At 44.6% G+C, this 288,358-nt stretch overlaps 2 protein-coding genes, 1 long non-coding RNA gene and 1 pseudogene across 4 annotated transcripts; 2 read left to right on the forward strand and 2 right to left on the reverse strand.

The window, feature by feature from the left end:
- Window positions 1-40,918: 40,918 nt before the first annotated feature.
- On the reverse strand, window positions 40,919-44,702 carry LOC139265877 (uncharacterized). Of its 2 annotated transcripts, XR_011593646.1 has the most exons (3): window positions 44,469-44,702; window positions 41,924-42,084; window positions 40,919-41,749 (listed from the first exon to the last, which is right to left on the reverse strand). It is a non-coding gene; the product is annotated as an uncharacterized lncRNA (long non-coding RNA). The 2 variants fall into 2 exon arrangements; XR_011593645.1 differs by lacking the exons at window positions 40,919-41,749; window positions 41,924-42,084 and adding an exon at window positions 43,218-43,351.
- A 101-nt stretch (window positions 44,703-44,803) lies between these two features.
- Window positions 44,804-198,577, forward strand: psmd1 (proteasome 26S subunit, non-ATPase 1). Its single transcript, XM_070883400.1, has 25 exons — window positions 44,804-45,025; window positions 51,974-52,017; window positions 53,119-53,192; window positions 54,890-55,059; window positions 64,331-64,536; window positions 64,903-65,046; window positions 66,162-66,388; window positions 68,372-68,438; window positions 71,533-71,670; window positions 71,755-71,843; window positions 74,569-74,647; window positions 76,481-76,654; window positions 77,396-77,507; window positions 80,315-80,511; window positions 81,678-81,773; window positions 87,325-87,389; window positions 146,030-146,144; window positions 157,285-157,401; window positions 169,432-169,534; window positions 185,374-185,543; window positions 186,799-186,891; window positions 189,088-189,189; window positions 190,135-190,290; window positions 197,221-197,372; window positions 198,346-198,577. The coding sequence occupies exons 1-24, from the start codon at window positions 45,010-45,012 to the stop codon at window positions 197,365-197,367; spliced, it is 2,901 nt and encodes a 966-aa protein (XP_070739501.1). The 5' UTR covers window positions 44,804-45,009; the 3' UTR covers window positions 197,368-197,372; window positions 198,346-198,577.
- Window positions 108,317-129,140, reverse strand: htr2b (5-hydroxytryptamine (serotonin) receptor 2B, G protein-coupled). The gene is made up of 3 exons (XM_070882269.1): window positions 128,741-129,140; window positions 109,975-110,175; window positions 108,317-109,203 (listed from the first exon to the last, which is right to left on the reverse strand). The coding sequence occupies exons 1-3, from the start codon at window positions 129,138-129,140 to the stop codon at window positions 108,317-108,319; spliced, it is 1,488 nt and encodes a 495-aa protein (XP_070738370.1).
- On the forward strand, window positions 122,060-122,298 carry LOC139266385 (U2 spliceosomal RNA; annotated as a pseudogene).
- Window positions 198,578-288,358: the final 89,781 nt, after the last annotated feature.

The raw sequence follows: 288,358 nt of genomic DNA on the forward strand, positions 1-288,358 counted from the left end.
CTCCTCTCTCCTTCCCTCCCTCCTCCTTCCTTCCTTCCCCTCCCTCCTCTCTCCTGCCCTCCCTCCCTCCTCTCTCCTTCCCTCTCTCCCTCCCTCTTCTCGCCTTCCCTTCCTCCCTCCTCTCTCCTTCCCTCCCTCCCTCCCTCCTCTCTCCTTCCCTCCCTCCCTCCTCTCTCTTCCCTCCCTCCCTCCTTCCCTCCCTCCCTCCTCTCTCCTTCCCTCCCTGCCTCCTCTCTCCTTCCTTCCCTCTCTCCATCCCTTCTCTCTCCATCCCTCCTCCCTCCCTCCTCTCTCCTTCCCTCCCTCCCTCCTCTCTCCTTCCCTCCCTCCCTCCTCTCTCCTTCCCTCCCTCCTCTCTCCTTCCCTCCCTCCCTCCTCTCTCCTTCCCTCCCTCCCTCCTCTCTCCTTCCCTCCCCCTCCTCTCTCCTTCCCTCCCTCCCTCCTCTCTCCTTCCTCCCTCCTCTCTCCTTCCCTCCCTCCCTCCTCTCTCCTTCCCTCCCTCCTCCCTCCTCTCTCCTTCCCTCCCTCCCTCCTCTCTCCTTCCCTCCCTCCCTCCTCTCTCCTTCCCTCCCTCCCTCCTCTCTCCTTCCCTCCCTCCCTCCTCTCTCCTTCCCTCCCTCCCTCCTCTCTCCTTCCTCCCTCCCTCCTCTCTCTCCTTCCCTCCCTTCCTCCCTCCTCTCCTCCTTCCCTCCCTTCCTCCCTCCTCTCTCCTTCCCTCCCTTCCTCCCTCCTCTCTCCTTCCCTCCCTTCCTCCCTCCTCCCTCCTTCCCTCCCTCCCTCCCTCCTCTCTCCTTCCCTCCCTCCCTCCCTCCTCTCTCCTTCCCTCCCTCCCTCCCTCCTCTCTCCTTCCCTCCCTCCCTCCTCTCTCCTTCCCTCCCTCCCTCCTCTCTCCTTCCCTCCCTCCCTCCTCTCTCCTTCCCTCCCTCCCTCCTCTCTCCTTCCCTCCCTCCCTCCTCTCTCCTTCCCTCCCTCCCTCCTCTCTCCTTCCCTCCCTCCCTCCTCTCTCCTTCCCTCCCTCCCTCCTCTCTCCTTCCCTCCTCCCTCCTCTCTCCTTCCCTCACTCCTCCTCTCTCCTTCCCTCACTCCCTCCTCTCTCCTTCCCTCACTCCCTCCTCTCTCCTTCCCTCACTCCCTCCTCTCTCCTTCCCTCACTCCCTCCTCTCTCCTTCCCTCACTCCCTCCCTCTCTCCTTCCCTCCTCTCTCCATCCCTCCTCTCTCCATCCCTCCTCTCTCCATCCCTCCTCTCTCCATCCCTCCTCTCTCCATCCCTCTCTCTCCATCCCTCCTCTCTCCATCCTCCTCTCTCCATCCCTCCTCTCTCCATCCCTCCTCTCTCCATCCCTCCTCTCTCCATCCCTCCTCTCTCCATCCCTCCTCTCTCCATCCCTCCTCTCTCCATCCCTCCTCTCTCCATCCCTCCTCTCTCCATCCATCCTCTCTCCATCCATCCTCTCTCCATCCATCCTCTCTCCATCCATCCTCTCTCCATCCATCCTCTCTCCATCCCTCCTCTCTCCATCCCTCCTCTCTCCATCCATCCTCTCTCCATCCATCCTCTCTCCATCCATCCTCTCTCCATCCATCCTCTCTCCATCCATCCTCTCTCCATCCATCCTCTCTCCATCCATCCTCTCTCCATCCATCCTCTCTCCATCCATCCTCTCTCCATCCCTCCCTCTCTCCATCCCTCCCTCTCTCCATCCCTCCCTCTCTCCTTCCCTCCTCTCTCCTTCCCTCCCTCTCTCCTTCCCTCCCTCTCTCCTTCCCTCCCTCTCTCTCCTTCCCTCCCTCTCTCCTTCCCTCCCTCTCTCCTTCCCTCCCTCCTTCCCTCCTTCCCTCCCTCCTTCCCTCCTTCCCTCTCTACTTCCCTCCCTCCCTCTCTCCTTCCCTCCCTCCCTCTCTCCTTCCCTCCCTCCCTCTCTCCTTCCTTCCCTCCCTCCCTCTCTCCCTCCCTCCCTCCCTCTCTCCCTCCTCCCTCCCTCCTCTCTCCCTTTCTCCTTCCCTCCCTCCCTCTCTCCTTCCCTCCCTCCCTCTCTCCCTCTCCTACCGTCTCTTCTTCCCTCCTTCCCTACTTCATCCTCTCTCCCCCCCTTCCCCTCCCCACCCCCTTTTCACCCCCAACCCCCTTCTCTCTCCCCCTCCCCCCCCAACCCCCTTCTCCCCTCCCCTCGCTGTCAGAAACACAGACACTGACAGACAGAGAGTGAGAAACACACACATAGACAGACAGAGATAGAGACACTGACAGAGACACACTGGGGGGGGCAGTCCCAGCACGCTGTTGGAGGACTCCCGGTGCTGCAGTCGGTAAGTAGAAAATGTTTTATTTATTGATAATTTTGGATTGATTTATTGGTTGATTTATTGATGTATTTATCATTTATTATTGGTGATGGCTCTTTATTTGTAAAACTGAAGTGTTTAATGTTTGTAAACTTCCCTTTAAACCCCCCCCCCCCCCATTCCCTACGCCTGATTTGTAACCTACACCTGATTTTCTAAAGTGTAGACAAGGTTTTTTTGAATGTACAAAAATCTTCACTTACTCCATTCTAAGTTAGTTTGGAGTAAGTTTTCACTGCCGAAACTTTGAAAACAGGCGTAAGTGGGCGGACACGCCCCCTTTTGAAAAAAAATTCTGTTCCAAAGTGAAACTGTTCTAACTGACTAGAACTGGAGCAAACTAAATGCCGAGAATTTTAATTTCTAAGATACTCCGTTCTACACCAGTTCTCCAAAAAATCAGGAGCAACTGAGGCCGAAACTTGGGCCCATAATTCCGTTTGCCATGTCCTTACCCACTCACTTAACCTGTCTATATCCCTTTGCAGCCTCTTTACATCCTCCTCACAGTTTACTTTCCCACTTAGCTTTGTATTGTCAGCAAACTTGAATACATTACTCTCTGTCCTTTCATCTAAGTCATTGATATAGATTGTAAATAGCTGAGGCACAAGCGCTTATCCTTGTGGTACCCCATTAGTAACAGCCTGCCAACCTAAAAATACCCTGTTTATTCCGACTCACTGTTTTCCGTTCGTTAACCAATCCTCAATCCATGCAAATATATAACCTCAATCCCATGAACCCTAATTTTGTGTCATCATCATCATAGGCAGTCTCCCGAAATCAAGGAAGACTTGCTTCCACTCTAAAAGTGAGTTCTCAGGTGACTGTACAGTCCAATACGGGAATTACAGTCTCTGTCACAGGTGGAACAGATAGTTGTTGAAGGAAAGGGTGGGTGGGGAGTCTGGTTTGCCGCACGCTCCTTCCGCTGTCTACGCTTGGTTTCTGCATGCTCTCGGTGACAAGACTCGAGGTGCTCAACGTCCTCCCGGATGCTCTTCCTCCACTTCGGACGGTCTTGAGCCAGGGATTCCCAGGTGCCGGTGGGGATGTTGTACTGTATCAAGGAGGCTTTCAGGGTGTCCTTGAAACGTTTCCTCTGCCCACCTGGGGCTCACTTGCCATGTAGGAGTTCTGAGTCATCATCATAGGCAGTTCCTCGGAATCGAGGAAGACTTGCTTCCACTCGAAAAATGAGTCCTTAGGTGGCTGAACAGTCCAATACGAGAACCACAGTCCCTGTCACAGATGGGACAGATAGTCGTTAAGGGTAAGGGTGGGTGGGACAGGTTTGCCGCATGCTCTTTTCGCTGCCTGCGCTTGGTTTCTGCATGCTCTCGGCGATGAGACTCGAGGTGCTCAGCGCCCTCCCGAATGCACTTCCTCCACTTAGGGTGGTCTTTGGCCAGGGACTCCCAGGAGTCAGTGGGGCTGTTGCACTTTATCAGGGAGGCTTTGAGGGTGTCCTTGTAATGTTTCCTCTGCTCACCTTTGGCTCGTTTGCCGTGAAGGAGTTCCGAATAGAGCGTTTGCTTTGGGAGTCTAATGTCTGGCATGCGAACACTGTGGCCTGCCCAGCGGAGCTGATCAAGTGTGGTCAGTGTTTCAATGCTGGGGTTGTTGGCCTGATCGAATACACAGACGTTGGTGCGTCTATCCTCCCAGTGGATTTGCAGGATCTTGCGGAGGCAGCGCTGGTGGTACTTCTCCAGCACTTTGCGGTGTCTACAGTATATGGTCCACGTCTCTGAACCATATAGGAGGGCGGGTATCACTACTGCCCTGTAGACCATAAGCTTGGTGCCAGATTTGAGGTCCTGGTCTTCAAACACTTTCTTCCTCAGGCAACCGAAGGCTGCATTGGCACACTGGAGGCGGTGCTGGACCTCGTCGTCTATGTTTATCCTTGCTGATAGTGGGCTCCCGAGGTATGGAAAATGGTCCATGTTATTCAAGGCCATGTCATGGATTGTGATGACCGGGGGGCAGTGCAGTGTGGTGGGGTCAGGTTGGTGGCGGACCTTTACCTCACTGATGTTTAGTGTAAGGCCCATGCTCTCATATGCCTAATTTTGTGTAATAACCTCTTGTGTGGCACCTTATCAAATGCTTTCTGAAAATCCAAATACACCACATCCACTGGTTTCCCTTTATCTACCCTGTTAGTTCCAACCTCAAAAAGCTGTAACAGATTTGTCAAACATGATTTCCCTTTCATCAATCCTCTCTGCCCATATTATGACCTTCTAAGTGTCCTGTTACCATGTCCCTAATAACAGATTCTAACATTTTCCCTACTACTTATGTCAGAAAGATACCTGTGCATGAGTTATTTTAGCATGGGGTGGTCGTTGCACACCGACTACCACATGGGCTTAGCTGAGCAAGGTCTTGGTCCAGTGGCAAGGGGGTCCAAGACGTCTGGAGACCAGGCACTGCTGTATGAGCCTAGTTGCCTATGGCGAGATGTTGGCTGCAAGCTCTGCGCTGAGTAGCGCCCTTGATGGTAGGTGACCTGCTGCTTGGTTGGGGGCAGGCATTGAGAGGGTCAGCGGTCCGCTGGAGTTCAGTGTGGAAGGTCAGGGTGGTCACAGCCATGGTACTTCACCACGTGCTGGGGAGAAGAGTCCAGGTCATCGGCAGGGAAGGAGAGGCCCAGTCGCCACTGTAGGGGAGGAGGCCTAATCACCGCTGAGGAGGTGAGGTCCAGCCGCCGCCAAAGGAGGAGGTGAGGTCCAGCCGCCGTCGAAGAAGGAGGAGAGGTCAGCCGTCATCACCGAAGAGGAGGAGGCCCAGCCGCCTCCGCTGGAGGAGGCCTGATCTCCGCTGGAGGAGGCTCGATCTCCCCTGGAGGAGGTCCGATCGCCGCTGGAGGAGGCTCGATCTCCCCTGGAGGAGGCCCGATCTCCGCTGGAGGAGGCCCGATCTCCGCTGGAGGAGGCTCGATCGCCGCTGGAGGAGGCTCGATCTCCCCTGGAGGAGGCCCGATCTCCCCTGGAGGAGGCCCGATCTCCGCTGGAGGAGGCCCGATCTCCGCTGGAGGAGGCCCGATCTCCGCTGGAGGAGGCTCGATCTCCCCTGGAGGAGGCCCGATCTCCCCTGGAGGAGGCCCGATCTCCGCTGGAGGAGGCCCGATCTCCGCTGGAGGAGGCCCGATCTCCGCTGGAGGAGGCCCGATCTCCGCTGGAGGAGGCTCGATCTCCGCTGGGGGAGGCCCGATCTCCGCTGGGGGAGGCCCGATCTCCGTTGGTGGAGGCCCGATCTCCGTTGGTGGAGGCCCGATCTCCGTTGGTGGAGGCCCGATCTCCGTTGGTGGAGGCCCGATCTCCGTTGGTGGAGGCCCGATCTCCGTTGGTGGAGGCCCGATCTCCGTTGGTGGAGGCCCGATCTCCGCTGGTGGAGGTCCGATCTCCCCTGGAGGAGACCCGATCTCCGCTGGAGGAGGCCCGATCGCCGCTGGAGGGAGTCGGATGCCGCTGGAGTGGAGCAGCTGAGTCGGCCGCGTCCAGTGGGGAGCATGAGGTAGGCCCAAGCTTGTGGTCGGAGGCTCACTGGGCTCGCCGAGCGTTGTCGGGGATCGGGTGGAGCAGCTGAGTCAGCCACGTCCATTTGGGAGCATGAGGTAAGCCTGTGGGACTCGTGGGGGAGAGCAGGTCCGAATGCCGATGAAGGAGAAGAGGTCCAGTCGCTGCAAGAGGGAAAAAGGTCCAATCGCCGCTGGAAAAGAGGTCCGGTTGCCGCCGCTGGAGAAGAGGTCCAGTCGCCGCTGGAGAAGAGGTCCAGTCGCCGCTGGAGAAGAGGTCCAGTTGGTGCAGGAGGGAAGGGGCTTGGTTGCCGCTGATTGGAGGGTGGTCCGGTCATCCGGTCATCGCTGATGGGTGGTGGCTCGGAGGGAAGGCTCGCGCCTGAGGTAGGCCCAAATTTGTGGGATTTGTGTTTTAGGGTAAGAAATGCACCCCTTATTAGGGCCTATTAAGACCAGGGGAAGCTTAAACAGTGGAAGGGGGGAGATTAGGGGGTGAGATGGCAAGGATAAGGTTGTTTGGCAGGGGAGCTCCCTAGGGAGCTGCCATCCCGAAGGCCATCTTGAACATAGGCTAACTAATCTATAGATCCCTATTTTCTCTCTCCTTTCTTGAATAGCAGGGTTATATTTGATACCTTCTAATCCACAGGGACTAGAATCTAGGGAATTCTGGAAGATCAAAACCAATGCATCCAATATCTCTGTAGCCACCTCTTTTAAAGCCCTAGAATGTAGGCCATCAGGTCCAGGACATTTGTTGGCTTTCAGTCCCATTAATTTCTCCAGCGCTCATTCTTACTAATACTAATTTCTTTAAGTTCCTCAGTCTTACTGGACTCTTGGCTCCCCACTATTTCTGACTGTTTTTTTGTGTCGCCTTCCATGACGACAGATACAAAGTATTTGTTTAATGTCCCCACCATTTCCTTATTCTCCATTATAATTTCTACTGTCTCTGCCTCGAAGGAACCCCACGTTTATTTTTGCTAATCTCTTCCTTTCTACATACCTATAGAAGTTTTTACAATCTATTTTTATGTCTCTTGTTAGTTTATTCTCATTCTATTTTCTCTTTTTTTTAACATCAATTTCTTGGTCCTCCTTTGCTGAATACTAAAATTCTCCCAATCTTCAGGCTTACTATTCTTTTTGGCAATGTTCTAAGCCTCTTCAGATGAGACGTTAAACCGAGGCCCTGTCTGCTCTCTTAGGTGAACGTAAAAGAATATATGGCACTATTTCGAAGAAAATCAGGGGAGTTATTCCTCAATCAACATAACAAAAACAGATTATTAGGTCATTATCACATTGCTGTTTGTGGGAGCTTGCAGTGTGCAAATTGGCTACCGTGTTTCCTACATTACAACAGTAACTACACTTCAAAAGTACTTAATTGGCTGTAAGGCACTTTGGGAGATCCAGTGGTCGTGAAAGGGGCTACATAAATGCAAGTCTTCCTTTCTTCCTTTAATCTCATACTATCTTTAACTACAAAAGCAAAATACTGTGAATGCTGGAATCTGAAATAAAAACAGACAAATGCTGGAAATACTCAGCAGTCAGGCAGCATGTGTGGAGAGGGAAACATTAACTCTGAAACATTAACTCTGTTTCTCTCTTCACAGATGCTGTCTGACCTGCTGAGTATTTCCAGCATTTTCTGTTTTTACTATCTTTAACTTCTCGTTAGCCACGGTTGGGCCATTTTCCCCGTGGGGTTTTTATTCCTTAAAGGAATGTATATTCGTTACGAATTATGAATTATTTCTTTAAATATTTGTAATTGCTTATCTATCATCATATCTTTGAATCTAGTTTCCCAACCTACCTTGGCGAACTCGCCTCTCATACCTACGTTGTTTGCTTTGTTCAGATTTACGACCCTAGTTTTGGACTCAACTAAATCACACTCAAACTCAACATAAAATTCTACCATATTATGATCACTGCTCCCCAGAGGCTTCTTTGTTAGAAGATTATTAATTAACCTTGTCTCATTGCCCAATACTAGATATAAAATAGCCTGTTCCCTAGTTGGTTCCTCAACATACTGATCTAGAAAACGATCCTGAATGCATTTCATAAACTCGTCCTCTGCACTAGTACTGCAAATTTGGTTTGCCCAGTCTTTATGAAAATTAAAGTCCCCCATGATTACTGTATTACTCTTGTTACATGCACCTCTAATTTCCTGATTTATACTGTGCCTGACACAACAACTACTGTTAGGGGACCTATAAGCTACTCCCACCAGTGTTTTCTGCCCCTTGTTTGCCCCTTGAGGAGCTCTAAGATTGAGACCATCCGTTCGGCCGCCTCTGCCCTTCCTTCCCTTAGCCCATCAGGCCAAACTTCCTCTAAGGAAGCCTCCTGACCTCACAACCTTCTCCAGTTTCTCTCCAATCTCCCTGCATGACTTTTCTGAGCTCATCCTGTCCATGTGACCCACTTCCTGCTTCCTTGACCCTATTCCCACCAAACTGCTGGCCATCCAACTTCTTTTTCTGGCTCCCATGTTAGTTGACATTGTTAACGGATCTCTCTCTTCAGGTACTGTCCCCCTCTCCCTCAAATCTGCCATCATCACCCCTCTCCTCAAAAAACCAACCCTCGATCCCTCCGTCCTTGCAAACTACCGCCCCATCTCCAACCTCTCTTTCCTCTCCAAAGTCCTTGAACGAATTGTCACCTCCCAAATTCTTGCCCATCTTTCCCGCAATTCCATGATCATCTTTCCCGCAATCTGATTTCCATAGAATTATAGAAATTTACATCACGGAAGGAGGCCATTTTGGCCCATGTCCTTGCCGGCCAACAAAGAGCTATTCAGCCTAATCCCACTTTCCAGCTCTTGGTTCCTAGCCCTGTAAGTTACGGCACTTCAGGTGCACATCCAAGTACTTTTTAAATGTGGCGAGGGTTTCTGCCTCAAGCGGTGAATTCCAGAACCCCACCACCCTCTGGTTGAAGAAATTTCCCCTTAAATTCCCTCTAAACCTCCTACCAATTACTTTAAATTTATGCCCCTGATTGTTGACCCCTCAGCCAAGGAAATAGGTCCTTCCTATTCACTCTATCTAGGCCCTTCATAATTTTATACTCCTTGTCCTTCTTGACTTGTCTGCAGCCTATGACACGGTTAACCACTCTATCCTTCTCCAACGCCTCTCACCGTCATCCAGCTGGGTGGGACTGCACTTGCATGGTTCAATTCTTATCTATCTAATGGTAGCTAGAGAATTACCTGCAACGGCTTCTCTTCCCGCCCCCGCATCGTTACCTCTGGTGTCCCCCAGGATCTATCCTTGGCCCCCTCCTATTTCTCATCTACATGTTGCCCCTTGGCGACATCATCCAAAAACACATCATCAGTTTCCACATATACGCTAATGACACCTAGCTCTACCTCACTTCTACGGTCTCTAAATTGTCAGACTGCTTGTCCAACATCCAATTCTGGATGAGCAGAAATTTCTCCAATTGAATATTGGGAAGACCAAGCCATTGTTTTCGGTTCCCACCACAAACTCTGTTCCCTAGCCACTGACTCCATCCCTCTCCACAACTCCTGTCTGAGGCTGAACCAGACTGTTCGAAACCTTGGTGTCATATTTGACCCCGAAATGAGCTTTCAACTACATATCCACAGCATAACTAAGACTGCCTATTTCCACCTCCCGTAACATCGCCCGTCTCCGCCCCTGTCTCAGCTCATCTGCTGCTGAAGCCCTCATCCATGCCTTTGTTACCTCTAGACTTGACTCTTTATCTCGTACTGCTACCGTGAAGCACCTTGAGACATTTCACTACATTAAAGGCACTATATAAATACAAGTTGTTGTTGTTGTTTCTTGGCTCCACCCAAAATGATTCTACATCTTGTTTATCCAAACTAAGATCCTTTCTCTACTGTCTGAGTTTGAGTGACCTTGCTGTGTGCAAATTAGCTGCTGCATTTGTCTACATCTTAACAGTGACTCCAAATCAAAAGTAATCATTGGCTAGTAAAGCATTTTAGGACATGCTGCTGTCATGAAAGGTGCTACATAAATGCAAGTTACTCCTTATGCTCAGCACAATTAATGTATTCTGTGCTAAAATCATGTATACAGGTATTTGAAATAATTAGTAGAATAGTAAACAAGAAAAAGCAGCAAACATATAGGGCTAGAAATTCGGTTTTCAACAAACAACGGTATTTTTTGCCAAAATTACGGTTTTCGCTTCGCTATCGCTATCAGGCCAGAAATTCAATCTTCAGTTTGCGCAGCGGTAAAAATCAGTGTTGCACGAGGATTCGCGGTGCAAACTGCGATCCTCGCCAACTCTAGTCCGAGGCCGATACCGCTACGAGAGAGGCCTTAGGAGGCTGGAAAAACACCAAAAAATAAATTGGAAAAAACAAAACAAAAAAGTTCAGGAACTTTTACAAGAACAGTTTACAAGACACTATCTATCGAATCGCTGAAAAAGAATTTTAAAACTTTAACTTACCTTTTTGCAGGTCTTCATACTTGCCGCTGCTGGCAGGGCTGCTACGACAGGTTTTTCCCTGACTGTATTCTGAGCGCACAATACGAGTGCGGAGAGAGCCAAATTTTTGGCGAAAACACTATTTCAAGTCTTACACGGCACCGCTCCTCTGCCAGCGGTACGTAGAAAGTGACGCCGCAAAAGTCACCAAATTTCCTGCCGAACGGGTTTTCGCCAAAAAAGGTGAAATATCGCCAAAATCCGAGTCACAAAATCGACGAATTTCTAGCCCACAAATCTTTTGTGTTAATATAAACACTTTTAAGACATTGGAAATCTCCTGGGAGAAATGAAAAGCCCTCACATGAAAATATTTTACTGATGAGGACTTTACAGTACAACTGAAGTGACAATCATTTGAACTTAAGTAGTTGTCCCCAAACTTTGATTATATAGAATCAAGACTGTACAAATGTCTGATTCACTACTTCTGCTTGATTGCATGGGCTGTTATCTGCTTCCCCTCATATTGTACCCACTATTTCCAGCCATAGTTTCAGCCTAGAAACCGAGAGGAAGGGGAAAGGATAAATGTGCTTAAAAAATGTATGCAAATCATTGAGAATACTTGCTGTTTGATGTAAACCATTGACTATATTGTAATACAACATTGTATGATATAAAATAGTTAAGCTAATAGAAGTAATGGGCACAATTTCCCCCCAAGCCAGTTTTCTGGCGTATTGCCAGAGTTGCGCCCGTTTTTCTCGGGCAGAAATGTGCCAGAAATAATGCCAAAAACCAAAGCTGCACCTTCTCCGCATGCGCGGAAAAAAAAAGTTACGTTTTTGACGTCGTCCCAATGGACGCACGTGCTCAGTACAGCTCGGATTTGACAATCGGCCATTTTTAAAGAGCCAGTTGTGTGTGTGTGTATGAGAACATTGAGTGCTGTGAGAGAGCATTGGAAAAATCGCAGCTGGAGCAATACAAGATGCAACGCGGTGCAAGGACCAAGGATTTCTTACAGGAAGAAGTGGAGGCACTAGTTACTGTGGGAACAGATGGCAGGAGCTGGACACCAGCAGAGGTCACATAAAAGTTCCACCCAAAGAAATGAAGAAGCGCTGGAACTAACTAGCAGAAGATTACTGTGCAATGGTGACCACCATGAGATCTGGAGGCCAGTGTAAAAAGAAGTGGCAGGACCTTGGTCATGTAGTTAGTGTAAGTAATATTTTTATTTATTCAATGGAATTGCAATTGTAAATGTGACCAGCTGTATATGTCCCACCCGCCTCTCTAAAAAGTTGCATTTTCATCTTTGCAAAGGAAGGTGGCACATAATAAAAGAGAAAGAACTCGAACAGGAGGAGGCCCGGCAAATCTGCACGCACTGACACCCTTGGAAGAGAGGGTCGTTGCTTTGATGGGTCCTGCCTGGAAAAAAGCAATCAGTACTGTACAAGCTGAGCTCATGCTTAAGGGAGAGGGTAAGTCCTGCAAATTCATCGTGGTCCTTCAAATCAGTCTGCTACCTGGCCTGTGATGTGTGAGCCTACTCATGCCACCCACCCTGCACCTCCCTCCTCTCTGCTAACCATTTGACTGTTCTGTTATCTTTTGCAGAACTTGAGGCCAATCCTGATGATGCAGAAGAAGATTCAGATGCGCACGAATCTGAAGAGGAGAACATCTTCCAATCCAACCCTCCAGACCAAGAACATGAGGGGGAGGGGATAGAGCTGGATGAAGCTCCCACAATTTTATTGACTTTAGAGGAGGTGCCACTTATGGAGTGGCTTGAGTGTTGGTGGGACATTCCATGGTTTCACACCTTCTGAGGTTGCAGGTCCCAGTGGTGGGGTGCAGCGAGGCACACCCAGGGCCCTACCGTCCCAAGCTGCGGGTCCCAGTGTTGGGGTGCGAGCCACACCCATGGGGAGGAGGGGAAGGAGAGCTCAACCACGCTCTCCTGAGGTGCAGGATCTAACAGATGTGCTTTAGATAATGTCATCGAGTGTGGAGAGCAATGACCTTACCCGATCACTCCTGGATGCCATCAGTGGGGTGAGTGATGAGGTAGCGGGACTGTTGGGAGAAATAACAGCAATGACACGAGAAATGGGAACGATATCTGGGACCATCAGTGAGGGAATAGTGGCCATGAGGGAGGGAATGTCAGAGGTAGTGCAAACCACGCCACTGACCATGAGGGAGGGAATGTTGCAGGTTGTTGAGATTGTCGGGGCGCATGAGGGACGGCACGTTGGAATTAGCTGCTGCAGTAAGGGAACACGCCCAGACCCCACGCTCATTGACAGAATCAACGGTCCCCCCACTCCAATCCCCAGACCAGACTCTGAAGAGCCCCAAGCCAGGTTCTCCCACTTGCCGCCTGACGTTGACTTCCCCCCCCCCCCCCCAAAGAGGTGCACCATACCCAAGATGTTAGAAAGAATAAGCTTGGTACCAAGCCCAGAAACACTGTGCCACCGCTTGCAGGCAGGGGTGGTGGCGTGTCCAAGACCAAGCGTAGCGGGCGGTCTTAGAATAAAGGGGATGAGAGATGGGTGCAGCCTTTCTTTGCTGCTGCTGCTGTTGTTGTTATTACTGTTGTAACTGTTCTCAAATTAAAAGTTTTTTATAAGTTATGTAAATTTACAAGTTTATAAGTGATCTTAAAGTAAAGTTTGATACAAGAATAATTTTATTTAAGTTAAGTACATTGTAAACTTTTGAATAAAATATATTTTATATTAAAACTGAATTATGTTCCATTAACACAAAACAATATTACGGAACAGTTGCAAACAGTAAACATGTCCATGTGGAATAGTTGTCGCTGAGCCCTCAGGCATCAGTAAAACTTTAACGGATGAGCTGCTGGCGCAAGGCTCGAGCAATTGTTAAATGGGCATGATGGCCCACCCTCCTTCGCCATCGTGCTCCGGTCTCAGGCACTTGCATGGTTTCCTCATCCTCCTGCTTGTCATCTGCATCTTCCTCATCATTATCATCAGCCACTCTCACCGCAGGTGGGTCTTCCACTACCAGGTGCTGCTGCCTCATGATGGCTAAGTTATGCAGCATGCAGCACACAACAGTGAACTGACCGACAATCTCAGGGAAGCACAGCAAGTAGCCTCCGGAATGGTCCAGGCATCGGAAACGCTGTTTCAATATGCCAGTGGTCCCCTCAATGATGCTGCGCATCGCAATGTGTGACATGTTATATTGATGGTCAGCTTCCATCCGGGTTACACGTCGGGGCATCATGAGCCAGGTGGCGAGGCCGTGTCCTTTGTCTCCCAGTAGCCAGCTCTGCCCTTCTGCTGCTGCTGCTGCTGAAACATGGCAGATATAACGCTGTGGCGTAGGATGAATGCATCATAGGTGCTGCTAGGGTATCTTGCATCGACTGACATATGATGCATGTCGTCACACACGAGCTGCTCATTAATGGAGTGGAAGCCTTTTCTGTTCCCGTACATCTCGGAATCCTCCAAAGGTGCTCGCAAGGCGATGTGGGTACAATCAATGCAGCCCTGTACCTTTGGGAAGCCAGCAATCCTGGAGAAGCCCACAGCCCTGTCATGGATTGCTTGGGTGGTCATGGGGAACTTTATGTAGTCATTCCTCCACGCATACAGTGCAGCCGTGACCTGGCAAATGGAGACATGTGTTGCATGTTGGGAGATGGCGCACAGAGCCCCAGTTGTAGCTTGAAATGATCCGGAGGCATAGAATGAAAGTGTAGCTTCACTTCAACTGACAAAGCAGTCCTCCTGATGTTTCTAGGTTGCAGGTTTGCTTTGACCAACTCACAGATCTCACTTACAACTTCTTTGCGGAAACGCAGCCTTCTGACACAGTCTGCATCACTCAGGTGGAGGTACGAACGCCTGTCTCGATATACCTGAGGTGGGTAAGGGATCCTGCCCAGCACCCTACAGGCTCTGATGTTCCTGATGCGATCAAGTCGAATCAATTATTTCCTACGTAGCACCATGATGCAGAAGGCTTGCACAAGGTATGGCATTGTCAGTATTGCCCCATAATTAAATGTAACCTTTTGAAAGAAGCTCAAACCGGCAGGAAAGCAAGCAGGCCACCCCACCCACTCATTGCAGTCGTCAGTGTAGAAGGCACCTTGCTCCCCGGACTCCAAGCCTTCCGATCGACACCTCTCTCTCTCTCTCTCTATCACCTCCCCTCCCACGGCTTTTTTTTGTAGCCGAGCCGGTGTCTGGGCGCGTTGCCGATTCTGCCGGCCAAAGCTACGACCCTCCAGCCCTGCTTCAAAACGTTCGCTGGTGGTGTGTGAGTGAATTTAAAAAAAAAAAAGAGAACTTCTGAAATCCAACCAATTTACACTTCTACAATGACAGGTTTAAAAAAAAGTTGAACTTGATTATTGATTTTGACAGTGTTCTTGACTCCCTCCAAAATCTTCGATTTAAAAACAATGGCGTCTTTCAGCGTAGATTTGTGAATGTGCGCTAGTTTTCTTAACTCACCAGAAAGTTTTCTGGATTGGCCAGATCTGCCGACTTAAGAGAAAAAAATGTTGCAAACAATTGAAAAAACCGACGTTTTAAAAAAAAAACTGGCCTACAAAAATCGTAACTAAGTCAGTTACGCCGGCGCAGATCGCAGGGGGAAACTTTGAAAAAAAAACGCGCCGGCAAAAAAAAATCGGTGCAAATGAACGGGGAAAATTGAGCCCAATGTGTTTAACCAAAATATTCGGTGATACTTTTCTTTCTATTACTGAAAATAAACTAAATGTTCTAATGTTATTAGAGGTGCTTGTGTAGGTACATTGGCTATTACTTGAACTCTTGATTTAGATTGTTAAATGCCTTAATAGAAACTTTCAGAAATTTTGCTTCTGGCAATTCCTGGCCTTGTTTATCTAACTAATATGGCATCAGAAATTGATTTTTTTTGGTTGTTGCAATCACACTACATTCTTTTACACTTAAGAGCCTTCTCAAAATCTTTATGATAAACAAGCTACTCTAGTCAACAATGTTACCACCAGTGTAAAGCTGAGTTTTATCGCTACGGATATGTAGAAATGGCAGCATATCAGAAAACAATTTTGTATCAAAGCAGACCCACAGGGATTCGTGTGTGCTTAGGAAACCATGCTGAAAATTCACACTGCATAGGAATAACCTTCTTGTCATCCAGTCCTCTTGGTTAATGTGAGCTCAGGAGCAACAGGTTGTGCTTGGTGTTGAAGGGTGGTATTTTAATTATAAATTAACTGAATAAGAATGAAAACAGATTTTTCTTGAAGGCAATGAATGATACAGGAGTATGATTCTGTGGTAACTTGTCTCTTGGAGTGGTTATTGGAAGGTGTGTGGGAGTGTTCCACATTGACTTGTCCCTTCCTGCAAGGTGCAGCACCGCACTATTGACAGAACCTGAGAACTAGTGCCATCAGCCAGAGAATGGAGTATGGTTTGGGACCAGGGATGCAAATTGAAGAAAAGGCCACCTGTACAAACCTTTTTTATTTTGCTAAACGCTTGCTTTTATTTTGCTAGAAGCATGCAATTGTACTATGTTTTCCTTGAAGGGCCAGCTGAGGTTCAGTACACTCTGTTTCGGAATTTGCAATGGTCTCTTTTTTTGCTTCAACCTGTCAAATGACACAACCATTACTGCAATCATACAGGTAGCTATTGTACCATCTCTTCATAATTGCAACTCTTTTTCTTTGTATTCCAAATTATCTCACATGTCAATCTGCCAGAATGGTTGATCTGAAACTAATGAAGTGTACAAAGGCTTTTTTTTAACTACTTTGGAAACAGATCAGTGAAGGAAGAAAACTGAATTCAAATTGACACATAGTTGAACAGTTTCTTCTGTGATGCATAGTATTCAGTAAATTCAACCGAAGGACAATAAAGCAGTTAAAAGTTTTTATTCTTTGTTGCTGAAGGTCTTGTATTCCAGTGTTTACATCCTGTTGCTGTTTGTTAGTTCTGAACTCCTGTATATTCATTTTGGAGATGCAGTGGATTTGTGGATGGGTTCATTACTCGGATGGTCAGTTATATTGTATTGTAATATAAACACAGAAAATGAACCAACAAACAAGAATAATCTGAACATTTAAACATCTGACTTCTCCAGGTTTTATTTCTTTGCTTACTCACTATTAATCATTAATGTTCAGTCAATAACATACTCTTAATGGAATGAGGAGATTTGAAAGGGTGAGCTGGAATTCCAGTTAGATTGTCAGGGCTAGTGATGAACCAGGATCTCTCTCCTTATATATTTATTACACTTGCAGCTAACAATAACAAAGATTTTGTAAAACTGTTAAATTCCCCCGCCTTTTCTTCCCCTCTTCTCATCGCCAAACAACTCCATCCTCCCAAATAAAAACTGAGCTTGATACTCGGATGAAGGGGTTAAGACAGGACAACACTAGTGCCATTGAACTTTACTGTTTTAAAAAAAAAAATGGCTAGCACCTTCGGAACTGTGTTCCTAGTACAGTTCTGGTCCAGTCATATCTGAGTTTCATAACCAAATGGTTAGATTTAGAGCAGGGCTAATGAAGGGGAAAACTGAATTGAGGTACAGTAACTTTATTTGCTGTACTGTATCAATACAATAGGGTCACTCCTGAGATGACACCAGCCCAATAGCTAAACCATTGAAAGAATTATATAAAATAGTTTTAGCAAAATAGTAACATTTTAATCCTGTAATAATGCATATGGAGGATATTTTATCATTCTAATTTGTCGTGTTCTCTAAATATGAAATAAACCATATACATTAAAATACAGAAGTGATCCAAATATATTCTCAAAAATGATGTGTTTCCTCTTTTAGCACAGGTGCAGCATTGTTTAGAATAAAAATAATAAATGGCAGGCAAAGATTTTAGGTAATGTGAAATATTGAGATATTCAGTGAAATCAGCGAGATAGTTTCCTCACATATTTATAGTGATGAGAGAACACACTTAGCAAGCAAAAGCTTTATAGAGAATTCTAATTAATTAATTTATTATTCTGAGCCATGTAGCAGCATGGATAGAAAGTTGATTGATGAGCAGGAAATGAATTAAGGTTAATGGATGAAGCCAAGGCATTCAAGGGCCCTTTTAATATCTAGTTACACAGCCTGAATGCCTCTGCATATGTAAATTCGGAGTCTGCAATTTGCAGTGAGGTCAGTGCTATGTTCACAAGGTGTGAAGGCGGCTCTGCATCATTGGAATTTCAGGCCCCAAAAGTATGAATTTTAAAATAGGACTCCCTTTTTTGTACTTAGTTCTCTAATGTTATGTAAGTAGTTTTTTCCAAGTTTAAATGAAATTTCATAATCAACTAACCATCTCCACCCTCCCTTTTCAAGGTCCTTGAAAAGGGTCACTTCTACAATCTGTGCCCAGTTTCCCCACAACTTCCTGTTTGAATCTCTCCAATCCATTTTACATCCTTCCACAACCCAAAATTGTCCTATTCAAAGACAAACAATATCCTTTGTGACTATGACTGTGGTGCATAATGCCTCTTCATCCTCCTTGACCTCTCTAGCCTCTGAGGTGGTTGATCACACTATTCCAGTGCCTCTCCTCTGCTGTCCAGTTTGTTGGGACAGTCGTCATTTGGTTCCACTCTTGCCTATCCGATGAAGCCATGGCGACTCTGCTGAACCCTACACCATTACTTCAGAAGTTTCCCAAGGATCCATCCATGGCTCCTTTTTCATCATATACATTGGTGCCCCTTGGTGACATCATCCACAGATATGGGGTTAGCTTAACATGTATGCTGAGGACATCCAGCAGCCACTCTCCATCACCTATCTCGACCTCTCCACTGCCTCTATGCTACTGAATTGCTTGCCTAATATCCAGTTTTGGATGAGCCATAATTTCCTCCAGCTAAACATTGGGAAATCTATTGCCTTTGGTTTCTTGTTCAACTCAACATTCTCACCACTGACTCCATCTCTCTCCCTTGTCACTATCTCATGCTGAACAAGATTGTTTGCACCCTTGGAATCCTATTCGAACCTGCTGAATTTCTGACTCTATATCCTTTCCATCACAAAAACTGCCTACTTACACAGTGAGTGGTTAAGATATGGAATGCACTGCCTGAAAGGGTGGTGGAGGCAGACTCAATCTTGCCTTTCAAAGGGGAATTGGATAAGTATCTGAAGGAAAAGAAAATTGCAAGGCTACAGGGAAAGGGTAGTGGAGTAGTACTAGCTGAGAGCTGGCATGGGCTCGTCGGGCCAAATGGCTGCCTTCCGCGCTGTAACCATTCTTTGATTCTATAATACTTTCACCTCCAGAGGTCATCTGCTGCTGAAACCTTCATTCATGTTGTTTGTCACATCTAGACTTGATTACTCCCATCCTACACTCTTTGTACATTTCTCTTCTTTCTTTCAATCTGAAAGCTTGGGTTTTGATGATTTGCATGGAATCTGCAAAAAATATAAATATATATATTTTAAGAGCTTGCAGAAATTCTGTGCTTGTAGATTTCCACTAACTTAGGTCATGTTTGAATCTACTTGTAACATTGCTCTCCTTAATCAGTAAATAATGAAGAGTTGGCGATGCGTACTGTTGCTTATCATGATACTACCAGGGAAAGGGAATATTTATACCCTCCTGTCATTATTACATACATTGAGCATGGCTTGAAGAGAAAGAAATGGAGAAAAAAAGCCACAATAATAAATTACTTATTTAAATGAATTGCTTTGCCTTGGTGAAATCAAAAATTTAGGAACTTTTATTTTGCTTACAGATGTAAGGAAGAGAAGGCAGACATGTTTTTGTGGAATTCTCTGTTTCTTCCGGAATAACAGAAGACGTAGAGAAGATAGACAAGTTAATAACATTCGAAATGGTATAGAACAAGAAGGTAAATGGAAAAAAACAATGTCTCTCTCTTTTTATTTAAAACGGGTGCAAATTTTTTAACATTAATTTGCCTGTGTCTGATGGTTGTCTGGCGTTTTCAAATAAACTAAATCTTCATGCGTGCTTCATAGAATCATACAGCACAGGAGACCATTTAGCCCATCGAATCTGCACTGGCTCTTTCAAACAACAACCAAGTTAGTCCTACTCCCCTTCAACATTCCCTCCGCGTGGTTGCGCACCTGTCCTGCACAGCCGAAGACTGGCTTTTTCAATGTAAAGGAAACTGTGAATGAGCCTCGCAGTTCCTTAAAGGGGCTGCGCACCCAAGAAAAAGAGGGAACATTGCTCTCCTCTTTCACCATATCTCTGCAATTATTTCTCAAATTATTTATCCGATTCCCTTTTGAAGGCTACTATTGAATCTGTATCCATCAGGCAGTGCATTCCAAATCCTAACCACTTGTTCCGTAAAAAGATTCCCCCTCATGTCATCTCTAGTTCTTTTGCCAGTCATCTTAAATCTGTGCCCTCTGTTATCGACCCTTCAGTCATTGGAAACAGTTTCTCTTTATTTACTCTATCTAAATCCTTCATGATTTTAAACACCGCTATCAAATCTCCTCTTAGCCTTCTCTACTCGAAGCAGTACAACCCCAGCTGCTCCAGTCTATCCACATAATTGTAATCCTTCATTCCTGGAACCATTCTAATAAATCTCTTCTGTACCTTCTTTAAAGCCTTCACATCCTTCCTAAAGTGTGGTGCCCAGAATTGGACACAATACTCCAGCTGGGGCCAAACTAGTGTTTTTATATAGGTTTAGCTTACTTCCTGGCTTTTGTACTCTATGCCTCTATTTATAAAGCCCAGGATCCCATATGCTTTATTAACTGCTTTGGAAACCTGTCCTGCCACCTTCAAAGATTTTGTGCACAAGCATCCCTGGGTGTCTCTGTTCTTGCACCACATGCTTCGATTAGCATACTTAACTAGGATTGCTATTTATTAACTTGACTGTTTGTGACTCAACTGTGCATAAGATTTTGAATTTACTTTGAGATTGACATTAACTGACCATAGTTAAACTGTTTTCAGAATTTCATTTTCTGGTTATTGTTATATCAGCTGTCATAAGTAAGCCTTCATGTCTGTAAAAGTTTGTATGTATGCATGTTGAGTGTGTTGTCTATTGTGTATCAAAAGTGTTTGTGCTATGAATGATTTAATCCATGTTAACAGTGCAGTTAGTTCGAGCTGATGAGTCTAATTGTTCTGTCCCAACTGCTGCCACAATTGAGATTAGTTAACTCTGGAAACTGGAACCTTTCAATTCATTGCAGGTAGATGTATTGCCCTGAGGACATTAAGAGTCATCCACGTAGTGCGGGATTGTAATTATGTATAAACTAAACTGGGTGGTCGTGGCAGATTCACCTGTAGATGGGTGTTTGATTTGATCATTTTCTACTGTTGGTCCACAAAGTGACTTGAACTCAACCCTCTGGGTTGTTGGTCCAGCACCACAACAACAAAGCTACCAGACTCATCTACATCAGTGGTGCTGTTGTCCACCAGGCCATCTAGTGTGGGGGTGGAGGGGGGAGTGACTCTCTTATTTAAAGGGTTAATCTAAATAAAATCAACATAAATAAATATTGGGAATTATGTGGTGCTTTGGGTTTAAAAAAACACCTTTCCTTTAAAGCTGCTTCTTGTCTTCAGACACAGCTGGAATTTCATCCTCAGCAGATCAGAACTCCATTTCCTATGTTCAAAATAACAACAACTTGTATTTATATAGCGCCATTAACGTAGTGAAACATCCTAAGGCGCTTCACAGGAGTATTGAGATTTTAAAAAATTGAACACCAAGCCACATAAGGAGAAATCAGGGCAGGTAACCAAAAACTTGGTCAAAGAGGTAGGTTTTAAGGAGCATCTTGAAGGAGGAAAGAGGTAGAGAGGCGGAGCGGTTTAGGCAAGGAATTCCAGAGCTTAGGGCCAAGGCAACAGAAGGCACGGCCATCAATAGTTGAGCAATTATAATCAAAGATACTCAAGAGGGCAGAATTAGAAGAGTGCAGACATCTTGGGGGGGGGGGGGGGGGGGGGGCTGCTGGAGATTACAGAGATAGGGAGGGGACCATGGAGGGCTTTGAAAACGAGGATGAGAATTTTGAAATCGAGAATCTGGAGTTTGTACATAACATTGGAGTCTGGAGGCGATCTGGGTTCAAATCCAACCCAGAATGATGGGTTGAATATTTCCGCTTTCTGATTGAATCATAGAAAGTTACAGCACGGAAGGAGGCCATTTCATTCCATTGTGTCCAGGCCGGCCGATCAAGAGCTATCCAGCCTAATCCAACCTTCCAGCTCTTGATATGTAGCCCTGTAGGTTACGGCACTTCAAGTGCATATCCAAATACTTTTAAATGTAGTGAGGGTTGCTGCCTCTTACCACCCTTTCAGGCAGTGAGTTCCAGACCCCCTCCACCCTCTGGGTAAAGAAATTTCCCCTCAAATCCCCTCTAAACTTCCTGCCAAATACTTTAAATCTATGCCCCCTGATTGTTGACCCCTCTGCTAAGGGAAATAGGTTCTTCCTATTCACTCTATCCAGGCCCCTCATAATTTTGTACACCTCAATAACATCTCCCCTCAGCCTCCTCTGTTCCAAAGCAAACAGTCCCAGCCTATCCAATCGTTTCTCATAGCTAAAATTCTCCAGTCCAGGCAACATCCTTGTAAATCTCCTCTGTACCCTCTCTCCTGTAATGTGGTGACCAGAACTGCACGCAGTACTCTATAGCTGTGGCCTAACTAATGTTTTACACAGTTAAAGCATAACCTCCTTGCTCTTGTATTCTATGCCTCGGCTAATAAAGGCAAGTATTCCGTATGCCTCCTTATCTACCTGGCCTACTACCTTCAGGGATCCGTGGATCTGCACTCCAAGGTTCCATTGTTCCTCTACACTTCTCAGTGTTGTATCATTTAACGTGCATTCCCTTGCCTTGTTGGCTCTCCCCAAATGAATTACCTCACACTTCTCCGGATTGAATTCCATTTGCCCACCTGACCAATTCATTGATATCTTCCTGCAGTCTTCATTATCAACCATACATTAAGTCTAAATCATTGGTATATAGCACAAAAAGCAAGGAACCTAGAACTATGCCCTGTGGAACCTCACTGGAAACAGCCTTCGTCACTAAAACACCCATCAACTATTACCCTTTGCTTCCTGCCTCTGAGCCAATTTTGGATCCAACTTGCCATTTTTCCCTGGATCCCATGAGCTTTTATTTTCATGACCAGTCTGCCATGTGGGACTTTATCAAAAGCCTTGCTAAAATCCATATACACCAAACATACTACTCTCATCGACCCTCCTTGTTACCGCCTCAAAAAATTCAATCAAGTTAGTCAGACACGACCTTCCCTTAACAAATCCATGCTAACTGTCCTTGATTAATCCATGTCTTTCTAAATGAAGATTTATCCTGTCCTTCAGAATTTTTCTCAATAATTTTCCCACCACAGAGGTTAGGCTGACTGGTATGTAATTACTCGGTTTATCCCTTTCTCCCTTTTTAAACAAAGGTACAACATTAGCAGTCCTCCGGCACCACACCTGTAGCCAGAGAGAATTGGAAAATGGTCAGAGCCTCTACTATTTCTTATTTTGCTTCTCTTAACAGCCTTTGATACATTTAAGAACATAAGAAATAGGAGAAGGAGTAGGCCATTTGGCCCCTCGAGCCTGCTCCGCCATTTAATAAGATCATGGCTGATCTGATTACGGACTCAGCTCCACTTCCCTGCCCGCTCCCCATAACTCTTTATTCCCTTATTGCTCAAACATCTGTCTATGCCTTAAATATATTCAATGATCCAGCCTCCAGTTGTCTGGGACAGAGAATTCCACAGATTTACAGTTTTAAATGGACAACCCCTTATTCTGAAACTATGCCCACTAGTTTTAATTTCCCCTATGAGTGGAAATATCCTCTCTGCAACCACCCTGTCGAGCCTTCTCATTATCTTACATGTTTTGATAAGATCACTTCTCATTCTTCTGAACTCCAATGAGTATAGGCCCAACCTACTCAACCTATCTTCATAAGTCAACCCCCTCATCCAAACCTGGAGATTTAGCCACTTTCAAAGCTGCTAAGCCTCTTAATACTTCCTCTCTCACTATGTTTATTTCATCTAAAATTTCACACTCCTCCCTGATAGCAATGTCTGCAGCGCCCCTCTCTTTTGTGAAAACAAGCGCAAAGTATTGATTAAGAACCATACCCACGTCTTCTGCCTCCACACACACATTACCTTTTATGGTCTCGAATAGGCCCTACTATCTCTTTAGTTATCCTTTTGCTCTTAATGTATTTATAAAACATCTTTGGGTTTTCCTTGATTTTACTTGCCAAAATGTTTTCATGCTCTCTGCTCTCTCTTTGCTTTCCTAATTTCCTTTTTGATTGCACCCCTGCACTTTCTGTACTCTAGAGTTTCTGCAGTATTGAGCCCTCGATATCTGTCCTAAGCCTCCCTTTTTTCTTTAAACCACCCTGTATGGCCTTTGACATCGAGGGGGCTCTAGATGTTAGTCCCACCCTTTTTCTTTAAGGGAACATACTTGCTCTCAACCCACAGGATCTCCTTGAATGCCTCCCACTGAGATCCTCTGTAAAATGAGTTGGGGTTGTTTTCATCGAATTCCCAGTGAAAGCTGGCTCTTAGCATAAAACAGTCATTAATTGGCAATCTCACTCAGAGTCCCCACAGAATGACTGATGTGGGAGAATGGAAACATAATCACAGTGGTCCAGGTGGAACTGCTTTTTTGAGGTTGGACTGAAGGACACTGTTGGGGCAGAGAAGGAGTTTTACTTTGATCTCTTTATGCTATACTTGACCTAGGAACACTTGATGCTTGCTTGGCTCAGTTGGTAATACCCCCGCCTCAGAAGGTTGTGGGTTCAAGTCCAATTCCAAAGACTTGAGCACAAAAATCTAGGCTGACACTCCAGTACAGTACTGAAGGAGTGCTGCACTGTCAGAAGTGCCGTCTTTCAGATGAGACATTAAACTGTGTCCTGTCTCAGGTGGACGTAAAAGATCCCATGACACTATTTGAAGAAGAGCAGGGGAGTTCTCCCCAGTGTCCTGACCAACATCACTGAAACAGATTTTCTTGTCATTATCACATTGCTGTTTGTGGCAGTTTGCTGTGTGCAAATTGGCTGAAGTGTTTCCTACATTGCAACAGTGACTGCACTTCAAGAGTACTTCATTGGCTGTAAAGTGCTTTGAAATATCATGAGGTCCTGAAAGGCGCTATATAAATCCAAGTCTTTTTTTTTTGCTGCCACAAAATGGAAAGTGTTTCATTCCCCAGCTCAGCTGTCCCTCATATTGATTAGCATAAGTCAAATTAACTGAAACACTGAAAATATAACACTTTTGAATCTGTTTGGCTTCAAAACAAATGATAACTATGAGATCTTGTATTTTTTAGGAATATCCAATGATGCTGGGACAGATGCTGCTTCACAACAATTGACAGTGGGTCCATCCATGGTTGATGTCTGTAAAAATGACCTACAGAATGACTCTAGTGGAAATAATGGACTAAATATGGAAACTGAAGTTTAAATGATTTTTATAAACCACCATTTTCTACGTCTTTACATTTATTAAGGAGTACCAGAACCTGCTGAGAAAACAAATTAAATACTTGATTTTCCAGATGCGACCTTTTCCCTTTTTTTCAGTGTTTTGATTGGGGAGAGTTGTTAGCCTGGATTATCTGAGCAAATTCTTTCTCCAGAATAATTTGAAATATATGATGGTGTTGTAGTTCACATGGTTGACTTGATCAGAAGGTACGTGTATTCATTTTTAGATTTGTCTTTCACTCAAACCCATTCACCAACTGTAAAAATGGGAGGAGAGTCCTGACATAGCCCAGCTCACCATTTTTGAATCAACTCCTTTGCAGAAGACATGTTGACAATGATGAAAAAAGAAGTCTTTATGGCAGACTTCTGCCAGGTGAAATATGCAAAACTGAAAAAGGTTTGGCTGAAAATATTTCAAATCCCTTCCTCTTCTGTCATCTTTTACTTAATACACAGGAGTGAAAATCTATCCAGTGAAGAACACAAGGATATTTTCATATAGATAAAGTCATAATTTTCTATATTTTAATATAAAAAAAGACTTACCAGTTTAGTGCGCATCAGTAAGCATTTACTACAATTTGCCACTGATGTAAAGTTTTTAAGTGAGTTTATTCCTATGAGTTCTCATTTCTATTTGCTCACAAGAGAAACAGAATATTGCCTTTTTAAAATAATTTTAGTAGGTTTTCTTCAGAGTATATGGTTACCGATTCTAAAGACAATGCACATCTAATTAAACATTTTGAGAAACGTTTGAACTCACATAAAATTACAATAGAAACTTTGATGCCACTGAGGGTCAAACAATGAAACAAATATGTAAAAGTCGGTCAGTTAGTGAACCAAACCCAAGGGAATTGACTTGAATTATCTTGAAGTCAACAAACGGAGTCAAAGATTTATAAAGATCTTTCTTGCTCTAGCTACAGAGAGCATATATTTTAACTTTTTTGATGGAGACGATTACATGATACAGTTAACCCATTAAATCTGTGAGTGGTGTGGAAAGGAATCTCCTCTTGATGATAATACCTGGATGTGTAAATCCAATTTTGTTTCAGTGACATGGTAATCATAAAAGAAGGTACACTAGGATAGGTAATCCAGTCCATTGTTGGGCTGATGTAAAAACACCCATCTGCATTCAGATAATTCTGTGTAAAGAATGAAATCAATGTTTTGAGAATGGAAAATGAGGAACAGACACCATAGCAGAGGACTTGGCTCAACAATGTCACCTAACCCAGAGATAGGGTGAGTCACATATGGAAGAAAATCAGCACTAAACCACCCACCTGAGCTGATGCACTGCACCACTGAAAATATTTGTTTGGGACCATACTTTTGTTAAAACAATGGACCATACAATGGGGTTATTGGAAGTCTGAGTATACAAATTTATAAAACACAAAAAGATCAGTTGTTCCAAAGCAGCAATCCCCATCGCTTACTTATTACTACCCGAGGCAAACTTATTTGAATTATGTTAAGTAATAGGAGACCTCCAAATGTGAAAGCCCCCTCGCATCTTTGTGCTTGGGTAAATCTAGGTTGTGTAGTTTATGGTCTGGGCTACTGCCTTAAACTATCCAGGTCAGGCTAAATGGTTCCTGTATTTTAAATTTGGAAAAGTCAACCAAGGGGTGGGCAATTTCTATTTACTTCAAAAGTAGAGATTATTGGACTACTTGTAGATACTAGTTTTGGAGAGATCAACTAATGTTGATGCCAAGATATTGAAAGTTAATTTATCAATCCACAATAATGGAAACTATGAATAAAGTATGAGGACATGTCAATGAAGCCACAGCTTTTCTCTTTATAGGTGGATTAGAGGTTTTTTATGGTGGTATGCCGGGGATGGGGGGTTCTGTGCATTGGAAATAATCAACATAAATGTAGATTTTATGCTTTCAATCCATCTACATTCCATAGATAGAATTCACATTATTTCCTTTTAATTTCTACTAACCATGGTACTGTCACCTGCTTAAACATTTTCAGCCACTAAGTATATAGCTATGTTTTTACATTATTTGAATACAGAAGAAAGACACAGTAATGTAGACAGAATTGGTTTAAACCATGTTCTCAAAAATCCTGTCTTTTCCCCATAATTATGCTGATGACTTTGGAGAAGGATGAATTTCAGGATGGAAAACATTGTACTGTAAAGATATAGACACATAAGATTACTAAAGAAATAAGCTAGGTGGATAATGAGCTTAGAGTTGTTGGGATTAAAACATATAGGCTTTTGAAACACATCCTTTTCTTCACAGCAAGGAGTAGTGTACGAGAAGGAGAGTGCTGCAATATAAAAGGCACTATGTTGCTATAGAGCATGCATCAAAAGATTTTGTACAACAAAGCTATGGCTCGGGGAAAGCAATGATATGAAGTAAAAGTATGGTGTGAAAAAGCATGAGGCCCTCATCTTTGTTTGGCAATCTGTTTAAACAACTTGTGGTCATAAAACGTCAATAGCGTTGCACCCAGCAGGAAGTAGGCCATAGAGAAAATGATCTAAAAAGAGGTGCAGTATTTGACATCATAGGAATTTATATTTGCCAACAAGACCAGGTACGTGAAGCGACTTGGATAAGCCATTCCCGCGATTTCCTCGAAGTTCCCTGCACAAATAGTTTCAGATGTGAGGCTGATGTGTCCTATTCTGTATGAAATGTTAAATAATGAATGTTTTGTAGAATAAATGAAGTTAATTTTCAGATATATTACTGTCTCTAGCTTTCATCATCATAGGCAGTCCCTCGGAATCGAGGAAGACTTGCTTCCGCTCTAAGTGAGTTCTCAGGTGACTTTAAATTCCAATGTGGGAATGACAGTCTCTGTCACAGGTGGGACAGACAGTGTTTGAAGGAGTGTGCAGAAAACCAGGCTCCACACCCATAGTGGAGCCTGGTTTGCTGCACACTCCTTCCGCTGTCTGCGCTCGATTTTTGTATGCTCTCAGCGACGAGACTCGAGGTGCTCAGCGCCCTCCCAGATGCTCTTACTCCATTTTGGGCGGTCTTGGGCCAGGGATTCCCAGGTGCCGGTGGGGATATTGCACTTTATCAAGGAGCCTTTGAGGGTGTCCTTGAAATGTTTCCTCTGCCCACCTGGGGCTCGCTTGCTGTGTTGGAGTTTAGAGTAGAGCGCTTGCTTAGGGAGTCTCGTGTCGGGCATGCGTCCTCCTCCGTTTCGACTGTCCCCAAAAGTTTGTCACCATCCTCCGCCTGCTCCACGATGACATGCAAGCTGTGATCCTGAACCAAAGGATCCACCACAGACCCAATCCACATCCGGATCGGTGTCAAGCAGGGCTGCGTCATCGCACCAACGTTTTTCTCGATCTTCCTTGCTGCAGTGCTCCATATCACCCTCAACAATCTCCCCGTTGGAGTGGAGCTAAACTATAGAACCAATGGGAACCTGTTCAACCGTTGCTGCCTCCAGGCTAGATCCAAGGTCGTCCCATCCTCTGTCATCGAACTACAGTACACGGACGACGCTCTAGCTTTATGAATCTGTTAAAAGGATAAGAAGGAATTATCCAACTGCCACCATCTGACTAAAGCAAAAGAGTTACAGTTGGGAGTCCTGTTGTTTTTTGTTGAAGGTGAGGCTGATGGAATACAATCCAATAATTCCCTGAACTGCTTGGTGGCTTACAGTCCTGCCCTACATCAATGGGAGGAAAGAAAAGTGAAAAATGGAAACTGGCAGCCAATTAGCTCCCTGCGATCTGTTTCAAAATGTTCCTTAGCAACCTAATGAAAGGATGAGATACTCTGCTGATCCTGTTTTTTTATAGCCAAACAAGCTGTGAAAATGTAAATATAATTGATCAATCCATTAGGACGTGAGGCATTTTTTCTGCACTGACAGTTTTGAAATGGAATGTACAGTTGCAGGAGAGTGAGACATGGGAATACTAATGTGACTTTGCAGACTGGATAGGCAGGGCTAATAGGCCACGTGGCTGTAGTTTTTTTTCACCCAACCCCTCTTCCCAACCCAACATAACTAAGGAAGCTGGAGTTAAAGGCCTCATAAAGGCATTTGTATGTGGTACTTATATGAAATTAAATCTTTTATTGGAAGAGATGTCACTACATATGTCCCAAAAATAAGCCAACGCAACACTGTTGCACCATTCCCAATCTAATAGCATTGTTTTGGAAAGTAGAATTCAGTCCCGATCATCCACCAGCTTCATAGTTTTCAAGTTGTTTAAATGGAATTAGATTATACTGTTCAACATGTCTCATGATATGGCAAATAGATTGAAGTGGACTTCCTGAAAAGTACTTGTGATGAGTGAGCAGTAAATGATCAAGTTATATTCTATGAGGAAGTTAACTTTAAAATTTGGGTATAATGAGTTCCGCAGAACATCTGGAGTGAAGGATAATTCCGAAATGATGTTCTATGAGAAAAGTGGAGAATGAAAGACCCAGTAGCCTTTCAGTGCTCTATTGTAAGCTGGAGAAAGCTTCATTCCTCATTCAACTCGGAGCCTAATACTGTTCTCATTCTCTGTTCAGTTAAGAGTCTAATATTAGGCAGTCTCTCGTGTCGAGGATGACCCGCTTCCACACCAAAAAGGGATGAGTTCACAGGTGTTTCTCGAACCATATCCTGAAGGGTGGAAAATACCAGCACGCAAATTATTTTAATGTGGAGTGGCCGTTGTACACCAGCCACCACACGGGCTTGACAGAACAAGGTCTTGGTCCAGTGGCAAAATTGAGATGACTACTCTGCTTTAGTTGCAAGTAGAAATTTACAAACACAAAGTTTACCTCAATCTGCTTAACCTGTGGTGATAAGTTTCTCAGCTACACTGTTGGTAAGATAATTTGCATTAAGGGGAAAGATTACCTCAGGAGATGAACAGGCCATCAAGAACATTAGTAGCAAAGTGACCAATCTGGTAAATGTGGCGAAGAGTAACAGGAGACTGTAGAAAGAATGGGCCCGAAATTGGTGAAAGTTAAGTTCCGCCCAAGTACCGTCCAAAGGACCGCTGAGATCCTGACAGTAATTTGGGCAGAAGTTCCATGGCAAAAACTGGGAAAGACCGCCCGGCGGCAAAAATGAGACTTCTGGAAAGCAGTGGGCGGTAGCTCCCATTCTTGACGGCAAATGCAATCCTCGGCAAAGTACCGCCGAGGATTGAGTCAGGTCCAGAAAGGGGAGAACTGATGAAATAAAACATTTTCAAAACATTAAAAAAACACCAGAAAACCTAACTAGAGAAATAAAGGACGGTATCCAATTAAAAACAAGGGCATATAAAGTGGCCAAAACTATTGGGAGGACAGAAGATTGGGAAGCTTTTAAAAGCCAGCAAAGAATGACAAAAACAATGATTAAGGGAAGATAGACTATGAAAGTAAACTAGCACAAAATATAAAAACAGATAGCAAGAGTTTCTATAGATATATAAAAAGGAAAAGAGTGGCTAAAGTAAATGTTAGTCCCTTAGAGAACAAAACCGGGGAATTAGTGATGGGGAACATGGAGATGGCAGGAACTCTGAACAAATATTTTGTATCAGTCTTTACAGTCGAGGACACGAAAAATATTCCGACAGTGGATAGTCAAGGGCCTATGGTGGGGTGGGGGGGTGGAGGAACTTATCACAATCACTAAGGAGGTGTGCTCAGTAAGGTAATGGGACTAAAGGCGGATAAATCCCCTGGACCTGATGGTTTGCATTCTAGGGTCTTAAGAGAAGTAGCAGCAGGGATAGTGGATGCATTGGTTGTAATTTTGTAATTTACCAAGATTCTGGGGCGGTCCCAGCAGATTGGAAAACTGCAAATGTAACGCCGCTATTTAAAAAAGGAGGCAGACGAAAAGCAGGAAATTATAGACCAGTTCGCCTAACATCTGTGGTTGGGAAAATGTTGAGAGTCTATTATTAAAGAAGCAGTAGCAGGACATTTGGAAAAACATAATTCAGTCAGGCAGAATCAGAATGGATTTATGAAGGGGATGTCATGTTTGACAAATTTGCTGGAATTCTTTGAGGATGTAACAAAAAGGGTGGATGTGGTGTATTGGGAATTCTAGAAGGCATTTGACAAACATAGAAAATAGGTGCAGGAGCAGGCCATTCGGCCCTTCGAGCCTACACCAACATTCAATATGATCATGCAACTTCAGTACCCACTCCTGTTTTCTCTCCATACCCCCTGATCCCTTTAGCCATAAGGACCACATCTAACTCCCTCTTGAATATATCCAACGAACTGGACTCAACAACTTTTTGTGGTACTGAATTCCATAGGTTCACAATTCTCTGGGTGAAAAAGTTTCCCCTTATCCTTAGACTGTGACCCCTGGTTCTGGACTTCCCCAACATCGGGAACATTCTTCCTGCATCTAACCTGTCCAATTCTGTCAGAATTTTATATGCTTCTATGAGATCCCCTCTCAGTCTTCTAAATTCCAGTGAATATAAGCCTAGTCGATCCAGTCTTTCTTCATATGTCAGTCTTGCCATCCCGGGAATCAGTCTGGTGAACCTTCACTGCACTCCCTCAATAGCAAGAATATCCTTCCTCAGATTAGGAGACCAAAACTGCACACAATACTCAAGATGTGGTCTCACCAAGGTCCTGCACAACTGCAGCAAGACGTCCCTGCTCCTATACTCAAATCCTCTCGCTATGAAGGCAACATGCCATTTACTTTCTTTACTGCCTGCTGTACCTGCATGCTTACTTTCAACGACTGATGTACCATGACACCCAGGTCTCGTTGCACCTCCCCTTTTACTAATCTGTCACCATTCAGATAATAACCTGCCTTCCTGTTTTTGCCACCAAAGTGGATAACCTCACACTTATCCACATTATACTGCATCTGCCATGCATTTGCCCACTCACCTAACCTGTCCAAGTCACCCTGCAGCCTCTTAGCATCCTCCTCACAGCTCACACCGTCACCCAGCTTAGTGTCATCTTCAAACTTGGAGATATTACATTCAATTCCTTCGTCTAAATCATTAATATATATTGTAAATAGGTGGGGTCCCAGGACTGAACCTTGCGATACCCCACTAGTCACTGCCTGCCATTCTGAAAAAGACCCGTTTATTCCCACTCTTTGCTTCCTGTCTGCCAATCAGTTCTCTATCCATGTTAATACATTACCCCCAATCCCATATGCCTTAATTTTGCACACTAATCTCTTGTGTGGGACCTTGTCAAAAGCCTTTTGAAAGTCCAAATGCACCACATCCACCAGTTCTCCCTTGTCCACTCTACTAGTTACATCCTCAAAAAATTCTAGAAGATTTGTCAAGCATGATTTCCCTTTCATAAATCCATGCTGACTTGGACCGATCCTGTCACTGCTTTCCAAATGTGCTGCTATTACATCTTTAATCATTGATTCCAGCATTTTCCCCACTACCGATGTCAGGCTAACCGGTCTATAATTTCCTGCTTTCTCTCTTCCTTCTTTTTAAAAAAGTGGGGTTATATTAGCTACCCTCCAATCCATAGGAAGTGATCCAGAGTCCATGGAATGTTCAAAAATGACCACCAATGCATCTACTATTTCTCGGGGTACTTCCTTAAGTACTCTGGGATGCAGACTATCAAACCCTGGGGATTTATCGGACTTCAATCCCATCGATTTCCCCAACACCATTTCCTGACTAATAAGGATTTCCCTCAGTTCCTCCTTCTCGCTAGACCCTCGGTCCCCTAGTATTTTTGGGAGATATTTGTGTCTTCCTTAGTTAAGACAGAACCAAAGTATTTGTTCAATTGGTCTGCCATTTCCTTGTTCCCCATTATGAATTCACCTGATTCTGACTGCAAGGGACTTACATTAGTCTTCACTAATTTTTCCTCTTCACATATCTATAGAAGCTTTTGCAGTCAGTTTTTATGTTCCCTGCAAGCTTACTCTCATACTCTTTTTTCCTCCTTCTAATTAAACCCTTAGTCCTCCTCTGCTGAATTCTAAATTTCTGCCAGTCCTCAGGTTCGCTGCTTTTTCTGGCCAATTTATATGCCTCTTCCTTGGATTCCCTAATTTCCCTTGTTAGCCATGGTTGAGCCACCTTCCCAATTTTATTTTTACACCAGACAGGGATGTACAATTGTTGAAGTTCATCCATGTGATCTTTAAATGTCTGCCATTGCCGATCTACCCCAACCCGTTAAGTATCACTCACCAGTCTATCCCAGCCAATTCACGTCTCATACCATTGAAGTTACCTTTCGTTAAGTTCAGGACCTTAGTCTCTGAATTAACTGTGTCAGTCTCCACCTTAATGAAGAATTCTATCATATTATGGTCACTCTTTCCCAAAGGGCCTCACACGACAAGATTGCTAATTAATCCTCTCTCATAATACAAGACCCAGTCTAGGATGGCCTGCTCTGCAGTTGGTTCCTCGACATATTGGTCTAGAAAACCATCCCATATGCACTCCAGGAAATCCTCCTCCACAGTACTGGTAACAATCTATATGTAGATTAAAGTTGTAGTGTACTTGTGAATGACTCCACGAGGCAATGTGTTGTACTCAAACTGTAGTGACCTTGGTCCTTTATTCCTAACTCCAGAGCGAGGCACAAGCATGGTGTGCAGCCTTTTATACTGGGCTCTGCCACCAGGGCAGGAACCCCCCGGTCTCGACCAGTTGCACCCTCTAGTGGTGCCAGCATGTATATACACAGTGTAAACTTTATTGATAATACATCAAGTAAACAAGTCTCCATCTTATGCAGCCAGATATAAGACTCTGACTACACTGAGTACATCCATAGTCTGCATATACAACAAAAGTCACCCATGATAACTGCTGTACCTTTATTGCACGCAACCCTAATTTCCTGTTTGATGACAAGGTGCCACATAAAAGGTTACTGCACAAGATAAACGTTCACTGGGTTGGGAGTAATGTATTAAGCATGGATAGAGGATTGGCTAACTTAAAACAGAGAGTCGGGATAAATGGTTCATTCTGGGTTTGGCAATCAGTAACTAGCGAGGTGCCACAGAGATCAGTGCTGGGCTCTCAGCTATTTACAATCTATATTAATGACTTGGACGAAGGGACTGAGTGTAACATAGCCAAGTTTGCTGATGATACAAAGATGGGAGGAAAAGCAATGTGAGGACACACAAAACCTGCAAAAGGACATAGACAGGCTAAATGAGTGGGCAAAAATTTGGCAGATGGAGTATAATGTTGGAAAGTTTGAAGTTATACACTTTGGCAGAAAAAAAATCAAAGAGCAAGTTATTATTTAAATGGAGAAAAATTGCAAAGTGCTGCAGTACAGCAGGACCTGGGGGTCGGTGCATGAAACACAAAAGGATAGTATGCAGGTACAGCAAGTGATCAGGAAGGCCAATGGAATATTAACCTTTATTGCAAAAGGGATGGAGTATAAAAGCAGGGAAGTCTTGCTATAGTTATACAGGATATTGGTGAGGCCACACCTGGAATACTGCGTGCAGTTTTGGTTTCCATATTTGAGAAAGGATATACTTGCTTTGGAGGCTGTTCAGAGAAGGTTCGCTAGATTGATTCCGGAGATGAGGGGGTTGACGTATGAGAAAAAGTCGAGAAAGTTGGGCCTCTTCTCTTGGAATTCAGAAGAATGAGAGGTGATCTTATCAAAACGTATAAGATTATGAGGGGGCTTGACAAGGTGGATGCAGAGAGGATGTTTCCACTGACAGGGGACACTAGAACTAGTGGGCATAATCTTAGAATAAGGGGCCGCCCATTAAAATGAGATGAGGAGGAATTTCTTCCCTCAGAGGGTTGTAAATCTGTGGAATTTGCTGCCTCAGAGAGCTGTGGAAACTGGGTCACTGAATAAATTTAAGACAGAGATAAACAGTTTCTTAACCGATGAGACCGATAAGGGAATAAGGGGTTATGGGGAGCGGGCAGGGAAGTGGACCTGAGTCCATTGTAGAATCAGCCATGATCGTGTTAAATAGCGGAGCAGGCTCGAGGGGCCATATGTTCCAGTCCTGCTCCTATTTCTTATGTTATGTAAATCATTCAGGGACCCCATCCACCTGAATCCATGCAAAAAAAAATAAAGAAAAGTGGACTAACCTTTTTTTGCAGGTCTTCATACTTATCGTTGACCTGCTTCCATGCGGCGGTCTTTTCCCCTGTTGCAGTGGAGGACCAAACTGGCAGCTCAGCAGGCGGGAGGACTCTTCTGGGCAGCGCACGCCAGCAGACAGTACCCTGCCGATGGGAGGCCTCCATCAAACTCACTCAAAGGGGAGACGGACCAGAAACTAGGGAGACCGCCGAGAAAACTCGGTGACAGCTGACGGTATGTCCACCAATTTTGGGCCCAATGTCTTAAGATTTTATTTAAAATGTTGCCCTTGAGATCTTGTTTCTCTGTGGTAACTCTTCAATTAGCTGACTTACAGTCAGTGCTCCTGTCATCAGTTTATAAAAGGTGCACGTGCAATAAGATGGGGGCAGTCAAATTTTCCCTTCTAATATGAGGACCTTTACTATATCAGGGTGCTTCATCAAGTAGGAATTGTGTATTAGTATAGTATTAGGCAGTCCCTCGTGTCGAGGATGACCCGCTTCCACACCAAAAAGGGATGAGTTCACAGGTGTTTCCCGAATTACATCCTGAACGGTGGAAGATGCCTGTGCATGAATTCTTTTAACATGGGGTGGCCATTGCACACCATAGAAAATAGGTGCAGGAGCATGCCATTGGGCCCTTCGAGCCTGCACCGCCATTCAATATGATAATGGCTGATCATGCAACCTCAGTACCCCAGCCCTGCCTTCTCTCCATACCCCCTGATCCCTTTAGCCATAAGGGCCACATCTAACTCCCTTTTGAATATGTCCAACGCACTGGATTCAGCAACTTTCTGTGGCAGAGAATTCCACAGGTTCACAACTCTCTAGGTGAAAAAGTTTCTCCTCATCTCGGTCCTATATGGCTTACCCCTTATCTTTAGACTGTGACCCCTGGTTCTGGACTTCCCCAACATCGGGAACATTCTACCTGCATCTAACCTGTCTCGTCCCGTCAGAATTTTATAAGTTTCTATGAGATTCCCTCTCATTCTTCTAAATTCCAGTGAGTATAAGCCTAGCCGATCCAGTCTTTCCTCATATGTCAGTCCTGCCATCCCGGGAATCAGTTTGGTGAACCTTCGTTGCACTCCCTCAATAGCAAGCACGTCCTTCCTCAGATTAGGAGACCAAAACTGCACACAATACTCAAGATGTGGTCTCACCAAGGCCTTGTACAACTGCAGTAAGACCTCCCTGCTCCTATACTCAAATCGCCTCGCTAAGAAGGCCAGCATGCCATTTGCTTTCTTTACTGCCTGCTGTACCTGCATGCCTACCTTCAATGACTGATGTATCATGGCACCCAGATCTCTTTGCACCTCCCCTTTTACTAATCTGTCACCATTCAAATAATAATCTGCCTTCCTGTTTTTACCACAAAAGTGGATAACCTCACACTTATCCACATTATACTGCATCTGCCATGCATTTGCCCATTCACCTAACCTGTCCAAAACCCTCTGCAGCCTCTTAGCATACTCCTCGCAGCTCGCACTGCCACCCAGCTTAGTGTCATCTGAAAACTTGGAGATATTACCTTCAATTCCTTCATCTAAATCATTAATGTATATTGTAAATAGCTGGGGTCCCAGCACTGAACCCTGCGGTACCCCACTAGACACTGCCATCCATTCTGAAAAGGACCTGTTTATTCACACTCTTTGCTTCCTGTCTGCCAACCAGTTCTCTATGGACCACATCCAGGTCTTGTGACTTCTCCTCCCTCTCTCTCTCTCTCCCTCCCCCCCCCACCCCCTCCAATTAATTGCAGTCTTGTGACTCTCCCCTCCCCCAAACTCATTGCAGTCTTGTGCTGGGTGCAGCAGCCTTCCGGGCTCAGTGCCGAAGCCTTCCGATTGCCATCTCCCTCCTCCCCCGCCCCCCCCCACACCGGGCTTGTTTTCCAGCCGAGCCCCGAGCCCGTGTCTGGGCGCGGGGCCAATTCTGACTGCCAAAGCAATGACCTCCCTCCAGCCCTGCTGGAAGACATTTGGTGATGGTGTGTGAGTAAAAAAAAAAATGAAAACCTCAGAAATCCAAGAAACTTCCATGTACTCTATTGAGATGTAAAAAAAGTTGAACTCTATTATGGATATTTCAAGTGTTGGAGACTCCCTCCAAAAACTTCGATGAAAAATGCCGTCTTTCAGCACCAATTTTTCAATTTGCGCTGCTTTCTGTTAACTCACCAGAGGGTTTTTCGGGAGTGGCCAGATACACCGACCTAGAATAAAATTTTTTTTGGCAAACTGCGAAAATTGCTGAAAACAGGCGCAGACATGCCTGGTGTCAAAAAACCTAATCTAGAAAAATCATAATTAAAGCAGTTACGCTGGCAGAGATTCCAGGGGGAAACTTTGAATTAAATAATTACGCCTGAAAAAAATGGCGCAAATGATCCGGGAAAATTGAGCCCCATAAGTTGTTTATTTCTTAACTTGCAAGTTTAGAACAATTTCTAAATTCAGTGAATTTTTTAATGTTAAACTTCCAGGACTTTGTGTGAATGGGGCACTAAATTCAGTCAGAAATTGAAAGGTAGCATCATGGGTAACACATTGCTTTAATAACCCTTTACTATGGCAATGCTGTTGGCTTAGCAGAAACAAAGATAGGCTGGAATTTCGTCTGATTTGCACCCATTTAGCGCCTGGGTGGGGCGCAAAAACGAGGCGCACAAGATTTTGCGCCCGGGTGGAATTTTCATCAATGGTTTTGTGGCGGCGCTAAAACTTAGCCCCCACCTGCTGTTTTGACCATTTGGATGATGTAAATCGTCGTGCATTGCTGCGCAAGCGCCCCGGGTGGTACTTTTGAGCATATCGCCCGATTTAGCGTCTGCCAGGTAACTCGGCAACAAAAAGCAGTCGGACCCAGAGCGCATCAGGCGCTAACAGCGCCATCTTGAAAACGGAGGAGAAAGTTGGAATTCTGAGTGATTAAAAGCATTGGGAGAAAAATGCTGTGTTACTGCATACTTTTGATTGTAAAGTTTGTGAGTTTATAGTTTGTTATGAAGATGGGGGCTATGCAATGTCAGCCAGTAATCCTGGCTGCTCTATATATACGGCGTCGAGCTGCAAAGAAGGCTTATTGGTGATCATTTTCAACGTAATCAAAGAGGTCGCAGATGTATGGAGAGGAGGCCTTACTCCCCATGAGTTTACAGGGAACATCGCTCGTACCTGTAGCTCTCTGAGGCACAGTGCGTTAGAAGGCTGCGCTTCCGAAAAGAGGTGGTCACAGAGATATGCCAGCTCATTCAGGCAGACCTACAGCCTACCAGCGGCAACAGGACTGGACTGCCCATTGAGGTGAAGGTGACTGTGGCACTTGCCTTCTATGCTTGCGGTTCCTTTCAGGCATCAGCGGGGGACATATGCTCTATCTCGCAGCATGCTTCACATTGCTGCATTCGTCAGGTGACTACTGCACTGTACGCACGCAGGATGGACTTCATAAACTTCTCAATGACCAAGGAGACCCAAAATGAGAAGGCTGTAGGATTTGGATGATTTGCTGGATTCCCCAAGGTTCAGGGTGCCCTTGACTGTACACACATCACCCCGCGAGCACCTTTACGGAATCCAGACGTTTACCGAAACTGAAAGGGATTCCATTCCATGAACGTACAGATCATCTGCGACCATACTCAGTGCATCATGGCAGTCAATGTCCAATATCCAGGGCACATGCATGATGCTTTCATCTTGCGTGAGAGCAGTGTCTCACACGTTTCATGAAAATAGGTGCAGGAGCAGGCCATTCGGCCTTTCGAGCCTGCACCACCATTCAATATGATCATGGCTGATCATTCAACTTCAGTACCCCACTCCTGCCTTCTCTCCATACCCCCTGATCCCTTTAGCCATAAGGGCCACATCTAACTCCCTTTTGAATATATCCAACAAACTGGACTCAACAACTTTTTGTGGTAGAGAATTCCATAGGTTCACAATTCTCTGAGTGAAAAAGTTTCTCCTCATCTCGGTCCTAGATGGCATACCCCTTATCCATAGACTGTGACCCCTGATACTGGACTTCCCCAACATCGGGAACATTCTTCCTGCATCTAACCTGTCCAATCCCATCAGAAATCTATATGCTTCTATGAGATCCCCTCTCATTCTTCTAAATTCCAGTCAATATAGGCCTAGTCGATCCAGCCTTTCTTCATATGTCAGTCCTGTCATCCCAGGAATCAGTCTGGTGGACCTTTGTTGCAATCCCTCAATAGCAAGAATGTCCTTCCTCAGATTGAGAGACCAAAACTGCACACAATACTCAAGGCTCTGTACAACTGCAGCAAGACCTCCCTGCTCCTATACTCAAATCCTCTCGCTATGAAGGCCAACATGCCATTTGCTTTCTTGACTGCCTGCTGTTGCTGCATGCCTACTTTCAATGACTGATGTACCATAACACCCAGGACTCGTTGCACCTCCCCTTTTACTAATCTGTCACCATTCAGATAATATTTTGCCTTCCTATTTTTGCCACCAGTGGATAACCTCACACTTATCCACATTATACTGCATCTGCCATGTATTTGCCCACTCACCTAACCTGTCTAAGTCACCCTGCAGCCTCTTAGCGTCCTTCTCACAGCTCACACTGCCACCCAGCTTAGTGTCATCTTCAAACTTGGGAGATATTACATTCAATTCCTTTGTCTAAATCATTAATATATATTGTAAATAGCCGGAGTCCCAGCACTGAACCCCACTAGTCACTGCCTGCCGTTCTGAAAAGGACCTGTTTATTCCCACTCTTTGCTTCCTGTCTGCCAACCAGTTCTCTATCCACGTTAATACATTACCCCCAATCCCATGTGCCTTAATTTTGCACATTAATCTCTTGTGTAGGACCTTGTCAAAAGCCTTTTGAAAGTCCAAATACACCAGACCCACTGGTTCTCCCTTGTCCACTCTACTAGTTACATCCTCAAATAATTCCAGAAGATTTGTCAATCATGATTTCCCTTTCATAAATCCATGCTGACTTGGACCAATCCTGTCACTGCTTTCCAAATGCGCTGCTATTTCATCTTTAATAATTGATTCCAGCATTTTCCCCACTACCGATGTCAGGCTAACCAGTCAATAATTCTCCGTTTTCTCTCTCTCTCCTTTTTTAAAAAGTGTGGTTATATTAGCTACCCTCCAATCCATAGGAACTGATCCAGCTTCAACCACAAGGTCAGAGCTGGATGCTGGGGAACAAAGGTTACGGCTTTGCCACCTGGCTCATGACCCCCCCCCCCCACACCCAGAACCCTCAAACAGAAGCCGAGCATCGCTATAATGAGAACCATGCAGCCATATGCAACATTATCGAACAGACAATTGGAGTGCTCAAGCAGCGCTTCCGATGCCTGGATTACTCTGGAGGCTGTCTGCAATACTCCCTCAGCAGGTCTCTGAGTTCATTGTAATGTGCTGCATGCTACACAACTTAGCCATCATGAGGGGACAGGATTTGCCAATGCGGTTTGCAGAACCACCTCAGGAGAGAGGGAAGGAGAAGTAAGATGAGCCTGGCGAGGAATCCATGCCACCACCACCACAACCACAGAAGAGGCATCGTGAAAATTGCACTGTTGCAAAAGCCTTACATCAGCAGCTCATAATTGAATGCTTTGCTTGAAGAGTGAACGGCCGTTTGACCATTGCCTGGTCACTCTATCCCACCATGTTGACTATTTCCCCTCTTATTCTGCAAATGAGACACTACACAGGAATGGTTAAGGTGAACAAAATAATTTATTAAACATTGTAAACTTTGTCAACGTCCCCACTATCTTTTCCCCCCGGTTTCCCCCCCCCTTACTTGCTGCTCCTAACCCAAGTGGTACTAAGATGGCGTGCAGCAACATTGTTAGAGCGGTGTTGGGGATAGAGACAATGGAGGCGCCGTCTGGGGACACACTGGACCAGCTTGTACCGTGGGAGGCCCAGCTTCTAACTGGCAAGCCTCTTCATCAGCGTCGACAGTCACAGGCGGTTGGGGTTTGGGTGTGCCAGTGGGGAACGCAGAGAGTATGGCGGAAGGGTTTATGGACTGCATCACCTGTCCAAGCTGGAGCAACGCTTGTGCCTGTGATGCAGCATATTCCGCAAGACGTCGCGCCGCACTCATCGGGACTCCAGTGTCACTGTTGGAGGTCATTGGCCTCGTGTGGGCACTGATGGCTTCGCAGGTTTCACGGCTTGCACCGACAGTCTGCGATCCTACCTCCGTAATGGTCGCAGTGAGAGTCTTGATGGTCGCGGGAATCCTACCCAAGACATTAAGGAGCTGATAGGTGAGGTGAATGCTCTCCCCCGACAGTCCCACCTTAGACAGGCAGGCGTGGAACTGGACATCAGCAGACCGACTTTGCCGTCTCACCCTCCAGAGAGATGGCATATGGGATTCGATCCCAGAACTGCGTTGCTGCACATCACTAGTCCCAGGAGCCTCGGAGTTTTCAAACCCAGAGAAAGTTACGTCATTGTCCTAGACGAGGCGAGTGCCGGTGGTAAAAGAGGGGTGGATTGCATTTGCCCCGGAGTCGACTGATCTGCAAACTCGTCCTCTTCTTCTTCTTCTTCCTCCTCCACATGACGGCCTGACGTGGAGTGTTGCTTTGAGGGATGCTGCGGCTGTGGCGGGTCATCTGGAAGTACAAAGCAACAGACGAGTGGTTAGCAGCAGGGGAGGGGGTAGGGTGACATGAGGGAGGTCGCATAGCACAGGCTCATTTGAAGGACCGCCTCCACTCCATTATATCTAGTCCACTGACACTGCATGACATTGCCCCAACCCAGCCCAGGGAGTGTGCAAGTCTTACCCACAGTATCCAAGTGGGGGGTCAGCACCCCCAGTGGCAGTGCCTCGACCTGAGACGCCAATGAGGCCTGCCACTCTCTTCTCGATGTCGGTGAGTGGCAGAGTTTGAGGCGAACCGCCGCCTGTCCGCACCTGCTCGCGCCGATTGTGTGGCTTTTTTGCCTGCAAAGATGAAAATGGGAATGCTTACAATAGGGTCCATCTGCTCTTGTGGCACACAGATAGCCACCAAAGCACTTATCCATACTATCTGAATGTAATACAGTCCTCTGTTTAATGGCCTTGGAAGTTGCACGTGGTTCATCAGGAGGACATTGAAGTGGGGAGCCATCTTATGAGATCTCAGAAAGCAATCTTAATAATGTGTAAAGATCCTCAATGGTAAATAGATTGCCAAACTAAGCCTACCTATGGGTCATGCATTTTAGGAGGCAACCCAGAGTGCTGAGAGACAGCATGAGAACACCCACAGACTGCTGACAGTCACCAAAAGCATGAGAACAAATAGTGTCGGATTTATAATTGAAGTAATGAAGGAGTGCACGAATAAAAATTGAACTCACTCTAACATCCCTCAAAAGATCATTGAACTTTTTTCAGCCCTGTTGCCACTCCTGATCACTGTGTCTGAGGCAGAGACCTCCTCAGCGATTTCCTTCCATATGCGATTAAAAATGGATGGCAGGGGTCTAGATCCAGCCCTCCGATATAACTCCTGCCATCTTCTCTCCACAGCCCCCACTAGAGCTTAGTTAGCCTTGTGGCACGCTGTCTCGACTCCTCATCCTCCATGATCAAAATCCAAATTGAAAATGGCTGATTCAGCCCCGGGTGTATTGCGCATTTGCATTTGCGATCGGACAGCAGACCAGAAGCACGGGAAGAAAAAAAATAATTTGCGCATGTGCAGAACAGCTGAATTTTTTAGTGCTGGAACATTCGGCTCCGGCACACAAATTGTGTGGTGTAACACCGGGGTTAGCACTGACGTTCCTCATGAACTGTCATTTGCTGAAAGTTGCGTGCTCTGGCGCCAACGCTAACCCGGCACTAAATTTTTGATTTTGCAGCGATTTGTGCCCGGAAACGGGTGAAAATGCAAAAACCCGAAAATCCAGCTCATTTCATTAATATGCATCTGTCCAGACTTTTATACAAAACATTAATTTGAAGAGTTTACACTTGCAGTGTCAATATACTCTTTCCTTCAAAGCAGTGATGATAAATGCATCTTCAGATAAGTGATCTTATCCCAGGATATTATTGCAAAAACTACATCAGCTAATGTGCTGAGATGCTTTCAGCAGTAAATGTTTATTAATACATTTAACAGGGCCACAATAACCCCATATCAGACAGGTGTGTATGTCTCCGATGGCACTGTTCACTGTGAATCTGAGGTTATGCTGTTGCTAGGAGATACACATCTCTGCAGAAAAGATTTTGAAAGTTTGAAAACCATGAAGTACATTTTTTTGATTGGTTGCTGGAAAATATCTAGCATTTCCCCTGACAACAACTTGCATTTATATTGCACTTTTAACATAGTAAAACGTTCCAAGGTGCTTCTTAGGAGTGTTAGTCAGCAGAATTTGATACAAAATCACATAAGAAGATATTAAGACAGGTGACCAAAAGCTTGATCAGAGTAGGAGGTTTTAAGGGGCATCTTAAAAGGAGAGGCATCCACTATATCGATAAATAAATTAGTTCCCCTTACAGACTACACTTCTATCAATAAATAAATAAATAAATACATCTTAGAATGTAATATATTGTACCTGCAGGAGGGCAATTTTAACCTAAACCACCCGGTATTAAACAGATATCAGAACGACCACCCAGTTTTATTTCCAGCGATGTGTGTACCTATTGCTTTTACAGAGTCTGTGCAACGACTTTTTTTTTAACATTTATAGCTTATAATTAGGACCGTTTCGCGTTATCAGCTGCTGAGAGCCGTATCAGCTTTTACGTTTTAAAGTTTAATTTGTTTTAATTGCCGGTGCTTTTAGTGTCCCCTTCCCTTTTATAGGGGGCACTGGGGAAAAAAGGTGATTTTAGTGCCCAAAAAAAAAGAAAAACACAAAAAAAACCCCCAAAAAAACAGAAAAAGAGGGCCTTGTAAATGTCTGGTGTGTCATCCAGGTCGGGTGGCACCGATTAATGTTTTTGTTTTGCAGATAAACTCCAAAAAGAGTTTTAAAAATTGGTTGGTTAGTTCTTGCTAATTTTCCAGACAGGTTTCAGCCAGCGGGTTGTACGGTTTACAGCTCCACTGGACCATCTTTCGTTTCTTTACTTGTCCCATTGCCATCCCATGTTGCCTTGCACCATCATCCCTTAATCACTCCTACCTTTCAACCCGTTGCAGACCTTCCCTTTTGCTTTTTCTCCCCCTCCCAACTTTTCCTGCCTCTGTACTTGCTTAAACCCATCTTTTGCCAGTTCTGAAAAAGGTCATCAACCTGAAATGTTAACTATTTCTCTCCACAGACGCTACTGAGTAATTCCATCATTTTCTGTATTTATATAACGCCTTTCACCTCAGGACGTCCCAAAGAGCAATCTGTTTGAGTGCTGTAGCCTCTCAGGGCGTAGAGTTTTGACTTATTTTGTCTTTAGTTGCGCCATAATTATTGAACATTTTTCCTTCTGCACTTCCATGGCAACGCTGCTCCTCTGGCAAACTTACTTCCCACGGGCGGGGACGGTTTCTCGGCAGCGGGAGGGCCGGAACCGACAGTTCCAAGGCGGCGTCAACCGCGACCGCCCTCCGGCGGGGCTTCAACTGAGCTGTCTAACACATTGCCAATCATTAAAAAAAAACAGTAGAGGCTAAACATGTTTTAAAAATAAACTATAAAAAAAAATACGCCTTATTTTTTGTAATAGGAGCAGCTCCTTTTGAAGTAATTGGTGTTGAAGTGTGGTGTGAGGAAGAGCAGGCAGGCGGGCGGAGGCCGAGGTCAGGGGGTGTTTGTGTGAAAAGGCCTGAGTCAGAGCGGCAGCACAGAACTCGAGCCGGGACCCAGGACAGCCAGCCAGCGACAGCACCGAGCGAGGCGCCTCCTCTGCGGCTACAACATGATTACCTCGGCCGGTGAGTGAGTGAGAGAGTCGGCCTACCTATTCCCAATTGACTCGCTTTAAGAGTGAATGAAGTTGCGGGCTCCCCGTGGCTGATTCTCCCAACGGTCCCGGCGCCGGCCCGCACTGGCCTAGTTTGGAAGCGCCTTTTCTGGCTTGAACGACTTGTTTTCAAGTTGGCACCGCGCAGCTGAGTCACTGAATTAATGAGGCCTGAGAGCGGGCGCTGAAACCCCGGGGCTGCTTTCAGCAACACCCAGCCAACAGGATTGAATTAGAATCTATTGTTTTACTGTAATCGCACAGGAGAGGGTGGCTTCTCGACAGAAAATAAAGCCAAATGCACCATTAATGTCCCTAACTTCAGAGCGGTGTCCATGAGATACATGTGTCGACAACAACAACTTGTATTTATATAGCGCCTTTTAATGTTGTAAATCGTCCCAAGGCGTTTCAGGGGAGCGTTATCAAACAAAATTTGACACTGAGCCACATAAGGAGATACATGTATGTAGTAGGACATGTGAGCAAAACTTGATCAAAGAGGTACGTTTTAAGGAGTGTCTGAAAGGAGGAAAGGTTTAGGGAATTCCAGAGCTTAGGGCATTGGTGGATCGATTTAAAATCAAGGATGCTCAAGAGGCCAGAATTAGAAGAGTGCCGATATCTCGGAGGCTTGTAGGGCTGCAGGAGGTTACAGTGAGGCCATGGAGGGATTTGAAAACAGGATGAGAATTTTAAAAGTGTGGTGTTGCTTAACCAGGAGTCAAAGTAGGCCAGCGAGCACAGGGGTGATGGGTGAACAGGACTTGGTCCGAGTTAGGATACGGGCAGCAGAGTTTTGGATGATCGCAAGTTTACGGCGGGTAGAATGTGAGGCGCCGTCCAGGACCATAAGGTGGTGTTGGATTTATATTGTGTGGTCAGTAAATCCATGGAAGTATAAGCGAGTGAACAGCTATTTATAGTAAGCTGTCCATAAATCTAGGGGGCGGTGTAATGGAGTGAGGGCAGATGTGCACTGTCCTCTCAGTGTTGCTAAATCCATGATATAAAAAGGGAGATGACTTTATTCCTAAATCAAGGTCAATAAGGATGGATTCATAGTTTGATGTTATTGTCTCTAATTGGAGTGATCGGGAGCAAGTGCGCAATACCTTTCATTTATTTAGCATCTTTAACACAGCAAATGCCCAAGGATAGGGGAATGAACATTGAGTGAAGATGGATTCGGGTGAATTTATAATGGGAAACAAAGAAATGGCAGACCAATTGAACAAGTACTTTGGTTCTGTCTTCACAAAGGAAGACACAAATAACCTTCCGGATGTACTAGGGGACCGAGGGTCGAGTGTGCAGGAGGAACTGAAGGATATCCTTATTAGGCAGGAAATTGTGTTAGGGAAATTGACGGGATTGAAGGCTGATAAATCCCAAGGGCCTGATAGATGACAACCCAGAGTACTTAAGGAAGTGGCCCTAGAAATAGTGGATGCATTGGTGATCGTTTTCCAGCAGTCTATTGACTCTGCATCAGTTCCTATGGACTGGAGGGTTGCTAATGTAACGCCACTTTTTAAAAAAGGAGGGAGAGAGAAAACGGGTAATTATAGACCGGTTAGCCTGACATCAGTAGTGGGGAAAATGTTGGAATCAATCATTAAGGATGAAATAGCGGTGCATTTGGAAAGCAGTGATAGGATCGGTCCAAGTCAGCATGGATTTATGAAAGGGAAATCATGCTTGACAAATCTTCTGGAATTTTTTGAGGATGTAACTAGTAGAGTGGACAAGGGAGAACCAGTGGATGTGGTGTATTTGGACTTTCAAAAGGCTTTTGACAAGGTCCCACACAAGAGATTGGTGTGCAAAATCAAAGCACATGGTATTGGGGGTAATGTGTTAACGTGGATAGAGAGCTGGCTGGCAGACAGGAAGCAGAGAGTCGGGATAAACTGGTCCTTTTCAGAATGGCAGGCAGTGACTAGTGGAGTGCCGCAGGACTCGGTGCTGGGACCCCAGCTCTTTACAATATATATTAATGATTTGGATGACGGAATTGAGTGTAATATCTCCAAGTTTGCAGATGACACTAAACTGGGTGGCGGTGTGAGCTGTGAGGAGGACGCTAAGAGGCTGCAGGGTGACTTGGACAGGTTAGATGAGTGGACAAATACATGGCAGATGCAGTATAATGTGGATAAATGTGAGGTTATCCACTTTGGGGGCAAAAACACGAAGGCAGAATATTATCTGAATGGCGGCAGATTAGGAAAAGGGGAGGTGCAGCGGGACCTGGGTATCATGGTTTATCAGTCCTTGAAAGTTGGCATGTAGGTATAGCAGGCGGTGAAGAAGGCAAATGGTATGTTGGCCTTCATAGCAAGGGGATTTGAGTATAGGAGCAGGGAAGTCTTACTGCAGTTGTACAGGGCCTTGGTGAGGCCCCAACTGGAATATTGCGTTCAGTTTTGGTCTCCTAATTGGAGGAAGGACATTCTTGCTATTGAGGGAGTGCAGCGAAGGTTCACCAGACTGATTCCAGGGATGGCTGGACTGACATATGAGGAGAGACTGGATCGATTGGGCCTTTATTCACTGGAGTTTAGAAGGATGAGAGGGGATCTCATAGAAACACATAAGATTCTGACGGGACTGGACAGGTTAGATGCAGGAAGAACGTTCCCGATGTTGGGGAAGTCCAGAACCACGGATCACAGTCTTAGGATAAGGGGCAGGCCATTTAGGACTGAGATGAGGAGAAACTTCTTCACTCAGTTGTTAACATGTGGTATTCCCTACTGCAGAGAGTTGTTGATGCCAGTTCATTGGATATATTCAAGAGGGAGTTAGATACGGCCCTTACGGCTAAAGGGATCAAGGGGTATGGACAGAAAGCAGGAAAGGGGTACTGAAGAAATGATCAGCCATGATCTTATTGAATGGTGGTGCAGGCACGAAGGGCCGAATGGCTTACTCCTGCACCTATTTTCTATGTTTCTATGGACAGATCAGGAGGAGTGATTGAAAGAGTGGTCAAAAAGATGGGTTTTGGAAAAAAAAAATGTAATGGCAGTGAGAGCAGGAGAGTCTAGGGTGCTTTTGAGAGAGAGTACCAGAGAATGGGGCTCAAGTACTTGAGAGCAATGCCACTAATGGTAGAGTGAAGGGGGACAGGCACATGCACAAATGAGGAGAGTTGGCGGACTGAAGGATGCGGATGGTATATAAGGCTGGAGGAACTTGAATGCCAGTACAAGATTTTGAATTTAATGCTTTGAGAGATTGGGAGCCAATATAGGTCAGTAAGGACTGGGGTAATGGGTAAACGGGGCTTAGTGAAGATCAAGATGTGGGCAGTTCAAGTTTTGGACCAGTTTTGGTGCCAAAAGATCAACACTGATTAGGATTTCAGCAGCAAAAGAGCTGATCTAAGGGTTGCGACAGGGAACATTGCTGAGGTGAAAATAATGGGTTTGTTGATGGTTAAGACATGGGGTTTGACCCTCAACTCGGGTGAGCAGGACACCAGGGTTTTGCACCTTTTGGTTCAGATTCGGCAAGCAGCAGATGGAGTTAAAAGCAAGATGAAGTTTATAGCAGTGGTCAAAAATGATGGCTATGTGTTTCCTATTGTGAGTTGGATGATCACCTCAACCATGATTTCATGTTGAGCCGACAATCTGACATGGTCATGGATTTGATAATTGCATACTTAATGTAAGCTGATTGTAAGCTTGCTGATAATGCCACCAAGGCGCAGCAGGTAGAGGAGGGGGGCAAGGATTGATCCTTGAGGCTTTCCTGAGGTAACATTGTGGGTATGGGAAGAGTATCTGTTGCTGTTGCTGCATTAGCTTTGTTTGGATAAATCATAGTGAAACCATGCATGGGCAGTTCATTGGAGATGGACAATGGAGAAGAGGCAATGGAGGGGGATGTGTTGGTCAACTATCAAATGCAGCAGAGTGGTTGAGGAGGACAAGGAGGGATGACTGATCTGTCACAGAAGATGCTTATTTTGATAGTGTTGTCAAAAGGATGGAAGCGAGACCTGAGGGATTCGGATAGGGAGTTTTAGAAGAAATGGGCATGGTATCGGAGATAACGACACGTTTGGCAACCTTGGGAAAGGACGTGGGTGGAGATGGGGCGTTAGTTGGAAAGGATAAATGGGTTTGAAGGTGAGTTTTTGTGTAGAAAATGGGGTAAGGGAGAGGGGTGTTGTCTGAGGAAGGACCTATTAACTATGTAAGTTAACATGGGGCTGGGATGGATAGTTGAGTGGTCATTTTGATATTTCTTTGTATTATTAGTGTGCACTTGGATTGTAATTATAAGCAAGAAAGAACCACAAACTTTGAATTTGTCCCAACTGCCTTAAAAGTTGTATGTTGTATTATTAAATGTAGCATAGATTACAGCATTTTTGTTTTTCTATACAGCACAATAGCAACCTCTGTTTTTTAATTTATGTAAGCAAAATCAATTCCTTGTACTGTAAAACTCGATATACATTCCCAGACAGAAATAAAAAAAGTTAATAAAAACAGAAAATGTTGGAAACACTCAGCGGGTCAGGCAGCATCTATGGAGAGAGAAACAGAGTTAACGTTTCAGGTGGAGGAGTTTTCATCAGAACATGTGCATTTTAATAAATATCCCAAGATGTTCAGAGGTGGAATGATTGCCAGCAAGTTGTAGGTGAATTTGGAGGTGACTGAAGGCATAGTCGAAGAGGTAAGTTTCAAGGAGGGTTTTGAAGCTGAGGAAAGAAGTAGCAAGGCAGAAGGATTTTAAGGGAAAAAAAGCTTCCGAGAGTAAAACCACACAGAATTATACATACAAGAAAATGACAGCAAATTTTGTTGGCAATGTAGACCTGGGAACTGAATGCCAATACATTATTTAAATAAATTGTTAGTAATAGATTGGGTTAGAAAGATTCTTTTATTATAGGAACAGGAACAGGAATAGGCCATTCAATCCCTTGAGCCTGTTCTGCTATTCCATTGGATCATAGCTGATCTGTACCTCAACTCCATTTATCTGCTTTTGATCCATGTCCTTTGATACCCATACCTAATAAAAAAATCTATTGATCTCCAATTTTCAAAATTCCAATTGACCCAGCATCCACAGCCTTTTGGTGGAGAGAATTCCTGATTTCCAATACCATTTATGTGGAAAAAATGCTTCTTGTTTTCACTCCTGAATGGCCTAGCTCTAATTAATTATTGTAGCCCCTTGTACTGGATTCCCCAAATCCCTTTATCATTTTAAACATCTCAATTAGATTTCAACCATCTAAACTCAAGGGGATACAAATCACATTTAAGTGACCTTTCTTTATAACTTAACTCTTTAAGCCAGCTCATCACTCAGGTTGAAACTGCACTGTACCCCTTCCAAGGCCAGTATATCCTTCCTGAGGTACGGTGCCCAAAACTGAACACAGTACTCCAGGTGGGGCCTGACAGAGCTTACTAGATAGTAATTGGGAGCGAGAATCCAGGCTGATTTCCTTCTCCATAATCCAGGAACACGAAACTCAATTGTAGCCCTTTGCCACTGTTGTGGCTGAGATTAGCTAACCAGCATAGAGTAAGGGGTCGAAATTGCCCCTTTTTTGCAACGCTCGTTAGTATCTCCGGGGGGGCACGAAACACTTCACCGGGGGGGGGGGGGGGGTGGTTGGTGGCGCTACCAGCTCCTGGGAAATTGCCTGGGTGTTAATGGAGGTGCTGCCACGGTAGCACTCTGGTGCCGTCTCGCAATCGGCAATGATCCCATCGCTGTGCATGGCAAGCCCTTAGCATCATGCGCCAACCCCTTTCCATCCCACGGCAGATATTGCCCCGCGAGGCTGGTGCGAGCGGGTGTTAGCGCGAGCCTCGCGGGTCACAATGTGGGCCGACATCTGCTTGTGGGCTGGCAGTTAAAGGGGAAGTTGCGAGCGTCCCACACTGCAGTATTGGGATTATGCCAACTCACCGGTCGGCTCCAATTCTTGCCATTATGCAGCCCGGCACTCCGTTTTGGGTACCGCACTATCCTGATGGCCTAGTTGAGGCCATCAGAGGCCGTGCAGAGTGCACAGTGGCCCTCCCCTTAAAGAGAAGAGAAGGGGAGGGGCGTTGAAATGCGTCAGTGCTACACGGAGCATCTGCGTAATGTTGCCGATCGTGCCCCGTTAGCACTCTGGACCAGCACTAAGAGGAAGTGAAGCGTGTGAGATTGCGCTCCATGTCCTCTGAGGGACGGTAAGGCCAATTCAGTGGCCAGGGTGGGGCTTCCGCGCTGGGCACAGGAAGTACTGCCCCGATCAGGTTACCGCCCCCAGTTGGGGCACAGAGCAACTTCACCCCCAAGTATTTTAGCTGGGTCTTCCTGGTCTGTGTAGTTCAGTTGCTCACTGGCTGAACTATCCGAGGATCCTGTGTATGTATTTGTAACTATCTATTTGACACAAGTCAATTTTAAAAACAGTCTTTCTAATGATGGTGGTTTAAATGACTCTACTCTTGATAAACTTTGTCTACTATCTGTGGAACAAATCTAACCTATGCCTGATAAAATTGGTAAAGAGCCAGTGCTGTCTGACTATCATTTGTGCTGTGTTATGGACATTAGGTAGCTTGTCACTGTTTTACAGGGAATCTTGCAGATTATTTTCCGCATGCATTCTTGAATTGCAACATTCATTTTTTATCTTTTTGGTCTTGTTTGATTGGATTTTATGCTGTATCTTGGTTGCTTTTATGAAAACTGACTCTTACTGGAAGAAGTTGAAAATTGAAAATTCCGGTTTCAAAAAATATTGGTGTCTCCTGCAACATGAAGAGTCTTGGTTCCTAACTATTGAACTAGGCCATTGCTTATTTGTTTGTTTCACATTATCTACTAGACTTGATTAATATATTTTAAGCCAACGTTTTCCCTTTTTAATTGCATTTTATAGCTGGAATCATTTCTCTTCTGGATGAAAAGGAGCCACAGCTCAAGGTTAGTGCTTCATCTTCAGAGAAACAATAATGCAAGTTTGAGGTATGCTGCGTGGTCTGGGAAACATTACTGAATGCTTTGACTGCAGCACCATTTATATAAAAGTGTGTAGTCTGTTCTTGAGATTAATATAAAATGAATGTAATCATCATAGGAGTGAAGTCTCTACATACTTTGTAAACTAAAATTAAACTGCTGGAACCAGAGCACTGCTGAGATAATTGGTAAGACTTCTGAATGTTAAATTTAGGGCAGCATTTGGATTATAATATAATAATTCAGATGCTGTTATGGCCTTTGTGTTTATACGGTTGAGGGCTAGAAATTCGCCGACTTTGTGACCAGGTTTTTGGCGATATTTCACCATATTTGGCGAAAACCGGTCGGTGGAAAATTCGGTGACGTTTTGTCGGTGCTTTCCACATACCGCTGGGGAGAGGAGCGCCACCATGCAAGATCCAAAATAATGTTTTCGCCAAAAATGTCGCGCTCGCCGCACCTGTGTTCTGCGCTCAGAATACCGATGGTAAAACCTGTCGTGCAGCCCTGCTAGCAGTGGTGAGTATGAAGACCTGTATTTAAAAAAAGAAGGTAAGTTAAAGTTTTTATTTTTTCATTCTTTTTCAGCGATTTGATCAGTGTCTTGTGAATGTTTTGTGAATTTTTTTGTTGGTGCCCCGCCCCCCCCCCCCCCAATCTCAAGTCCTCTCATAGCGCTAAAGTTGGCGAGGATCGCGATTTTTACCGTTGCGCAAATTAAAGCTTGAATTACCAGCCTACTAGCGGTAGTGAAAATGGTAATTTTGGCAAAAAAATACCGTTTGAAAACCGAATTTCTAGCCTTCTGAGTTTCTTCACTGCCTATGAATATTGAGGAGCTTCATTGGTTACTGACTGAATTAATAATCAAGTGGCCCTGAATCAGCAAATTTTTTCACCTCGGGATATAATAGTGTTAGTGTGAGACTGAAAAGCCTGCAGTTTGCTTTGCGCTCCCAACTGAAGGAGGCAGCGTACATTGCACGTTGAAACTTAACTTGGTTAGTCATCAAAAGTGTACTCTACACCCATGAATAAATATATATATTTTTTCTGTTCTAGGAATTTGCTCTGCACAAGCTGAACTCCGTAGTCAATGACTTCTGGGCTGAAATTTCAGAATCTGTGGTTAAAATGTAAGGAATTTATGCTGTTCTGATAGTTTTGTTGTCATGTGAATTTCTGACTACTTTTGTTTTGGTAGTTAGAATTGAAGGACTTTATAATAAGTGTTGCTGTGTACTGTAAAATGAACAAATCCAAATTCATCACCTAATTTTTTAAATTAAAAGAGCATCTTGTGTTTCAGTGCTCTGTCTGTGAATGCTTGTACAGGTGCAGTGTCGAGAATCCGGACTCCGGACCGATCAGTGGCAGGGTCGTTCGGAATCCCTAAAAGATTTCGGAATTTGGACTGGAAGACCCTGCTGACCTTGGGGCTCCGCTGCTGCCCGATCTCGGGCCTCGCCTCACCGCTGCTCGCCTCGGGGCTTCTTCGCCGGCCCGCCCAATGGCCTCCTTGGTGGGGCCCCGCCCGACGACATCCTCGTTGGGCGGAACAGATCACCAACATCCTCAGCGATCTGTTCTGCCCGCCGACCTCCTTGGCGGGGCCCACCTGACGACATCCTCTTCGGCGGGGTCCGAACAGCTCCTCAGTGGGAATCTCTTTCCCTCTCCACCCCCCCCCCCCCCCCAATCCCTTTCTGACGTTCCAAAATCCGGAAATACCCGAACCTGGGCTCATGAGTTTCCGGATTCGTGATGTCAGAAAGCAAATTGTAAGTCCGGAAAAGCCCTGAATCTGGAATGGCCTCGGTCCCGAGGGTTCCGGATTTTAGGTGCTGCACCTGTATATCATCTCTGCACTTCGAAAATCAAAAGTATTAGAATGGTATGGTGTATTGGTACACAAGCTTGCTGTACCACTTCTAAAAACGGTAACCTGCACACTCTGAACATCCAACAACTGTTAATGGAATATTCAGTCAGTTGGCACAGCCCTCAAACTTAATTGTATGAGAACACTAAAAAGTGACTCCCATACCGTGGGTCTCCATCATCATCATCATCATCATCATTGTAGGCAGTCCCTCGAATCGAGGAAGACTTGCTTTCACTCTAAAAGTGAGATCTTAGGTGACTGTACAGTCCAATATGGGAACCACAGTCTCTGTCACAGGTGGGACAGACAGTCATTGAAGGAAAGGGTGGGTAGGACTGGCTTGTCGCATGCTCCTTTCGTTGCCTGCGCCTGTTTTCTGCATGCTCTCGGCGACGAGACTCGAGGTGCTCAGCCCCACGCTCCCGGATGCACCTCCTCCACCTAGGGCGGTCTTCGGCCAGGGACTCCCAGGTGTCGCTGGGGATGTTGCATTTTATCAAGGAGGCTTTGAGGGTGACCTTGCAATGTTTTCTCTGCCCACTTTGGGCTCGCTTGCCGTGTTGGAGTTCCGAGTAGAGTGCTTGATTTGGCAGCCTTGTGTCAGGCATACGAACAATGTGGCCTGCCCAACGCTACTGGTCGAGTGTGGTTAGTGCTTCGATGCTGGGGATGTGGGCGTGGGTCTAAGCAGCCAGAAGCAACATCATAAGATTTCTCTCTCACATGTTGTCACTACTTTGCACTTGAGAACTGGCTAAAATGTCATGGTCTTGTGTGAGAATTAGCAAGCATTACAGTGCAGCCACTTTGCTGGTAGGCTGGCCGTACTGATCACAAGTAAATTGAGGAGAATGGTGCCATCAGCTTGTTCTACCAATACCTAGGTAACAATATATAATCAATTAATGAGTATAAAGGTTCTAATACTGATATTGTGCTCCTTTTTAGTGAGGAATTATATGAAGATGAGACATTCAGGAGTCGGGAGTTTGCTGCCTTAGTGGCATCTAAAGTTTTTTACCACCTGGGAGCCTTTGAGGAATCGCTGAACTATGCGCTTGGAGCTGGGGATCTCTTCAATGTTAATGATGAATCTGAATACGTGGAGACCATTATAGGTCAGCATTCTTTAATTTCCATCACTATTTACTAACTATTTTCAAACTTTTTTCTGGTGAATTATTTCATAAGAGTGTAACACTAAAAAATTGGTATTTAATGATGCAAGGTTGGGCCTTGCTTGTGGATTTTTCTGAGATATCTTGAGCCTGCTTCTGAAGTTTTTAAAACTCTTCTTTGATGACTTCAGCTTTGGAAAGAGTATAACCAAGTTGCCATGGTCTGTTATTTTAAACTTCCAACACCTGCTATCCTGGTTGTTGTAATTATTAAAGTTTTCTGGTTCAGTTATTGCGAAATGTACAACATTTTAGAGTTGAGAGGCTGTGAAATTCACTTCCAGGGTTAGTGGTTAGTGCTGACATTCAAGATAAGATTGGATAAAGGAAAGGGGAGTTGAAGGGATATGGGAACAGGACGGGTAACTGTAATTTATAGGACTATTTACTTGTGGAGGGTAAACACATGAACTGGTTGAGCCAAATGGTCTGTTACCGTGCTGTGACTTCTATGTATTAAAGCTGCTCAGTATAGATTTGTGCCCACTGATCTGAAGGATGTTACCTCAGGGAGTAGTATGGTAACATTTATAATGAATCCTCTACTACCCTGCCCCGACTTCGAATCTATTAAACCAGTGTGATGTTTTATATTTCCCACACACATCATGGGAAAGCTTTTCTAAGTGGTATTGCCATGTAGTACCAAATTAGGGAAGTTTGTGATGTGGGTCCATGCCTGCTAGAAATTGAGTTAATTACTGTTCAAACTCCGTTCAAAACAGCAACTTGCATTTATATTGCACCTTTACCGTAGAAAAATGTCTCTAGGTGCAAATGGCTGCTGATCCAAAGAAGGAGAAATAGCTGGGGTGACCAAAAGCTTGGTCAAAGAGGTGGATTTTGAGGATTAGAGGAAGGTGAAGTGGTGTAAGGAGGGAATTCAGGAGAGTGGGGCTGAGGTACCTGAAGGCATGGCCGTTGGGAATAAAGGTGGCCATGCAAACGAAGTTGGAGTTTGGGAGAGATTTGTAAGGCTGGAGATGGTTAGAGAGAGGCTGGAATTTTACCGGTGCTGCAAGTGCGAGTTTGGAGGTGGGTCAGCTGTCAAAATGGCCATGATTCACAGCTGTTCAATTTCCAATATTGGAAGCTGGGGCCTTCAGGATTTGGAATATACTTTTCAGCTTAGTGAACTCTCTATCCAGTGTCACCTCTCTCTCCATTGACTGCTCGCTTCTGTCATCTCAACTTCAGCTGCCATCTATTCCATCAGCATCAGTCCCCTTGAAAACATCTCACCTTGGTCCTCAGAATCCCACCATGATCAGCCCCAACACCAACATAACCAACAGCACCAACCTTCTCTGCAATGTGGTCAGGTGCTGATGCTCTGTCCTGTGCAGCATCAGCACCTGACCATATTGCTGTCCGGGAGGCCAGGGATGGCTCCACCATGGCCAGATTGACTAGTTGACGCTGTACACCCTGGCTGCCACATGATGCGCCAGGTTGGCACCACCCACACCAACACCATAAAGCATCCGTACAATGCCCAAGCCATTCCTTTCACACTCATCACCATTTGGGGTGGGGTACTGTTGTATCTCATGATTCACTGCAACTCACTAAGCCACTTCCAAAGGTGCACTCACATTTGTCCAAGAAGGCAAAGTGTTGAAAATAAAGATTTCAATGTTTGACAACACATTAATATAAACTTTACAAGAACATTGGGTAAAAGACCCAAGTGCCTACCCATGTGTGTTAGTTGGTATGATTGGATAAGGATGAGGTTATGTGTGAGGGATGGCTAGTGAGATGGGATGTGATAATGTAGATAGAGAGAGAGAGCGAGAGATGGGTGGAGGTGCAAGATAAGTTGGTGTGAGTAAGGATGGGTAGGGTAGGGAAGCATAGAAAATAGGTGCAGGAGTAGGCCATTCGGCCCTTCGAGCCTGCACCACCATTCAACATGACCATGCCCGATCATGCAACTTCAGTACCCCATTCCTGTTTTCTCTCCATACCCTTTGATCCTATTAGCTGTACGGGTCACATCTAACTCCCTTTTGAATATATCTAACGAACTGGCCTCAACAACTTTCTGTGGTACAGAATTCCACAGGTTCACAATTCTCTGAGTGAAGAAGTTTCTCCTCATCTCGGTCCTAAATGGCTTACCCCTTATCCTTAGACTGTGATCCCTGGTTCTGGACTTCCCCAATATCGGGAACATTCTTCCTGCATCTAACCTGTCCAATCCTGTCAGAATTTTATATGTTTCTATGAGATCCCCTCTCATTCTTCTAAATTCCAGTGAATATAAGCCTAGTCGATCCAGTCTTTCTTCATATGTCAGTCTTGCCATCCTGGGAATCAGTCTGGTGAACCTTCGCTGCACTCCCTCAATAGCAAGAATGTCCTTCCTCAGATTAGGAGACCAAAACTGCACACAATACTCAAGATGTGGTCTCACCAAGGTCCTGTACAACAGCACCAAAACGTCCCTGCTCCTATACTCAAATCCCCTCGCTATGAAGGCAACATGCCATTTACTTTCTTTACTGCCTGCTGTACCTGCATGCCTACTTTCAACGACTGATGTACCATGACACCCAGGTCTCGTTGCACCTCCCCTTTTCCTAATCTGCCGCCATTCAGATAATAATCTGCCTTCCTTTTTTTGCCACCAAAGTGGATAACCTCACATTTATCCACATTATACTGCATCTGCCATGCATTTGCCCACTCACCAAACCTGTCCAAGTCACCTTGCAGCTTCTTAGCATCCTCCTCACAGCTCACACTGCCACCCAGCTTAGTGTCATCTGCAAACTTGGAGATGTTACATTCAATTCCTTCATCCAAATCATTAATGTATATTGTAAATAGCTGGGGTCCCAGCACTGAACTTTGCGGTACCCCACTAGTCACTGTCTGCCATTCTGAAAAAGACCCGTTTATCCCGACTCTCTGCTTCCTGTCTGCCAACCAGTTCTCTATCCACGTCAATACATTACCCCCAATACCATGTGCTTTAATTTTGCACACTAATCTCTTTTGTGTGGGACCTTGTCAAAAGCCTTTTGAAAGTCCAAATACACCACATCCACTGGTTCTCCCTTGTCCACTCTACTAGTTACATCCTCAAAAAATTCTAGAAGATTTGTGAAGCATGATTTCCCTTTCATAAATCCATGCTGACTTGGACCGCTCCTATCACTGCTTTCAAATGTGCTGCCATTACATCTTTAATAATTGATTCCAACATTTTCCCCACTACCGATGTCAGGCTAACCGGTGTATAATTCCCTGTTTTCTCTCTCCCTCCTTTTTTTTTAAAAAGTGGGGTTACATTAGCTACCCTCCAATCCATAGGAACTGATCCAGAGTCTATAGAATGTTGGAAAATGACCACCAATGTATCCACTATTTCTAAGGCCACTTCCTTAAGTACTCTGGGATGCAGACAATCAGGCCCTGGGGATTTATCGGCCTTCAATTCCATCAATTTCCCTAACACAATTTCCTGCCTGATAAGGATATCCTTCAGTTCCTCCTTCTCACTAGACCCTCGATCCCCTAGTACATCCGGAAGGTTTTTTGTGTCTTCCTTCGTGAAGACAGAACCAAAGTATTTGTTCAGTTGGTCTGCCATTTCTTTGTTCCCCATTATAAATTTACCTGAGTCCGACTGCAAGGGACTTACATTAGTCTTCACTAATCTTTTTCTCTTCACATATCTATAGAAGCTTTTGCAGTCAGTTTTTATGTTCCCAGCAAGCTTCCTCTCATACTCTATTTTCCCCCTCCTAATTAAACCCTTTGTCCTCCTCTGCTGAATTCTAAATTTCTCCCAGTCCTCAGGTTTGTTGCTTTTTCTCGCCAATTTTTATGCCTCATCCTTGGATTTAACACTATCCCTAATTCCCCTTGTTAGCCACGGTTGAGCCACCTTCCCCGTTTTATTTTTATTCCAGACAGGGATATACAATTGTTGAAGTTCATCCACATGATCTTTAAATGTCTGCCATTGCCTATCCACCGTCAACCCTTTTTGTATCATTTGCCAGTCTATCCTAGCCAATTCACGTCTCATACCATCGAAGTTACTTTTCTTTAAGTTCAGGACCCTAGTCCCTGAATTAACTGTGTCACTCTCCATCTTAATGAAGAATTCTACCATATTATGGTCACTCTTCCCCAAGGGGCCTTGCACAACAAGATTGCCAATTTAATCCTCTCTCATTACACAAGACCCAGTCTAGGATGGCCTGCTCGCTAGTTGGTTCCTCGACATATTGGTCTAGAAAATCATCCCTTATACACTCCAGGAAATCCTCCTCCACCGTATTGCTACCCGTTTGTTTAGCCCAATCTATATGTAGATTAAAGTCACCCATGATAACTGCTGTACCTTTATTGCATGCACCCCTAATTTCCTGTTTGATGCCACCCCTAACCTCACTACCACTGTTTGGTGGTCTGTACACAACTCCCACTAGCGTTTTCTGCTCTTTGGTGTTCCGCAGCTCTACCCATACAGATTCCCCATCATCCAAGCTAATGTCCTTCCTTACTATTGCGTTAATCTCCTCTTTAACTAGCAACGCTACCCCACCTCCTTTTCCCTTCTGTCTATCCTTCCTGAATATTGAATACCCCTGGATGTTGAGTTCCCAGCCTTGGTCACCCTGGAGCCATGTCTCCGTATTCCCAATTACATCATATCCGTTGACAGCTATCTGCGCAGTTAATTCATCTACCTTATTACGAATGCTCCTCGCATTGAGACACAGCGCCTTAGGCTTATTTTTTTAACACTCTTTGTCCTTTTAGAATTATGTTGTAATGTGGCCCTTTTTGATTTTTGCCTTAGATTTCTCTGCTCTCCACCTTTCCTTATCTCCTTTTTACCTTTTTGCTTCTGCCCCCATTTTACTTCCATCTGTCTCCCTGCATAGATTCCCATCCCCCTACCGTATTAGTTTAATCCCTCCCCAACAGCACTAGCAAACACTCCCCCCAGGACATCGGTTCCGGTCCTATCCAGGTGCAGACCATCCGGTTTGTACTGGTCCCACCTGCTCCAGAACCAGTTCCAATGTCCCAGGAATTTGAATCCCTCCCTCTTGCACCATTCCTCAAGCCACGTATTCATCTTAACTATCCTGCTATTTCTACTCTGACTAGCACGTGACATGATTACTACCTTTTTGAGGTCCTAATTTTTAATTTAACTCCTAACTCCCTATATTCAGCTTGTAGGACCTCATCCTGTTTTTCACCGATATCGTTGGTACCTACATGCACCATGACAACTGGCTGTTCACCCTCCCCCTCCAAAATGCCTTGCAGCCGCTCCGAGACATCTTTGACCCTTGCACCAGGGAGACAACATACCATCCTGGAGTCTCGATTGCGGCCGCAGAAACGCCTATCTATTCCCCTTACAATAGAATCCCCTACAACTGTCGCTCTCCCACTTTTTTTCCTGCCCTCCTGTGCAGCAGAGCCACCCATGGCGCCATGAGCTTGGTTGCTGCTGCCTTCCCCTGATGAGTCATCTCCCCCCAACAGTACCGATAACGGTGTATCTGTTTTGGAGGGAGATGACCACAGGGGACCCCTGCACTACCTTCCTTCCACTGCTCTGCCTGATAGTCACCCATTCCCTAGCTGCCTGAGTAATCTTTACCTGCAGTGTGACCAACTCACGAAACGTGCTATTCACGACCTCCTCAGCATCGCTGATGCTCCAGAGTGAATCCATGCGGCACTGGTCAGGAGCTGCAGTTGGACACACTTCCTGCACACATAGCAGTCAGGGACACTGGGAACGTCCCTGACTTCCCACATAGCACAGGACGAGCATGACACGCGTCTGGGCTCTCCTGCCATGACTTAGATTAACTTAATTTGGCAGCAATGTCAAAGGTTACCTACTGAAGGCAGAGTGATAGGGATATGATGTGTGGCACAACAGGATGAGGTTGGGTGTGGCATTGCAGTAATGTTTCATGATCTGCTGAGATCATTGAAGGGTTTGCACCACTGCAGCCAGGTTCTCCTGCCGACAACCCCGCTTGTGCCCTCCTGTGCAATGTGCAACCAGGCTGCGTTGGTGTCCTGGGGAGGTCTCTTCCGCCCATGAGAAGGGAATAGAACCTCTCTGCATGCTGTGATTCCCTACATAAGCATATGGAGGGAGTCATTTGGAGAGCCTGGTTGCAGCCGTGCACCTCTGTGCAATGTTTGTCCGTGTTTGCAGCACCTCAGTGCTGCAGAACACTCACAACACAACTGTCACATATATGTGGGCATGGTCACTTTAAGGATACCGGCTGTGACGCATCATCAAATGGTGTCATCAGATCCACTTCTGTTTAATTGGTCGGGAACATCGCAGAGCGGGTTTAACAAGCCCAAACCGCCTGCTGATTACCACCTACCGCTGTCCCTCAGCTGATGAATCAGTACTTCTCCATGTTGAACACCACTTGGAAGAAGCACTAATAGTAGCAAGGGCACAGAATGTACTCTGGGTGAGGGACTTCAATGTTCATCGCCAAGAGTAGATCTGTAGCACCGCTACTGACCGAGCTGGCTGCGTCCTATAGGACATAGCTGTCAGACTGGACCTGCCACAGGTGGTGAGAACCAACACAAGAGAAAAACCTACATGACCGTCCTCACCAATCTACCTGTCACATGACCACAATGATGGCAGTGACCACCGCATAGTCATTGTGGAGACGAAGTCCCGTCTTCACACTGAGGACCCCCTCCGTCGTATTGTGTGGCACTACCACTGTGTTAAATGGGATAGATTCAGAACAGATCCAGCAGCTCAAAACTGGGCATCCATGAGGTGCTGTGGGCTATCAGTAGCAGTAGAATTGTATTTCATCACAATCTGTAACCTCATAGCCTGGCATATCTCTCAGTCTACCATTACCATAAACCAGGGGACCAACCCTGGTTCAATGAGGAGTGCAGAAGAGCGTGCCAGGAGCAGCACCGGGCGTACCTAAAAATGAGGTGCCAACCTGGGGAAGCTGTAACACAGGACTACATGCATGCTAAAAAGCGGAAGCAGTTCTGCAGTCCTGCCACACCCAGTCGTGAATGATGGTGGACCATTAAACAACTAACAGGAGGAGGAGGAGCCTCCATGAATATCCCCATCCTTGATGGTGGAGCCCAGCACGTGAGTGCAAAAGACAAGGCTGAAGTGTCTGCAACCATCTTCAGCCAGAAGTGCCGAGTGGATGATCCCTATTGGCCTCCTCCTGAGATCCCCACCATCACAGAAACCAGTCTTCACCAATTCGATTCACTCCACGTGATATCAAGAAACCGCTGAGCACACTGGATACAGAAAGGCAATGGGCCCCGATGACATCCTGGCTGTCGTGCTGAAGACTTGTGCTCCAGAACTAGCTGCGCCTGTAACCAAGCTGTTTCAGTACAGCTACAACACTGGCATCTATAGACAATGTGTAAAACTGCCCAAGTGTGTCCTGTCCACAAAAAGCAGGACCAATCCAATCCGGCCAATTACCGCCCCATCAGTCTACTCTCAGTCATCAGCAAAGAGATGGAAGGTGTCATCAACATGCTATCAAGCGGTACTTGCTCACCAATAACCTGCTCACTGATGCGCAGTTTGGGTTTTGTCAGGACCACTCGGCTCCATAGAGGAGGCAAGAGTAACTGTCTTTGGCATCAAGGCAGCATTTGAACGAGTGTGGCATCAAAGAGCCAGTAAAACTGAAGTCAATGGGAATCAGGGGGAAAACTCTCCACTGGCTGGAATCATACCTAGCACAGAGGAAGATGGTTGTGGTGGTTGGAGGTCAATCATCACAGCCCCAGGACATTGCTGCAGGAGTTCTCATGGCAGTGGCCTAGGCCCAACCATCTTCAGCTGCTTAATCAATGACCTTCCCTCCATCATAAGGTCAGAAGTGGGGATGTTCGCTGATGACTGCACGGTGTTCAGTGCCATTTGCAACTTCTCAGATAATGAAGCAGTCCATGCCCACATGCAGCAAAACCTGGATGACATTCAGGCTTGGGCTGATAAGCAGCAAGTAACATTCACGCCACACAAGTGCCAGGCAATGACTTTCTTTGTCTAACCACCGCCGTTTGATATTCAATGGCATTACCATCGCTGAATCTCCCACTATCAACATCCTGGGGTGTCACCATTGACCAGAAACTTAACTGGATCAACCACAAATACTGTGACAACAAGAGCAGGTCAGAGGCTGGATATTCTGTGGTGAGTGTCTCGCCTCTTGACTCTCCAAAGCCTTTCCACCATCTACAAGGCACATGTCAGGAGTGTGATGGAATACTCTCCACTTGCCTGGATGAGTGCAGCTCCAACAATACTCGAGATGCTCAACACCAGCCAGGATAAAACAAGCCCCATAATTGGCACCCCATTCACTCACCACCTTAAACATTCACTCCCTCCACCACTGGTGCACCTTGGCTGCAGTGTGTACCATCTAAAAGATGCTCTGCAGCAACTCGCCAAGGCTTCTGCGCACCTCCCAATCCTGCAACCTCTACCACTTAGAAGGACAAGGACAGCAGGCATTTGGGAACACCATCACCAAATTCCCCTCCAAGTCACACACCATCCTGACTTGGAAGTATATTGTCGCTGGGTCAAAATCCTGGAACTCCCTCCCTAACAGCACTGGGGGAGTACCTCCACCACACTGACTGCAGCGGTTCAAGAAGGCGACTCACTACCACCTTCTCGGGCAATAAATGCTGGCATTGCCAGTGACGCCCACATCCCATGAACGAAAAAAAAATCTCGGGAAAGTCATGCGCGGAGTTGACATGGAGCCAGGAGCAGGGTCGCAGCCCACCCCGGACATTGCCCGTCTCCCTTCCCGGTAGGAAAAATCGAGCCCATAGTGTGAGCCCATAGAGGAAATTACTTTGTACTCGCTGGACAAAGGAAATTGAACCCAGAGGTGAAAAATGGTATGTTTATCCATCCAGTTACTGAGCTTTCATTTTTCTTTTTTTCCACTTTCTTTGTTTCCTGGTGAGCAATATTCCTCAGATACTTGAGCTTCAGCATTTCATTGTTGGAAGGCAGGAGTTTGATGGCCACTGACATTTCAATATGGCTGCAAGAAGGGATTGGCAGCTTCAATTCTTTAAGGCGTGGCAGTGGTTAGCCTTGACTTGGTTCATGTGACCAATGTTTAATGTGATTGTTATTTCTTTACTGTAGCGAAGTGCATTGATCATTACACAAAACTTCGAGTTGAAAATAGAGAACTTCCTGATGGTGAGGAGAAATCCATTGACCCTCGATTAGAAGGTATTGTGAATAAGATGTTCCAACGCTGCTTTGATGACCACAAATACAAACAGGCAATTGGCATTGCACTCGAGACTAGGCGACTTGACGTCTTTGAGAAAGTGATTCTTGAATCTGTGAGTATCTCTTATTGTAACACTGCCGTTTATGATGTATTACACTCTTACTTCTCTCTTTCCACCACCTCTCCAAAAAGGAACATTCAAGGGTAGTTCGGTGTTGGCCTTTTATTGTTGTCATAGAATTAATGCTGTAGCTTCAGTTTTAGTCAACCCGTATTATGGAAGTTTTAAAATAATTGTTGGCGATGTCGTGTCCCTGCAATTAGTTAATACACTTTGTTTATTGCAGATGGCATGATGCCATTTTAGAAGCATTTACATTTTTCTGACAACCCCAGTTTGTTTTAATTAAATCCCATGGAAGTTATTTTTGCCGTGTGTTAAGATGCTGGTATACTTAACGCTCCTATTTCTTCACAGAATGATATCTCTGGGATGCTTGCATACAGTGTGAAAGTGTGCATGTCACTGATGCAGAATAAGCAATTTCGAAATGAAGTCCTGCGTGTTCTGGTCAAACTCTATATGAATCTGGAAAAACCAGATTTCATTAATGTGTGTCAGGTAATACCATTTTAACCATATATCTATATAATAAGTCTTGCGTATGGTGCACAATTCCTGTCCACAAACCTTACTTTTGTAAGATTTTTGAGTAATGCTTTTATAGTAACATTTATAATTGAAACTAACCTGTGCAAACAATTGCTGTCATGATGCAGTTGCAGACTTTCCACCACTGATGGCGCTATGGCACCTCCCTATTCATGTCCCCATTGTTTGGCCTTGGGCTGTTCCTGTACCAATCTCTCCTCTCTGCCCTGTTGCCCCTTCTTGTAGCCCCCACAGCGATTTTTTTTCCAGAGCACTTGCTGTGATGCCAGCTATTAAAATCAGTTTTTGATGTCACCTGCCTCAGCTGTCCTGGTCTGACCCGTTCTGGCACCCCAGGCATTTCATTTTTGTTTTGGCCCGCCTGTCCTGGTCAACAAGGATTAGATGGAAGGCAGAGAGACAAATGAGGGAGAAGGAACGTGGGTAAGAGATTGCAAAGAGAGAGGATGTGGAGAAAAATTGGGTGTACGGTATGATTAAAAGTCTTGCATGTGATGCACACTTCCTGTCAAACCTTGCTTCCTTTTGGCACGATTTTCTGTCACCCCTTTTATGTCAACTTTTTATAATGGTAAAGCCCTATCTGTGTTTTATGATTATATCATTTTCAGATAACTTTTTAATGGGAAAAGCCCATCTGCCTGTTGTGCTCTAGTTGGAGGCATGCTGTGCAACCAGCGCCACCTGGTGGTTAAGTCTGACCACCATTTTGTTTTTAAACTTTCTTTTCCCTGATCATGCTGACATGCATGGTGTTCTTGGCAAATGTTCAGTGCAGAGAAGATACATATTTGCAAATTTTAAGTTATTGTAGATGTAAATTTGCACTAAAGAGAGGTAGTATTGAGAATTCAGACTGTTAATTTTATTACACCTAAAATCATAACTAAAAATTGGTAAGCGTTTTCCCTGCAGTGCTGAGTTTGAGTATGTTTTAAATGCTAGCAGGTGGCACAGTTGTGCTACTACATATTTTGCTGAATTGGACCAGTAATTGAGATTACAGAAATGTCCTAGGCTGTCGCAGATGGGATTTGATCTGACTTGTAGTTTTGTTTCCACAGTGCCTCATTTTCCTGGATGACCCCCAGGCAGTAAGTGACATCTTGGAAAAGCTTGTAAAGGAGGACAACTTACTGATGGCCTATCAGATCTGTTTTGACTTGTATGAGAGTGCCAGCCAACAATTCCTGTCCAGTGTCATCCAGAACTTGAAGACAGTAGGCACTCCCATTGCTGTGGTACCAGGTTCTACAAACACCGGCACTGTGCCAACTGCTGACAAAGAAAGGTAAAGTTGCTGTACACAAATTCATAGAGGATACAAGTTTAATTGTATTTACTGGTAATTGGCTATACATTGATAAACTTGTAGTGATTGTTCAGTAACAATGTTGATATGCATATAGCATGACAAACACTTGAAAGTCCTCCTTTGGCTCCAAAAATATAGTAATGACTAAAAGACCGTCACCTCTTCCAGCTATATTTTCTTTTTGCTAACTTTAGTGAAAAGGCAGAGTTATCTGCAGAAATACCCAATCTGCCTTTGTTTCAGGAAACTGCTTTAAAATACACTGCATATCATGTATGCAACAGAAAGGTAACATCTTTGTACCTTTGTTAACTAAACTCTGCTAAGGCAATGACACTACATTTAGCCTAATAACATTTTTCCACGTATCAACATCTGACCAATGTTTCCGTTAAGCTACTTGGGATCTCCCGCTTTTCAATGTGAGAAACCGCGCACGTGTGGTATTTGGAATGGGCCACGTACCCCCCAAAAAATAAGAAGGAACATTGCATCTGACATCTGTGATTTCAGACCTGTCAATGTGGGGGCATTTAACAACTGTTGAAATAGCTAATGAGTAACGAGTGACATCCCCAAAAGAAGATATTCTGGTCTTGTGCATAGTGAAAGGACAATTGTTGGGCTATAGAGAGAATGGGTTAGGACATACATTCAGGATTTGGAGGCTATTGCCTCTGCAGTGTTCTTGGAGATGTTGTACAGTAGCCTGCGTATCACTGTATTGCATATAAGTGTAGTGACTGTTGTCCTACACAAATGTTGTAGATACGTTTTGAGGTTGTATCATTTGTATTGTATTGGAATATGCAATAGAGAAGTGTGTTCTGATTATTTTTCTGTCTATATTCTGTTCAATGCAAAAAGATAAAATTTGGCTTAATGGTAGCACTCTTGCCTCCTAAGTGGGAAAAGTTGTGATTTTAAACCCTGCTTCAGGACTTGAGCACATCATCTTCCTGTAGCTATATAATTTGTTGTTTAACACTCCTCTCTAGAAGTACATCATCATAAGCGGTCCCTTGAACGAGGATGACTTGCTTCCATATGAGTTCACAGATGTTTCAATGAAGGACCTGATGTTCCAGTCCTGAACTCCAGTTGAGGGGGTGGAAGATGCCTGTGCGTGGATTTTAACATGTGATGACTGTTGCACATCAGCCACCACACGGGCTTGACAGAGCTAGGCCTTTATCCAGTGGCAAGGGTTAACCAGGACGACTGGAGACCTGTTCTGCTGCACGGTCCTAGTGCGCGCGCACATCGCAGTGTGGGCAGGCCCGTGCTGCCCCTGGGCCCTCTGCTCTTCTGGGCTCCGTACCCACATTTGCCGCACCTCCGCCACGAACTATCACCGTTTCTCTGCCACGATTTCTCATCGCTCCTCCGCCCTGATCACTCATCGCAAGTCCGCCATGACTTTCCCACTCCTCTGCTGTACCAGGGCCCCGCCGATGTCCCTGCCCACGCTCCAAACGGCGACCCGAGTCCTGATGATGTCACCCACTTCGAAGCTGTCGCACATTTGTTTCAGCTCGCGCTGGAAGCTGCAGTGGCATGCTCCAGCTCTTTTTGATGCCCCGACCTGCGGAGGTGTTCTCACACAGGTCGGGGTGGCCCACGATCTAGAAGTACAAGTATCTAGTAGAAGTATCAGTATTTTAATATAGCGTAATGTTAAAAAGATGAAAAATTGTGTAGGTGTTGGGTGTATCGGAGCATGTTACTTTTTATATCCCTTCATCTATACTTGACTGTACATAGAAATAGTAGTCCATAGCGGAAACCCAGAGATGAAAATTCAAGGCTGTTGCTTCCCTTTATAGCTGAGCTTTGAACATAGAATGAAGCTTACGAAGAAGAGAGATTGTTTCAACTTAAGTAGATTTTTAAAAAAAATTAATGATCAAGCTGCTAATATTTCTCTGTGTGAACTAATATTTTGAATTCTATCTCCAGTGAAGCTATGGAGACGGAGGAAAAATTGGGAAGCTCACCAGTCGCATCCATGAAACCAACAGAATTGGTGAGAGAATAAAGAAGACTACTGTTTTTTTTTTCCCTCACCCCTTCCCTTCTGTTTACCCATTGTGGAATCTTGTTCTGCATATGATTTCTCCTATCAAGATGATTTGTCTGAGGTCTCATGCAGTGCCATTTTGTAGCAAGCTGCTGGGTGATGCACAGTAGTCACTTAGAATCACTGGCTTTCTGTTTTTGCCTAAAGAGAAAGGACAATTGCTTGGTGTCATGTTTCAGGATATTTTGATCATTTTTCCAAACAAAGGATTTGAAAATTAGTTACTTTTTAATGTTTCTTTCAGTGAAGTATATTCATGTTTTTCTTTTTATATAAAAAAAACACCGAGATGAAAGGGTTTATTATGCCAAATGGGGATTGTTTCCTTCAGAGACTAATCAAACAATTTGTTAGCTTGTCTGAATAATCAAGCAACACCTCACACCAGTTGTGTTTGAAATTCCTCTCGTCCCTGTCTGTGCCTGCATCTCTTTTTTAAAAAAAAATAAAAAAAATATCTGAAATGAAGGCTGCAAAGGCAATCATGTTTGTTAAGGGAAAGCTGCAAGCGATCTTGCTGAGATAAAAAGGGTAGAAATACAGGTGCTGTGCCTAAAATTTGGGACAGAGGCCATTCCGGATTTCGGGCTTTCCCGGACTTTCGATTTGTTTTCTGACGTCACGATTCCGGAAACACCCGAGCCAGATTCGGGTATTTTTGGATTTTGGAATGTCAGAAAAAGGTGGTGGGGGAGGTGGGGATTCTCACCGAAGAGCTGTTCTGGCCGTTCGGCTCCTCCAAGCAGGTTGTCGTTGGGCGGGCCTCACCGAGGAAGATGAGGTCGGGCGGGCTGACCCTGCCAAGGAAGATGTCGTCAGGCGGGCCCCGCCATGGTAATGTTTGGGTAGGCCGGCCCCGCCAAGGTTGTGTTCGGGCAGGCCGCTGAGGAGGCCCCGAGGTAAGGACAGCGGCGGGGTCCTGAGGTCGGCAGGGTCGTCTGGTCCGGATTCCAGAACATTTTACGGATTCCAGACGACCCTGCCACCGATCAGTCCGGAATCTGGATCTCCGGATTCTCGATGCTGCACCTGTACTGGAGGATAAGAACATAAGAAATAGGAGCAGGGATAGGCCACCTGGCCCCTCGAGCCTGCTCCGCCAATTAATAATATCTTGGCTGATCTGATCATGGACTCAGCTTCACTTCCCTGCCCGCTCCCCATAACCTTTATTCCCTTATCGCTCAAAAATCTGTCTATCACTGCCTTAAATATATTCAATGACCCAGCCTCCGCAGCTCTCTGGGACAGAGAATTCTATAAATTTACAACCCTCAGAAGAAATGCCTCCTCATCTCAATTTTAAATTGGCGGCCCCTTATTCTGGGATTATGTCCCCTAGTTTTAGTTTTCCCCATGAGTGGAAATATCCTCTGCATCCACCTTGTCGAGCCCCCACATTATCTTGTATGTTTCAATAAGATCACCTCTCATTCTTCTGAACTTCAATGAGTATAGGCCCAACCTACTCGATCCATCTTCATGTCAACCCCCTCATCTCCAGAATCAACCTAGTGAACCTTCTTTGAACAGCCTCCAATGCCAGTATATCCTTCCTTAAATACGGAGACCAAAACTGCATGCAGTATTCTTGGTGTGGCCTCACCAATACCCTGTACAGTTGTAGCAGGATTGCTCTGCTTTTATACTCTCTTCCCCCTTGCAATAAAGGCCAACATTCCATTTGCTATTAAGAACTAGTTGGTTTATTAACAAAAGGTTTAACAGTCACACTACACATTACCAGTTCATCCACCAGGCTCACACCACCTGCCTCATCGTGGATCCCCCGAACCCAAGTGGCTGGGGTTTTATTGAGTCTTGTGAACATCACGTGACTGGCTATGCCACTCACACCTCAACAGCCCTACCATCCTGTGAGCATACTCAAAGATGCATACATTACACCACTGATGTGGGATAGTGTACTTTGCTATTGTGCAAAGGTAGGTAGTATGGATTGAATGAAGCAATAATGTACTTTTTATTAATTAGTATGAAGCCTCGTCTTACCAAATGTTTGCTCGATCCACCTTTGGAGAGATTGAAGAAACATTTGCAAAGGATGAGATTACAAGGGAATTGCTTTTGTTATGCCGTTGGGTTACACTATCGTACAAATAGCTATAGGGTAGTGTCAGTCAACTACCATGAAAGACTCTCGGACCATTTGTAGGAGCGATTGACACCACTGAAGCCAGGAAGGTATATCTGGCTGACCTGAATTTGTAACACTTGGACTCCCATTTGCTTTTTGCCCATGGAAATTTGACATGGCACTGTATTTGGAACTAAAAGCTCGGTGTGGTGAATTGTGGGCATTCATTATGACCAGTGATCGGTTTAGGAAATCACTAATAAAAAAGTTCCTATCTTGTCAATGAATCTGTACTCTCAATCAATATGTGTGCTACTGTGGATGGAGGTTGAAGGAGCAAATGCCAATAATTTCCTGAGATGGGGAATTTTTCTTTTTGTAGCTATAGCTAACTACAAAGTAAAATATACAAAATAGTTTATGTTCTAATAACATGGGTTGTGTTTTGTACAATGCAATTAGTGTTAGCTAGCTAACATAATTAACTAACATAATTTTATTGGCATATCAAGATTTTAGAAATATACAGAAGTGTGGCCCAATCCAAAGATTCAAACAGATGGAGTTTTTTTAATTTGCAGTCTTTTTTTTAAATGGAGCTCATATGGCATTGGAACCTCCCCACCTGCCCTCATTTTTTTTTGTGTCCAAGTGAGAAAAGAATAATCTTGGAAACAGGGCAGGAAGGCACTGTTGGTATGAGAGCCAGAGTGTTTTGGTAGGAGAAGGGGGGAAATGAGTGGTTAAAAGGAAATAGGGTGCTGATGTGAACTTGTAACCCTGAGAATCTCATTAATTATTAACTCTAAAATGGGTGTTTCTGTAACTTTGCTTTATAATACACGCAAACAGTAAATGTGTAGAATCTAGGAAAATATATGTTGTTTTAAAAAGCTCTTAAAGAATGTTTGGTAGTTAGAGGTTTTGTATTTTATTTTTCAGTCTTCAGAGTCCAAGGCCTTGCAGGATCAGAACACAAAAATGATAAAAATACTAAGTGGTGAAATGTCTATTGAGTTACATTTACAGTTTTTAATACGAAACAATAACACAGATCTTATGATATTAAAGAACACAAAGGTAAGAGACTGCAGCTACCTTTGATTTTTGAATTTGAGTAGTCACTTTTGTAACATAATTTGTGAAAATTTATCTATTTGCTAGGATGCAGTAAGAAATTCAGTTTGCCATACAGCAACCGTGATAGCCAATTCTTTCATGCATTGTGGAACAACAAGTGACCAGTTTCTCAGGTAAATCAAAATGCAGTGTAAGTTTTGTTTTATTTGTGAAGTAGTGAGATTAAACAAAAAATAATTTTGCAAGGACAATAGTAACATAGATGAGTCTTCCCTTCAATCCATGGATAATAGTGTGGTGAAATTCTTAATGTATTCTTGTGGGGTAGAAAAGCATTGCGTGAGACTATTTATTTTGCTTTGGAATGTGTCTTGATGAGCAGTGCAATATGCTGTCAATTACAGGTTGTGAAAAATCTGGCAGAATGAAAACTATACCACATTTTGTTTGTTTTTATACCAGCATTGTCGAACTGGGGAATTCACCAGGACAATGTTCTTTTTTTTTCTCATTTTGCTGAAATGAATTGCAGCTTCAAATAAAATGGCCTCCAATGGCTGAGCGTTTACCTCATCAACATCATAGGCAGTCCCTCGGAATCGAGGAAGACTTGCTTCCACTCTTAACATGAGTTCTTAGGTGACTGTACAGTCCAATATGAGAACCACAGTCCCTGTCACAGGTGGGGCAGATAGTCGTTGAGGGAAAGGGTGGGTGGGGCTGGTTTGCCGCGCGCTCCTTCCTCTGCCTGCGCTTGATTTCTTCACGCTCTCGGCGACGAGACTCGTGCTCAGCGCCCTCCCAGATGCGCTTCCTCCACTTAGGGTGGTCTTTCGCCAGGGACTCCCAGGTGTCGGTGAGGATGTTGCACTTTATCAGGGAGGCTTTGAGGGTGTCCTTGCAACGTTTCCGCTGCCCACTTTGGCTCGTTTGCCGTGAAGGAGTTCCGAGTAGAGGACGCTTTGGGAGTCTCGCGTCTGGCATGCGAACTATGTGGCCTGCCCAGCGGAGCTGATCAAGTGTGGTCAGTGCTTCGATGCTGGGGATGTTGGCCTGGTCGAGGATGCTAATGTTGGTGCGTCTGTCCTCCCAGGGTATTTGTAGGATCTTGCAGAGACATCGTTGATGGTATTTCTCCAGCGACTTGAGGTGTCTACTGTACATCGTCCATGTTTCTGAGCTATACAGGAGGGCGGGTATTACTACAGCCCTGTAGACCATGAACTTGGTGGCAGTTTTGAGGGCCTGGTCTTCAAACACTCTTTTCCTCAGGCGGCCGAAGGTTGCACGAGCGCACTGGAGGTGGTGTTGGATCTCGTCATCAATGCCTGCTCTTGTTGATGGGAGGCTCCCGAGATATGGGAAGAGGTCCACGTTGTCCAGGGCCTCACTGTGGATCTTGATGACTGGGGGACAGTGCTGTGCGTAAGGACAGGCTGGTGGAGGACCTTTGTCTTGCTAATATTTAGCGTAAGGCTCATGCTTTCGTACACCTCAGTAAATACGTCGACTATGTCCTGGAGTTCAGTCTTTATATGTGTGCAGACGCAGGTGTACTGTAGTTGGACGACAGAGGTTGGAGTGGTCTTGGACCTGGCCTGGAGACGACGAAGGTTGAACAGCTTCCCACTGGTTATGTAGTTTAGTTCCACTCCAGCGGGGAGCTTGTTGGCTGTGAGGTGGAGCATGGCAGCAAGGAGAATTGAGAAGAGGGTTGGGACGATGATGCAGCCCATTTTGACCCCAGTCCGGACGTGGATTGGGTCTGTAATGGATCCGTTGGTAAGGATCACGGCCTGCATGTCGTCGTGGAGCAGGCGGAGGATAGTGACGAACTTTTGGGGGCATCTGAAACGGAGGAGGACGCTCCATAGACCCTCTCAGTTGACTGTGTCAAAGGCCTTTGTAAAGTCGAAGAAGGCCATGTATAAGGGCTGTTGCTGTTCCCTACATTTTTCCTGCAGTTGTCGTGTTGCAGAAATCATGTCCGTAGTGCCCCGACGGGGACCAAATCTGCGCAGTGACTCCGGGAGGAGCTCCTCTGCCACAGGGAGAAGACGGTTGAGGAGGACTCTAGCGACGTTTACCTAGTGAATAGTTGAACCATGCAGACTGGAACTATCCCAGGTTTGATTCTTAGGCCCCGACCCTGGTGGAAGCTAAGTGCTGCCCAAAGGACTGCTGAGATCCTGACTGTACTTTAGGTCGGAAGTTTCTTGAAAAAGTCCTGGAAAGACCGCCCGGTAGCAAAAAAGCAATTTACGCCCTGAATATGGGCGACAGCGGGCGGGAGCTCCCAATCTCAGTGGCAAATGCAATCCTCGGCAAAGTACTGCCGAAGATTGAGTTGGGCTCAGGGAGGGAGGGAACAGATAAAAATTAAAATTTCCCCAAAAAAACACAAACCTTCAAGGGACTCCATCCACCTGAATCGCTGGGGAAAAAAATAAAATAAATTTACTAACCTGTTTTTACAGATCTTCTTGCTTACCGTTGAGGTTAGACCTGCAGCCACGCAGTGGTCCTTTCCCCTGCTGCAGCAGAGGTCCACCCAGACCAAACTGGCAGCTTGGCGGGCGGGAGGACACTTGCGCGCATCAGCAGGCAGTCCCCAGCGGTCTTCCCTCCCCGCCGGCGGGAGGCCTCCACCAAACTCGCTCGGAGGGGAGACCGTCCAGAAAACTCAGCGGCAGCGGGTGGTGAGTTTGGCCCTTTGGTCTGCTGAGTTGGCTGATCTCAGGCGTGGAAATCCAGATACTACAGTTAGTCTCTGCACCTGTGGGTTAGGAGGAGAAAGAACAAGTGAAAATAATCCAGAAGTGATGATAAGTGGAATACATTGTATGCTATTTTTTAACAAAAGCATCAGGCTCACAATTGAATTATTTTGTTTTCCAGAGAGAATCTCGAGTGGTTGGCAAGAGCCACCAACTGGGCTAAGTTTACAGCAACAGCCAGTCTGGGAGTTATCCATAAGGTAACTAATTACACTACAGTCTCTGGAAGAGCAAGGAGCTTGATCTTAAATAAACTGTCCTGAATTGTGCTCTGGGCTGTTTCATTTTTTTATCTAAACCAGAACATTCAAGTTTTTATTTTTTTTTGTTTCTCTTTTTACACTATTTCTCTCTTCTTGCGCGCTTTCCCGTATCAGAGATTGACTAATACGTCTATAATTTAGAAATGTCCTTTTTATATTTCTTTCAGGATACTGCCCTTTACTTTAGTGAAATTATTACACTTTTATCAGTTCTGACCAATTCAAGTTGGCAGGTTAAATGGGGTTTCTGATTCATGCTTCTTAATTGTGTTTCTGGAATACAGCTAAGTACAAATGGATGTTCCTATCAAACTTCGCAATTTAATTAGGGATCACAGATAGCAAGTACAAGTATCCTGAAATAATGTACTGCAGATGCAAGCAAGAAATGAAAGACATTAACATTGGTGTACCATAAAATGCCAGGCACGTCAAATTAACTATCTTAACCTTTACAAAGCAACTAAGATAATGAAACCTCAATTAATTTAGCTGTAGAAAAAATATAATTGCCACCCAAAACAAAAGATCCAACTGCAAAGAAAATTAAATTGTTCTTTGGTAGCCATTTGCATAAACAGAATATTCCTGTGTGTGTAACAGTGTCATGAGACGTTAAATATAACTAGACTTTAGCATAATGGGGTCAAGTATGTAATTACTGCGTAAATGATAACTCCGCTATAATCTAAATTTCAGTTCCCGTGCAGCCAAATAGTATTAGTTTATTTCTAATTTTCCGCTTCTCCTGAGGGCAATAGCTCATGTTAGTATATGATTCCATGGGTAAGCAAAGTACCATGCCTTAGTAGTCATTCATGTGTGAACTGTGATAATGGGTATTTAAAATATGTTTAGAGATGGGGCATCGCAGCCTTCTGTTGTTGTCCAACAGGAATTGCTGACTAGCCACGGGTGTGGCTACGGGGACACTGTTTTAGCCACATGCATTAATTTTAGTAGAATAAATTTTTCTGAAAAGCAATGGTTTTTGGCAGAGGATTGCACATTCTAACCACCCTTCCTATTTTTTTAACTTCCCTTTTAATTGTTTGTGATTATAATAATTTTTTCCGCCTTGTTACAATCTCACCAACTAGTTGAAACAGTTCATTATCTTATCCTATCATCAACTATCTGGTCACTTGTCCCAAAAACAGTGGTTCTAAGCTCTAGTGAAAAAATGTCCCTAACTTCTGAAATCTCTCATAATTGCAATCTCTAATCCTTGGCAACATCCCAGTGAACCTATGCTACATCTCTTCCATTGTTTTTACATCCATCCTATAATAGAGTGCCAAACATTGTATGTAGTATTCCAACTGTGTCCTAACTAAGGTCTTGTACAAGTCCAACATTACTTTTCTTATTTTTGTATTCTATGTCTTGTTGATACAAAGTTAAGTATTTTGTTTGTCTTAATGGCCTTAGTTGCTTGCATTAACATTTTGATGACCTATGTTTCTGCTCATTAAGCTCCCTATGCTTCTATACGCCATCTAAAATCGTGCCATCTATTTGTGTACCGATGTTGCTGTACCCGATGTTTAAGTAAGCCACTGCTCTTGATATTCCTGGGAGATAATGGTTCCAAGCTCTAGTGAAAAAAGTCCCTAATTTCTGAAATATCTCTTCATAATTGCAATCTCTAATCCTTGGCAACATCCTAGTGAACCTATGCGGCACCTCATCAACTGTAAATACTCATATTTGTATTATCGGATAATATTTCCCTGAAATCTATATTGTGGAATTCTGTTTCTTTTCTAGGGTCATGAAAAGGAGGCATTGCAGCTAATGGCCACATATTTACCCAAGGACTCCTCACCTGGCTCAGCTTATCAGGAGGGAGGAGGTCTGTATGCTCTCGGTCTCATCCATGCAAATCACGGTGGTGACATCATAGAATATTTGCTCAACCAGCTAAAGAATGCAAGCAATGACGTAAGTGTACTTAAAAATGGTAAAGTACACTTGACTGAAGCTCTTGTGTCCAAATTAGAATTCTGATCTCAATAGCCACAACCTTGTAGAGAAACCTTGCACCCTCAGTAAGTTGATGTCACTATTTAAGGACGCTGGGTCAGATGTGGATTATTAACAGGGCATGCGGCTTTACATATGCCAACAGTGTTGTGTGTTATTAACTGCCTTTCACTGTGTGTTATTAACTGCCTTTCACTGTGTGTTATTAACTGCCTTTCACTGTATGTTATTAACTGCCTTTCACTGTGTGTTATTAACTGCCTTTCACTGTGTGTTATTAACTGCCTTTCATGCAGCTACTACAGATTGAGAGTCCATTTTTTTTATTGCCTATTTATGGTAGCAGCAAATGTTCAATCTTCTGAAAAATTAGCTTCAGTGTGCCATTATAGAGAACATGAATTACTATTTCTGATCTTAGTCAACTTGGTCTAAGTTGGTCTAACCACAGGTTAACTTTAATTTGTGACACGGGGCTCCACCTAAAACGTTAGCCTGTCTTATTATCTTTTCAGATACTGATGTATCTGCATTTCCAGTGTTAACTGTTTTTATATTATCTTACGGTGCCTGTTGTCATAAGTTTGGCAACTCCATATTATGGTTGTTTGTCTCTAGTGTAGTTTGCAAAAAATATCTAGTTTCATTTTACTTGCCTGTTTTTCTTAGTTGATTTTGACCCGCTTTTTTCACCTGTAGATTGTGCGTCATGGTGGGTGTCTTGGTCTTGGTTTGGCTGCACTGGGTACTGCTCGACAGGATGTCTACGACCTACTCAAAACAAACCTGTACCAGGATGATGCAGTTACTGGTATGGAAGAAATAAACTTTGTGACAAATAAAATAGTAATGAATTAAAAGATATATGGGTGTTTGTAATGCTGACCATTGCACTGCTAAATGCCTCTTGATTTTCATTCTAGTGATCCTGAATTCTTTCTCCACATCTTTCCTCTCACCTCTCCTCCCAAAAACATTAAAACATTAATCTCAACAACCATTGCCATGCAGAGTGGGAAAAAGATTGGCCTAGTGCAATCAGTCTTCCTGACCAATAATATGCTGTTTTTTGATAGCTGTATCACATCCTGGCTGGCACTTCATGGGTACAAATGTAACATATGATTTACTTTGATTTTTGTTCCAATTATAGTCCCACTTTAACTTTCGTTGTAACTCAGCTGCTTTGTTTGAGTTTGTATTATGTAGATAAGCATCCCAACTGATTGTAATGAGAACAAGAGATTGAATAGTACATTTGCATTCCAGGCGTGAATTGGGTTTCACCACACCCAGAATTGCAAATTTCTCACGTTCTTCTGTGTGGCAATACTAAGTGAAAAGTTTACGTGTTTCCCAATAAAAAGCGAGGATCATCTTTGGATTGTTAGAAACATCTAACCGTCTGATCCAAAGTGACATTTACAGATTCTCTGGGTGAAAATACACAATTCTAGCTCTCAAATCTGTTTGTTCACTGGTTTCATTATTTTCTATTGTAATGGAAAAGTAAATCTTGCCAAAACTATTTTGCAGCACTTCTCTCCAGGCTAATGCCTTTGGACAGCAGGACGGAGAGATTTAGACTGTGATCAATTTAACTAGGAGAAGTACCTTTCTTAGCAAATGAGGCAAACTTTCTGTCCCTTGTGATGTGTAGAGAAGCTCTGGATTGCAAAGCATGTGATGTCTAAACCCATTTTAGAACTGCTAACCCATCAGTGATGGGTAGAGTAAGACCAACTCTAGTCTTGTCTGATATTTTCCCTTGTTTATTCTTGAAGTAACAATATTAGTGAAGACAAACGTAGGTCCCTTGCAGCCAGAATCAGGTGAATTTATAATGGGGAACAAAGAAATGGCAGACCAATTGAACAAATACTTTGGTTCTGTCTTCACGAAGGAAGACACATAAAACCTTCCGGAAATACTAAGGGTCTAGTGAGAAGGAGAAACTGAAGAAAATCTTTATTAGTCAGGAAATTGTATTGGGGAAATTGAAGGCCGATATATCCCCAGGGCCTGATAGTCTGCACCCCAGAGTACTTGAGGAAGTGGCCCTAGAAATAGTGGATGCATTGGTGATCTTTTCCAACAGTCTATCGACTCTGGATCAGTTCTTATGGACTGGAGGGTAGCTAATGTAACACGACTTTTTAAAAAAGGAGGGAGAGAGAAAACGGGGAATGATAGACCGGTTAGTCTGACATCAGTAGTGGGGAAAATGTTGGAATCAATTATTAAAGATGTAATAGCAGCGCATTTGGAAAGCAGTGACAGGATCGATCCAAGTCAGTATGGATTTATGGAAGGAAAATCATGCTTGACAAATCTTCTAGAATTTTTTGAAGATGTAATTAGTAGAGTGGACAAGGGAAAACTGGTAGATGTGGTATATTTGGACTTTCAAAAGGCTTTTGACACGGTCCCACACAAGAGATTAGTGTGCAAAATTAAAGCACATGGGGGTAATGTATTGACGTGGATAGAGAACTGGTTGGCAGACATGAAGCAGAGAGTAGGGATAAATGGGTCTTTCTCAGAATGGCAGGCAGTGACTAGTGGGGTGCCGCAGGGTTCAGTGCTGGGACCCCAGCTATATTTACAATATACATCAATGATTTAGATGGAGGAATTGAGTGTAATATCTCCAAGTTTGCAGATGACATTAAACTGGGTGGCGGTATGAGCTGTGAGGAGGATGCTAAGAGGCTGCAGGGTGATTTGGACAGGTTAGGTGAGTGGGCAAATGCATGGCAGATCCAGTATAATGTGGATAAATATGAGGTTATCCACTTTGATGGCAAAAACATGAAGGCAGAATATTATCTGAATGGTGATAGAGTAGAAAAAGGAGAGGTGCAACGAGACCTGGGTGTCATGGTACATCAGTCATTGAAAGTTGGCATGCAGGTACAGCAGGCGGTGAAGAAGGCAAATGGCATGTTGGCCTTCATTGCTAGGGGATTTGAGTATAGGAGCATGGAGATCTTAATGTAGATGTACAGGGCCTTGGTGAGGCCTCACCTGGAATATTGTGTTCAGTTTCGGTCTACTAATCTGATTAAGGACGTTCTTGCTATTGAGGGAGTGCAGCGAAGGTTCACCAGATTGATTCCCAGGATGGCAGGACTGACATGAGGAGAGACTGGATCGACTGGGCCTATATTCACTGGAGTTTAGAAGAATGAGAGGATCTCATAGAAACATATAAAATTCTGACGGGATGGACAGGTTAGATGGAAAAACAATGTTCCCGATGTTGGGGAAGACCAGGACCAGGGGTCACAGTCTAAGGCTAAGGGGTAAGCCATTTAGGACCATGATGAGGAGAAACTTCTTCACTCAGAGTTGTTGATCTGTGGACTTCTCTACCGCAGAGTTGTTGATGCAGTTCGTTAGATATATTCAAGAGGGAGTTAGATATGGCCCTGACTGCTAAAGGGATCAAGGGGTATGGAGAGAAAGCAGGAAAGGGGTAATGAGGTGAATGATCAGCCATGATCTTATTAAATGGTGGTGTAGGCTCGAAGTGCTGAATGGCCTACTCCTGCACCTATTTTCTATGTTTCTATGACTTTCTTTTACTATGTTTGATCATTCTCCTGTCCTCTACAGGTGAGGCAGCTGGTCTGGCACTGGGACTGGTCATGCTCGGATCAAAGTCAGCCCAAGCAATTGAGGATATGGTGGGTTACGCTCAGGAAACCCAGCATGAAAAGATTCTTCGTGGCTTGGCTGTAGGCATTGCTATGGTGATGTATGGCAGAATGGAAGAAGCAGATGCTCTGATTGAGAGTCTCTGTAGAGATAAGGTATGGGTAACATTGGTAGCTTTTTATTTTCAATTCATTTTCTCATCTAATTTCTTTTTTTGTTAATGAAGCCTGACAAAGCTATGTCGTGAGCTGTTATAGCTTGTGCATTATAGCATTTACAATAGTGTCAAGTAACATTTGTACAAAGCAAATAATTGCCTTAAAGATGTAAATAGATATGTTTATTTTCTGTACATTCTAATACAAGTTTTAAGCCCAGGTAAAATAATACCATAATAGCTTTGGAAATCAGTAATGGATCATAATGTACATGTTTGTATTTGAGACTATTAGTTTGTGGTAGCTAATGGGATAGTGGTAAAGGGATGCAGTTTGAAATTACACGTGGAAGAAGTAGAGAAGTGAAATTTATTGTTGTGGAATTTGGGGAGAAAATGGTGGCACACTGTACAAGATAGGAGTATGGTGGTGTCAGTGGTAGCCACACACATGGATACCCTGACCATTATTAGTCGAGCGGTTTTTTTGGGTTGAATCTTTAATCAAAGACTTGAGTTTTCTACATATATTGGGAAAGGAGATGAATTTTCTCTTTCAAACAATTGGTGGTAAGAATAATTAAAATATTAAAAAGCAAGTAATTGGAAAAGGCATTTTGATACATCCAACCCACTTCTTCCATGTTCCAGCTACTCCATCGTGTACTATATTCCACCCAGTTAATCTCTTGAGGAAAGTTCTATGTAAATACTCTCAGATTCCCCAAGCTAATGAAGTAAAACTCTAGACTATTTAAAAAAAAATGACTGAATTGGTCCATGGTGTTGTATAGCCTCTAAGTTGTATACTTTGATAGTAACAAGAATTTATGGGGAATTGTATTTGTAGAAGTTTTATGATGGTGGATGCATAGGTTGAAAACTACAAAAGCCCTTCAGTTCTCTAATGGTTGGTGACTGAGCTCAGCTGCCCAGAACAACAGAAGGTTAATTGAATGATCCCAAATTGCACTTGCTGTTTGAGAAATAATTTGGGAAAAGTTGCAGATGACTAAAAGAATGGGAAATGCTACAGAAGGTCAAAACCATATACTTATTTTCACAAAGAGTTTAGTCTTGTATGTTTTTATTCAGACACTGTTGTGTATATACATCAAGTATTTCATGATTGATATCTTTTCTGGGCACTTGTGATCTGTACAGGACCCCATTCTCAGACGTTCTGGAATGTACACTGTTGCAATGGCATATTGTGGTTCCGGGAATAATAAGGCAATCCGAAGACTGCTGCATGTTGCTGTAAGAAGAAACTTTTTAATAAGAAACTCAAAATATGATTTAACATGTAATTTTCTTCTACTGTCACCTGTTGGATGATTTGTCATTTTTCACCACTGCACCACCCTTGAAGGTGCTGACTCTTCCTAGAGTCTGGGTACAAAGGCACCAGAAGCTCCTAGTAGCCATGCTCCATACGTAAGTCTAGATTAAGCAGTCATAAGAAAGAAATAACTTCGATTTATATAGCGACTTTCAGGACATCCCAACGTGCTTTACAGCTAATGAAGTATTTTTGAAGTGTAGTCATTGTTGCATTGTAGGAAACACAGACAATTTTCACACAGCATGATCCCACAAACAGCAATGAGATAATGACCAGATAATCTCTTTTTTGTGATGTTGGTTGAGGGATAAATATTGGGTAGGATACAAAGAGAACTCCCAGTTATTCGGAATAGTGCCATGGGATCTTTTACGTCCATCTGAGAGGGCAGATGGGACCTCGATTTAATGTCTCATCTGAAAGACAGTGTCTTCGAGTGTGCAGCATTCCCTCACTAGCACTGAGGTGTCGGTGGAGAGCATCGCCGTCAAACCTGATCCTGTTCTTGCTTGACATCTACACATGCGCACTTTCCAACAGGAGTCACTGGAGAAGGATCTGGAACCGAGCCCTGACTGTTTGTTCTTTTCCCCACCCCACCCCCTTCCTTAGCACGGGGACACTTGAGTCCAATTGATAGCACCATAATTACTGCTCAAGTCATTACAAGTCAAGAGTCAAACTTCAACTTTCTGATCCAAATTTTTCAGTGGAGCAATTGAGAATTACCTTTATCCACTGAGCATTTGGGGGAGTTGATTTGTGTTTCTTTACACTGGCCATGGACAGGAATCCTTTGTGAGATAAGTTTTCCTTGATGGTAATAGCCTGTATGGGGAAAAATAAGTATGCTTTGTTACTTCATCGAGTAGTAGAAAGTTTAAAAAAAAACTTTTACAAGTAAGAAGAAAACAGTTGACCATTTTTAGTTCTGGCAAAGTAAGCTTTGATTTTAATTATGGCATTTAGCTTGGTCCATTCAAAACATTGGCTAAATTTGTACCACGGCAAAAGTGATCAGATGCTCAGTGGAAAGTAAAAATTATGTAATGGACGTAATCTCAAATTCATATAATACAAATGAGTTTCTCCCTGAAAAGCACTCAAATATATTCTATTAATTTGAAGTTAGGCTCTTAGAACTACAAATAAATTAGTATTTGACTTATTTAAATGATTTCTACAGCTACAGTCAAGTACCTGTTTACTGAGCAAATTCCCACTTGCCATTTAAATGCCCCAAATTGCCTTCAATACAGAGGTAATCTTGTAACGGGTAATGCATGGATTACCTACCTACAACATTATGTGTAAATGGTATTAACATACAGTTTGAGACAATTGCATCTGTCAAACCTGAATCTTGTGTCAAATTTCTAGATTTCACCACACAGAGCTGCGCACACCAGAATTTAGGGGAAGACCTTGCATTTTTCCAGTACCTTTTCAGATCCTCAGGACGTCTAAAAATGTTTGTCAATGAATTACTTTTGCAGTACAGTCACCGTTACGTAGGCAAATAAGGCGGCCAATTTGCACATAACAAAGGCGACAAAATGAAATAAATGACCAAATAATCTCCTCATTGTGCCATTGAATATTTTGCATCTCATCCAAAAGGCAACACTTCCAACAGTGTAACACTCCCTTCATTCCAGTCTAGATTATACATAAGAACATAAGAAATAGGAACAGGAGTAGGCCTTACCGCCTCTCGAGCCTGCTCCGCCATTCAATAAGATCATGGCTGATCTGATCATGGACTCAGCTCCACTTCCTCGCCCGCTCCCCATAACCCCTTATCCCTTTATAGGTCAGGAAACTGTCTATTTCTGTCTATTTCAATGTCCCAGCTTCCACAGCTCTCCGAGACAGCAAATTCCAACCCTCTGAGAAAATAAATTACTCATCTCTGTTTTCAATGGGTGGCCCCTTATTCTAAGATCATGCCTTCTAGTTCTAGTCTAGCCCATCAGTGGAAATATCCTCTCTGCATCCACCTTGTCAAGTCCCCTCATAATCTTATACGTTTCGATAAGATCACCTCTCATTCTTCTGAATTCCAATGAGTAGAGGCCCAACCTACTCAACCTTTTCTCATAAGTCAACCTCCTCATCCCCGGAATCAACCTAGTGAACCTTCTCTGAACTGCCTCCAAAGCAAGTATATCCTTTCGAAAATATGGAAACCAAAACTGCACGCAGTATTCCAGGTGTGACTATAGCAAGACTTTCCTGCTTTTATACTCCATCCCCATTGCAATAAAGGCCAAGATACCATTGGCCTTCCTGATCACTTGCTGTACCTGCATACTATCCTTTTGTGTTTCATGCACAAGTACCCCCAGGTCCTGCTGTACTGTGGCACTTTGCAATCTTTCTCCATTTAAATAATAACTTGCTCTTTGATTTTTTTCTGCCAAAGTACATGACCTTACACTTTCTAACATTATGCTCCATCTGCCAAATTTTTGCCCACTCAATTAGCCTGTCTATGTCCTTTTGCAGATATTTTGTGTCCTCCTCACACATTGCTTTTCCTCCCATCTTTGTATCGTCAGCAAACTTGGCTATGTTACACTCAGTCCTTTCTTCCAAGTCGTTAATATCGATTGTAAATAGTTGGGGTCCCAGCACTGATCCCTGCGGCACCCCACTAGTTACTGGTTGCCAACCAGAGATTGAACCATTTATCCCGACTTTCTGTTAGTTAGCCAATCCTCTATCCATGCTAATATATTGCCCCCAACCCTGTGAACTTTTATCTTGTGCAGTAACTTTTTATGTGGCACCTTGTCAAATGCTTCTGGAAGTCCAAATACACCACATCCACTGGTTCCCCTTTATCCACCCTGTTCGTTACATCCTCAGAATTCCAGCAAATTTGTCAAACATGACTTCCCCTTCATAAATCCATGCTGACTCTGCCTGACCAAATTTTACTTATCGAAATGTCCTGTTACCGCTTCTTTAATAATGGACTCCAACATTTTCCCAACCACAAATGTTAGACTAACTGGTCTATAGTTTCCTGCTTTTTGTCTGACTCCTTTTTTAAATAGGGGCGTTACATTTGCAGTTTTCCAATCTGCTGGGACCTCCCCAGAATCTAGAGAATTTTGGTAAATTACAACCAATGCATCCACAATCCCTGCCACTACTTCTCTTAAGACCCTAGGATGCAAGCCATCAGGTCCAGGGGATTTATCGACCTTTAGTCCCATTATCTTACTGAGTACCACCTCCTTAATGATTGCGATTGTGTTAAGTTCCTCCCCCCTTCTACCCTTCTATAGCCCCTAGACTATCCACTGTCGGAATATTGTTAGTGTCCTCTGCCGTAAAGACTGATAAAAAAATATTTGTTCAGAGTTTCTGCCATCTCATATTCCCTATTACTAGTTCCCTGGTCTCGTCCTCTAAGGGACCAACATTTACTTTAGCCACTCTTTACCTTTTTATATACCTAATAGAAACTCTTGCTATCTGTTTTTATATTTCGTGCTAGTTTACTTTCATAGTCTATCTTCCCTTTCTTAATCATTTTTTTAGTCGTTCTTTGCTGGCTTTTAAAGCTTCCCAATCTTCTGTCCTCCCACTAGTTTTGGCCACTTTATATGTCCTTGTTTTTAATTGGATACCTTACTTTATTTCTTTAGTTAGCCACGGATGACTATCTTTTCTCTTGCACCCTTTCCTCCTCACTGGAAGATATTTTTCTTGAGAGTTGTGAAATATCTCCTTAAATGTACACCACTGTTCATCAACCGTCCTACACTTGAATCTATTTTCCCAGTCCACTTTACCCAACTCTGCCCTCATACCTTCATAGTCTCCTTTATTTAAGCTTAGTGCGCTGGTTAGAGATCCAACTTTCTTACCCTCCATCTGAATTTGAAATTCAATCATGCTATGATTACTCATTCCGAGGGGATCCTTTACTAGGAGATTGTTTATTAATCCTGCCTCATTACACAGGACCAGATCTAAGATAGTCTGTCTCCTGGTTGGTTCCGTTACATACTGCTCAAGGAACCCGTCCCTTACGCACTCTGTGAACTCCTCCTCAAGGCTACCCTGACCAATTTGATTTGTCCAATCAATATGGAGGTTAAAATCACCCATGATTATTGCTGTTCCCGTTTTACAAGCCCCCACTATTTCCTGGTTTATGCACCGACCAACAGAGTTGCTACTGTTAGGGGGCCTATAGACTACGCCTACCAGTGACTTTTCCCCCTTATTGTTCCTTATCTCCTCCCAAACTGTTTCAACACCCTTATCATTTGAACCAATATCGTTTCTTACTATTGCAGTGATTCCATCCTTTATCAATAGAGCTAAACCACCTTTTCCTTTCTGTTTGTCCTTCCGGATTGTCAAGTACCCTTGAATATTTAATTCCCAGTCCTGGTCACCTTGCAACCACGTCTGTAATGGCTATCAGATCATACCCATTTGTCTCAATTTGTGCCGTCAACTCATCTATTTTGTTACAAATGCTACGTGCATTTAGGCAAAGTGCCTTTTAAGTTTTTTTTAACCTTTTTTCCCCTGCTTGCTTCCACTCTCCTTCAAACTCACTTTCTTTATTTTTGCTTGCTAATTTCAGCTTTACTCCCCTCCCAACTGAATCTATTTTCAGGTTCCCATCCCCTGCCAAGCTAGTTTAAACCCTCCCCAACAGCACTAGCAAATACCCTGCAAGGATATTGGTCCCGGCTCTGTTGAGTTGCAACCCGTCCGGCTTGTACAGGTCCCACCTCCCCCAGAAGTGGTCCCAATGTCTCAGGAAACTAAAGCCCCCCCGCCTGCCCCATCTCTCCAGCCACGTATTCATCTGCGTTATCCTCCTATTTCTGTACTCACTAGCTCGTGGCATGGAGTAATCTCTCTCCTAGCTCCCTAAACTCTGCCTGCAGGACCTCATCCCTCTTCCTACCTATGTCATTGGTACTGATGTGGATCATGACCTCTGGCTGTTCACCCTCTCCCCCTAGTTGATGTGTATTGTACTAGGCCAGCATGTGCTCCAGCCTCTTGAAACTTGTTTGAAGCGGAGTTGCCATCTAAGTAATACTGTGCTTGTGAAACAGAGCTGCCATGCTTCTTTAGTTGATATGCACTTGAGGAAGCATGCTCTAGATCCTTTGCTATAATTGTGCTAATTCACTAACCATAAAATTTACAACCCCATTCAATGTATAACTGCTGACTTTGTTAAATTTGGGAAACACAATATAGTCAACCTCGCACTTTACAAACTTCCTGCATACAATGAAGATCTATGGTAGCAAACTGGCATTTATTATATGTGGGGTTGACTGTGCTTCAATCAACGCTTGCACATGGGAAATGTTTTAGTGCTTTTATTTTTGATACTAACATGATCACTCCATAGAAAGTGAGGCTTGATATCAGTATAAAACATGTCTCAAGATTGAGGATTTTTCTTTGCTCTTTCAGGTGAGTGATGTCAATGATGATGTCAGACGTGCTGCAGTAGAATCGCTTGGATTTATTTTATTCAGGTATAGTCTTCTGTTAAATTATTTTGGTGCTGGATACAGTAGTTTGAAATACAACAAAAATGTTTGCATTATTCCTTATTCTGCCGCATGGTGGTGCTAGATGATGTATATTGTACTAGGCTAGCAGTGTTCACCTCTTGCACTGCCTTGGTGGAAAATATTTCCCAAATACTGATTTAGTAAAAACACTTCTGTAGATTCATGAAATTCCTTTTGGTGTATTCATCTTTCTGTTTCTCTTTCCAGACCTTCTGTCATAGAGTATTTCAACATATCTTGCATAGCTTAGTTGTCCATCATTGGTTTGAATTGCAGGGAAGCTTAATGTCATTTTAGACAAATGAAAACATTCTGCTGAATAGCTTTCTTTTCCTTAGACAAAAATGTTTTTTCTCTTCCCTATTGAAAAATACTTTGTTAAAGATGGTATTCTCCACATGGCAAATCTTCATGTGTAATCAGTTGAGTATATAATGGAGTTCTATTCCTTTTTTGAAATATATTTATGGACATTGACCTAGCCTAGATACCTTTGAAAACTTTGTAGTTTCTCCACTCTGCAGCGGTTTTATACATCTGGAGTTTAGAAGAATGAGGGAGATTGACCGGGTAGATTCTGAGAGTTTTTTCCCCCCAGGCTGGAGAGTCTCAGGATAAGGGGTTGGCCATTTAAGACTGTGATGAGGAGGAATTTCTTCACTCAGAGGGTTGTGAATCTTAGGAATTCTCTACCCCAAATGGCTGTGGATACTGAATCGTGAGTAAATTCAAGGCTGAGATAGATATTTTGGACGCTAGGGGAATCGAGAGATCTTTGAATCGGGCAGGAAAGTGGAGTTGAGGTTGAAGATCAGTCATGATATTGATTGGCAGAGCAGGCTCGAGGGGCCGTATGGCCTACTTTTGCTCCTAATTCTTATGTTTTTGTGTTCTATTGCTTAATCGGCGTGTTTTGAAGTGCTGGTGTCAGTGTCTGGAATGTTGGTCTGGTTCAAGTAGCGGAGGCAGAAAGTCTGAGCTCAATATTATGGTAATTCCATATGTGTTTTATTACTTTGGATAGTGAGGTAATCATTCACTCTTTAAAGTTGTTTATATTATGAGGAATAGTGTGCACCCAGTTTTCTTTTGCGCCTTTTATACTTGTGGAATGTGATTGTATACTCAATGACATTATATGGTATATTGTGCGACGCACAATCTGGTACTGAATTGCCTATTATGAACATACAAAAACAGGTATGAAAAGACCATCTGGTCCATCAAGGCTGCCCCACACAGTCGCGATACCTCAAATGTCACAATTCGAGACATCTTACTCACCAGCAGCCATGTAATTTAATAGGAGAGGCAAAAAAAGATGAACCTAATTATGGGAAAAAATCTATAAAATTCTTATCCAATCTCCCTAGAAAACTAGTCCAGGAGACCGCACTGACTGTGCTTTATTTGCCTAATTTACCTAAGATTTAATGGCTCTTCCAGACCAGAATTCAGTAGGGCACTCCAGCAGCTATAGTCCTAGAATCTTGTACTGCCTATTTAGAGGCTCAAATTCAGGATCATGAATGGCTTGCATTTGGCCACCCTTTGGTGTGTGCTTCTGATGGTCTTGATTAGGTCATCTGTGGAAGAAAAGTATACTGGTGGGGGGAAGAGGGAAGAGTTCTTGCATCTCACTCAAGCATATCTTCTGGTAGGTTGACCAAGGGCCATTTAAACAGGACATCATCATGAGCAAGTATTTAAAAATCCACTGAATACTAGCTACTTGGGTTATTTTATAAGAATGCCAATTTAAAGTGAACACTAACTGATATCCAGATATTGACACTGAAACTTTAAAGTGGATGTCACGGCAAGCTAAGTTATGTGTGATGTGGAAGTGTTGGGGAGATGAGCAGGACTTATGATCTCCACTTGATGCTTAAAAGCAAATTAGAAAATGCCACTGGACTTACTAAATACTGCAACTGGGCCTTTGAAATTTTGAATGATTTTACTGAATAAATAGCTGATTTTCACTTTTCACTACTGAGTGTCAATGGTTACATGTTTCTTCTTAAAGTTAAAATGTTTACAGACTTAAGTTTGATTCAGCATGTTTTGATGTCTACCTAGAATGATCTTGTGGGTAACCTCAAAGTAAGTACTTTGGATAATGGATTTTTAATGTACGAGGATGTGAGATGTCTTCCGTGTTAAATGGGAACAATTGCTTTTTCACTGTTATGGGTAACCATGATTTATTGAAGGAGGGAACAAATTTGGTGATCCTTTCTTTAAATTTTGGTAATGTTGGACTTCATGGATGCAAAACTGAGTTATCAGCTGTGATCATTTGTTTAGTGATAGTTTACATTCCTGTCTGCCTGAAATCCCTGAGAGAATGGAGATGACGTCTGATCTGATTTGTTATTGCATAGTCCAGCCATAAACCTAGACCACCTGAGTACCAAATAATAAATGTCCAAGTGTTCCAGAACAGGTGCCAGCCGATTCTATTTTATAATTTGGGTGGAAAGAATTGAGGCTAAAAGAATCATCATGTTCTGTCATCACAAGTTTCTGTAATTTCCCACCTCGTCCCAGAAAAATATAAAATCTTCCAGTGCATTACTGCTCCAAGTTATATTGGCGAAGTTCTGAGAGAACAACTTAAAAAAAAACATTTTCTTTGTTTGAGATTTTGCTAAAATCTTAAGTCACACAATCACTGCTTAACTGTTCAATTGCTTTAATTGTAGAGGGGCATTTGCTTAGAATGGAAGTGCTCAAGAAGTCTATCCATATGAATTTGATTGTTTTGCATTAGCTTAATTTTTGAAACTTGTATTCTTGGCCAAAAAGACTTAAAGGGCTAGACTTTCGGTACATCATCGCCCATATAAGCACTGAAATGCAGGCTATTGTCTATATTTGCTAAAAAGTGGAAACTAGCACCCGATTATCGGCGGTGCAACTTTCGGCATACATGAATGAGCTGCATTGCCTGGCCAATTTATTTAAAAAAAAATGACATCATCCTCGTGCAAGGCCGAGAATAGTGGTTATAATGGAATCTAGCGCCCGATTATGGCCCAGATTATCGCTGAGCGCTACTTTTCGGCATTTCGCCCAAATGATTGCAGTTTTTCTTCAGCGTCTTTTTGGACCAGCAATCACCTGACCTTAACTCGGCACTACGGACGCCATTTTGTAACTCTGAGGATCTTTAATAAAAGGCTGCTTGAAATGCTTGTCAGGAGAAGCAATTTGTGAGTGATTTTAAGAGCCTTTTTGACTCTTGCCAATCATCTAATCACATATTAGTATTTGTTGAGGACAAATTAAGGACATTTATAGTGATGGGGTCTATAATTTCGCAACCAGTATTGATCACTAATCACATGCTGCAGAATAGAGATGGGAGAAGGTATATTGAAGAACATTATGTGCCCAATCAAAGAGATGGCAGACTGCTGAGGAGGAGGAGATGTTCCACCCATTGCATTTCCAGGGATAAGTGATCATACCCGGACTTGTCCGATAACACGTGCGTTAGAAGGCTGCGCTTCCGAAAGGGGGTCATCAGTGAGATATGCCAGCTAATTAAGGGAGATCTGCAGCCTACCAGATTCATCAGGACTGCATTGCCCGTTGAGGTTAAGGTTACTGCGGCACTTTCCCTCTACGCATCAGACTCCTTTTAGGCCTCAGCTGGCGACATTTGCGGTATGTCTCAGCATGCCACACATTGCTGCATTTGACAGGTGAACGAAGCCCTTTATGCATGCAGGATGGACTTTATAAACTTCCCTATGACCAGGGAAGCACAGACTGAGAGGGCTTTGGGTTTCTCGAGAATAGCAAACTTCCCCAAGGTGCAGGAAACAATAGACTGTATGCAAATCGCCCTGTGATCACCTTTACAGGATGCAGAGGTGTTTTGGAACCGAAAGGGAATCCACTTCCTGAATGTGCAGCTCGTTGTCGACCACAAGCAAATAATCATGGCAGTAAATGCAAATGTTCCAGGGAGCATCCATGATGCGCACATCTTGGGTGAGAGCACTGTCTCTGACCTGTTTAAAAGTCAGCCACAAGGTCACAGTTGGATGCTGGGGGATAAAGGATATGGCCTTGCCAGCTGGATCATGACCCCCCCCCCCCCCCCCGGCGTAAACCCCAGACAGAAGCCGAGAAGAGTTACAACGAAAGCCATATAGCTACACGCAATATCATCAGACAGTTGGAGTGCTTAAGCAGTGCTTCAGATGCCTGGACCACTTGGGAGGCAAACTACAATACCACCCTGAGCAGGTCGCTGAGTTCATTGTGATGTGCTGCATGTTGCATAACCCCGTTATTAGGAGAGGATAACAATTGCCAGATGGGACCGCCTGTCCACCTCAGGAGAGAGGGGAGGAGGACAAGGACAATCAGCCTGGTGATGAACCCATGTCTCCACGACCCCACAACACTGGAAAAGCCCCGTGGTAGTTATGCAGCTGCAAAACTCTTGCATCAGCAGCTCATAAATGAACATTTTGCGTGAAGTTACATTGGTGACCGTTGCAGTTGCGTTATGTTTCATCCTTGCCTGGCCATGGCCGTTGCTTCCAACCGTTGTATTGATGTTTTACCGTATGTTATTAGAAGACACTTCACAACAATTGTAAACTTAAATAAAAATGTTTAATAATTGAACATGTAATTTAATTTTTTTTAACCTATATAACGCCCCCTTCCCCCCCCCCCCCACAGTCAACAATATTTTTAACACCACAATATAACACCCTCCCACCAACCCCAACAGCGAACATTCAACAATTAAAAAAAATTTATAACAGCAATATACACCCCCCTCCCCCCTTTGTCGTAACCACCCCCCCTCCCCCTTTCCCACTAACTTCTCAAGTAATGGGACCAAGACATCTTGCAGCAGAGCACCTTGAGGCCTGCTGCTGTGGTGGGGGGTGGGGGTGACATCGACGGAATGACCTCGGTGCAAAGAAACGTCTTCTGAGTCAGAAGGAAGTTCTCCCTCCTGTCTCGCATCTGTCGTGGTAGTTGGTGGTACGGCACCTTGGGGGGGGGCAGTGCCGTCTCCCGAAACTATCGCATGCCGCAAGGCATCGACCGAGTTGGTCGTTCGCCCCATTGCCGCAACTATCCGCTCCATGCCCTCCGTTATTCGCGTGGACAGTGTGTTAGTGTTGCCGGTCAACCCACCAAGCGCCTGGAGGAGCTCTTGATCTATGTAGACGCTCGTTCTTGACAGTGAGACCATGTCCTCATTTGCATCTGCCCGTCGCAACGCGTGCCTACGTCGCCGACTCGACCTCCGCAGGGTCGGCGTGGGACGCCTTAGAATCGCAAGCCGCTTGGCCCCGCTACTTCTTCCATTGAGGATGACGTGGCCGCAGGTACCACAGATGACAACTCTGGCTCATCATCCTCCTCCTCAGTTTTCTGTTTGTCATCCGTGATGATGATGACCTGCAGCGGTAAAAGGGTAGTTTGTGCAGGGGCCTCCCTTTGTGCCTGGGTAGCTGCAAAACATAATTGAGGTTATTAAAAGAGAAGGGTAGACATGAGAATGCTAGCGCTGGCATATGTATGAGGAGCAACACTACTGCAATAAATGTGAGAGACGTTACATAATGATTAACATGAAAGTACAGAAGCTGCATGCATAACATTACATCATTCATATATTATAATGAAATGCCATTAAATTACTTTAAATTACCACTGGCTTACTACTGCTTTACACATTACTCACGTGGCGCAACAATGGGATCTGCACCACCACGAGTGGCAGAACGATTGTGGGTGTCCAATAGTTAGTCTAAGTCGGTGAGCGGGTGGAGCTCAGCAGGCCATCCTCCGGTCCGCCTCTGCTCCTCATGATTCTTAGATATCTTCCTCTGCAAACGTGACAAGAGCATGGCATAAGCTAATTGACTAAGTACTATTATGGAAACACAACAGATATTGTAATCCACAATTAGTCATGCCACATTCTATTCATCCATCACTAACGTTATATGCTAATACAGTTTATATCCACAATGGATGCATGGTTATAACATTTACGTTCAGAGAAAATATTTAATAAGATTGTGTTTATGAACTAATGCTTGACATCTCGTGTACAATCTCCAGAAAGGCCCCATCCATGGGCCGTGCCATTTGGCGCCTGAGGGGGGGGTAGGCGGTTTATTTGAATCGATTGAGGTCCCCCGGGAGGGGAAATCGGGATCGCTGGGGAGCCCGGCGATGACAGGACTATAGTGGGAGGGGGCACTGTCCATGGGCTGTACTCTGAGACCTCTGTGTGGCCGGAGCTAATGTCCCAAAGTGTCCCAGGGCAGACAGTGAACCAGGGCAGCTCTCCCCCAGTCCAGGATGGGTCACTCTGTGAGTGGCAGCAGTCGGAGAGACACTCTCAGTCTGGGTAAAGGTGACCGAACCCCTCAGTGCTCAGTTGTGCCCCATGCACCAACGTAACCAAAAAGGAGACGGTGCCCAAATTAAAGACTTGCTCACAGCACACACAAATTCTCCTTCTAAACTAAAGTGGTAGAAATGCCGAATGTTTGTGGTCTGTCTGTTTCCAGTCATTCGTTTAAATAATAATAATTAATACTGTTGATTAAATGTATGGCATCTCAGCAAAATTAGACTTAAAGGGTGGAGGTTCCGACCCCAGTTTAAATCTTAGCAGGGAAGCTACCCAAGATTACTCAGCTTTTTTACAATCCGGCAGATTTACATTCTAATTAATTCAATGCATCATTACAATTTAAAATGTAATAATTTAATACTTACTCTTGCCGCAGCAACCAGGCTGTTCCATCTCTTGCGGCACTGTCTCACACCTATCGTGGGCCACAGATGATACAACAGCGGCGATATCGCCCCATATTTTTTAATATGTCTGGGGGGGGAGGGGGAGGAGGTTTCCCACACCCACCCCGGGTTAATTATCCCCACCTATTCTCCACCTCATTAACGAGGGCCTCATTGGCCTCATCAGAGAAGGCTTGCGCCCTCCTTCTCCCTGACAGCTCCTCCTGCTGCATACTGGTATCACTAGACATGTTTCAACTGAACGGACTGCTTCCCTTCTCTTTCTCCTTTTCTCTCTCCCTCTCTCACTCTTCTGAGCATGCATTGATGACCCTGAACTCCGGAAAACTTCTTTGCTTAAAAAAAAGATGCATGCGCAGAATGGCCGTTGCTATGGACGCCAGCCTTGCACGACTGAATACATCGCTAAGAACCATTTCACATCGCTAAGGCTATCACCTAAAATGAAAAAGGCGAAACTAGCGTTTTTTTAAAATGGGCGATATTCCAGCGATCCTGAAAAATAAAAAAAGCACCAAGGCCGGAGATATCGCCCAAGCGATCATAGTGGAAAGTCTAGCCCTTAATGAACAGAATTTAACCTCCTTGAAGATCACTAACATTTCCATGTTCAAAATGTAAAAAAGAGTCAGCCTACAGATCTTGAATTTGGCATTAAAGTAACTTATTTGGTTGACTAGGGTTCCAATTACCTCCTGCATCGATCTATATTTGGTATAAAGTGCACATAATGGACCAGGTGTCAAACTCTGTAATCCCATTGACGTGATTATATTTAGAATGCAACCTTTCATTTTAGCCAACCAGATATTTTGTAAAATCAGTCTTCCCTTGCTGGCATACTTCAGTAACCCTCGTCCTCTGAATTTCAATTTAGGCAGACCATTTTCCTTAAAATACTTGTGATGTCTTATTGATCCATCGACATTGGGTATAGGATCCGACTATCAATTTGGTCTTTACCAAAATAGACATTACCCTGGTCAGCAAGCCATCCTTCACAGCAAACATTTACATAAAAGAATTAATTTTGCAATATTTGAACAATAGAATATTCTCAAATGTATAAATTAACAGAGGATGACAAGCTTTCACATGACTGAAAATCGGTATCTAGAACTTAAAGATGCTGGTACAGAATTTAAGTGTACAAGTATAATGTCGAAAATCCGGAGTTCCAAATCCGTACTGTTCTAGAATCCGGATACCTGGACAATCCGTAGTGGGGTAGTCCGGAATCCGGAAAATGTTCTGGAATCTGGACCGCCGCCCGCTCCACCGCTGGACTCACCGACCTCGCCCCCGCCTTGGGCCGACTCCCCAGCTGTGCCACTCGGCCACCCGACCCCCTCCTCTCCCCTACCTACCTTGGCCCAGGCGTTTCCTGACTTGGGACATCGGAAAGACATCCGGAAATGGCCAAACCTGGGCTCTGGCGTTTCCGGATTGGGGTCATCAGAAAGACATTCCGAAGTCCAGAAATACACAGACACCAGAACCGCCTCAGTCCCGAGACTTCTGGATTTTTGACTCTGTACCTGTATCACAAAACTTAAAACATAAAGTACTGCATAAAGAAGACTTGAAACCATTAACAGTCAGCCGTACGGTAATAGTTGAAGAACCATTGTACTATGCTATGGAGCAATGAGATGTCTTTTAGTTTTCACAGTGTTCCTGACCTCTGTTTAAGCTGCCATCTGTTTTGAAGAGGTTAGGCAGTTTAACAGGACAGAAGAGAGAATCTGAGGAATAGTCACGCTGCCCTCCCTATCCCCACAATTGCACTCTGGAACTATCTGTCCTTCTGACTCTTGTGCATGCCCCCAACCCCCATTGTCGCCATTGGCGGCCAAGCCTTCAGCCTCCCACAGCCCATGCTCTGGAATTCTCTTCCTAAGCCCCTCGACCTGTTTTTCCTGTTTAAGACCTTAAAGCCAAGCTTTTGGTCACCCCTTCAGTATCCCCTTGGTTCAGCATTCATTTCTTGATTATGCCTTTGTGAAGCACTTTGGGAGGTTTTTCTATGTTAGTGGTGTTTTGTCCAGCTGGCACAAGAGTAGCATTGGCTTAGGTTTCCGGAGAAGATTGCCACCTGGCTCTCTTGTATGAAGAATATGTCTAGATTTAGGTATGTAAAATGGAGGAAAAGTAAAATTAGATCTCAAAAATATATTTTCTTTTTATCTGCTACCAAAAAACTAAAAATACTGCATGTAAAATGGTAATTCACACAGTCTCACTGTGCTAAATGACTACGTGACAGTAATATTCAAGGCGCCTTACAGTTTTCGCACAATTAAACTCTATAAGCCATTTTCTTCCTTCAGTTCTGAAAGAATGATTGTTCAGGTTATGAACCTGGTACACTGAGGAATATTGAAAAGTATTGAGAGGCAGTTAAAATAAATAGGCTGCCTTTGCAGTACCCCTATTGAAAGCTACATGAAAGGCAAATGATCATACTTTAAATAACCAGAAATGACACAATAATATTAATTAACTGAGGATGTAACTTCATATTGCAAAACTGCACTGATTTTCTTTCTCTACTCAATAAAGTTCCACTTTGGAATGCGAGGAGTAATGGGGTAAAAGTAACACTTGATAGGTGGTAAGAAGGGAGGCTTTCTGGAATATTCTGCAGACACTCTTAGGATTGGAAACTATCCAAGAGACCTATTGAGAGAAATCAAGGCAGTATTGTACAAGTCACTAAGGCTTATGTACTGCAAAAAAAATAGGCAAGCCACAAAGGAAAAGATGTACAAAATGCTTGATGGAAGTAAAGAGCAGGGATGAGTTTTGTAGAACATAATTACCAATATGGGAATCTCAACCAATATACTATTTGATAACTTAATGGTAACCTTTTCTGAGAAACTAAGTATAGGTTTCAGAGGAAATTATGGAAGTTGATTGTCTGCACAGTTTACAGTTAATTAAAACATTCAGTCGTAAGACCACTTATTTTTACCACTTAATACACGTAATATTAGGCCCAAGTTTCGAGCCGCGCCTAGAACGGCGCAGTCCCGACCCGGACGCCCGTTTTTCGCGCCACAAAGTGCGCCTAAAAAAAACCCTCCAGATTCTCCACCTCCCTGCAGGTCCTCTGGCCCTCGGCGCAGCGCAGCAGGAGCTGTAGGGGGCGGAGCCAGGTCCCTGCGCTGAAAACAGTGCCGGGACCTCTGCACATGCGCGCTACAGTGGGCGCGCATGTGCAGTAGCTCCAGGCGCCCAAAACTGTGTGGGAGGGGCCGAAGCACGCAGCCCCTAGCCCTGGCCGAATGGCCTCACTGGGGCTGCGTGGATAAGGCTCCTCCCACGCCCAGCTCATGCTTTCTCCCGACCCGAATCGACTCCCGCTTCCCGTCTCCGGACTGGACCCGACACCCGCTCCCTCCCGACCCCGACTCCCGCTCGCCCCGCCCCCCTGCCCCCGGACTGGATCCGACCTGGCCTCCCTCCCCCCGACCTGACCTCCCTCTCCCTCCTTCCCCTCGACCCGAACCGACCTCCCTTCCACCACCCCCTCGACCCGCGCTCCCCCCGAACCGACCCAACGCCACCTACCTGTAAATCTGGTGCTGGGGATGGGCCCTGCCCGAAGTCTCGGGCCCGGCCCGTTCAGCCTCCTTCCCCCTTTCAATCTCCTTCCCCCTTTCAATCTCCTTCCCCGCCCCCATCTCCTTCCCCGCCCCCATCTCCTTCCCCGCCCCCATCTCCTTCCCCCCCCGCCCCCATCTCCTTCCCCCCCCCACCCCATCTCCTTCCCCCCCCCACCCCATCTCCTTCCCCCCCCCACCCCATCTCCTTCCCCCCCCCACCCCATCTCCTTCCCCCCCCCCCCCACCCCATCTCCTTCCCCCCCCCCCCCACCCCATCTCCTTCCCCCCCCCCCCACCCCATCTCCTTCCCCCCCCCCCCCACCCCATCTCCTTCCCCCCCCCCCCACCCCATCTCCTTCCCCCCCCCCCCACCCCATCTCCTTCCCCCCCCCCCCACCCCATCTCCTTCCCCCCCCCCCCACCCCATCTCCTTCCCCCCCCCCCACCCCATCTCCTTCCCCCCCCCCCCACCCCATCTCCTTCCCCCCCCCCCCACCCCATCTCCTTCCCCCCCCCCCCACCCCATCTCCTTCCCCCCCCCCCCACCCCATCTCCTTCCCCCCCCCCCCACCCCATCTCCTTCCCCCCCCCCCCACCCCATCTCCTTCCCCCCCCCCACCCCATCTCCTTCCCCCCCCCCCCCACCCCATCTCCTTCCCCCCCCCCACCCCATCTCCTCCCCCCCCCCACCCCATCTCCTCCCCCCCCCCCACCCCATCTCCTCCCCCCCCCCCCACCCCATCTCCTTCCCCCCCCCCCCACCCCATCTCCTTCCCCCCCCCCCACCCCATCTCCTTCCCCCCCCCCCACCCCATCTCCTTCCCCCCCCCCCACCCCATCTCCTTCCCCCCCCCCCACCCCATCTCCTCCCCCCCCCCACCCCATCTCCTTCCCCCCCCCCACCCCATCTCCTTCCCCCCCCCCCACCCCATCTCCTTCCCCCCCCCCCCACCCCATCTCCTTCCCCCCCCCCCACCCCATCTCCTTTCCCCCCCCCCACCCCATCTCCTTCCCCCCCCCCACCCCATCTCCTTTCCCCCCCCACCCCATCTCCTTCCCCCCCCCACCCCATCTCCTTCCCCCCCCCCACCCCATCTCCTTCCCCCCCCCCCCACCCCATCTCCTTCCCCCCCCCCCCACCCCATCTCCTTCTCCCCCCCCCACCCCATCTCCTTCTCCCCCCCCCCCCCACCCCATCTCCTTCTCCCCCCCCCACCCCATCTCCTTCTCCTTTCCCCCCCCCACTCCATCTCCTTTCCCCCCCCCACTCCATCTCCTTTCCCCCCCCCACTCCATCTCCTTCCCCCCCCCCACCCCATGTCAAAAACACAGACACTGACAGACAGAGAATGAGAGACACACATAGACAAACAGAGAGATAGAGACACACTGCGGGGGGGGCATCCCAACACGCTGTTGGAGGGCTCCAGGTGCTGCAGTCGGTAAGTAGAAAATGTTTTATTTATTGATTTAAAAAAAAACTATTATTTCTTATTTTTTTTTGATTGATTTATTGGTTGATTTATTGATGTATTTATCATTTATTATTGATGATGGCTCTTTATTTGTAAAACTGAAGTGTTTAATGTTTGTAAATTTCCCTTTTAAACCCCCCCCCCCCCCCAACCATTCCTTACGCCTGATTTGTAACCTACGCCTGATTTTCTAAAGTGTAGACAAGGTTTTTTCGAGTGTACAAAAATCTTCACTTACTCCATTCTAAGTTAGTTTGGAGTAAGTTTTCACTCACGAAACTTTGAAATCGGGCGTAAGTGTCCGGACACGCCCCCTTTTGGAAAAAAAATTCTGTTCCAAAGTGAAACTGTTCTAACTGACTAGAGCTCGAGCAAACTAAATGACGAGAATTCCGATTTCTAAGATACTCCGTTCTACACCAGTTGCTCCTAAAAATCAGGAGCAAATCATGCGGAAACTTTTGGCCATAATGTCTTCTGCTAGCAGTTCAGGGGTAGATGCATATCATGATGTGGTACTGAGCAATAACTAGGAAGGCTCCTGGTTTGTGTCGGGTTAGTCAGTCTTTGCTAAAATGTACCTTAGTACCATAGTTGGCATTAGCCACTGCAGTTCGTGAATAAAAAAAGGCAAGTCCGATTCCTGCTAGTTGTTGTCCAACTAGAAAATGTTTGTGCACAGATTGGGTTTGCTCTGATGTTGTTCATTGTTGAATTGCTTGCCAACGCTGTTGATGCCTGTACATGAAGAATGGCCATGTAGATGACATGGCTACTAGCCCGCATGGAATCATAAGCCAACATAAATCAATGTAAAACAAATTACAGGGCCAATGAGGTCTGAAATTAATCTAGCATTAGAACCTAACCTCCTTAATTATTAGGTATTGAAAACCTCTTACTGTACAACCAGTGATATAAATAAAGTAATCAAGGGATTACTTACAAAGCTTTTATAAGCTTAAAGTATAAAACAAAAAGCAAGATTAGGAGTTTTAATGGGAGATTCATTTTTCAGACCACATTGAACCTGTAAATTGTGCATTAATCTGTAATGTATAGCCGTTGAACATGCTGCAAGTCATTGTGTTGTTTGAGAGACACTTGGGTGTGACAGGATGTCCAATATTGAATTTACTTTTCATAGATCAGTAGTGGTCAGGCAGACATGTAATAATGATCTCTTTGGTTACAGGAAATAGCTTGACCCGCGTTAGTAATAATCATTATATGCCACTCATTGCTTTTTTCTATTTTTTTAGAAAAGTGAATGTCCAAGAAATGTTCATGCTGCCTCCCCTTTTCTCTTTCTCTGTTTCTTTCTTTCGCTTTTTCCCCTCTTTATTTCTCTCGCGCTCCTTTTCTTTCTTTCTCCCACTCTTTCTCTCGCCCTCTCTCTCTTTCTCTCACTTTCCCTTCTTTCTCTCGCCCTTTTTCTTTTTCCCCCAATCCCCCCTCGTGCCCTAAGTACCCCAAGGTTTTTGTCAATTCTGTGACTAACAGAGAGGATATGTAGACAGGTGCAACTTATATTTTGTGTTCTAGAGATGAGGTCATCATGTGGACTTCTAGTTGCTAATTGAGCTAACCTCTGGTTAGTATTTGGGGTCGTGTTTAAAAATTACATCCTTTTTAGTTTATAATTGTGCTTATTTATTATTAATTATGTATTACAGGTATATGCACTTCAGGTGCCTGTAAATATTATAATGTAGCATGTCAATTTCCAGAAGTCTTCAATTCTTATGTTTAGACACTATGGAATCCTATTGGCCACTTTGTGCATTAAAATTTTGCTGTAGTCCTCAAAAAAATTACATTTGTACAACATATCCAGTGGATATAGCTTTTCAAAGTCATTTGTAGCAGAAAATTGTAAGAAGCCGAACTACTTGAAGCCAATCGTACTGAAATGTAGTTTATCATAATTATTTATCCAGAAGCAAATAATAATGTAATTGAACATGATGAATGTCTAGTTTTTTTTTAATGAGTGATCGGGGGGGAAGGGGAAATGCAAGAAATGAAACTTGTTTAACAGATGGAGGCAATAGTCTGACTGTGGTGTGGATCACGTTCCTTGTTTAGAACAAGGCCCCAGGGTAGATTCTACTTTAAGCGAAGGGGCTGTGGAAATGCATATTTACCATCAGGCATTGATATTTTCAGTAAATCTGACATGCTGTTTCCTTACTTCAATCACAATACCTAAAGATTTGGCTCAAAAAAATATTTTTCAAGAACAGACTTGTCAGATTATTATGTATAATGAGGTTTAATTACATTACATTCTTGGTCAGATAGTTTTGCAGGTCAGATCAGAAATTAAATTAATGTTGCATCTACACTATGCAAAGTATGTACACAATTTCTCTCCATGTTACGATTGCAACATGAACTGAAAAAAATTAAAGTGGCCACTCGTTAACTTTTGGTCATGGTCACATTCCCAAGCAGTAACTTGCTTGTGTACCACTTTCACAGACCCACCATAAAAATTTAACTATGGCATATGCAACAAGTAATAATTGATAAAGTAGGAAATGTATAGATTAAAGCAGTTAGAAAAAAAAGAGAAAATATGAAGGGCTTGTGAAAACAGCCAATCCTGAGTGACTTTGCTTACAAATGAGAGACAAAGCTGAACCAATTAAATCAATCAAAATGTTTTTTGAAATTCTGAGTAACTGAAATTTCTATTGTGCAAAATAAAGTTTTAAATAAATTACATCTCCTAATAAGATTAAATTTATGCATTGTATTTGAATACCTTCATTTGCATAGTTTACCTCAAGATCCAGGCTTCCCTCGATATTTTTTCTCCAGAATAGTTGAAGTGTTACCAGCCACACCATTGCATTCCCAGCATTGACAGTTTGACAAATTTCCTAGCATGCCTGAATAAGTAACTTTTGAGTTCAAGTAGAAGGGTGTCTCCCCTCATCTTGTGAACATTTGTGAATTTATTTGCCTCGTCCAAACAACTTTTATTCTAGATTTTGTTAACCAAAGGTATTAAGCGATATATGCCAAATGGTGTTAGGTCGCAGATCAGCCATGATCTCATTGAATGATGGAGCAGGCTTGATGGGCTCAATGGCCTACTCCTGCTCCCATGTTCTTAACTTTGAAACAAACTGGAGATTGAAATTTCAACGCTTTATTTCAGGCAAGCTTTACATTAAAAATATTAACAATTGCTCATTTTCTGTAAGAACTCATGTTCAAGCCAGCTATACAGCAGCTGTGATTGTACATTGATGGTTTATTTTGTTGATATTAGAAAGATCAAAAATAAAGGTTGTTCGTCAAGGATGTATTTCTTTTTGTCACTGGACGAGGTGAAGATTTCATTTTGAATTTCCGAGTGATTTAAGTCTAGCTGGAAGGTCAAATTGGATTATTGGCTGCTGTCCCATCAATCATGACCAGCTTTAGCTCCAAATTCTCTTCTGAAAAGGACACTAACTGCATAACAGTTTTTGAACATTTTATGAGGTAGGTTTTGTTTTTAGAAATATGGTCCAGACTCTGTCAGCAAAAACATGAAAACTGACTGTGTAAAGGCAAAAGCTGGTTGAAGGCTAGAAAACAATGAGCGAGGATGCCAATGGACCAGAAGGATCATGGACAGGCCTGAGCATGGTGGGGTAGCTTCCAGTGGACTGAAAGGGGCTGTTAACCATTCCGGTCTGCCTCAGATCGCGACTGGGCTTCATTGATGTTGGCCATTCCCTTAAGCGATCTGATCACCTTCTTAAAAGAAATTCATTCTCCGTGCCCTATATCTTACTAGTGCAGTCGTTGATCCTAATAATATACTCTTGTGATTTGGACTGGATTTCTAAACCTTACTCCCGATGTTGGGCAAGTCCAGAACCAGGGGTCACAGTCTAAGGATAAGGGGTAAGCCATTTAGGACCGAGATGAGGAGAAACTTCTTCACTGAGTTGTTAACCTATGGAATTCTCTGCCGCAGAGAGTTGTTGATGCCAGTTAGTTGGATATATTCAACAGGGAGCTAAATATGGCCCTTACGGCTAAAGGGATCAAGGGGTATGGAGAGAAAGCAGGAAAGGGGTACTGAGGTGATGATCAGCCATGATCTTATTGAATGGTGGTGCAGGATCGAAGGGCCGAATGGCCTACTCCTGCATCTATTTTCTATGTTTCCCCATCATGTGTACTCATTCAATTTCTCCAAAGGTAGATTAAGTTAAAACTGGGTGAGACGGTTAGGTTCTTATAAACTGCTTTATTCCACAGTAGGTAAAATTCGTAGAATAATTAGTGACTTGAGAAAATCATTACAACATCTGTTAATGTACTATTGCAAAGATTAAGAACACAGATGATGGGTTGCCTAAATCAACTTAAAAGCTTAATCTCTGTGTTCTGTGTCCCAGCGCTCAGGACAATAGTTTGTTCCCTTCACAGCCTTGTGTTATTCGGTAGACTATTGGTGTCTGTGTTCTGATTTTTACAAGCCTGTCTCACAAACCCCTCATGTGGATCAAAAAAGATTTCCAACATCGAGATGTGAAATGTCCTCAATAAATAGACACAACGTACAAATTCTCCATCCTCTGAGAACATCATCTCATTGTAAATACCATTTGGCGCTTACCAATCCACAACTCAACACGGGGCTGTCCTGGGACGCTAATTCCTTTACATCTTAACAAAGCTTTTTTACAGATTCTTTGCATGATAAAAATGGCCAAAAATGTTTTAATTGCAACAGTTCAAGGACAGTTTGGTCCCCATTCTCCTGAATCCCTATTCCTCTCTCTCTAGGTTGCCTGACCCTGGCACCCCTCTTCCTCTGCAGATCACAGGGTGCACTCTCGGTGCTCAGAAGGGACTAGGTAATGCTCTATGCTTCCAGCCAAGACCCATTTTAGTTATTCCAGATCTTGAAACCTGCCAGTGCTCCCAAAGACACAGGCTGCACTAAGTGCTGATTAGTTAATGTCTGCGAAGATGCAACCTGTGTTCTTGTAAAACCTTCTGACCATAAGCAATTTCAAAGGTTGTTTATGTTTGTGTTTTAAAGTTTATAGGGGCCGAAATTGCCCTCTGCCAGAAACGAGGTTCACCTACTGTTTTCAATGTTTTCTGGCCGCCCCATGCAGATGGAAGTGGCCTCATCATGGGGGCAGAAGTGGGGGCGGGGTGGAGTAGCCAAGGCTGTCGGTCATCAGCGCCGCACTGATCACGTGATCGCGCTGGCGTGTCACAACGTCTCTCCCCTTCAGTTAAAGGGGAGAGCCGCTGCGAACTCTCTAGCCACTTTAGTGGTAAACAATTGGCCACCAGGGAAGGTTTCGGCCGGGCCAGCGGCTGGCACCCAAGAGAGCTTGCCACGCTGCCTGTTGGTAGCCCGGCCGAACCCGCGACCATAATTGTCGGACCGACATGACAGTCGGCCAACAAAAAAACATAACATGCCGGCTATGGCAGTGTGCCCTCCCCTTTAAGGGCGGCCGGGCCGCCATGCCACAGAGAGTATACCAACAGCAGAAGCAATATTGGGAAAGGAGCAATTTCGCGAGGGGGTCGCTGCCAGTCGGTAAGGCTTGCATGCCGCGACAGGAAAATGAGCAAAATGTTCCCGGGCACTGTTCCAAAACTCACTAAGGGCAGTTTCCTAAATGGGACGCCCCCCACCTCCCCCCTGCGGAGAGTCGGCAGTCATTCCGTGCCTTCCCGTGATCACCGCTTTCAGGTGGCCAGTGACAATTTCAGCCCCATAATTTTCAGTCTTCATCTCTTTCCCCCTCGTCCCCCCCCACCCCCACATTGCTTGCACAAAAATGTTATAAATAATTTTTCTCTCTTTCATGTATTCATTCAGTCTTTATCCCCTCTTTATGTCCACATACTATACTACTAGAATTATTCCTTCAAAGCAATTGTACAGTGACATCCTCATAACGTTGTGAATTGTTCAAAGTTCCAGTATTGGAATGTGCTATATTTGAGCATAAAGATTGGGAACTAAATTGGAGTACTATAGCATGAAACACCACACATTGTGTCTGCCCCAAGTCTTTTTATACTGAATATTTAATATAAAGCAAAAAGCTTTTGGAACTGAATGTACCTTTTATAGATATTACAAAGTTTGAAATGACAAAGTTGGAGTGCAGAAAGAACAATGCAAGATTCTCGATGTATCTATCTGCAAGCACCTTGTAATATATAATGTACTCAAAGTATGTAAACTTAGCTTAATTGAGCAAAAAGATTGTACAATATGTCAAAAGAATAATGGTTATTAGCAAAATTGGTTTCAAAAGTGGACCAAGATGCCCTTCTACCTGGGGACAAGGACCTTCAATTCTGTTCATTTCACAGAATAACAGCTAAACAGTGCTTGCTTAAAATTTCCCATTTACTGTTTACAGCTGTACACTTTTGTCACAGCTGTACTCTTCTGTCACCAATTTAGTATTTTATCTGATGGATCTGTAACTTCTCATGAAAATAGAACTGGGCAATGCTGCGGAGGCTTAAAAATGGACTGGTTTGCCCTAATAGCAGGTTTGGCCTACTGATTTTTACTTACCCGTCTGCTTTCAAGAAGACAAAGTAATCCTGGCACAGAGGTAAATTAAACCAGCAGCTGAGGAAAACGAATTCTGGAATCTTGAGGATAAATTACTGCTTCATTGTGCTGTTAGATTGCTAGAATGCAAACAAATGGAATCTGCAGACAGCCTGGGGATTGGTCTTTTTACCCACTTAATCCGCAGAGAGAGACTTGATATGTTTACTGTTTCGTGAGAGTGTTGATTCAGTGAAGTTTTGCATCTTAGGACTGACAGTTTAACTAGATATTGTAACATATTTTATTATAAAATGAAAGTCCCGAGTGCAACAATTTTTGATCCATCTATCAAAGAAGGGTCTTCTATTTATAATCAGGACATGTCCCTTCGAATCTCACACGTTTATGTAACTCTCATTCTGTGTTCAACTACTTGCGTATTTTGGCTGTCGCTCCGGACCCAAGCCCATTACTTCTGTCTTTTTTTTTTTGGCCTCTCAAGGCCCTTCACTCTGGTCAACAGAAAGGGGAGAAGACCAATCATACCACCTTGCATTTCATCCTCCAGTATACTTTGCTCCCTCCCCACCACCCCCCAACCACCTCATTACTGTTGCTCTGCTTTTCTACTGCCACTGAATCCCCCTTGAATAAGCTGACCGCTATCCTCGGTGCCTTTCTTAGCATTCTCAGAAATTCCCATTGAGGCACCTGTCGCTTCCTCCTTACAAGTAGAAGCCCTAACTGTCCCATCCTCTTTTGCCAATCTTCCCACATAGCTCGCTTACTGGGGACTGACCTCGATAACCTCCTTCCCATCCCATTCATCCTACCCACCATTGCCCCATGGACTCTGCCAGTGGATTAATCACTGCCCCTCACTGTAGTTCCCTCCTTGATGTCCATTTACTTATGAGCAACAGCCTTGCTGTGCATAATTGCATTGGAATCCTGGCCTTACCGAAGCCTCCCCGGCTGGCTATACTTTCCACCACCTGCCCCATCCAAACGAGTGGCACATTAATATTCTTTGTCTTCCTCGACCTTTGTGGCCTTTGATTTGGTCAACCACATCATCCTCCTCTAATACTTAGCCGCTTTTGCCCAGCTTAGAAGTATTACCCTTGCTTCGTTCCACTCTTGCCTATCTGATCATAGCCAGAGTATCTCCAGCAAAGTTTTCTCTTCCAGCCACTTGCCCTTAACTCTAGAGTCACTAAGGATCTATCTTTGGCCTCTTCCTCATCAACATGCCATCTTGTGATGTCATCATCCGAAGACATGGCATCAGTTTCCACGTGTATGCTTGCGATACCCAGCTCTGTGCTGTAGACTGCTTGTCAGTCTATGGATGAACCATAATTTCTTTCAGCAAACATTGGTAAAACAGAAGCCTTCAGCTTTGGCCCCCGCTACAAACTTTGTACCCTTTTTACCGATTCCATGCTACTGTCTCAGGCTGAACCAGACTGTTAGTAACCTCAGAGCCCTATTCGACCCTGAGCTGAGTTTCAGAACAAATATTCTTTCCATCACAAAGACTGCCTTCTACCACATTCATAACACTCCCTGATTTCCCCCTGTGGCTCAACCCTTCTGCTGCTGAAACTCTCTTCCATGCCTATCCTCTCCAGACTTGACTATTCAAATGTTCTGCAGGTTGGCCTCCAAATCTGTATCTTCTGAACTTTAGCTCATCCAAAAGTGCAGCCTGTATCCTATCCCATATCAAATCCCACTCACTCAAAGATCCTTCTTTGCTGATGTATATTGACTTCCTGTCCCATGATGCTTCCAAATTAAAATTCTCATACTTGTGTTTAAATCGCTTCATTACCGCGCCCCTCCCTATTATCTAACCTTCTTCAGCCCTACAATTACTGCCTCGCCCAAAACTCTTTCTCAGACTGGCCTCTCCCCACCTTGCCTTCAGATGCCCAGGCCCTATGTTCAGTAATTTCCTCCTTAAATCTCTTTGCCTTTCCACCTATCTTAAGGAAGAAAACCCACGTCTGACCAAACTTCCTAATATCTCCTTTCGCTTTTCTTCTCAGTGCCTCTTTGAAGTGTTCTTTTTCTACAGTAAAGACACTTTATAAATGTTAAAATGAATGCTTCTCAAATTTGACTTTCTATGTCACATCATGGTGGACTTTATTGGTGGATTTAATAGCTTTTAAAGCCAATAGATTGAGGGCATCTCAAAACACTTTGACATAGGACCTGGGATGATGTACTGTAAACAACGCAACTATTAAAGCAAAATACCACACAAATCACTATACAATGAATTGTAAATGCATGTACTGGTATTAAAAAGTTTTATCAATAATGGCTTGAGCCATGTGTTGAGTCTCTTGTACTGTGTGGCTATTTAACCTCCACACTGTACAGCATGCTAAACCGTTAGTTCCTCTTGCAGTTTGTTCTTTACACATAGCTAACTGCCTCTTCTGCTTTGTCCATCTCATTTTCAGCGAGTAATAGTGTGTCCAGCATTATTGATGTAGTTTGGACAGGGGCAGATCGTAGCCGCAGGGGACTAGCATACATTGGGTTAAGCCCATTTTTTGAATTGTGTCTCATGAATAATTTGGAGTTTTCGTTGATTGATGTTCGAAATGATATCCGGCTGGAATACTTTCTAAGCATTTTAACATCCTTATTTCTTATATATTTACATGTAATGTAGCGGCTAAATGCCTCGCGAAACGTCTTGTTGAAAAGAGTGTAGACAAGTGGGTTGACTCCTGAGGAGACATAACCCACCCAAACAAAAACTTCCATTAGTGTTCCAAGAAGTTCCTGATCACAGCTCTTGCAGAGGGCGGAGGTGACATTTGTTACAAAAAATGGGCACCACATCACCAAAAATAGGAAGAATACTATTCCTAAAACCTTGGATGCTCGCTGCTCATTGCTGATGCTCTGCATGGACTTTTTACCCAAGGTGGAGAGTCTTCTGATGGGTACATCCTCAAGTGTGCAGGAAAATGTCTTGTCCTTTTGTGAACCGTTGAGCATTGCCACCTTCTCAGGAGACTTGGTGGGTGTAAGGTCTTGCTGAAAAACGGTTGAGACAGTAGTCCAGTTATAATGTTGGGGTGGTTTGGCTTTGATCAGATAGGCTTTCTTTCTCAGCACTTGAATTGTCAAGAAGTAGATAACTATCATAATGGCAAGGGGAATGAAGAATGCAGCCATTGACCCAAATATCATGAAATTTTTGAATATGTCAATTTTAAGTAAGCACGTTTTGTTTATAAAGGTGTTTGTTTCATCCTGGAGGCCTTTGATGGGAATGGGAATAGCAATACCTGGATTGAAGAGAGAATAAATTGAGAATGATACAGTAATTGTTTTTCAGTTTTGGTATTTTCCTGTCAAAACTAATAATGTAGTTAATCAAACTAACTTTAAATTGAACTGGTTCTATTTGGGTGGACATTCTGCTCAGTTGTATTCAGTTTGGAAGGTAATTAATTGGCTATTTTGGAGCATTTCCTCTGAGGACATAATAGTGGATCAAAATTAAAAATGCTACTTTGATGCATTCACATTCCTTTGAGTCAATGCTTTTGTGCTCTATATTTCTGGAATTTTAAAGTAAATTATCTTTAAAAATGCTAAACTGCTGTCCTAATTAGTCTGAGAAACAAACATTTCAAATTTTCATTTATCTATCTTTTAATTGTTGCATTAAAGTTGCAGCCTAATTTTCAGTTCAGACCATTTCCCACAATTAAGCAGCAATGCTCTACATCGATATAGATTGCAAGCAATATAGAATTCTAATACTTATGAAACCGTAAAATCCTTTACTGGCTATTTGCTCTGCTTGTTACCGATCTTCCTTGACCACTGAAATTGCACACAAGCTAATATGCAAACCATGTTTGGACCAGAGTGCAGAGAATGGATTTTTATCCCTACTAGTAAGCTTACAAATAAGAATCCTTTTATAATTTATTATGGTGTCTGCATTGTTGATTTCATTAATGTATTATAATATTTAATTTGTTATATGTTGGCCAGAAGAATCAAATTAAGAGGTATGAATCAAGTTTTCTAGAAAATGTTATACATACCAATTGAGATGAGCCATACTACTGTGATCTTAATGAGAACCTTGGCCCTGGAGTTGAAGCGACTGTGCTGAATAGGTTTTTTAATAGCAATGTAACGGTCTAGTGAGATTGCACACAGATGCATAATCGAGGCTGTAGATAAAAGAACATCCAGGAAGATCCAGATAGGGCATATCTCAGAGGGTAAAGGCCACTCAGAATCTGAAAGTAAGAAAGATCTTTACTTGGTAGGCAGAATAGTGTTGAAGATTATTTAAAAGTCTGCAAGCTAAGTTGATTGGCGTTATTTACAGAATAACTTTTTGGTTTGAATTACATTCCTTTCAAAAGTACCAGTATACTTCTGTTCCAGCAATTCATTACATGCTCTTTCTGCAAGAATCAAAACAGGTGCAACTGCTATATATTACTATCTGTAGCAAAGTCTCTCAAATTACCTTTTCATTTAAACATAATATAAAATATCATTTATACACCGTGTAATTAATTTGTCATTTCTATAAAACCTCTTCCTGTTTTAAATTGCATTTAGCCTCAACTATCGAATGACTCTGCCAATCAATAGTAATCAGCTTTACAAGGAACAGAGACAGAGTTGATTTGGCTAGAAATCTGAGTGTTTTTTCTTTTCCTCAACAATATTCCATTTACGATGTTAGAAATCAAATACACAAGGGTTCTACCATTTTAAATTGACTTCAAGCACACTGTAGTGGACAGTATGATTGAGACGAAAAGATTTCATTAAGGTTTAAATTTGAATCTTTTTACACATTTATTTTTGAGAAGGCAAATTTCCTATCTATTTTTGTAAGTTTTTCTTTACCTGATATCTAAAGTTGTGAAGACGATGCATCGCATGTCTCTGGATTACTAATGCTTCCTGGACATCAAGGGACACTAGAAACTGCCCAGGTCATGACTCCTTTTTTTGATGTTTCTCTCCCCCTCCTAGGGTGTGCTGCATTTTCCATTTAGTGTCTCCCCACTCAACAAGGTTTTTTATTAAAATCAGGATTGAATGGAGTGAGTTAAGCATGCATGTGGCCTGCTCTGTGGCACTGAGTTTTACCATACTATGCTCAGTATCTACCCTGTTGCCCCTTGAGATTTTAAAATGAATTAATGCACACACAGCTATCCTTGATTTAAAAATAGTTGAGTCCACAGAGTTCTTTTGTGCAAAGTATTTCTCTGTTGATCAGTATTTCCTTATGCATAGGCACAGAACCAGTCTGTGTGGGTGTGTGTAATAGCTACTAAAAGGAAGGAAAATTTCAGCATTATTTTTTAAACTGATTGAGCAAGGTGGTTGCCACTTGCCAGAGGTCCAAGGACAATAAAGGGGTCTATTCCCAGCAAGTTTCAAAGATTTACTGAAAGGTAGTTAGTATGTCATGAAATATACACTCGCATCTTTATTTCCGCTGGTCCATTTAAATCTAGATTAAAATGGTTGAATTTACATAAAACACTGACTTGCAAGTTTTGACTGAAATCCGGAAATGTTTTACTTCCTTATAACAACTTGCATTTATATAGCAGTTTGAATGTAGCAAAACATCTGAAGGCATTTCATAGAGGAATAAAAATAGCAGAAGGGCTGAGGGGATGGAAGCAGACCATGTTAGAGGTGGAAATAGGTCATCTTTGTGATGGTGAGTATTTGGGGTCAGAAGCTCAGCTTGTGGTCAAATAAGACATGACATTGTGAGCAGCCTGGTTCAGCTTGAGCCAGTGGCTGAGAAGAGGAATGGAATTGTTGAGGATATGGGAGTTTGAGTTTCAGACTTCCCAGTCTGAAGCAGTCTGGCAACAGAGAGGGGGTGAAGAGGTAGAGCAATCAATGTACATTTGGAAGCTGACTTCCTGTCTGCAGATGCTACCTCTTGGTGATATCATGTAGATAAGGAAGAGGAGGGGATGAGGGTAGATTCTTGCAGCAGGTGGTGGCCACTGTAGATGTGACCGCACCGAGGCAGCAAGAGAAGCTGTTGGTGGGGTGTACTTTGACTATGATCAGATAGTTGTAAGAGTGTAATCTTGGTCTGCTTATCATGATCCCCAATTGAAATTCACAACAAAAGGCAGCATTGTTTTTAGAATTCACTGTGTGTTATATATAGCCCAGTATGTTGACTTGTATAACTGGTGATGCAGTTATGCTCCATAGTTGCATACAAATCAAAATAACCAGATTTGTGGCTGCATTCCAGAATGTTAATGACGTAAGGGACATTTTTCAATTTGCTCAAATATTTTAAAAGGGGTTTGTTTACAAGAATTTTGTCCAATGTAGAATAATTTATGTCACTATTAAAAACCAATCTCCAATTGCAAAGTGGAATTAAGGAGGAAAAAGTTTCATCAAATGAATTTTGGCACCCAAGGAGTAAATCTGTAAATCTTTATGGTTTAAAGTTTTGAATTCTGTTCCATTTGTTGAATTTTGAAATTACGACTATCGTGCAGGTTTTTACATGGCTAGGAAAATGAACAACCTGTCCCATCTCAGTTCTTGATATATTCTTTCCCCCTTCTCCCATTTTGTATCATTTTTGTCTGCTTTTTCATCCCTGGTATTCAGAGATGCTTGTTAATTTTGCAAATGTGTGAAAATGCAAAACTGGTAAAAGATAATTAGAAAAATAACTTAAATATCTGACATATAATGAATGTATAAAATGTATAATGATGGTTCTGATAAATATCAGTGCATGAGTTATTTTACGTACCATTTTTCCTAGAGTTCTGGGTTTTAATTATTCTAAACTAGTACATAGAATTAGATGGAAATTACAGCACCGATACATGTCATTCAGTCCAACTGGTCCATGCCGACATTTATGCTCCACATAAGTCTCCTCTCACTTCTCTTCATTTAACCTCATCAGCATATCCTTCTGTTCCTTTCTCCCTCATGTGCTTATCTAGCTTCCCCTTAAATACATCTATGCTATTCACCTCAACTACTTATGGTAGCGAGTTCCACATTCTTACCACTCTTTGGGTAAAAATGTTTCTTCTAAATTCCCCATTGGATTTATTAATGACTTACCTTATATTTATGACCTCTCGTTTTGGACTCCCCCAACGAGTGGAAACATTTTCTCTAAGTTTACCCTTTCAAATTAATTATCTTAAAGACCTCTATCAAGTCATGTCTCAGGCTTCTCTTTTCTAGAGAAAAGAACCCCAGCCTGTTTAGCCTTTCCTGATGATCTTGTGCCTTGTCTGTTAACCAAGTTTTCTGGTGAAGTTTTGTTAAATTCAGAATTAGATGACCATTAGCTTATTTGTGGGTTGGAACTGAATTTTTAAGGTAAATATAGCAAGTAACTTGTAACAAAATTGGAATATAAATTCAGATTAAACAATTACAAAAACATAAGGGAAATGATTAATTTGTTTTGAAGATTTCAGTAAAAAGGAAATGACCTTTAAGTGAAATGAGTGCTGGTAAAAGGTCCAGTTCATCACGAATCCATGAAATGATGTCTAGGAGAATAACCATATGTGTACGCAATTAATTATTTTGACAAATTTGGACAGTGAGGATATGGATACACTCGCATGGAGAACGATTGAATATCTGCTGTTGCGTTAGTAGGAAGTGATCCTCAAGCAAGTGTAATCCTTCTATGTGGGATAGGATAGTTCATTCCACTGTTTCCTATGTGTATTTTGTTCATACAACAGAGTGTAATAATTTAATACTTTTTGTTTAGTTTTAGTGGGAATTACTGCAAGCATGAAGGATGCCTCAGTATTCTCACTGTATCAAGTAGTCTACAGAATTGGCCATCAGTTTGGAAATCGCCTTAGAAGCGTATTGTGTTAAATTCATTTGGCCATCATAATCTCAAATACGACTTCTACAAGTGCTGAGATCACAAATGAAGCTGGTATGAGTATTTACCTTGGTAATTACATTCAAAACCAAATAAAACAAGCTAAGTTTTCTGTTGGCTGCTCAATTAAGAATGCAGTGCTTTTGCAATTTCAGTTTCATACAGTAATCTATATGCACAGTATTAGTGCTTGAACATAGTGGATTTGTAACAGCAGTTTGAGGAAGTGTCAGCCGTGGCTCAATTGTCCCGCCTGCCCTCTCGGGTGGACATAAAAAAGCCTATGTTACTATTTCGAAGAAGAGCAGGGGGGGGGCGGGGTTATCCCTGGTGTCCTAGCCAATATTTATCAATAAATCAACATTAAAGCAGATTATCTGGTCATTATCACATTGCTGTTTGTGGGAGCTTACTGTATCCAAATTGGCTGTAAAGCGTTTTAGAACGTCTGGGCATGAATTGTGCGCTATATAAATGTAAGTCTTTCATTCTAAGGAGACATTGTAATTAATAAATTTTAAGTTTCACTAGAATCTGATTAAGTTTGGTGGAAGGTTTAAATACCAGCAACACAAATTAAAAACGAGAGAGGTTTAAGATAAAGCATGGGTGCACTTTTTCACCTAAACAATAATAGATTTGTGGAATAAGTTACCATGAAGATTAAATGGTTATATGATCTGGTAATATGGTATTGTATGATTAACAGATTACATTGTGACTGCCAGTGTAAAGGTTCTTGTCCGGTTTAAACCTGTGCACTGACAAGTTGACATTATGGTGACACATTCTGATGAAAATTCACAATATTATGCTTTGTGCTTCAGTTTACTTTTAAAGAAAGTTCAGATGAATTCAGTGGTGCACAATTTGTTTAGCAATTCATCACCATAATCTTGCAGAAACACATCGGGCACTATTGGACCCTGTTCTCCTCTGCCAAAACTGCTCACTACTCCCAGGATCATCCTGGAATGCAAAGATAATCCCCGGCTTTGTTTCTCCACTACCATCCATCACCTTGTACCCCTCTTTCCTGCCCCTTCCACCCTCGTCTCCAACAACAAGTACAAGGAGTTTATGGACTTCTTTAAAAAAGGAGGCAGACAAAAAACAGAAAACTATAGACCAGTTAGCCTAACTACTGTCGTTGGGGAAATGCTGGAGTCCATTATTAAAGAAGCAGTAGCGGACATTTGGAAAAGCATAATTCAATCAAGCAGAGTCAGCATGGTTTTGAGAAAGAAATCATGTTTGAAAAAATTTGCTAGAGTTCTTTGAGGATGTAACGAGCAGATGTGGTGTATTTGGATTTCCAGAAGACATTCGATAAGGTACCACACACAAGGTTACTGCACAAGATAAAAGCTCATGGGGTTGGGGGTAATATATTAGCATCAATTGAGGATTGGCTAACTAACAGAAAACAGAGAGTCGGGATAAATGGGTCATTTGCGGCACCCCACTAACAGTTGTTAGTGGGGTGCCGCAAGGATCAGTGCTGGGTCCTCGACTATTTACAATCTATATTAATGACTTGGATGAAGGAACCGAGTGTAATGTAGCCAAGTTTGCTGATGATAGAAAGATGGGTGGGAAAGCAAATTGTGAGGACACAAAAAATCTGCAAAGGGATATATCACGCTGTGAGTGGGATAAAATTTAGCAGATGGAGTATAATGTGGGAAAATGTGAGGTTATCCACTTTGGCAGAAATAATAGAAAAGCAAATTATAATTTAAATGGAGAAAATTTGCAAAGTGCTGCAGCAGAGAGAGACCTGTGGGTTCCTTGTGCATGAAACACAAAGTTGTAATGCAGGTACAGCAAGTAATCAGGAAGACACATGGAATGTTGGCCTATATTGCGAGGGGGATAGAATATAAAAGCAGAGAAGTCCTGCTACATCTGTGCAGTGTATTGGTGAGGCCACACCTGGAATACTGCATACAGTTTTGGTCACCGTATTTAAGGAAGAATATACTTGTATTGGAGGCTGTTCAGAAATAGCAGCGAACCTGGGGACTGGGAGAAATTTAGAACTCAGCAGAGGAGGACAAAGGGTTTGATTAGGGCAGGGAAAATGGAGTATGAGAAGAAGCTTGCAGGGAACATTAAGACGGATTGCAAAAGTTTCTATAGATATGTAAAGAGAAAAAGGTTAGTAAAGACAAACGTAGGTCCCCTGCAGTCAGAATCAGGGGAAGTCATAACGGGGAACAAAGAAATGGCGGACCAATTGAACAAGTACTTTGGTTCGGTATTCACGAAGGAGGACACGAACAACCTTCCGGTTATAAAAGGGGTCGGGGGGTCTAGTAAGGAGGAGGAACTGAGGGAAATCCTTATTAGCCGGGAAATTGTGTTGGGGAAATTGATGGGATTGAAGGCCGATAAATCCCCAGGGCCTGATGGACTGCATCCCAGAGTACTTAAGGAGGTGGCCTTGGAAATAGCGGATGCATTGACAGTCATTTTCCAACATTCCATTGACTCTGGATCAGTTCCTATGGAGTGGAGGGTAGCCAATGTAACCCCACTTTTTAAAAAAGGAGGGAGAGAGAAAACAGGGAATTATAGACCGGTCAGCCTGACATCGATAGTGGGTAAAATGATGGAATCAATTATTAAGGATGTCATAGCAGCGCATTTGGAAAGAGGTGACATGATAGGTCCAAGTCAGCATGGATTTGTGAAAGGGAAATCATGCTTGACAAATCTTCTGGAATTTTTTGGGGATGTTTCCAGTAGAGTGGATAAGGGAGAACCATTTGATGTGGTATATTTGGACTTTCAGAAGGCGTTCGACAAGGTCCCACACAAGAGATTGATGTGCAAAGTTAGAGCACATGGGATTGGGGGTAGTGTACTGACATGGATTGAGAACTGGTTGTCAGACAGGAAGCAAAGAGTAGGAGTAAATGGGTACTTTTCAGAATGGCAGGCAGTGACTAGTGGGGTACCGCAAGGTTCTGTGCTGGGGCCCCAGCTGTTTACACTGTACATTAATGATTTAGATGAGGGGATTAAATGTAGTATCTCCAAATTTGCGGATGACACTAAGTTGGGTGGCAGTGTGAGCTGCGAGGAGGATGCTGTGAGGCTGCAGAGCGACTTGGATAGGTTAGGTGAGTGGGCAAATGCATGGCAGATGAAGTATAATGTGGATAAATGCGAGGTTATCCACTTTGGTGGTAAAAACAGAGAGACAGACTATTATCTGAATGGTGACAGATTAGGAAAAGGGGAGGTGCAAAGAGACCTGGGTGTCATGGTACATCAGTCATTGAAGGTTGGCATGCAGGTGCAGCAGGCGGTTAAGAAAGCAAATGGCATGTTGGCCTTCATAGCAAGGGGATTTGAGTACAGGGGCAGGGAGGTGTTGCTACAGTTGTACAGGGCCTTGGTGAGGCCACACCTGGAGTATTGTGTACAGTTTTGGTCTCCTAACCTGAGGAAGGACATTCTTGCTATTGAGGGAGTGCAGCGAAGGTTCACCAGACTGATTCCCGGGATGGCGGGACTGACCTATCAAGAAAGACTGGATCAACTGGGCTTGTATTCACTGGAGTTCAGAAAAATGAGAGGGGACCTCATAGAAACATTTAAAATTCTGACGGGGTTAGACAGGTTAGATGCAGGAAGAATGTTCCCAATGTTGGGGAAGTCCAGAACCAGAGGTCACAGTCCAAGGATAAGGGGTAAGCCATTTAGGACCGAGATGCGGAGGAACTTCTTCACCCAGAGAGTGGTGAACCTGTGGAATTCTCTACCACAGAAAGTTGTTGAGGCCAATTCACTAAATATATTCAAAAAGGAGTTAGATGAGGTCCTTACTACTAGGGGGATCAAGGGGTATGGCGAGAAAGCAGGAATGGGGTACTGAAGTTGAATGTTCAGCCATGAACTCATTGAATGGCGGTGCAGGCTAGAAGGGCCGAATGGCCTACTCCTGCACCTATTTTCTATGTTTCAGAGAACGTTCACTAGGTTGATTCCAGAGATGAGGGGTTTGATTTATGAAGATAGGTTGGGCCTATACACATTGGAGTTCAGAAGAATGAGAGATGATCTTATTTAAACTTCTAAGATAATGAGGGGGCTTGACAAGGTGGATGCAGAGAGGATATTTCCACTCATAGGGGAAACTAAAACTAGGGGACATAGTCTTAGAATAAGGGGCCGCCCATTTAAAACTGAGATGAGGAGGAATTTCTTCTGAGGGTTGTAAATCTATGGAATTCTCTGCCCCAGAGAGCTGTGGAAGATGGGTCATTGAATATATTTAAGGCGGAGATAGACAGATTTTTGAGTGATAAAGGAATAAAGGGTTATGGGGAACGGGCAGGGAAGTGGAACCGAGTCCAGGATCAGATCAGCCATGATATTGAATGGCGGAGCAGGCTCGAGAGGCCAAGTGGCCTACTCCTGCTCCTATTTCTTATGTTTGTCACTAAGATTGAGATCATTCATTCAGCTGCATCTGCTGCATCCCTTCCTCTTGCCCACCACGCTAAGGTTCCCCCTGACAAAAACCTATACTCTCATCTTTCTCTCGTTTCTCTCCAATCTCCCTTGTGCCTGCTCTGAGCTCACCTCATCCATGAGATCCATCTCTTGCTCTTCTTGACCTTATTCCCAATAAACAACTGACCAACTTTCCCTCTAGGGTGCGGGGTCATGCAGCTCTGCCGATCCCGCGCAGCGTGGGACCGGCTTTTCCTATGTTACATTTTGCACATGTGCGAAACTGTGAATGGGGCGCCCCCCCCCCCCCCCCCGCCCCAAAAAGAATTAGGGTGAACATTGCCACTGCCCACCCAATTTTACTTACAGGACCACCACCAGCTGATTACGTAAATGGTTTCCTCTCCGTGGCTACTGTCCCTCACCCTTTCAAATTTGCTGAGCTCAGCCCCCACCCCCTTCAAAGAAAACCACCTATGACTTGCTCTGTCCTTGAAAACTACCACCCCATCTCGAACCTCCCTTTCCTCGGACATGCTGTCACCTCCCAAATCCCTGCCCATCTTTCGCATAACACCATGTTTGAATCTCTCCAATCAGTTTTCTGCTTCTTCCACAGCCCCGGAACAGCCTTAATCAAAGTCACAAATTACATGCTGTGTGACTGGTGCACTATCCATCCTCCTCCATCGCAACCCATTTGCAGCCTTTGACATGGTTGACCACAGAATCTCTTCTTATCCCTCTCCTCCTTTGACCAGCTGAATGGGACTGCCCTGGCCTGGTTGCACACTTGTCTATCCAGTCGCAGCTGGAGAATCTCTAACAATGGCATCTTTTCTTGCCCTTGTTTTCTTACCCTCCTCTCCGCCCCAGGCAACGTTACTTCTGGTATCCCTCAAGAATCTATTCTTTCTCCTATTTCTCATCTACATGCTGCCCCTCTGTAATGTTATCCGAAGACATAGTGTCAGGTTCCACGTGTGCGCTGACAATATCCAGCTCTACCTCAACACCATCTCTTTTGATCCATTCACTGCCTCTGTTGTTAGACTGCTTGACTGCAATTTCCTCCAATTGAACATTGAGAAGACCAAAGTTATTGTCTAGTGCCCCTGCCACAAACTCCGTTCCCTTGCCACTGATTCCATATCTGTCCTGACCACGGTCTCTGATTGAACCAGACTGTTTGCAACCTTAGTGTCCTATTTGACCCTGAGCTGAGCCTCCAATCCCATGTTCTCTCCATCACAAAGATCGGCTACTTCCACCTACATAATATTGCCCACGCCTGCCTCAGGTTATCTGCTGATGAAATCCTCATTCATGTTTTTATTGCCTCCAGATTCGACTATTCCAATGCTCTGCTAGCCACCTTCCCATCTTTCACACTCCATAAATTTGAGCTTGTCCAAAACTCTTAATCTAACACACACTAAATCCTCCTCACCCATCACTTCTGTGATTGCTGACCTCCGAGGCCGCCTATGTGTCAATTTTAAAATTCTCATTCTCTGGTTCAAGCTATTTCACCTTGTCTAGAACAGTGAAGCCAGACGATACGGCCCACGCTTGCTTGAAGGAGGTTAAATTCAAAACTAATCTGCGGAAACAATATTTTGGTGATCGAGTGGTCAATCTATGGAACAGACAGTGGAAGTATTGATTCATTCAAATGCAAATTAGATAGATGTCCTTCAGAAAATACCATTTTGGGATACATTGAGTAATTTGAGACATGACGTGGTAAGTGTAGCATGTTTGGGAAGAAATGAGTAACTTTAGACCTATGGTTCACAAAGCTCTCCATCACTTTGTGTTTACCTTGTGTCATGTCTGAGTCTGTTGTAAATTAATTGATTAGAGATTGATCACTATGATTATTCAGCAACTCCATTTATCATTAGATCATGCGACTACCAGAATGGTAGAAAGTGAACCAGATGACTGCGGTCTTTTTTCGTGTAGCAGTTCCCAGGTTCCTATCTCTCCATGGCTTCGCCCCCATTCCCCATCTCTCTAACCTCCTCCAGCCCTACAACCCTCCAAGAACTCTACGTTTCTCTAACTCAGGACTCTTGTGCATCCTCCCACTCCCTTTGTCCCACCTTCAGCTGTTTAGGCCCTAAGCTCTGGAATTCCCTCCCTAAATCTCTATCTCCCTTTAGGACCCTCCTTAAAACCTACCTATTTGACCAAGCCTTTAGTCACTTGTCCTAATATCTCCTTCTTTAGCTCCTGTGAAGTGCCTTGAGACATTTTCCTATGTTAAAGGTGCAATATAAATGAAATTTGTTGTAAATTCTGCACAGTGAGAAATGGTCAATCACTCCTTCAGCCACAAGAAACGAAATACAAAATCCAGCAACTGTTTTCTGTTAGATTCTATAAGAACATAAAGTCTGGGATGAGAAAATGCAACTTGAACGATGAAGCTAGCTCCATGCAGAGTTCATTCTTCATGATTATTTTCCATTATACATAGTTTTATACTTCAGGTATCTTCCATAGAACTTTTTTTTTAACCCATCCCCTTTACAAATTTGGTTTAGCCTACCCAAATTTCATACCAAAATTTGAATTTCAGGGTTAGTAATACCATTTTTGAACTTCATTGGAATGCAATCTCTTATACAGATAGTCTCAAAGATTGCTCACTTCATAATATTTACTACTGCCCACTAATGTGCAGAGTATTAAGCTATGCTGCTTATTTCCGTTCTCTTTTAAGTGTCCATTGATAAATGGTTCACAAATTATTTCACTTAGTGGGAATTTCTAAGGTGGCTTGTGAGATTGTATCTGTCTTCATGGAAGAAGACACAGAAAACATTCTGGAAATAATGGGGAGCCAAGGATCTAGTGAGAATAAGGAACGTAAAGAAATAGTACTGGAGAAATTAATGGGACTAAAAACCAACAAATCCCCTAGATCTAATCCTATGAGGAGAGCCGCAGAATTTATAAGAATGAGAGGTGATCTCATTGTAACATATATAAAATTATTACAGGGCTTGACGGGATAGTGCTAGGAAGATGTTTCCCCTGGCTGAGGTGTCTATAACTGGTGACCACAATCTCAGAATAAGGGGTTGGTCACTGATGAGGAGAAATTTCTTCACTCAGGGTTGTGAATCTATTGCAGAGGGCTGTGGAAGCTCAGTCGTTGAGTCTATTCAAGACAGAGCTTGGTAGATTTTTGTATTCTAAGGGAACCAAGACAAACGTAGGTCCCCTGCAGTCAGAATCAGGGGAAGTCATAACGGGGAACAAAGAAATGGCAGACCAATTGAACAAGTACTTTGGTTCGGTATTCACTAAGGAGGACGCAAACAATCCTCCGGATATAAAAGGGGTCAGAGGGTCTAGTAAGGAGGAGGAACTGAGGGAAATCTTTATTAGTCGGGAAATTGTGTTGGGGAAATTGATGGGATTGAAGGCCGATAAATCCCCAGGGCCTGATGGACTGCATCCCAGAGTACTTAAGGAGGTGGCCTTGGAAATAGCGGATGCATTGACAGTCATTTTCCAACATTCCATTGACTCTGGATCAGTTCCTATCGAGTGGAGGGTAGCCAATGTAACCCCACTTTTTAAAAAAGGAAGGAGAGAGAAAACAGGGAATTATAGACCGGTCAGCCTGACATCAGTAGTGGGTAAAATGATGGAATCAATTATTAAGGATGTCATAGCAGCGCATTTGGAAAATGGTGACATGATAGGTCCAAGTCAGCATGGATTTGTGAAAAGAAACTAGGTGCAGGATAATCGCTTCTCGGCCTTTTGGCTAAGATCATGCGTAACTGACCTGACAGGGGAGTAGCCACCATGACCTCCGGGTGGTTCTCCCTGGATCAGGAAGGTATATGCTTGCTTTTTTGGAAACAGGAGGTGGGTGGGGTGGCTTGACCCATCCACCTCCATGGAGGTGTGTGGGGGACCTGACCCATCCACCTCCATGGCACGAACCTGGTATTGCAGTACTTCCAGGAACGGTGCAGTGGCTCTAGGCCTTTTGGCTAAGAGCATTGGCGCAGAGTGATCCTTGGCGTGTGCAAGGTGACCTCTGGCGTTTGTGATTTGACAAAGAATTGGAACAATTGGCTACGAATTTCCAAAAAAAAATGGATTTGTGAAAGGGAAATCATGCTTGACAAATCTTCTGGAATTTTTTGAGGATGTTTCCAGTAAAGTGGACAAAGGAGAACCAGTTGATGTGGTATATTTGGACTTTCAGAAGGCTTTCGACAAGGTCCCACACAAGAGATTAATGTGCAAAGTTAAAGCACATGGGATTGGGGGTAGTGTGCTGACGTGGATTGAGAACTGGTTGTCAGACAGGAAGCAAAGAGTAGGAGTAAATGAGTACTTTTCAGAATGGCAGGCAGTGACTAGTGGGGTACCGCAAGGTTCTGTGCTGGGGCCCCAGCTGTTTACATTGTACATTAATGATTTAGACGAGGGGATTAAATGTAGTATCTTCAAATTTGCGGATGGCACTAAGTTGGGTGGCAGTGTGAGCTGCGAGGAGGATGCTATGAGGCTGCAGAGTGACTTGGATAGGTTAGGTGAGTGGGCAAATGAATGGCAGATGAAGTATAATGTGGATAAATGTGAGGTTATCCACTTTGGTGGTAAAAACAGAGAGAAAGACTATTATCTGAATGGTGACAGATTAGGAAAAGGGAAGGTGCAACGAGACCTGGGTGTCATGGTACATCAGTCATTGAAGGTTGGCATGCAGGTACAGCAGTCGGTTAAGAAAGCAAATGGCATGTTGGCCTTCATAGCGAGGGGATTTGAGTACAGGGGCAGGGAGGTGTTGCTACAGTTGTACAGGGCCTTGGTGAGGCCACACCTGGAGTATTGTGTACAGTTTTGGTCTCCTAACTTGAGGAAGGACATTCTTGCTATTGAGGGAGTGCAGCGAAGATTCACCAGACTGATTCCCGGGATGGTGGGACTGACCTATCAAGAAAGACTGGATCAACTGGGCTTGTATTCACTGGAGTTCAGAAGAATGAGAGGGGACCTCATAGAAACGTTTAAAATTCTGACGGGTTTAGACAGGTTAGATGCAGGAAGAATGTTCCCAATGTTGGGGAAGTCCAGAACCAGGGGTCACAGTCTAAGGATAAGGGGTAAGCCATTTAGGACCGAGATGAGGAGAAACTTCTTCACCCAGAGAGTGGTGAACCTGTGGAATTGTCTACCACAGAAAGTAGTTGAGGCCAATTCACTAAATATATTCAAAAGGGAGTTAGATGAAGTCCTTACTACTAGGGGGATCAAGGGGTATGGCGAGAAAGCAGGAAGGGGGTACTGAAGTTTCATGTTCAGCCATGAACTCATTGAATGGCGGTACAGGCTAAAAGGGCTGAATGGCCTGCTCCTGCACCTATTTTCTATGTTATGGGAATAGCGCGGGAAGGTGGAGCTGAGGTTGAAGATCAACTGTGATCTTACTGAATGGTGGAGCAGGCTCGAAGGGTTGAATGGCCTACTCCTGCTCCAATTTCTTATGTTCTTGTGATTGCATGTACTTATGCCAGCAGAATTCCTAATTGATTCTAACAAACAGTTTTTGAAAATAGGACTGTGTAACATCTAATGCCTTCACATTTTAATCGAGGCTTTTTTAAAAGTAGTGTTTATACAGTCTTATTTTGGTTATCTTTTGTTTTGATGTTCGAAGGAGTCTGTTCAACCCTTTCACTATACAACTGTCTTACCCTGTTTCTTGTCATATGCTTGCAAAATTCTCCCATCTTACTAAAAGTAGGTCTAAAGTTAATTTGAAGACTGTAAATAATGATATATAAAAGCAATGTCACAATGACTTTTCATAAACTGTGTTTTTGATATATTTAATGTTTAATATTTTTACTGGCTTGATGCTAGAATTCTATCCAGTAAAATTCTTCAGAAGCCAAGGGGCTTTCCACTCTGTTTTATTTCTTTCTCTTACTTCCCACTCACCCCAGCTTTTCATTTCATTTCATTTTACTTTTCTGTGCTGTAATACTATGTAAATGTCCCCCTAATCTTCTCTGCTCTAAGGAGAACAATCCCAGCTTCTGAAGTCCCTCATCCCTGCCATCATTCTGGTAAATCTCCTCGGTATTCTCTCCAAACCCTTAGTATCCTTCCTAAAGTGTGGTGCCAAGTTGGACACAATACTCTAGCTGAGTGATTTGTAACAATTTAGCATAACTTCCTTGCTTTTGTATTCTGTTTCTGTTTCTATTTATAAAGCCAAGGATCCATATGCTTTTTTTAACAGCTTGATCAACTTGCCCTGCCACCTTCGAAGATTTGTTTATGTGAACCCCCAGGTCTCTGTTCCTTCATTCCTTTTAAAATTGTACCATTTAGTTTATTTTGCTTCTCCTCATTCTTCCTCGCAAAATGCATTTCACACTTCTCTCCATTAAATTTCATCTGCCATGTAACTGCCCATTTCAACAGTCTATGAACTCTTTGAAGTCTACTACGATCCTCTTCACTGTTGACTAAATTTCCAAGTTTGTGTCATCTGCAAACTTTGAAATTATGCCCTGTATACCCAAGTTCAGGTCATTAATATATATCAAAAAGAGCAGTGGTCCTAAAACCGAATACCACTGTATATTCTTCCCTCCTGTCTGAAAAATAACCGTTCACCACTACTCTCTGCTTTCTGTCTTGGTCAATTTTGTATCCACACTGCCACTGTCCCTTTAATCCCATGGGCTTCAATATTGCTAACTAATCTATTATGTGGCACTTTATCAAATGCCTTTTAAAAGTCCATGTAGACAACGTTAACCGAACTACCTTCATCAACTCTCTCCGTTAGTTCATCAAAGAACGCAATCAAATTTGCATGACCCAACTTGCCCTTAACAAATCCATGTTGGCTGTTATTTATTAACCCATATTTTTCCAAGTAAAAATTTATTTTGTCCCGGATTATGCTTTTTAGAAGATTTCCCGCCATCGACGTTAGGCTAGCTGCTCTATAGTTACCAGGTTTATCCCTTTTTTTTTTGAACAGGGGTGTAACATCTGCAACCCTCCAGTCCTCTAGCACCATTCCCAGGAGGATTGATATATTGTGGCTAGAGCCTCCACTGTTTCCACCCTTATTTCCCTCAGCCACCTAAGATGCATCCCATCCAGACCAGGGGATTTTGCTACATTGTGCACTGCCGGCCTTTTAAGTACCTCTTTTCCTATACCTAGACAATGAGTGAGTGGTGTCAAAGTTGCACCGTCGATTAGATGGGGTGGGCCTGATGGTTTTTACTTGCTCTTTTGTACATTCATTTTCTTTAGGAATCAGAATCTGTCAACCAATTCAAATGCTTTTCTTAATTTGCTACTACAGGTTGAGCGTCTGAAATCCAGAGTTTCGGAATGTTCCGGAATCCAGACACTGTGCCGATCCGTAGCAGGGTCATTTGGAAACTGGAAAATGTTCCAGAATCCGGACTCCCCCTTATCTCAGCGGCCCGAGCTTGCCCCCTTACCTCGGCGGCCCGACCTCACCTCTTTCTCCCCCCACCTCGGCTGCCTGAGCCCCCCCCCCCCAACGACCTACCTCGGCCCAGGCAATGACGTTCCAAACGGCCTCAGTCCCAAGGTTTCCAGATTTCAGACGTCACGCCTGTAATTCAAAATAACGTGACTCCTTGTTTCTGATGCTTATTTGCCCAGTCAGATGTGGGTCCTTTTGCATTTGCAAGCACTCTCTAACTCAAATTGGTTTTGATGCTGTTGCATCACTTTTTTTGCAGTAATATTTCTGGGTGGGAGTGGACTAAGAAATGAGCTAGTGAAAGCTCCTTTAGTATATATTTTAACTCTACCTGGAGCATAAGAGATATGCAGTTCGATGACATTCATGGGATGAAAGTTTGAGTTCCTGAACATCAGCCAGGATGTCGCACTGCCTGTTGCACATTATGGGTTGTAAATTGAATCATTTTAATTTTCTATCAACAGATTTTTTTTAACCTACTAACATCTGATCTTTTCTCAATATATGGCTTTTTATTTTTTTTGAATTCAATGATTTACTGTGTTTAGTTTTGGGACAATACTGATGGCGAGTGAGGTTTGAATTTCAGTTTGAGTATATATCTGCAATTTAGCATAGTTTGTGGATATAGGTTGGAAGAAAAAAAAACTGCAATGTTGCTGGTGAAATGAAATTGGAATTGATGCAAATCCCCAGACCAGCTGCGTGGGTAATAGTTATATTATTCACAAGGAGCTGTGGGATTTCTAATACAGATTCTATCTAAGCATAGATGAACTGATAGCATATTTTATCTGACAACCACTTCAGGAAATGGTTCTGCAATATTAGCTTGGATATCAGTTCAAAGAAACCATGTTTATATCGAGAACTGGATTTCACAACAGCTGAAGCAACATTAAAACAACTGGACGCAAATGCTTGTACATGTGAAGATGTTTTAAAATTTTGATTTGTGACTACCTTCTTCAATAGCTGGGGCAGATCTGTATAGGCCACTGCAAAACTGTTTTGCTATCGTGTACACTGGAGCCATTGAACAGAAAAAATGGGCACCTATGCCGTTGACACCTAGGTTTCCATTTATGCTGCCATCAAGTGGTGTGGCCTCCAGAGGTGCCTCTGATTCATCTGTTTTGATGGTGCACGTGGAATCCAAAGGGAGCAGTGCCATCTCATTTACTCTCTCTGTGTTGACACTGATGTTGGTGTTTCCACTTGTGGCAGCACGGTGAACATGGGATTTCAAGCCAACAATAATTTAAAGTGTTTTTAAAATGTTATTTCATACATTTGCTTGCAAAATGCTCGCCCTGCTGTATTTTTCAAAAACTGAGCGCAATTAAGTAGCTGTAATTTGCAGTCATAGCAATAGCTGATGAAACTTTTAACATATTTACCATCAATAATTTCTATTTTTTTTCACATGAAGTTAAAATCATATTTGAATAGCAAATTGTTAAATGCTTTAAGTGATTTACAACCAAAGTTTATTTTTAATTGATTGCGTTAAATAGTCAGAATCTTTTTGTGATATTGTGATTTTAAATTGGAAAAATGGCTATATTCAATGGTTCTGTTGTGTTAGCACTAAATATATACACACTTGCAATTACTTCCCCCTGCTCCCCCTCCCAAAGAAATTGTGTTTTTTAGGAAGAATGTTGTGGTTACACACTAGTTTTAATAAGGGAGATTTAGTAAGGGAAAAATAGCTGCAAAGTACATTGTCGTGAATTGTTTCATGTAAAAATGCACCCCTTGGTTAACACGTTAAATATTTTGTGTTTTTATTGAAGAATGCAACCAAAAGGAAATATTTCCAGATGAATCTTAGAAGCACATTGGGGTGACACTTTTCTTTTCTCTGCCTTGTTGCAAAAAACAATTCCTGACCAGTAGATTGTACAATGACCAACTGTCAGTTTTTCAAGAAACATTTTTGTTTTCCTTCTGGATTATTGAGGTTTGACGCAATCCCATATCAGCTTTCAATATATTCGTTGTAGATTTATGCACAGTAGCAGTTTATATTTTGTTTCATAAACTAGTGCTTCACTTAATTGACCTTTATGTAAAAGGAATCCTTATTCGATGAAACCAATTACATAGTACATATTATATAATACTTCCAGCACAGAAATAGGCCATTCAGCCCAACAGGTCCATGCTGATGTTTATGCTCCACACTAACCTCCTCCCACACTACTTTATCTAATCCCATCAACATATCCTTACATTCCTTTCTCCCTCGTGTGTTTATCTAGCTTCCCCTTAAATGCATCAATGCTATTCTCCTCAACTGCTCCTTGTGAGCGAGTTCCACATTCTAACCACTCTCTGAATAAAGAAGGTTCTCCTGCATTTCCTACTGGATTTATTAGTGACGATCTTACATTTATGGCCCCTAATTGCAATTAGTTGAATTTTGCACTCACTATAGTGCAGATAGTTGTACCTCGTACGCTCTTGTTCAGAAAACATTACAAAAGAATAGTTGATGCAGTTTGAATTTTTTTAAATCACCATGCCAATTTATCAAGTTTATAGTGTAATGCATGTTATGGTCTGTAATAAATAAATAGAGCTATTCGAAACAAAATCCTTGAGACCAGAAAGAAAAGGCAGAACGTGAAAAATAATTTTAAAATGTGCATATAAGAATTTATGATGAGAGAAGGGTGAATGATGTGCAATAGGTATAAGCAAAGAAAGAATTATATTGACTCCACTTTAGATGGAAGAATGCTTCATTTAATTTTTTCCTCAATAAAGCTGAAACTAACCCAAATTAATCTCGTATCATAAAATAGCTTCAGTTATATAGCAGTAGTAGGGCATGTTGTGGAATATTATGTTACATGTATTGCTGAACTGAGTGTAAAATACAGTAGTTCTATTGAAGAGAAAATTGAATGACACTTACTGAACAGAATGTTTAGAAGAGCGATGGGCATCACCAGGAATCCAACTAACATGTCCGCTACTGCAAGTGACATGAGGAAGTAGTTGGTGGCATTCTGGAGTTTCTTCTCGAGAGAAACTGCTAAAATAACCAGTATATTGCCTCCAATCGTTGGTATGATCACCAGTAAAATCAGTAGTGCTGCCCAACGCAATCCGTCCTTCGACTGATCCCCCTTTAAAAAGTTAGAGCCGATAACTAGACTGGTGAGCCTGGATTCCTCTGTAATTGTCAGATAGAAGGTTCCATTTGTTCCAGAAGTGTTGAAAGGCTGGATTGGAGTTGCCTGCATTCTGCTGATTGTAAACGTGCTCGCAGTGTCCACTGGATTAGATGTGCCATTACTGTCTGGACCAGGCATCGTGCTTTGAGTACTGGCAGTTGTCCCTCTGGTTGCTTTTGAAGAATGGTGAGGAGCAGGCAGCATGGTCTGAACAGTCAGTTCACGGGCCAGTGGCACACTTGTGCCAGACTAACATGTCTATACGCCAGATTCTTTTAGAAGTTTAGTCCCTCGTTTTGGCTAACTCTACTCGAGTGAATATTAATTTCTCAACTTGCATCTTTTGTTTAAAATTTCCATTGCACCTATTGCTAGTTGTGACTGTTTTATAATAATTGAAAAAAAAGGAAAATAGTTTTTAACAGGTTTGTGAAGAGCCAGAGGTTCCTTTAAAAGTGAACAGCCATCCCTCTGCCTCCAGCTACTCCAAGCTGCTGTAAACACTTCCCATTTAGTCATTTAGGTTTCTAATTAAATTCACTGTATATTGTTACAGGGACTGGAATTGCTCTTACCTCAGTTAGACAGATGCTTTTCAAATATGCTCAAGAATTGTTAATATAAATTCAGCCAACAAGTTAGCTGCTGTTGCCTGGGTTGCTACATCAGGAAATCATCTTGGTTCCCTATTTCTCTTTCTTTGACTCTTCTGAGCTGTATAAATTTGTTTGCTGTATCGTTGCCAGATTACTGCTTTCAGTTCACTCCTTATGGCTGTATTATATCTTTCTTTGCTACTCATTGATACCAGGCTTCTTCACTGCTCCTGTGATTTTTATACTGGCTTTTCTATCTCTATTCTGGAGAGTATTTGGCATTTCAAGTTGATACACTGGTTTTCTAGGACATTTACATTCTTTTCTCTACCACGCTTCCATGCCACAGCTGTACACTACTAGTGCTTATCTCCGCTAAAGATGCTGACTACCCTGTCTCCGTCTCGCTCTCTCTCTCGCTCTCTCTCTCTCTCTCTCTCTGTCTCTCTCTCTCTCTCTCTCGTACGCACTTATACTGCTGTATTTTATCCCAAGTGCAGAGTCCTGCTTTTTTCCCATATTGCTGTCGGACGCTGCTAACCTCTAATGGTTGAATGCAGGAAAACAAATGAGCATTTTTACTATTGGAACAGAGCCAGAGAGCTGAAAGGTAACATGAGTGACTGCAGTTGAAAATGTATTTCCTTTTCCAGGAATTTTTTTTCTAGAGAAATGTATAATCTATATTGGTGTCATAGCTAAATCTATTCCAGAGTTAAATCTTCCTATCCTACATAAATCATTACCAAAGCCTAAGATTTTCTGTCATCTTTGCTATGTTGCTTGTGATCTTAACCCTTTACTCCTGAATATTTGAAAAATAATCTGAAGACTTCTGCTTTTTTCTTGGACTTATAAGCAAAGGGTTAAGTTGCAGGGGAAATCAATTCTTCCTAAAATGTCTTTGTTCCCCAAACACTATTGAAGAGATTAAACAATGTAAAACATAAATTGGTTCCTGAGAGGATGCAGGAACTCCTGCAGGGTTTGTGAAAGTACAAGAGTTTATCATGATTCCAGTAGAGATGGAAACAATAGTTGTTGCAGACACTCATGACCATCAGACTTCAGTAAGTCATTAATTGTGGCATACATTATGCTCTTAATAGAGCAGATACAGAATTTGAGTATGTGTTAAACTTAGCTTTTTGGATTTGTTACAGATTGAGAAAATCCCCCCCCCCCCCCCCCAGCTTTTCCTTCTGAAATCTAAGGTATAAAATTAACTGATTAATGAAGTGTCAGTTGCATTTTGACATTCTACTGGTGTGTTAGATTAATGGCTATATTTTGCAAGCGTGCCGATTCATCAGTCTGTCTGTTATGAATGTTAATCTTGATTTGTTCAACCTCAATAGGAAGTTGAAAATAATCTGTTTTTAAAATGACCTGATCATGGGTTATTTTAACAATGTGCAGGCTTAAGTCACTGATGTGACGGGGAAGCACCGCGAGGTTGGAGGAGAAGTGTGTATTGAAAATCAATTTTTTTGAAGACCTCACTGCTGCTAAAGTACTAGACTGGCTGCATTCAGTCTGTGGTACAAGTTGTAAGCCAAATGTTGGCATTTATTGTCAGTTGATGTTTGTGTGGAAAATAAGGCATGTGAGGTGGTTGTAAGAAAAAGGCTGAAATAAAACTAATGACCAGCTGAGAATGACATATAGGGAGGGGTACCTTTAAAATCTGGTGTGAGTCATGCGTATGCATACGTTTTTCTTTTGATATTCCTATTAAATCTGATGTATAAGTCTACTTTCAGGACCTAATGTACAAAGTTACAATTTGTTTGGCAGCATTTACAGGAGGTTTCAGCTTGTGGCTGGACAATTTTTAAAATGCTAGATTAAAAATTTATCCAGGTGAGGGAATGATTTTGAAGGCATCACAAAGTAAGGAGTAGACTTAATTTAGGGATTGATGATGGGTGACCTTGCCGAGGAGGTCGACGGGCGTGCCGGCCCCCGCCCGGTGACTTTGCCGAGGAGGTCGACGGGCGGGCCGGCCCCCGCCGAGGAGATCCCGAGGTAAGGGCAGCGGCGATGAGACGGGCAGCGGTAGTGGCTAGGCTTGAGGTTGGGCAGCGGTGGGGCCCCAAGGTCGGCAGGGTTGTCTTGTCCGGATTCCGGAACATTTTACGGATTCCAGACGACTCTGCCACCGATTGTTCCGGAACTCTGGGTTCTCAACGCTGCACCTGTAATGACAATTCAACCCACAAACTTAAATGAGCTAGCTGTTTAAAAATTCAGTTCTTGAAATTAACTGTTCAGACTTCAAGTATTTGATATGCTGACATGTAATTATATGAACTATATTGAAATTGGCTTTTGATTGCCAAATGATTTTATATATGTATGCCATTTTCTATGTTTTGAATATTGAATGTCAACATTTGAAACTGAATTATGAGTGGCACATGTAATTTTTTTGAACTTTAATTTTATGTAAGTTTCATAGTGGATCTCGCTTGACATTGCCCACTAATCCTTAACGGCAGTCATCTTCCTGCCCCAGCAGAACCTTTCCCTGCACAAGTTTTGTTTTCACTCTCTTTCTTTCTTTCTTTCTTTCCTGGCTTGATGGGGAATCCCCCCACCAATCCCGCCGCTGGTTAAAGAGGAAATTAATGCAATAGTAAGGAAGGACATTAGCTTGGATGATGTGGAATCTGTATGGATGGAGCTACGGAATACCAAAGGGCAGAAAACGCAAGTGGAAGTTGTGTACAGATCACCAAACAGTAGTAGTGAGATTGGGGACAGCATCAAACAAGAAATTAGGGATGTATGCAATAAAGGTACAGCAGTTATCATGGACGACTTTAATCTACATATAGATTGGGCTCACCAAACTGGTAGCAATACAGTGGTGGAGGATTTCCTGGAGTGTATTCGGGATGGTTTTCTAGACCAATATGTCGAGGAACCAACTAGAGGGCTGCCATCCTAGACTGGGTGATGTATAATGAGAAAGGACTAATTAACAATCTTGTTGTGCAAGACCCCTTGGGGAAGAGTGACCATAATATGATAGAATTCTTCATTAAGCTGGAGAGTGACACAGGTAATTCAGAGACGAGGGTCCTGAACTTAAGGAAAGGTAACTTCGATAGTATGAGGCGTGAATTGGCTAGATAGACTGGCAAATGATACTTAAAGGGTTGAGTGGATAGGCAATGGCAAACATTTAAAGATCACATGGATGAACTTCAACAATTGTACATCCCTGTCTGGAGTAAAAATTAAACTGGGAAGATGGCTCAATCATGGCTAACAAGGGAAATTAAGGATAGTGTTAAATCGAGGAAGTGGCATATAAATTGGCCAGAAAAAACAGCAAACCTGAGGACTGGGAGAAATTTAGAATTCAGCAGAAGAGGACAAAGGGTTAATTAGGAGGGGGGAAATAGAGTATGAGAGGAAGCTTGCTGGAAACATAAAAACTGACTGCAAAAGCTTCTATAGATACGTAAAGAGAAAAAGATTAGTGAAGACAAACGTAAGTCCCTTGCAGTCAGCTTCAGGTGAATTTATAATGGGGAACAAAGAAATGGCAGACCAGTTGGAACAAATACTTTGGTTCTGTCTTCACGAAGGAAGACACAAATAACCTTCTGGAAATATTAGGGGACCGAGGATCTAGTGAGAAGGAGGAACTGAAGGAAATCCTTATTAGGTGGGAAATTGTGTCAGGGAAATTGATGGGATTGAACGCCGATAAATCCCCGGGGCCTGATGGTCTGCATCCTAGTGTACTTAAAGAAGTGGCCCTAGAAATAGTGGATGCATTGGCGATCATTTTCCAACAGTCTATCGACTCTGGATCAGTTCCTATGGACTGAAGGGTAGCTAATGTAACACCACTTTTTTAAAAAAAAAGAGGGAGAGAGAAAACTGGTAATTATAGCCTGGTTAGCCTGACATCAGTAGTGGGGAAAATGTTGGAATCAATTATTAAAGATGAAATAGCTGCGCATTTGGAAAGCATTGAGAGGATCGGTCGAAGTCAGCATGGATTTATGAAAGGGAAATCCTGCTTGACAAATCTTCTGGAATTTTTTGAGGATGTAACTAGTAGAGTGGACAAGGGAGAACCAGCAGATGTGATGTATTTGGACTTTCAAAAGGCTTTTGACAAGATCCCATACAAGAGATTGGTGTGCAAAATTAAAGCACATGGTATTGGGGGTAATGTATTGACATTGATAGAGAACTGGTTGGCAGACAGGAAGCAGAGAGTCGGGATAAACGGGTCCTTTTCAGAATGGCAGGCAGTGACTTGTGGAGTGTCAAGGGCTCAGTACTGGGACCCCAGCTATTTATAATATACATTAATGATTTAGATGAAGGAATTGAGTGTAATATCTCCCAAGTTTGCAGATGACACTAAGCTGGGTGGTGGTGTGAGCTGTGAGGAGGACGCTAAGAGGCTGCAGCGTGACTTGGACAGGTTAGGTGAGTGGACAAATGCATGGCAGATGAGGTATAATGTGGATAAATGTGAGGTTATCCACTTTGGGGGCAAAAACACAAAGGCAGAATATTATCTGAATGGCGGCAGATTAGAAAAAGGAGAGGTGCAATGAGGCCTGGGTGTCATGGTATATCAGTCATTGAAAGTTGGCATGCAGGTACAGCAGACGGTGAAGAAGGAAAATGGTATGTTGGCCTTCATAGCTAGGGGTTTTGAGTATAGGAGCAGGGAGGTCTTACTGCAGTTGTACAGGGCCTTGGTGAGGCCTCACCTGGACTATTGTGTTCAGTTTTGGTCTCCTAATCTGAGGAAGGACATTCTTGCCTATTAAGGGAATGCAGCGAAGGTTCACCAGACTGATTCCTGGGATGGCAGCATTGACATATGAGGAGAGACTGGATCAACTGGGCCTGTATTCACTGGAGTTTAGAAGGATGAGAGGGGATCTCAGAAACATAAAATTCTGACGGGACTGGACAGGTTAGATGCAGGAAGAATGTTCCCGATGTTGGGGAAGTCCAGAACCAGGGGACACAGTCTAAGGATAAGGGGTAAGCCATTTAGGACTGAGATGAGGAGAAACATCTTCACTCAGAGTTGTTAACCTGTGGAATTCCCTACCGCAGAGAGTTGATGTCATTTCATTGGATATATTCAAGACGGAGTTAGATATGGCCCTTATGGCTAAAGGGATCAAGGGGTATGGAGAGAAAGCAGGAAAGGGGTACTGAGGTGAATGATCAGCCATGATCTTATTGAATGGTGGTGTAGGCTTGAAGGGCCGAATGGCCTACTCCTGCACCTATTTTCTATGTTTCTATGAGAGCAGCCAGTGGGGGACGGATAGCAGCGGTCCTGGGCCTCGAGAGCGACTAGCGTGGGCCCAAGAGGGGGGGCAGGGGGAGGGAGGTGGTGGGGCTGCTGGGGTGGGGGCAGGAGAAGAGAAAGAGACACAAAGGGCGGGGAAGACAGATCACATTCTTCCGACCCCCCCCCCCCCGGACAAGGGACATCGTTGGAGTGGATGATATCCAGAAGTCACGACACTGTCACTATTTACTTCATACCCAATAAACCTGTTAACAATCCGTACACAATGCCTGCCCCATATATGGTGGGGTGGGGTGGGGGAAAGGATGCACTTGCGCTGGGATAAGGCACTTCGGCTGGGGGAGGGATGGACTAGGATAAGGCACTTTGGCTGGGGGAGGCATGCACTTTGGCTGGGGGAGAGATGTACTTGGACTGGGGTAAGGCACTTTGGCTGGCCCTTGAAGTCTTCTGGGGAACTCTGTCCTCTGTCGCTTCAGGCAGTCAAAGTGGATCGAGTTACAATTTACAAAGTCAGTGAGACCTTGGGATGGGCAGTTCCCATTACGTTCCTGTGAAACTTCAGTGGCTTATTCTCCAAGAGGGCCAATCAGAAACACCCTCGTCGGCAGTGAGTTCCAGGTCATTATCACTCACTGCGTAAAAATGTTCTTCCTCATATCCGCACTGTATCTCTTGCCCAAAACCTTAAATCTGTGTCCCCTAGTCCTTGTACCATCAGTTAATGGGAACAGCCTTTCTCTCTCTACCTTGTCCAAACCGTCATAATCTTGTGCATCTCTATCAAATCTCCCTTCAACCTCCTTTGCTCCAAGAAGAACAACCCCAGCTTTTCCAACCTAATCTTGTAGCTAAAATCCCTCATCCCTGGAACCATTCTGGTAAACCTCCTGCATCCTCTCAAGGACCTTCACATCCTTCCTAAAGTGTGGTGACCAGAACTGGACACAATACTCCAGTTGTGGCTTAACCAGAGCTTTATAAGGTTCAGCATAACTTCCTTGCTTTTGTATTCAACACTTCTACATAAAAGGTTACTGCACAAGATAAAAATTCATGAGGTTGGGGGTATTATATTAGCATGGATAGAGGATTGGCTAACCAACAGAAAACAGAGAGTCGGGATAAGTGGTTCATTCTCTGGTTGGCAACCAGTAACTAGTGGGATGCTGCAGGGATCAGTGCTGGGGACCCTACTGTTTTACAATCTATATTAATACTTGGAAGAAGGGACTGAGTGTAACGTAGCCAAGTTTGCTGACGATATAAAGATGGGAGGAAAAGCAATGTGTGAGGAGGACACAAAAAATCTGCAAAAGGACATGCAGGCTGTGAGTGGGCAAAAATTTGGCAGATGAAGTATAATGTTGGAAAATGTGAGGTCATGCACTTTGGCAGAAAAAATCAAAGAGCAAGTTATTATTTAAATGAATAAAGATGGCAAAGTGCCGCAGTACAGCAGGACCTGGGGGTCTTGTGCATGAAATGCTAAAGGATAGTATGCAGGTACAGCAAGTGATCAGGAAGGCCAATGGTATCTTGGCCTTTATTGCAAAAGGGATGGAGTATAAAAGCAGGGAAGTCTTGCTACGGCTATATAAGATATTGGTGAGGCCACACCTGGAATACTGCGTGCAGTTTTGGTTTCCATATTTACGAAAGGATATACTTGCTTTGGAAGCAGTTCAGAGAAGGTTCACTAGGTTGATTCTGGAGATGAGAGGGTTAACTTATGAGGAAAGATTGAGTAGGTTGGGCCTCTATTCATTGGAATTCAGAAGAATGAGAGATGATCTTATCGAAACGTATAAGATTATGAGGGGGCTTGACAAGGTGGATGCAGAGAGGATGTTTCCACTGATGGGGGAGACTAGAACTAGAGGGCATGATCTTAGAATGAGGGGCTGCCCATTTAAAACGGGGATGAGGAGAAATTTCTTCTCTCGGAGGGTTGTAAATCTGTGGAATTTGCTGCCTCAGAGTTGTGGCAGTTGGGACATTGACTAAATTTAAGACAGAAATAGAGAGTTTCTTAAACGATAAGAGGATAAGGGGTTATGGAGAGCGGGCGGGGAAGTGGAGCTGAGTGCATGATCAGATCAGCCATGATCTTATTGAATGGCGGAGCAGGCTCGAGTGGCCATATGGCCTACTCCTGTTTCTATTTCTTATGTTCTTATGTTCTCTATTTATGAAGCCCAATATCCCATATGCTTTGCTAACTACACTCTCCATATGTCCTGCCACCTTCAAAGATCTATGCACATAAAACCCCAGGTCCCTCTGTTCCTGCACACTCTTTAGAACCGTGCCATTAACTCTGTATTGCCTCCCCCTTCTTCAAAAATGCATCTCCTCACACTTCTCTATTAAATTCCATCTGCCACTTGTCTGCCCATTCTGCTAGCCAATCTATGTCCTGTTGCACTCGATTGGTATCATAAGAACATAAGAAATAGGAACAGGAGTAGGCCATACGGCCCCTCGAGCCTACTCCGCCATTCAATAAGATCATGGCTGATCTGATCGTGGACTCAGCTCCACCTCCCCATAACCCCTTATCCCCTTATCGTTTAAGAAACTGTCTATTTCTGTCTTAAATTTATTCAATGACCCAGCTTTCACAGCTCTCTGAAGCAGCGAATTCCACAGATTTACAAACTTCTAAGAGAAGAAATTTCTCCTCATCTCAGTTTTAAATGGGCGGCCCCTTATTCTAAGATCATGCCCTCTAGTTCTAGTCTCCCCCATCAGTGGAAACATCCTCTCTACATCCACCTTGTCAAGCCCCCTCATAATCGTATATGTTTCGCTAAGATCACTTCTCATTCTTCTTAAATTCTATTGTGTAAAGGCCCAACCTACTCAATCTTTCCTCACTGTTTGCCACACCTCCAAGTTTGGTATAATTGGCAAACTTTGAAATTTTACTCTGTATTTCAACATCCAAGTCATTTCAAAAAAAGTACTGGTTCCAGCATGGACTCTTGGGGAACACCACTGTCTACCATCCTCCAGTGTCAGCTGTGGCTCAGTGGGTAGTACTCTCGCCTCTGAGTCAGAAGGTTGTGGCTTCATAGTCCCACTCCAGGAACTTGAACATAAAAATCTAGGCTGACACTCCAGTGCAGTGTTGAGGGAGTGCTGCACTGTCGGGAGGTGCCATCTTTCAGATGAGACGTTAAACTGAAGCACCGTCTGCTCTCTCAAGTGGACGCAAAAGATCCCATGGCACTATTTCGAAGATGAGCAGTGGTGTTATCCCTGGTGTCCTGGCCAATATTTATCCCTCAGTCATCATAACAAACACAGATTATCTGGTCATTTTCACATTACTGTTTGTGGGGTCTTGCTCATGCGCAAATTGGCTGCCGCAATACAACAGTGACTACACTCCAAAAGTACTTAATTGGCTGTAAAGTTTATTTGAGACATCTGGTGGCCATGAGCAGCGCTATATAAATCCAAGTCTTTTTCTTTTTTTCCAGTCTGAAAAACAACCATTTACCATGACTCGCTGTTTTCTGTCCTTAAGCCAATTTCTTATCCAAGCTGACCCTAACCCTTGTGTTCCATGAGCCTCAATTTTGTTAACCAGCCTTTTATGTGGTACTTTGTCAAATGGTTTCTTAAAATCCACATAGACAACATCCACTGCATTCCCATCATCAACCTTCTCTTCATCAAAAAATTCAATTGGATTAGTCAAATACGATCTGCCTTTTACAAATCCGTGCTGGCTCTCCTTAATTAACTTAAACCTCTCCAAGTGCCTGTTAATTGTTTCCCTGCTTATTGTTTCTAATACCTTACCCACTACTGATGTTACTACGATTGTCCTTGCATCCTGTCTTGAACAAGGGTGTCACATTTGCCACTTTCCAATCCTCTGGCATCTCTCCCGCATCTAGGGAAGATTATGGTAAGCCCTTCCACTAACTCTACCCCCCACTTCCCTTAGCAACCTGGGATGCAAGCCATCTGGACCAGGCAACTTATCCACTCTAAGCATATTCAGCTTTTCCAGTACATCCTGCCTATCAATTTTCACCCCATCCATTCCCTCTACTATCTCTACTTCCATTGATACTTTGTCAGCATCCTCTTAGCAAACACAGATATAAAGTACTCATTAAGTATTCTAGCCTTGCCCTGCGCCTCTATGCATATATCACCTTCTTTGTCCTTCTTCTTAGTAAGTGGGTACTATCTACAAGAAGACTTGGGTTTCCTTTTATGTTAACTGCCACTCTATTCTCCTATTCTTTCTTTGCCAGTCTTATTTACCTCTTCACTTCCCCTCAACTTATTTTATTTGGCCTGGTTCTCACTTGAAGAATTCACCTGACATGCATCCATCATACACTCTCTTTTTTAAAATTTCATATTTTCTAAATCCCTTGACCTCCAAGAAGCCCTGGCTTTGGTTCCCTTACCTTTCCCTTTTGTTGGAATGCACCTAGCCTATACCTGAAACATCTCCTCCTTAAAGATCACCCATTGTTCCATTAGTTTTTTCTGTCAATCTTTGGTTCCATTTTACCCTGGCTAGATCCCCTCTCATCCCTCTTCCAATGTAGAAGTTCCACTTTAGATTGTTCCTTGCTCTTCTCTATTACTAATCTAAACCTTATGATACGATGATCAATCTTACCCAAGTGTTCTCCCACAGACACTTGGCCCACCTCATTCCCCAGCACCAGGTCCAGTAATGCCTCCTTTCTAGTTGGGCTGAGAATATACTGATCAAGGAAGTTCTCCTGAACACATTTCAGAAATATCTTTCCCTCCTTTCCCTTTACTCTAGCATTATCCCAATTGCTATTTGAGTAATTAAAGTCCCCCAATATCATCACTCTATAGTTCTTGCACATCTCTGTGATTTCCCTGCAGATTTGCTCCTCTATCTCTCTCACTATTTGGAGGCCTGTAGAATGCCCCCAATAGTGAGATCATATCCTCTTTGCTTCTCGACTCTAACCAAATTGATTCTGTCCTTGCGCCCTCAAGGACACCTCTCTTTCCAACACTACAATGTCTTCCCTAATCAGTACTGCCTCCCCTCCTCCCTTTTTTCCTTCCCTGAACACCTGGTTTCTATGAATATTAAGTGCCCAGTCTTCACCATTTTTAAGCCACATTTCTGTTATTGCCACATGGCTAAATTGTGCTTGTTGCTTACCAACCTTATTCACCACACTTTGTGCGTTTACATACATGCATTCTAAACCTGTCTTTGTATTCCTCGTAGTCCTTCTTAGTCTCCTCCTATCTAATATGGTTTTACTGCCTTCTCTAGTACTAATCAACACTCTCACTCCTTTATGCACCTTTATTCCACTTTTTTTTTTTTACTGGTGCCCACCCCACTGCCAGTTTAGTTTAAACTTGCCCCAACCACACAAGTGAATCTCCCCGCGAGGTCATTGGTCCCAGTTCTGTTGGGATGCAACCCGATCCTTTTGAATAGGTGCCTCCTGCCCCAGAACTGGTCCCAATGCCCCAAGAATCTGAAACCCTCCCTCCTTCACCATGCCTCAAGCCACGCATTGATCCTCCCTATCTTCCTATTTTTACTCTCTCTGGCGCATAGCACTGGGATTACTATCTTCAAGGTCCTACTATTTAACTTCCTCCCTAGCTCCTGAAAGTCTGACTGTAGGACCTCCATACCTGTCCTCTGTATGTCGTTGGTACCGATGTGTACCACAACTTCTGGCTCATGCCCTTCCTCCTGCAGAGTATTCTGCACCCTCTCCCTGATGTCCTTTACTCTGGCACCAGGGAGGCAACACACCATGCGGGACTCAAGATGGTGGTTACAGAAACTCCTGTCTGTCCCCCAAACTATGGAATCTCCTATAACGACTGCATTTCTATGCTTTGTTGTTTTCCCCCACTCTCCTCCATTTCCTCCCCCCCCCCCCCCCACCCCGTGCAGTCCCTTGCCCATTGGTACCATGGTGTGTGCACAGACTCGGGCATTGTCCGTGTACTGTAGCTCAACAACAGAGGTTGGAGTAGTCTTGGATCTGGCCCGGAGACTGCGAAGGTTGAACAGCTTCCCACTGGTTCTGTAGTTTAGCTCCACTCCAGCGGGGAGCTTATCAGCTGAGAGAAGCCGAATTCCAGGACATTGTCGATGTATTTACCAAGGCATATGAAAGCATAGGCCTTACACTAAACATTAGTAAGACAAAGGTCCTCCACCAGCCTGTCCTCTCCTCACAGCACTGCCCTGACATCAAGATCCATGGCGTGGCATTGGACAACGTGGACCACTTCCCCTATCTCGGGAGCCTCCTATTAACAAGAGCAGGTATTGATGACGAGATTCAACACCACCTTCAGTGCGCCAGTGCAGTCTTCGGCTGCCTGAGGAAAAGAGTGTTTGAAGATCAGTCCCTCAAAACTGTCACCAAGCTCATGGTCTACAGGGCCGTAGTAATACCCATCCTCCTGTATGGCTCAGACCATGTAAAGCAGACACCTCAAGTCGCTGGAGAAATACCGCCAGCAATGTCTCCAGAAGATCCTGCAAATCCCCTGGGAGGACAGATGCACAAACATTAGCGTCCTCGTCCAGGCCAACATCGGCAGCATTGAAGCACTGACCACACTCGATCAGCTCCGCTAGGCAGGCCACGTAGTTCGCATGCCAGACACGAGACTCCGAAAGCAAGCTCTACTTGGAACTCATCCACGGCAAACAAGCCAAAGGCAGGCAGAGGAAACATTATGAGGACACCCTCAAAGCCTCTCTGATAAAGTGTGACATCCTCACTGACACCTGGGAGAGTCCCTGGCCGTAGACTGCCCTAAGTGGAGGAAGTGCATTCGGGAGGGCGCTGAGCTTCTCGAGTATTGTCGCCGAGAGCATGCAGAAATCAAGTGCAGGCAGCGGAAGGAACGTGCGGCAAACTAGGTTCCCTGCCCACTCTTTCCCTCAACGACTATCTGTCGCACCTGTGACAGAAACTGTCATTCTCATATTGGACTGTACAGCCACCTAAGAACTCATGCTAAGAGTGGTAGCAAGTCTTCCTTGATTCCGAGGGACTGCCTGTGATGATGATGATGATGGTGCCATGGTCTGGACTGCACTCCTTCAAGGTATTGTCACTCCCAGCATTCTCCGATGCTGAGTACCGTTTGAGAGTGACGCAGACTCCGAGGACTTCTGCACTTCCTGCCTCTTCCTACTGGCCACCCAGATGGCCATCCATTTTACTATCCTGAACTCTCTCTGCCTGTGGGATGGCCATCTCCTGGAACATACAGAAAACTCTCAGCCTCCTTGTTGCTCAGCAGTGACTCCAGCTGCCTTTGAAGCTTGGAAACCCTGAGCTCGAGCTCAAGCAGCTGAAAACATTTCCTACACACCTAGTACCCCAATTCACATGAAGTGTCCTGAAGTTCCCACATGTGCATTAATTACAGACAAAGATTTCAGCTGCCCAATCATGATCTAAAAAATCTCTCTTCCCTCTTTTAGAATCTAGTTTAAACTCTTAATTTTAATTAATGGCTCTAGACCTCAGGTCTCTGGTCTCACTGTCTCATGCTCCCTCTCTCGGATCACTCCTTGTTTTTTAAAATACCAGAACAGCACCACTTCCCTCAATGCACGAAATTCCCTCTCTCCAAAATTCGAGTTTAGTACTCTGTAGAAGGAAGACTTCATCATAGAAACATAGAAACATAGAAAATAGGTGCAGGAGTATGCCATTCGGCCCTTCTAGCCTGCACCGCCATTCAATGAGTTCATGGCTGAACATTCAACTTCAGTACCCCATTCCTGCTTTCTCGCCATACCCCTTGATCCCCCTAGTAGTAAGGACCTCATCTAACTCATTTTTGAATATATTTAGTGAATTGGCCTCAACAACTTTCTGTGGTAGAGAATTCCACAGGTTCACCACTCTCTGGGTGAAGAAGTTCCTCCGCATCTCGGTCCTAAATGGCTTACCCCTTATCCTTAGACTGTGACCTCTGGTTCTGGACTTCCCCAACATTGGGAACATTCTTCCTGCATCTAACCTGTCTAACCCCGTCAGAATTTTATATGTTTCTATGAGGTCCCCTCTCATTTTTCTGAACTCCAGTGAATACAAGCCCAGTTGATCCAGTCTTTCTTGATAGGTCAGTCCCGCCATCCTGGGAATCAGTCTGGTGAACCTTCGCTGCACTCCCTCAATAGCAAGAATGTCCTTCCTCAGGTTAGGAGACCAAAACTATACACAATACTCCAGGTGTGGCCTCACCAAGGCCCTGTACAACTGTAGCAACACCTCCCTGCCCCTGTACTCAAATCCCCATGCTATGAAGGCCAACATGCCATTTGCTTTCTTAACCGCCTGCTGCACCTGCATGCCAACCTTCAATGACTGATGTACCATGACACCCAGGTCTCTTTGCACCTCCCCTTTTCCTAATCTGTCACCATTCAGATAATAGTCTGTCGCTCTGTTTTTACCACCAAAGTGGATAACCTCACATTTATCCACATTATACTTCATCTGCCATGCATTTGCCCACTCACCTAACCTATCCAAGTCGCTCTGCAGCCTCACAGCATCCTCCTCGCAGCTCACACTGCCACCCAACTTAGTGTCATCCGCAAATTTGGAGATACTACATTTAATCCCCTCATCTAAATCATTAATGTACAGTGTAAACAGCTGGGGCCCCAGCACAGAACCTTGCGGTACCCCACTAGTCACTGCCTGCCATTCTGAAAAGTACCCATTTACTCCTACTCTTTGCTTCCTGTCTGACAACCAGTTCTCAATCCATGTCAGTACACTACCCCCAATCCCATGTGCTCTAACTTTGCACATCAATCTCTTGTGTGGGACCTTGTCGAACGCCTTCTGAAAGTCCAAATATACCACATCAACTGGTTCTCCCTTGTCCACTCTACTGGAAACATCCTCAAAAAATTCCAGAAGATTTGTCAAGCATGATTTCCCTTTCACAAATCCATGCTGTCTTGGACCTATCATGTCACCTCTTTCCAAATGCGCTGCTATGACATCCTTAATAATTGATTCCATCATTTTACCCACTACCGATGTCAGGCTAACCGGTCTATAATTCCCTGTTTTCTCTCTCCCTCCTTTTTTAAAAAGTGGAGTTACATTGGCTACCCTCCACTCTATAGGAACTGATCCAGAGTCAATGGAATGTTGGAAAATGACTGTCAACGCATCCACTATTTCCAAGGCCACTTCCTTAAGTACTCTGGGATGCAGTCCATCAGGCCCTGGGGATCTATCGGCCTTCAATCCCATCAATTTCCCCAACACAATTTCCCGGCTAATAAGGATTTCCCTCAGTTCCTCCTCCTTACTAGACCCTCCGACCCCTTTTATAACTGGAAGGTTGTTCGTGTCCTCCTTCGTGAATACCGAACCAAAGTACTTGTTCAATTGGTCCGCCATTTCTTTGTTCCCCGTTATGACTTCCCCTGATTCTGACTGCAGGGGACCTACGTTTGTCTTTACTAACCTTTTTCTCTTTACATATCTATAGAAACTTTTGCAATCTGTCTTAATGTTCCCTGCAAGCTTCTTCTCATACTCCATTTTCCCTGCCCTAATCAAACCCTTTGTCCTCCTCTGTTGAGTTCTAAATTTCTCCCAGTCCCCAGGTTCGCTGCTATTTCTGGCCAATTTGTATGCCACTTCCTTGGCTTTAATACTATCCCTGATTTCCCTTGATAGCCACGGTTGAGCCACGTTCCCTTTTTTATTTTTATGCCAGACAGGAATGTACAATTGTTGTAGTTCATCCATGCGGTTTCTAAATGTCTGCCATTGCCCATCCACAGTCAACCCCTTAAGTATCATTTGCCAATCCATCCCAGCCAATTCACGCCTCATACCTTCAAAGTTAGCCTTCTTTAAGTTCTGGACCATGGTCTCTGAATTAACTGTTTCATTCTCCATCTCAATGCAGAATTCCACCATATTATGGTCACTCTTCCACAAGGGGCCTCGCACAACGAGATTGCTAATTAATCCTCTCTCATTACATAACACCCAGTCTAAGATGGCCTCCCCCCTAGTTGGTTCCTCGACATATTGGTCTAAAAAACCATCCCTTATGCACTCCAGGAAATCCTCCTCCACCGTATTGCTTCCAGTTTGGTTAGCCCAATCTATGTGCATATTAAAGTCACCCATTATAACTGCTGCACCTTTATTGCACGCACCCCTAATTTCATGTTTGATGCCCTCCCCAACATCACTACTACTGTTTGAGGTCTGTACACAACTCCCACTAACGTTTTTTGCCCTTTGGTGTTCTGCAGCTCTACCCATATAGATTCCACGTCATCCAAGCTAATGTCCTTCCTAACTATTGCCTTAATCTCCTCCTTAACCAGCAATGCTACCCCACCTCCTTTTCCTTTTATTCTATCCTTCCTGAATGTTGAATACCCCTGGATGTTGAGTTCCCAGCCCTGATCATCCTGGAGTCACATCTCTGTAATCCCAATCACATCATATTTGTTAACATCTATTTGCACAGTTAATTCATCCACCTTATTGCGGATACTCCTTGCATTAAGACACAAAGCCTTCAGGCTTGTTTTTTTAACACCCTCTGTCCTTTTAGAATTTTGCTGTACAATGGCCCTTTTTGTTCTTTGCCTTGGGTTTCTCTGCCCTCCACTTTTCCTCATCTCCTTTCTGTCTTTTGCTTTTGCCTCCTTTTTGTTTCCCTCTATCTCCCTGCATTGGACTGGACTTCGTGCTACTTACTCTGCGCATATCTACCAGAATGAGAGAACTTCAGACTACTAAAAACAGGTTTAGAATAGAGAGGGCCGTGACTCAACCTTAAACAGAACCACCATTTCCCTAATGGTTATTGTTTTTTTAAAAAAGAGCTTGCTGTACATAGGCAGCAATTTTCAGTTGGATTTGGTGATGCTTTCTCATGATATTAACTGTTCCGTATCATTACAACACTCGCCACTAATGCAAAGTGCTTACTAAAACCAACGAGGTGCCCATGTATAGATAGCATTTGTTGCTTCTTTAGAATCTCGTGTCTGACGATATGAAAATTTAAAATTCATAACATTATGAAGCAATACTGTTCTTGTTTTATAGAACGCCAGAACAGTGCCCAAGTGTGGTGTCTCTGCTTTCTGAAAGCTACAACCCTCATGTTCGATATGGAGCAGCCTTAGCTCTGGGAATATGTTGTGCTGGAACTGGCAACAAGGTGAGGTCCTACTTGTTTTACAGTTATTAAATTACTTCAGTCACTGATTACCTGTTAAATGATCTGATCGTTCTGTAAAATTGAAGCAGGAGTACTTATTTGATCATATCAAATTACTATAATGCATAATGTCAATAACCGAAACATTTTCAAATGAAATTTAATGTTTGCAATATTCCAAAATGAAGCGTGACCTCTGCATGTGCAGAGCACAGCTGGTATATGTAGTCGGTGGAATGCTCCACCATTGGACATTCACTAGAAACTCTGATCTGCTAAGCCTTGTGGAAGGTATTTGAGAGAATGCTTTTGGATAGGCAGAGGCAAGAAAGTCACTGAAACCTCATAAGAGGACGTGAATGTTCTGGTCAGAACATTATTGTGAAACCGATTTTTAAAAAAAATGTAGACATTATGGGTCCAAGTTTCGGGCCGCGCCTAGAACGGCGCAGTCCGGACCTGAACGCACATTTTTCGCGCCACAAAATGCGCCTAAAAAAAACTCGCCTATTCTCCGGCTCTCTGCAGGTCCTCTGGAGCTGGGCGCGACGCAGCATGAGCTGTGGGGGGGGGGGCGGAGCCAGGTCCCTGCGCTGAAAACAGTGCTGGGAACTCTGCACATGCGCGCTACAGTGGGTGCGCATGTGCAGTAGCTCCAGGCGCCCAAAACTGTGTGGGAGGGGCCCGAAGCACGCAGCCCCTAGCCCTGGCCGAATGGCCTCACTGGGGCTGCATGGATAAGGCTGCCTCCCACGCCCAGCTCCTGCTTCCTCTCGACCGGACCCGAACCGACTCGACTCCCTCCCCCGCCCCCCCCCCCCCCCCCCCCACTTGCCCGCGGACCGGACCCGCGCCCCAACCAACAACCCACACCCGAACTGACCACCGACCCGACCCGCGCTCCCCCGCCTCCCCCCCCCCCCGACACCGACCCGACCCGCGCTCCCCCACCCACACCCGAACTGACCTCCCTCCCTCTCTTTCCCACCCCCCCCCCCCCCCCCCAGACCCGACCAGCCCCCACCCGGACTGGACCCAACCCAACCTGACCTCCCTCTCCCCCGAACCGGCCCGACCTCCCTCCCACCACCACTCCTGACCCGACCTGACACCGACCCCGATCCGCGCTACCCCCCCGGACCCGACCCGACCTGACCTCCCTCCGCCCCCCCCGACCCGACCCGCGCTCCTCCCGACCGGACCGAAGCTCGCAACCCCGGGCCCGGCCTGTTCAGCCGCCCGCCCCCCCCTCTCTCCTCCCCCCGCCTCCCCCCCTCTCTCCTCCCCCCCGCCCCCCCTTCTCCTCCCCCCGCCCCCCCCCCCTCTCTCTCTCTCTCTCTCTCCTCCCCCCGCCCCTCCTCTCTCCTCCCCCTGCCCCCCGTCTCTCTCCTCTCTCCTCCCCCTGCCCCCCCCTCTCTCCTCCTCCCGCCCCCCCCTCTCCTCCCCCCGCCCCCCCCACCTCGTTCCCTACGTCTAATTTGTAACCTACGCCTGATTTTCTAAAGTGTAGACAAGGTTTTTTCGAGCATACAAAAATCTTCACTTACTCCATTCTAATTTAGTTTCGAGTAAGTTTTCACTCACGAAACTTTGAAATCAGGCGTAAGTGGCCGGATACGCCCCCTGTTGAAAAAAAAATCTGTTCCAAACTGAAACTGTTCTAACTGACTAGAACTGGAGCAAACTAAATGCCGAGAATTGCAATTTCTAAGATACTCCATTCTAAACCAGTTGCTCCAAAAAAATAGGAGCAATTCGGGCCGAAACTTGGCCCCTATATAAAATATGTTTAGATGTTTCTTATACACTTTTTAAAGTAGGTAAATGACTCCGTGTTGAGAAATGGTATTTGGGTGTTGATGAAACTTTATAGTGTAACTGAAGAGATTACCAAAATGACAAAGGAGATAAAACTTGGTGAGGATTGAAGAAAAAACGTCGGAATGGTTTGAAATGAAACCAAGAGTTCCTAAAAAAAATTTGTCATCCACCTTGTTTAGTAGAGTATTATCATGCCCCTAGTGCAAGCAAAACAGTTAAATTAGAGAACCCAAAGTTGTAAGTATAGAGCAGAAGTTGAAACATAAGAAATAGGAACAGGAATAGGCCATACGGCCCCTCGAGCCTACTCCGCCATTCAGTAAGATTATGGCTGATCTGATAATATGCAGACAATATTTCCATTCTTAATGAATCCTTGGTTGCTATCAATATGATTAATTAGCTGGGTGTTGATGAAAAGAAGTGAGGACTAAAAATCTGCTTTCCAAAGACCAAGACTATGGCCTTTGTACCATAATTATAAAGAAAGTGGACATTCAAAGTTAGCAGGTAATGGATTAATTTTTATACATCAGGTAAATTGTATGCTTGATGATATGAAAAATGGGTCAAAAGATGCAATGCTTTAACAGGAAGTATTTGAAATGGACTATGGAAATTACTATGGTGGATGGGGTAAAAAAACAACCTGAAATGTGGAAAATTGCATGAGGCTTGTGTCCAATTGACACTTGTGCATAGAGGTACATAAGCAAAGGCTAGATAGATGTTTGTGCAGTGTGATAGGCAAGGAGAATGATGAGCGTCAGCGTCAAGGTGACTAATGAAAAGGAGTGGCCTATGGCAACAGTGAGAAAGATTGTGAGATCTAGAGTTGAAGATCAGTGTAGGTAATGAAAAGGTAATGGAATGTGTCCAATCTGGGAGTAGAGTGCATTGATGGTCAAAGCTGAGATGTTGGGTCTGTCTATGGCAAGGCTTGAATATGAGTGACTATAGAAAAATAGATGCAAGTTACTGTGTGTGATATATATATATTATATAAAGACTTGGATTTATATAGAGCCTTTCATAACAACTGGACATCTCAAAGAGCTTTACAGCCAATGAAGTACTTTTGGGGTGTAGTCACTTGTAATGTCAGAAACATAACGTATCTGAGTATATACATATATGTGTGCGTGTGCACATCGCAACAGCAAAAACTAGTGATTTTTCTCACTCTGATATTCACTTCCATCTATTCTGTTTAAACATTCTACTTTGGTTGATCTATTGGGATGATGTGCTAATAGCAGATCTGTTTGGGATGCCTTGCGGCTAACCACACAAATTACACTTTTGCTATATCAAATATTCATCATAGGCAGTCCCTCGAAACGAGGATGACTTGCTTCCACGCCAAAAAAAAGGATGAGTTCACAGGTGTTTCAAAAGAAGAACCCAAACTACATCCTCAAGAGTGGAAGATGCCTGTGCGTGGATTTTTTTAATGTTGCACACCAGCATTGATAGTAAAAGCTTTTACAGATATATAAAACGGAAAAGAGTGACTAAAGTAAATGTTGGTCCCTTAGAAGATGAGAAGGGGGATTTAATAATGGGAAATGTGGAAATGGCTGAGACCTTAAACAATTATTTTGCTTCGGCCTTCACAGTGGAAGACACAAAAACCATGCCAAAAATTGCTGGTCACAGGAATGTGGGAAGGGAGGACCTTGAGACAATCACTATCACTAGGGGGGTAGTGCTGGACAGGCTAATGGGACTCAAGGTAGACAAGTCCCCTGGTCCTGATGAAATGCATCCCAGGGTATTAAGAGATGGCGGAAGTTATAGCAGATGCATTTGTTATAATCTACCAAAATTCTCTGGACTCTGGGAGGTACCAGCGGATTGGAAAGCAGCTAATGTAACGCCTCTGTTTAAAAAAGGGGGCAGACAAAAGCAGGTAACTATAGGCCGGTTAGTTTAACATCTGTAGTGGGGAAAATGCTTGAAGCTATCATTTAAGGAAGAAATAGCGGGACATCTAGATAGGAATAATGCAATCAAGCAGATGTAACATGGATTCATGAAGGAGAAATTGTGTTTAACTAATTTACTGTAATTCTTTGAGGATATAACGAGCATGGTGGATAGAGGTGTACCGATGGATGTGGTGTATTTAGATTTCCAAAAGGCATTCGATAAGGTGCCACACAAAAGGTTACTGCAGAAGATAAGGGTACGCGGAGTCAGAGGAAATGTATTAGCATGGATTGAGAATTGGCTGGCGAACAGAAAGCAGAGAGTCGGAATAAATGGGTCCTTTTCGGGTTGGAAATCGGTGGTTAGTGGTGTGCCACAGGAATCGGTGCTGGGACCACAACTGTTTACAATATATATAGATGACCTGGAAGAGGGGACAGAGTGTAGTGTAACAAAATTTGTAGATGACACTAAGATTAGTGGGAAAGCGGGTTGTGTAGAGGACACAGAGAGGCTGCAAAGAGATTTGGATAGGTTAAGCGAATGGGCTAAGGTTTGGCAGATGGAATACAATGTCGGAAAGTGTGAGGTCATCCACCTTGGGGAAAAAAAACAGTAAAAGGGAATATTATTTGAAATGGGAGAAATTACAACATGCTGAGGTGCAGAGGGACCTGGGGGTCCTTGTGCATGAATCCCAAAAAGTTAGTTTGCAAGTGCAGCAGGTAATCAGGAAGGTGAATGGAATGTTGGCCTTCATTGCGAGAGGTATGGAGTACAAAAGCAGGGAGGTCCTGCTGCAACTGTATAAGGTATTGGTAAGGCCGCACCTGGAGTACTGCGTGCAGTTTTGGTCACCTTACTTAAGGAAGGATATACTAGCTTTGGAGGGGGTACAGAGACGATTCACTAGGCTGATTCCGGAGATGAGGGGGTTACCTTATGATGATAGATTGAGTAGACTGGGTCTTTACTCGTTGGAGTTCAGAAGGATGAGGGGTGATCTTATAGAAACATTTAAAATCATGAAAGGGATAGACAAGATAGAGGCAGAGAGGTTGTTTCCACTGGTAGGGGAGACTAGAACTAGGGGGCACAGCCTCAAAATACGGGGGAGCCAATTTAAAACCGAGTTGAGAAGGAATTTCTTCTCCCAGAGTGTTGTGAATCCGTGGAATTCTCTGCCCAAGGAAGTAGTTGAGGCTAGCTCATTGAATGTATTCAAGTCACAGATAGATAGATTTTTAACCACTAAGGGAATTAAGGGTTACAGGGAGCGGGCGGGTAAGTGGAGCTGAGTCCACGGCCAGATCAATCATGATCTTGTTGAATGGCGGAGCAGGCTCGAGGGGCTAGATGGCCTACTCCTGTTCTTAATTCTTATGTATAAGCCACCACACGGGCTTGACAGAGCTAGGTCTTGGTCCAGTGGCAAGGATTACCCAAGACAACTGGAGACCTGCTCTGCTGTACGGACCCAGTGCGCGCACACATCGCAGTGTGGGCTGGCCCGTGCTGCCCTTGGGCCCCTGGCCCCGAACTCATGCCTCCCCTGGGCCCTGATCACGTCTCTCTACAATCTCTCAGAGCTCCTTCGCCCCGACCTCGCCGTTCCTGCCGTTCCTGCCCACGCTCCAATCACTGACCTGGACCTTGCTAACGTCACTGTTCGCTGCCGTTGCCCTCCTGCACTAGCTCACGCTGTACCTTGTAGTGGCATGTCTCCACGCTGTTCCTGGGCCTCCGCACACCACTCCTTTTATGGACCCGACCTGCCGCTGATGGTCTCTTGCAGGTCGGGGCCTCCACACTGCTTCTGGGCCTCTGCATGCCGCTCCTTTATCGAATGTTACTTGCCCTATGTCAGCCCAAACCTGGATGTTTTTCCAGCTGTAATGATTGGTCTGCAACAACCACATCGATCTTCCTATGTGTGACGTATGACTCCATCACTGACCTCAATTTGTCAAAAGTTTACTGAAAATGGTATATAATATCTACTGGATTAACATCCACTAATTTGGGCACTTCCTCAAATAACAACAAAATATATTACACACAGCTCCTAATACATTGAGTATAACTAGACAGTTAGACTTTCATATATTTTTATGTCTATTCTAATCAATTTTTATTATGTGCGCGTCCGAATCTTCAGTTATCTGTACTGCCAGAAGAATGTGATAATTAGCTTTACATCAAGCATTATCTTTCACTAAAGTTTCTGCTTGTTTTAAGTGTTTTAAAAGCTGGCACTGGAGATTTCCTTAGTCCTACATTTTGAAAGGGGGATTCAAAACCAATATTAAACCGAATAGAATGATACAGCACAGAAGGAGGCCATTCGGCTCATCATGTCTGTGCTGACTCTTGAAAGAGCTATCTAATTCCTCATAGCCGTGCATATTTCCCCATCAACTATTTCTCCAATTCTCTTTTGAAAGTTATTATTGAATCTGTTTCCACCACCAGTACAGGCAATGTATTCCAGATCACACAAACTTGCTGCTTACTTTTTTTTCTCGTTTCGACTGGTTTGTTTGCTAATTACCTTAAATCTGTATCCTTTGGCTACCGACCCTTCTGCTACTGCGAACATAGGAACAGGAGTAGGCCATTGAGACCCTCGAGCTTGTTCCGCCATTCAATAAAATCATGGCTGATCTGCGATCTAACTCCATATATCCACCGTTGGCCTATATCCCTTAATACCTTTGATTAACACAAATCAATCGGTCTCAGATCTAAATTGACAATTGATCTAGTATTCGTCTACCCTTTCTCATTTATTCTTATCAAAACCGTTCAAGATTTTGAACCCCTCTATCAAATCTCCCACAGTGGGCCAAATAGCCTCCTTTTGTGCTGTATCATTATATGGATTCCATGATTCAGTTAGCCTATGTTTTAGTTATTATGTCCATTTCATGGATCAGCTGGAACTGTATTTCCTTTGAATTGGTTTGCAAATGAAATTTAGCATTTAACTATATGTTTATTCCAGTGTATTGGTGCACAATTATCGAGTAGATTTCATGGGGTAAAATTTCCGCAGGGTTTCTTCTGGTCATCTGCCATAATTTTGGCAGAAACATTGGAGAAAATGTGTAAATGGCTGTTTCCAGGATTTCCGTTGCAGTTTCATTGGATGATTGGAAAAGCCCCTGCAGAAATTCGGGGCACATGTATACATCAGTTTGCTAACAGTTCACAAATAAGTAATCACTGTTTAATTTACAAATTCCAATATATGTCTGCATTTCTGAACTAGATTGCTTCAACTTCTTAATCTCGGTTTTGGTGTTAATTTCCATATTGGTTTCTAAAGTGATATTTGGTGAATTGTACACAGGACTATTAATGATTGATGCACTACTATATTTTCTTACAAAGAAAATTGGATTAGTGGCTTTGTATAATATTTGATAATATATGGTGGTATTCAAATACTGTTCTCAATAGGATTTTTTCAAATTGATATCTATTACATAAACCAAACAATACACTGTATAAAGATGTTTACAGTTTAAACTCTTGGGCATCTTTTTAAAGATATAAATCTTGATTCATTACTTACTGCTTAATGTGGGCATTTCTTCCTTGCATTTAAAAGAAATATTTAAAATAAAAGCTGTAGATAGCCTTTATGTATACATTGGAATTAATTCCATCTGTTTTTATAGTGCAGTGGCTTGGCTATAAGTTTAAATGATAAACTATAGTTATTAAATTCATCTGATTGTAAAGCTGTCCATTTTAATAGGGATTTCTGACGCTATTCTAATGGGGCATGCGATTTTTCTTTTTTTTTAAATTGTAAAACTTTCAAATCTTAAACCATTGAAATGATCTTCAGGTCCAAAGAATAAAATACATTAGGGAAATGTATTTTTTTGAAAGTAAAATGCTGCAAGTCAACTTACAATATGGATTATGAGCATATTGGAAGCAGGACAAGTAATGTTAAAGTTAATACGCTGATCATTAAAGCATTCTCCATATCTTTGGCCCAAGTTTCGGGCCGCGCCTAGAACGGCGCAGCCCCGACCTGGACGCCCGTTTTTCACGCCACAAAGTGAGCCTAAAAAAAACTTAACTATTCTCCGGCTCCCTGCAGGTCCTCTGGAGCTGGGTGCGGCGCAGCACAAGCTGTAGGGGGCGGAGCCAGGTCCCTGCGCTAAAAACAGTGCCAGGACCTCTGCACAGGCGCTACAGTGGGCGCGCATGTGCAGTAGCTCCAGGCGCCCAAAACTGTGTGGGAGGGACCCGAAGCACGCAGCCCCTAGCCCTGGCCGAATGGCCTCACGGGGGCTGCGTGGATAAGGCTGCACCTCCTACGCCCAGCTCCTGCTTCCTCCCGACCGGACCCAACCCGACTCGACTCCCGCTTCCCCCGGACCGGACCCGACCCCGACGACCCGACCCTCGCCCTCCGCCCGCACCTTCCTGCCCGACCCGACCTCGCCCCACCCCGACCGCCCCCGACCCCTGACCCGACCCGCCGCCGACGCCGACCCGACCTACGACCTCCGGTCCACGCCCCAGCCCAAGTCTTGGGCCCGCCTGGCCCGACCGTTCAGCCTCCTCTCCTTCTCTCTCTTTCTCCCTTCTTTCTCTCCTATCTCCCTCCCTTCCTCCCTTCCTCCCTGCCTCTCCCTCCCTTCCTCTCCTTACCTCCCTTCCCCTCCCTTCTTCTCTCTCTCCCCTCCTCCTCCTCTCCCTTCCTCCCTTCCTTCCCCTCCTCTCCCTTCCCTCCCCTTCCCTCCTCCTTCTCCCTCTCTCTCCCCCTCTCCCCCTCCTCTCTTCTCTCCCCCCCTCCCCTCTTTCTCTCCCCCCCTCCCCTCTTTCTCTCCCCCCCTCCCCTCTTTCTCTCCCCCCCTCCCCTCTTTCTCTCCCCCCTCCCCTCTTTCTCTCCCCCCCCTCCCCTCTTTCTCTTCCCCCCCTCCCCTCTTTCTCTCCCCCCCTCCCCTCTTTCTCTCCCCCCCTCCCCTCTTTCTCTCCCCCCCTCCCCTCTTTCTCTCCCCCCCTCCCCTCTTTCTCTCCCCCCCTCCCCTCTTTCTCTCCCCCCCTCCCCTCTTTCTCTCCCCCCCTCCCCTCTTTCTCTCCCCCCCTCCCCTCTTTCTCTCCCCCCCTCCCCTCTTTCTCTCCCCCCCTCCCCTCTTTCTCTCCCCCCCTCCCCTCTTTCTCTCCCCCCTCCCCTCTTTCTCTCCCCCCCTCCCCTCTTTCTCTCCCCCCCTCCCCTCTTTCTCTCCCCCCCTCCCCTCTTTCTCTCCCCCCCTCCCCTCTTTCTCTCCCCCCCCTCCCCTCTTTCTCTCCCCCCCTCCCCTCTTTCTCTCCCCCCCTCCCCTCTTTCTCTCCCCCCTCCCCTCTTTCTCTCCCCCCCTCCCCTCTTTCTCTCCCCCCCTCCCCTCTTTCTCTCCCCCCCTCCCCTCTTTCTCTCCCCCCCTCCCCTCTTTCTCTCCCCCCCTCCCCTCTTTCTCTCCCCCCCTCCCCTCTTTCTCTCCCCCCCTCCCCTCTTTCTCTCCCCCCCTCCCCTCTTTCTCTCCCCCCCTCCCCTCTTTCTCTCCCCCCCTCCCCTCTTTCTCTCCCCCCCTCCCCTCTTTCTCTCTCCCCCCCCTCCCCTCTTTCTCTCCTCCCCTCCCCTCTTTCTCTCTCCCCCCCCTCCCCTCTTTCTCTTCCCCCCCCTCCCCTCTTTCTCTCTTTCCCCCCCCCCCCTCCCCTTGCTGTCAGAAACACAGACACTGACAGACAGAAAGTGAGAGACACACTGGGGGTGGGGGGGCGTCCCAGCACACTATTGGAGGACTCCCACTGCTGCAGTCGGTAAGTAGAAAATGTTTTGTTTTATTGATAATTTTTTTAAATTTTTTATTTTTTTTTGGATTGATTTATTGGTTGATTTATTGATGTATTTATCATTTATTATTGATGATGGCTCTTTATTTATAAAACTGAAGTGTTTAATGTTTGTAAACTTCCCTTTAAACCCCCCCTCCCCCATTCCCTACGCCTGATTTGTAACCTACGCCTGATTTTCTAAAGTGTAGACAAGGTTTTTCTGAGTGTACAAAAATCTACACTTACTCCATTCTAAGTTAGTTTGGAGTATGTTTTCACTGCCTAAACTTTCAAAATGGGCGTAAGTGGCCGGACACGCCCCCTTTTGGAGAAAAAAAAAATCTGTTCCAAACCGAAACTGTTCTAACTGACTAGAACTGGAGCAAACTAAATGCCGAGAATTGCAATTTCTAAGATACTCCATTCTAAACCAGTTGCTCCAAAAGAAATACGAGCAACTCAGGCCGAAACTTGGCCCCTTTGCTTCAAGAAGCCCAGGTAGGCAACAGGAAAATTACAAATGTGTTCTCTCCAAAAAATGGTTTAATGACAGGTCATCGGGATGAGGGATTTCAGTTATATGGAGAGATGTGAGAAGCTGGAATTGTTCTCCTTTGAGCACAGAAGGATATGAGGATATTTAATAGAGGTGTTCAAAATTAAATATAGAAATTGTTTCCAAGACTATGTGGTGGATCTCTAAAACGTGACTGACTTTATGGGTAAGATTAGTGGATGGTTTTCCAGATGTTTTTTTATTTTTTAATAAATATTTGGGTAAAAATTTAGATGGGTCATAAATTAAAATGGTTTGGAAAAATTGAGCAATGTACTTGGCATATGTTGTGGTAATTGTTCTAATTGGTGCTTTTCAGAAAAATACTTTGTGATTTGTTTTTTTTAATGATTTTCTCGTTTTGTATCCATCTCTTTGGAGTGAATTAACATCTTTAATATATACAGTACTAACAATTGAGTCACTTGGATAAACTGCAGTGGACAATTTATTTTTTGTATATGGATACATTTAAAGTGTGGTGTACACATTTAATTTCCAACAAGTTACACCCAAGACTTTTAGACCAATCTTGCTGCCTGATTTTTCACTCCTGCAGGAAGACATCACAGCTTGTTCCAGTGTGATTCATATTGGGAACTGAGTGTAACGTAAAATAGAACTTGCGCCTTCCCATTCTATAAAATTGAATGTTTTATTCTACAACATTCGGAGCCACATGCTGCCCACATTTTACAATAACCACCTTGCATAATGAATGTGACTTGTGGCAGCCCTAACCACTCAAATCTATGATGGATAAATCTAGTCTGTGAAAGCCATCAGAAGTCATTACTAAAGTGTTTGTTGTTGTAGGCAGACATTTTATCTTGGCAGTATATGGATGCACTGATCTCACTGTATACTCTGAGTGACTGGAACGTTGAGTTTGAAAATTATTAATGCTTATCTTAAAAGTTCCAGAACCTACAGCCTAGAACACCATCCGCTTTTCCATCTCTTGTTTAAATAACAGTATCTATTGCTTTACAGGAAGCCATAAACCTTTTGGAGCCAATGACTAATGATCCAGTGAACTACGTGCGTCAGGGTGCTCTGATTGCTTCTGCCCTTCTCCTAATACAGCAGACAGAGATCACGTGTCCAAAGGTAAAATTGAATACAAAACATGCATTCACTCCATTCAGATTATAAATATGCAGCACGCACAAATGAGTGACAGCCCAGACACACCTCGCTGTTTACTGCAATAGGGCTTCTGTCATTTTTGTATGAATCAAAAATTTAATGACACAACCTCGTGAATACATTCTTCCTCATTACTTCATTCTGTATGTACAAATTAATAAATCCAGCTCATGTAAACTGTTATGAACACTGCATTTTTGCATTTGATCCTTACAGGAACCGTATTGGTTCTGGTGTTTTTTTTCTTCCTCCCCCTGTTTAACTATAAGGCTTTATTTTGGAAGCATATTTGTCATCAGCAGCTGTTCTGTTATTACAACCTCTTAAATTCATCTTTAACGCATTTATTGGGCCGTAAATTTCGGCCTATCCGAGTGTGTACGATGTGCGTAAGGCCCGAAGAGACCCTGCAAGTTTCGGGCTTAGGCGCATGCACCAAAATCCGGCACACTCAAAATGTCTTTTGACAAATTCAATGCATACGAAAGTACAGGGCCTCCGCGGGCGCAGATTTGAGCTATTTGCCCAACTCTTGCCTAGCGAATGTCCTTAAAAACTCTTACGCCTGATAAAAGCAAGCGTAAGGCTTGCTTTTATCAGCGTAAGAGCTGTAAAGGATAGAAAAATTACATTTTATCACTAATTTTTATATTAAAAACCTTGTGCATTAAGGCAAGTTTATTTTTAACCCTATTACAACATTTTTAAAACATTTCAAAAAAATAATTTTTTTCCCTAAAACATTCAGTCTCAATTTTAAATATGAGATGTTTTTTTGAAAAATATTTTGTGTTGTGTTTTGGGAGGTATTCTCATTTATAGTAATGGGAGCTCGTACAAACAGAACTCACCATTATCATCAATGAGAATATTACATTGTGATTGGTGGACCAGGCCCAATGATCCCAGGTTACGCTTACATTCCTGGGATGCGTGGACCTCTGTGATGGGCTACGCATCTAGGTCTCGGACCGGAAGTGTTCGTTTCTCCGGGACCACTGGGTACTTTCGTTTTTTTTTTAAATTCAGTCGGCGGCATCTACCCATGGGAAGCCTACGACCACAATTTTTGGCCCATAATTCATGTCAATAGTTATGTTCTTGGATTTGAATCATCATTTTGAAGTTTTACAGATTTTGATTTTGTATATCATTGTCAATTATGTCTTGGAATTTATTTTTGTAGTTAAGTCCATTATCAAGACTTGCGTTTACTCTTGTCACGCTATTCAGTTAATCTCTTCAGTTTCTTCTTGCTTGTTAATTTTGCTGATCAGGATCAGGTTTGTATATCTAGGTATGGATCCTTTCCAGAGACCTGCACTAAAGAAAGAACATCCATTTCTGTAGCAGTTTTCAGAGCCATAGGACTGTCCAAAGCACTTCACAGCCAATAAATTACTTTTGAAACAAAAGAAAAATACTGTGGGTGCTGGAAATCTGAAATAAAAACAGAAAATGCTGTAAATATTCAGCAAGTCAGGCAGCATCTATGGAGAGAGAAACAGTTGACGTTTCGTCACATCTACTTCAGATTACTTTTGAAGTTTAGTCATTGTTGCTATCCAGGCAAATGTGGCAACTAATTTGCTCACAGTTCTATAAACAGCAAATGAGATAAATGACCAGGTAATTACTTTTGGTGCTATTGGTTGAGGGGAGAACTCCTCAGCTCCACTTTGAATAGTGCCATGGGGTCTTGTGCGTCCGCCTGAATGTTTTATCTGAAAGATGGCACCTTCTACTATGCAGCAATCTCTTAGTACTGCATTTAAATATCACCTTGAGTTATTTGCTCAAGTCTGAAGTGGAGCTTGAACCCACAACCTTTTGACTCGGGTGACGACTTATGTAGAATGCTACCACTGAGGCAAGCGGACACATCAGAATAAAATAAAAACTTCTTCTGAACATTTCACTATTTCCAGAGTGCACACCTGTTCTAAGCTAAGTAGCAGAGCTTACCATGAATGTTAGTGATAGATTTTCATTGGTACTGTTGCAATGACCGGGATTAATTGACTGATGACCAGTCTCTTCTGAGCTTCAGTGCAATCTTAAGTTGTACATGATTTTGCCTCACTTGAGAAGACCAGTGCAGACTTGTCTCTTAATGACACCGCCAATTGGAATGCACCACTTTTAAGTATATTCAAATCACCTTTGTCAGCAGAAATTCATAGAATTATTACAGCACAAAAAGAGGCCATTCGGCCTATCGAGCCCGTGCCAGCTCTCTGCAAGAGCACTTCAGCCAGTCCCACTTCCCTGCCCTTTCCCATAGCCCTGCAAATATTTTCCCATTGGGTACGTATCCACTTCCCTTTTGAAAGTCACGATTGAATCTGCCTCCACCACCCTTTCAGGCAGTGTGTTCCAGATCATAACCATTCGTTGCGTAAAAAAGTTTTTCCTTGTGTCACCTTTGGTTCTTCTGCCAATCACCTTAAATCAGTGTCCTCTGGTTCTCCATCCTTCTGACAATGGGAACTGTTTCTCTATCTACTCTGTCTAGACCCCTCATGATATTGAACATCTCTATCAAATCTCCTCTCAACCTACTCTGCTCTACGAGAACAACCCCAGCTTCTCCAGTCTATCCACGTAACTGAAGTCCCTCAACCCAGGAATCATTCTTGTAAATCTTTTCTGCACTAAGGCCTTCACATCCTTCCTAAAGTGCAGAGCCCAGAATTGGACACAATACTCCAGTTGAGATCAAACCAGTGTTTTATAAAGATTCGCCATAACTTCCTTGCTTTTGTACTCTCTGCCTCTGTTTATGAAGCTCAGGATCCCGTATGCTTTTTTTTAAACCCCTTTCTCAACTTGCCCTGCCATCTTCAACGATTTGTGCACATATACCCCCAGGTCTCTCTGTTCATGCACCCCTTTTTGACTTGTACCCTCCTCGTTCTTCCTACCAAAATGTATCACTTCGCACTTTTCTGCGTAAAATTTCAACTGCCACATGTCTGCCCATTCCACCAGCCTGTCGATGTCCTCTTGAAGTCTATCACTATTCTTCTCACTGTTCACTATATTTCCAAGCTTTGTGTCATGTGCAAGTTTTGAAATTGCGCCCTGAACACCCAAAACAGTGGTCCTAGTTCTGACTCCTGAGGAACACCACTGTATACCTTCCACCAGCCTTTCTGGTAGCTCCTCTTTATCAATTTTTATCTCATCCAGTAATTCAACTATCTCCTCTTTCACTGACTTTGGCAGCATCTTCTTTCTCGATGAAGACCAATGCAAAGTACTCCTTTAGTACCTCAGCCATTCCCTCTGCCTCCATGCGTAGGTCTCCTTTTTGGTTCCTAATTGGCCCCACCCCTCCTCTGACTACCCTGTTTATTATTCATAGGCCTATAGAAGACTTTTGGATTCCCTTTGATGTTAGCTGCAAGTCTATTCTCATGCTCTCTGGGCTGGACTGTGCATGTGGGTTGTTTGAAGCAAATAACTTAGTTCGAAATGGTTAAAGAAGTCCGTTTTTCAGGATGAGCAGGAAAAGAAAGAAAGAAAGAATGAACTTGCATTTAAATAGTGTCTTTCACAACCTCAGGACATGTGGAAGCACTTTACAGCTGATGAAGTACTTTTGAAGTGTAGTCTTTCTGTAACGTAGAAAACATGGCAGCCAGTTGTACACTGCAAGGTCCCTCAAACAGCAATGAGATAATAGCCATTAATCTGTTGTAGTGATTTTGGTTATGGGGTAAATATTAGCCAGGACACCGGGGAGGACTACCCTGCTTTTCCTAGAAATAGTGCCATTTGATTTTTGTCAAACTTTTTAATCTCTCAATACTTCTGTGGAGCACCTTGGGACGTTTCACTACGTTAAAGGCGCTATATAAATGCAAGATGTTGTTTATATCTACTCGAGGGGGCAGATGAGACATTGGTTTAATGTCTCATCCAAAAAATGACACCTTCAACAATGCAGCCCTCCCTCAGTACTGGATGTTGTGCTCAAGTCGCTGGAGTGGGACTTGAACCCACAACCTTCTGACTCCGAGACAGGAGTGTTACCACTGAGCCAAGATTGACACTTAGCAAGTTTCTTAATCCCGTGCTCGGAGTCCTACTTGTGTGTTATTTCATTCTTGTCAGCTGTTTACACTCCCCAAGAGCCCAACGTTGAGCCTTTTGGGACTCTTCCAAATTTAATAGATTTAGAATCTGTTTTCCAGATTCTCGGAAAGCTTGATGGAAGTTTCCCAGATATGGGAGCAATATCCTTGTCTTGGATGGATGTTGTCTGGAGTTGATTAGAGAAAATGGTGTTTGGTGTGAAAGAGGAAGTCAAGCTTCTTGGAGGCAGCTTCAGCAGTGGAAAAGATATGGATTATCCTTTATATCAAAGGCACAGCATGAAGCAAGTCTTTGTTGAAAGTTTGATTTGAAATTAGGACGACAAGGCCAATACTTACAGACCCAGTGATACCTCAGTTGGATTCAAAGCATTGCTCATTAGCTTTACCATGGAAAGTTTGATTTGTTGTGAGTTCAGTAGTATTAGTCGAGCTCTTTTACTCTAATTCTACATTATTAAAAGAACAATTGCTGCATTATATTTTTAAGTTCATTCAGTTGTGCTGTGGATCTGTCATTCTTGCTCTCTCTCACTCTCTCTTCTTCCCTTTTTCTCTCTCACTTTTCTCTTTCTTGCTCTATTCTTTCTCACATTTTCTTCCTCTCTCTCTCCTGGTTTCTTTTGCTCTCTTTTTTTTTCTCTCCAAACTGCAGATGAGAAATCTTATTTCAGTTTATTCAGAATGTTACAACCCGTAAACCTTTAATCCAACACTATCTGTGCAAGTCAACTTTGTAGCTTTTGTGTTGCTTGTTTTTTTAAATGTTAAAAATTTTTAAACTTCAGTACAAATGCTGATTTGTATGAAAAATGTGCTTTACGAGTGGTATCATTTAAATTGAGGACCATCTTCAAACTATGATTCTTTACAAGAAATGAAGGAACTTGTATTTTATATAGCGTATTCGACATCCTCGGGACACCCCAAACCGCTTCACAGCCAAAGAGGGTAGAAAGTAATGTAAAAGAGGTGAACAAAAATACAAAATGGTCTGAAATAGTCTCTAAATAGAGCATAACATGCAAGGTTAAAAATGTAATCAATGTGAATAATAAGAACCTTTTTAACTATACAAGAATGGCTGTCTAAGAGAAATGTCAAGGCAGTCTTCTGAACCTTGAGGGTACTACTGGCTTGAAATCACTCCCTTATATCCATTATTTTTCAATACGATCCATAATGGTGGCAGGTGTCATTGGTTTTAACAGCCACAATGCATTATGCATTAGGTGTATAATGATACCTTTTGTGACAAATGAATAGTAGGATCTGAAAGTTTACCTAGAAAAGCTGTTATTACCATAAATTATAGAACAATATTTGGCAGCAGTGAAATCTTCCAAGTAGAAAGGAGCCAAGTTAAATGGTTAGGCCTATGGTGGGCTGCATTCTAGGATCAAATACTAAATTATATGGATGTTCATGATGACGAGATGTAAATAGGGACTAATTAAAGTAACTTGAAATGGTGACAACAAAACACAAAACGTCAGTTTGTGTTAAGCCTCAAGTTATGGTGAATAAGGACTTTCAAAAAACATTCTGAAATGAGTGATCAGTGCTTATATAAAAAATTAATAAAACCATCCACATTCAGTTTTGAATGGTGATGGATAATTAGGCAACTAACAGGAAGAGACGGCTCCATGAACATCCCCATCCTCAACATGCAAGTATAAAAAACAAGGCTGAAGCATTTGCAACCATCTTCAACCGAGTGGGTCATTCTTCATGGCCTCCTCCTGAGGCCCTCCCTTCACTGATGCCAGTCTTCAGCCAATTTAATTCACTCCACGTGATGTCAAGAAACAGCTGAGTGCACTGGACACGGCAAAGGTTTCGGGGCCCCGACAACATCTCAGCTGTGATGCTCAAGGGCTCCATCACTAGCTAGCCATGCCCTTAGATAAGCTATTCCAGTATAGCTACAACACTTGCATCTACCCAACAATGTGGAAAATTGCCGAGATAAATCCAAGCCGGACACTTACCTCCAGACAATTACAGCCCTATCAGCCTACTCCCAATCATCAGCAAAGTGATGGAAGGCGTCATCAACAGTGCAATCAAGAAAGTTGCCGAGAGCTGGTGGGAGTTGTTTGGAGCGGGGGAGCTCCCTAGTGACCTACCACCTTGGCGGTGGCCATCACATGGCAATGTCTAAAACTCCCCTAACCAAATAGATCCTAATAGGGGGTCTAAGCACCTCAATCCAAACCCTTACCCCTTGCCCTAGTCCCAACCCTGTGAGTCCCACGAGTTCGGGCCATTCGGGCCTACCTCAGGCTTCCCACCACATCACCCATCGACGACCTCCGACGTCCTCCAGAGGCGGTGCCCTCGACCTGGCTATCAGGCCTCCATCCCTCCCCCACCCCAGCGGCAGCAGATGAGCCTCTCCTCCATGACAGAGTCTGGGTCTCCTCGACGACGGCTGGACCTCCCGTGGCGACAGACGACCACCACCTCAATGACGACTGGGTCCCCCTCTTCCACGTCGACGACCGGAGCTCCTTCCCCACTGGCGACCTGGCCTCTTCTCCACCTCCAACATGTGGTGAGTTCCATGGCTGTGACCCCCCTGCCCTCCCACCCTGAACGCCGGTGGGCCACTGACCCAATGCCTGCCCCCAACCAGGCCTCGGATCTTCTACCACCAAGGGCGCTACCCAGCGCCGAGCCTGTGACCAACATCTCGCCATAGGCAACTAGGCCCATATAGCAGTGCCTGGTCTCCAGTCATCTTGGACCCCCTTGCCACTGGATCAAGACCTCGCTCAGCTAAGCCCGTGTGGTAGCAGGTGTGCAACGCCCACCCCACGTTAAAAGAACTCATGCACATGCATCTTCCATTCTGTTAACATGAAGTTCGGGACCTGGAACGTTAGGACCTTCATGGACAACCCCAACAGCGACAGGCCGGATCGCCGCACCGCCATTGTTGCTCGGGAACTTGGACGCTTTGATATCGATATCATCGCCCTAAGCGAGACCCGGCGGGCAGGGGAAGGTCAGCTCAAGGAACAAGGTGGAGGTTACACCTTCTTCTGGAAAGGGAAACCAGAAGAAGAATGCCGCCTCCACGGAGTCAGCTTCGCCATCCAAAATGAGCCGGTTGACCGCATCCAAGATTTCTCCTGCGGGGCTAACTAACGCCTCATGACGCTTCGACTCGCCCTATCCTGGAACTAGTGCACCAAAGTCATCAGTGCGTATGCCCCGACACTCGTTGCAACTGATGAGGCCAAAGAGGGTTTTTACACCAACCTCGCAAAATCCCTGTCCTACATCCCCGTGGGTGACAAACTGATCCTCCTCGGTGACTTCAACGCCAGGCTTGACCAGGATACAGACCTCCTTGGGGGCTGGGGGTGATTAGCAGAGAGGGGGTAGGGAAAGCTAACTCCAGTGGTACCCTACTCCTGACAAAATGTCGAGAGCATGAACTTGTCATCACCAACACCTTGTTCCGTCAGAGGGACAAATACAAAGCGTCGTGGCAACACCCTCACTCCAAGCGCTGGCACCTGTTCGACTATGTCATCATCCCAGCCAGGGATCACAAGGACATGCACATCACCCGCGCCATGACAGGAGCTGACGACTGCTGGACAGACCACCGCCTAATCCTAACCATCATCGACATCAACATAGCCCCAAAGCAGAGGGGGCAGCAGAAGCAGTGCCGCAAAAAAGTCACTGCCGGTGCACTTAAGGACCCAGCTAAGAGGGTCCTATACATTCAGCACCTCACCGATAACCTGGCGTGCCTTGACGACCCCGAGCCGCAGAATGCCCACAGCGCTTGGTCTGCTCTCCAGGCCTCCATAACCAGTGCCTGCAAAGAGACACTCGGTTACTCAACCAGGAAACAACAGGACTGATTTGATGTGAATGATCAGGAGATCCAAGAGCTAATAGATTGCAAGCGCACGGCATTTCTGAGCCTTAAACAACAACCCAATGCGGGAGCAGAAAAGCAGCATTACAGACGGCTCAAGACTGAGGTCCAACAAAAAAACCCGGAACCTAAAGAACAGGTGGTGGATGGAGAAAGGCTCCATCCCACTGCTGGCCAAGAACGGGGAAACACTCATCAAAGACACCGAGGCAGTCAGGGCCCGCTGGAAGGAGCACTTCGAAGATCTCCTCAATCGCAACTGTGCCTTTGACTCGAGTGTTCTTGACTCCATCCTGCAGCATGCGACCCGCCACCATCTCAGTGAGACCCCAACACTGCTCGAGGTAGAAAAGCCATAAGACAGCTTAAAAGCAACAAGGCTACGGGTGCGGACGGAATCCCTGCTGAGGCACTGAAGTATGGCGGAGAGGCACTGCTGGCGCAAATACACAACCTCATCTCCCTCATCTGGAGGGAGGAGAGCATGTCAGGGGAGCTCAGAGATGCAGTAATCGTAACCATCTTTAAAAAAGGGGACAAGTCTGACTGCGGCATCTACAGAGGAACCTCCCTGCTATCAGCCACTGGGAAAGTCGTCACGAGAGTCCTCCGCAACCGTCTTCTTCCCGTGGCCGAGGAGCTCCTCCCGGAGTCAGTGTGGATTTCGTCCCCTACGGGGCACAACGGACATGATTTTCGCAGCGCAACAGCTACAGGAAAAATGCAGAGAACAGCACCAGTCCTTATACATGGCCGCCTTCGACCTTACAAAGGCTTTGACAATCAACCGCGAGGGTCTATGGAGCGCCTCCGTTTCAGATGCCCCCAAAAGTTCGTCACCATCCTCCGCCTGCTCCACGACGACATGCAGGCCATGATCCTTACCAATGGTTCCATCACAGACCCAATCCACGTCTGGACCGAGATCAAACAGGGCTGTGTCATCGCCCCAACCCTCTTCGCAATCTTTCTCGCCGCCATGCTCCACCTCACAGTCAACAAGCTCCCTGCTGGAGTTGAACTAAACTACAGAACCAGTGAGAACCTGTTCAACCTGCGCCGTCTCCAGGCCAGATCCAAAACCGACCTCTGTCGTCGAGCTACAGTACGCGGACGACGCCTGCGTCTGCGCACATACAGAGGCTGCACTCCAGGACATAGTCGACATATTTACTGAGACGTACAGTACGAAAGCATGGGCCTTATGCTAAACATCCATAAGAAAAAGGTCCTCCACCAACCTGTCCTCACTGCACAGCACTGCCCCCCAGTCATCAAGACCCACGGCGCAGCCCTGGACACCGTGGACCACTTCCCATATCTTGGGAGCCTCCTATCAACAAGAGCAGGCATCGACAACGAGATCCAACACCGCCTCCAGTGCGCCAGTGCAGCCTTCGGCCTCCTGAGGAAAAGAGTGTTTGAAGACCAGGCCCTCAAAACTGCCACCAAGCTCATGGTCTACAGGGCTGTAGTAATACCTGCCCTCTGCTCAGAGACATGGACCATGTACAGTAGACACCAAGTTACTGGAGAAATATTGCCAACGATGGCTCCGCAAGATCCTACAAATCCCCTGGGAGGACAGGTGCACTAACATCAGCATCCTCATTCAGGCAAACATCCCCAGCATTTGAAGCACTGATCACACTCGATCAGCTCCACTCAATGAGCCACAAAGTCCGCATGCCAGATACAAGACTCCCAAAGCAAGTGCATTACTTGGAGCTCCTTCACGGTAAACGAGCCAAAGGTGGGCAACGGAAACGCTACAAAGACACCCTCAAAGCCTCCCTGATAAAGTGCAATATCCCCATTGACATCTGGGAGTCCCTGGCCCAAGACCGCCCTAAATGGAGGAAGTGTATCCGAGAGGGCGCTGAGTACCTTGAGTCTCAACGCCGAGAGCGTGCAGAAATCAAGTGCAGACAGCGGAAAGAGCGTGCGACAAACCAGTCCCACCCACCTCTTCCCTCAACAACTATCTGTCCCACCTGTGACAAAGTCTGTGGCTATCGTATTGGACTGTTCAGCCACCAAAGAACTCACTTCAGGAGTGGAAGCAAGTCTTCCTTGATTCTGAGGGACTGCCTATTATGATGATGATGATATCAAGTGGACTTGTTAACCAATAATCTGCGCACTGATGCTAAGTTTGGGTTTCGTCAGGATCACTTGTCTCCATTACAGCCTTGGTTCAAACATGGACTCGAGCTGAATTCCAGAAATGAGGCGAGTCATCAAGGCAGCATTTGACCATGTGTGGCACCAAGGAGCCCTGGTCAAACTGAAATCAATAGAAATTGAGGCGGGGTGGGGGGGGGAAACACTCCAGTGGCTGGAGTCCTATCGGGTTGGAAGGTGGTTGTGGCTGTTAGAGCCTAATCATCTCGGCTTCGGGACATCGCTGCAGGAGTTCTTCGGCCCAACTATCTTCAACTGTTTCATCAAGGACCTTCCCTCCATCATTTAGGTCAGAAGTGGGGTTTTTTGTTTGCACAATGTTCAGCTCCATTTGTAATTCCTCCAGTAATGAAGCAGTCCAAACCTGTATGCATCATAACATAGACAAAATCCAGGCTTGGGCTGATGTGGCAAGTAACATTTGTGCTCCACAAGTGCCAAGCAATGATCATCTCCAACAAGAGAGAGCCTAACCACTTTCCTCTAAACCTTCAATGGTGTTGCCATAGCAGAGTTCCCACCATCAACATCCATGGGGAAGTAATTGACCAGAAACTCAACTGGTCCAGGGGCATTAATGCTGTGGCTAATTGAGCCGGTTGGAGGCTGGGTATTCTGCGACGTGTGTGGCTCACCATCTGACTCCCCAAAGCCTCTCCATCTACAAGTCAGGAGTGTAATGGAATACTCTCCAATTGTCTGGATGGGTGCAGCTGCAACAACACTCATTAAGCTTGACACCTTCCACGATGAAGCAGTTTGCTTGATCAGCTCTTCATTCACTAGCCTAAACATTCACCACCTCCACCAACGGCATACCACTGCTACAGTGGGTACTATTTTCAGGATCCACTGCAGCAACTCGCCAAGGCTTCTTCAGCACTAGCTATCAAACCCTCAACCTCTACCACCAAGATGCACAAGGGAAGCAGTTGCATGGGAATACAATCACCTCCAAGGTCCCTTCCAAATCTCACGCTATCCTGACTTGAACATGCACTTTCATTTCTTCATCGTCGCTGGGTCAAAATCCTGGAACTTCCAACCTAAAGGCATTTTGGGAGCACTTTCACCACATCGACTGCAGCGGTTCAAAAAGGCCCACTTCCACCTTCCCAGGGAAACTAGGAATGGGCAGTAATTGCCAGCCTTGCTCAGATGCCCACGATAAATAAATATATATGCTGTTCTGCTCTGTTCAAAAGAAAGGCTTTCAGTTTACTTTTGCTCCTTTGATTGACATTGAGCTTTCTAATTTAAATGTTTTACTGTTTTAAAAATTGATGAGTATTGCAAACTAGAAAAGGAGAAATTAGATGCAAGTATAACATTGAAAAGGTGTTAAAGCACATTTTGCGAATGATCAACTTATAGGCAAAGCATAATTATGTATGCAGTGCTTCAAGACTGACTTACTGCACTTCATTTCAATGGTAGGAAGTCAAGGAAGCAGAATATACTTAACATGCATAAAATAGTATGCATGTGGGGTTTAAAACCTGTGATTGTGTTCAGCATAGCACTTTAGAACCAATTAGATAAAACTTGGATAATTGTTTGCTTTTATCAGCTCCATTTATATAAAGTATATGTAATTTCAACAATTCCCTTTTTAAAGGAGTAAATCTGTTGGTGGGTTTTCTATATCACATCCGGCAACCTGTATTCCTCAATACTTAAGATTTTTTTTATTTCTAAGGGTTTACATATGATAAGTCATAGATTTATACATGTTTCTAACATTTGAACTTATCTGTTTTACAAGTTTCACATTGACTTACTGTCCTGTGGTTCCTTAACCAGGTCACACAATTCCGACAGCTCTACGCAAAGGTTATCAACGACAAGCATGATGATGTCATGGCCAAGTTTGGCGCTATCCTAGCTCAGGGCATTCTCGATGCAGGTAACACATAAGTTATGAAGTAACTTGTATTATGATCACAGACCAAATGGGAAGCTGGTTTAGAGGACTTCTTGTCAGTAACCCATTTCAACCTCTTTCTGCTGTGCTTTTTATGAATACTTTGGTTTAAGCAGTGCATTATGATTTCATTTAGAGCTGGTAGCTTAAGGAATCGCGGAAGCTGAATTAACATTGGTAGGTGCAATCATTAACCGCAGCTAAAGCTGACTGTTAATTTAGCCCCCTGGCACTGTCCGCTCCAGTTACACCTCCAAGACGGCTCCAGGTCAGACATAGAATCATAGAATGGTTACAGCACAGAAGGAGGTCATTCGACCCAGCGAGCCCGTGCCGGCTCTCTGCAGGAGCACTTTAGCTAGTCCCACTCCCCTGCCCTTTCCGAGTAGCCCTGCAGTTTTTTTTCCTTCAGGTACTTATCCAGTTCCCTTTTGAAAGTCAAGATTGAATCTGCCTGCATTCCCTTTCAGGCAGTGCATTCCTGATCCTAACCACTCGTGCATAAAAAAGAATTTCCTCATGTCGTCTTTGATTCTGCCAATCACCTTAAATCTGTGTCCTCTGGTTCTCGACCTTCCGTAATGGGAACAGTTTCTCTCTATCTACTCTGTCATCTACACTACATCCACCTCATAATTTTGAACACCTCTATCAAATCTCCTCTCAGCCTTCTCTGCTCTAAGGAGAACAACCTCAGCTTCTCTAATCTATCCACGTAACTGAAGTCCCTCATCCCATGAATTATTCTTGTAAATCTTTTCTGCACTAAGGCCTTCACATCCTTCCTAAAGTGTGGTGCCCAGAATTGGAAACAATACTCCAGTTGAGACCAAACCAGTGTTTTATAAAGGTGGTTCATAACTTCCTTGCTTTTGTACTCTGCCTCTATTTATGAAGCTCAGGATCCCATATGCTTTTGTAACAATTTTCTCAACCTGCCCTGCCACCTTCAAAGATTTGTGCACATGTGCCCCCAGGTCTCTCTTTATGCACCCCCTGTAAAATTGTACTTCTTCCTACCAAAATATATCACTTCGCACTTTCCTGCATTACATTTCAACTGCCACGTGTCTGCCCATTCCACCAGCCTGTCTGTCTTCTTGAAATCTTATCACTATCCTCTTCACTGATCACTATATTTCCAAGTTTTGTGTCATCTCCAAATTTTGAAATGATGCCCTGTACACCCAAGTCTTAAGTTATTAATATACATCAGACCCCTGGGGAACACGACTGTATAGCTTACTCCAGTCCGAAAAACAACCATTCATCAATATTCTGTTTCCTGTCACTTAGCCAATTTCGTATCCAGATCATCTGTGGCAAGAACAGACAAATTAACTTTTTGGATGAAGCCCTTCATCAGAACTTCTCACTTACTTTTGCTCCATTCCTTTTTAAGTGCTGCCCATCTGTGCTTGTGCATTTACCCAGATATTAGCTGTGGCTCAATGGTTGCACTCTTGCCTCTGTCAGAAGGTTGTGGGCTCAAGCCCCACTGTAGTAGTGAGGGAGAACTTTCCTCTCTCTTTCTTTTTTTCTCTTTTTGTGTTTCTATTCAGTCTCATTAGATTCTCAAGATCGTGGTTCAAGTTATATGATATCAAATATTAAATCCACTCCCACAAAAGTTGTTTGCACAGCATAAGTCTGTATTGAAGAGTTTGTTCCAAAATGCACCAAGGGGATTGTTTGAGAGAGTCTTTTTAATTCAGATAAAAACAGATTTGAAATGCAATTTGAAATATTCAGTAATAGCAAAAGACTTTGTATTGAGATGTTCCTCATCAAATTTAGCAATTTATAGAATGTTTTTTCACTTCATTTTAATCAGGGCAAATAGGTTTCTCATTAAATGAAAAACTAGACTTTGAGAATAGAGCATTTGTTAGCATTTGCGATTTAATTTCAATGTACTCCAATCAGAATATCTCAAAATTCCTCAGTCTTTCCATATATTATCCTACTAATTAATTTCTGTCTTTGTACTAAGCTTTTTAAAAAAAAATCCTTATAGATACCTTTTTGTAATATAGTAATTATTTTGGTGAGAAAACATCCAAAAACAGATTGCCCAAACAGCAGCCACATCTGTTCCCTTAGCAATGACTCAATGTCTCCCCCAATATTTGGCAGTGTTGACTGGTGAATCGCATCCAGCATTTTTCTCAGACTACAAAGAAGGGACCTGATTCCAGGAAAACTCCAGCTCAGCCTCCCTGCTATTTTATAGACTGCAAGATGGTAATAATCATAGCTGAAGGTGGTTGGGCCAAGGGCCTTGAGAAACTCTGGAAGTGATGTTTTGGGACCATGCTGATTTGCCTCTGAAAGCCATGACCATCTTTCTGTATGTTAGGTGTAACTCCAAGCACTTGAGATTTTCCCATTGCTAGGGCTCTTGTTGCGATACTCGGTCCAATGCTGCCTTGATGTCAAGGGCTGCAACTCTCACTTCTTCTCTGGTAGCAATTGTTGCCTTTTACATCTCGTAATTTGGAGAAGCTTTTAAAACCTAATTTACATTAAATGAACCGCAATATTCTACACTGAAAAAAAAATTGTTGGTTTGAATGCTATAATCCGACTATGCTCTACCATGTTATGGTAATCGGGTTTTCTATAAATCATGGAAAAGAAGGTCTTTAACACAATTTGAATCGGAATAATTTTTTAAAACTTGTGCTAATTGAGTATTACTGGCAGATTGATTTTTGACGAATCAGACCATTTTTCCTGGAGGTGTGTAAGGTCTAAGTCTGCGCAGAGCATTTATCTGTTCCTGTTTTTCATTATACAGCTGTCTTCTGTCACAGTTATTTAAGATGACATCTGTTCTGCTGTGTTGTGTTGTCCCAGGCAGATAATTACTACTAAAGCTAAACTCCTGCAGCCAGACAATTCAGCATCTGTTTACAGTGCTGTCTTCAAACTTAATTAACTTATCTTTACTGATGAAGGACTTTTATGAATATCAATCATTTTGTTTGAAAATACTGCAGACTAAATGTTTCTCAATTCTACAATGTCTCTAATTTCACTTAAGTATTAGAAATGTACAAATAATTGTCTACATTGCCCCAAACCTGAGTTTTTGTCTTTATTGCATTTAAACAGTTCAGGAAGACCCACCCATACCTTCACTCTTGCTCGGCCTTGCTACTTGCATTTCCCCCCTCCCCCCATTCCAGGCTTGAATTCCTCTCTCAAAAGCCAACAGCTACCCTCTATGCCTTTCTCGGCATTCTCCGAAGGGCCCAACTTAGCACCTGTTGCTGCCTCCTTACGAGCAGCAATCTCAACTGCCTCACCCTCCTCTTTCACCAACCTCTGTGTGCCCACTGGCAGTTAATTTTGCCAAACTACTTTTCATCCCATTAACCTCCTCCACCACTGTCCCTTGGACTGCCAATGGATCAACAATCACTTTCCCTCTCCATTTCCCTCCAGAATATCCATTCATTAGTGAACAAGGCCCTTGCCATCCATGAGCTTATTGATTACACTGACATCATGGCTTTGATGGAAACTTGGCTCATGGGCGGTGACACCTTGCCCCTTACTGAAGCCTCCACACCTTGTTACAACCCTGTCACGTCTCCTTAAAATCCATTCTTTACTGCCCTCCCTCCAATACCCACACCAGGTTTCTCAATAACGTGCAATTAAAAAGGAAATTCAGAAAGCAAAGACAGAGCATGAAAAAATGTTGGCAAGTAAAATTAAGGAAAACACACACATGTTTTATAAATACATTAAGAGCAAGAGGATAACTAAAGAAAGAGTAAGGCCTATTAGAGACCATAAAGATAATCTGTGTGTGGAGGCGGAAGACGTGGGTATGATTCTTAATGAATACTTTGCGTCTGTTTTCACAAAAGAGAGGGGCGATGCAGACATTGCAATCAGAGAGGAGGAGTGTGAAATATTAGCTGAAATAAATATAGTGAGCGAGGAAGTATTAAGAGGCTTAGCAGCTTTGAAAGTGGATAAATCCCCAGGCTAGGATGAAATGTATCCCACGCTTGTGAGAGAAGCAAAAGAGTAAATAGCAGAGATTCTGGGCATCATTTTCCAATCCCCTCTGGCTACTGGTGTGGTACAGGAGGACTGCTAACATTGTACCTTTGTTTAAAAAGGGAGAAAGGGATAGACCAAGTAATTACAGGCCAGTCAGCCTAGTCTGTGGTGGGAAAATTATTGGAAAAAATTCTGAGGGACAGGATAAATCTTCATTTAGAAAGACACGAATTAATCAAAGACAGTCAATATGGATTTGTTAAGGGAAGGTCGTGTCTGATTAACTTGATTGAATATTTTGAGGAGGTAACAATGAAGGTAGTGCATTTGATGCAGTGGAAATGGATTTTAACAAGGCTTTTGATAAGGTCCTACATGGCAGACTGGTCATGGAAGTAAAAGCCCATGGGATCCAGGGCAAAGTGGCAAGTTGGAACCAACATTGGCTGAGGCAGGAAGCAAATAGTAATTAATGGTTGATGGGTGTTTTAATGACTGGAAGGCTGTTTCCAGTGGGGTTCCACAGGGCTCAGCACTAGTCCCTTGCTTTTTGTGGTATAGATCAATGACTTAGACTTGAATGTAGAGGGTATGATTAAGAAGTTTGCAGATGATTCTAAAATTGGCTGTGTGGTTGATAATGAAGAAAGCTGTAGACTGCAGAAAGATGTCAATGAACTGGTCAGGTGGGCAGGACAATAGCAAAATTCAATCCAGAGAAATGTGAGGTAATGCATTTGGGGAGGGCTAACAAGGCCAAGGGCATACACATTAAATGGTAGGACACTGAAGTGTCGAGGAACAAAGGGACCTTGGAGTGCAAGTCCACAGATCCCTGAAAGTAGCTGGCCAGGTAGATAAGGTAGTTAAGAAGGCATACGGAACACTTGCCTTTATTAGCCGAAGCATGGAATACAAGAGCAGGGAGGTTATGCTTGAACTGTATAAAACAGTAGTTAGGCCGCAGCTAGAGTACTGTGTGCAGTTCTGATCACCTCAATACAGGAAGGATGTGATTGCACTCAAGGTTTATGAAGATGTTGCCTGGACTGGAAAATTTTAGCTGTGAGGAAAGATTGGATAGGCTGGGTTTGTTTTCTTTGGAACAGAGGAGGCTGCGGTGGGACCTTATTGAGGTGTAGAAAATTGAGGGGCCTAGATAGAGTGGATAGGAAGGACCTATTTTCCTTAGCAGATGGGTCAACAACCAGGGGGCATAGATTTAAAGTAATTGGTAGGAGGGGATTTGAGGGGAAATATCTTCACCTGTTGGGAGTCTGGAACTCACTGCCTGAAAGGGTGGTATAGGTAGAAAACCTCCCCACATTTTAAACAGTACTTGGATGTGCACTTGAAGTGCCGTAACCTACAGGGCTACGGACCAAGAGCTGGAAAGTGGGATTAGGCTGAATAGCTCTTTGTCGTCCGGCACGGACACGATGGGCCAAAATGTCCTTCTTCCGTGCTGTAAATTTCTATGATTCTATGAATAAGATGTGCTTACTATTTTCCTTCCTCTGCCTCTGCACTGAGGGACTCCGCATCTTCAGTGATTTCACTTTCAATCTCAATCTCGTTGCCTTGCACTCTCTTGATTTCGGTAACCTCTGTCCTTTCTCAGCCTTTCTCCATATAAACTCTCCGACCAATATTCACCCCTACACCTCAATCTTCCCATCAAGTGTGTAACTTGGAGAGGAACTTGCAAGTGATGGTGCTCCCATGCGCCTTCTGCCCTTGTCCTTCTAGGTGGTAGAGGTCGCGGGTTTTGGAGGTGCTGCCAAAGAAGCAGTGGCCTCTCTACTCCCATCGTCGTGATAATAGACAAGTCTGTCTCTGATCATTTTCTTGTATCCCTCACCACTCATGTCCACCTCTTCCAACCTCACACCTCTGCATCCACCCCTGGAAAAAATCTTTATTCCATAAAGAAAGAAGTCTTGCATTGCACATTTCATGACCTCAAGTCATCCCAAAGCGTTTTGCAGCCAATTAAGTACTTTTGTAATGTAGGAAGTTTGGCTGCTGGGTTGCACATAGTCAGCTCCCACAAACTGTGAAATAAGTAACCAGATCATTTGATTTAGGTGTTTGTTGAAGGATAAATGTTGGTCAGGGCATTAGGAGAACTCCCCAGCTCTTTGAGTAGTGCCGTGGGATCTTTTGCATCCATCTGAGAGGGCAGATGGGGCCTCAGTTTAATGTCTCTTCTGAAAGACGTCCTGAATCCTCCTAAATGGTTAACAACCACTAGGCTTGATTGCATTTTCTGCTGATGTTTGAAGTCTTTTCCAAACTCAATTAAAGGGGCATATCATAATTATCTGCTTGTCCGGAATACCTACCACCTCTTGTTCAGAAACAGAGTAGTAGAGTTGTGGGTCCTCAAATAAGTGAAAACAGTAGCTGCAGAGCATCTTATAGATGGAACACACTGCAGCCACGGTGCACGGTGGTGGAGGGAGTGAATGTTGAAGATGGTGGATGGGGTGCCAATCAAGCGGGCTGCTTTGTTCTGGATGGTGTCAAGCTTCTTGAGTGTTGTTGAAGCTGCACTCAGTCACCCAGATGAGTTAAAAAATAATTGGATGCAAAGTGTTTTGTGACATCCTGGGAATGTGATGAAGGTGCTATATAAATGCAGGTTTGTTTTCATTCCACTTTCCTAATTGAGATTACAATCATGGGGGGTCTGACAGCAGCTCTTGAGCACATGTCAGCAAATTATCCCACTGATTCCCTTCCTATAAGCTTGTGATGAAGTTCATTAACTGACCGTGTCTGAGAATAATGACTAGGCGGTCTCTCACTGGATGCCAAAGTACTTTTGTATGTGGATGTTGAACTGCCGCAACAAATGAGGAAAACCATACCATGGATAGTTAATGGAATATTTCTGCCTTTTTAAGCAGGCAGACTTTGTGACCCACCTCATATACTTTGAAATAGAGCAGTTTTCTCCAAAGGGATGTACTCCCTTCTTATCCAGAGACCAATCATAGAAATATTTAGATACAATTTACAAAACAATGTGTAAAACCTAATGATTTGAATTAATATAAACTGACTGAAAGCATTATCTTTGGCCGACTTGTCAAATAGTGACTCCAATCTATAACTGCTTCTGTACTTTTATCAGCTGCACAGATTTGATGTCCTTAATTATTTTTAATCCTTAGATCCCTTTATTTCCGAGACTCATGTATTTCTTTATTAGACTAATGAGCTTTAAGCTAAAGATGCTAATTAGATTCGTTAAAACCAGTCTGACCACAAAGCTTTTGTCTTTTAAACCAAAGAGCTAATGATTTGAATAAGTATATTCATGTTATTTTGAAACATCCTAGATCGGCACTAAAGACATTCTGAAGCTAAATGGAGAGGTATAGGGACTGCTCGAAAAACAACCTGAACACTAAGGGTAGAAATAGGAGATTCTAAAACAACGAAGACATAGTGAGATGGCAACATGTAATCTTCTGTAAAATATCCTAATGACTTCACCTTCAATTATAAATGTAATGTGAGATCAACGTTTAATGTATCTGCTGCCAGTCACTGTGCATTCAACTGCTCACAGACAAGCCATTAATTTTAACGCTGCATAGCAACAGAACCTTTGTTTTTATCAAGGTGGAGAAATCTGCGAGTCCCATTGTTGGCCAATAATTAGACTGCCACTCTCAAGTGTTGATGGGAAGAGATAGCCTTGAGAAATCTAGAAGTGGGAAAAAATGTAGGGTATTCAAAAATATAATCAAGAAGCAGTAGCATACTTTTAAAAAAAAAAATACAACAACTTTTTATTTCAATGGTGTGACTTCCTTGATGACATGTTTCTAAAAATGACCAGCTGTTCAGTCAATTTATCTTGCACAGTAGAAAGAGCCAATAACTGCAGGCGTTGCAATTTATGTGATTGGATATTTCCTCTCTTTTTAAAAGGAAAGTAATTGTTAAATACAGGGTACATTCTTTTGCATTCATAATAAAGTATTGGTTTCCAGAGCTGAAATTCAGTTTAAAATTAACATCAGTACTTATAGTTTCTACTAAGTTGCACTGGTTTTTTCAGCACAATTCATCTGAAATCAGCCAAACGAGTGCAATAGATTGAGGAATTCAAGTGCAAATTACGTCCAGCGCAAATTTAGTTTCCATGATCTTTTGCGCTAGTTTAAAAAACATTGTACTAGAAGCCGGCCTTGCCCACAAAACTGGCCTTAGATCGACTTAATCATCATTGTGAGTTTCCACTAATTGCATCTGTTTGCGGGCCTTAAAATTAAGCTTTTTTTCTGCGTGCAAAGACACTAATAGCCATGTTTTAAAAGCTTTTAAATATATTTTTTTAACTTAACTAAGAAACTGCTGTACACCAATATAACTAATAAATGGTTCTGTATAGCTTAAAAGTCATTTTCAGTTATTTAAAATTGGGTTACTCATAGATAGCGGATTAGACTCTGACTATTTTTGTGATTAACCCATTTTCAGCTTTATTAATTAAACTGCACCAGGTTACCACTCTTAAATATATATCAGAATATTTTTCAAAGCAAACATTAAAAAAAAATTACATTCTATTGCGTTGGTTCATGGAAGATTTTACGTTCAGTGATATGGAAATGCGTTTGCATGGAAACTTGAGCAAACAACAACACTTCTTAGAACGAGTGCAATTTTTGCCCAGATGCTGATTGCGCTCAAAGCAGAAACTCTTGACCTTTCTGATTAATTTCAAATTTAAAGATAAACTACTTTGTTTTTAACTAGTTCAACTTTTTTCATTTTCATTTTGGATTTGATTATTTAACAATCTTGTCTCCATATGATTTTGTTTCTGACAATTTAGCCACATCAGTTAATTCTTGTAAAGAGCTAAGTTGTGTCAATGCATTCCAGATACTATTGTATATGCAAGTTTTTGGAATGTGTTTATTTGGTTGCTTTGTTTTTGATTCTCAGCAACCTGTTCAAAAATAGCTGCAGAGTTCTGAATTTGGTATTAGCAGCATATTGCCTTCTTACACAAGAACATAAATAGGAGCAGGAGTAGACCACCTGGCCCCTCGAGCCTGTTCCGCCATTCAGTAAGATCATGGCTGATCTGATCATAGACTCAGCTCCACTTCCCTGTCCTCTTCCCGTAACCCTTTAATCCTTTATCGCTCAAAAATCTGTCTATCTCCGCCTTAAATATATTCAATGACCCAGCCTCCACAGCTCTCTGGGGAAGAGAATTCTATAAATTTACAACCCTCAGAGAGAAGAAATCGTCATCATCTCAGTTTTAAATGGACAGCCCCTTATTCTGAGACTGTGTCCCCTAGTTTTAGTTTCCCCTATGAGTGGAAATATCCTCTCTGCATCCACCTTGTCGAGCCCCCTCATTATCTTTTATGTTTTGATAAGGTCACCTCATTCTTCTGAACGCCAGTGCCGAGAGCACACACAAAACAAGCGTTGGCAGCAAAAGGAGCGTGCGGCAAACCAGTCCCACCCACCCTTTCCTTCAACGACTGTCTGTCCCACCTGTGACAGAGACTGTAATTCCCGTATTGGACTGTTCAGTCACCTAAGAACTCACCTTTAGAGTGGAAGAAAGTCTTCCTCGATTTCAAGGGACTGTCTATAATGATGATGGGCCCAACCTACTCAACCTATCTTCATAAGTCAACCCCCTCATCTCCGGAATCAACCTAGTAAGTCTTTTCTGAACAGCCTCCAATGCAAGTATATCCTTCCTTAAATACGGAGACCAAAACTGTACGCAATACTCCAGGTATGGCCTCACCAATAACCTGTACAATTGTAACAGAACTTCTCTGCATTTATACTCTATCCCTCTTGCAATAAAGGCCAACATTCCATCTGCCTTCCTGATTACTTGCTGTACCTTTTTGTGCTTCATGCTTAAGGACCAACAGGTCCCTCTGTACTGCAGCACTTTGCAATTTTTCTCCATTTAAATTGTAATTTGCTTTTCTATTTTTTCTGCTGAAGTGGATAACCTCACATTTTCCCACATTATACTCCATCTGCCAAATTTTTGCCCACTCTCTTAGCCTGTCTATATCATAGAAACATAGAAACAAGGTGCAGGAGTAGGCCATTCGGCCCTTCTAGCCTGCACCACCATTCAGTGAGTTCATGGCTGAACATGCAACTTCAGTACCCCATTCCTGCTTTCTCGCCATACCCCTTGATCCCCCTAGTAGTAAGGACTACATCTAACTCCTTTTTGAATATATTTAGTGAATTGGCCTCAACAACTTTCTGTGGTAGAGAATTCCACAGGTTCACCACTCTCTGGGTGAAGAAGTTTCTCCTCATCTCGGTCCTAAATGGCTTACCCCTTATCCTTAGACTGTGACCCCCTGGTTCTGGACTTCCCCAACATTGGGAACATTCTTCCTGCATCTAACCTGTCTAAACCCGTCAGAATTTTAAAAGTTTCTATGAGGTCCCCTCTCATTCTTCTGAACTCCAGTGAATACAAGCCCAGTTGATCCAGTCTTTCTTGATAGGTCAGTCCCGCCATCCCGGGAATCAGTCTGGTGAACCTTCGCTGCACTCCCTCAATAGCAAGAATGTCCTTCCTCAGGTTAGGAGACCAAAACTGTACACAATACTCCAGGTGTGGCCTCACCAAGGCCCTGTACAACTGTAGCAACACCTCCCTGCCCCCTGTACTCAAATCCCCTCGCTATGAAGGCCAACATGCCATTTGCTTTCTTAAGCGCCTGCTGTACCTGCATGCCAACCTTCAATGACTGATGTACCATGATACCCAGGTCTCGTTGCACCTGTCCTTTTCCTAATCTGTCACCATTCAGATAATAATCTGTCTCTCTGTTTTTACCACCAAAGTGGATAACCTCACATTTATCCACATTATGCTTCATCTGCCATGCATTTTCCCACTCACCTAACCTATCCAAGTCGCTCTGCAGCCTCATAGCATCCTCCTCGCAGCTCACACTGCCACCCAACTTAGTGTCATCTGCAAATTTGGAGATACTACATTTAATCCCCTCGTCTAAATCATTAATGTACAGTTAAACAGCTGGGGCCCCAGCACAGAACCTTGCGGTACTCCACTAGTCACTGCCTGCCATTCTGAAAAGTACCCATTTACTCCTACTCTTTGCTTCCTGTCTGACAACCAGTTCTCAATCCACGTCAGCACACTACCCCCAATCCCATGTGCTTTAACTTTGCACATTAATCTCTTGTGTGGGACCTTATCGAAAGCCTTCTGAAAGTCCAAATATACCACATCAACTGGTTCTCCCTTGTCCACACTACTGGAAACATCCTCAAAAAATTCCAGAAGATTTGTCAAGCATGATTTCCTTTTCACAAATCCATGCTGACTTGGACCTATCATGTCACCTCTTTCCAAATGCGCTGCTATGACATCCTTAATAATTGATTCCATCATTTTACCCATTACCGATGTCAGGCTGACCGGTCTATAATTCCGTTTTCTCTCTCCCTCCTTTTTTAAAAAATGGGATTACATTGGCTACCCTCCACTCGATAGGAACTGATCCAGAGTCAATGGAATGTTGGAAAATGACTGTCAATGCATCCGCTATTTCCAAGGCCACCTCCTTAAGTACTCTGGGATGCAGTCCATCAGGCCCTGGGGATTTATTGGCCTTCAATCCCATCAATTTCCCCAATACAATTTCCCGACTAATAAGGATTTCCCTCAGTTCCTCCTCCTTACTAGACCCTCTGACCCCTTTTATATCCGGAAGGTTGTTTGTGTCCTCCTTAGTGAATACCGAACCCAAGTACTTGTATCCCTTTGAAGATTTTTTGTGCCTTCACAATTTGCTTTCCCACCCATTTTTATATCATCAGCAAACTTGGCAACATTACACTCGGTCCCTTCATCTAAGTCATTAATATAGATTGTAAATAGTTGAGGCCCCAGCACCGATCCCTGCGACACCCCACTAGTTACTGTTTGCCAACCAGAAAATGACCCATTTATCCCAACTCTGTTTTCTGTTAATTAGCCAATCCTTTATCCATGCTAATATATTACCCCAACCCCGTGAACTTTTATCCTGTGCAGTAACCCTTTATGTGGCACCTTAACGAATACCTTCTGGAAATCCAAATACACCACATCCACTGGTCCCCCTTTATCCACCTTGCTCATTGCATCCTCAAAGAACTCCAGCAAATTTGTCAAACATGATTTCCCTTTCATAAAACCATGCTGACTCTGCTTAATTGAATTATGCTTTTCCAAATGTCCCACTACTGCTTCCTTAATAATGGACTCCAGCATTTTCCCAACAACAGGTATTAGGCTAACTGGTCTATACTTTCCTGCTTTTTGTCTGCCTCCTTTTTTAAATAGGGGCAATTATATTTGCGGTTTTCCAATCCGCTGAGACCGCCCCAGAATCCAGGGAATTTTGGTAGATCACAACCAATGCGTCCACTATCTCCGCAGCCACTTCTTTTAAGACCCTAGGATGCAAGCCATCAGGTCCAGGGACATGTCCGCCTTTAGTCCCATTATTTTACCGAGTATTACTTCTTTAGTGATAGTGGGCCCAAATTTGGACAGAAGTTGCTCTGCTTTTTTTGGAGCAACTTGATTTTTCTGGAGTATCTTAAAACTCCCCATTCTGCACATTTAATTTGTGCCAGTATAAGTGAGTTAATTAGGATTTTTTTTAGTTTTTAGTTTTTTTTTCAAAAGAGGGCATTACCAGCCACCTACGCCTGTTTTGGCCATTTAAACCAGTTTGGACAGCTAATAGTTGCTCCAAACTAACTTAGGCCAGCGTTTGTGGCCCGCGGAGTGTTAAGAAATCAGCGCAGGTACGTACATTCTAAACCACCAAGCACTAAACAAATCACAAAAATAAGCATTCAATAATAAATAAAAAATACAAGGAAGCTGAGAGGACCTGCACCTAGCACCAAGACCTACAAAGCACAAAAAGTAATAAGCAATTAATTAACAAATAAAAAATTAAAGAAACCCTGCAACCTCACATTTATCCACATCATACTGCATCTGCCACTCGTTTGCCCACTCAGCTAATCTGTCCAAGTCACCCTGCAGCCTTTTAGCGTCCTCCTTACAGCTCACACCGCCACCCAGCTTAGTGTCATCTGCAAACTTGGAGATATTACACTCAATTCCCTCATCCAAATCATTGATGTATATTGTAAATAGCTGGGGTCCCAACACTGAGCCCTGCGGCACCCCACTAGTCACTGCCTGCCATTCTGAAAAGGACCCGTTTATCCCGACTCTCTGCTTCCTGTCTGCCAACCAGTTCTCTATCCACGTCAGTACATTACCCCCAATACCATGTGCTTTAATTTTGTATATCAATCTCTGTGTGGGACCTTGTTAAAAGCCTTTTGAAAGTCCAAATACACCACATCCACCGGTTCTCCCTTGTCCACTCTACCAGTTACATCCTCAAAAAATTCTAGAAGATTTGTCAAGCAGGATTTCCCTTTCATAAATCCATGCTGACTTGGACCAATCCCATCACTGCTTTCCAAATGTGCCGCTATTTCATTTTTAATAATTGATTCCAACATTTTCCCCACTACTGATGTCAAGCTAACCGGTCTATAATTACTCATCTTCTCTCTCCCTCCCTTCTTAAAAAGTGGTGTTACGTTAGTTACCCTCCAGTCCATAGGAATAGATCCAGGGTCGATAGACTGTTGGAAAATGATCGCCAATGCATCCGCTATTTCTATGGCTATTTCCTTAAGTACTCTGGGATGCAGACTATCAGGCCCCGGGGATTTATCGGCCTTCAATCCCATCAATTTCCCTAACACAATTTCCTGCCTGATAAGGATTTCCTTCAGTTCCTCCTTCTCATTAAACCCTCGGTCCCTTAGTGTTTCCGGAAGGTTATTTGTGTCTTCCTTCGTGAAGACAGAACCAAAGTATTTATTTAACTGGTCCGCCAAGTAAATATTTACTTTAGCCACTCTTTTCCTTTTTATGTACCTGTAGAAACTCTTACTATCTTTTTTATATTTCCTACTAGTATACTCTCATAATCTATCTTCCCTCTCTTTATCATTTTTTTAGTCGTTCTTTGCTGGCTTTTAAAAATTTCCCAATCCTCTGGCCTCACACTAGTCTTGGCCACCTTGTATGCCCTTATTTTCAATTCGATGCCGTCTCTTATTTCCTTAGTTAGTCACAGCTGGTTATCCCTTCTCTTAGTCTTTCCTTCTCATTGGGATATATTTTCGTTGCAAGTTGTGAAATATCTCCTTAAATGTCTGCCACTGCTCATCAACTGTCCCATACTTTAATCTATTTTCCCAGTCTACTTTAGCCAACTCTGCCCTCATACCTTTGTAATCTCCTTTATTTAAGCTTAGGACACTGGTTTGAGATCCAACTTTCTCACCCTCCAACTGAATTTGAAATTCAACCATGTCATGGTTGATAGAATCTTTATTTTTTTTCTGAGTGGCAGTTGGCCATTACATTTTGCTGCCTTCCCAAGAGCATACCAAAGTATTGGCGAATATCGGAACAGGAGTAGGCCATTCAGCCCCCGTAGCACATCAATCCTGGGATTTAACCCATGAGCACCCGTCCACTGTGATGCCTAGCCAGTGTGTTGAATGCATTTCTTCGGTGTGTTTCAAAAACATTTTCCAATGCAAAAACTTAACTTTCACAATCTTTTACAAATTCACCCATCTCTTCTTGCTGTGATGAAAAATAAAAATAAAAATTATTGCCTTCTAGTAATGCTTCGGAAAGAAGAATGGCTGAGTGCTGTTTTTAACTGACTTCTGTCTATTGTTTACCTTTCATTATGTAACACAGTCAGGGATGGTAACTATTTCTCACTGGTAAAGATGTTAGTTTATTAGAATTCTGTACTTTCTCTCAAATGAGCAGGTGGTCTGCCCTGCTGTCCTTCAGAGGTGATGGTACAGAAGTTTATTAACTCTGTCTCTTTACCCCTTTCCTGTCGGGCTTTATCTATCTAGATTAGAAGTCATTTGCAATGTCTGAGTTTAAGAAACTATTCATCTTTTCAATTTATTGGAACAGGAGTAGACCCCTCAAGTTCCATTTTCAGCATTGCTGCATCTCAGGCACCTATGATACTGCTTGTTCTGTCACTTGGAAAAGGAATTGGTACTTGGCCTGATGGGTGATCCAGCTAATGCCTTCATTGAAGTTCGGGGCATCTAAATCAATTATACTAGGTGTTCTCCACATCTATTTGAATTCATACAGACTTGAAATCAACTCGTGAATTGAATCTAATTTACATCAGCAATGGACTTTTGACATGTAATATAAAGAGATTATGAATGGATGAAAAGGTGATTAATTTGAATGTCAAGACAATTCAGATTGGAACTCAGCTGCATAGGTTAAAAATGAATATTTTGACTTTTTTTTTTAAAAAAGAGTTGATATCTTAGTTGTTTCCAACCTTTTTGAGCTCATTAAATATGAGTCATCAAGTCTAAGGTACCAAATTAGATGCAGCACTCCATGCTATTACATTTTCATAGCTCACACTTAGCCTGTAGTATCCAGAAATCAATGTGTTGTAACAAAGCCATACTGAATGTGCCTACATGTATAGTCTTCCTGACATGAACATTTTGATGTGAAAATGTCCATGTGTATGCAAATACCTTAATCCTTGCCTTGCACAAATCCTTAAGATTATTCCAATTAATAAATTGTACTTTACTCCTAGGCAGCCAGGGGCATCATGTGCTAATGTAGTGTTATTTTTCCCTTTTGATAGGTGGCCGCAACATGACCATTTCACTCCAGTCAAGGACAGGGCACACCCACATGCCATCAGTGGTAGGGGTGCTGGTGTTTACCCAGTTCTGGTTCTGGTTCCCTCATTCACATTTTTTGTCCCTGGCCTTCACTCCAACTGCAGTCATTGGACTTAACAAGGATCTCAAGGTAAATTCATTCTATGTGTTATCTCTTTTACTCCTTGCTACTCCATATGGACATTCGGATGTGTTTTATATAGAGTCAAAATCTGATGTGATTTTATTGGTTAGTGTTGTTCAGAAGTTCCATTTTATTTTCGCCCCATTTGGTGTGATAGAGAAAACATCATGAGATCAACTAATAAATGTTATGTTCTCGTGGGAAGGATGGTGAGTAGGCATACTGCGATTCCTCTAATCCTGCCTCAATGCGACATCCATAGTAATTCGACAGAAAGCATGCTTACTAAGGAATGAAATGGCTAAAGTATTTTGTCTTGTTTTCTGCAGTTGAGGTGGCAGGTCAGTTAAGCACTAGTGCAACTTGCTTAGCTTAGGCTAACTACAATCTGTTGGCAGCATGTGATACTTTCCAGCCACAGAGAAAAATAAAGCAATTACTTAGCTCGAAAAGAAAACGAATGCTGTGTATATTATTATATCCAGGTAATAAAATGAGAACCAGAGCAGAACAAGATTGCACCTTGAAATTTACAAAGTGCCACCTGAAACACAAAATAATGAAAATTCGGCATTTTGGAATCTTCATTGAAATTTCAGCAGAAAGTTATATAATTAAAATAGAAAATTCAACTATGCAGTGTGTATATATTTAGTTATTTATATATAATATATTTTTTATAAGTACAAAAAAAATAGTTAAACATCCACTAGTGTCAGCTGTGGCTTGGTGGTATCACTCTCGCCTCTGAGTCAGAAGGTTGAGTGTTCAAATCCCACTCCCGAGACTTGAGCACGTAATCTAGACTGATACTGAGGGAGTGCTGCACTGTCGGAGGGTACTGTCTTTTGGATGAGACATTAAACTGAGGCCCCATCTGCTCGCTCAGGTGGACATAAAAGATCCCATGACACTATTCGAAGAAGAGCAGGAGTGTTTTCCTGGTAACCTGGCCAATATTTATCCTTCAATCAATACCTAAACAGATGATCTGGTCATTTATTTAATTGCTGTTCGCCAGAGCTTGCTGTGCACAAATTAGATGTCACATTATGTACTTCATTGATTGTGAAGTGCTTTGGGATGTGTGGGGTCCTGGAAGGCGCTGTATAATGCAAGTTATTTTTCCTTTTCTTTCCTCCTTCCGAGTAAGTGGACTTGAACAAATAGTTGTTCCAAAGTATTAAAATGTATTCTCTGGTCTTTTTTACAGTTTGTTCAATAATTTCTGAACACTACATGTGATATTCTTTGTTCACAGATGCCTAAAGTTCAGTACCGGTCGAACTGCAAGCCATCAACATTTGCCTACCCTGCTCCCCTAGAGGTTCCTAAAGAGAAAGAAAAAGAAAAGGTCTATTTCACATACCATTTCCATACAAATAAAGCTAATGGGCAAACTGTAATCCATATGTATAATTAGAGGAGGATTGATGAGCAAATTGATCATGCAGATTTAAGTATTTTTGTTTTATTCATATATTTCTTCTTCCCATCTTGTCAAACATGAAAATCTTGCATTTTGTGAATGTATTTCCCCAATATTTCATGTCACAACTTAATTTGCATTTGACAAACTTGGTTAAATGTAAACTGAAATATTAGTCTTTTTGTCTACAATGTCAGTTACGCATAATGGCCCCAAGTTTCCACTTGATTTGCTCCTGATTTTTAGGAGCAACTGGTATAGAACTGAGTATCTTAGAAATCGGAATTCTTGACATTTAGTTTGCTCCAGTTCTAGTCAGTTAGAACAGTTTCACTTTGGAACAGAATTTTTTTTCAAAAGGGGGCGTGTCCGGCCACTTACGCCTGATTTCAAAGTTTCGTGAGTGAAAACTTACTCGAAACTAAATTAGAATGGAGTAAGTGAAGATTTTTGTATGCTTGAAAAAACCTTGTCTACACTTTAGAAAATCAGGCGTAGGTTACAAATTAGGCGTCGGGAATGAGGTGGGGGGGGAAGGGAAGTCATTAAATTCTACAATCAATCCTTAGTTATACTTATACAAATATTATACAAATAAATCCAACCTGAATAAAAATTTATAAGCAAAGAAAAGATGAAATAAACCATGTTCCTACCTGTGTGAAAGTACTTCAGGCAGGCCTTTCATGTTGGAGACAGGCAGCGGTGTGGCATCAGTGTCTCGACGGCAGTGGCAGCAAGCTTCGAGCTGAGCTGCAGTGCTTGAGGCAGGCTTTCATTCTCTTCGTAGCTGGCTGCGAAGAAGCAACACCGGACGGACCCGAGGCCATTCGGCCATGAGATATCAGCGGCGTCAGTGGCTGGCCAGCAGCCGAAGAATCAGTGGACCGATGTGAGGCCATTCGGCCATGAGATAGCAGCGGTGTCAGTGGCTGGCCGGCAGCCGAAGAATCAACGCATGGCACACACAGCTCATTAAGGTTCTTGAGGCCATTCGGCCACGCTTTAGGGGCGGCGTCAGTGGCTGGCCGGCAGCCAAAGAATCAGCAGCGGACGGACGTGAGGCAATTAGGCCATAGGATATCAGCGGCGTCAGTGGCTGGCCGGCAGCCGAAGGATCAACACCTGACACGCAGCTCTTTATGGTGCTTGAGGCCATTCGGCCACGCTTTAGGGGCGGCGTCAGTGGCTCAACGGCAGCCGAAGATACAGCAGCAGCCTTCGAGCTGTGAGGGGGACTGAGGCCATTTGGACAGAGAGAGGCAGCCACATCGACAGTTTTATATTTAAATTTGCAGAATGGGTGCTGCATTGTCAACACCACATATTATTGCAAAGTTGAATTGGCACTCTTATTCTCCAAACACACAGTCCTTAATTTGCATGCACCAATGCAGCACTGGTTCTGCAAGTTTAGCAGTGAAAAGCTGAACTCACTGATTTCAGCAGGTGATTTATTCAGCAGTGCTGCTAAAAGCACTCCCTCACACACAGAAATATAAAAAAAAAATTAAATTACAAGCCTTTGCAGGGGTCCAAGAAACAAATCTTCACTTTTTCTGCAGTATTTTTAAAAATGGCCGCGTGCCAATGTTTATCTGAGACTGCGTGTGCGCGCACGCTCCAACGCGCACGCGCAGGGTTGTCGACACCACGAAGGCTAATTTAAATTGTACCCGCCCCCTGCTACTTAGAAAATCGGCACGAGTGTTAGGCTCCGCCCCCTGCTGCGAAGAGCGCGCCACGCCAAGCAGACATTGAGCTCCAAGGAGCTCGAGAATATCGGATTTTTTTTAGGCGCAGTTTTCGGCGCGAGAAACAGGCACCCAGCTCGGAGGTGCGCCGTTTTCGTCGCGGGACGAAACTTGGGGCCAATGATTGGTTTGTGCATGAGTGCTTGGTCAGTGTTGCCTGTGCTAAAACACTAGTGTTGTAGCATAGAAAACAAAGAGAAAAAAGAGGGATGGTGATGGATAGATTGTAGATTACCTGTAGCCTGCTGTTGCCATATTGAATTTTAACCTTGAATCTATCTTTCTAAACTTTGAGAAGTACTTCTGTTCCATTTCTAGTTCTGATTTTAGGCTTGATCTGAAACAATGTTGTCTGTTAAACCCTCAGGTTTCCACAGCTGTCCTGTCAATCACCGCCAAAGCAAAGAAGAAAGAGAAAGAAAAGGAAAAAGAGAAGGGAAAAGAAAAAGAGGAGGAAAAAATGGAAGTTGTAAGTACAAACTGGGCACACACTGCTTAATGATTTATTATTTCATTGTTCACTTTTGAACAAGAATTACTAGCATTGAAATATTGGTGTTGTAAACTGTGGCGGGAAGAGAGGAAAGTAATGTACTTAGAGCTAAAAATTTGTTTACTTAGCACCATCCGTCAGCGCCCGAGAGGGGTGCTAACGGGCAGCTAAGCTCTCACTGACCGAGCGCTTGCTGGCAGTGGAGGTTTACCGGCGGCACTAAGAATCAGCGCTGCACACTCTAGCGCCACCCATGTGGTGATGTCAGAATGTGCAATGCCCCCATAGTGCCTCGGTCACGAAATTGAATGCTTTCGCCTGCCATAGTGCCTGGTGCTAATTCCGACAGGCAAATCAGGCGTCCCGAACAAGCTGCTGGGGCGATATTTCTGTGAGTGAGCAGGTGGACGGTTAAAATGGAATTTATTTGTACTAATGTATCTCTCTTCGGTGTTCAACACTGTGGCTAATCTCCCTTGAATTTTCTTTCGGTTTTCGGGTGGTCCAGCTGACCTCCCATTTAGGTGCTAGGATGCCAGTTTCCTAGCACCAAAACTTCAGCAGCACTCCCACGATAGCGCTCCAAGAATCAGGGTTAACGCCTTAAGAGGAGTGTGGGACGCTTCCCTTAGTGCTCCACTCCCCTCTTGGAGCGCTAAAAATTAATATCCCAGTTGGAGGCGGTAAACATCGGCCGGCACTAAAGTTAGCGACCAGGCGGTGTCACCGCCTCAAACCGGGCTATACTGAATTATTGGCCCTTAGTCTGTGCTATCCAAATTTGGAATCTCTAGTAATATTTAAGCTTCCATTGAAGTAGAGAACAAACCATTGCTAAAAAGAGATCTAAATGACAGCTTTATTTAATTTGTGGTATTTAAGTGTTTTATGTTGATTCCACTTTGTTTTTATCCTTAATAGGAAGAGGCTGAGAAGAAGGATGAAGACAAAGAAAAAGAAAAGAAAAAAGAGCCAGAGCCAAATTGCCAGGTGTTGGAGAACCCAGCTCGAGTAATGCCTGCACAACTTAAAGTCTTGGCTATGCCAGAAGGGTGCCGATACCAACCCTTTAAACCGGTGAGTAATGCTTTTTAAAAATGTACACATTAACAGAAAGTCTAAATAAAAAATGCTGTCAATTAATGGAAATACTGATACTTCAGCCTGCCTCTGCTCTACAATTGTAATAATGTAGCGACCACCTTAGAATTAGAAACTTTGCTAGTAAATACGGGGTAAACGGTCATCTTGGGCACTAGCACAAAATGCATAATCTCAGATTGGCCAGCAGTTATACGACCCACCTCCATCCTCCCTCCTCCGCCCCCCCCTCCAATATTCAGTTCGGCTGAAGTCCAGCAGGTGGCCACTGCGATACCACCTGTTTTGCACTGCCACCCAAGACAAATTTTTACCCTCATATCTTCAGTAGTTAAAGGCTATGAAGATGTCAACCATTGTAACCTCTGTTATTAAGCTGAGTGGGACTGCCCTCATCTGTTCCAACTCTTACCAATCCAGTCGCAGCCAGAGTATCTCCTGCAATGGCTTCTCTTCCCACCCCCACACTATTACCTCTGGAGTCCCCCAAGTATCTATCCTTGGCTCATTCCTATTTCTAATCTACTTGCTGCCCCTCGGTGACATAATCCGATAACGGGTCAGATTCCACATGTACACCGACAACACCCAGCGCTGCCTCACCACCACGCCTCTTGACCCTTCCAGTGGCTCCAGGGACCCCAGCTATTTACAATATACATTAATGATTTAGACAAAGGAATTGAATGTAATATCTTCAAGTTTGCAGATGACACTAAGCTGGGTGGCAGTGAGCTGTGAGGAGGATGTTAAGAGGCTGCAGGGTGACTTGGACAGGATAGGTGAGTGGGCAAATGCATGACAGATGCAGTATAATGTGGATAAATGTGAGGTTATCCACTTTGGTGGCAAAAACAGGAAGGCAGAATATTATCTGAATGGTGACAGATTAGGAAAAGAGGAGGTGCAACGAGACCTGGGTGTCATGGTACCACAGTCATTGAAAGTTGGCATGCAGGTACAGCAGGTGAAGAAGGCAAATGGCATGTTGGCCTTCATAGCTAGAGGATTTGAGTATAGAAGCAGGGAGGTCTTACTGCAGTTGTACAGGGCTTTGGTGAGGCCTCACCTGGAATATTGTGTTCAGTTTTGGTCTCCTAATCTGAGGAAGGACATTCTTGCTATTGAGGGAGTGCAGCGAAGGTTCACCAGACTGATTCCCGGGATGGCAGGTCTCTCTATCTCTAAATCTATCTCTATCTCTCTCATCTCTCTCATCTGTCCTGATATCTCCTTTTTTCATGTGTTTGTGTCTTTTTGCTCTTGTTCTCTCTCTCTCTTCTGTCTTTTTATGCAGCCCTGTTACATATAGCTCTGAATGTGGTCAGTTAAATTGCCAAACCATGCTGGAGACTATTAATCAAAATTTTCCTGAATTTGCTTATTTGGTGTGAAAGGATTGTGTGAATTCATCTAACTTGCATTCATGGGCACTGAACATAAGAACATAAGAATTAGGAACAGGAGTAGGCCATCTAGCCCCTCGAGCCTGCTCCGCCATTCAACAAGATCATGGCTGATCTGGCCGTGGACTCAGCTCCACTTACCCGCCCGCTCCCCGTAACCCTTAATTCCCTTATTGGTTAAAAATCTATCTATCTGTGACTTGAATACATTCAATGAGCTAGCCTCAACTGCTTCCTTGGGCAGAGAATTCCACAGATTCACAACCCTCTGGGAAAAGAAATTCCTTCTCAACTTGGTTTTAAATTCGCTTAACCTATCTAAATCTCTTTGCAGCCTCTCTCTGTCCTCTACACAACCGCTTTCCCACTAATCTTTGTGTCATCTGTAAATTTTGTTACACTACACTCTTTTCCCTCTTCCAGGTCATCTATGTATATTGTAAACAGTTGTGGTCCCAGCACCGATCCCTGTGGCACACCACTAACCACCGATTTCCAACCCGAAAAGGACCCATTTATCCCGACTCTCTGCTTTCTGTTAGCCAGCCAATTCTCTATCCATGCTAATACATTTCCTCTGACTCCGCGTACCGTTATCTTCTGCAGTAACCTTTTGTGTGGCCCCTTATCGAATGCCTTTTGGAAATCTAAATACACTACATCCATCGGTACACCTCTATCCACCATGCTCGTTATATCCTCAAAGAATTCCAGTAAATTAGTTAAACATGATTTCCCCTTCATGAATCCATTTTGCGTCTGCTTGATTGCACTATTCCTATCTAGATGTCCCGCTATTTCTTCCTCAATGATAGCTTCAAGCATTTTCCCCACTACAGATGTTAAACTAACCGGTTATAGTTACCTGCCTTTCATCTGCCCCCTTTTTTTAAACAGAGGCGTTACATTATCACGTGTAGTGAGTTGGTCTTACCGCAGGAGAAGGGTCCACAGCCAGATAGGGAATGGAAGACCAGCAGGAAGAGCAGTGCAAGAAAGATAGTGCAGGGGTCCCCTGTGGTCATCCCCCTGCAAAACAGATACACTGCTTTGAGTACTGTTGGGGAGGATGACTCATCAGGGGAGGGCAGCAGCAGCCAAGTTCATAGCACTGTAGGTGGCTCTGCTGCAAAGGAGGGCAGGAAAAAGAGTGGGAGCGCGATAGTGATAGGGGATTCGATGGTGAGGGGAATAGATAGGCGTTTCTGCGGACGCAACCGAGACTCCAGGATGGTATGTTGCCTCCCTGGTGCAAGGGTCAAGGATGTCTCGGAGCGGGTGCAGGACATTCTGAAATGGGAGGGAGAACAGCCAGTTGTCGTGGTGCACATTGGTACCAACGACATAGGTAAAAAAAGGGATGAGGTCCTACGAAAAGAATTTAAGGAGCTAGGAGCTAAATTAAAAAGTCGGACCTCAAAAGTAGTAATCTCGGGATTGCTACCAGTGCCACGTGCTAGTCAGAGTAGGAATCGCAGGATAGCGCAGATGAATACATGGCTTGAGCAGTGGTGCAGCAGGGAGGGATTCAAATTCTTGGGGCATTGGAACCGGTTCTGGGGGAGGTGGGACCAGTACAAACCGGACGGTCTGCACCTGGGCAGGTCCGGAACCAATGTCCTAGGGGGAGTGTTTGCTAGTGCTGTTGGGGAGGAGTTAAACTAATATTGCAGGGGGATGGGAACCTATACAGGGAGACAGAGGGAGACAAAAATGAGGCAAAAGCAAAAGACAGAAAGGAGATGAGGAAAAGTGGAGGGCAGAGAAACCCAAGGCAAAGAACAAAAAGGGCCACTGTACAGCAAAATTCTAAAAGGACAAAGGGTGTTAAAAAAGCAAGCCTGAAGGCTTTGTGTCTTAATGCAAGGAGTATCCGCAATAAGGTGGATGAATTAACTGTGCAAATAGATGTTAACAAATATGATGTGATTGGGATTACAGAGATGTGACTCCAGGATGATTGGGCTGGGAACTCAACATCCAGGGGTATTCAACATTCAGGAAGGATAGAATAAAAGGAAAAGGAGGTGGGGTAGCATTGCTGGTTAAAGAGGAGATTAATGCAATAGTTAGGAAAGACATTAGCTTGGATGATGTGGAATCTATATGGGTAGAGCTGCAGAACACTAAAGGGCAAAAATCGTTAGTGGGAGTTGTGTACAGACCTCCAAACAGTAGTAGTGATGTTGGGGAGGGCATCAAACAGGAAATTAGGAATGCATGCAATAAAGGTGCAGCAGTTATAATGGGTGACTTTAATATGCACATAGATTGGGCTAGCCAAACTGGAAGCAATACGGTGGAGGAGGATTTCCTGGAATGCATAAGGGATGGTTTTCTAGACCAATATATCGAGGAACCAACTAGGGGGGAGGCCATCTTAGACTGGGTGTTGTGTAATGAGAGAGGATTAATTAGCAATCTCATTGTGCGAGGCCCCTTGGGGAAGAGTGACCATAATATGGTGGAATTCTGCATTAGGATGGAGAATGAAACAGTTAATTCAGAGACCATGGTCCAGAACTTAAAGAAAGGTAACTTTGAAGATATGAGGCATGAATTGGCTAAGATAGATTGGCTAATGATACTTAAGGGGTTGACTGTGGATGGGCAATGGCAGACATTTAGAGACCGCATGGATGAATTACAACAATTGTACATTCCTGTCTGGCGTAAAAATAAAAAAGGGAAGGTGGCTCAACCGTGGCTATCTAGGGAAATCAGGGATAGTATTAAAGCCAAGGAAATGGCATACAAATTGGCCAGAAATAGCAGCGAACCTGGGGACTGGGAGAAATTTAGAACTCAGCAGAGGAGGACAAAGGGTTTGATTAGGGCAGGGAAAATGGAGTACGAGAAGAAGCTTGCAGGGAACATTAAGGCGGATTGCAAAAGTTTCTATAGGTATGTAAAGAGAAAAAGGTTAGTAAAGACAAACGTAGGTCCCCTGCAGTCAGAATCAGGGGAAGTCATAACGGGGAACAAAGAAATGGCAGACCAATTGAACAAGTACTTTGGTTCAGTATTCACTAAGGAGGACACAAACAACCTTCCGGATATAAAAGTGGTCAGAGGGTCTATTAAGGAGGAGGAACTGAGGGAAATCTTTATTAGTCGGGAAATTGTGTTGGGGAAATTGATGGGATTGAAGGCCGATAAATCCCCAGGGCCTGATGGACTGCATCCCAGAGTACTTAAGGAGGTGGCCTTGGAAATAGCGGATGCATTGACGGTCATTTTCCAACATTCCATTAACTCTGGATCAGTTCCTATCGAGTGGAGGGTAGCTAATGTAACCCCACTTTTTAAAAAAGGAGGGAGAGAGAAAGCAGGGAATTATAGACCGGTCAGCCTGACCTCAGTAGTGGGTAAAATGATGGAATCAATTATTAAGGATGTCATAGCAGCGCATTTGGAAAATGGTGACATGATAGGTCCAAGTCAGCATGGATTTGTGAAAGGGAGATCATGCTTGACAAATCTTCTGGAATTTTTTGAGGATGTTTCCAATAAAGTGGACAAAGGAGTACCAGTTGATGTGGTATATTTGGACTTTCAGAAGGCTTTCGACAAGGTCCCACACAGGAGATTAATGTGCAAAGTTAAAGCACATGGGATTGGGGGTAGTGTGCTGACGTGGATTGAGAACTGGTTGTCAGACAGGAAGCAAAGAGTAGGAGTAAATGGGTACTTTTCGGAATGGCAGGCAGTGACTAGTGGGGTACCGCAGGGTTCTGTGCTGGGGCCCCAGCTGTTTACATTGTACATTAATGATTTAGACGAGGGGATTAAATGTAGTATCTCCAAATTTGCGGATGACACTAAGTTGGGTGGCAGTGTGAGCTGCGAGGAGGATGCTATGAGGCTACAGAGTGACTTGGATAGGTTAGGTGAGTGGGAAAATGCGTGGCAGATGAAGTATAATGTGGATAAATGTGAGGTTATCCATTTTGGTGGTAAAAACAGAGAGACAGACTATTATCTGAATGGTGACAGATTAGGAAAAGGGAAGGTGCAACGAGACCTGGGTGTCATGGTACATCAGTCATTGAAGGTTGGCATGCAGGTACAGCAGGCGGTTAAGAAAGCAAATGGCATGTTGGCCTTCATAGCGAGGGGATTTGAGTACAGGGGCAGGGAGGTGTTGCTACAGTTGTACAGGGCCTTGGTGAGGCCACACCTGGAGTATTGTGTACAGTTTTGGTCTCCTAACTTGAGGAAGGACATACTTACTATTGAGGGAGTGCAGCGAAGATTCACCAGACTGATTCCCGGGATGGTGGGACTGACCTATCAAGAAAGACTGGATCAACTGGGCTTGTATTCACTGGAGTTCAGAAGAGTGAGAGGGGACCTCATAGAAACGTTTAAAATTCTGACGGGTTTGGACAGGTTGGATGCAGGAAGAATGTTCCCAATGTTGGGGAAGTCCAGAACCAGGGGTCACAGTCTAAGGATAAGGGGTAAGCCATTTAGGACCGAGATAAGGAGAAACTTCTTCACCCAGAGAGTGGTGAACCTGTGGAATTCTCTACCACAGGAAGTAGTTGAGGCCAATTCACTAAATATATTCAAAAGGGAGTTAGATGATGTCCTTACTACTCGGGGGATCAAGGGGTATGGCGTGAAAGCAGGAAGTGGGTACTGAAGTTTCATGTTCAGCCATGAACTCATTGAATGGCGGTGCAGGCTAGAAGGGCTGAATGGCCTGCTCCTGCACCTATTTTCTATGTTTCTATGTTTCTATTAGCAGCGTTCCAATCCGCTGGTACCTCCCCAGAGTCCAGAGAATTTTGGTAGATTATAACGAATACATCTGCTATAACTTCCACCATCTCTTTTCATACCCTGGAATTTATTTCATCAGGACCAGGGGACTTGTCTACCTTGAGTCCCATTAGCCTGTCCAGTACTACCCCCCTAGTGATAGTGATTGTCTCAAGGTCCTCCCTTCCCACATTCCCGTGACCAGCAATTTTTGGTATGGTTTTTGTGTCTTTCACTGTGAAGACCAAAGCAAAATAATTGTTTACGGTCTCAGCCATTTCCACATTTCCCATTATTAAATCCCCCTTCTCATCTTCTAAGGGACCAACATTTACTTTAATCACACTTTTCCGTTTTATATATGTGTAAAAGCTTTTACTGTCTGTTTTTATGTTTTGCGCAAGTTTACTTTCGTAATCTATCTTTCCTTTCTTTATTGCTTTCTTAGCCATTCTTTGCTGTCGTTTAAAATTCTCCCAATCTTCTAGTTTCCCACTAACCTTGGCCACCTTATACGCATTGGTTTTTAATTTGATACTCTCCTTTATTTCCCTCTGTCTGCTTGTGGCCCCCATTGTTAATGTAGAAATCTAATCATTCACTCTTAATATGCATTATGTATTCTCTAAGTCAGCAATACAAATCATTCTGGGTGTGTTTACTTTCAAACAAAGTCAACTAATGAATTCTGTTACTCTGTTATAAATATGGCCAACATCTATTATTGTTGCAGCTGTCAATTGGTGGGATTATAATTCTAAAAGACACCAGCGAGGATACAGAGGATCTTGTGGAACCTGTTGCCGCTCATGGACCCAAGATTGAGGAAGAGGAGGAAGAGCCTGAACCACCAGAGCCATTTGAATACATTGATGATTAAACAAAGTAAATGATGTGACTTGCCAAACATTCTTGTGCTTTTTTTCTCCTACTGAACTATTACCAGAGCCATTACAACAACTCTACTAATTTATTTCAAACTTTCACCCTCTAAGATTCTGTAATTCAACCTAAATGTATTTTCTCCTCACCAATCCCCACCCCCACCACCCAACTCAATAGTGAGTTACGACAGAGTTGCATATAGGAGGCCTTTCACCCTCCAATTTTTTTCAGCTCCCTTTCTGAAATCCCTGACTTATATAGGAGTGCAGTTGTATCGACGGTGGTCATCCACTGACACTGGCTGTTCTTCATGCAGGAGGCTAGACAGTTGGTTGCCTGTTATACGATGGGAGTATCAGAGGCCACATCAATCCTGCCCTACTTGGACATCCACATATCTGAACTTCCCAGCCAGAGCCATTGGCTAGCGCTCAAAGTTAGAAACATGAAACTTACCAGTGCTCTCTATGCTGGCAAACTCTGTAGTTTAAGCTGGGTAAATTCTCAGCGGTACTCCCAATTCAGGGAGCCTGCTGATTTGCATCTAAGCTCTCCAGGCTTTGGTATGTCCATAGGGGGAGAGAGTATGCACTATATCAAGCAAACAGAAGTTCTATATGTATGGAATTCTCAGCCGCTTGGTTTGGGATTCTTAAACATGGTACTAGCTACCCAGCTAACAAAAAAAACAGCATGTTGCCTTTTAGTAATTCTAGGATAATCTTCAGGTATTCAAATGGCCACACTTGTGTCATATCAAATAGCTTTGCATCACATGAAACAGCTGCAGGTTCATTGTCATAAGGAATAACCAAGTTTAAGGCTAAGCTTCTAATTTTACTGAATTTTAAAAATGCTTTACGTTTACATAGTGACTGCTTTAGAATGAAAAGTTCCTAAACTGTAAAACATTTTTTGCAGAAAACAGTTGCTGAAAGGTTCATTCTTTTTATTTCCTTCTATTCTTCCACAGGATTGTGCATGGAAATCCAGAAGATATTCACACCCATGTTCCAACATATTAGTTTTATTGGAGGTGCCCATTCAAGGCATGTGATCCACAACATGCTTCTGCCGAATGGGCTAGAGCTATTTCATATCTGGGTTGGTAACTCTCAAAACAGCTGCAAGAGATTTATTATACATTGTAAAACTTGGAAATGCTTTAAAGAAATCAATAAACCACTTTCGTGTAAAAAAAAAAACCCACAAACAATCTGCTTGGTTTCAGTCTGCCATAGGCACTTGAGCTCAGCTGGTGTTAGGATAGAGTTGGAAGTTCAAAATAACATTTCATGGGATTCCCACAAGCTTCAGACCTGTCACAAGCTAGAAACACAATCTCTATAGGCAAAACTATTTTGCAGTTTGAGTAATTATCTACATGATGTGTGGCTGTTTTTATTAAGGATGATGTAAAAACCCACTGTAGAAGTCTGGCGTTAGGATTTGATGTAAGACATTTGTATCCTTTTGTTTTCCTTTCCTTTTTTTTGCTCTTCTCTGCTCAATGTGTTAACACAAACATTATTGCACAGCTTGCCCAAGTTGCCCTTTCTTTATGTATGAGCTTAGGTCATAAGTGTAAGTAGGCATTTCTTCTCTAGAGGGCCATCACAGCTGAGCCAATCTGCTTTTGCCAATGCCCACACATTAGCACTTCCCACAGGAGTTACGAGGTAACAATCAGGAGCAGGATTCATGGCTGATTTCAATTCAATAACCCGGGGCACTGGGGTCAGTTGAATCAACCGAACTGTTGATCCTTGCTGGGACCAACAAATTCAATACAAACCTGGAATCAAATGTATTTGTATCTGAAAAGAGAAAATATATGTTAGTGTTTCATGTGTAGATCTTTTGTTAGAAAGCTGCTGATGAAGGAACTACACCTGAAATATTAAACCATCTTTATTCATAAGGGTTTCAGTGGTAATGGGATATGGTGGGGGTGGGCAATGCAGAGGTGGAAGTAAGATGCCTTGGTGATGGATAGAATGTGCTGTTTGAAACTCAACTCGGGATCAAACAGAGCACCGATTGTATGCAGTCTTGGGAAATGGAATTGATGGCAGTAGTGTGCAGTTTTTGGCAGGGGCCAAAAATTATGGCTTTGATTTTCAATTGTTTAGCTGGGTGCCATCAGCTAACACAATGTCTACAGATGCCACTAAGGGACAGCATGAAGAGGAGGCGACTAAGAATTGATCCTTGGGGAACTCTGGAAGTGACCTGTGCATGAGCTAGATGAGAAGCCATTGCTGGCGATGTATTGGCTGAGTTGGGACAAGTAGGAATGGAACTATTGCAGGCCGACTGAAATGGACCATGGAAGAAAGGTGTTTGGGCAGGATAACATGGTTGAAAGCTGCAGAGAAATCGATGTATGGGTGATGACTTTGACCAGGGTAGTCTCAATGCTGTCAGAAGGATGGAATCCAAACTGAAGGGATTTGCACAGGAGGTTGTGGGTGAGGAGAAACGACAACACATTCAAGGACCTTGGAGAAGAAGGTGAAATTAGAGATTGGGTGCTGGTTGGAGGAGATGGACTAGTCATTGGTGGGCTTTTTGAGACCGAGTGTGATGGTAGTTTTGAAAGGAGGGACAGTGTTTGTTTGAATAGAGCCATTGAAAATGTCAGTACAATAGAGATCAAGAAAGGTAGTTGAGTGATCAGGAATTGTGTGGGCAAAGCATCAAGAGGGCAGAAAATGGGTCTCAACAAAGAAATTGAGTGGGGACATTGGACAAAGTTCCATGTGCAGTGACTAAATTAACATACAATCTGTTTTAAATAGTGTTGGTTGGGGAAAGAATGCTGGCCAGGACACCAGGAGAACTGCTCTTTTATGTCTACCTCAGCAAGCAGACAGGGCCTCAGTTTATTGCCTCATTCAAAGGAGAGCACTTCCAACAATACAACACACTCAATACTGCACTGAATTGTCAAGCTAGATTATATGCTCCAATCCATGTAGGGGTTGAACTCACCACTTTTGGGACTATGAGGTGATCAATTCAGGCCAATTGACTTTTATCATAAATGCAGCATAATCTACATCTTGTACTATTTGCTGCATTATAGATGAATTCATTCATGACTGAGGTTTCTGAGTGAGCCCTGTTATAGAAAGGAGTGAGAAGTTTGTTCTGTGCATTGAGATGAGGGCAATTTGGGTGGACTGAATAGCTGGATTGCAAGAAAAACTTGGTTTAAATCAATGTTCTGAAACCATACTCCTCCAGGAAAGGAATGGAAGAGAAAATCAGCACACAAAAAAATGTCTGGTTGTTCTGAAAGTGGTTCAGATCAATTTGATTGCATTTAATGACACTACAGTATTCCATCCCTTATAAACAAAAATACATAAGAGCACCTCTTGGTACCAAGATTGATTGAAAGGACCCTGGATAATCAGAACCATTCTGAAATTTTAATCTTGTTTTTCATAGACTCTCACAAATTCCTTTTGAACCAATGTCCACTTGAGGCCTCGAATATCTTGATATTGACACTCTTTCCTGCCTTGATTTTTGGCCCATTGATTTAGCAAGTTTTGCAGTTTCAGTAGATGCACCTCAGCTGGAATTTCCTTAGAGCTGCTCCCTCAATTTTGCCGGAAGTTCATTCGGTTATAAAGTCAGGAATGGGGCTGTTCTTTGATTCCACAGTGTTCAGTCCAGTCAGAACTACTGCGATAATGTAGCAGCCAATGCTAGCCTACAGTAGGGCATAGGCTGACCAGTAGATCAAGTTGACGGTAGTGTTCATGCCAAATAAGTAGAAGGTAATGACCATCTTGAGCAAGAGAAATTGACATCACCATCACCAAATGTCCAATCATCAACATCTTGAAGGTCACCATTGACAGAAGATTGACTGGACTAACCATTTATATAATACATGGGAATTCAGAAGAAACATTTTTACCCAAAGAGCAGTAAGAATGTGGAACTTGCTACCTCAAGGAGTAGTTGAGGCGATTAACATCGATGGATTTAAGGGGAAGCTAGATAAGCACGTGAGGGAGAAAGGAATTGAAGGATATGCTGATGGGGTTAGATGAAGAGTGGTGGAAGGAGGCTTGTTTGGAGCATAAATGCCGGCATAGATCAATTGGGTCAAATGATCTGTTTCTGTGCTGTGGACTCTTCCGTAATTCTATGCAATATGTAACACCATAGCTACCAGAGCAGGACAGAGGCTGGGCACTCTGTGATGAGTGGCTCACTTTCTGACTCCTCAAAGCCTCTTCACCAACTACAAGGCTCAAGTCAGATGTGATGGAACACTCTGCACTTCCCTGGGTTGATACAGCTACAACAACACTGAGGCTGCTCGTCATGAAGGCAAAGCAGTTCACTTGATTTGTACCCCTACTAATGGGTGTGCGATGTACAGAATGCACTGCAGCATTTCACCAAGGCCAATTCAATAGAATTCCCTCCCTTCAACCAAGAAGGATAAAAGCAGCGGTATGATGAGAATACCATCACCTCCAAGTCACACACCATCCTGAAATATAGAAGGTCTTTTGTGCCACACCTCTTTGATTAGCACCCTGGAAACTCTCACTGAAAATGGAAGCAGAATGAGAAAGGTGTGTACTGTCGTAACAATATATTTTTTAACTCCCCTAAAATGTACCATCTGGCAAGGTTCTGAGTTATAAGAATCAGAAATGTCCCGGCTTTAATCCCTAATTGGAGGTGAGTTAACCGTTCTTGGCCAAGATAGTAGTAGAATTGCTACATTTGTCTTCACCAAATTCCCACTTTTGGCTGCAATCCGTGATCACTGCTGGTAAGTATTTTTGTGTGTGTCTGTGGATTCAAACATTTCAGATTCAGCTACGAATTGTCTGCTACACAGAATGGCCTGTCTCACACTGGAAGAATGGTGACTTAAGCCAGCTATTCGAGAGCTGCCAATACCTATGGATTGCAGCCAAAATATATATGAGACAGCACCTTCAGCTCAGAGAAGAAACCTGCGGGAAGAAAAAAATGAAGGAATAGATGGCCCTCCTTTAAAATAAAAGGAGGTTCCTCATTTATTGAGATATACAATAGAAATACATGTCACGGATTTCTTTTCATCATTCACTTCAATTTCATACTTGGCTTTCTATACCCCTACTTTCCTTGTGCTAATTATTCTATTTAACCTCATTCATTCCTTTTTTGCTATCTGCTTGCCACTCTTCTATTGACTTTTTTCTTCCTAAACCCTTTGTTCACTCTACATTCTTTCCCCTTTTCCTCTAATGATTTTCCTCTGTTGCATCATTTTTCTTTCTCTCACTTTCAACATTCTCGCGTGTTATAGAAATGATACAACTTCAAAACTTATAACCACCTTAACAGTTATTCTTTGTGACTTTCAAAGTGCATGGCTGAGTCATTCCCCGATAAAACACTACCATAGTGAGATGTAATTAGTGGCTGCTTGATGTCTGCAAGAAGTTGAAAGCTATGTTTGAATTTGATTTATATATGCACTTTAAGATTTGCTCATTTTTCGGAGAATTCCTGGCATTTAAGCAGAGTCATATGACTCACTGCACAAAACTAAAAATATTAAAGTGTGACTGAAGTGTAAAATTAGCCTTTTAAAAAGCCACATATTTTCATCCTAAAATGAATTGCCTTATTTGAGATAAATAGCTGAAATATACAAGAATAAACATTTTTATGCAAGAAATGTATTTGTGTTGAGCAGATGGCTCACATTGCTCTACCAAATACAGCAGAAAGCATTCGGGTTCAACTTGACAAACCACTTCAGTTTATAATATGCAGTCAGCAGAAGAGTGACGCTCCTTGTTAAACTTTTACATCATACACAAAGCTCCCACTGGTTCAATTATCACAGTGGCAGAGAAACAGAAATGTTCTCAACGTTAATCCTTTACTCTTGAATGAATCCACTAAGTAAGAATACTTGTGTCATCAATTAACCTTTCTGCAATCTTCCTGTTATTCCCACCAATGCCAATACATGAAGGTTAAGTGGTGCTTTTACCAAGTCTTACATACAGGTCTAATCTGCTAGGTGTGCTGTATTCTTAGATCACAATCAGTATTATTCTAATAAATCAAGGGGTAACTTGATTTGGGGCAGTGCTCAGTTTGTAGCTGCATTGATTATTTTGTGTGACAAATGCAACACCAATCAAAACATTTAGATACTATCATGTGTCTGTTTCAACCTCTGTTTCAGAATTAGCCATATTTGGTGAAACATAGCCTATCCAAACCTCCCTAGGTATTCACATTCACAATGTTATACTGGGTGCATTTTTGTTCTAAAAATAACTGCACATGTACATTAGCAGAGAGCAATTTGAGTCATTAAACATGCATTTTTTAAATAATGCAATGTTTAGTTGAGTAAGAAATCATCATCATAGGCAGTTCCTCAGAATCGAGGAAGACTTGCTTCCACTCTTAAAATGAGTCCTAAAAGGTGGCTGAACAATCCAATACGAGAACCACAGTCCCTGTTACAGGTGGGATAGACAGTCATTGAAGGAAAGGGTGGGTGGGGAGTCTGGTTTGCCGCACGCACCTTCTGCTGCCTGCACTTGTTTTCTGCATGCTCTCGGCGATGAGACTCGAGGTGCTCAGCGCCCTTCCAGAAGCTCTTCCTCCACTCGGGGTGGTCTTTGACCAGGGACTCCCAGATGTCGGTGGGGATGTTGCACTTTATCAAGAAGGCTTTGAGGGTGTCCTTGAAATGTTTCCTCTGCCCACCTGGGGCTCACTTGCCGTGTAAGAGTTCCGACTAGAACGTTTGCATTGTGAGTTTCGTGTCGGGCATGTGAACAATGTGGCCCGTTCAACGGAGCTGGTCAACTGTGGTCAGTGCTTCGATGCTGGGGATGTTGGCCTGATCAAAAACAGTGACATTGGTGCGTCTGTCCTCCCAGGGGATTTGCAGGATCTTGCGGAGATATCATTGGTGGTATTTCTCCAGCGATTTGAGGTATCTACTGTATATGACCCACTTCTCAGCCATACAGGAGGGTGAGTATCACTACAGTCCTGTAGACCATAAGCTTGGTGTCAGATTTGAGGGACTGATCTTCGAACACTCTCTACCTCAGGCAGTTGAACCTTCGTCGTTGATGTCTGCCGTTGCTGATAATAGGCTCCCGAGATATGGAAAGTGCTCCAAGTTGTCCAGGGCCACGCCGTGAATCTTGATGACTATGGGGCAGTGCTGTGTGGCGGGGTCAGGTTGGTGGAGGACTTTGTCTGACTGATGTTTAGTGTAAGGCCCATGCTTTCGTACGCCTCGGTGAAGATGTTGACGATGACTTGGAGTTCAGCCTCTGAATGTGCGCAGACGCAAGCATTGTCCGCGTACTGTAGTTCGACGACAGAGGATGGGGCGATCTCGGATCTGACCTGGGGGCGACGAAGGTTGAACAGGTTCCCACTGGTTCTATAGTTTAGTTCCACTCCAGCGGGGAGCTTGCCGACTGTGAGGTGGAGCATTGCAGCGAGGAAGATCGACAAGAGGGTTGGCGCGATGACGCAGCCCTGCTTGATCCCGGTCTGGACTTGGATTGGGTCTGTAATGGATCCATTGGTCAGGATCACGGCTTGCATGTCGTCCTGGAGCAGGTGGAGGATGGCAACAAGCTTTTGGGGGCATCCAAAACGGAGGAGGACGCTCCATAGCCCCTCGCGGTTAAGTGTCAAAGGCCTTTGTAAGGTCAAAGAAGGCCATGTACAAAGGTTGGTGGTTGTTCCCTGCATTTCTCTTGCAGCTGTCGTGCCGTAAAGATCATTATCTGTTGTACCCCATAGTGGACGGAATCCACACAGACTCTGGGAGGAGCTCCTCAGTCACAGAGAAGATAGTTGAGGAGGAGGATTCTAGTGATGACATTCCCAGTGGCTAACAACAGGGAGATTCCCCTGTAATTGCCACAGTCGGACCTGTCCCCCTTTTTAAAGATGGTCACGATTACTGCATTTGTGAGACCTCCTGGCAAGCTCTCCTCCTTCCAGATGAGAGATGAGGTCATGCATTCGTGCCAATTGTGCCTCTCCGCCATACTTGAATGGCTCAGCGGGGATTCCATCCGCTCCCGATGCCTTGTTCTTGAGCTGACAGATGATCCTTTCCATCTCTTGCAAGGCTGGGGTTTTGCTGAGATGGTGGCGGGTAGCATGCTGCGGGATGGAGTTGAGGGCACTAGTGTCAAAGTCAGAGTCTTTATTGAGATCTTCGAGGTGCTCCTTCCAGCGGGTCCTGACTGTCTCAGTGTCCTTGATGAGTGTCTCCCCATTCTTGGCCAGCACTGGGATGGGGTCTTGGGTGCTTGAGCCATAGTTGGACTTGACTGCGGTGAAGAATCCTCGCACATCATGGCTGTCAGCCAGCTACTGGATATGTACAAACCACAGCTACAATTAATCCCTCCCTCGTGAATGTGGAGAAACATGCTGTGTCATTTATAAAGAATGTATTAAGATTTCAATGCACAGAAGGAATTCCCTCTTGCTCCACCCCCAAAATAAACCACTGTAGCACTGCTACATTACCACAGATCACAGAAATTAAGAGACATCAATGGAAAGTAACAGGTCGGGGATTCCAGTATTAAATTTCATCAGAGACATGTAGCTAAAGCCTGAAGCAATTAACTTCATATTGCAGAACATCACATTTGGAATATGTTTTTATGATCTTCCAAAACCTATTTTGCATTCCTGCTAGGAACATTCTTGGCGCCCTTTTCAGTAGTCCTTAATTCAAATAATTTTATTAATTTAGATTATGAAATGGAGGATGGAAATTACATGACAGAAGAATTTAACCTTTGCCAATTTTTTTTGGATTCTGTTAGTGGCCATCTTGAAGTAAATGTGATCGGATGTGATTTTAAGTTGTCTTAAAATTTTCCATACACTATCAAGATGACACTTTTTTTCCATTCTCAATATGGCTATGAAAATATAGACATATCTTTGTCTAGTCCACTGCTTCTGTGTGTTTTATAGGGTCTGTTCTCAGGTGGATGTTAAAAATCCCATGGCATTATTTCAAAGAATAGCAGGGGAGTTATCCCTGGTGTCCTGGCCAATATTTATCCCTCAATCAACATCACTAAAACAGATTATCTGGGCATTATCTGAGCGGGAGAGTCCGTGAGTTCCGGGGAGTCCGAGTTCAGGAGGTCGGCAAGTAGGTAGGCCCTGAGGTCGGCGAGTGGGTAGGCCCTGAGGTCAGCGAGTAGGTAGGCCCTGAGGTCAGTGAGTGGGTAGGCCCTGAGGTCGGCGAGTGGGTAGGCCCTGAGGTCGGCGAGTAGGTAGGCCCTGAGGTCAGCGAGTAGGTAGGCCCTGAGGTCGGTGAGTGGGTAGGCCCTGAAGTCGGCGAGTAGGTAGGCCCTGAGGTCGGCGAGTAGGTAGGCCCTGAGGTCAGCGAGTGGGTAGGCCCTGAGGTCGGCGAGTGGGTAGGCCCTGAGGTCGGCGAGTGGGTAGGCCCTGAGGTCGGCGAGTGGGTAGGCCCTGAGGTCGGCGAGTGGGTAGGCCCTGAGGTCGGCGAGTGGGTAGGCCCTGAGGTCGGCGAGTGGGTAGGCCCTGAGGTCGGCGAGTAGGTAGGCCCTGAGGTCGGCGAGTGTGTAGGCCCTGAAGTCGGCGAGTGGGTAGGCCCTGAAGTCGGCAAGTGGGTAGGCCCTGAGGTCGGCGAGTGGGTAGGCCCTGAGGTCGGTGAGTGGGTAGGCCCTGAAGTCGGCGAGTAGGTAGGCCCTGAGGTCGGTGAGTGGGTAGGCCCTGAGGTCGGTGAGTGGGTAGGCCCTGAGGTCGGCGAGTAGGTAGGCCCTGAAGTCGGCGAGTAGGTAGGCCCTGAGGTCGGCGAGTGGGTAGGCCCTGAGGTCGGCGAGTGGGTAGGCCCTGAGGTCAGCGAGTATGTAGGCCCTGAGGTCGACGAGTCGGGAGTTCTGAGGCTGGGAGGTCGTTGAGGTGAGTTGGTAAGGAGCGCTCTCTCCTCTATTTTCTCTCCTTTTTAACGAGGACGGGAGTTGGGGGGCAGAGAGGTCAGGAGGCCACAGAGGACGGTGAGTTTGGGAGACCACAGAGGTCGGTGAGGTGAGTTGGTGAGTAGCGCTCTTTTCTCTATTTTTAAGTAGATTTTAAACTAGATAAGTCTAACTCGAGGGATGCCAGCGCAACTCAGCCCCACGCAGTGCACATCCTATGGCATGTGGGAAGTCCTGGATGCTTCGCGCAGCCTAGGCAACCATGTGTGCAGGAGGTGTCTTCAGCTTCAACTGCTCGAGCTCCATGTTTTGGAGCTGGAGCAGTGGGTGGAGTCAATAAGGTGCATCCGTGAGGCTGAGAGCTACATGGATAGCACGTTTCAGGAGGTGGTTACTCTGCAGCTTAAAGGCGAGCAGGTGGAGGGGAAGTGGGTGACCACCAGACGTAGTAAGTGTGCTAGGCAGGTAGTGCAGGAGTCCCCCCGTGAGTCCTTCTTGCTTTCAAACCAATATTCACTTCTGAGTATCGGTAAGGACAATGGTGCCTCTGGGGAGTGCAGCCAGAGCCAATTCCAAGGCACCACGGGTGGCTCAGCTGCACAGGGGGCAGGGACGAAGAACAAAAGAGTCCTAGTGATAGGGGATTCTAGAGTTAGGGGAACAGACGGGCATTTCTGAGCCGTAGACGTGACTCCCGAACGGTTTTGTGCCTCTCTGGTGCCAGGGTCAGGGATGTCACAGAGCGGACGCAGGGCATCGTGGGGGGAGGGTAAACAGCTAGAGGTCGTGGTCAATATAGGGACCAATGACATAGGTAAAATGAGGGATGAGGTCCTACAGGAAGAATTTAGGGAGCTAGGAAGAAAATTAAAGGGTAGGCTCTCAAAGGTAGTAATCTCCGGGTTACTACCGGTGCCACGTGCTATTGAGTACAAGAATAGAAGGATGGAGAGGATGAACATGTGGCTGGAAAATTGGTGGAGGCATTGGGACCGCTTCTGGGGGAGATGGAACCTATACAAACCGGACGGGTTGCACCTCAACAGCGCCGGGACCAATATCCTCGCGGGAAGTTTTGCTAGTGCTGTTGGGGAGAGTTTAAACTAGCTTGGCAGGGGGGTGGGAACCTGAGAACGAATTCAAAAGGGAAGGAAGTAAAGCAGAAGTTGGATAGCAAGAATGTAGAAAACGAATCTGTAAGACAGAGAAAACAGGGCTTAGTATGTAGTAAGCAAGGAGGTCTTCCTGTGCTGAATGGTATATACTTTAATGCAAGGAGTATAGCGAATAAGGCGGATTTGCTAAGAGCACAGGTAGACACTTGGGAGTATGACATTATAGCTATCACAGAAACATGGCTGAAAGCGGGGCAGGTTTGGCAGAATAATATTCCTGGCTACTGGATTTTTAGACAAGTTGGTGGGGGTGGGGGTAAAAGGGGGGGTTGCGGTACTAATTAAAGAAACTATTACAGTGGTGAGGAGGGATGATATATTAGAGGGATCATTAACTGAGGCCATATGGGTTGAATTGAAAAATAAAAGAGGGGCGATCACACTGCTGGGCGTGTATTATAGACCCCCAAATAGTAGGAGGGAGATAGAGGAGCAAATATGTAGGCAAATTGCTGTGAAGTCTAACAACCATAGGGTAGTAATAGTAGGGGATTTTAAGTATCCAAGTATTGATTGGGACAAATTTAGTGTGAAGGGTATAAAGGGTGCGGAATTCTTGAAATGCATTCAAGAGAACTTTTTTAGTCAGTATGTAGCAAGCCCAACACGAGAGGGGGCGGTCTGGGATTTAGTTTTGGGGAATGAAGCTGGGCAGGTTGAAGGGGTATTAGTGGGGGAGCACTTGGGTGCCAGTGACCATAATTCAGTCAGATTCAAGTTAGTTATGGATAAGGACAAGAATAGGCCTGGAATAAAAGTTCCGAATTGAGGAAAAGCTAATTTTGCTAAGTTAAGGATTGATTTGGCCATAGTGTACTGGAAACAGCTACTTGTGGGTAAATCAGTATCGGAACAGTGAGAGGCATTCAAGGAGGAGATCCGAAAGGTTCAGGCCAAACATGTGCCCTTAAAGAAAAAGGCTGGGAAAATAATTCTAGAACCCCCTGGATGTCAAGGAACTTACAGGGGAGGATTAAGCAAAAAAGGGACGCTTATGTCACATATCAACGGCTAAATACTTTAGAATCTTTAGATTTAGAGGAATACAGAAAGAAAAGAGGTAAAGTTAAAAAGGATATTAGGAATGCTAAGAGAGAGCACGAGAAATTCTTGGCCAGTAAAATTAAGGAAAACCCTAAGATGTTCTATAAATATATTAAGTGTAAGAGGGTAACTAAGGAAAGGGTAGGGCCTATTAGAGACCATGAGGGTAATCTTTGTGAGGAGGCGGAAGATGTTGGTAGGGTTCTTAACAAATACTTTGCATCTGTTTTCACAAAGGAAAGAGGTAATGCAGATACCACTATAGAGGAGTGTGATATTCTGGATGAAATAAATATAGTGAGAGAGGAAATATTAGGGGGTTTAGCAGCTTTGAAAGTAGATAAGTCCCCGGGCCCGGATGAAATGCATTTCAGGTTGTTGAGCGAAACATAGAAAATAGGTGCAGGAGTAGGCCATCTGGCCCTTCGAGGCTGCACCATCATTCAATAAGATCATGGCTGATCATGCAACTTCAGTACCCCGTTCCTGCTTTCTCTCCATACCCCTTGATCCCTTTAGCCGCAAGGGCCACATCTAACTCCCTCTTGAATATACCCAATGAACTGGCATCAACAACTCTCTGCGGCAGGGAATTCCACAGGTTAACAACTCTCTGAGTGAAGAAGTTTCTTCTCATCTCAGTCCTAAATGGCCTACCCCTTATCCTAAGACTGTGTCCCCTGGTTCTGGACTTCCCCAACATCGGGAACATTGTACCCGCATCTAACCTGTCCCGTCCCGTCAGAATCTTATATGTTTCTATGAGATCCCCACTCACCCTTCTAAACTCCAATGTTTAAAGGCCCAGTTGATCCAGTCTCTCCTCATATGTCAGTCCAGCCATCCCTGGAATCAGTCTGGTGAACTTTCGCTGCACTCCCTCAATAGCAAGAACGTCCTTCCTCAGATTAGGAGACCAAAACTGAATACAATATTCCAGGTGAGGCCTCACCAAGGCCCTGTACAACTGCAGTAAGACCTTTGTTCCTATACTCAAATCCCCTAGCTATGAAGGCCAATATACTATTTGCCTTCTTCACCGCCTGCTGTACCTATATGCCAACTTTCAATGACCGATGAACCATGACACCCAGGTCTCGTTGCACCTCCCCTTTTCCTAATCTGCAGCCATTCAGATAATATTCTGTCTTTGTGTTTTTGCCCCCAAAATGGATAACCTTACATTTATCCACATTATACTGCATCTGCCACGCATTTGCCCACTCACCTAACCTGTCCAAGTCACCCTGCAGCCTCTTAGCATCCCCCTCACAGCTCACACCGCCACCCAGTTTAGTATCATCTGCAAACTTGGAGATATTACACACAATTCTTTCATCTAAATCATTGATGTATATTGTAAGCTGGGGTCCCGGCACTGAGCCCTGCAGCACTCCACTAGTCACTGCCAGCCATTCTGAAAAGGACCCGTTTATCCCGACTCCTTGCTTCCTGTCTGCCAACCAGTTCTCTATCCACGTCAGTACATTACCCCAATACCACGTGCTTTGATTTTGCACTCCAATCTCTTGTGTGGGACCTTGTCAAATGCCTTTTGAAAGTCCAAATACACCACATCCACTGGTTTCCCTTGTCCACTCTACTAGTTACATCCTCAAAAAATTCCAAAAGATTTGTCAAGCATGATTTCCTTGACCCTTGCACCAGGGAGGCAACATACCATCCTGGAGTCTCGTTTGCGGCCGCAGAATCACTTATCTGTTCCCCTTACAATAGAATCCCCATCACTATAGCTCTCCCACTCTTTTTCCTGCCCTCCTGTGCAGCAGAGCCACCCCTGGTGCCATGGACTTGGCTGCTGCTGCCTTCCCCTGATGAGCCACCTCCCCCAACAGTATCCAAAACGGTATATCTGTTTTGGAGGGAGGTGACCGCAGGATGAAGGTTAAAGCCCATGGGATACAGGGCAAAGAGGCAAGTTGCATCTAAAATTGGCTTGGAGGTAGGAAGCAATGGGTAATAATTGGATGTTTTTGTGACTGGAAGGATGTTTCAAGTGGGGTTCCGCAGGGCTCAGTACTGGGTCCCTTGCTTTTTGTGGTATATATCAACGATTTAGATATAAGGAGTATGATTAAGAAGTTTGCAGATGACACTAAAATTGGCTGTATGGTTGATAATGAAGAGTAAAGTCATGGGCTGCAGGAGGATATCAATCTACTGGTCAGGTGGGCAGAGCAGTGGCAAATGGAATTTAATTGAGAGAAGTGTGAGGTGATGCACTTTTGGAGGGCTAATAAGGAAAAGGTATATACATTAAGCGGTAGGCCACTTAATAGTGTAGATGAACAAAGGGGCCTTGGAGTGCTTGTCCACAGATCCCTGAAAGTAGCAGGCCAGGTGGTTAAGAAGGCATACGGAATGCTTGCCTTTATTGGCCAAGACATAGCATATAAGACCAGGGAGGTTATGCTTAAATTGTATAATACTTTGGTTAGGCCACAGCTGGAGTACTGCATGCAGTTCTGGTCGCTGTATTATAGGAAGGATGTGATTGCACTAGAGAGGGTGCAGAGGAGATTTACTAGAATGCTGACTGGAATGGAGAATCTTAGTTATGAGGACAGATTGGATAGACTGGATTTGTTCTCATTGGAACAGAGGAGGTTGAGAGGAGACCTCATCGAGGTGTACAAAATATTGAAGGGCCTGGATATAATGGATAGTCCATTTCCATTGGTGGAGGGGGCTATTACGAGTGGGCATAGTTTTAAGGTGATTGGTGGAAGATTTAGAGGGGATTTGAGGCGGGGGCTTCTTTATCCAGAGGGTTGTGGGGATCTGGAACTCACTGCCTGGAAGAGGGGTGGATGCAGAAACCCTCACCACTTTTAAGAGATGGTTGGATGGGCACTTGAAGTGCCTGCAGGGTTACAGACCTAGTGCTGGTAATTGGGATTAGATGAGATGACCTTTTGTTGGTCGGCACAGATATAATGGTAAAGGAATAGAATCATCATCATAGGCAGTCCCTCGGAATCGAGGAGGACTTGCTTCCACTCCCTAAGTGAGTTCTTTGATGGCTGAACAGTCCGATACGGGAGCCACAGACCCTGTTACAGGTGGGACAGACATTCGTCCGGGGAAGTGGTCGGTTGGGCTGGTTTGCCGCACGCTCCTTCCGCTGCCTGCGCCTGGCCTCTTCATGCTCCTTGCGTCGAGACTCAAAGAGCTCAACGCCCTCCCGGATGGACTTTCTCCACCTCGAGCAGTCTGCGGCCAAGGTCTCCCAGGTGTCAGTGGTGATGTCCTTATAACAGCGGAAATGTTATAAGGACATCCTCAATGTCCTTATAACATTTCCGCTGTCCTCCTTTGGCTCGTTTACCATGAAGGAGCTCCGCATAAAGCAATTGCTTAGGGAGTCTCGTATCTGGCCTGCCCAGCGAAGCTGATCGAGTGTGGTCAGTGCTTCAATACTGGGGATGTTAGCCTGGTCGAGTACACTGTTGTTGGTGCACCTGTCCTCCCAGGAGATTTGCAGGATCTTGCGGAGATATTGTGGGTGATATATCTCCAGTGACTTGAGGTGCCTTCTGTACATCGTCCATGCCTCAGATCCATACAACGAGGGCGGGTATTACTACAGCCCTGTAGCCCATGAGTTTGGTGGTAGATTTGAGGCCCTGGTCTTCAAACACTCTTTTCCGCAGGTGGCCGAAGGCTGCGCTGGCGCACTGGAGGCGATGCTGAATCTTCGCATCAATGTCTGCCTTTGTTGATAAGCGGATCCCGAGATATGGGAAATGGTCCACATTGTCCAGGGTCACGCCGTGGATTTTGATGATTGGAGGGCAGTGTTGTGCGGCGGTGACAGGCTGGTGGAGGACCTTTGTCTTACGGATGTTAAGCGTAAGGCCCATGCTTTCATATGTCTCAGTGAATACATTGACTATATCTTGGAGTTCAGCCTCTGAAAGTGCACAGACGCAGGCGTTGTCCGCATACTGCAGCTCAATGACCTTGGACCTGGCCTGGAGGTGGCGTAGGTTAAACCGCATTCCACTGGTTCTGTAGTTTAGTTCCACTCCAGCGGAGAGCTTGTTGGCTGTGAGGTGGAGCATGGCGGCGAGAAAGATTGAGAAGAGGGTTGGGGCAATGACGCAGCCCTAATTGACCCCGGTCTGGACGTGGATTGGGTCTGTAATGGATCCGTTGGTAAGGATCACGGCCTGCATGTCATCGTGAAGCAGGCGAAAGATGTTGACAAACTTTTGGGGGTATCCGAAACGGAGAAGGACGCTCCATAGACCCTCACGGTTGACAGTGTCAACTTTGTAAGATCGAAAAAGGCCATGTATAAGGGCTGGCGCTGCTCCCTGCATTTTTCCTGCAACTGGCGCGCTGCAAAGATCATGTCTGTTGTGCCCCGTAGGGGACGAAATCCGCATTGTGATTCCGGGAGGAGCTCCTCGGCCACAGGGAGAAGACGATTGAGGAGAACTCGAGCGACAACTTTCCCAGTGGCTGAAACCAGGGAGATTCCCCCTTTTTTAAAATGGTCACAATCACTGCATCTCTGAGATCTCCCGGCATGCTTTCCTCCCTCCAGATGAGAGAGATGAGGTCATATATCCGCGCCAACAGCACCTCTCCGCCATACTTTAGCGCCTCAGCAGGGATTCCATCCGCATCCATAGCCTTGTTATTCTTAAGCTGTTTTATGGCTTTGCCTACCTCGTGCAACGTTGGAGTTTCACTGAGTTGGTGGCGGGATGGAATTGAGAACACTCGAGTCAAAGGCAGAGTCTTGATTGGGGAGATCTTCAAAGTGCTCCTTCCATCGGGCCCTGACAGCCTCGGTGTCCTTGAGTGTTTCCCCATTCTTGGCCAGGAGTGGGGAAGGGCCTTGGGAGTTTGGACCGTAGGTGGCCTTGACTGCAATGAAGAATCCTCGCATATCGTGGCTGTCGGCCAGTTGTTGTATCTCCTGTGCTTTCTCCATCCACCACCTGTTCTTTAGGTCCTGAGTTTTTTGTTGGACCAGAGCCTTGAGCCGTCTGTAATGTTGTTTTGCTTCCGAGTTGGGTTGTTGCTTGAGGCTCAGAAATGCTTTGCGCTTGGGATCTATTAGTTCTTTGATCTCCTGATCATTTTCATCAAACCAGTCCTGATGTTTTCTGGTTGAGTGACCAAGTGTCTCTTCACAGGCACTGGTTATAGAGGCCTGGAGGGCAGACCAAGCGCTGTGGGCATTCAGCATCTTAGAGTCATCAAGGCACGCCAGATTGGCTGTGAGGCGCTGGCTGTATAGGGCTCTCTTAGCTGGGTCTCTAAGTACCCTGGCATTAACTTTTTTGCGGAACTGCTTCTGCTGTCCCCTCTGCTTTGGGGCAATGTTAATGTTGATGATGGATCGGATTTGGCGGTGGTCCGTCCAGCAGTCATCAGCTCCTGTCATAGCGCGGGTGAGTACTGCAAGGAATAGAATACGGCCAGAGTGATCTCCTGGACTAGTTTTGATCGCCTGGATGGGTCGAGGAGGAATTTTCCCAGATTTTTTCTCCCTAAATTGGCCTGGGTTTTTATCTGGTTTTTGCCTCTCCCAGGAGATCACATGGCTCCAGTTGGGATGGAGTGTAGATGTTTTTAGTATAAGGGATGTTGCAGTGGTGTAGGGCAGACTGGTTGGGCTGGGTGCTCTTTGCCTTTCCGTCATTGTTCATGGGTTTGTAACCTTTAGGGCTGCTGACGAAGGGCCGTAATAGTGAGGGTGAGTATCTTTAATTTCAAACTTCAACATGCTATGCTCCGACTTCAATGTGCACTCCCTGTTCAATGTAATGTTTTGGAATCTATGCTCTAAGTGGGTGAGGCCACATTCAAGGTTCCCATTTGCAGCCTCGCCCATTGCAAGGGCCTCCATGCGCTATTAACCTTGCTACGGTTCTGCAGACCCACCCCTCATTTTGTTGACTCCTCAGTCTTCATATGTGTCTCGAAGACGGTAACCTCCCAGTGTGGGCTGGCCCGTGCTGCCCCTGGGCCCTCGCCTTTTCTGGGCCCCAATTATGCCCAAAACGGAAACGTTACCCCATTGTTATGTTTGTGTTTTTAATAGGACTTTTCCCTCCTCTTTGTGAAAAGCATCCAAATTTCTTGTCGGTTACTATTAGGTCCTGGCACCCTAATCCCATAATTGCCACAGCAAGTCCACGCAGCGAATGGTACTTATATCGAACTGTGAAGACTGTCATAGAGTAAAATGTCATCATCATAGGCGGTCCCTTGTAACCACGATGACTTGCTTCCACGTCAAAAAGGTATGAGTTCACAGGTGTTTCAATGAAGGACTTAATATTCCAGGTCCTGAACTATATGTTGAAGGGTGGAAGGTGCCTGTGCATTGATTTTTTTATCGTGTGGTGGCCATTGCACACCAGCCACCACATGGGCTTGACAGAGTTAGGTCTTGGTCCAGTGGCAAGGATTAACCAAGATGACTGGAGACCAGCTCTGCTGCACGGACCTAGTGCGCACATATATCGCAATGTGGGCTGGCCCGTGCTGCCCCTGGGCCCTTGCATCTTCTGGGCCCCAATTATGCCCAAAGCGAAAACTCTACCCCATTGTTATATATTTGTGTTTTTAATATGACTTTTCCCTCCTCTTTGTGAAAACATTCAAATTTCTTGTCGATTGCACAGGTAGTTGGGAGTAACGAACCACGTGTGGGGGAGGAGGACACTGAAAATGTGACATAACTAAGGCTATTGAAAGGATCAGTGTTTGGGCCTCAGCTATTCACAATCTATAACAATGATTTGGATGAGGGGATGAAATGTAATATATCCAAGTTTGCTGATGATACAAAGCTAGGTGGGAATGTAAGTTGTGAGGAGGATGCAAAGAGGCTTCACCTTGAAGCGCGAGTCGGTTCAGGAGGGCGATGACTGTGAAGAGGGCGTCTGGATTTTGTGTCACCATAACCCAGGTCGGTGATTGGAGCATGGGCAGACACAACAGGAGCGGTGAGGTCGGGGTGAAGGAGCAGCGAGAGATTGCAGAGTGACGTGATCGGGGACCAGGAGAGTAAAATGTACTAACGTATGTAAGGCACTTGGGACACATGGATAGAAGGCCTTTAACTCCGACTTTCTCTTTAATGTTACAGTCAAAGCTCGCACACAACCAGTGGGAGCACATGTGGACTGGCGGAGGAGAGCCAGACCTCCAAGTGCTCACTCCATTGGAGGAATGGATAGCTGCCCTGATGGGCATCCAAGTTGATGCGATGACGGTGGGTGCGGCCGACTCCCCTCGGGACAGTGATGGTATGTTGAGTTCCTTTGCAGCGACCTGCAGGACACTTGGCCCTCACATCATCATCGCGAATACCTTTCCCACACCTGGCCCCTTCCCTGCAGGTAACCGCTGTTCTGTGTTTGTGCTTTCAGATGACCAGCCAGATGCATGGGTGCCTTCCACAGGTGCAGATGGTGGCAATGACAAAGAGGATGAGGAGGAGCAGGAGGACGACACCTCCTTCAACCTCACGCAGGAGGCTGCACTGTCTGAGAGCGGGGCCAGCAACACTGCTGACCAAGGGGTGGTGGGGAGGTGTAGGTGGGTGATGCTCCGGGACCCAGTGGCCTCCAGTAACACCACAGGGGAGGGGAAGCCTGGGGGCCAGCTCCCCGGAGGGTGAGTGCGTGCCTGAGTGATGCTCAACAGCACTCTGACAATGGGCCCGACCTAGAGGTTGTTGCAAGACAATCCCTGCAGTGCACAGCGATCTGCTGGGTGCACAAGCAAGGTGCCACAGAGTCTTGATACACTGGCTGTGAGGGTAGAGGTGCCTCAACTATTGCTCATACTTCTCAGCAGCCCACCGAGCCCATCCTTGGTAGGTACCAGTGGATGCTGGATGCAAACAGTGACTATGGGGTCCCAGACATGGTGGCACCGGCCACGGCTGATGTTACAGTGGCTATTGAGCACCAGGCCAATGCTATTGTAGGACTCCATACTCAAATGTCATCAGTGCATGGTGTTCTGAGTCAGCTCTCTGGTGTACTGCAGTCACAGACACTCTTGATGCAGAGGCAAATGGATTCAACCGACACACTGACCGATCCAGGGCAGGAATCTGACCTCACCCAGATGTCTGCAGATGATGATGCTCTGCCCTGGGGGAGTATCAGCCTGTTGGGCCAATTGGAACGTGATGTTGTTTCTCAGGACGACATCATTCCACCTTCGCAGCTGCTGCTCTCTGCACACGCCGCTCTCTGCAACCCATCCACAAGAGAGTGCTTCCACCCACGCTGAGGTTACGCAGTTCGCAGCCGGGTCTTCCAGGGCCCAAGCTGGTTGAGGATGTCCTGCTAGGCCAACATGTGTAGCTGTGGATCCACGTCAGCAACCGACTGCCAGCCTTGCTGAAGGCCCTGAGACTCCATTGAGGAGGAGCAGTAGGTAAAGGGAGGGGGAGAAGAGAAGGGGAGGTAAAGCCCTCTTTAAAACAAAGTAAAGACCTGTGGGAAGGTAGCCACATATGCTCACTGTTGAGTTCCTAACACAGATGAGACTGCACACAGGAAGGTTAAAGTAACAGAGACCTCAGTCTTTATTAAGACACTCTAGAGTGAGGAACAGGTCTTAGGGGCCGGCTTATATTTAGTGTTCCCAAGGGATGCTGGGATCCCTTGGGACTTCAGGGGATGTGCTCCCTGGTGGCGGAACATGGGAGTGCATGCTTTACAGATACACAACATCACTCCCCCCAAAGTCAAAGTGAAAACTATTTACAAGGTGAGGCGGTCAGGAGCCTTTCTTTCCCTGATGGACCGCCTCGGTACAAATGTCTGTTCTGGTATGTTGGCTGTGCCCTTGCTGGGCTGGCATGTTGTTGGCCCTGCAGGGCTGCTGGGTGAGCCTGGCCTTGCTGGGCTGTTGGGCATGATGGGTTTGATTTCCTGGTCCGGCGTGGTGTCGTTGATCCTTTGGGTGTGTGTTGTGGGCTCGATAAAGGTGGTGTCTGCTGTGGTTGTTCAGGGCAGTCTGTGAACCACAGTCTCGTTTAATCCAGGTGCTTTCTGCAAATTTGTCCATTGTCTAGTTTGACTACAAACACCCTTGTTAAGTCCTGACTCTAATGTACTGACTTACATGAAACACATGCTGAAGTCAAGGTCACTCAGGACCTGCACCTTTAATTCCAGCTCTCCAGTGCTGCACTTGCCTGAGACCTCTCTTTATATACCTCAGTAGGACAGGTATGGAGTGTCTCCTGCAAGTGCACCCCTGGTGGTAAGGTATGCTTATTGTTACAGATCATAAGAACATAAGAACATAAAAATTAGGAACAGGAGTAGGCCATCTAGCCCCTCGAGCCTGCTCCGCCATTCAATAAGATCATGACTGATCTGGCCGTGGACTCAGCTCCACTTACCTGCCCGCTCCCCATAACCCTTAATTCCCTTATTGGTTAAAAATCTATCTATCTGTGACTTGAATACATTCAATGAGCTAGCCTCAACTGCTTCCTTGGGCACAGAATTCCACAGATTCACAACCCTCTGGGAGAAGAAATTCCTTCTCAACTCGGTTTTAAATTGGCTCCCCCGTATTTTGAGGCTGTGCCCCCTAGTTCTAGTCTCCCCTACCAGTGGAAACAACCTCTCTGCCTCTATCTTGTCTATCCCTTTCATGATTTTAAATGTTTCTATAAGATCACCCCTCATCCTTCTGAACTCCAACGAGTAAAGACCCAGTCTACTCAATCTATCATCATAAGGTAACCCCCTCATCTCCGGAATCAGCCAAGTGAATCGTCTCTGTACCCCCTCCAAAGCCAGTATATCCTTCCTTAAGTAAGGTGACCAAAACTGCACGCAGTACTCCAGGTGCGGCCTTACCAATACCCTATACAGTTGCAGCAGGACCTCCCTGCTTTTGTACTCCATCCCTCTCGCAATGAAGGCCAACATTCCACTCGCCTTCCTGATTACCTGCTGCACCTGCAAACTAACTTTTGGGGATTCATGCACAAGGACCCCCAGGTCCCTCTGCACCTCAGCATGTTGTAATTTCTCCCCATTCAAATAATATTCCCTTTTACTGTTTTTTGTCCCAATGTGGATGACCTCACACTTTCCGACATTGTATTCCATCTGCCAAACCTTAGCCCATTCGCTTAACCTATCTAAATCTCTTTGCATATCCTGTTACAGTCATGTATAGCATGGTAAGGTACAGTTATATACAGTAATGTGAGATACATGACATCACCCTCCCCCAAGGTCTTATTGCCTTTATATATTCAGTCTCTCAGGTGGTCTGATCTCTCGCATGGAGCATCTTAGTTGTGGTTCCGTTGTTTGCCTTGTTTTTCGTTTGGTGTGATTGCTGGTATCTCGCCTTGGCTGTCTGTTTCGTTCGGTGTGATTGCTGGTATCTTGCCTGGGCTGTCTGTTGAGACTGCCCTTTCCTCAGGTTGATCCACCTGTTTGTCCACCAGGTGTGGTTTGAGTTCCACATTGTAGTCTGCCTCTGGTTCTTCAGTGTTATCAGTGAATCTACTTTTTACTTGGTCTACATGCCTCCGGCAGGTTTGGCCATTGTCCATTTGTACAACCAGTAGCCTGTTTCCCTCTTTGTCTGTTACTGTCCCTGCAAGCCATTTGGGACCCCGGCCATAGTTTAGCACAAACACTTTGTCCCCTATCTCATTCCACCTCCCCCTCGAATTCTGGTCATGGTACTCAGTTAGCTTTTGACGCTTAGCCTCAACAATTTCATGCATGTCTGGGAAGATTAACGAGAGCCTGGTCTTTAAGGTTCGTTTCATCAATAGTTGCGCGGGGGGAACCCCAGTCAACGAATGGGGATGAGATCTGTATGCCAGCAGCAGTCGCGACAGACGGCTCTGCAACGTGGGACCTTGGATTCTGAGCATGCCTTGTTTAATGATCTGCACTGCTCGCTCCACCTGGCCATTGGAGGCCGGCTTGAAAGGTGCCGTCTTAATGTGATTTATACCGTGGTCAACTATAAAATCGTGAAATTCTGCGCTGGTGAAGCACGGACCATCACTGACCAATATGTCAGGAACGCCGTGCATTGCAAACATGGTTCTAAGGCTCTCCACAGTGTTGGAGGTGGTGCTCGAGTTTAAAATGGTGCACTTGATCCATTTTGAAAATGCATCAACGACTACGAGGAACATTTTTGCCGATGAATGGGCCCGCATAGTCTACATGCACCTGCGACCACGGTTTGGTGGACCAGGGCCAGGGGCTTAGGGGGGCCTCCCTGGGGGCATTACTGTGTTGGGCACAAATGGTGCACCGACGGATGCAGAGCTCCAAGTCCGCGTCAATGCCAGGCCACCAGACATAAGATCTGGCTATGGCCTTCATAAGGACGATCCTCGGGTGTTCGCGATGGAGCTCCTGGACAAACGCCTCCCTGCCTCGTAAGGGCATACCTACTCTGCTGCCCCACATCAGGCAGTCTGCCTGTAGTGATAGTTCATGCATGCGCCTCTGGAAGGGTTTGACCTCCTCGGGGCAGGCATCGCGAGCCTCTGCCCAGTCACCGGTTAAAACGCATCTTTTATCTAGAGATAACGTGGGGTCACTGGTCGTCCAAGCTCTGATTTGGCGAGCCGTCATGGCCGAACCTGTGGATTCAAAGGTATTGATTGCCATGACCATCTCACAGTCCTGTTCATCGGACTCTTCCGTGGTCGCCAGGGGTAGCCTGCTAAGCGCCTCGGCACAGTTGTCTGTGCCTGGTCTGTGCCTTATCGTGTAGTCGTAAGCCGTCAGCATGAGTGCCCACCACTGAATGCGCGCCGAGGCGTTGGCGTTGATTGCCTTGCACTCGGATAGTAGGGACGTGAGGGGTTTGTGGTCGATTTCTAATGCAAACTTGGCCCTGAAAAGGTATTGGTGCATCTTTTTGACACTGTACACGCACGCGAGCGCCTCCTTCTCAACCATACCGTACCCGCGCTCCACCCGTGAAAGTGACCTGGAGGCATAAGCAATGGGTTGTAATTTACCCGCATCATTGACGTGCTGTAAAACGCACCCGACCCCGTATGCTGACGCATCACACGTAAGGTCTAACTTTTTACCTGGGTCAAAAAAGCTAAAACACTCTTGGAACATAGAAAGTTGCGTGCCTTATTGAAGGCGCGTTCTTGGGCGTCCCCCCAAAACCAATCGCACCCCTTTCTGAGTAGCACGTGGAGAGGCTCCAGCAGCGTACTCAAGTTCTGCATAAAGTTCCCAAAGTAATTGAGTAGTCCGAGAAAGTTGCGCAGTTCCGAGGCATTCCGGGGCCTGGGTGCCAGGCGAATCGCTTCGGTTTTGGATTCAGTTGGGCGGATTTCATCAGCGGCAATCCTTCTGCCCAAAAATTCAACCTCAGGCGCGAGAAACAGACACTTGGGTTTCTTAACTCTTCGGCCTACCCAATCCAATCGACTTAGTACTTCCTCAAGATTGTGGCGATGAGAGTCGGTGTCCCTGCCCGTGATGAGTATGTCATCTTGAAACACAACCGTCCCCGGGATGGACTTGAGCAGACTCTCCATGTTGCGCTGGAATATAGCAGCTGCCGACCTGATGCCGAATGGGCATTGATTGTACATAAAAAGGCCTCGATGTGTGTTGATGGTGGTGAGTAGCTTAGACTCTTCGGTCAGTTCTTGCGTCATATACGCAGATGTGAGGTCAAGTTTCGAGAAAAGTTTTCCTCCAGCCAATGTGGCAAATAGGTCCTCCACTCTGGGCAGCGGATATTGGTCCTGTAGGGAGACTCTGTTTATGGTAGACTTGTAAACCCCACAGATTCGCACGGATCCATCAGGCTTCATGACGGGGACGATGGGGCTTGCCCAGTCGCTAAATTCCATGGGAGAAATTATGCCTTCCCGCAGAAGCCAGTCCAGTTCGTTTTCAATCTTTTCCCTCATCACATATGGCACAGCTCTAGCCTTGTGATGGACCGGTCTGGCATTCTGTGTGATGTAGATTCTAACTTTAGCCCCTTTGAAGGTGCCCACACCTGGCTGAAAGAGATGTTCAAAATGGCTTAGAACTGTTGAGCAGGAGGTCCGTTCCTCTGACGACATGGCGTGAACATCATCCCATTTCCAATTAAGTTCTCTAGCCAGCTTCTCCCCAACAGGGCTGGGAGATCCCCGGGGACAATCAACAGGGAAAGTCGGTTCATCATCCCTTTGTGTGTGACCGAGAGCATGGCGCTGCCAAGGACTGGGATGATTTCTTTAGTATCGGTCCTTAGTTTGGTGTCGATCTTTGTGAGTTTTGGTCTGTTGCTTTTGTGCGGCCACAGCTGTTCAAATTGTTGAACGCTCATGAGGGATTGACTGGCCCCCGTGTCCAGTTCCATGTTGACGGGTATCCCGTTGAGTAGAACCCTCATCATAATTGGAGGCGTCTTGATGTAAGAACAGTGGACATTGATCGTGTTAACCCGCTGTACCTCGGCGTCCCGTGCACTGTTCCAATCGTCTTCTGGTCTGCTTTCCGACCCTTCCGATTCGTATACCAGCCGAGCTGTTGTTTTTCTGCACATGCGAGCCAGATGCTCTGTGTAGTTACAGTTTCTGCAAATGGCATGCTGAAATCGACACACCCTGATTGAGTGCCTTCCCCCACATCTCCAACACAGACCATTTCCATTGTTTCCGAAGGATGAGCTGCGTCTGGCTGATCTCCCTTGAGCTTCTCTCAATCTGTTGTTGATTGCTGGCATTGTGGGTTGATGAGATGTGATCGGCCGTTCATGTGGACCTTGATTTTGATGGCTTCTGGCGCCACTGTCTGCTGTTGAAGGCCTGCTCTCCTGCCTTTGTCTGTGTGTGGGGGTAGCGGTTTGTTTCACAATGTGAACCCCATGTTCCGATGCCTCGGTTGTCGTACCCGAAGTATAGATCAGCCTCGTTTCTTCTTCGCCTGCCAAGAACGTCTGTGCAACCAGTGCTGCTGCCTCTAGAGTCAAGTTCTTAGTCTCTATAAGCTTTCGGAATATGCCTGCGTGGCCTATTCCTTCAATAAAAAAGTCTCTCAGTACTTCTCTCCTTAGTTCATCGGGGAACTCACATGAACTAGCCAGCCTCCGAAGTTCCGCCACGAAGTCGGGTATGCTTTGGCCCACACAGCATCTGTAGTTGTAGAACCTGTGTCTGGCCATGTGTAGGCTGCTCGCTGGCTTCAGGTGGTCTCTCACCAGTGTGCTCAACCACTCAAACGACTTGCTTTCTTGTTTCTCGGGTGCCAGCAGGTCTTTCATTAAAGCGTATGTTTTCGAGCCACAGTTGGTCAAGAGATGGGCTCTTCTCTTGTCTGCCTTATCATCGCCCAGCCAGTCTTTGGTCACAAAGCTTTGCTGGAGCCTTTCTATAAAGTCATCCCAATTGTCTCAAGCATTGTATTTCTCATCTGAGCTGTTGGTAGCCATTCTGTGGATTCTGTGATCCCGTAACTCATTGCCACTGTTAAGTCCTGACTCTAATGTACTGACTTACACGAGACACATGCTGGAGTCAAGGTCACTCTGGACCTGCACCTTTAATTCCAGCTCTACAGTGCTGCACTTGCCTGAGACCTCCCTTTATATACCTCAGTAGGACAGGTATGGAGTGTCTCCTGCAAGTGCACCCTTGGTGGTAAGGTATGCTTATTGTTACAGGTCATGTATAGCTTGGTAAGATACAGTTATATACAGTAATGTGAGATACATGACAACCCTACTCCCTTCTTTAGCTATCACCGTGCCCGCGATCCACTTGGGACCATGTCCATAGTTTAGCACATACACAGGGTCATTCAGATCAATTTCCCGTGACACAGTGGCGCAACCATCGTTTACATTTTGTTGCTGCCGCCTGCTCTCTACCTGATCGTGCAGGTTGGGGTGAACCAGCGAGAGTCTGGTTTTAAGTATCCTTTTCATGAGTAGCTCAGCCGGGGGCACCCCTGTGAGCGAGTGGGGTCTCGTGCGGTAGCTGAGCAGTACTCGGGACAGGCGGGTTTGGAGTGAGCCTTCTGTGACTCGTTTGAGGCTCTGTTTGATTGTTTGTACTGCCCGCTCTGCCTGCCCATTGGAGGTTGGTTTAAACGGGGCCGAGGTGACATGTTTGATCCCATTGCCAGTCATGAATTCTTTAAATTCGGCACTGGTGAAACATGGCCCGTTGTCACTGACCAGTATGTCAGGCAGGCCGTGGGTGGCAAACATGGCCCTCAGGCTTCCAATGGTGACGGTGGCAGTGCTTGCCGACATTATTTCACATTCAATCCATTTTAAAAAGGCATCCACCACCACCAGGAACATTTTAACGAGAAACGGGCCCGCATAGTCGACATGGATCCTTGACCATGGTCTGGAGAGCCAGGACCACAAACTTAGTGCAAACATGCTGCATTGCCGTACACAGGACTCTAAGTCAGAGTCGATACCTGGCCACCACATTTGGCATCTGGCTATCGCTTTCATCATTACTATACCCGGGTGTGTGCTGTGGAGATCCGAGATAAACGTCTCCCTGCCCTTTTTGGGTAGCACTACGCGATTAGCCCACAACAGACAGTCTGCCTGAATGGACAGCTCATCCTTTCGCTGCTGGAATGGCTTGATTATGTCTGATATATGCATGCCTCGTGTGAGTTTGTAACAAGGTGCAGAGACACTACATCTGGCGACGAGAATCGGGAATCACCAAACCATGAGAATGGCCACCGATGGCACAGAGGAACTCTACCGTGTGGGTGAGGACTGGGACGACTTTGTGGAAAGACTCCAGCAGAGCTTTGTCACAAAGGACCGGCTGGAAGATGCAGCGGCTGACAAGCGGAGGGTGCATCTACTGACCAGCTGTGGTCCACAGACGTATGCGCTGATGAAAGACCTGCTCGCAACCCAAAAGCCAGCGGACAAGTCCTTCGAAGAGCTCAGCCAGCTGATCAGTGAGCATCTCAAGCCGGCAAGTCACGTACACATGGCCCGGCACCGGTTCTACTCTCACCGGCGTCGGGAGGATCAAAGCATCTCGCACTTCGTCTCTGTAAGTTCTCCGATGCCTGCAGGGGGGAGATGTTAAGGGACTTTTTCATCGAGGGCATTAATCATGCCGGCATTTTCAGGAAGCTCATAAAGACTAAGGATTTGACTTTAGAAGGGGCGACGTTGATAGCTCAGACCTTTATGGCGGGGGAATAGGAGAGGAGACCAAGTTAATCTACACACACAGCCCTGGTTTTAAAGTTGCGTTGAACCAGGGAATCAATGTTATAAAAATGACACAGAACTCCACAGGCAGGCAAGGGCAATTCGACACCGTCCAGGCAGCAACAAGCTCCTGGCAACAGGGACAATGGAAAGGGGATCGGCAATTCACGCCATCACGAGGAGCAATATATCCTGTGATGGGACAATTAACACCCCCCATCAGAAGGCTTAGAGAGAATGCCTGGGAATAGTCCTTTTGTTAACAGCAATCTCAGCTCATGTTGGAGACACACTGCAAAAATCTGCAGATTCCAACTTTATACCTGTAGGATTGGTAATGTGAAGGGACACCTGGCCAGGATGTGCAAAAAGGCAGTAGCGAGGCTAGTCTGCGAGACAGAGGAACCAGACGAGGGGTCTGCAATGCAGGATGAGGCCTGGGGAACAACCATGGATGCTGAAGTTCAGAGAGTTCATGTGGCTGACGTCCATAGCTCATACACCAAAACGCCACCCTTGACGATGAAAATTTTACTGAATGGCATCCCAGTGCACATGGAGCTGGATACCGGAGCTAGCCAGTCATTCATGAGCGCCGAACAATTTGAGAGACTATGGCCACACAGAGCTAGCAGGCCCAAATTGGAACGCATTGAAACGCAGCTGCATACGTACACCCAAGAGATCAACCCAGTGCTGGGCAGTGCAAACTTGGTGGTAGCGGATAATGGATCACAGAACCGGCTGCCACTCTGGACTGTTCCGGGAAATGGCCCCGCGCTTTTGGGGAGGAGCTGAGATGAATTGGAAATGGGGGGATGTGCACGCCATTTCATCCGTGGAGCGAAGTTCATGCTCGCAGGTATTGCAAAAATTCGAGTCACTCTTTTAACCCGGTGTCAGAACGTTCAAGGGCACCAAAGTAGTGATACACATCACTCCGGACGCCAGACCAGTGCAACACAAAGCCAGAGCGGTGCCGTACGTGATGCGTGAAAAAATTGAAAGTGAACTGGACAGGCTGCTCAGAGAGGGCATAATTTCGCCCGTTGAATTCAGCGACTGGGCAAGTCCCATTGTTCCCGTCCTCAAAGCAGATGGCTCGGTCAGGATTTGTGGCGACTACAAAGCCACCATCAACCGAGTGTCGCTGCAAGACCAATACCCGCTCCTGAGAGCGGAGGACCTTTTTGCCACGCTGGCAGATGGTAAGCTGTTCACAAAGCTGGACTTCACTTTGGCCTACATGACTCAGAAACTGGCTGAAGAATCCAAGTTTCTGACCACCATCACGACACACAAAGGATTATTTGTTTACAATAGGTGCCCGTTTGGCATTCGTTTGGCAGCGGCTATCTTTCAGCGAAACATGGAAAGCTTGCTCAAGTCCATCCCTGGAACGATCGTGTTCCAAGACGACATCCTTATAACAGGTTGAGACACTGAGGAACACCTCCACAACCTGGAGGAGGTGCTCTGCCGATTGGAACGGGTAGGCCTACGGCTGAAAAAGTGTGTGTTTTTGGCCCCAGAGTCGAGTTCCTGGGCAGGAGGGTTGCCGCAGACGGGATCCGGCCCACTGAATCAAAAACTGAGGCGATTCGCTGGGCGCCCAGGCCCGGCAACATGTCGGAGTTGCGATCATTCCTGGGACTCTTGAACTATTTTGGGAACTTCCTGCCAAACTTAAGCACATTGTTGCAGCCATTACACATGCTCCTCCGTAAAGGTTATGAATGGTTTTGGGGGGATTGTCAAGAACAGGCTTTCAATAAGGCGAGGATCCTGCTTTGTTCCAACAAATTGTTGACTGTGTATGACCCCTGTAAAAAACTGGTTTTAACATGCGATGCGTCATCCTACGGGGTTGGATGTGTTTTACAGCAGGGTAACGATGACGGCAGACTCCAACCGGTGGCTAATGCCTCCAGGTCGCTCTCCCAGGCAGAGCGTGGATACGGCATGGTCGAGAAGGAGGCACTCGCGTGTGTGTACGGTGTGAAAAGGATGCACCAGTACCTTTTTGGTAGACAGTTCGAGCTAGAGACAGACCACAAGCCATTAACATCCCTGTTGTCCGACAGCAAGGCTGTCAACGCTAATGCGTCAGCTCGCATACAGCGATGGGCCCTCACGCTGGCTGCGTATGACTACACCATACGGCACCGGCCAGGCACCGAAAATTGCGCTGACGCGCTCAGCAGGCTCCCACTGGCCACCGCCGAGGGGACGTCGCAGCAGAATGCCGAGATGGTCATGGCTTTTGACACTGCGGGTTCCCCCATCACAGCCCACCAGATCAAACTCTGGATCAACATGGACCCCCTCCTATCCATCATAAAGAAATGTGTCCTGACTGGGAATTGGGCGTCCGCACACAGGGCGTGCCTCGAGGAAGTCAAGTCGTTTCAGAGACGGATGGATGAACTCTCCATCCAACTCGACTGCCTGTTATGGGGCAGCCGGGTAGTCATGCCCCAGAAAGGAAGGGAAGTGTTCATCAGGGAACTCCACAGCGAGCACCCTGGCATCGTGTTAATGAAGGCCATTGCCCGGTCACACGTGTGGTGGCTCGGGATTGACTCAGACCTGGAACACTGGATTCGCAGGTGCACGACGTGTGCCCAGCTAGGCAATGCCCCCAGGGAGGCCCCACTCAGCCCGTGGCTCTGGCTCACCACCCCTGGTCACGTATTCACGTGGACTATGCGAGCCCGTTCATGGGAAAAATGTTCCTGATCGTTGTCGATGCATACTCGAAGTGGCTCGAGTGCATATTGAACTCGTGCAGGACATCCATCACTGTGGAGAGTCTGCGCACGGTTTTCGTGACCCATGGCTTGCCGGACATTCTGGTCAGCGACAATGGCCCGTGTTTTTACCAGCCATGAATTCCAGGAGTTTATGTCGGGCAATGGGATCAAGCACGTCCGGACAGCGCCACTCAAGCCGGCCTCCAATGGCCAAGCGGAACGGGCAGTCCAAGTCATAAAGCAGGGCATGCTACGCATCCAAGGACCTTCCCTTCAGTACCGCCTATCGCGCCTCCTGCTGGCCTACAGGTCCTGGGCGCACTCGCTCACGGGAGTCCCGCCAGCGGAACTCCTCATGAAACGCACGCTCAAGACGTGGCTGTCCCTCATCCACCCAGCCCTGGCAGACATTGTTGAGGGCAAGCGCCAGTACTAAACCGAGCTCCATGATTGAGGCTCAAGGGAGAGATGTATAGAAATAGATGACCCGGTATTTGTTCTTAACCATGCTTTGGGACCCAAATGGCTTGAGGGCACCGTAATTGGCAAAGAAGGAAACAGGATCATGGTGGTCAGACTAAACAATGGGCAGATATGCCACAAACACTTGGACCAAGTAAAGACAAGGTTCAGCATAGACACGGAGGAACTGGAAGAAGAGCATGATGAGATAGCACTCACACCACTGCCAGCGTACGAGCAACAAAGACAGCCCTCAGCATGCACAGTCTCTGCGGCCAGCCCGGACAGGCCGGAGTCACCTCAAGTGACAGAGACGCGTGCTGAGGCTCAGCCACCAGAGCCACAACTGCGGCGCTCCACGAGAGAGCGCCAACCACCCGATAGACTTAACCTCTGAAACTAAAAGACCTAAGGGGGGAGGTGATGTCAAGTATTTCACTATCTTGCAATGACTATAAGTATGTAACTGTAACTCATGCATACTGTAACTGTACCCTTATAATGCACACCCTGACCACAGGGAGTGAGCTCCTCACCTGGGCTTCCAGGTATAAAAGGGGAGGTCCCACCCAGGATCACGACTCTTCAGTCCTGGAAATAAAGTGACGGTCACAGAGTGACCGTGTCTGATATATCCATGCCTCGTGTGAATTTGTAACAAGGTGCAGAGACACTACTGATTAGCTCTTGCATTTCAACGGGGATGCTGGCCTAGCTCCCGTGCAGTACACAGTTTTTTACTAAGGACAGCAGAGGCTCTTGGCTGGTCCAAGTCCTAATCTGGCAGGCCGTGACAGGTGATTTATCATTTTCAAACGCCTCCATGAACATCAACAAGTCTGCAGACTGTGCCACCATCAACAAGTTTGCAGGCTGCGCCATTTCCACCTCCGTGATGGGCAATGGTAGCCGACTGAGAGCATCCGCACATCTCGGTGCTTGGCCTGTGGCGGATGGTATAGTTATACGCTGATAGCATGAGTGCCCACCTTTGTACGTGGGTTGAGGCATTAGTATTTATCCCCTTGTTTTCAGCGAACAGGGATGTGAGGGGCTTGTGATCGGTTTCCAGCATAAATTTGAGGCCAAACAGGTACTGATGCATTTTCTTCACCCTGACCACACACGCTAATGCCTCTTTCTCAATCGTGCTGTAGGTTCTCTTGGCCTTAGACAAGCTCCTGGAAGCATAGGCGACAGGTTGCAACTTCCCCGCAACGTTAGCTTGTTGTAATACACACCCGACTCCGTATGACGACGCATCACATGCTAGCACAAGTCTTTTACATGGGCTATACATACAAGCAGCTTGTTGGAGCATAAAATGTTTCTGGCTTTCTCAAAAGCAATTACTTGGTTTTTTTCCCATACCCAGTTCTCACCTTTACGCAATAACACATGTATGGGCTCTAAGAGGGTGCTTAACCCCGGTAGGAAGTTACCAAAATAGTTCAGGAGTCCCAGGAACGACCGCAGCTCCGTGACGTTCTATGGCCTGGGTGTGTTCCTGATAGCCTCTGTCTTGGCGTCTGTGGGCCGAATGCCGTCCGCTGCGATCTTTCTCCACAAAAACTCCACTTTTGTTGCCATGAAGACGCATTTCGTCCCCTTCAGCCACAGCCCTGTCGCTGGAGGACTTCCTCCAGGTTTTGTAGGTGTTCGATGGTGTCCCGACCCGTGGCTCCAATATGTCGTCCTGAAAAACCACCGTGTGTGAGTAGGATCTCCATGTTTCTCTGGAAGATCGCTGCAGCCGACCAAATTCCAAACGGGCATCTGTTGTAGATGAACAGTCCCTTGTGTGTGTTGATGCAGGTGAGGCCCTTCGAAGACTCCCCCAGCTCCTGCGTCATGTAGGCCAAAGTCAGGTCGAGCTTGGTGAATGTCTTGCCTCCTGCCAGTGTCGCAAATAGGTTGTCTGCCCTAGGTAGCGGGTATTGGTCCTTTAGCGAGAAACAATTAAGACTTACTTTATAATCGCTGCAAATCCTGACCGTGCCATCACTTTTGAGTACTGGAACAATCGGGCTGGCCCACTCACAGAATTCCACTGGAGAGATGATGCCCTCGCGTTGCAGCCTGTCCAACTCGATTTCCACTCTCTCCCTCATCATGCGAGGTAACGCTCGCGCCTTGTGGTGAATGGGTCGTGCCTCTGGAACCAAGTGGATCCGCACCTTCGCCCCGGAAAAGTTTCCAATGCCTGGCTCAAAAAGGGAAGGAAATTTGTTAAGAACCTGGATACTTGAGGCCTCATCGACATGTGATGACGCTCGGATGTCATCCCAGTTCCAGCGGATTTTGCCCAGCCAGCTCTTCCAAGCAGTGTGCGGCCATCGCCCGGGACAATCCAGGGTGGCAGTTCGTGCACCGTGCCCTCATAGGTGACCTTGACCATGGCGCTGTCCAGGACAGTGATAAGCTCTTTGGTGTACGTTGTCAGTTTCATGTGGATGGGGCTCAGGGCTGGACTGAGTGCCTTGTTGCACCACAGTCTCTCAAACATCTTTTTACTCATGATGGATTTGCTAGCGTCAGTGTCTAGTTCCATGGCTAAGGGCAAGCCATTCAATTTTACGTTTAGCATTATAGGTGGACATTTCATCGAAAATGTGTGCACCCCGTGTACTTCAGCATATCCTCCTCTCTCTGAGGCTCGAAATTGCTTTGATCCACCATGGACCGATCTTCCTCTGCCACATGGTTCTTAGCAGATTTCGCAGAGCTTGCAGCTCGTTGGAGGTCCCCCATTGTTCCACAGCTCTTGCAAACATACCCTTTGAAGCGGCATGAATAGGCTGAATGGAAGCCCCCACAATGCCAACAAGGTGTGAATTGCCTTGCATTCATCTTTTGTTGGGGACTCTGAGTCATCTGGGTCACCTGAGGCCTGCTGGCAGTTGCAGACTCATGGGTTCTGCCCTGTACATTTCTGCTCGCAAACACAGTTCCAGTTAATTTATGAACATTGCTAGCACTTGTGTGCTAAGAGATTTGTCTGGTGTTATCACTGGTGGACATAAACGCCTGTGCTATCGCAATGGCCTTACTGAGGGTCGGTGTCTCCACAGTCAAAAGTTTTCGTAGGATGGTCTCGTGGCCAATGCCCAGTACAAAAAAGTCTCTGAGCATTTGCTCCAGGTAGCCATCAAACTCACATTGTCCTGCAAGTCACCTCAGCTCGACGACGTAGCTCGCCACTTCCTGACCTTCAGATCGCTGGCACGTGTAGAACCGATACCTCGTCATCAGCACGTTCTCCCTCGGGTTAAGATGATCCCGAACCATTAAACACAACTCCTCATACGACTTATCTGTGGGTTTCACCGGAGCCAGAAGATTCTTCATGAGGCTGTAGGTCGGTGCCCCACAGACCGTGAGGAGGACTGCTCTCCTTTTTGCAGCGCTTCCTTCTCTGTCCAGCTCATTGGCTACAAAGTACTAGTCTAGCCATTCGACATAGGCTTCCCAGTCCTCACCCTCTGAGAACAGCTCCAGGATGCCCACAGTTTGCTGCATCTTAGCGTTGGATTCGTATACTCGTCGCCAATTATTGTGTTCCTAACACAGATGAGGCTGCATACAGGGAGGTTAAAGTAACAGTGACCTCAGCCTTTACTAAGACACTTCAGACTGAGGAACAGGCCTTAGGGGCTGGTTTATATACAGTGCTCCCAAGGGATGCTGGGATCCCTTGGGACTTCAGGGGATGAGCTCCCTGGTAGCGGAACATGGGAGTGCATGCTTTACAGATACACAACAGGCATCACCTTGGTGACAGTTAAAGTTTAAGTTGATAGAAGTTAAGCGTAATTATACCTTTTGATAAGGAATCACCAGCATGTAATGGTGCAGCTATCTGAGCCAATGCGCTACATGGTTTTGTTAAGTAAAAAACATTTAAACCGAACATTAGTCTGAAATCATCAGTATTTCTGTACAAACCAACCCTTCCCCCACCCCTTCCCTCCTAATCCCCCCCCCCCCATCCCGCTTCTGCTCCCCACCTCTATCCCTTCCCCTTCTGACTCCAAGCCGCCTGGCCGAGGAGATCCTCAGGCAATGATTCATTGGGGGGCGGGGCAGGGGGGGTGGGTGGTGACGGCCAAAACGCCGCTTGGACGGAAAAAGGACGGTCCTGAGGTGGGAACGTGCTCTGAGCCAGAAGCAAGATGGTGCTGCTGACTCTCGTGTGGTTGGCAATTGGAGTGCGGCACCTTGGGGTGCAGTTCCGCGCTCCTGGACCACTGGGTGCCCTCTGCCACCAGTGTTCCTGGCTACCGGCTCCAGGGTCTCCTCTATCCATTCCATGTTGTATATTATTTGTTGGATAAAAACTCGGTGACAACTATGTTCTTGGTGCTTAGTAGGCTTTTTGCTGCTGGTGAATCTCCCACAACAGCCAGTCAAGCACACACCTCAGCCACACACGCTTTCAGTGCCTCTGAGCACCCTCTCTATCTGTCTCCTCTTCTGCACATGTCATGATGCCCCTTGACCTCCTGAATCGCGGGAATCGAACATTGCCATGCCGTTGCTAAGAACGGCGACACTTTATGGCAGAAGGTCAAAAAAAATTAATGCTAATGCCCATTTCATATCGCTTGCGGTAACGCCTATTTCCAAAAATGGAGACTAGGTGCTTTGAGAATGGGCGAGAAGCTGGCGGTCTGAAAACACCTTTTTAATGCCCACGCCGGAAATATTGCCCATTTTTGGGTGATAAGCACAAAAGTGGAGGTTTTAGCCCTTTTTCTTTACATCGGATAAATGGCACAGAAACAAGCCATTCGGCACAACAAGTCCATGTCCTTTTGAAGTCTATCACTATCCTCTTCACTGTTCACTATACTTCCAGGTTTTGTGTCATCACTCCTTTTTTTCTGTTCCTTTGGAATTCACCGGATTACTACTCCTTCCAGGTCCGCGCCGTCCTTAGATCTCGTTCTCTTTATTCTCTGCCTCCGGTGCTGCTGACTCTTTCCAGGTCCCTCTGGGTAGATAATGTGGATCAGGCCAATGCTTGGTAGTTCTCCAATTCAAATTTTCAAAGGATCTATTATGAAATCTGACCCAACAGCTGGCTGGGTTCTAAGGGGGTACAGGGCACGCTCAGGCCTGGACCCCAGGGTGGTGTTGAATTACACTGATGAACATCTTGTTCCTCCCAGTGAACTAATGTAACCCAGGTAGTGGTGAAGGAAATTCTCAGCTGGGTAATTCCCTCACCTCGGCCATGCCCTCCCTCCCTCTGATGTAAGGGATTATATTTGGGATGGACAAAGGTTCTGCTCAAAAAGGTGTGCCTGGAAAGTCAGAGCACGGATTGAAACCCAACATTTCTAGGTCCCAACCTAATTCCCAATTCCACTGACAGACTTATGCCAGGAGTGCACTGGAATGGCTCATGGAAATGCAGGTCCTTTGAGTTGTGAACTCATGGCTAAGAGGTTTGAGACTGCCCAAACGTATTTCATTTGAGACTCTTAAGGTGCTTTTGCACTACTGGACTGCAGCTGACTGGGTATGTAGATCTCCCTCCATCCAGAGACAGTAACATTATAAGTTGAATGTTGGTTGGTAATGTGCTGGCTTTGCCGATTTCATTGTGCTGTGCTTGCAATTCTGAGCCTTGCCATTACCTCAACACCAGCAGCTATACATAAGTTTACCCAGCAGATTTGATACATCACAGTAACAGTAGCATGAGACTTCAAGGGGAAAGAATGCCAAATTTGTTCAGCCTGCAGCAAGCATACTTTCTGTCACTGGTGATGAGGATGGCGCCAACACTAAGCCCACAGCTTTCCTGGTTTCCTGCCTTCCTGGTATAAGAGGGATGTATGGAGAGAAAAGCTTATGAAAGAAAATGGAAGGAGGGAACGTAAGAAAAAAACGTATTTCATTTTTAAAAAGAGTATAACCATTGATCTGTAAACTGTAGAAACTAAAATGTAGAACCTATTGAAGAATATTTTGTGGTCATGTTTACTTAATTAAAGGATTGAGCATGAACAACTCTGTTCAAAAGTGTTTCAGATGTTCATAATATTAATAATGGCAAATACACACATTTAAAATTTCTGAACTAGAACCTTGCAATGTCTTTGCTATAGCAATAAAACACGCCCGGGGAGAAGTTATAACACTATAAATTCAATATTCAATAAAATAAACAGTGAAAACATTCTCATTGGCTCAAAATACAATAAATCCTCTCTTCATTTATATCTCGATAACACTCTACCTGGCATTATTCTAGATTTACTGCAATATTCACAATACCATATTGTGAAAGATCATAACCTTAACTGGCTGAGGAAGATCAGCCAATGAAGATTAATTTTGGAAGTAGGCCAATCATGGCACTGACTTTAGCATAGGCTAAGAGCTGCCATCAGAATAACGCAGACTGAGAGATTAGGGTGTGATGAGCACAACTATGGTAATCTGGCATATGGAGGGTTAACTCCAACCGTGGTGCAAACTTTTGTTTGACTTCAATCTGCTGTATAGTACTGGAACATTCAGCTATAAACATTGAAAGAATCTGTTGTTTCAGTGCAGTTTTATGTATATAGGTTTATATGATTTATAAGGGGGTTCAGTCTCCTTATTTCAAACAAGTGTAGTTTACCTCACAGATCATTTTGATGATTTTTTTTAAGTAGTGGAGTTCAATTAATTTCTACAGTACAGTTTCTATGACTGTCCCTCCTCATTGTTCCCTGGAGTAAGTCTAAGGTCCCGTGTCTCTTATTCTATTGTTTTTATATTTCTTGTGCATAATACACAAATCATCTCGGAGATTGGAACGGTCCCTGGAGCACTCTCACAGAGTGGTGAGTTGGGAAACACCACTTTAGCCTCTGCTGGAATGAGCACTCCGCTATACTGTGGTGCTGCAGCTTGTGCTCCAGATGAGAATGAAGAAACTGATCATAGCATGACCTGAGTGAGAGACAATGCTGCGACAGGAGCACAATGAGATAAAAATCCAAAGAAGAGACATTAGGACAGGTGACCAAAAGCTTGGTCAATGTGGTAGGTTTTAAGAATGGTCTCAAAGGAGGAGAGGGAGGTGGAGAAGATTATGGAGGGAATTCCAGAGCTTAGATCCTAGATGATTGAAGGCACGGATCTGGGTGTTGTTAGCCTACATGTGGAACCTGCCATGTTTTCATCAGATGTTGCCGAGGGGCAGCATATAGATGATGAGATTTCACTGGAATTCCCATCATTGATTTAGATTGAGGATGTCACATAATGGTTCTTATTGTCATTGAACTTCTCCGCAATGTTTGCAATGGTGAGACATTTGATAATTATAGAAAGAGCTTGTATTTACAAAGTTCCTTTCATGTCTCCAAGCTGACCCAAAGTACTTTAAAACCATTTAATGACTTTAAAGTGCAGCAACTATGTTAGCAAACGCGCAGCCAATTTGTGCACAGCAAAATCCCATATGCAGCAATGAGATAAATAACAAGTTAATGTATTTGGATGATGTTGATGGAGGTATAACTCTTAGTTTGGATAAGGGGAAAACTCCCCTGCTCTTCATCCAATAGCACTATGGATATATAAGGTGTCATCTAAAAGACCGAACTCCAGAAAATGCAGTATTCCATCAGTACTCATTCAACTGTCAGCCTAGATTACATGTTGCAATTCCGGGAATGGGGCTCAAACGCATGCCCTTCTGATTCAGAGGTGAGAGTACTACCATTGATCAATGGAATTATCACAACATATCAGTATAACTGTCTCAGTTAGGTAATGACATTGGGACAGGTGACCAAAAGCTCAGTCAATGTTATTTGACTTGGTGTCAATTTTAATCTGATTGCATTCCTGTGAAGTGCCTGGGAACGCTTTCTTACGTGAAAGGCACCATAGAAACGCAAGTTGTTGTATTAGAGACTATAGTCTATTCAATTCTGACCCAGTCACATTCACAAACCCAAAGGAACAAAAGGAGGGATTAAAGAAAAAGGGAAAATAAATACATTACATTAAATTGGCAACTTCATCTTCCAAAACTTAAAGGATTCTTTGTTTATAACCGCTGTGTAACTGAGAATAACTGTTCTATGACAAAGGAGCTACAATAATTGAATGCTAAATGGAAATGAACTCAGGGTAAAATAGTAGCGACACAAATAGTCTGATTTTCATCATAAATCCAGTAATTTCCTGCTCATTGCTTTCCATAAGGAACTTTGGAAAAATGTCAAAATACTGCTTTTAACATGCAATGATTGTAAATATTTTGATGAAGAATGATGAGAGTTAATCATGTTTGTTTATGATAGATTTATTGATCCTTGTGGGATTTTCAGTAAACTATATTCATCATGCAATAGTCATAGCACAGACAGCTCACAGAGACAGTGCGTGAACTGCTAATACCTGAGTTGAACACAGTTCCTCCAATGAACATGTGAAGATAATGGAAGTCAAATTTTGTTAGCACACCATTAATAATTCAAAAAATGGATGCCCCAAAGGTCTACATAAAGGCTGAAATGCTGATGTCCTTCTTCATCGTCAACACTCCTGAAAATTAACTTTTATTTTGAAAACTGGGACACGAGTATGCTCAAATTGTGTTACAAACGTTTAGTTAACTTTAACTATTTTGTATGTGTTGTGTCTTTAATATTCTTATGAATGATTCCACGAGGTCTAGTATTGTACTTGAGCTGTTGTGACCTTAGTCCCATTTATTGTAACTCCAGAGTGAGGCACAAGCAGGGTGGGCAGCCTTTTATACTGGGCCCTGCACACCTATGCAGGTGACCCTCAGGTCTCCCACCGCAGTACCCTCTGGTGGCACACCTTATGTGACTATATAGTTAGTATACATGGTCTACATACATGACAGTATGTATAAACAACAACAACAACAACTTGTATTTATATAGCACCTTTATCATAGTAAAATAGCACATGGTGCTTCACAGGAGCGTTATCAAATAAAATTTGAAACCGAGACACATTAGGGCAGATGAGGTGGGTTTTAAGGAGCGTCTTAATGAGGAAAGAGAGGTAGAGAGGCGGAGAGGTTTAGGGAGGGAATTCCAGAGCTTAGGACCTAGGCAGCTGAATGCACGGCCACCGATGATGGAGTGATTAAAATCGGGGATGTTCAAAAGGCCAGAATTGGCGGATCTCAGATATCTCGGAAGGTTGTAGGGCTGGAGGAGATTACAGAGATAGAGAGGGACGAGGCCAAAGAGGGATTTGAAAACCTGGATGAGAATTTTTAAATTGAGGCATTGTTTAATTGGGAGCCAATGTAGGCCAGTGAGCACAGGGGTGATGGGTGAACATCAATTTGGAGCAGGCTCGGGCCAAGGCTCAAATAATAGATTTTTATCGTACTCTAATATTAGGTAAGGTAACATCCAGAAAGACCAGTGGCATAGTGTACTGGTACATTTTAATGTGGTGGTAGCCATATTGTTTATATTATGTCCTTTCACATTTCCTTTACGTGAGGCGATGTGAGCATGGCGGCCCCGACCTGTGTGAGAACACCAGCGGCAGGTCGGGGCCATAAAAGGAGCGGAGGTGCGGCGCCTGGGAGCAGCGTGGAGGCGTACTACTTCAGGGAGCAGCACGAGTTGCGACGACAACGAAGAGTGATGTCATCAAGGTCCAGGTCAGTGATTGGAGCATGGACCGATACAGCAGGAGCGGCGAGAGATTGTAGAGGGATGTGATCGAGGTCCAAGAGAGGAGTGAGTTCAGGGCCAGGGGCAGCACGGGCCAGCCCACACTGCGATACCCGTGCAGCAGAGCTGGTCTCCAGTCGTCTTGGATAACCCTTGCCACTGGACCAAGACCTACCTCTGTCAAGCCCGTGTGGTGACTGGTGTGCAACGGTCACCACACGTTAAAAAAATTCGCGCACAGGCATCTTCCATCCTTCAACATATAGTTCGGAACCTGGAATATTAGGTCCTTCATTGAAACACCTGTGAACTCATCCTTTTTGGCGTGGAAGCAAGTCATCCTCGTTTCGAGGGACCGCCTATGATGATGATGACATGAGGAAAGGATCATGCTTAGTTAAAAGGCTATTCAAGTAAAAAGAGCATATCAGCATAATCTGTCTAAGCAGGCAGAGCAAGAATGGCTTTTTGGCAAGGTATTCATGGATTGCTGACCCCATAAAACTGCCCCAGCATGGCTCAACATCTTCAGAAAAGAAAGAGAGACGAGGAGAAATGGAGAAAACTGTCCATCATAAAGCAATTCAACCAATATTTTTTTAAATTTGGGACAAGAAGAGCCTGGTCTCATGATAACACTGTGGCACAATGATGTGTTAAATATAATTTATATCATTCATGTTGTGTGCTTCTAAACAAAGCAAGATTCTAAACAGTTTTAGTGAAGCTCTTTAATCTTCAGCATATTTGAATGTGGTAGTTATCAATATATGGTAAACACTGTTACTTTGAGGGAAATGTTTCCTCTTTAGGTGTGTTTGACTGTGAGGCTATCAGTTTTTCTCTTTGCATCCAGTGTCAGCCGCCATTGCAATCCGAGGTAAATGCAGTTGAGAGCTTCCTCTACACTGCTTGAAAATCAGTTTTAATTTCAGGAGAGTGTTCCCAGTTGTATCAATGTGGCATTTCAATTTCCTGCTTCCACCTTAGTCTTTTCTAAGGGATATTGTCAATTATTGCCAAATTATGCAGTTTTATGTTGTGGACTTGCATAATCTGGGAACGAGTTGAAATCACAGAAATCTAAACACAATGCTACAATTCCATAGAAACAACAGCAACAACTTGCATTTTATAGTGCCTTTAATGTAGTAAAATGTCCCAAGGCGCTTCAGCCCCATAGAAACACAGTGTTACAGTTCCAGAGAAGGAAATGGAAATAATTGATTTGTAATTTAACTTTTGACAACCATCACAGAGAGGAGACCTTTATTTCTCTGAGCAGTATTTATATTCATATCCTGCAGAAAAAGGGTAGATTTTCACACACTGTGTCATCCAATCCCCTGGAAAAGGCTGGCTTTGTGCTTCAGTCATCGTCTGACTCCACTGAGTTTGTTTATGTCTTGCTGGCATTATGGTGACTTGTGTCTGAGTTTTGATCACAGTGTATCTGACAGTTAATCTGCAGACTTGTTTATTTTTTTGATATATACCATCCTACCTCACTGCCAGCATGCCTCTGATCAGCATGGAACAATATCCCATAAAGAGTGGAACATTTTGGCTATGAAGCATAAAACTCAGCAAAAGAATAAAAAACATAATATAAGACAAAAACAGAAAATGCTGGAAATATTCAGCAGGTCAGGCAGCATCTGTGGGGAGCATCAGTCATTGAAGGTTGGCATGCAGGTGCAGCAGGCGGTTAAGAAAGCAAATGGCATGTTGGCCTTCATAGCAAGGGGATTTGAGTACAGGGGCAGGGAGGTGTTGCTACAGTTGTACAGGGCATTGGTGAGGCCACACCTGGAGTATTGTGTACAGTTTTGGTCTCCTAACCTGAGGAAGGACATTCTTGCTATTGAGGGAGTGCAGCGAAGGTTCACCAGACTGATTCCCGGGATGGCGGGACTGACCTATCAAGAAAGACTGGATCAACTGGGCTTGTATTCACTGGAGTTCAGAAGAATGAGAGGGGACCTCATAGAAACATATAAAATTCTGACGGGGTTAGACAGGTTAGATGCAGGAAGAATGTTCCCAATGTTGGGGAAGTCCAGAACCAGGGGTCACAGTCTAAGGATAAGGGGTAAGCCATTTAGGACCGAGATGCGGAGGAACTTCTTCACCCAGAGAGTGGTGAACCTGTGGAATTCTCTACCACAGAAAGTTGTTGAGGCCAATTCACTAAATATATTCAAAAAGGAGTTAGATGAGGTCCTTACTGCTAGGGGGATCAAGGGGTATGGCGAGAAAGCAGGAATGGGGTACTGAAGTTGAATGTTCAGCCATGAACTCATTGAATGGCGGTGCAGGCTAGAAGGGCCGAATGGCCTACTCCTGCACCTATTTTCTATGTTTCTATGTTTCTATGTAACGGGGCTGAAATTCAGGGGCCGGATAAGGCCGTTACCGCTGTTTTGCGGCAGCCATGCAGCGGACTCAAGTGGCCGCCGTATTGCAGACCATTGGCCGCCACGACCCAAATTCACCTCGGGGATTTTTCTGGCCGTCCCCACTTCTGCCCCGCTGCTGCTGACCGCTTCAAGTGCGTCATCAAAGCGCGCACTGCCGCTCTCCCGCATCACGTGAAATTTACCTCACAAAGTCGTTGGTCCGCGGCACAGATTTTTCTGTTGGTGCACCTGGTTTCTTGTTTCTGAGCCACGACAGCGCAGCGGCCTTTCAAGGAGAGGGTGCACTGCCGCGGCCGCCATTTTTTTTACCTGCCGACTTCCCGATTGGCCGGACAATTATCGCCATGGGTTTGGCCGGACTGCCAGCAGGCAGCCCGGCACCCCCTCTTGGGTATCAGGTTGTTGGCCTGGCTGAAACCCTCCCTAGTGGCCCAGTGGCCAAACCTAAAAAAATGCTGCTTCTCTCCCCTTTAAATGAGGGGATGCACACAAGCACTGACGTCACCATTGCTCCGCCGGTGAGTGACAGCGGCAGAGACTCCGTCCCGCCCCCATTTCCGACCCTCACCAGCACTTACCATCGCACTTCCGCCCCCATTATGACCGGCTACCGGTCCGTTGCGGAAAAAACTTCAAAGAGGAGAAAATCGATTGGAAGCCTGCCTAAATTTTGGCCCCAATGTTTCAGGTCAATGACCTTTCATCAGAAGTGGAAAAAGTTAGAGATGTAACGGATTTTAAGCAAGTGTAGAGGCTGGGAAAGGGGGAAGGGAGGAAAGAACAAAAGGGAAGGTTTGTGATCGGATAGAAGGCAGGAGAGATTAAATGACAAAAGGGATGATGGTGCAAGACAACAGGAGATGGTAATGGGACAAGTTAAGAAACAAAAGATGGGTCTAGAGGAGGTCTAAATGGGAATAGTAGAATCATCAGCAACAGTTGCTCTCTGAAAATATGGAGGCAGAGATTATGGCCTCAAATCGTTGAACTCAATGTTGAGTCTGGTAGATTGTGAAATGCCTAATTGAAAACTGTTCATTGAGCTTCATCGGAACAGTGTAGGAGGCCGAGGATAGATAGGTCAGAAGGGAAGGTGTCATGCAAAGGGGAGGGTTGTTGGGGGTGATTGAGAAGTGGACCAAGGTGTCGCAGAGGGAATGGTCCCTTTGGAATGCTGAACGGGATGGGGAAGACATGTTTGGCGGTGGGATCACGCTGGAGGTGGCTGAAATGGTGCAGGATGATCTATTGAAAGTTGAGTCTGGTGGGGTGGAAGGTGCAAACAAGGGGGATCCTATCCTGGTTCTGGGTGAGAGGGGGAGGGGTGAGAGCAGAAGTGTGGGAAATGGAACAGTCACGGTCACGGGCCCTGTCAACCACAGTGGAGGGGAATCCTCGGTTGTGGAAAAAGGAAGACATAATAGAAGTAGTGGTATGGAAGATGGCATCGTCAGACAAATGCAACGGAGAAAGTGGGAGAATGGAATAGAGTCCTTACAGGAAGTGGGGTGGGAGGAATTTTAGTCAAGGCTGCTGTGAGAGTCAGTGGGCTTACAGTGGATATTGGTTGATGGCCTCTCCCCAGAAATATTAGAAAATCTCATATTGTTCAATAAATTTGGACTTCCTTTATTTGATCTTTGCTTAGTTCTGGAGTTTGAGCAAACATTCTACTCCGGAACATTGGGGAAGCCTTAGAAAATGTTGTCATTATCATGCAAGAGTGAACTTGCCTTGTGAATATGTCCAACACAACTAGTGCAACTGATCTTAGTGGGACCAGACTATAATATCTTCCATTGCAACACTGTGTCCTATCATTGACTCCATTGCAACACCCTTGCAGATTATTTCTATCTGTTACTGCATTCTTTCACTCTCCAATTTCCAATCGAGCCCCCAAATGTGCTATTGCTACCTATAACTAGTGATCAATGTACAAAATGTTGGGCTACATCAATGGCTCACTGTGTCAATGCACAACCTGGCATAGTATTGAGCATATAGGTCAGTAAGGTCACCAGATGCAGTCCTTGGACTGTCCTATTGAGATGATAGTTTGGGCACTACAATTGGCCTCAGTATCACCAAGCCAAGCACAGGAAAAATCAGCCAGTGTTGTTTGCTATCCAGTGACTCTTGCTGACAAGCATCAGTCTTAGGACGTCAGTTGAGAGAATTGTGCTCTGTCGCGATAATCCGTACAGTCAAAACAGCTTGCCACCATGCGGGCTGATCGCAGCTGGAGAAGGGCAGGTGAAGGGCAGAGGAAGACCAGGTTTCCTTCTTGGTCCACAAGGAAGTTTTCAAAAATGGAATACTTACCTGGGCACCTTGTGGGCCAATGCTGCTCTTACTGGGGGTTTGGAACCAGTGCGATTCGGCACATCTCCGAGTTCAAATTATGAGAGGGCTCGAATTACGTCATCGGACCCCGACATTTCAATATTTCTGAGGCTCTCGCCTACCTTCGGTGGCCGGCTTCCATGCTCCTGAAAAGCCGGGAGTTAAAATAGCGGAGGCGAAAATGCAACAGCTTCAACCTGGTCGTCATTTTAACCCCCGTCCCCCATCTGCACCATTCGCACTGGGCAAGCGGGATTAAAATTGGGGTTCAAGTTTCTTAAGAGATTATCTGACTTTTAGAATTGGAAACTTAAATGTATTCATTCCTGGTGATGCTGTGTAAGAGAAAATACGAATTTTAGAAGTTGGAATGGAAATGAACACATTCAAAGGTATATTGTTATAATGCGGTTTATAAGGTAATATTTGCCATCCTAGTTAAGGGAAAACATTTCTCAGTCTGTGCCATTAAAAGTATTAATTTTGAAAGGAAAGAGCCAAAGTTAATATTTTTTGTAGAACTGAGTAAGTTGACTAATCGGAGTGAAACATTGAAAGGGTTAAAATAGATAACCACCAGTTTTGCTTGATCGTGATTTCATCAGGATTATCTATTTTTTCCTAAGGACACTCCCATCAATAAGTGAAAGGGATATTGAATAATCTGCCTAACTCTCTAGAACTGGCCTAATTTTTAAAGTGTGGGCTTGGGTGTGAGACCGAGTGTTGAGCAAAGCTTGTCAGGTTTACCATTTATCACACGCCCAACACCACAAGTTGATAATAGGCCTATTTTTTCTTCCAAATGCTCTACACATGCACTATATCATTATGAAAAGCACACGGCAGCACAGTGCCATGAATAACAATAGAACAACATTACAAAGATTTTTTTTTAAATCTGCAAGATCCAGAAATCTGAAATAAAAACATAAAATTGAAATAAAAACATAAAACATAATAGATGGCAGGTCAGTCAACATCTGAAAAAAGAAAGATAGGTTAAATTTTTAGGTGGGAAGCAGGGCCCTATCTGAAGTTAACCTAACCTTTCAAGTTCAGATGCTGACTGAACTGCACTTTTTCAGCACTTTCTGTTTTTAGACACTGCAAGAAACGTGGCCATTCAAAACCAAACACATGTGCAAAGTACTTCATGATTCTACTCCTCAATTCTGTCCCTGAGCTGAACAGCAGAAGAGAGAAGCCAATCCACTCATGGTTTGTGAAGAGTCATATGAATAGCAATTGTTTCTAACTGGGACTAAGTGTGTAATCGCTCGTCAAGTGTCCTATTTTGATCAGGTTGCACACTTATGAGGCTTGTTGAAAAGAAAGCTTCTCTTCCTGCGTTGTAGGTAATTCTACATATCCCTGTGAGGTGAGAAGTGTAAGTGCTGCAGTTCAGCATCTTTCCTCTATGGTAAGATTGTTTGTTCTCCTCTTCAAGTCCCTGTTGTAAGTTCATGTAAATGTTTTAATTCCCCAGTGACAGTTGCAGTAAACGTTACAAGAGAAAGCTGTTCGACTGGCTATGAGACTATGTTTGTGCATTAATAGTGCACATTTCAAGGGACCCTCCATCCATAACAGGTTGAGGAAAACAGAAATTTAACCCTTACAGTACCAGAGCAGTTTCACATCAAACAGAAAAAACCCAACTACGAACGGTGCCAGAAAGCCTCATACCACACGTGACCTTTTGCAAAAGTAGATAATATTGAATAACAATTGTGTGACTATTTGAAATATACAACACAAATCAAATGACTGTTATGAATATCTATATAATATAGCAAATAGGTAAAAAATTCGTGTCCCAAAGAAATCTGTCATTCTCCTATGAATGTATGCTATGGTACAGAAAATATACACAGAAATCACTTTATAGAAAGCATATTGACTAGAAGATTATATTAACAAATGGAAAATTGATCAATAGAAACCAAAAGAACACAAATATGTAGAAAAGATAAAAGAAAAGGCATGCAATTCTAAGATTGGAGTGTCATTGTTCATCTTGTACTCAACACTGTCTTTGATCAGTTGTGGCATTTAGTACAGTACAGTCTCTTTACAACACGCCATAGAACAATGTGATCTTGCTTATATTGTTATATATTGATCTCTCCATGGCCTCACCCCTCCTTAACTCTGTAATCTCCCCAGCCCCACAACCCCCAAGATGCCTGCGTTCCTCTAATTCTATCCTCTTGAGCATCCCTGATTATAATCGCTCAACCATTGGTGGCCATGCCTTCTTTTGCCTAGGCCCCAAGCTCTTGAATTCCCTGCCTAAACCTCTCCGCCTCTCTACCTTTTTCCTCCTTCAAGACGCTCCTTAAAACATACTTCTCACCTGCACTAATTTCTACTTACGTGGCTCGGTGTCAAATTTTTATCTCATAACAGTCCTGTGAAGCGCCTTGGGACATTTCACTATATTAAAGGCGCTATATAAATACAAGTTGTTGTTGTTGTTCTCAAGAGAATCCTTTTTTATTTTATGTACTTATTTGCACAAGAGCCATTTGGATAGACAGCACTGAATCACAAGGAAAATCACAGTATGAAACAATTCTTGAGCTCCTTATGTGTAGCAAAATCTTAACTGGGTTCACAAAAGCCTCCTCTGCTATTTCAGGCTTTGAAAGAGCAACAGATCCAACATTTACTAAAGTACATTGCTGTTTGTGGGAGCTTGCTGTGTGCACATTGGCTGCAGCCTTTCCTATATTACAACAGTGACGACTCTTCAAAAGTACTTCATTGGCTGTAAAGAAGAGTCAAGGGTTATGGGGAACAGGCAGGAAAGTGGTGTTGAGGCCAAGATCAGATCAGCCATGATCTTATTGAATGCGGAGCAGTCTCGAGGGGCTGTATGGCCTACACCTGCCCCTATTTCTTATGTTCTTAAAGCACTTTGGAATGTCCTGAGATTGTGAAAGGCGCTATATAAATGCAAGTTCTTTCTTTCTCTCTATGTTTTGCCCACAGCAATACAGGAGCATATTGTAGTTGGTATAACATTATGATCAGCATAATGAAGGGATAATGATCAGCATAATAACCAGCACATTGCTAGTGAGTTAGTGGGAAGGAAACCATTCGAAATCTCAAAGCAGAAGATGTCCTCCTGTCGCATTCTGTCATCGCGCTGGCAAGAAATGATCGGACATAGCTTCTCTTCTCAATTCCCAAAACAGTGACCATTGATCAGCTCAGGAGTTGCCAAGATAAGGTGAAGTGCATCCCCTGAGAGACCGTGGAGATACACAGAGAAAGAACTAACTACCTCACTTCTGTTCAGACTGGTCCTGGTGGAGGTCTGTGGTATTGTGAATAGCCTGAGGGCAGGTTGGACTATGAGCCTGGAGAAAGTAATAACATTTTTAGGGAGGGAAGTAAAATGGTACCATATTTTTAAAAAAGCTTCATTTTAAAATAAAATTCATACACGACATTTTCATTTGGTAACCTTCCTGGTGCTGCGGAACTAGTCTATGAAGCAATTAAAATGATCTGTCATGTATGTAGACCATGTATACTAACTGTATAGTCACATAAGGTGTGCCACCAGAGGGCACTGCGGTGGGAGACCTGAGGGTCACCTGCATAGGTGTGCAGGGCCCAGTATAAAAGGCTGCCCACCATGTTTGTGCCTCACTCTGGAGTTACAATAAATGGGACTCGGTTACAACAGCTCAAGTACAATACTACACTTTGTGAAGTCATTCATAAGAGTATTAAAGACATAACAACTGGCGATGAGATTACGAACTTTCACACAAAAATGACTAACGTTGGTGCATTAAAAAAGTTCTCAGTGGGTGAAGATTGGGAAGCCTTTACGGAGTGGCTCGATAAGTATTTCGTAGCAAACGACCTGGTAGGCGATGATCCAGCCACGCTGGCAGATAAACGCAGAGCGATCCTGTTGACCAGTTGTGGGCCCGCGGTCTACAGCCTCGTCAGGGACTTGCTTGCACCAGAGAAAACAACGACCAAGTCATAGGAGGAGCTGAAAGTGCTAATTCGGGACCAACTCAAACCAAAGGAGAGCATCCTCACGGCCAGGCATCGATTTTATACACACCGCCGCCCCGAGGGCTAGGAAATCGCAAAGTACGCTGCCGACCTCAGGGAGCTGGCAGGACCGTGTGAGTGCGGCACGTCCCTCGCCGATGCGCTGCGGGACGTCTTCGTAATTGGCATCGGTCATGAGGCCCTTCTTCACAGGCTACTGTCTGCTGAAGCCATTGTCACTCTGCAGAAGGCCATCAGCATCAGCCAGGCATTCATGACCTCAAGCTGCAGCTCCAAGCAGGTGATGACTCACTCTCAGGACTCAAACCCGGCAAGTACTGTAAATAGAATGGCGCTTTCACAGGCAGAACTGTTGAACGTGAATCTGCTCAGGGCAGAACGTACAGGCCCCCGAGTCCTTTAACCCAGAGACCGCCGAGGGGTGCAAACGTAAGTCGAGTAGCACCATGCTGGCGTTGCGGAGATAATCACAGGGCTCATCAATGTCGGCTCAGAGACTATGTGTGCAAAGGCTGCAGCACAAAGGGCCACCTCCAAAGAATGTGCAAAAGAGCTGTGACTCACCACGTGGAAGAGGAGTCAGCAGATGGCTGTGAATTCAGCGTGGATTACAAGGAGATGGTTAGAGAGGCAGCTCAGTCCCAGGACGAAGTGTATGGAGTATATACCTGCACCGCAGATTGTCCTCCAGTGAAAATCGAAGTCGAGATAAATGGTGTTCCAGTCTTCATGGAAGTGGACATGGGGGCGAGTCAGTCACTAATGAGCCAGGAAGTCTTTGAGAGGCTATGGAACGATCAAGCTGACCGACGATTGGGGTAATTTTAAAGGAGGCCAGCAACCCGCCATTTTTGAATGAACTGCTTGAAATTGGTAACCAATGTAAAAGTCCAGCTGTAACGAGCAAAATGTTGTTGAGCGATGTCGGGTGCAAATTGCAATCAGTCAATGTAGCGGGCGAACACCTAACGGTCATATACATTTCTAGCGGGCTACCCAATGCTGTAGCCTGCGTCCCCGGGACCAAAACGATGTATCATAGAAACATAGAAAAATAGATGCAGGAGTAGGCCATTCGGTCCTTCGAGCCTGCACCACCATTCAATAAGATCATGGCTGATCATTCCCTCAGTACCCCTTTCCTGCTTTCTCTCCATACCCCTTGATCCCTTTAGCCGTAAGGGCCATATCTAACTCCCTCTTGAATATATCCAATGAACTAGCATTAACAACTCTCTGCGGCAGGGAATTCCACAGGTTAACAACTCTCTGAGTGAAGAAGTTTCTCCTCATCTCAGTCCTAAATGGCCTACCCCTTATCCTAAGACTGTGCCCCCTGGTTCTGGATTTCCCCAACATTGGGAACATTCTACCCGCATCTAACCTGTCCAGCCCCGTCAGAATCTTAAACGTTTCTATGAGATCCCCTCTCATCCTTCTAAACTCCAGTGTATAAAGGCCCAGTTGATTCAGTCTCTCCTCATATGTCAGCCCAGCCAGCCCGGGAATCAGTCTGGTGAACCTTTGTTGCAGTCCCTCAATAGCAAGAACATCCTTCCTCAGATTAGGAGACCAAAACTGAACACAGTATTCCAGGTGAGGCCTCACCAAGGCTCTGTACAACTGCAGTAAAACCTCCCTGCTCATATACTCAAATCCCCTAGCTATGAAGGCCAACATACCATTTGCCTTCTTCACTGCCTGCTGTACCTGCATGCCAACTTTCAATGACTGATGAACCATGACACCAGGTCTCGTTGCATCTCCCCTTTTCCTAATCTGCCGCCATTCAGATAATAATCTGCCTTTGTGTTTTTGCCCCCAAAGTGGATATACTCACCTTTATCCACATTATACTGCATCTGCCATGCATTTGCCCACTCATCTAACCTGTCCAAGTCACCCTGCAGCCTCTTAGCATCCTCCTCACAGCTCACACCACCACCCAGTTTAGTGTCATCTGCAAACTTGGAGATATTACACTCAATTCCCTCATCCAAATCATTAATGTATATTGTAAAGAGCTGGGGTCCCAGCACTGAGCCCTGCGGCACTCTACTAGTCACTGCCTGCCATTCTGAAAAGGACCCGTTTATCCTGACTCTCTGCTTCCTGTCTGCCAACCAGTTCTCTATCCACGTCAGTACATTACCCCCAATACCATGTGCTTTGATTTTGCACACCAATCTCTTGTGTGGGACCTTGTCAAAAGCCTTTTGAAAGTCCAAATACACCACATCCACTGGTTCTCCCTTGTCCACTCTACTAATTACATCCTCAAAAAATTCCAGAAGATTTGTCAAGCTTGATTTCCCCTTCATAAATCCATGCTGACTTGGACTGATCCTGTCACTGCTTGCCAAATGCGCTGCTATTTCATCCTTAATAATTGATTCCAACATTTTCCCCACATAAAGTGTCCCCACAGCTGACAGAAGTAAACAAGCTGCAGAGTAAATGATCCCGGAGAGCAGAGGCACCGGAGCGATACCCTGCCTCAGATCGGTTTAACATTGCAGGCACCCGATGGTATGAACCGCCACGGGCCAGAAACAGTAAACTGCGCCTATGCTCACAGTCGGCTACCGTCGCCCACCACCCGGGGGGAAAAGGCACAGCCCACAAACCCACTCGCCACTACGGCAATGCCCAAGAGTGAAAGATCACCCGCAACGGCTCCTCCGAACAGGACCTGGACCAGCCAGGATCCCAAACTAGAGAGTGCTCACAACTAGAGTCCTCAAGGAAGCGAGTCAGCAGTCCCGTGTGAATTGCTAGACAACCCACCATCACTTAGACGAAACGCTCACTTGCTCAGACCGCTTCCCAGGCAGCTGCAGCGACACTGTGAAAACGAAAAGGACAGGGAGGTCACAGCCTTTGGGCCTGCCCGACACTAGGAGTAACGGCAAGAGCCCTGAGCTCCAGCAACTTGAGCAAAATGAGCTCACTTCGCCCATAGATCCACTAGCATGGGCCGCTGCGCCACCACCAGACGACCCGGATCTCATCCAGCCGTGCTGGAACGAGACTGTCCTTGTGTACCTGCACTGATATACCTGTACTGATCATGTAAATGTACGACACAAAAAGAAATGCAACTGTAATCCACCCAACAAATGTACCAAGATGTAAATGTAAAACCCATGTGATGAACTTGAATGCAACTTGCATGTAATGGGCCATTAGCATGATCTCTGTGTGTGTGGGATGGGGTGGGGTGGGGGGGGGGGGGGAGAATGGAGTAGTCATGGATTCACAACCAGAAACCACTGGGACCTCCACTGGCAACAAATCTCACTACCAACAAATCTCACTACCAACCCACCCAAGCTAGAAGCGATCCTCCAATGGTCAACCAGGAAGAGCAAAGTCCAGGTCACCATCAATGTAAGAGTCAATTTGCATTAAAGACTTGGGGGGAAGTGATATCATGTATGTAGACCATGTATACTAACTGTATAGTCACATAAGGTGTGCCACCAGAGGGCACTGCGGTGAGAGACCTGAGGGTCACCTGCATAGGTGTGCAGGGCCCAGTATAAAAGGCTGCCCACCATGCTTGTGCCTCACTCTGGAGTTACAATAAATGGGACTAAGGTCACAACAGCTCAAGTACAATACTAGACCTCATGGAGTCATTCATAAGAGTATTAAAAACATAACATTAACATGGTCAGAAATGCTGCCACACTTGCATTTTTGTTTTGCTGATTTGCCTGCGTTAATGTTTTGGGACTGTCAATAATCAAACCCCTCTCCTCACTTCCACACAGGGCCACTTTAATTTTATTTTCATTATTAAGAATGACAGGTCTTCTTGCAATATGTTCTCCATCAGAGAACAATTTGTACCAATAATGCTCCCATCTTATGGCCCTGCCTTCAGCACATTCACATGATTCTATTTCCTACCTAAAATTGGGTGTTATTTTTATAACAAGTTGTTTTCTGATTTTATAACTTGAAATGGTTTAGAGTATCCCTTGCTGTTTGATTCAGGGAGTGTTAATTGAGGAAGTATACCTTCTTATTTAATGGGTAAATGATGAATTTTAAAAAGCAACCAACCAGAAATTATTTTACTTTTCACAACATTACGTACATCATCTTTTAATAATTCTGAATAATTCTAGGTTGTAGCATTTCTTCTTGATGAAGCCCACTATTAGTAAGACTAGGAATTACCCAATTAATAGCATTTTCTCTACATTGCCCAAATTAACAGTAATGACAGTAACACTCTCCAAACTAACAGTAATGGCAGTAACACTGTCCAAACTAACAGCAATGACAGTAACACTGTCCAAACTAACAGTAATGACAGTAACACTGTCCAAACTAACAGTAATGGCAGTAACACTGTCCAAACTAACAGCAATGCCAGTAACATTGTCCAAACTAACAGCAATGACAGTAACGCTCTCCAAACTAACAGTAATGACAGTAACACTGTCCAAACTAACAGTAATGACAGTAACACTGTCCAAACTAACAGTAATGGCAGTAACACTGTCCAAACTAACAGTAATGACAGTAACATTTTCCAAACTAACAGTAATGGCAGTAACACTCTGCAAACTAACAGTAATGGCAGTAACACTGTCCAAACTAACAGTAATGGCAGTAACATTGTCCAAACTAACAGTAATGGCAGTAACACTCTCCAAACTAACAGTAATAACAGTAACACTCTCCAAACTAACAGTAATGACAGTAACACTCTGCAAACTAACAGTAATGGCAGTAACACTGTCCAAACTAACAGTAATGGCAATAACACTGTCCAAACTAACAGTAATGGCAGTAACACTGTCCAAACTATCAGTAATGACAGTAACATTGTCCAACCTAACTGCAATGACAGTAACGCTCTCCAAACTAACAGTAATGACAGTAACACTGTCCAAACTAACAGTAATGGCAGTAACACTGTCCAAACTAACAGTAATGAGAGTAACACTCTCCAAACTAGCAGTAATGGCAGTAACACTCTCCAAACTAACAGTAATGGCAATAACACTCTACAAACTAACAGTAATGGCAGTAACACTGTCCAAACTAACAGTAATGGCAGTAACACTGTCCAAACTAACAGTAATAGCAGTAACACTGTCCAAACTAACAATAATGGCAGTAACATTGTCCAAACTAACAGTAATGACAGTAACACGGTCCAAACTAACAGTAATGGCAGTAACATTGTCCAAACTAACAGTAATGGCAGTAACACGCTCCAAACTAACAGTAATGGCAGTAACACTGTCCAAACTAACAGTAATGGCAGTAACACACTCCAAACTAACAGTAATGGCAGTAACACTGTCCAAACTAACAGTAATGGCAGTAACATTGTCCAAACTAACAGTAATGGCAGTAACACTGTCCAAACTAAAAGTAATGGCAGTAACACTGTCCAAACTAACAGTAATGGCAGTAACATTGTCCAAACTAACAGCAATGACAGTAACGCTCTCCAAACTAACAGTAATGACAGTAACACTGTCCAAACTAACAGTAATGACAGTAACACTGTCCAAACTAACAGTAATGGCAGTAACACTGTCCAAACTAACAGTAATGACAGTAACATTTTCCAAACTAACAGTAATGGCAGTAACACTCTGCAAACTAATAGTAATGGCAGTAACACTGTCCAAACTAACAGTAATGGCAGTAACATTGTCCAAACTAACAGTAATGGCAGTAACACTCTCCAAACTAACAGTAATGGCAGTAACACTCTGCAAACTAACAGTAATAACAGTAACACTCTCCAAACTAACAGTAATGACAGTAACACTCTGCAAACTAACAGTAATGGCAGTAACACTGTCCAAACTAACAGTAATGGCAGTAACATTGTCCAAACTAGCAGTAATGGCAGTAACACTCTCCAAACTAACAGTAATGGCAGTAACACTGTCTAAACTAACAGTAATGACAGTAACACTCTCCAAACTAACTGTAATGGCAGTAGCACTGTCCAAACTAACAGTAATGGCAGTAACATTGTCCAAACTAACAGTAATGGCAGTAACACTGTCCAAACTAACAGTAATGACAGTAACATTGTCCAAACTAACAGCAATGACAGTAACGCTCTCCAAACTAACAGTAATGACAGTAACACTCTCCAAGCTAACAGTAATGACAGTAACACTGTCCAAACTAACAGTAATGGCAGTAACACTGTCCAAACTAACAGTAATGACTGTAACATTTTCCAAACTAACAGTAATGGCAGTAACACTCTGCAAACTAACAGTAATGGCAGTAACACTGTCCAAACTAACAGTAATGGCAGTAACATTGTCCAAACTAACAGTAATGGCAGTAACACTGTCCAAACTAACAGTAATGGCAATAACACTGTCCAAACTAACAGTAATGGCAGTAACACTGTCCAAACTATCAGTAATGACAGTAACATTGTCCAAACTAACAGTAATGACAGTAACACTCTGCAAACTAACAGTAATGGCAGTAACACTGTCCAAACTAACAGTAATGGCAGTAACATTGTCCAAACTAACAGTAATGGCAGTAACATTGTCCAAACTAACAGTAATGGCAGTAACACTCTCCAAACTAACAGTAATGGCAGTAACACTCTGCAAACTAACAGTAATAACAGTAACACTCTCCAAACTAACAGTAATGACAGTAACACTCTGCAAACTAACAGTAATGGCAGTAACACTGTCCAAACTAACAGTAATGGCAGTAACATTGTCCAAACTAGCAGTAATGGCAGTAACACTCTCCAAACTAACAGTAATGGCAGTAACACTGTCTAAACTAACAGTAATGACAGTAACACTCTCCAAACTAACAGTAATGGCAGTAGCACTGTCCAAACTAACAGTAATGGCAGTAACACACTCCAAACTAACAGTAATGGCAGTAACACTGTCCAAACTAACAGTAATGGCAGTAACACTGTCCAAACTAACAGTAATGACAGTAACATTGTCCAAACTAACAGCAATGACAGTAACGCTCTCCAAACTAACAGTAATGACAGTAACACTCTCCAAGCTAACAGTAATGACAGTAACACTGTCCAAACTAACAGTAATGGCAGTAACACTGTCCAAACTAACAGTAATGACTGTAACATTTTCCAAACTAACAGTAATGGCAGTAACACTCTGCAAACTAACAGTAATGGCAGTAACACTGTCCAAACTAACAGTAATGGCAGTAACATTGTCCAAACTAACAGTAATGGCAGTAACACTGTCCAAACTAACAGTAATGGCAATAACACTGTCCAAACTAACAGTAATGGCAGTAACACTGTCCAAACTATCAGTAATGACAGTAACATTGTCCAACCTAACTGCAATGACAGTAACGCTCTCCAAACTAACAGTAATGACAGTAACACTGTCCAAACTAACAGTAATGGCAGTAACACTGTCCAAACTAACAGTAATGAGAGTAACACTCTCCAAACTAGCAGTAATGGCAGTAACACTCTCCAAACTAACAGTAATGGCAATAACACTCTACAAACTAACAGTAATGGCAGTAACACTGTCCAAACTAACAGTAATGGCAGTAACATTGTCCAAACTAACAGTAATGGCAGTAACACTGTCCAAACTAACAGTAATGGCAGTAACACTGTCCAAACTAACAGTAATGGCAGTAACATTGTCCAAACTAACAGTAATGGCAGTAACACTGTCCAAACTAACAGCAATGACAGTAACGCTCTCCAAACTAACAGTAATGACAGTAACACTGTGCAAACTAACAGTAATGGCAGTAACACTCTCCAAACTAACAGTAATGACAGTAACACTGTCCAAACTAACAGAAATGACTGTAACATTATCCAAACTAACCACAATGACAGTAACACTCTCCAAACTAACAGTAATGGCAGTAACACTCTGCAAACTAACAGTAATAACAGTAACACTCTCCAAACGAACAGTAATGAGAGTAACACTCTCCAAACTAGCAGTAATGGCAGTAACACTCTCCAAACTAACAGTAATGGCAATAACACTCTACAAACTAACAGTAATGGCAGTAACACTGTCCAAACTAACAGTAATGGCAGTAACATTGTCCAAACTAACAGTAATGGCAGTAACACTGTCCAAACTAACAGTAATGGCAGTAACACTGTCCAAACTAACAGTAATGGCAGTAACATTGTCCAAACTAACAGTAATGGCAGTAACACTGTCCAAACTAACAGCAATGACAGTAACGCTCTCCAAACTAACAGTAATGACAGTAACACTGTGCAAACTAACAGTAATGGCAGTAACACTCTCCAAACTAACAGTAATGACAGTAACACTGTCCAAACTAACAGAAATGACTGTAACATTATCCAAACTAACCACAATGACAGTAACACTCTCCAAACTAACAGTAATGGCAGTAACACTCTGCAAACTAACAGTAATAACAGTAACACTCTCCAAACTAACAGTAATGAGAGTAACACTCTCCAAACTAGCAGTAATGGCAGTAACACTCTCCAAACTAACAGTAATGGCAATAACACTCTACAAACTAACAGTAATGGCAGTAACACTGTCCAAACTAACAGTAATGGCAGTAACATTGTCCAAACTAACAGTAATGGCAGTAACACTGTCCAAACTAACAGTAATGGCAGTAACATTGTCCAAACTAACAGTAATGGCAGTAACACTGTCCAAACTAACAGCAATGACAGTAACGCTCTCCAAACTAACAGTAATGACAGTAACACTGTCCAAATTAACAGTAATGACAGTAACACTGTCCAAACTAACAGTAATGGCAGTAACACTGTCCAAACTAACAGTAATGACAGTAACACTGTGCAAACTAACAGTAATGGCAGTAACACTCTCCAAACTAACAGTAATGACAGTAACACTGTCCAAACTAACAGAAATGACTGTAACATTATCCAAACTAACAACAATGACAGTAACACTCTCCAAACTAACAGTAATGGCAGTAACACTCTGCAAACTAACAGTAATAACAGTAACACTCTCCAAACGAACAGTAATGACAGTAACACTCTCCAAACTAACAGCAATGACAGTAACACTCTCCAAACTAACAGTAATGGCGGTAACACTGTCCAAACTAACAGTAATGGCAGTAACACTGTCCAAACTAACAGTAATGGCAGTAACATTGTCCAAACTAACAGCAATGACAGTAACGCTCTCCAAACTAACAGTAATGACAGTAACACTGTCCAAACTAACAGTAATGGCAGTAACATTGTCCAAACTAACAGTAATGACAGTAACACTGTGCAAACTAACAGTAATGGCAGTAACACTGTCCAAACTAACAGTAATGGCAGTAACACTGTCCAAACTAACAGTAATGGCAGTAACATTGTCCAAACTAACAGTAATGGCAGTAACACTGTCCAAACTAACAGTAATGGCAGTAACACTGTCCAAACTAACAGTAATGGCAGTAACATTGTCCAAACTAACAGTAATGGCAGTAACACTGTCCAAACTAACAGCAATGACAGTAACGCTCTCCAAACTAACAGTAATGACAGTAACACTGTCCAAATTAACAGTAATGACAGTAACACTGTCCAAACTAACAGTAATGGCAGTAACACTGTCCAAACTAACAGTAATGACTGTAACATTTTCCAAACTAACAGTAATGACAGTAACACTCTGCAAACTAACAGTAATGGCAGTAACATTGTCCAAACTAACAGTAATGACAGTAACACTGTGCAAACTAACAGTAATGGCAGTAACACTCTCCAAACTAACAGTAATGACAGTAACACTGTCCAAACTAACAGAAATGACTGTAACATTATCCAAACTAACAACAATGACAGTAACACTCTCCAAACTAACAGTAATGGCAGTAACATTCTGCAAACTAACAGTAATAACAGTAACACTCTCCAAACGAACAGTAATGACAGTAACACTCTCCAAACTAACAGCAATGAGAGTAACACTCTCCAAACTAACAGTAATGGCGGTAACACTGTCCAAACTAACAGTAATGGCAGTAACACTGTCCAAACTAACAGTAATGGCAGTAACATTGTCCAAACTAACAGCAATGACAGTAACGCTCTCCAAACTAACAGTAATGACAGTAACACTGTCCAAACTAACAGTAATGGCAGTAACATTGTCCAAACTAACAGTAATGACAGTAACACTGTGCAAACTAACAGTAATGGCAGTAACACTGTCCAAACTAACAGTAATGGCAGTAACACTGTCCAAACTAACAGTAATGACAGTAACATTGTCCAAACTAACAGCAATGACAGTAACGCTCTCCAAACTAACAGTAATGACAGTAACACTGTCCAAACTAACAGTAATGACAGTAACACTGTCCAAACTAACAGTAATGGCAGTAACACTGTCCAAACTAACAGTAATGACAGTAACATTTTCCAAACTAACAGTAATGGCAGTAACACTCTGCAAACTAACAGTAATGGCAGTAACACTGTCCAAACTAACAGTAATGGCAGTAACACTGTCCAAACTAACAGTAATGACAGTAACACTCTCCAAACTAACAGTAATGGCAGTAACACTGTCCAAACTAACAGTAATGGCAGTAACACTCTCCAAACTAACAGTAATGACAGTAACACTGTCCAAACTAACAGCAATGACAGTAACACTCTCCAAACTAACAGTAATGGCAGTAACATTGTCCAAACTAACAGCAATGACAGTAACGCTCTCCAAACTAACAGTAATGACAGTAACACTGTCCAAACTAACAGTAATGGCAGTAACATTGTCCAAACTAGCAGTAATGGCAGTAACACTCTGCAAACTAACAGTAATAACAGTAACACTCTCCAAACTAACAGTAATGAGAGTAACACTCTCCAAACTAACAGTAATGGCAGTAACACTCTCCAAACTAACAGTAATGGCAGTAACACTCTGCAAACTAACAGTAATAACAGTAACACTCTCCAAACTAACAGTAATGACAGTAACACTCTCCAAACTAACAGTAATGGCAGTAACACTCTCCAAACTAACAGTAATGACAGTAACACTGTCCAAACTAACAGTAATGGCAGTAACACTGTCCAAACTAACAGTAATGACAGTAACATTTTCCAAACTAACAGTAATGGCAGTAACACTCTGCAAACTAACAGTAATGGCAGTAACACTCTCCAAACTAACAGTAATGGCAGTAACATTGTCCAAACTAACAGTAATGACAGTAACACTGTGCAAACTAACAGTAATGGCAGTAACACTCTCCAAACTAACGGTAATGGCAGTAACACTGTCCAAACTAACAGTAATGGCAGTAACACTCTCCAAACTAACAGTAATGACAGTAATACTGTCCAAACTAACAGCAATAAAAGTAACACTCTCCAAACTAACAGTAATGGCAGTAACATTGTCCAAACTAACAGCAATGACAGTAACGCTCTCCAAACTAACAGTAATGACAGTAACACTGTCCAAACTAACAGTAATGGCAGTAACATTGTCCAAACTAGCAGTAATGGCAGTAACACTCTCCAAACTAACAGTAATGGCAGTAACATTGTCCAAACTAACAACAATGACAGTAACACTCTCCAAACTAACAGTAATGGCAGTAACACTCTGCAAACTAACAGTAATAACAGTAACACTCTCCAAACTAACAGTAATGACAGTAACACTCTCCAAACTAACAGCAATCACAGTAACACTCTCCAAACTAACAGTAATGGCAGTAACACTGTCCAAACTAACAGTAATGGCAGTAACACTCTCCAAACTAACAGTAATGACAGTAACACTCTCCAAACTAACAGTAATGGCAGTAACATTGTCCAAACTAGCAGTAATGGCAGTAACACTCTCCAAACTAACAGTAATGGCAGTAACACTCTCCAAACTAACAGTAATGACAGTAACACTCTCCAAACTAACAGTAATGGCAGTAACACTGTCTAAACTAACAGTAATGACAGTAACACTCTCCAAACTAACAGTAATGGCAGTAACACTGTCCAAACTAACAGTAATGGCAGTAACACTGTCCAAACTAACAGTAATGGCAGTAACACTCTCCAAACTAATAGAAATGACTGTAACATTGTCCAAACTAACAGTAATGGCAGTAACACTCTCCAAACTAACAGTAATGACAGTAACACTGTCCAAACTAACAGCAATGACAGTAACACTCTCCAAACTAACAGTAATGGCAGTAACATTGTCCAAACTAGCAGTAATGGCAGTAACACTCTCCAAACTAACAGTAATGGCAGTAACACTCTCCAAACTAACAGTAATGACAGTAACACTCTCCAAACTAACAGTAATGGCAGTAACACTGTCTAAACTAACAGTAATGACAGTAACACTCTCCAAACTAACAGTAATGGCAGTAACACTGTCCAAACTAACAGTAATGACAGTAACACTCTCCAAACTAACAGTAATGACAGTAACACTCTCCAAACTAACAGTAATGACAGTAACACTCTCCAAACTAACAGTAATGGCAGTAACACTGTTCAAACTAACAGTATTGACAGTAACACTGTCCAAACAGCAATGACAGTAACACTGTCCAAACTAACAGTAATGGCAGTAACACTGTCCAAACTAACAGCAATGGCAGTAACATTGTCCAAACCAACAGTAATGACAGTAACATTGTCCAAACTAGCAGTAATAGCAGTAACACTCTCCCAACTAGCAGTAAATGGTCACCTGAAAATGGGTCCTATGAATTTGGCAGTGGGACCAATGCCTGCATAGATTAGGCGCAGACCATCCCACTGCTAAACTGGTATGCTTTGTATCCATTTTACGCCTGAAAAACATGCGAGCCACATACCAATTTCTACTCTGTTAATTGATATAGCATTAACTGCTTTACCTACTTGGAAGGGAGGGGCAATAAGTATTTGTTCTAATCACATCTTGCTTCAGTCTTATTAATTCATATTTATAAACTCATGTTCTTTACTCTGTGTTTATGGTCCAAATTAAATAAGCTACTTTCATCTATATTATCCTTTTCTTTCAGGGTTTTTGTAATCTTTTAATCTGCTTTTCAATGAGGAAAACATAATTGAGTTTGTTAGACTGTCTATAACAGAGCCTTAAATTCCACAATCATCCTTGTGGTTTCTCTCTGAATTCTTGCTAATGTATCAATATCTTTGAACTGTGCAAAATATGGCATCAATGGTGATCCATCCACGGTCAAATAATTTATTTTAATTAGTCAATGCTCTTCAAATGCGTCTTGGCACATAAATAATTTTGTTGGTAATAACTTTACATTGACTGGATAGTTTCAATGAAGAGTCAAAAATCACACTCAAGTCCTTTACTTTTCCACTTTTGCTAATGGTCATCACTTCATCATGCATGCTTGTTTCATGTAGGGCATGTTATGATTATGCCTGTTATTTTGAGCAGTTTCCGAGATTAGAAAATGTTAATGTTTTAACAGCATTCATTACTCATAGCATATTCTGAATCCTGCTAATTTCCAATTAATTATATATTGTTCTGGCCCCTTGTTTGGAGTTAGAGACACAGATCATCATAAACACAGACTACAAGAGTCTCGTGTACCACACTGCATGCCTCTCAGCTTCTGGAATTTAATTACATTGACTTCCCTACATTTTTGGAAGTAACTGGGGAAAGTGTTTGATCTGCTTCAGAGTACAAGGAAAGCTTTTTTCAGGCAAAACTTTTTTTCAACTACAACGACAATTGACTCTTCGTCTGTGGTTAATGTAACAAATATTAAGCTTGGATCAGGATTTCTGAACAGTGCCAAAGAAAGAAAATAAAAAATTGAAATTCCATGTGTTAATCAGATGCAAATATTTTAGTGGAATGGCGAATAATGGGGATGGTATTTGGACCTATCATGGATGTCTTTCAAAATCTAGTGTGATTCTTTTCATTACCCTTTCCCTCTGATTTTTATAGCATTATAAATTTATATGGAAAAAATTACATTGAGAACAAAACACAGAACACATGGGACTCTCTATGCTGAGAAAACAGCACATTTAACATTTTATTAACTTAAGAGGCAAAAAGAGTTCATCTGTTTGCAGCTCTGCCACTGACCCACGATAATCTTATGTCCTGTCAGAGATGCCAGCTATGTGTTTACTGTGACCTTTTTCTGCTAAAGTCCTGATGTGGCCACAGCAGGAAAAATATTTACATGTTCCTAGACTATTGTTGATGTTTCAAGGGTAGGCACTTCAGTAGTGAATTAAATGTTGACTGATACAATTATACTTTCAGAATAGACAATGGGTGTCGGCTGGGGTTTCAGTAGTGCAGTAGACTGCAAATGGAACCTGAGATCAACCAAACAGCACTGCCTTTTAATCATACTGAGGAATTTGATCCCAGCATTAAATTGCAGGAAAACCGTTAATTGAAAAAAACAGCAAATAAACTGGTTTTATGTTCTCAGGAAGTGAGTCCAATGGTTGAGGTGGATCTTAGGCAACATATTATTCAAATGATAAACATATTATTCAAATGATAAACATATTATTCAAATGAACACTCCTACCAATACTGTCATGGACAGATGCATCTGTGACAGGTAGATTGGTGAGGACAAGGCCAAGTTGGTTCTTCGCACGTGTTACTTCTCTCACCACCTGCCACAGGCCCAGTTTAGCAACTATGTCCTTCAGAATTCGGGACTGGATTTGGAAACATGTTATTCAAATTGGCAATGCTTTATTCATAGAAACATAGAAACATAGAAAATAGGTGCAGGAGTAGGCCATTCGGCCCTTTGAGCCTGCACCACCATTCAATGAGTTCATGGCTGAACATGCAACTTCAGTACCCCATTCCTGCTTTCTCGCCATACCCCCTGATCCCCCTAGTAGTAAGGACTACATCTAACTCATTTTTGAATATATTTAGTGAATTGGCCTCAACAACTTTCTGTGGTAGAGAATTCCACAGGTTCACCACTCTCTGGGTGAAGAAATTTCTCCTCATCTCGGTCCTAAATGGCTTACCCCTTATCCATTATTCAAATAAGGAAATATTATTCAAACAGGAACGTAATCATCATCATCATAGGCAGTCCCTCGAAATCGAGGAAGACTTGCTTCCACTCTAAAAATAAGTCCTTAGGTCACTGAACAGTCCCATATGAGAACCACAGTCCCAGTCACAGGTGGGACAGGTAGTCGTGAGGGAAGGGGTGGGTGGGACTGGTTTGCCGCTTGTTCTTTCTGCTGCCTGCGCTTGATTTCTGCATGCTCTCGGCGATGAGACTCGAAGTGCTCAGCACTCTCCCGGATGCACTTCCTCTACTTAGTGCAGTCTTTGGCCAGGGACTCCCAGGTGTCAGTGGGGATGTTTCACTTTATCAGGGAGGCTTTGCGGGTGTCCTTGTAACGTTTCCTCTGCTCACCTTTGGCTCGTTTCATTATTCAATTATTCAAATGGTTAATATATTGATTGTATTATTCAAATGAGCACCATATTATTGAAATGGACAACATATTCAAATTAAAATATATTATTCAAATGGACAATATATTATTCAAGCATACTGGTGAGGTGAGGTCATCCTCCAAAAGGTCTCTTGATTCAGGAAATCAGCATGCAAGTCTTGGACAAAGGCAAAATCCAGAAGATGTTGGAAATCTGAAATATAAACAGAACATGCTGGAAATACTCAGCAGGTCAGGCAGCCTCTGTGAAGAGAGAAACAGAGTTAATGCTTCAGATCAGTAACCTTTCATCAGAACTTTCATCATCAGTCTTGGATTATTTTTCAGTACCAAATACAGCATTAAACCATCTTGCTTTACATTCATAAGACAACCAAAAAGGGAACAATTCTTGAAGGCTGAAGGGTAACTCCATTTCTAAAATAAACAGAAACACAATATTACTTTGTCTAATTTACTTTAAGAACAATAAAAATTAAATACTCGAAATGAGAAAGGGTTTTGTTGCTTTTCTTAACTTTTCTCCCTGGTATGCTTGTATCTGTGCAAATAGATGTTAACAAATATGATGTGATTGGGATTATGGAGACGTGGCTCCAGGATGATCAGGGCTGGGAACTCAACATCCAGGGTTATTCAACATTCAGGAAGGATAGAATAAAAGGAAAAGGAGGTGGGATAGCATTGCTGGTTAAAGAGGAGATTAATGCAATAGTTAGGAAAGACATTAGCTTGGATGATGTGGAATCTATATGGGTAGAGCTGCAGAACACCAAAGGGCAAAAAGCGTTAGTGGGAGTTGTGTACAGACCTCCAAACAGTAGTAGTGATGTTGGGGAGGGCATCAAACAGGAAATTAGGGGTGCATGCAATAAAGGTGCAGCAGTTATAATGGGTGACTTTAATATGCACATAGATTGGGCTAGCCAAACTGGAAGCAATACGGTGGAGGAGGATTTCCTGGAGTGCATAAGGGATGGTTTTCTAGACCAATATGTCGAGGAACCAACTAGGGGGAGGCCATCTTAGACTGGGTGTTGTGTAATGAGAGAGGATTAATTAGCAATCTCATTGTGCGAGGCCACTTGGGGAAGAGTGACCATAATATGGTGGAATTCTGCATTAGGATGGAGAATGAAACAGTTAATTCAGAGACCATGGTCCAGAACTTAAAGAAGGCTAACTTTGAAGGTATGAGGCATGAATTGGCTAGGATAGATTGGCGAATGATACTTAAGGGGTTGACTGTGGATGGGCAATGGCAGACATTTAGAGACCGCATGGATGAATTACAACAATTGTACATTCCTGTCTGGCGTAAAAATAAAAAAGGGAAGGTGGCTCAACCGTGGCTATCTAGGGAAATCAGGGATAGTATTAAAGCCAAGGAAGTGGCACACAAATTGGCCAGAAATATCAGCGAACCCGGGGACTGGGAGAAATTTAGAACTCAGCAGAGGAGGACAAAGGGTTTGATTAGGGCAGGGAAAATGGAGTACGAGAAGAAGCTTGCAGGGAACATTAAGATGGATTGCAAAAGTTTCTATAGGTATGTAAAGAGAAAAAGGTTAGTAAAGACAAATGTAGGTCCCCTGCAGTCAGAATCAGGGGAAGTCATAACGGGGAACAAAGAAATGGCAGACCAATTGAACAAGTAATTTGGTTTGGTATTCACTAAGGAGGACACAAACAACCTTCCGGATATAAAAGGGGTCAGAGGGTCTAGTAAGGAGGAGGAACTGAGGGAAATCTTTATTAGTCGGGAAATTGTGTTGGGGAAATTGATGGGATTGAAGGCCGATAAATCCCCAGGGCCTGATGGACTGCATCCCAGAGTACTTAAGGAGGTGGCCTTGGAAATAGCGGATGCATTGACAGTCATTTTCCAACATTCCATTGACTCTGGATCAGTTCCTATCGAGTGGAGGGTAGCCAATGTAACCCCACTTTTTAAAAAAGGAGGGAGAGAGAAAACAGGGAATTATAGACCGGTCAGCCTGACCTCAGTAGTGGGTAAAATGATGGAATCAATTATTAAGGATGTCATAGCAGCGCATTTGGAAAATGATGACATGATAGGTCCAAGTCAGCATGGATTTGTGAAAGGGAAATCATGCTTGACAAATCTTCTGGAATTTTTTGAGGATGTTTTCAGTAAAGTGGACAAAGGAGAACCAGTTGATGTGGTATATTTGGACTTTCAGAAGGCTTTCGACAAGGTCCCACACAAGAGATTAATGTGCAAAGTTAAAGCACATGGGATTGGGGGTAGTGTGCTGACGTGGATTGAGAACTGGTTGTCAGACAGGAAGCAAAGAGTAGGAGTAAATGGGTACTTTTCAGAATGGCAGGCAGTGACTAGTGGGGTACCGCAAGGTTCTGTGCTGGGGCCCCAGCTGTTTACATTGTACATTAATGATTTAGACGAGGAGATTAAATGTAGTATCTCCAAATTTGCGGATGACACTAAGTTGGGTGGCAGTGTGAGCTGCGAGGAGGAATCTATGAGGCTGAAGAGTGACTTGGATAGGTTAGGTGAGTGGGCAAATGCATGGCAGATGATGTATAATGTGGATAAATGTGAGGTTATCCACTTTGGTGGTAAAAACAGAGAGACAGACTATTATCTGAATGGTGACAGATTAGGAAAAGGGAAGGTGCAACGAGACCTGGGTGTCATGGTACATCAGTCATTGAAGGTTGGCATGCAGGTACAGCAGGCGGTTAAGAAAGCAAATGGCATGTTGGCCTTCATAGCGAGGTGATTTGAGTACAGGGGCAGGGAGGTGTTGCTACAGTTGTACAGGGCCTTGGTGAGGCCACACCTGGAGTATTGTGTACAGTTTTGGTCTCCTAACTTGAGGAAGGACATTCTTGCTATTGAGGGAGTGCAGCGAAGATTCACCAGACTGATTCCCGGGATGGTGGGACTCACCTATCAAGAAAGACTGGATCAACTGGGCTCGTATTCACTGGAGTTCAGAAGAATGAGAGGGGACCTCATAGAAACGTTTAAAATTCTGACGGGTTTAGACAGGTTAGATGCAGGAAGAATGTTCCCAATGTTGGGGAAGTCCAGAACCAGGGGTCACAGTCTAAGGATAAGGGGTAAGCCATTTAGGACCGAGATGAGGAGAAACTTCTTCACCCAGAGAGTGGTGAACCTGTGGAATTCTCTACCACAGAAAGTAGTTGATGCCAATTCACTAAATATATTCAAAAGGGAGTTAGATGAAGTCCTTACTACTCGGGGGATCAAGGGGTATGGCGAGAAAGCAGGAATGGGGTACTGAAGTTTCATGTTCAGCCATGAACTCATTGAATGGTGGTGCAGGCTGGAAGGGCTGAATGGCCTGCTCCTGCACCTATTTTCTATGTTTCTATGTTTCTATTCCCGCCACTGCTGTTTATTATTTGAGGCGTAACGGAATTTAATTTCTCAATAGATTCGGCTAAGAGTGGGCATCTAACTGTAACTGTAAAAAGAGTACAGGCAAAATGTTATCAATTAGTGAAGGATAAATGGAAAGAGATGGGAACAAAGGGTTAATTTTCTCTGCTGAGAAGAGTTGCTGGAAAGGGATTATCTATTCTGCTGCAAATAAAGAGGAATAACAAGAAGTAAGTTCCATTATTAATTTTCTTTAACATCGTCTGCTTCAAGTATTCAAACATAACCCAGCTGTGAAACATTAACAAATACAAGGTAAGAGAAAACTCGTAGTGCAAGCCCATATATAGGTTAACATTGTGCTGGGACACTTTGTTTAAACTTTCCTTTAGCTTTCTGACGGTAAAAGGCACTAATGCTTATTGCTTATTGCTGTTGGCAAAGCGGGTTATCACATTTCTCTTCATCCTTCAAGATTATGCCAGTATTTATTGAAGAATTGGTCTCCATATCAGCCATCCAGTCAAACCATGATGAATAGTAGCTATGTTAGGCTTAGATGAGAAAGGATACTTGCTTTTTCCCTAATGGCCAGTGCCCTCCCTTGCATTTTGAAGCTAGATTAGTAAATAAGTTCAAAATACTGAGTGACTCGTGTCATCACTTGTGACTGTAGAGAATACTGACGCACGAATTATAGCAGAAGTCAAAGTTCAAATTGGTTGACATAAGGTTCAAAATGAATATACCTAGGGTTTGCAACAGCTCTTAGTCGAGAATGTTTTTATTCAAATGCCCCATAGTGGGTTTCAGAAATAAAATAAAAGATTTTTACACTAAAATTTGAGAATGACCAAATCCCATCATAAAGTTATATTAATAATGCAGTCAAATAATTTGCCTGTATTCAGCATACAACAGGGAGTGAGCCTTTGGTGCAGTGGTAGCAATTCCGTCTCTGGGCCGGATGGTAAGAGTTCAAACCCCACTCCAGACAGTCTTGGTGAGTGGAGTTGGAGCTCTGGCTTTGAATTCTAGATTGACATCCAAAAGCAACAACATGCATTTATATAGTGCCTTTAACATAGTGAAATGTCCCAAGGCACTTCACAGGAGTATTATGTGATAAATATTTGACACTGAGCCGCATAAGTAGAAATTAGAGTGGGTGATCAAAAGCTTGGTCAAAGAGGTATGTTTTAAGGAGCGTCTTGAAAGAGAGGTAGTGAGGTGGAGAGGTTTAGGCAGGGAGTTCCAGAGCTTGGGGTCCAGGCAACAGAAGGCACAGCCACCAATGGTTGAGCGAATATAATCAAGGATGTTCAAGAGGGCAGAATTCGAGGAGCACAGACATCTCGAAGGGTTGTGAGGCTGGAGGAGATTAAAGTGGCAGGGAGTCCGGGGATGTCGGAGCGGCCTATAAAGGCCCAGCAGCATCGGAGAGGCGGGAGTGCGAGCAGCAGGGAGTCCGGGGGCGTCGGAGCGACCTATAGAGGCCCAGCAGCGTCGGAGAGGCGGGAGTGCAAGCAGCAGGGAGTCCGGGGATGTCGGAGCGGCCTATAGAGGCCCAGCGGTGTCGGAGAGGCAGGAGTCCGGGGATAGCGGAGTGGCCTATAAAGGCCCAGCGTTCGTCGGAGAGCCTACTGGTGCAGCTGCAGCAGGGAGGCAAAAAAGAAGTAGAAAGAAATCGAACGGTGACGTCACAGCCAAGGGGGTAAGTGATTGGTGAGTAGTTTTTTCTTTTTCTTTTCTATATCAGCAAGTAACATTTAGCATTGTTGTTGCCAATTTAAGTTTATCTAGGGGTTAAGTCATGGCAGGACAGCTCGGATACGTGTTATGCTCCTCCTGTACTATGTGGGAAGTCAGGGATGCTTCCGGTGTCCCTGACGACTACGTTTGCGGGAAATGTATCAACCTGCAGCTCCTGACGGACCGCATTGTGGCACTGGAGCTGCGGGTGGATGAACTCTGAAGCATGCTCGATGCTGAGAATGACATGAATAGCACATTTAGTGAGTTGGTCTTACCGCAGATAAAGGGTCCACAGCCAGATAGGGAATGGGTGACCAACAGGAAGAGCAGTGCAAGGAAGGTAGTGAAGGGGTCCGCTGCGGTCATCCCCCTGCAAAACAGATAGATCACTTTGGGTACTGTTGAATGGGATGACTCATCAGGGAAGGGCAGCAGCAGCCAAGTTCATGGCACCATGGGTGGCTCTGCTGCACAGGAGGGCAGAAAAAAGAGTGGGAGAGAGATAGTGATAGGGGATTCAATTGTAAGGGGAATAGATAGGCATTTCTGCGGCCGCAACCGAGACTCCAGGATGGTATGTTATCTTCCTGGTGCAAGAGTCAAGGATGTCTCGGAGCGGGTGCAGGACATTCTGAAAAGGGAAGGTGAACAACCATTTGTCGTGGTGCATATAGGTACCAACAATATAGGTAAAAAACGGGATGAGGTCCTACGAGACGAATTTAGGGAGCTAGGAGCTAAATTTAAAAGTAGGACCTCAAAAGTAGTAATTTCAGGATTGCTACCAGTGCCACGTGCTAGTCAGAGTAGGAATCGCAGGATAGCTCAGATGAATACGTGGCTTGAGGAGTGGTGCACAAATAGGGATTCAAATTCCTGGGACATTGGAAACGGTTCTGGGGGAGGTGGGACCAGTACAAACCGGACGGTCTGCACCTGGGCAGGACCGGAACCAATGTCCTAGGCGGAGTGTTTGCTAGTGCTGTTGGGGAGGAGTTAACTAATATGGCAGGGGGATGGAAACCTATGGAGTGGAGGGTAGCCAATGTAACCCCACTTTTTAAAAAAGGAGGGAGAGAGATAACAGGGAATTATAGACCGGTCAGCCTGACATCGGCAGTTGGTAAAATGATGGACTCAATTATTAAGGATGTCATAGCAGTGCATTTGGAAAGAGGTGACATGATAGGTCCAAGTCAGCATGGATTTGTGAAAGGGAAATCATGCTTGACAAATCTTCTGGAATTTTTTGAGGATGTTTCCAGTAGAGTGGACAAGGGACAACCAGTTGATGTGGTATATTTGGACTTTCAGAAGGCTTTCGACAAGGTCCCACACAAGAGATTAATGTGCAAAGTTAAAGCACATGGGATTGGGGGTAGTGTGCTGACATGGATTGAGAACTGGTTGTCAGACAGGAAGCAAAGAGTAGGAGTAAATGGGGACTTTTCAGAATGGTAGGTAGTGACTAGTGGGGTACCACAAGGTTCCGTGCTGGGACCCCAACTGTTTACATTGTACGTTAATGATTTAGACGAGGGGATTAAATGGAATATCTCCAAATTTGCGGATGACACTAAGTTGGGTGGCAGTGTGAGCTGCGAGGAAGATGCTATGAGGCTGCAGAGCGACTTGGATAGGTTAGGTGAGTGGCTAAATGCATGGCAGATGAAGTATAATGTGGATAAATGTGAGGTTATCCACTTTGGTGGTAAAAACAGAGAGACAGACTATTATCTGAATGGTGACAGATTAGGAAAAGGGGAGGTGCAAAGAGACCTGGGTGTCATGGTACATCAGTCATTGAAGGTTGGCATGCAGGTACAGCAGGCGGTTAAGAAAGCAAATGGCATGTTGGCCTTCATAGCGAGGAGATTTGAATACAGGGGCAGGGAGGTGTTGCTACAGTTGTACAGGGCCTTGGTGAGGCCACACCTGGAGTATTGTGTACAGTTTTGGTCTCCTAACCTGAGGAAGGACATTCTTGCTATTGAGGGAGTGCAGCGAAGGTTCACCAGACTGATTCCCGGGATGGCGGGACTGAACTATCAAGAAAGACTGGATCAACTGGGCTTGTATTCACTGGAGTTCAGAAGAATGAGAGGGGACCTCATAGAAACGTTTAAAATTCTGACGGGGTTAGACAGGTTAGATGCAGGAAGAATGTTCCCAATGTTGGGGAAGTCCAGAACCAGGGGACACAGTCTAAGGATAAGGGGTAAGCCATTTAGGACCGAGATGAGGAGGAACTTCTTCACCCAGAGAGTGGTGAACCTGTGGAATTCTCTACCACAGAAAGTTGTTGAGGCCAATTCACTAAATATATTCAAAAAGGAGTTAGATGAAGTCCTTACTACTAGGGGGATCAAGGGGTATGGTGAGAAAGCAGGAATGGGGTACTGAAGTTGCATGTTCAGCCATGAACTCATTGAATGGCGGTGCAGGCTGGAAGGGCCGAATGGCCTACTCCTGCACCTATTTTCTATGTTTCTATGTTTCTCTGTTTCTATGCAGGGAGACAGAGGGAAGTAGAATGGAAGCAGAAGCAAAAGATAGAAAGAAGAAAAGTAAAAGTGGAGGGCAGAGAAACCTAAGGCAAAAAACAAAAAGGGTTACATTGCAGCAAAATTCTAAAGGGGCAAAGTGTGTTAGAAAAGATAAGCCTAAAGGCTCTGTGACTCAATGCGAGGAGTATTCGGAATAAAGTGGATGAATTAACTGCGCAGTTAGCAGTTAACGGGTATGATGTAATTGGCATCACAGAGACATGGCTCCAGGGTGACCAAGGCTGGGATCTCAACACCCAGGGGTATTCAACATTTAGGAAGGATAGACAGAAAGGAAAAGGAGACGGGGTATCATTGATGGTTAAAGAGGAAATTAATGCAATAGTAAGAAAGGACATTAGCTTGGATGATGTGGAATCGGTATGGGTGAAGCTACGGAATACCAAGGGGCAGAAAATGCTAGTGGGAGTTGTGTACAGACTACCAAACAGTAGTAGTAAGGTTGGGGACAGCATCAAACCAGAAATTAGGGATGCATGCAATAAAGGTACAGCAGTTATCATGGGTGACTTTAATCTACATATAGATGGGGCTAACCAAACTGGTAGCAATGCGGTGGAGGAAGATTTCCTGGAGTGTATTAGGGATGATTTTCTAGATCAATATGTCAAGGAACCAACCAGGGAGCTGGCCATCCTAGACTGGGTGATGTGTAATGAGAAAGGACTAATTAGCAATCTTGTTGTGCGAGGCCCCTTGGGGACGAGTGACCATAATATGGTAGAATTCTTTATTAAGCTGGAAAGTGACACAGCTAATTCAGAAACTAGGGTCCTGAACTTAAGGAAAGGTAACTTCAATGGTTTGAGGCGTGGATTGGCTAGAATAGACTTAAAGGGTTAACGGTGGATAGGCAATGGCAAACATTTAAAGATCACATGGATGAACTTCAACAATTGTACATCCCTGTCTGGAGTAAAAATAAAACGGGGAAGGCGGCTGAACCGTGGCTAATAAGGGAAATTAAGGATAGTGTTAAATCCAAGGAAGAGGCATATAAATTGCCCAGAAAAAGCAACAAACCTGAGGACTGGGAGAAATTTAGAATTCAGTAGAGGAGGACAAAGGGTTTAATTAAGAGGGGGAAAATAGAGTACGAGAAGAAGCTTGCCGGGAACATAAAAATTGACTGCAAAAGCTTCGATAGATATGTGAAGAGAAAAAGATTAGTGAAGACAAATGTAAGTCTCTTGCAGTCAGCTTCAGGTGAATTTATAATGGGGAACAAAGAAATGGCAGACCAGTTGAACAAATACATTGGTTCTATCTTCACGAAGGAAGACACAAATAACCTTTCGGAAATATTAGGGGACCGAGGGTCTAGTGAGAAGGAGGAACTGAAGGAAATCCTTCTTAGGCGGGACATTGTGTTAGGGAAATTGATGGGATTAAAGGTCGATAAATCCCCGGGGCCTGATAGTCTGCATCCCAGAGTACTTAAGGAAGTGGCCCCAGAAATAGCAGATGCATTGGTGATCATTTTCCAATAGTCTATCGACTCTGGATCAGTTTCTATGGACTGGAGGATAGCTAATGTAACACCACTTTTTCAAAAGGGAGGGAGAGAGGAAGCGGGTAATTATAGACTGGTTAGCCTGACATCAGTAGTGGGGAAAATGTTGGAATCAATTATTAAGGATGAAATAGCAGCGCATTTGGAAAGCAGTGACAGGATCGGTCCAAGTCAGCATGGATTTATGAAGGGGAAATCATGCTTGACAAGTCTTCTGGAATTTTTTGAGGATGTAATTAGTAGAGTGGACAAGGGAGAACCAGTGGATGTGGTGTATTTGGACTTTCAAAAGGCTTTTGACAAGGTCCCACACAAGAGATTGGTGTGCAAAATCAAAGCACATGGTATTGGGGGTAATATACTGACGTGGATAGAGAACTGGTTGGCAGACAGGAAGCAGAGAGTTGGGATAAACGGGTCCTTTTCAGAATGGCAGGCGGTGACTAGTGGAGTGCCGCAGGGCTCAGTGCTGGGACCCCAGCTCTTTACAATATACATCAGTGATTTGGTTGAAAGAATTGAGTGCAATATCTCCAAGTTTGCAGATGACACTAAACTGGGTGGCAGTGTGAGCTGTGAGGAGGACGCTAAGAGGCTGCAGGGTGACTTGGACAGGTTAGGTGAGTTGGCAAATGCATGGCAGATGCAGTATAATGTGGATAAATGTGATTTTATCCACTTTAGGGGCAAAAACGCGAAGACAGAACATTATTTGAATGGCGGCAGATTAGGAAAAGGGGAGGTGCAATGAGACCTGGGTGTCATGGTTCATCAGTCTTTGAAAGTTGGTGTTATGTAATGATGTGTGTATCGTCCCAGTACCTTAAATGTAATGTAAGTACTATGCCACACCACAGAGGGCGCTGCGGTGGGAAACCCTGGTAGTACCTGTAACAAGGACTATATAAGGCTGACCACCACACCTGGGAGGCACTCTGGAGCTGAACAATAAAGGACGAAGGTCACAGCAGTCAGACTTACACCAGACCGTGTGGAGTCAGTGATTTGTGTGCGACATACACCACATTGGCGACGAGGAAGCGGACGAACTCCACGCAACCATGGCTACTCTGGGCTCACTAAAGGATTTTACCGTGGGCAATGATTGGGAGGCCTTTACGGAAAGGCTTGAGTACTACTTCACAGCAAATGACCTGACGGAGGACACATACGCAATGAGAGAGAAGCGTAAGGCGATATTGCTCTCCAGTTGTGGAGATGAGGTTTCCTGTCTCATCAGGAATTTGCTGGCACCTGGGAGCGCCAGGGACAAGTCATACGAGGAGCTGACTGAACTCATTCGTGACCAGTTGAAACCGAAGGAGAGCATCCTCACAGCCAGATACAAATTTTACCATCACTGCAGACCTGAGGGCCAGGATGTCACCAAATATGCTGCGGACCTCAGGAGACTCGCGGCGCCGTGTGATTTTGGGGCACACCTTGACGAGGCTTTGCGGAACGTTTTCGTTATAGGGATTGGCCACGAGGGCCTCCTTCACAAGCTGCTGGCCACGGAACCCACAGTCACTCTGACAAAAGCCATCACCATCAGCCGGGCATATATGACCTCGACTTGCAGCACCAAGCAAATAATCCACACAGTCTCGAACCCGGCAGGCACTGTCCACAGGATAGCGCCCACCACGGACAAAACTGCAGAACGTGGCTCTGCCCGGGGCAGAGAGCACGGACCTCGGGATCCTGGAGCTCAGAGTCCTTCGAGGGGGCCAATCAAGCAGCACCATGCTGACGCTGTGGAGGAAGCCATGGGGCTCACCGGTGCAGGTTTGCGGAGTACACGTGTAATACCTGCCACGTTAAAGGCCACCTTCAGCGTATGTGTAAAAGAAATCGGACTCACCGTGTGACTGAGGAGATGGGGGATGATCCACTGTTCAGCGAGGAGCAGGCAGAAGAAGATGAGGTGCTTGGACTATATACGTGCACCGACGATTCGCCCCCAGTGATAAGTGAAGTAAAAATCAACGGAGTCCCAGTGAGTATGGAAGTGGACACGGGCTCGGGTCCGTCGTTGATGAGTCGGAGAACTTTTGATAAACTGTGGATTAACCCCGCTGCACGACCCAAGCTGGTCCTGGTCACGGCGAAGCTGCGTACCTACACCAGGGAACTAATACCTGTTCTCGGCAGAGCGATGGTGCAGGTATCCCACCAGGACGAGACGCACGCTTTACCTTTGTGGGTCGTTGTAGGCGATGGGCCGACACTCCTCGGCCGGAGGTGGATGGGGAAGGTCCGTGGGAGCTGGGAAGACTTCATTCCTCCACAGGCTGCTGCTCCCCGGGGTGCTGCCGTGCCCCGGGTCCCCAGAGAGCAGCGCCGACCGAGCTGGAGCTGCAGCCTCAATCCAACCACAGGCAAGTCCCAGGCCCGGGCCTCACACAGAGACCCTGCAGCCCCAGCCCCCACAGGCAAGTCCCAGGCCCGGATCTCACACAGAGACCCTGCAGCCCCAGCCCCCACAGGCAAGCAGCCCTGCACAGAGGGGCCTAGTGGGGGGTGGAGGTTGAGCCGGCGGGGCGCTACGGGCGGGGTGCTGAGGAAGCCAGCGGCCGGCGGTTCGGAAGGGCCCCGCAGAGGAAGAGGCCGTTGGGCGGGCCCCGCCGAGGAGCTGGTAGCGTCGGTCGGCGGCCATGGCAGCCGCAGGGGAGGCTGCTACGGAGGCCAAGGGGATGTGGCAAGTGCGGCCACTGGTGAGGCCACGGCGGCTGCAGGAGAAGCAGCAAGTCAGGTGGCAACGGAGGGGAGCGGAGGCTGTGACGGCGGAGGGCATTCGGAGCGGCGGAGAAGATGGCGGCGGCATCGTGTCGGAGCTGCAGAGCATAAAAGATGGCGGCGCCCAAGGAGAAGCCTCGTGGAATCCTCCTGCATCAAAGATGGCGTCTTAAAGAGGAAATGCACCCGGGAGTCTTAAAAGGGCCTTACAAAGAGGTGGTCCCCACAATGGACTTCTGTTTGGCAGAGCGAGTCTAAAATGAGCTATGTTAATGTGAGATAGTGAATTTATAATAAGAATTACTTTTTTTATGCTGAATGGCCACTGTATTTGTGTAAAATAATGGATGAAGTACAATTAATGATAATGGCTAACAAGGAAATCAAGGTTCCGCTACCAGTCAATAACCAGTTAATGTACCAGAAAGTATGTACCATACTAACGCACTGTCTATGCCCACCTGCCTTCCGTTGGACAAGTGTGATGTTATGTAATGATGTGTGTATCGTTGTCCTGCGTCCAGGTGGGGGGGGGGGGGGGGGAAGGTGGTGTTATGTAATGATGTGTGTATCGTCCCAGTACCTTAAATGTAATATAAGTACTATGCCACACCACAGAGGGCGCTGCAGTGGGAAACCCTGGTAGTACCTGTAACAAGGACTATATAAGGCTGACCACCACAGCTGGGAGGCACTCTGGAGCTGAACAATAAAGGACGAAGGTCACAGCGGTCAGACTTACACCAGACCGTGTGGAGTCAGTGATTTGTGTGCAACATACACCACATTTGGCATACAGGAACAGCAGATGGTGAAAAAGGCAAATGGTATATTGGCCTTCATAGCTAGGGGATTTGAGTATAGGAGCAGGGAGATCTTACTGCAGCTCTACAGGGCCTTGGTGAGGCCTCACCTGGAATATTGTGTTCAGTTTTGGTCTCCTAATCTGAGGAAGGACGTTCTTGCTATTGAGGGAGTGCAGCGAAGGTTCACCAGACTGATTCCCGGGATGGCAGGACTGACATATGAGGAGAGACTGGATCAACTGGGCCTTAATACATTGGAGTTTAGAAGGATGAGAGGGGATCTCATAGAAACATATAAGATCCTGACGGGACGGGACAGGTTAGATGCGGGTAGAACGTTCCCGATGTTGGGGAAGTCCAGAAGCAGGGGACACATTTCTAGGATAAGGGGTAGGCCATTTAGGACTGAGATGAGGAGAAACTTCTTCACTCAGCGAGTTGTTAACCTGTGGAATTCCCTGCCGCAGAGAGTTGTTGATGCCAGTTCATTGGATATATTCAAGAGGGAGTTAGGTATGGTCCTTACGGCTAAGGGGATCAAGGGGTACGGAGAGAAAGCAGGAAAGGGGTACTGAGGGAATGATCAGCCATGATCTTATTGAATGGTGGGGCAGGCTCGAAGGGCCGAATGGCCTACTCCTGCACCTTTTTTTAATGTTTCTATGTTTCATGGAGGGATTTGAAAATAAGGATGAGAATTTTGAAATCGAGGCATTGTTTAACCAGGAGCCAAGGTAGGTCAGGGGTGATGGGTGAGCGGGACTTGATGTGAGTTAGGACATGGGCATCTGAGTTTTCAATCACCTCTAGTTTAGCAGGATACTCGCGTCTGGTGGGTGTGGGAGGCATCCCTCATTGTATCGGTTGTGTGAGCCCATAAAACCCTCCCGCCACATTGGACTGACCACCCTATCAGCTGGTATAACGATGGATATGACCAATGAAGGCAGTCAGACTGTTAATCTACCTGCAAATCAACTTCACACTGTTCCCCAAATGGAAGAACGAGAAGACACAAGACACAAGAAGAATATATAACATTAAACATTCCCTGTCCCCACAGTATAATTAGATGTCAGTGTGGAACTGATTTACTTTAAGAACAAACATTTTAGTACAGTGGTACCTTTCCCTGCCATTCCTAGACTTGAGGACGAGGACAGTGACTTTGCCGGTGTGGGGCACTTAAATATGAGATGTATAAATTAAACTGTATCATAATGATATTGAATGGTGGTGGTGCAACTTTAATAGAAGGGTTATAGATAGAAACATAGAACCATAGAAAATAGGTGCAGGAGTAGGCCATTCGGCCCTTCGAGCCTGCACCGCCATTCAACAAGATCATGGCTGATCACCCACCCCAGCGCCTCCCCCCCACGCACCCTCCACACCCCCCCCACCCCCGACCCCCCCAGCCGTAAGGACCACATCCAACTCCCTCCCGAATACATCCAATGAACTGGCATCAACAACTCTCCGGCAGGGAACCCCACAGGCTAACAACTCCCCGAGTGAAGAAGTCTCTCCCAATCCCAGCCCCAAACAGCCCATCCCCCATCCCAAGAGCGTGCCCCCCTCCCGGCTCCGGACCCACCCAACACCGGGAACACTCCCCCCGCACCCAACCCGTCCCGCCCCGTCAGAATCCTTCCCAAATGCCGAACACCCCCGGATGTCGAGCCCCCAGCTCCGGCCACCCCGGAGCCACGCCCCCGCGACGCCAATCACACCATATCCACCAACCGCCATCTGCGCAGTCAACCCGTCCACCCCACTCCGAACACTCCCCGCACCGAGGCACAGAGCCCCCAGACCCGCCCCTCCAACACACTTCGCCCTTCCCAGACCTCCGCTGCAATGTGGCCCCTCCTGTCCCCCGCCCAGGGTTTCTCCGTCCACAGGCCCCAGCGTGGAAGTCCTGCTCCTGCCGCAGAATTGGCCTTACCACCCCTCAATGGAAGCGGAGTGCAATTTCCCACACTCCACTTCCTTTGGGGGCAGTTACCGGGGCACGACTGGATGCTCCTGTGACAGTTGGAACTAGTGCTCTCCACTCTCCCATCCTGTGACAGTTTGAACTGGTACTCTCCACTCTCCCATCCTGTGACAGTTTGAACTGGTGCTCTCCACTCTCCCGTCCTGTGACAGTTTGAACTGGTACTCTCCACTCTCCCATCCTGTGACAGTTTGAACTGGTGCTCTCCACTCTCCCGTCCTGTGACAGTTTGAACTGGTGCTCTCCACTCTCCCATCCTGTGACAGTTTGAACTGGTGCTCTCCACTCTCCCGTCCTGTGACAGTTTGAACTGGTGCTCTCCACTCTCCCGTCCTGTGACAGTTTGAACTGGTGCTCTCCACTCTCCCGTCCTGTGACAGTTTGAACTGGTGCTCTCCACTCTCCCATCCTGTGACAGTTTGAACTGGTGCTCTCCACTCTCCCGTCCTGTGACAGTTTGAACTGGTGCTCTCCACTCTCCCGTCCTGTGACCGTTTGAACTGGTGCTCGACATGCAGGCTAGAATTTAATGTACTGTCACAACAGGGACATTCTCTACAAAAGCAAAACATTGCGGATGCTGGAAATTTGAAATAAAAACAGAAAATGTTGGAAATACTCAGCAGGTCAGGCCGCATCTGTGGAGAGAGAAACAGAATTAATGTTTCAGGTCGATAATTTTTCATAAGAACTGAGACGCTCTCTAATTGTACTGCAATTGTTGCACTGATGTGACATGAAAATACTTTCACATGGTCAGAAAAACTGCAATATAACTGAGCGATGTGATTATTGTACATTTATTTGACATTTAGAAGTTTTTAATTAGAGTACTGTATTTTAAATCCTGTACGAATTAGTTTAAATGTCCTAAATCAGACTGATGGAGTTACGCTGAGCTCCTTAGTTTTTTCTTTATTTTCAGCATATCGCCAACTTCAAAATGTTGTCTTCAGTAACATGTATCATCAGTTTAGTTTAGCACCACTTTTGAGTTTGCTCAGTGGTAAATGTGTTGTGTATCTGTAAAGTATACACTCCCATATTCCACCACCAGGGAGCGCATCCCCTGAAGTCCCAAGGGGTCCCAGCATCCCTTGGGAGCACTGTATATAAGCCGGCCACCAAGGCCTGTTCCACACTCTGAAGTGTCTTAATAAAGACTGAGGTCACTGTTACTTTAACCTCCCTGTGTGCAGTCTCATCTGTGTTAGGAACTCAATAACTGGCGACGAGGATACGAATCCAACGCAAAGATACAGCAAACTGTGGGCATCCTGGAGAAGTTCTTGGAGGGTGAGGACTGGGAAGCCTATGTCGAACGGTTAGACCAGTACTTTGTCGCCAACGAGCTGGACGGAGAAGGAAGTGCTGCAAAAAGGAGAGCGGTCCTCCTCACAGTCTGCGGGGCACCGACCTACAACCTCATGAAGAAACTTCTGGCTCCGGTGAAACCCACAGATAAGTTGTATGAGGAGCTGTGTACACTCGGTCGGGAGCATCTTAACCCGAGGGAGAGCGTGCTGATGGTGAGGTACTGGTTCTACACGTGCCAGCGATCGAAGGTCAGGAAGTGGCGAGCTACGTCGCCGAGCTAAGACGACTTGCAGGACAATGTGAGTTTGATGGCTATGTGGAGCAGATGCTCAGAGACTTTTTTGTATTGGGCATTTGCCACGAGACCATCCTACGAAAACCTTTGACTGTAGAGACACCGACCCTCAGTAAGCCATTGCGATAGCACAGGCGTTTATGTCCACCAGTGATAACACCAAAGAAATCTCTCAGCACACAAGTGCTAGCAATGTTCATAAATTAACTGGAACTGTGTTTGCGTGCAGAAATGTACAGGGCAGAAACCATGAGTCTGCAACTGCCAGCAGGCCTCAGGTGACCCAGATGACTCAGAGTCCGCAACAAAGGATGAATGCAAGGTAATTCACACCTTGTTGGCATTGTGGAGCCTTCCATTCAGCCTATTCATGCCGCTTCAAAGTTATGTTTGCAAGAGCTGTGGAACACTGGGGCACCTCCAACGAGCTTGCAGACGAGCTACAAGCTCTGCAAAACCTGCTAACCACCACGTGGCAGAGGAAGATCGGTCCATGGTGGATCAAAGCAATTTCAAGCCTCAGAGAGGAGGCAGATGCTGAAGTACACGGGGTGCACACATTTTCGACGAAATGTCAACCTATAATGCTAAACATAAAATTAAATGGCTTACCCGTGGCCATGGAACTGTACACTGGCGCTAGCCAATCCATCATGAGTAAAAAGATGTTTGAGAGACTGTGGTGCAACAAGGCACTCAGACCAGTCCTGAGCCCCATCCACACAAAACTGAGAATGTACACCAGAGAGCTCATCACTGTCCTGGGCAGCGCCATGGTCAAGGTCACCTATGAGGGCACGGTGCATGAACTGCCACTCTGGATTGTCCCAGGTGATGGCCCCACACTGCTTGGAAGGAGCTGGCTGGGCAAAATCCGCTGGAACTGGGATGACATCCGAGCGCTATCACATGTTGATGAGGCCTCATGTACCCAGGTTCTTAACAAATTTCCTTCCCTTTTTGAGCCAGGCATTGGAAACTTTTCCGGGGCGAAGGTGCAGATCCACTTGGTCCCCCAGGCCATTCACCACAAGGCGCGAGCGGTACCTCACATGATGAGGGAGAGAGTGGAAATCAAGCTGGACAGGCTGCAATGTGAGGGCATCATCTCCCCAGTGGAATTCAACGAGTGGGCCAGCCCAATTGTTCCAGTACTCAAAAGTGATGGCACGGTCAGGATTTGCGGCGATTGTAAAGTAACTATTAATCATTTCTCACTACAGGACCAATACCCGCTACCTAAGGCAGACGACCTATTTGCGACGCTGGCAGGAGACAAGACGTTCACCAAGCTCGACCTGACTTCGGCCTACATGACGCAGGAGCTGGAGGAGTCTTCGAATGGTCTCACCTGCATCAACACGCACAAGGGACTGTTCATCTACAACAGATGCCCATTTGGAATTCAGTCGGCTGCAGCGATCTTCCAGAGAAATATGGAGAGCCTACTCAAGTCGGTACCACGCACGGTGGTTTTTCAGGATAATATATTGGTCATGGGTCAGGACACTGTCGAGCACCTACAAAACCTGGAGGAGGTCCTCCAGCGACTGGATCGCGTAGGGCTGCGGCTGAAGGGGTCGAAATGCGTCTTCATGGCAACAGAAGTGGAGTTTTGGGGGAGAAAGATCGCGGTGGACGGCATTCGGCCCACTGACGCCAAGACAGAGGCTATCAGGAACGCACCCAGGCCACAGAACGTCACGGAGCTGCGGTCGTTCCTGCGATTCCTCAACTATTTTGGTAACTTCCTACTGGGGTTAAGCACCCTCTTGGAGCCCCTACATGTGTTATTGCTAAAGGTGAGAACTGGGTTTGGGGAAAAAAAGAAGTAATTACTTTTGAGAAAGCCAGAAACATTTTATGCTCCAACAAGTTGCTTGTATTGTATAACCCGTATAAAAGACTTGTGCTAGCATGTGATGCGTCATCGTACAGAGTCGGGTGTATATTACAACAAGCTAACGTTGTGGGGAAGTTGCAACCTGTTGCCTATGCCTCCAGGAGCTTGTCTACGACCGAGAGGGCCTACAGCATGATTGAGAAAGAGGCATTAGTGTTTGTGTTCGGGGTAAAGAAAATGCTTCAGTACCTGTTTGGCCTCAAATTTGAGCTGGAAACCGATCACAGGCCCCTCATTTCACTGTTCACTGAAAACAAGGGATAAATATTAATGCCTCAGCCCACATACAAAGGTGGACACTCGCGCTATCAGCGTATAACTATACCATCCGCCACAGGCCAGGCACCGAGAACTGTGCGGATGCTCTCAGTCAGCTACCATTGTCCACCACGGGGGTGGAAATGGCGCAGCCTGCAAACTTGTTGATGGTGGTGCAGGCCGCAGACTTGTTGATGGTCATGGAAACGTTTGAAAATGATAAATCACCTGTCACGGCCTACCTGATTAGGACTTGGACCAGCCAAGATCATCTGCTGTCCCTAGGAGGTGCGTGGAGAGGCGGGAACTCCGGGGTCGGCGAGAGGCCTATAAAGGCCAATGAAACTGGGAGCAGCGTCGAGGAGGTGCGTGGAGAGGCGGGAGTTCTGGGGTCGGCGAGAGGCCTATAACTAAGGTGTACTTGTGCAGCTACAGGGAGAAGGCAAAAAGAAGTAGAAAGAAACAGAAAGGTGACGTCACAGCCAAGGGGGTAAGTGATTGGCTGGTAATTGGTGAGTAGTTTTTCTTTTTTCTCCTACAACAGTGAGTAAACTTTAACATTGTTGTTGCCAATTTAAGTTAATCTAAGGGTTAAGTCATGACAGGAGAGCTCGGTCACGTGATATGCTCCTCCTGTACCATGTGGGAACTCAGGGACACTTCCGGTGTCCCTGACAACTACGTGTGCGGGAAGTGTATCCGCCTCCACCTCCTGACGGACCGCGTTGCGGAATTGGAGCTGAGGGTGGATTCACTCTGGAGCATCCACGATGCTGAGAACGACGTGAGTAGCACGTGTAATGAATTGGTCTTACCGCCGGAGAAGGGTTCACAGCCAGATAGGGAATGGAAGACCAGCAGGAAGAGTAGTGCAAGGAAGGTAGTGCAGGGGTCCCCTGGGGTCATCCCCCTGCAAAACAGATACACTGCTTTGAGTACTGTTGAGGGGGATGACTCATCAGGGAAGGGCAGCAGCAGCCAAGTTCATGGCACCAGGGCTGGCTCTGTTGCACAGGAGGGCAGGAAAAAGAGTGGGAGAGCAACAGTGATAGGGGATTCAATTGTGAGGGGAATAGATAGGCGTTTCTGCGGCCGCAACCGAGACTCCAGGATGGTATGTTGCCTCCCTGGTGCAAGAGTCAAGGATGTCTCGGAGCGGGTGCAGGACATTCTAAAAAGGGAGGGAGAACAGCCAGTTGTCGTGGTGCACATTGGTACCAACGACATAGGTAAAAAAAAGGGATGAGGTCCTACAAAATGAATTTAAGGAGCTAGGAGCTAAATTAAAAAGTAGGACCTCAAAAGTAGTAATCTCGGGATTGCTACCAGTGCCACGTGCTAGTCAGAGTAGGAATCGCAGGATAGCGCAGATGAATATGTTGCTTGAGCAGTGGTGCAGCAGGGAGGGATTCAAATTCCTGGGGCATTGGAACCGGTTCTGAGGGAGGTGGGACCAGTACAAACCGGACGGTCTGCACCTGGACAGGACCAGAACCAATGTCCTAGGGGGAGTGTTTGCTAGTGCTGTTGGGGAGGAGTTAAACTAATATGGCAGGGGGATGGGAACCAATGCAGGGAGACGGAGGCAAACAAAAAGGAGACAAAAGCAAAAGACAGAAAGGAGATGAGGAAAAGTGGAGGGCAGAGAAACCCAAGGCAAAGAACAAAAAGGGCCACTGTACAGCAAAATTCTAAAAGGACAAAGGGTGTTAAAAAAACAAGCTTGAAGGCTTTTTGTCTTAATGCAAGGAGTATCCGTAATAAGGTGGATGAATTAACTGTGCAAATAGATGTTAACAAATATGATGTGATCGGGATTACGGAGACGTGGCTCCAGGATGATCAGGGCTGGGAACTCAACATACAGGGATATTCAACATTCAGGAAGGATAGAATAAAAGGAAAAGGAGGTGGGGTAGCATTGCTGGTTAAAGAGGAGATTAATGCAATAGTTAGGAAGGACATTAGCTTGGATGATGTGGAATCTATATGGGTAGAGCTGCAGAACACCAAAGGGCAAAAAACGTTAGTGGGAGTTGTGTACAGACCTTCAAACAGTAGTAGTGATGTTGGGGAGGGCATCAAACAGGAAATTAGGGGTGCATGCAATAAAGGTGCAACAGTTATATTGGGTGACTTTAATATGCACATAGATTGGGCTAGCCAAACTGGAAGCAATACGGTGGAGGAGGATTTCCTGGAGTGCATAAGGGATGGTTTTCCAGACCAATATGTCGAGGAACCAACTAGGGGGGAGGCCATCTTAGACTGGGTGTTGTGTAATGAGAGAGGATTAATTAGCAAACAGATTAGGAAAAGGAGAGGTGCAACGAGACCTGGGTGTCATGGTACATCAGTCATTGAAGGTTGGCATGCAGGTACAGCAGGCGGTTAAGAAAGCAAATGGCATGTTGGCCTTCGTAGCGAGGGGATTTGAGTACAGGGGCAGGGAGGTGTTGCTACAGTTGTACAGGGCCTTGGTGAGGCCACACCTGGAGTATTGTGTACAGTTTTGGTCTCCTAACTTGAGGAAGGACATTTTTGCTATTGAGGGAGTGCAGCGAAGGTTCACCAGACTGATTCCTGGGATGGCGGGACTGACCTATCAAGAAAGACTGGATCAACTGGGCTTGTATTCACTGGAGTTCAGAAGAATGAGAGGAGACCTCATAGAAACGTTTAAAATTCTGACGGGTTTAGACAGGTTAGATGCAGGAAGAATGTTCCCAATGTTGGGGAAGTCCAGAACCAGGGGTCTCAGTCTAAGGATAAGGGGTAAGCCATTTAGGACCGAGATGAGGAGAAACTTCTTCACCCAGGTAAACCTGTGGAATTCTCTACCACAGAAAGTTGTTGAGGCCAATTCACTAAATATATTCAAAAGGGAGTTAGATGAAGTTCTTACTACTAGGGGGATCAAGGGGTATGGCGAGAAAGCAGGAATGGGGTACTGAAGTTGCATGTTCAGCCATGAACTCATTGAATGGCAGTGCAGGCTAGAAGGGCCGAATGGCCTACTCCTGCACCTATTTTTCCATGTTTTCTATGTTTTCTAGTAAAAAACTGTGTACTGCATGGGAGCTGGGCCAGCATCCACGTTGAAATGCAAGAGCTAATCAAGCCGTTCCAGCTGCAAAAGGATGAGCTGTCCATTCAGGCAGACTGCCTGTTGTGGGGTAACCGCATAGTGCTACCCAAAAAGGGCAGGGAGATGTTCATCTCAGATCTCCACAGCACACACCCGGGTATAGTAATGATGAAAGTGATAGGCAGATCCCAAGTGCGGTGGCCTGGTATCGACTCTGACTTAGAGTCCTGTGTTCAACAATGCAGCGTGTGTGCTCAGTTAGGCAACGCGCCCAGAGAGACACCACTAAGTTTGTGGTCCTGGCCCTCCAGACCATGGTCGAGGATCCATGTTGACTATGCGGGCCCGTTTCTCGGTTAAATGTTCCTGGTGGTGGTGGATGCTTTTTCAAAATGGATTGAATGTGAAATAATGTCGGGAAGTACCGCCACCGCCACCATTGAAAGCCTGAGGGCCATGTTTGCCACCCACGGCCTGCCTGACATACTGGTCAGTGACAACGGGCCATGTTTCACCAGTGTCGAATTTAAAGAATTCATGACCCGCAATGGGATCAAACATGTCGCTTTGGCACCGTTTCAACCAACCTCCAATGGGCAGGCAGAGCGGGCAGTACAAACAATCAAACAGAGCCTTAAACGAGTCACAGAAGGCTCACTCCAAACCCGCCTGTCCCGAGTACTGCTCAGCTACCGCACGAGACTCCACTCGCTCACATGGGTGCCCCCGGCTGAGCTACTCATGAAAAGGACACTTAAAACCAGACTCTCGCTGGTTCACCCCAACCTGCATGATCAGGTAGAGAGCAGGTGGCAGCAACAAAATGTAAACAATGGTCGCGCCACTGTGTCACGGGAAATTGATCTGAATGACTCCGTGTATGTGCTAAACTCTCGACATGGTCCCAAGTGGATTGCGGGCACGGTGATAGCTAAAGAAGGGAGTAGGGTGTTTGTAGTCAAACTAGACAATTGATAAATTTGCAGAAAGCACCTGGACCAAACGAGGCTGCGGTTCACAGACTGCCCTGAACAACCCACAGCAGACACCACCTTTTTCAAGCCCACAACACACACCCAAATGATCAACGACACCACCCCGGGCCAGGAAATCGAACCCATCACGCACAACAGCCCAGCAAGGCCAGGCTCACCCAGCAGCCCTGCAGGGCCAACAACACGCCTGCCCAGAGAGGGCACAGCCAACACACCAGAAGAGACATTTGTACTGAGGCGGTCCACCAGGGAAAGAAAGGCTCCTGACCACCTCACTTTGTAAATAGTTTTCACTTCGACTTTGCGGGGGAGTGTTGTTGTGTATCTGTAAAGCATGCACTCCCATGTTCCGCCACCAGGGAGCGCATCCCTTGAAGTCCGAAGGGATCCCAGCATCCCTCGGGAGCACTGTATATAAGTCGGCCCTCACGGCCTGTTCCTCAGTCTAGAGTGTCTTAATAAAGACTGAGGTCACTGTTACTTTAACCTCCCTGTGTGCAGTCTCATCTGTGTTAGGAACTGAATAAAATGTACCATCTATAACTTTACTAATAGATTTTCTACATGGAAGATATATGTTTTATTTAGAGATTTAATTGAAATTTTCAATTAATTATTTTGGACTGTGTCAAATGATTTTTACACCGGCCTGTGGCCTTAAACTGGGCAGCTTGGGGAACACACTTTATGTTCAAAGTTTAAATGCAGAAAGAAATACTGAAATAAAGCAGACTTCTCAATCTAACCAGTAGACCTGAGCAAAATTAATGTGAAATTACAATTAACACCAACGTGAAAGATTGAGTTTGTAGCGTTCTAATATTGTGCTAAATTGTTGTAGCCTATGCAAGCACCATCTGTTAAAGCTAGATGCCCCATTTATGATATATTGAATTTGCATGTGACAGTAATGTTGTTTTAAAACTAAATATCAAATGTAAATTATTCAGTACATTATTGGAGCGAACAGCACTAACATTAGATAGATAGATGACATTAAATGTTAAATCATATATCATATCTTCTGTAATAAAAAAACTGGAATTGCACAACAGGCCAGTCAGCAGCTGAAAGAGAAAGATAAATGAATGTTTGGGATATGGGCCTCGAACTTGGTGGAAGCTAAGTTCCACTCAAGTGGCACCCAAAAGACCACTGAGATGCCTGACTTTACTTTGGGCAGGAGTTTCGTGGAAAAGTCCAGGAACGATCGCCTGGCGGCAAAAAAACATCCTGAATCTGGGTGACAGCGGGTGGGACCTCCCAATCTTGGCGATAAACGTAATCCTCGGCAAACTAATGCCGAGGATTGAGTCGGGTCCAGGGAGCGGGGGGGGTGGGGGGGAGGCGAGGGGAACATATAAAATTTAAAATTTCAAACCCCCCCAAAAAAACACTGGAAAACCTTCAGGGGACCCCATCCACCTGAATCGCTGGAAAGAAAAATAAAAGAAGTTTACTAACATTTTTTTCATACTTACCGTTGAGGTTAGACCTGCCTCCACGCGGCGCTCCTTCCCCCTGCTGCAGCGGACTTCCACCTGGACCAAACTGGCAGCTTGGCGGGCGGGACGTGAGTTGCGCATCAGCGGATGTTAGCGGGTGGTTCCCAGCGGTCTTCCCTCCCCGCCGGCTTGGAGGGGAGACCGGCCAGAAAACGCGCCGTACGTTGGCAGCAGCGGGCAGTGAGTCCACCAAGTTCGGCCTCTTGATCCTTTATCAGAACCGGAGTAGTCAGGCTGGATAATCTCCTATAAAGGACTAATAATCATAAGGAAGGGAGATAGAAATTGTACATAGGATTACATAGGAGATACAACACAGAAACAGACCATTCAGCCCAACCAGTCCATGCCGGCATTTGTGCTCCACTCGAGCCTTTTCCCGTCTTTCCTCATCTAAATCTGTCCACATAACCCTCTATTCCCTTCTCCCTCATATGCTTGTCTAGCCTCCCATTAAATGCATCGATACTATTTGCTTCAACCACTCCCTCTGGAAGCGAGTTCCACATTCTCACCACTCTTTGGGTAAAGAAGTTGCTTCTGAATTCCCTATTGGATTTCTTGGTGACTATCCTATATTGATGGCCTCTAGTTATGCTCTTCCCCACAAGTAGAAACATTCTCTCTGTATCCACTCGTTCAAAACCTTTCATAATTTTAAAGACATCTATTAGGTCACCTCTCAGCCTTCTTTTTTCAAGAGAAAAGAGACCCAGCCTGTTCATCCTTTCCTGACATGTATACCCTCACATTTCTGGTATCATCCTTGTAAATCTTCTCTGCAGCCTCTTCAGTGCCTCTATATCCTTTTTATAATATGATGATCAGAACTGTACACAATACTCCACTTTTTTTGCACGCTTAATGCCTACTTAACGTCCATTTTAACGCTGAAATGACGTATAATGCCCAGATATCGCTCATTTAGCCACAAAATGGAAACTGAAGCGCATTTTTCGGACACTTATCGGTGAGCATTACTTTCCCCATGTGCGTAACGCCGGGAAAAAATAAGACCGCCCGCCCATCAGAATCATCAGAATGGGCGAAATCAACACTCATAATATTGTCTAGCGTTAGTTTCCGCATGGAATTAATGCCGAGATTCAATAATACCAACCGGCCGCTTTTTTTTGTCGTAAAGATCACATTTGCCGAAACTAACGCCCAGGAGATCGCCCAGCATCATATTCACCACGTCGCACACATCGTGCCCACAATA

This window comes from Pristiophorus japonicus, chromosome 6 (genome assembly GCF_044704955.1).
Source record: "Pristiophorus japonicus isolate sPriJap1 chromosome 6, sPriJap1.hap1, whole genome shotgun sequence".
NCBI lineage: Eukaryota > Metazoa > Chordata > Chondrichthyes > Pristiophoridae > Pristiophorus > Pristiophorus japonicus.

What these genes read in the sequence shown, in the direction of transcription:
- psmd1 (XM_070883400.1), top strand. An exon ending in CCATGAAACCAACAGAATTG is followed by an intron (nt 68,439 to 71,532) that starts GTGAGAGAATAA and finishes TTTATTTTTCAG; the next exon opens with TCTTCAGAGTCCAAGGCCTT. An exon ending in GACTTAACAAGGATCTCAAG is followed by an intron (nt 185,544 to 186,798) that starts GTAAATTCATTC and finishes CTTTGTTCACAG; the next exon opens with ATGCCTAAAGTTCAGTACCG.
- htr2b (XM_070882269.1), bottom strand. Translation starts at nt 129,140, where the DNA reads ATGCCTGGTCCAGACAGTAATGGCACATCTAATCCAGTGGACACTGCG. An exon ending in TCTTCTAAACATTCTGTTCA is followed by an intron (nt 110,176 to 128,740) that starts GTAAGTGTCATT and finishes TCTTACTTTCAG; the next exon opens with ATTCTGAGTGGCCTTTACCC. An exon ending in AGTATGGCTCATCTCAATTG is followed by an intron (nt 109,204 to 109,974) that starts GTATGTATAACA and finishes TCTTCAATCCAG; the next exon opens with GTATTGCTATTCCCATTCCC.